The sequence below is a fragment of the Thalassophryne amazonica genome, chromosome 1, assembly GCF_902500255.1.
Source record: "Thalassophryne amazonica chromosome 1, fThaAma1.1, whole genome shotgun sequence".
In the NCBI taxonomy this organism is placed as follows: domain Eukaryota; kingdom Metazoa; phylum Chordata; class Actinopteri; order Batrachoidiformes; family Batrachoididae; genus Thalassophryne; species Thalassophryne amazonica.
Window position 1 is genome coordinate 146,031,315 of NC_047103.1, and position 288,358 is coordinate 146,319,672.

At 42.6% G+C, this 288,358-nt stretch overlaps 2 protein-coding genes across 2 annotated transcripts; one reads left to right on the forward strand and one right to left on the reverse strand.

Moving 5' to 3' along the window:
* Positions 1 to 7,483: 7,483 nt before the first annotated feature.
* LOC117515054 (SLIT and NTRK-like protein 1) lies at positions 7,484 to 10,611 on the reverse strand. The gene is made up of 2 exons (XM_034175588.1): positions 10,427 to 10,611; positions 7,484 to 10,288 (listed from the first exon to the last, which is right to left on the reverse strand). The coding sequence occupies exon 2, from the start codon at positions 10,083 to 10,085 to the stop codon at positions 7,965 to 7,967; it is 2,121 nt and encodes a 706-aa protein (XP_034031479.1). The 5' UTR covers positions 10,086 to 10,288; positions 10,427 to 10,611; the 3' UTR covers positions 7,484 to 7,964.
* Positions 10,612 to 232,068: 221,457 nt separating this feature from the next.
* On the forward strand, positions 232,069 to 234,066 carry LOC117516236. The gene is made up of 2 exons (XM_034177197.1): positions 232,069 to 233,260; positions 233,333 to 234,066. Exons 1-2 carry the CDS (start codon positions 232,315 to 232,317, stop codon positions 234,064 to 234,066), a joined length of 1,680 nt encoding a protein of 559 aa, XP_034033088.1. The 5' UTR covers positions 232,069 to 232,314.
* Positions 234,067 to 288,358: the final 54,292 nt, after the last annotated feature.

The window sequence follows — 288,358 nt, forward strand, 5'->3', positions numbered from 1 at the left end:
ACCTATATATAAATAATTTGTTTGTAATTATATACTGTGTATTAGTAAATATATTGCATTATTGCTAAACAGAGGCCATTTTGGACACCATCTTGGATTTCAGAGTTTTGGAATGTGAAGAAAAAATGGCACCCTAATTTTTTTTTAAGATTATGATATCTGCTATCACAATCAAATGAGTTTTTTGCATTTACCAAAAAAGAAAAAAGTCACAGAATTACAAATGATCCTACAACATATTTTCTAATCCTAAAAAAAAAAAAAAAAAAACTGTTAACCAATATTTTTCTTGTATATAAACTATTACATCATGCCTTTAAACTGTAAAATTAGCAGTAATCTGGATTCAGTTATTTTACACTAATATAAGACATTTATAAACCACTTGCAATCATTTTAAACCAAATACCTTTTTGTCAGCTCTCAAACAATTGGTAAACTGAATTTAAATGTCATATAAAACAGTATATTTTCTTAGTACACTGTAATCCTGATTTGGTTGACTTTGCTACAAAATTTCCCTTGGGGTAAAACCTAAGGGGTTCAATGGTTTTAACATACATTTTTAAGTTGAGCACCTCCACTTAAAGCTCTATGTTAATATAACTGGACCAGTTTCATTTTGTCCATGTTCTAGGAAGGTCAACTAATTCAGGATCAGAGTGTATAATGAATTATTGGTTGACACAAAAAATGCTTTGAAGATATCTTGACGAGGACTTGTGAAATTATTTTGGACATTGTTAAACATCTTGTGACAGTTTATAGACTAAACAATAAATTAGGAAAAAAATAATTCATCCCAGGCCCAGTTCATAGAAAAAAAAATCAAACACATAAAAAAATACAAATTATCCTCTTCCACCCACATTTGTTTTTTAAAGACAAATCTAAATATTGACTTGTGTTGATGGAATTATATTTCAAATTAATTTTAAAAAATTGCATTTACATATTCATAGCACAGTGATTACATAAGAGCAGGTTTGTTTGTCACACTGCTGTTTGTTTTCATGGAAAACATTTTCAGTGCGCCTACTCCAGCGCATTCAGGGCAATCAAAACCAATGGATTCCAAGGGCAGCGTTACAGAACAGAGGATGCTTTATAATTATTGGAGCTCAGAGACAGAACAGCTCCAAGTAAAACCCAACCACAGAGGCTAAGCGCTTTGCAATGGTTGTCCAATAATAATATCTGGGACTAACACCAACAATTCCCCGGGTATAACTTCCAACTATTCACTACTGGCATTCCTTGAGCTGATATGGTTGCAATGGCTGAAACTGATTGGAAATGTTGTTCGACTGGCAGTCCTTCAGCGATGGGACTGTCATCAACCCTAACATCAAAGGCTAGCAACACTCAAGCTTGAAATCATGTGGGGAGTTTAACAAAAGCCGAAGAGGAGCGGGCATGCTGAATCTGACTGCTGGGACTCACATAAAAGCGAGACACTGACACTTTTAGCCCAAATGAAAGTAAGACAGTTTTCGTCATTCATCAGATCATTCTGAAAAAGCAAAACCCCAAACTTTCTATTATTTATCATGCTGCATAAATCACTGACACATGGTATAAAAAAAAGGATAAATAAGACATTTTGCAGTGATACAGTTTGAACTTACTCTTTGGACCTTGTGGACACTTATCAAAGCTATTACCTTGAAATAATAAGAGTTGTCATTTAAAAATGAAAAAAAAAAAAGTAAAATGCGCAGTGAGTGATACGGGGGCAGCACAGTGGCTTAGTGGTTAGCACTGTTGTCTCACAGCAAGAAGGTCATGGGATTGCTTCCCACCTGGGGCCTTTTTGTGTGGAGTTTGTATGTTCTCTCTGTTTGCATGGGTTCCCTCCGGGTGCACTGCATTCCTCCCACATCCAAAGACATCCACGTTAGGTGAATCGGGGACTTTAAAATGACTGCAGGTGTGTGTGGGTGTGAATGTGTTTGTCTACATGTGGCCCTGTGATAGTCTGATGTCCTATCCAGGGTGTAACCCACCTTTCACCCTATGACCCTTAACTGAAGTAAGTGGGTATAGAAAACAGATGGATGAAAGATACAGTGCAGCTGCACCTTGGGTGGTCGAGAAAATGCAGATAAGAAAGACACGCCATTATGATTGAATTGGTCCCTGTCTTGCTCGAAGTAACCCTAATCATCAAGCATAAACACAGCACATGTAATCCAGGATTAAATGTCCTCATCTTAAACCAGAGCAAGACCATGAGACTAATTCCAAAGCTGAGTGTTACGAGGTGTGCGGATGATGTTATCGCGGTTGGAAGTGTTGCATCAAGTGCCAGCTCCTCGGGGGAAACTATCACATGAGCTACTGCAAGCCTGCTGAGCTGCAACAGCATTGATGTGCCGTGTGCCCAGTGTGCAAAAGAGGAGACTTTCAAATGTGTTTCCAACAGCTATTATCCACCGCATTAACAAATGGGTCATACTGTTATTCACTCAGCCATGCATGGTATGAATCTAAGAGGAAAAAAAAAAACATATGATGGGTTCATGAAGCAGATGCATTACATTTGATTTACATTCAATACCTCCATAGTGGATCATATTCAGTGCAACATACAGGACACAGTTAAGTCTCACTGACGAAACTTGTGTGGCAGCAGAAATAGGATTAGGAATATAAAATATAATTTAACATGCCAACATTTCAGCACTTTACACATTTGTAAATTGTGTACAATATCCCAGTTTCATCTATATTTACTTTTGTATTGTATAGAAAACTGTTCTGAAGCTTTGGTGCAAAATTATTACTTTTTCTTTTTTGTTGTTGTCAGTTGAGGAACAGAAATTTAATTTTAAACATGTAAATGTTACTATTCCAACAATATTCAAATGTGAGAGTTTGTTGCTATTTAATTCAACCGACAATTTGGTTAGTTTGCAAATATAATTACCAGTTAACAAATAAAAATTTCATCTAGGTATACTGTCTAGTACGTGACACTGCAAAAATCGCTGCCAGTGTTTAGTTAAGAATAAAGTGATGATAAATAATATCTGATGAAGTACAACCAGATATTCATAGAGTTTCCATTAAATGCAGGAGAGCAGCTATATTGTTTTATCACCTAAAAAATGTTTTAATTGAAAAGTAGGATTTATAATTAATATATTAATATTTATAATATTTACTTTAATAATTGTGCACAACAGTGGGCATAATTCAAATATGAAATATATAATTCATGTGTGTGTGTGTATATATATGTATAAAATCTTATCTTCTCTCATTTTCAACTGCTTATCCAGATGAGGTCACAGGGATAACAGCTCCAGCAGGGGACCCCAAACTTCCCTTTCCTGGGCCACATTAACCACCTCTGACTGGGGCATACCGAGGTGTTCCCAGGCCAGTGTCGAGATTTAACCTCTCCACCCATTCCTGGGTCTTCCCTGGGTTCTTCTCCCAACTGGACATATCTGGAACACCTCCCTAGGGAGGCACTCAGGGGGGCATCCTTACCAGTTGCCTGAACCACCTCAGTTTGATCCTTTCAATGCGAAGGAGCAGCGGCTCACAGATGGCCAAGCTTCTCACTTTATCTCTAAGGGAGACACCAGCCACCCTCTTGAGGAAACCCATTTTGCAGCTTGTACCCACGATCTAGTTCTTTCCCTCATGACCCAACCCTCATGACCATAGTTTAGAGTAGCAACAAAGACTGACCAACAGGTCGAGTTCTTCGTCTTTTGGCTCAGCTCCCTTTTCGTCAGAACAGTATGGTAGAGTGAATGCCACACTGTCCCTGCTGTGTAGATTCTTGGACCAATCTCATGCTCCATTGTTCCCTCGCTCATGAACAAGACCTAGCGGTACTTGAACTCCTTCGCTTGGGGCAAGACCTCATTCCCAGCACGAAGTAGGCAGTCCATCGGTTTCCTGCTGAGAACTATGGCCTCAGATTTAGAGGTGCTGATCCTCATCCCAGCCGCTTAACACTCAGCTCTGAACCGATCCTTGCTAGCAAGACCACATCGTCTGCATAAAGCAGTGATATATATATATAAGGTATGTACGTTGATACGCCTTCTTAGTCTTTCTCATACTTGAATTAGTTTTCTGAATCTTTGTATTATGTCATTTGTAAATTTTGTAATAATAATAATAATAATAATAATAAGTTGGCAACTGACAATTATCTCTATTGCTGACTTTTTTATGTAATTAATTTTCCATAGATCTTTCACTCTGTCCATCTGTGTGGGGGTGGAGCTCATCACAATTTCCAAAAGATCATGACATCTTCAAATGTGTTATTTTGTCTGCTCAAAGCCCAAAAGCAACTAATTTTATATTAGCTGTAATGAAGGGAAAAGCTTCAAATTGTTCTGCTTGAGAAGCTAGAAATTTGTTGTTGTTTATTCCCCAGAAAAGACAAGCATATATGTGAGAGTTGTTTCATGTGTATAACCTGCTTTTTTCTTTGTTGTAGTAGTACTAGTAGTAGTCATAGTCATAATATATATATATATATATATATATATATATATATATATATATATATATATAGGATAATAAATAGATTGAGTGCTGATTTTTTGTAATTTGAAAAAAATGAAATGACAAAACTATGAATTTGAATATAAAAACATAAATATCAGCAGTTATGCTCAACAGAGTGTAACATCTTCATGACCACAGGAACATGATATATCAAATGTGTTCCCAAAACAGTTTAATCCATTGAAAAGTCCTAAAGCCAAGAGGTTTTTTTTTTAACTCAACCTCAACCACACTTTATTTAACAAAATAGAAGCAGGTCAAATATTGCAAAGCATATAAATGTAACTTTGAAACACAGCATTTGAAAATGATGACAAATCATCAGTGGACTATCGTACAGTAAATACTCCACAGAAGAGACACAGTTACCCAGTTCCCGTTAGTAGACAGGGAGCATGACATAGGGATTCATTGGGAGCGCGGTAAATGGACAAAATGCTAAAGATGACCAATGTTTCTTGCTGAGATTTTTTTTTTTTGTCCCAAGGTCTGTTTTGCTCATGTCCATGTAATTTGGAAAGAGGGTGGAGACATATGGGGATGGACATCAGGGAAAGTTTGCACATACATGCAACTGCTCTCTCAGCCATAAGTGTCCTCAAACAGTCGTGCCCGCACACCGTATAAACAAAATGCACACCTGAGCAGGTAAGGTGGGAGCACACACTAAGGACGGGGGGGGTTTGATTCAGCACCATGGACAGCGCTACTGTACATGATGTAGGCCAGACCTAGCACAGACTTTTCAGGTTTTTGATTTTGGTCACTGCCGGGTGATGCTGCGAATTACATGAACAAGATAGTTATGGTCAAATCACTGCAATGGCTTTTTCAAAAAGAAAAAAAAAGTGAAAGCACATTACAATTAGCTTTACACTGAAACCTTTTTAATAAAAGACACTGCCATCTGGTGGGCTCAGAAAAATACAGCAAATGCTTCGTCAGACCTCATTTGTCCATCACCACTAAAAACCAGCAGCCTATTGACCCTGACTATCACTGTAATTGATTATTTTCTGCTTTTCTGCTGGTTGCCAGATTCAATTACCAGCTGTTAAGTGTCATTCAGTGACACATTTTTTCCCCTTTTTCAAATAACATTTCTAATTCTTTGATATTGGCATGATCAGAACATGCACTTCATGTCCGGAGCTTGAAAAATCATTAAATATAAGAATATAAGAGGACAAGCTTGAAGCTGCAATGCCATTGCAATTAACTGTATGGGCTTCATTGCTCCTCGCATCTAGCAGGGGGCAGTAGAGAAAAATGTAAAACAGTCCAGCATCAACTCAGTATGCTTTCATCAGCTGCTGTATTTATTTATTTCTGTTGATTCTATTAGTTTTTTTTTTAATCTTTGCATGTTTTATTTATTTATATTGTTATTTTACTTATTTTTAATTTATTTCTTGACTATTGGGGTCTTATCTATCATGATTCTATGTGCAGCACTTTGGAATGTCTTTGTTATTAATGTGCTATATAAATAAAGTGGATTGGATTGGATCAGTCGGAGTTTTTTTTTTTTTTTTTTGCTGAATTTGTGTCAAAATTTTCAAACTTTCTTCAGTAAAATGTATTGCCATTTACTGCCATTGCCAGTAACAGTTATGGTCTGACCTGACCTATTTCCCCCCCCTTTCTGTTCAAGTCTCCAGTAAAGTGGTGTAAGCTAAGAAGCAGATCTGATGCCCAAACTCAAAAAAAAAATTAAAAAAAATAAAAAATAAAAAAATAAAAAAAAATAAAGAAAGAAAGGTGGTTTTGGTCATGGCATTATTTTCTTAAGCTCCACAAAAACCATGCGACAGCCCCACTCCAACCCCACCACTGCCAAGGGGAGTATTCTGAGTTCAAAACATTCTTGTACCTCTGACTCTTTTAAAAAAAGGAGATCCCTGTACCTCTGTGGAACAGCCACATGCCAGATTCTCCCAAATGGATGGCTCAGCATGTCGAAAAGCAAAAAATTGCCAAAACAGCCTGTTTCAAGCATATTTTGGAAATAAATACAGCGACTTTTCCTTATCTTATTTGGAAAATATTCGATGGCTTTACAAAAGCTCACATGTGATGAAGGTGAATCGTAGCCATAAGCCTTTTTCTTTTCTTCTTTTTTCTCTTTTTTAGGAATACATTTTCTGACATTTAAAAAAAAATCTATTCTATATCAACCTACCTGCATTGTTTAAGTTACATAGATCAAATTATACCTATATAGCTCGATTGTTGAAAAAATATGATGGTAGGAAATCCAGCCCCCAGCCCCGTTTGTTTGTTTGCTTGTTTTTTCTGCCTCTCACCCAAAAGCAGGCTATATTCAATGACACACAAAACCACACAACTGTTATTTTAGCTACATTAAGTTTGCAGCATAAGCATCTGAGTGACGTTAATTGGTCATGCTCATCTGCATGTGTGAATATCTGAAAAGTCAACAAACGGCACACCATAAAATAACACAGTTTACATTCATAAAGGAGATGATGACTGCGCAGATATGGATTTAATCTGCACCACCGAGTACGGTATAAATAACCCAAATATTTCATCGACAATCAAAATGAGAAACGGAAAATAACATGCACTGACAGCTTCAATCCTTTCCTGATAGTCGTCATCAGTACTTTTTTTTTCTCCCATCTCTTTTCTCCAGTAACAAGTTTAAAACAACAAATACAAATCCTAACTGTAGTTTCACAAAAAATAGAGAAATGGCACTTTGTAATAGTCATATATAATTCTTAATATCCATATATAGTCATCATATTAATAGAACATGAAAGGGTTGAGTTTGCTTCTTTGTTGATTATGGTGTTTATGGGTCCTCTCCGTTACGCATGTATATGTGTGTGTGTGTGTGTGTGTGTGTGTGTGTGTGTGTGTGTGTGTGTGTGTGTGTGTGTGTGTGTGTGTGTGTGTGTGTGTGTGTACATGTGTTTGTATGTGTGTTGAAACCATGCGAAATATTATCATGCAAATTATGATACATCAGTCCGAGTATTTACATTTACATTCATGCGTTCGTGCACCATTCCCAGGGTCCTTGGTCTTGCTTTCGCTCCTCACTCACACATACACGCCCTCTCCCTCTCCTCTTCTTCCTCTTTTTTTTTTTCTTGTCTGATACAGATCCGTAGTCTGATTGCGGCAAATAGAACCAAGAGGAGGCGGAGGGAGGGAGTGAGGGAGGGGTTTAGCTGGGGGGGAGTAGTTATGGCATATACATATATTACAGATTGGGTCCTGTGCAGCAGACTGACTTACTTTGTTCAACTGGAGAAGCAAGACGTAAACAAGTCTGCATTTGTCTGTAATGAATCAAAGCAGTTGCCGGTTTTAGTCAGTTGGATGTCTGTCTGTGGCTGCTTGTAATCCAGTCTGCAATTGGCTTTCCGATAATTAGACAATAAGAGTCCCATTTAGGAATCGCTTGTGGCGGAGAGGTGCGTGGTGCAGTCAAAGCCCCGGTGTCCGCCAGTGTCGGCGTGGTAAGGCCCGCTATGCCAGTAAGATGAGTCGCACACCGTCTGTAAGGAGTTGATCTCCGAGGCTGAAGAATTCCCGTCCCTCCTCTTTGACCTCTTCCGATTGCGCAAAATGAACACAAGCATCCCTACAACGGTGAAAGCAGACGTGACAAACACCAACAGCAACCCGGGGACGAGCACCGAGATGGAGACCCTGTTGGGCTCCAAGTAGGAGTTTGAACGCGTCCCAGAGTCCAGGGTGAAAGTGCTGTTTTTGGATAGCGAGGTGGGGGAGATTTTGTCAAAGAGTTTGGAACACATGAGGTCATTGCGGACATAGCGGAAATCTTGCTTCCAAAACTCTTCCGGGGACTCGCACTTGAGGTCGCTCACTATCACGTCTGCTCCGAGTTTCTCCGTCCACTGCTTGAAGGGCACGATGTTGCACGAGCAATCCCAGGGGTTTCCGTGCAAATCTATCTGGATGATTGAATTGAGCTGGTCTAACACTCCAGCCACGGGGAGATAAGTGAAATAATTGTTATGCAGGCTAATTTTGGATAAAGAAATTCCAAGAAAAGCATCCACAGGCAAAGATTTCAGCAAGTTGTTGTTGAGGAATAGAACCCTTAGATTTGGCATGGGGCTGAAGGCACCTGCCACAATCAGCTGGATATCATTGTATTCCAAACTGAGATATTCCAGATTCACAAGGCCCATGAACATCTCTGCCATCAGGGTATCCAGATAGTTCTTATCCATATACAGCCATCTCAGCTCGGTCAGGTTTTGGAAAGTGCTGTTGTCGATCACCTTGATGTTGTTCCCTCCCAGATCGAGCAGGTTGAGGCTGGAGTAGCCTAGCAGCTGGTTCTTTTTGATAGCATGTATGTTGTTATCTCTCATATTCAATTCGTGAGCAGCCAGCGGTTTGGGTCGAAGGTTGGATAAGCTCTCGATTTTTTTCCCCTCGCAGTTGACCCCCAACCCTTGTCTGGAGCCAACCAGCTTGCAGTTACATGGTTGAGGGCATGTCATGTTGTGCAGCTGCTCCTTGTCGCCGATCCCACCTGTCGTCAACGGAGTCGGTTTTGTTTTCAACTGCCAGTTCTCTCGAGATTTAGAGCGGCTCTTGGGCCCGTGGCCGCCACCAACCGGCGTTGGCAGACCGCTGGAGTCTCCACTGGGTTTGTAAGGCGTGGGACGCGGGCCCTGGGCCGCAGGCTCTGAGGTCTCATCCTGGGTGGGAGGGGCAACCAGGCTGGTGTCCACGCCGCCACTCTGTGAAGGGCATAGATCCGCTTCCGATGTCTCATTTAAGTCGCCACCTTGCAGCCTGGTGGGAGCCTCGCATACCACCCTCCCGATGAGAGCATTATGCGGTATGTTCTCCAACCATTCCTTAAGAGAAACCAGGTCGCAGTTACAGTCCCATGGGTTATCCTCCAACAAAACCTCTGCAATGCCCGGTATTTGCTCAAGGATCCCCTCATAAGGCAATGTTTTGATTCGGTTTCCCCGCAGGTCGAGATGCGTAATGGGCACATGTTGGAACACGTTCACAGGTAGAGAGCTGATGAGGTTGTCATTAAGTATTAACACTTCAAGTTTATTTAGGTCCCTGAAAACGGTGGGGTCAATATCCCTTAGGAGGTTAAAATCAGCTTGGAGATACTCCAAGTCATCTAACCCCAGAAATGTACTCTTCCTGAATGATCTTATCTTATTGTTATTGATATGCAGCCTTTTCACCAGCTGCAATCCCAGAAAGGCACCGGGAACAATGTCATGCAATCCGTTGTTTTCCAAATGCAGGCTGACCGCATTGTAAAAGTTGGCAAACTCATTGGGAAAGAGCTTGGATAAAGAATTCCCGTGCAGCAGCAAGTGATAAAACTGAGAGCTGGGGCCAGTCAAATGCCGCAGAGTGGTGAAGCTCCTTTTTTCGCAGTCTATGTGCAGATCTCCCTCGACCTCGTTGCAAGAGCATATCTGCTCCTTACAAACGTCCCTTGTAACATTTCCACTGGCAACACAAAGAGCCGCATTCAGCAGAACGATCCAAAGCAGCATTTTTTTCCCAACGCTAACAAGTCATTCCCGGTTTCAAGACATATATGCGCGCCGGGGGGAAGTGAGTCTACATCGGGGAAAAAGATGAAGAAATTAGACACGTTGGAGAAGATAAGGCAGTGTTTTATCGCCGATCCATGCTGCGTCGAAGCTCGTGCGTCTGGATTTCCAGTTTGAGCACATAAACGTCTCATTCACGTCGACTGAATCCCCGCAGCGTCCGCGGGTTGGCGGTGGAAAAAAAGAAGAAAATCAAAACCAGAATGAAATTAGAGTCCGGTTATTCGTTTGGTTGCTTTGTCTTTTTTTTCTCTCTCTCTTTCTTTTCAGTTCAGTCTGACCTTGGCTGAATGAACAGATCCGCGTCCACGAGCAGCCGCTCTGCGTGTTGCTGCGTCGGGAGCTGTCCTCTCTCCCCTGGTGCTGAAATCACACCCCGCGCCGGAGCTTTGGAAACGATCTCACGGACGCACGGCTCCCGTATCCCTCCTCACATCCTCCGGCCGTCTTGCCTTGTTGTTGTTTTTGTTTTTTGTTTTTTTCTGTTTTGCTTTTTAATTTTATTTTATTTTGTTGTTTTCCATCTTCCCCCTTTCTGGAGATTCTGATATCTCTCACACACTCACATGAAAAAAAAAAGAACAAGAAAAAAGAGGCTGCGTTCGACCTGGCGTGATGCTCTCAGAAAGATCTGACACCCTCTGCTGAGCTGTAATGGCAAAAAGGAAACAAAAAAAAGAAGAAAATCTGTGCGTCGACAGAGTGGGGGAATGCTGGGTGCGCGCGCGCGCGTGGAGGAGGTGGGATGTGTCGGCGTGGGGTGTGGGGGGGGGATCATCCACGTATAAGAAAATGTTCACACTTTACATCTGGAGATTATTTCCTTTCCGGAGGCGCAAAGAAAAGGGGGAAAAAGAAGAAGATGAAAAAAAGAAGAGATTTGTGCCATCGCGCTCGCCGGTGAAAGTGTCGGCATCGCGGAAAGCACTGGCAGGATTTTGATTTATTTATTTATTTAATTTTATTTTTGGATCGTGATCCTTCACTTCAAAGCCATAAACTGCCTCCTGCATTCTTGGAGGATAAAGCGGCGTGACTTCAGTCCCGGTGCCTTTTTGCGTTGCAAGAAGTCGCGCAGTTATGCAGCCTTTGATGTAAACAAAAAAAAAAAAGAGAGGGGGGGGGGAGAACTGTTGAATGCGGTAAAACGATAATCCGCTCCTACCAAACCTCATTCCATTCCATTTTTTTTTAAGAATACAAACGATGCGTCAGTGTGACACCCTATTTGCGCGTGTGCGCGTCATCCCCCCCACCCCCCAACAATGCCTTGCAAAAATACATCTATAACTAAAAGAACAGAAGTGATTTGGAACAGATTGTCTTCTCCTGCGTGCAGGAGTTCCACTCTGCTGTTTGAGCAGTGCACTTTGAGCAGATGACATCAGCGCGCACGTACACATGCGTGCGCATGGTCGGGTGCATGTGCGTGGGGTCTAAATTGTTAGAATTAGAGGCGCAGATATTCTTCTGCACCTGCACTCCAGAGCTGAGCAGTCGTGTAATTACGGAGGCAGTGGCCTGCAGGCTTTTGTCCTCTTTTGCAAATGCCCTTCAAAACCGTCTGAATTGCAATGAGTGAAAATGTAGATGAACTGAACAAAAATATAAATGCAACACGTTTGTTTTTCATGCATTTTACATGACCTGAACTCAAAGATCTAAAACAAAACACCTATTTCTCTCAAATATTGTTCACAAATCTGTCTAAATCTGTGTTAGTGAACACTTCTCCTTTGCTGAGATAATCCATCACACCTCACGGGGGTGACATATCAAGATGCTGATTATACAGCGTGATTATTGCACAGGTGTGCCTTAGGCTGGCCACAATAAAAGGCCACTCTGTAATGTGCAGTTTTGCTTTATGGGGGGTGGGGGGGTCAGAAAAACAGTCAGTATCTGGTGTGATCACCATTTGCCTCAAGCAGTGCAACACATCTCCATATAGAGTTGATCAGGTTGTTGATTGTGGCCTGAATGTTGGTCCACTCCTCTTCAATTGCTGTGCTGGATGCTGGATTTTGACAGGAACTGGAAGGCACTGTCGTATTCCCTGATCCAGAGCATCCCAAACATGCTCAATGCGCGACATGTCCAGTGAGTATGCTGGCCATGCAAGAATTGGGATGATTCTAGCTTCCAGGAATTGTGTACAGATTCCTGCAATATAGGACCATTGCATCATCAAGCTGCAACAAGAGGTGATGGTCGTGGATGAATGGCGCAAAAATGGGCCTCAGGATCTTGTCACGGTATCTTTGTGCATGCAAAATATATATAAAATGCACCTGTGTTTGTTGTCCATAACATACACCTGCTCACACCATAACCCCACCACCACCATGGGCCACTCAATCCACAACACTGACATTTGCAAACTGCTCACCCACACAACGCCACACACGCCGTCTGCCATCTGCCCCGAATAGTGAAAACCAGGAATCATCTGTGAAGAGAACACATCTCCAACGTGTCGGACTCTATCCAATGTGAGCATTTGCCCACTTAAGTCGGTTACAGCGACGAACTGCAGTCAGGTCGAGACTCTGATGAAGATGACGAGCATGCAGATGAGTTTCCCTGAGATGGTTTCTGACAGTTTGTGCAGAAATTCTTTGGTTCTTTAAACCGACTGTTGCAGCAGCCGTCTGTGTGGCTGGTTTCAGACAATTTTGGAGGTGAACATGTTGGATGTGGAGATCCTGAGCTGGTGTGGTTACACGTGGTCTGCTGTTGTGAAGCCGGTTGGATGTACTGCCAAATTCTCTGAAACAGTTTTGGAGATGGCATATGGTAGAGAAATCAACATTCAGTTCACAGGCAACAGCTCTTGTGGACATTCCTGCAGTCAGCATGCCAAAACTTGCAACATCTGTGGCATTGTGCTGTGTGATAAAACTGAACATTTTAGAGTGGCCTTTTATTGTGGCCAGCCTAAGGCACACATGTGCAATAATCACTGTCTAATCAGCATCTTAATATGCCACACCTGTGAGGTTGGATGGATTATCTTGGCAAAGGAGAAGTGCTCACTAACACACATTTAGACAGATTTGTGAATAATATTTGAGAGAAATAGATCGTTTTGTGTATATAGAAATGTTTTCTTTGAGTTCAGCCCATGAAAACTGGGAGCAAAATATTTTTATTAAAATTAATGAATAATTAAAATGAGGAACTTTTGTGTTTGTTCCTGATTGAAATCAGGATCTCCAATATTTTAATTAATATTTTAAAATAAAATACTTTATTGTTATATCAAATTGCAGTATAAAAGTATTAGTGACCAAAAAAACTGCCTTTGATACATTTGAAAACAAAAAAGAAGGAAAACTGATCTGAGTTTGTAATGTCTTCTTTTTTCATGAAATGAGGATGTCTAAATTGTGTGATGAGTAGATTTTATTTATATCCCTTTCTGAATAAATACGTTAATCTTACCCACTGATCCTGACAAACAGACACTCTGAAACAGTCAGGAATTCTTCCAACTTTTTCAGAGCTGTGGACTTTCAGCCACCTCGGCTGTGTACATACTTTGAGCTCTATGCTCAGTTTAGTCGGCTCACTGCTGCATAGAGAACACACTACGGACACTTTGCCCTCAACTCTTAACTTTAACGGAGATTCCCAGCTAACAAAAAAAATGTTCTCAGAACGTTATCAGAACATAACCAGAAATGTTCCCAGAACATTACGTAAAATGTTTGCAGAACATTCTTCTGGATGGTTTTCTTGACGTCCTCTCAATGTTGCTAAATATGTTATGGGAACGTGACCTGAAACATTAGGATACCCTAGGACAATATGATAGGTATGTTCTTGCAAGGTTATGAACATTCCTGTGTGGATGGTCTTGAACCTTATTGTAGCATTGCATTGAAAGTTGGGGCCAAGCTTTATGTAAACTTGAGGAAATATCTGTGAAGAACTACATTGATGATGGAAATCCTATATCATGTTACAAATAGATTTCGCTTCCTTGTGTGGTATAAACAATCCAATGTCAGTATCTTAGCCATGTGCTCAAAGAGGTTACCAATTGATAAAGTCGAAGGCCACTATGCGAATGCTGGTGCATAATATTTGGGTTTGCTGTTAAGAAAATAAATAACTGGTAGTTAGAAATATTTGTGTGGGGCAGGAGATGTCTCACAACACTAAATATTATTTACTCTACATCCATTATTACCACCAGAATTATTTTTTCTACACTTAAGTGTACTGTAACCATTTGTTTGCAATGTACCCCAATTTAAAAAAAAAAAAGAAGCTCCTTCCATTTTTAAAGTATTTCAAATCTTTTGCCTCTAGAAGTGCCCTCAAACGTTTCTGGAACTGTGCTTAAATAAAGCAAGCAAGACACATTTACCACATTGCTGTGTTGTATAGTGTTGAACTTTCTGACTCGGCTAACGGACCGTGGTTCAGGAGCGTAGGGGAAAACACTCTGTTGACCTCGAAGGCTGACCTTGCTTCAGGTTCAACAACTCAATTAACTCTGCAGGGCAGTCAGTGAACAGACGGAGAGACACCTCTTGCCCTTCTAATCCTTATAATTATTTACAGCATTTATAAGCAAATACTTCTTCCGGTACAGTCACACATTTCCTGATATTTTCTCTCTCTGCTAACCTGCTCTGCTCCACTTTCATCTTCTCCCGCTCAGCCCACACACATGCTGATGCGCAGCCGCACACGTACACACACACTGACGTCATCACAGGGCACAGAGTTCTCTCTCTTAAAGGGATACACTCCTAAAGCATTAGCTGCTCTCATAACAATAGTCTTGATTCTCGGCTTCATGCGGCTTGATTCTCGAGGCGGATGTTTTCACATGATCTGTACATTGATGCTAAATCATACGTCTACATATTAAATATACATAGATACATAAACTCACGTATACATAGTACATACCTAGCTTTGTTGGTTCCAGTAATATAGGTAGAAAGACGGTGATCATAACAGGCTACGACACCATTTATCCTTGCAGCCGCTGCTTGATTTCTTGTATATGAGCAAAGCTTACTGGTACCATGCTGGTTTCAACGCCTAAAGTTCTCCCATTGCTTGCATGGTGTCGCTGTGGTGCACTTGTTAGAGGCCTTTATTAAAAGCCAAAAAAGCTCCTGTGTGTTACAAGAGAACATAAAAATATCAAATAAAAAGTCAAATGTCTGTAGCGATTTGATATAGGACTGGGTAATCTTGAAAAATAATTCACAGGCCCACATACATATAATTTCACGGTAAAGAGAGCTGAAATATTCCAACAATGTTCTTGGGACGTTACGAAGAAATGTATAAAACAACACAAATTTACAATAAATTTGAAACTTTTCAATTATTTAAATTATAAGCAAGCAAGAAATTTAGATAGCAAGGAAGAAAGAAAAGACAGACAGACAGACAGTTTTGCTAGACAGCCAGACATACAGATCAAATTCTACTTATTAGTTCCTGCATATCTTATAATTTCAATATAATGGATTCCATGCTTAAATAAAAGCCAATGTATTTCCTTTTAGAAAAAAAGTATATATATTAAAAATTTAAAGCGTCCCTGAAATGTTCCGCTAACGTTACTAAAGAACTAGAATTTTGAAGTGAGTTATCATCTGGATTTTATAAAATAAGAAGCAGTGCTAATTACAGACGATGCTTTTAAATTACTAAGTTCCTTTTCCCATTTGATTTACTTCAGAAAAAATTATTTTAAGGATCTATTCAAATGTTCTGAGAACGTTCTCACAACATTACAAAACCAGTGACATTCATGACCTTGTGAGAACCATAGGGTAATGTTATGATAACGTTAGCTGTTAGCTGGGTTGTATTTGCAGAAATGTGAGAAAGAGAGTGCTTGCGAACAGAATGATGCATCTACATGTAGCCGCCAAGAGATAATTTTATATTGGACTCCTAATGTGGTGCTACCATTGAGGTTTATGAAGGGTTGAATATATTGTCTCACATATGGTCTTATATGGTGATTTTACTGTGTAGGTGGCCGGATGTTACAAATGACAGCCAGGAGGTAGCAGTGCTGTGCCAAATGAGAGGATGAACCTGCCCAGACCTCGCGAGGTGCATCCTAACACCATCCTGATTTATTCAGGTGTGCTCTGGCAGCCCAGTCTCACTTTTTTCTTTGTGCTCCCATCATGAAAAGTTCCCAATTTTCGTGACCTGTATTTTTTTTTTTATTTTGCTATCTATAATCCTCCCTTACCCCTAACTCTAACCATAAATGTAGTGTAAGTGTCAACCCTCCCCTAACCCTAACCATACCCCCCCACCTCAACCCCACATTTCGTGCCCCCGTCACGAAATTAAATTGTGCCCCTTACAAGAAAAGCGACCCATGTTCGTGCCCCTGTCACAAACCCATAGATTAATGAACTTTTTGTAATGCCACGACAAACTGCCGTGAGACTGGGTTAGTTCTGACTTGTCATTCAAATCACGTCTGGGCCAAGCTGGGGTCGTGTGGAGGACGGTCATCTGGTTATCTCTGGTGCTACAGTGGAAGGTAAATGTGCCTGACGTTGGTCAGAAGATGTAGGTCATAAGATTTATAGGTGGTGGTTTATCTATGTTTTAATGAGACAGTATTTTGTTGAAGCTGTCAAAGTTTGTGGCCCATCCTTGTGGTATGCTGGGGCCTGTCATGTCCTCAGCTGGGTAGCAAAGCTGAGGTGTTAAATATGTCAACGTCAGGGTGTCCGATGTGGAATTGGAGAAATTGCTGGAGCGTGTAAGTGTTGTAAAGAAGTATCAAGAAACTCTTGACAGTTGCTGCGGTGAATCATTTATTTGTGTTGTGTGTTTTTCCAGCGTACACTGCCGTATTTTAGTTCATTCCTTGTGTGTTTTTGTGCTGTGGGTTGTACTCTGAAATTTAAAACACAATTGCCAATTTGTTTAGTCATAACCATTGTTAAATTAATAAGGTTAATGTGCTGCATGAATCCTGTTAATTGTGTACTGACGGGCAACAAACTCCACGGACAACATACTGATGAAAAAGTGTGTTTCACTCACGCACTCACTCACTCATCTTCAACCGCTTACTTCAATTAGGGTCACGGTGATGGGGGGGCTGAATTCTATCTCAGCAGTCATAGGGCATGAGGCAGGGAACCCCCTGGACAGGGCACTAGTCTGTCACAGGCCCTGTTTCATTCATTCATTCATTCATTCAATTTCTCTATTTTCATAGGAGGGAGGGTGCGGGTGGAGGTTATCCCAGCAGTCACAGGTGGAGGGGAGGGGTGCACCCTGGGTAGGATGCAAGTTTATCACAGAAAGTCAGTTTCAGTGCTGAGGAATAAACAGTGATAAAGGCATCAAAGACATGTTTTGGTTTTGTCTGTCTTTCTTTGAATTACAGTAGTGTTCAGAATAATAGTAGTGCTATGTGAATAAAAGGTTAATCCAGGTTTTGAGTATATTTCTTATTGTTACATGGGAAACAAGGTACCAGTAGATTCAATAGATTCTCACAAATACAACAAGACCAAACATTCATGATATGCACACTCTTGAGGCTATGAAATTGGGCTATTAGTAAAAAAAAAGTAGAAAAGGGGGTGTTCACAATAATAGTAGTGTGGCATTCAGTCAGTGAGTTTGTCAAATTTGTGGAACAAACAGGTGTGAATCAGGTGTCCCCTATTTAAGGATGAAGCCAGCACCTGTTGAACATGCTTTTCTCTTTGAAAGCTTGAGGAAAATGGGACATTCAAGACATTGTTCAGAAGAACAGTGTAGTTTGATTAAAAAGTTGATTGGAGAGGGGAAAACTTATATGCAGGTGCAAAAAATTATAGGCTGTTCATCTACAATGATCTCCAATGCTTTAAAATGGACAAAAACAAAAAACAAACAAACAAACAAACAAAAAAAAAAAAACAGAGACGCATGGAAGAAAATGGAAAACAACCATCCAAATTGATAGAAGAATAACCAGAATGGCAAAGGCTCACCCATTGATCAGCTCCAGGATGATCAAAGATAGTCTGGAGTTACCTGTAAGTGCTGTGACAGTTAGAAGATGCCTGTGTGAAGCTAATTTATTTGCAAGAATCCCCCCAATGTCCCTATGTTAAATAAAAGATGTGCAGAAGAGGTTACAGTTTGCCAAAGAACACATCAACTGGCCTAAAGAGAAATGGAGGAAGATTTTGTGGACTAATGAGAGTAAAATTGTTCTTTTTGGGTCCAAGGGCCGCAGACAGTTTGTGAGATGACCCCACAAACTCTGAATTCAAGCCACAGTTCACAGTGAAGACAGTGAAGCATGGTGGTGCAAGCATCATGATATGGGCATGTTTCTCCTACTATGATGTTGGGCCTACATATCGCATACCAGGTATCATGGATCAGTTTGGATATGTCAAAATACTTGAAGAGGTCATGTTGCCTTATGCTGAAGAGGACATGCCCTTGAAATGGGTGTTTCAACAAGACAATGACCCCAAGCACACTAGTAAACAAGCAAAATCTTTGTTCCAAACCAACAAATTAATGCCTCGTAGATGTGAAGAAATCATGAAAAACTGTGGTTATACAACTAAATACTAGTTTAGTGATTCATAGGATTCCTAAAAAAGCAGTTTGAACATAATAGTTTTGAGTTTGTAGCGCCAACAGCAGATGCTACTATTATTGTGAACACACCCTTTTCTACTTTTTTTTAATAATAGCCCAATTTCATAGCCTTAAGAGTGTGCATATCATGAATGCTTGGTGTTATTGGATTTGTGAGAATCTACTGAATCTACTGGTACCTTGTTTCCCATGTAACAATAACAAATATACTCAAAACCTGGATTAATCTTTTTAGTCACATAGCACTACTATTATTCTGAACACTACTGTATGATGTAGGTCAAAATGACCTATGAGTCAAAATGACCTGTAAGATTGTCATTGTGTGCAACGCCTGTGTAGGCTTTCTGCAACATACCAGTTTGTCTACTTTACATAATCCTTCCCTGAAATAAGGCACAGTCAAGCAATTTCAGTCAAAAAAGGTGAGGGTAGACATCATTCTTTGGTCCACTCCTATGAAAATGGGTCAACGTGACCCACATCAAAATAGTGTAAAAGAAACTAACGCAGAAGCAGGTTATTCCTTTTGGCGAGAAAAATGTGATTGTTGTTTTTATGGATTGTGGCAGTCTGTATTATCACGGTGAATTGATGTGAAAATATTAACCCTTTACATGAAAGTTGTTTCTGTTGTTTTCACCAAATTCTTTGAAAATTGGTTTGTTGCAGTAGGTTGTTCAACAAATAAGCCAGCAAATACAAAGAGGCAAAACTACAGCCATGTTTATGTATAAGCATGTCATGTTTCACACAAAAGGATTTGTGTTGATGTTAAAAGCAAAATGTCTTTAGGATCTACTTTGATTGACTACACTGGTCAAAAAATAAATAAACTTTCTCACATGGACTTTGACAGCTGATTCCGAATCTGACCTCAGATTTCCTCTATCACATCACTTTTTTTGCAAGGCTCTTCTCTCTCTCACACTTGCAGAGGTTTGCTGCAGGTGTTTGTCTGCCGTTTCCACTTCCGTGTTTCTGTGAAGGGAGGTAGGTGCCGGCCACAGCTGTGTGTGTGTGCTGTTAAGTGCTTATGCAAACAGTTTCATTAATAGAGACCTCTGTGGGAGTTGTCACTGGTTGTGCGCTGCTCGACTCAGGTGGTGCCGGGTGGTTGCTGGCTGTTGGACGCTCCAGTGCAGTGTTGATTCCTCAGCTTGTGCTGTATTGGCTGGGACCGATGAAGTGGTATGTGTTGGTGTCTTGGCTTCCTCCTCCAGATATTCGTGCATCATTTAGGGGCCCTTCACACATGACACGATTGAAGCCGACTAGCGCACAAAGGAGGAATTGCATCCAACTCCCAATACACCTGTCGCTACAGTTATTCGTGCACACCACTGGCTGAAAGACAGAGTGAAGACACTATGAGAGCCCATTCAATCCCTCTCACAGTAGGTGTCGGCAAATTCCATGTGATAGACATGAACATCCAAAACCGCTCGCTGGACACTTGGAAAATGTGTGACCATTCGCAATGTTTGCACATAAATAGTGAGCAGATGATCATTTTCGAGTTGGATGTGAAATTTGTCTAAGTGCCCCATGAGTGTGGTATTGCAAAAACCAATACACATGTGGTGTGCATGTGTACCGCACATGTGCACGTGTGTCCCCCCCAACACATGTGGTGTGCAGGTGGGGAGAGCACACTTGCATGACATGCTGATATGCATTTACAGACATGATCACATGGGGGCTGCACAGCCATATCTGAGTGCACTTAGTCTGCTGCACCTCAGCAGACTGCTGCATGTGAAATGGAACATCAGGTCACACAGCAGGTGATCTAAATGTCACGCATGTCTGGCCCAACACGCATGTCTGGCAGAACATGGGTGCCGCAGGACTATAACAGCATGACAAGCCAATAGTGCCACAAATATGCCACTTTCAGTCATATATCACCAAAAATACACCATAACAAATGCCATTTTGCCAGTTATTCCGGCACTTTTTTTTATCTTTTGTTAAAAAATATGTTTATCTCCTTTTTGATTTGAGGCATTTTATGCTCCTGTTACAAAACAGTGATTGTAGCACAGTGGTAAACTTTCCATCTGGTAATCTGAGCTTTTGTAAATTGCAGGCTCAAATCCTGCGAGTGGCATTTTTTTATTTTTTTATTTTTATTTAACCAGGGATATTTAACTGCAGGGTTCTGTATTGCGTCCCATTTTATTTATTATTGATATCAACCCAGTGATTTTCATTAATTATAGAGCTGGTTTTTATTTTATTTTTCTCCACATTAGTGGCGCGATGTGATGCTTAGCATGTTCCAGCTGCTAACACTGTGTTTGTGCATGCGCACTTAAGCGTGCACAACACCATCGCCGATGTGTCTTGCATGTCTGTGCGATTAAGCGTCCCTCACGGCAGCAGGTGGATGGTTCTTGGTTCCCCATTTTATGTTTGGTTTGCGGATTTTTTTCCAGTTTCTGCATATTTCGTGTTATGTGTGAAGGCGCCCTTATGTTTGTCTGTTTGAAATGCAGGATTGTGGATCGAGCTGCAGAAGGAAGCCATACTGCTTTGCCCTGATGTTCTGCTGGAAGGCTTTGCCCTGACATTCAGCTGGGAGGTTTTACCAGTGTGCAGCATTTTGACACCATCAAGTGGTCCTTGGAAGGAACTGACGTTTGCATCTTCCATTGCGGACTCATGTCTTTTCTGTGTTTTTAGTTAAGATTAACAACATGTCAGTTTAAATAGTTTTATGGTTTATAAATTATTTTGTATTTTGGAACCACTACTCTGCCTCTCTTTGCAACAAGCCTGTGTCCCTTATATTGGAGTTGATTTGATTGGAGAGAGTTCCCTGGGTGAAACTCCCATATTCATTCATGATTTCGAATTGTCACATGATTAAAAATAACTTGTCCGCTTTGCCACACAAGCATTAATAAATCTTGCAACCCCCCACTATCTCTCACATACTACGTTTGTCAAATTTGACCAGTTCTGACATTTATCTGCACAATCCCAACCTACCCAGCTGTAAATGAGTACCAGCTTTGACTGCGTAAGTAACCTGGATCGAACTTGGGAAGTTGTAAACACTCATCCAAGTCATGCTACGTAATCCAGAGATGAGCATAGGTACCACTGGCCCTTACGGCCTATGTAGCACTTTTATTTTTCCTTCTTTGAAAGCCACATATGACTTCCTGTTCATGTCAAAAGCATCTGTGTTGGCTCTGATTCAGGAATTACATGACTTTGAATATTTTCCTCCAGTCTGTATTGGGCCAATATTTTGACCTCTGACCCCCAAACCTCCAAGGTGGATGAAATCATACTTGAGTGGGAGGCACCCCATATCCAAAATTTGGTTGACATTGATCCTCTAGTTCTTCAGATATTTTGTTAGGAAACACACAGAGCGGCACATGCAGGCTAAAACAATAAGTTGTGTGACAACTGCTAGCAGGTTAAACAACAATGGCACAGGGTGTAAATATAACAGTAGCGCTTTACAATGAATTCCACTGGGACAAATAGAGGGCTCTTAGTCTCTGTTTTTCACCCTCTGCAGAATCTCCCTCTGGGCTGGGGACCTGCTCTTTGCTCACTTGCAGGACATTCTTGTGTTTAATGGATGTTTTGCTTGCAGCCTTTCACATTGGTGTGATGTCCTGCTGAGGGGCATATCGAAGTCTGTGAAGATTGTGTTTGAGCTCAATAACTGATTCTCAATCTTGGTCCCTTGTGTTAAAAGCAAACAGACGCTGAAGGCGGGTAGACAAGTGGTGGAGGGCGCATCAGTCATTCATGCTAATTAATTGGATATTGGATATTTATGTGTATGTGGAAGTGTTCATGTTAAGATGCCCACTGATTTAGTTCAGTCGATGTAGCGTAAATCCAGTGTACATGTTCTTATGTGTGGCAGAAAGGACCTCAGGGAGGAGAGAGGATGGGTTTTACATTACAAATTCCGCTTAACCACATTTCCAAGTCAGTGTACCCCTTGTCCTCCAAACAGTTGGACTGGGATATAATCCCCCAAAATAACAGCATGAAAAAAAGGTCTTATCTTAGAGTCAAAACTAACTGGATTATGAATATGAATGTATCCCAAGGTAAAAGTGCTTGGGGCATGGCTCAGCATCGTGATGTGACGCAGATATTGTCGAGTTGTATTAGTGTGATATGGGACCAGAGGAGCTCATACGTCACCCGCAAACATCGTCACTGGGCATGCAGTGAAACTTAGGTTTGGAAGTTCACGTGCTGACAAGAGCATGCATGCAGGCAATGCTCTGTGTCATTGGACGTTTAAAGAGGTGCATTGAGAAAGACAACATGTAACTTTTGGCATGGGAGCATGAACTGAGGGGCAGCAGGGTCCTTCCCCTGACACACGCACACATTTTAAAAAGTTCTTTTTTCCTCCTGTGTCAAACAGACGAGGGTCTCATCAGTGCTTCTTGCAGATGGCGGTCCTGTTGGCTTCATCAGCCTGTGACCTCCAGCACTGACTGGACCAGTTCACAGCCTAGTGTGAAGCAGCTGAGATGAGGATCAGCACCTCTAAATCTGAGGCCATGGTTCTCAGCAGGTATTCCAGGTAGGAAATGAGGTCTTGCTCCAAGTGAAGGAGTTCAAGTACCTTGGGGTCTTGTTCACGAGTGAGGGGACAATGGACCATGAGATTGGTCAGAGAATCAGCGCAGCAGAGATGGTGTTGCATTCACTCTGCCATACTGTTGTGATGAAATAGGAGCTGAGCCAAAAGGTGAAGTTTTCAATCTTCATCAGTCTTCATTCCTACTCTCACCTATGGTCATGAGGGTTGGGTCATGACTGAAAGAACTAGATTGCGGGTACAAGCAGCTGAAATGGGTTTCCTCAGTAGGGTGCCTGGTGTCTCCCTTAGAGATAAGATGAGAAGCTTGGCCATCTGTGAGAATTTCGGAGAAGAGTAACTGCTCCTTCCCGTTAAATGGAGCCAGCTCAGGTGGTTCGGGCATCTGTTAAGGATGCTCCCTGAGTGCCGACCTAGGGAGGTGTTCCAGGCATATCTAGCTGGGAGTAGACTATGGGGAAGACCCAGGACTAGGTGGAGAGATTATATCTCAACACTGGCCTGGGAATGCCTCAGTATCCCACAGTTTGACTTAGGTAATGTGTCCCAGGAAAGGGAAGTTTGGGGTCCCCTGCTGGAGCTGTTGCCCACACGACCAGTCTCGGCAAAGCGGTTGAAGATGAATGAGTGAGTATCGATAAGATCCAGAAAATCACTTTTATTTTGAAAGGACATTGCAATAAAAGTAAAGGCTAGGACTCACCATCCACTTTTGAACACCACAAAACTACTTCATTTTTGAAAACCTCAAGAAATGCACATCTTCACAACATTAAAATTTCAAATGTTATAGGAATCCCAGAGCTTTTATTGGCATGCCAACACAATATCAGTTCCAACAATAAGTGCATACGTGAGCTATATTTTTTGTTCCGTAATAATAATAATAATAAATTTCTTTGTAAGTGTACTATCCAGTAGAATACCACACAAACACAGTTGCAAATGATTTTTCATAAAATAGTTTTTGAGGTTCTGCAATTTATACTGTGGTGTGACAAAATCACATGTAAATATAATTCATTTTTCATATGGATCATCATTAAAGTTTAAATTTATCGCACGTTTCACTTGTTCAAAATTTTCATGATTTTATGATGCATTAAATGCCTAAAACTATCCAGTACTGTATACAGTCAGTACTTCTCCAGTGAGAGGGGCTTTATTAGAGTGCATGAAATTGTGAAACAGAAATTGCTTTTCCAGCTATACCATTATTACCACCTACAACACAGGACAGAATACACACAATATCTCCCTGGAATGATCTCCTCGCATCAATAAAACAGTCAGATTCTCTAGACTGTCAAGTCCAGACTTAAGACATTTATTCTCCCTTTCGTATGGATGGCATAGTATGGTACTATGCTTCCTACCCTTTTAAATTAATTTTATTAATAAACACAACGGATCTCGGCTTCAATTTTATTTCAAGTCTGGGTCTGTTAGTGAAGCTTAGGGCTCGTGGCTAGTGATCACCTTAGTATTTCTTCTGTTTTCTTGTTGCTTAATGCTGACAAATTATACATTAAGTGTGTTTTTTTCTGGCTGACTGATTCTGTTTTCTTTTTCTCTCTGTCTGAGATGTGGCTGGATCCACATGCTGGATTGGATGATTTTTGTGGTGGATGCGGGACAGACTTTACTGTATAAACAGATCCAATGAGTGGGTCGATGACACCCCCTTCACTCGCGATGGTCAACTGGACGCCTGCATGGTCTCACATCAATTGTTGTGTTCTCTATTGTAAACCTTTTTGGTAGACTGACCTAAGCAGTGAGTCTTGTCTGCTTGAGGTTTCTTCCTTAAATCATCAGAGGGAGTTTTTCCTTACCAATGTTGCCTTTGTGCTTGCTTTAGGAGTTGGTAAGGTTAGACCTTATGTGAAGCATCCTTGAAGCAGCTTTTCTGTGATTTGGCATGATATAAACTAAATAAATTTAAATTAAATTTAGTATAATATAATATAATACTATAAGCAACAGCTTGTTGTTGTAGTGTCCCAAGGTTCTTGAAATAGAGCAATATCTCCACCTGGTGGACATTTAGTGAGCCCAGAGCGGAGCAGCAGTGAGCCCAGAACAGAGCAGCAGTGAGCCCAGAGTGGAGTAGCAGTGAGCCCAGAATGAGCAGCAGAGCAGATGGTTGATGTTTGTGCAGACGGCCATACCATTCGCTACAGACCACGGCCACGTTCGGAGTCCACCAGCCAGGTCCATAGCCACATCAGTGTTCCCATCCAGGTTCACCACTCATCAGAGATCATCAACAGCACGCAACTCGTCGGGGGCCACAAGCTGAGACCACGACCCACCAGAGGCCGCAAGCCGAGACCGTGACTCACCGGAGGCCGTAAGCCAGACCTGCTGCACCGTCAGAGGCCGCCACTCACATCAGAAGTCAGCTTGTCATTCCTGTGGGGAAGCTGGGATTACACAGGCTAAGCTAAGCCAGTATAGTCTCACCCGCAGCTCGTGGGAGGCCCCAGCCAGGACCACGGCTCATTGGTGGATGCCAACGGCCCTTCGGCCCACCAGAGGCGCCACCCAGGCCTGCAGCTCGTCAAGAACATGGCCTATAAAAGTCTTCAAAAAGACATGGAGGAATTAAAAGAGTCTATGAACATGATATCCACGGAAATTACTTCCCTGATAAAACAGAATCACATCATTACAGATCTTCTGGGAGAAATTAAACAGTTAAAACATCAGAATTCTGAACGGGAACACAAAATCTGATTTGATCTGAAATCTGGGTGTCTGATTTGGAACAGTACTCGTGAATGAATGACGTCATCATCTCCGGACTAAAAATCAGACCAAGGAACTTTTCCCAAGTTGTCACGGGAGTTAGTTCTGATGATGGTGGACATGAGGAAACAATAGAGGAACAGGTGATTGCATTCCCTCATAGCAAGCATACTGTCATTAATAAAGAAAATATTGAAGCATGTCACACTCTGCCGACTTGGGATAAGACGTCCATTCCTGTAATCATTATTTGTTTTGTAAACAGAAGGCACAAAATTTAATTGCTCAAACAGGGAAAGAAGCTGAAAGGCAGGAATGTTTATATAAATGAGCACCTTACGAAGACTAATGCAGACATCACCAGGAAAGCCAGGCTCCTTAGAAAACAGGGTAAAATTAATTCGGTCTGGGTCACAAATTGTAAGGTTTTCATCAAATTAAAGCATGCACTTGAAAATGCCAGAGGTCTGTGCATCAGGAATTTGAGTCAGTTAGAACACTTTGAATAAGGATGTTTCACACATTGTAAAGGGACAAATCTTGGAAAATCGTGTACCATGTTGAGCTTCACATCGTCAACTTAGACTTTACTTAACTGTATTTTTGGACTGTGGATTATATTTCTTGTAAGATAGCAACTGAGTTTTCAAAATTTTCAAAAACTCCTGCACAATTTAAAATTTTTTTGATGACGCCAAACACAAATTCCATAACATTGAAAATAATATTGATCTGGATTGTTTCTTTCTTGAAAATAGAAATCATCATTGTAATTATTTTACTGAGGAACAATTCAAGCAATATTCCTTCACAAATGGGGGATTCTGTATTATGCATTTTAATAGCAGAAGCCTTCCTATGAACTGTGTGAAAATTGCTAACAAATATTTTTCAGTTATTGCAGTTACTGAGACGTGGTTAAGAGACGAGTATGTTGATTCTGTCCAGCTGGAGGGTTATGATCTTTTTTTGCCACAAATAGGGCAAATAAGCGGGGTGGTGGTATGGCTCTTTACGGCAGATTTAGTCACTACTGTGAAATCATTCCACATATTTAATTTTTCTTGGACGGTGTTATGGAATGTGTTACTGTGGAGATTATTGTGAAAACTCAAAGAACATAATTATAAGTTGTACTTACAGAGTTCCCGGCTCGAATGTTAACATTTTTGTGGAGAAAATGACTGAAATGTTTATATCCAGCGATAACACACGCACCCAGGATTACAACGAATACATTGATGCTTATTGACAACAATACTGACAAATGTTATTGTTGGGAATTTAATGGTGGATTACGTATTAGTGACATCAGTGATCACTTGCCAGTTTTTGTTGTTTACAATTCTTTAGTTGATACTGGTCACTAGCGAAATACTGACAAACCTTGGATCACTAAGGGACTGCTGAATGCATGTAAAAAGATTTTTTTTTTTTGTATAAGCAATTTTTAAAGCTTAGAACAACTTACAGGGCAATCTCACTCCTGCCACAATTTTCCAAAATTTTAAAGATGTTAAATGATTTTATAACTAAACATCACATACTTAGCGAACAGCAAAAGAAAGCTATAAGAATTATCTGTAACAAATCATATTGCGAGCCAACAAATCCATTGTTTGCTTGTTTACATATTTTAAAATTTTGGGACTTGGTTGATTACATTACAATACAAATTATGTATAAAGTTAAAAATAAACTGCTGCCGCAACATGTCCAGGATCTGTTTAAACTGATTGACTCCAGTTATAACTTGAGAGGAATTTTGTTTTTTGAGAAATTGAAGATCCGAACTACTGCAAAGGGTCACTGTGTCTCTTTTAAAGGGGTTAACACCTGGAACAACTGTCCTGACAACATTAAAGTACTTGGTACTTTGGTGGGCTTTAGGAGGCATTACAAGAATTATAAAATTTCTTGTTATAATTGAAGACTTGGGCTTATTGTTTTTATTTTTGCTTCTGGGATTGTGGGTTGTGTGACAGTGTTTGTCTGGTAGTATTCTGAAAATTGTGTTTATGGTTGCATGCTTGTATAAATGTGTGTATATAATTTTTATTTTTAGTATAAGGGGTGGGCATTTGCTTCTGCCCTCACCCTTTCGGCCACACAGGATCTTTGTAAAGTTGTTTTGAGTTTTTTTTTTTTGTTTGTTTGTTTTTTCTTTTGTTTTTTTCTTGTCGAATTGTGTGTCAAATAAATTCATTCATTCATTTACCATTAATTAACAAAATTAATGCGGCTACAATTGAATTTTGCCAAGAGCTCCAGTATAATATAAAATAAATATAACCATATACATATTTGCGTCTTTGAGTGTCCAGAAAAGCGCTATACAAATAAAATGTATTATTATTATTTATTAATAGTATAACGGATAACTGCACCTGCTTGAAATGTACATTTGGTTCACACATCATTAATACTATCATGCCTATTCAGAATTAAACATTTATGCTGTGCTATTTTTTCCTATGCTAACAATTGTTGGATTCTTTTCTGGGCTCCTCGGCTGCAGTTTCTTCTGCTGTATGTGGTGCTGCTCCCAGAGGTGTACAAATCACAAGCAGAGGCAGCAGCAGTGTGCTGCAGTGTGAATGTGCTACAACACAGTGGAAAAAACCTGGAGGAGGCTATTGGTCTTTCATGAAATATGAATTTAACAGTGAACAGTGTCAAACTTGGGTATATTAGTATCAAATTTCATTACATCAAATAAATCAATCATTCCACAATAAAAAGTATCATTCCTGAATTGTATCATAACCCAAATCTCTCCATATGCATTGTTTTGTTCTTATAAGGGAGCAATTATCACTTCTATTTTAATAAATATTAAAATAACTGTTAAAATTGTATTTTTTTTTCACAATTTTTATTTTAAGATGCTGGCGACATTGAAATACATGCACTAGCATACTATGTTCATATAATAGGCAAAAAAAACAAAACAAAAAAAACGTGTCTGAATGTTCATTACGTATTTAGCAAGAATTGAACGGAGTCCTGGTGATCTGCTACATCCATAATGCACAAAGGGACTACCCCATGATGCAGCTGGAGCCTAGAAACCAAAGAAAAGGAACTTCCCAGGTAAATTTAAAGAAGACTGAGGACATGCAAGAAAACAGGACCAGGGTTCAAGGGGGCATATTGTCAAAGTATACTTCAAAACAGGAATTTTCATACCATATAAAATAGGGAGGGGTGTTATTTCAAAAATTTGGAAATCTATAAATGTTTGCATGGAATATGGAAATATCCAAAAACCCATATGGATGGAGCCAGTGAAGATATCGGGTTCAAAAATTGCCAAAAATATCAAAGACAATGTCATGTCACCGCTGCACCTAGAGACTTGAAGTTTGGCTCCAAATGTTGCTTGACCCCAATTTTATATTCAACATCTACAATAATAATAAGCCTATCTGGTGTTTTTTAAGAGTACAAAAAAAAAACGAATTTCAGCACATATGTTATGATCAATTGTAACAAACAAAATCTATGTAGTTTTTATTTCAGGAACATCAGCTGAGTATAATCATCACATGTAAAGAATGACATGGCCACAATGAACTAATTATAAGCAACAGAGTGGTTTTCTACGTCAACAGCACATATACGACACACGCGTTACTTCAAATTTTCAAACCCTCCGTCCATATGGGTTTTTGGAACCAAATGACCCAAAATTTATCCTGCTATGGTTTATTCCCTGTATATTTCCATATTCCATGCAAACATTTATAGATTTCCAAATTTTTTGAAATAACACCCTTCCCTATATAGAGTTATGCATCATCTGTAAACATTTGGGTCAAATGACAGATTAAATAGCTGCAGCAAATGCATCCAAATTTTGTACTGACTACCAGCTTCTCGTTCATACCACAGCAGCAGCTGATGTTAAGTAGACATTAATTACTCAGATGCAGAGGATGCCTTGTGATGAACTTTTTCCTCCCAGGTTTTCTGCCTACTGCCAGCTGCTTTTACTGAGGAGCTGCTCAATCCTGCCAACTGCTGTTTTGGAGAATATCACAATACAGAATGTACCAATGAACTATGCATGCCACAAAACTGTGATGGATTTTTAAATTTGAAGTATATAGAAAAGAGAAATAACAAAATTGTACATATAATAAAATAACTAAAATAGCTACTTCACATATAATAAAAATTCTAATTCTAAACTTTTTAGAACAGACCAGGGTTAAGTTGACCCCACCTCCCAGCTTTGAAGCTGTTCCTGTGCCTATCACATCTTACATAAGAAATATATTAATAGTTTAGACTTGAGACATGGTTTTCTTCTTTTCTTTTGAATTTCCCAGTCCATTTTTAAAATGTTATTTATGCATTATACTGATATTGACATTGACAGCCATGTTTGAAAGGTTTTGTTTGCCTTTGAGATGATTAACCCCCTCCACAGCACCCAACAATTGGCACACTGTAATGGTCAATGCTTTTCTCAAAGCTTTGTTGCAATTATTTGCTTGCACAGTGCACAGCTCTGAGAAAATAACACACCCCAAAACCAATCAATAGCATTCAGTCAGGGGGTTATGCCATGTAATAAGATGGTTTTCAGTTTTTTTGTTTGTTTTTCCTCAGTCTTGCCACTCAGGTCTGGCAGATGTTTCTAAGCAGCCTTTATTGTAGTTGGCAATAATACACAACGTGGCATGCTGTGGCAGACTTGTCATCATTTGGCATGTGTTGTGTCACCTGGTACAAATGTAATCATCAAAAAGCTGCTACATTATGTCAAGCTCAGAGAGACTCTTTGGATGCCAGTTTTAAGCCCTCCCTGAGAGAAACACATTAAACGTACTCTTAGATCTTTATCAAGCTAATCCACATTGTATTTGGGGAGGGGGTGGGCATGAACCTCCCTCAGGCCTCCATGTCAAGAATCATGTTGTAATTGAGATATATTTGGTTATTAGGACTTGGCTCTGTAACCAGGGCACAACGAGTGAACCTTGCTGCTCTATCTTCACCCAACAACTGTGATGGCTAACTGGCTGCATTTAGGAGTTTTTAGTAAATGCCTAAGCTCTTTGCCTTTTTTATCTGTATCCTCTGCTGAGATTATTTTTATTTCAGGTTGGGGGGGGGGTCAACAAATGGCAGATCAGCTCTGCTTTGAATTCCTCCAGATGTCCAGACTCATCGTTGGAGAGGTATTTTCTCCCAGGACTTCAAAGGCAGGAGGTTCTGAAAGACGGAACTAGTCCACAGGTAATTACAGAAAGGTCAGGAGCCATGTTAAGCTTGTTATTACATCAACATGTTCAGCACAGCATGTACAGGCAGCATTCAAAATAAGGCTCGGCTGTTTAGGGATTTCACTGATTCATGTGTTGGGAGGAAATCACATTTGATATTGGTGCACTGGAAGAAGACAGCAATACTGCATTTTTTTTTTTTTTTTTGGAAAATTTCTGACAACCTCACTCACTCATCTTAAACCGCTTTCAGTTTTTATTAGGTTTTCTTGCAGATGGGAGCAAATCATTATTTTTGTCACTAAACATTAAGTAGAAACTGCCTCAATATGTAATTTTGCAAAAAAAAAAACATTTTCCGGATCTTGACTAGCAGTGATGTATGTGTGTGTGTATATACACTCAACAAAAATATAAAAGCAACTCTTTTGGTGTGACTCCCATTTTGTATGAGATGAACTCATAGATTTAAAACTTTTTCCACATAGACAATATCACCATTTCCCTCAAATATTGTTCACAAACCAGTCTAAATCTGTGAGCACTTCTCCTTTGCTGAGATAATCCATCCCACCTCACAGGTGTGCCATACCAAGATGCTGATTAGACACCATGATTAATGCACAGGTGTGCCTTAGACTGCCCACAATAAAAGGCCACTCTGAAAGGTACAGTTTTGTTTTATTGGGGGGATACCAGTCAGTATCTGGTGTGTCCACCATTTGCCTCATGCAGTGCAACACATCTCCTTCGCATAGAGTTGATCAGGTTGTCAATTGTGGCCTGTGGAATGTTGGTCCACTCCTCTTCAATGACTGTGCGAAGTTGCTGGATATTGGCAGGAACTGGTACACGCTGTCGTATACGCCGGTCCAGAGCATCCCAAACATGCTCAATGGGTGACATGTCCGGTGAGTATGCCGGCCATGCAAGAACTGGGACATTTTCAGCTTCCAAGAATTGTGTACAGATCCTTGCAACATGGGGCCGTGCATTATCCTGCTGCAACATGAGGTGATGTTCTTGGATGTATGGCACAACAATGGGCCTCAGGATCTCGTCACGGTATCTCTGTGCATTCAAAATGCCATCAATAAAATGCACCTGTGTTCTTTGTCCATAACAGACGCCTGCCCATACCATAACCCCACCGCCACCATGGGCCACTCGATCCACAACATTGACATCAGAAAACCGCTCACCCACATGACGCCACACACGCTGTCTGCCATCTGCCCTGAACAGTGTGAACCGGGATTCATCCGTGAAAAGAACACCTCTCCAACGTGCCAAACGCCAGCGAATGTGAGCATTTGCCCACTCAGGTCGGTTACGACGACGAACTGGAGTCAGGTCAAGACCCCGATGAGGACGACGAGCATGCAGATGAGCTTCCCTGAGACGGTTTCTGACAGTTTGTGCAGAAATTCTTTGGTTATGCAAACCGATTGTTTCAGCAGCTGTCTGAGTGGCTGGTCTCAGACGATCTTGGAGGTGAACATGCTGGATGTGGAGGTCCTGGGCTGGTGTGGTTACACGTGGTCTGCGGTTGTGAGGCTGGTTGGATGTACTGCCAAATTCTCTGAAACGTCTTTGGAGACGGCTTATGGTAGAGAAATGAACATTCAATACACGAGCAACAGCTCTGGTTGACATTCCTGCTGTCAGCATGCCAATTGCATGCTCCCCCAAATCTTGCGACATCTGTGGCATTGTGCTGTGTGATAAAACTGCACCTTTCAGAGTGGCCTTTTATTGTGGGCAGTCTAAGGCACACCTGTGCACTAATCATGGTGTCTAATCAGCATCTTGATATGACACACCTGTGAGGTGGGATGGATTATCTCAGCAAAGGAGAAGTGCTCACTATCACAGATTTAGACTGGTTTGTGAACAATATTTGAGGGAAATGGTGATATTGTGTATGTGGAAAACGTTTTAGATCTTTGAGTTCATCTCATACAAAATGGGAGCAAAACCAAAAGTGTTGCGTTTATATTTTTGTTGAGTGTATATATATATATATATAGAGAGAGAGAGAGAGAGAGAGAGAGAGAGAGAGAGAAAGAGAGAGAGAGAGAGAGAGACCTGTTTATTTTCCTGGCATTACATATAGCCCCATAGACCCGTGGCATCACTTGTTAAATTATGAATATAATAATTTTGTTAGGTCCCTACAATTAAAGTTGAAAGTCTACACAAGTACATTTTAGTTGTTTGTCAATCAGACTGTAGTGGCATACAGAGCCCAAATGTTTGTTTTTTGGTCACTGTCCAAATATTTTTTGGCCTGCTTGTTAATCACCAAAAGAGTTCCATCTATTCTGCCACAAATCATATTTAATAAATAATGGAAAAATGAACAAATTCAACATAAAGTGAAAGTTAGAACGTTCAACGACACCGTCTTAATCTGTTATCCTTCACGGCTGCTCCCATTTGTTCTGGTTCTTCATATAGGATTTGCCACACATCAGCATTAGGATTTGGCACAAGTTTTATGCTGACTGTTCCTCATGACACAACTCCAGTTTTTCCCGGAGAAACACTACACAGTCCATGATCTTCAAATTCATTTCAATATATTTCATTTATGTAGCACCAAATCACACCAAATCTGAGTGTGGGCACTTCAAGTAAAGTCACACATCCCCCTAGAGCAAGCACACAGGTGACACTGGGAAGGAAAAACATCCTCTGATGATGTGGAGGAAGAAACCTCAAGCAGACCAGACTCAGAGGGGTGACCCACTGCTTAGGCCATTCCAACAGTTACAAGGTTTTTTTAAACAAGCTGAAGAAACGGGAAACAGAATAAACAGAAAAACATCAAAAACAAAGTGCATTATTGAGATAAGCACACAGTCACTGGCGCCACAGGCAGGGGGTCGGCCAGTGCCCTGGGGTGGAGGGCCAGCATCCATCCATCATGTCATTAATGGTGCACAGCACAAGCTGTCCTCATGGAAGAGGAAATTCCAAAAGCAGACTGTAGTGTTCTGCATCAGCTTCAGCCAGGGCATCTCATGGTGAGTCCTGTGAGCCCTGTGGTGCACAGCCGTCAGCCTTGTGCAATGTCTTCGGTGCCTCAGACAAGACAGAAAATGAGCAGAATCAGTCGGCTGGAAATAACTGCAGTAGATAGTAGCAGTAAATCAACAGGGAAGCAGAGAAAATCCTGAGGTGATCGTCGACAGCTAGTCCTTCAGTAACAGAATCAGAATTTAGATGAAGTGAGATTGAGACCTCTTCTATTATTAATTATATGAGCAAAAGGGATAGGAAACATAGTTCCATACTATGCCAGTATGCTAGCTATACGAGAGAGTCTCTACAGAACTGGACTGTTTTATCTCATTCAGAGAATTGTTGTCATAATTACTGACATCATGCCTCTTGTATCAGTGGTCTCCAATCAGTCACTTATTAATTTTCCAGTCGCACTGCTGTGTTTACTGGAAAAAGAACCTTATGTATCATTGTGGCGACTCGTCAACTCTTTAACAACAATTAAACTTGGAGCCATACTGCCTGATATCTTAGAGTTACATTTGGAAAATGATCGTTCTGTCTTGCGGACAGGTTAAACTCAGCGCTCACAACCACACTCGACATGCTCGCTACATCTATATTAAAACCATACCCACCAAGGTAGAAATCTAAGCAGCACACTAAGTGGCCAATTTCGACACTACGCATTACTTACTTTGAAATCCGAGACACAGTTTTGGTGTATTCTTCCTCCGCGCTATTTTTGATGACATCATGTGACCATTCAAAATGGCAGTGCCCTTCGGTTCTAGGGGTCCTCATGGCAGTTGAGGTGAATAGCTGAAAAGGATTGCTTTATTGATTATTCGCATGTCTCACGGTCTGTCATCACCCGAACATCATATCAGCCTAAATATGCCCACTGGGCATTGCCTACTATGACACATTACTAATCCAGCCCTGAAGGTGGACAGCCAAGCGAACCAAGGAAAAATAAATAAATAAATTAAAATAACATTTGCACACAGTCACAAAAATTGCCAAAACTGAATGCGTGTCTTTTTAAAATTGATTTATTATACACACACTGCTGTGTGTGTATAATGTGACACGTGTCCAACATGCCACTTGTCATTTGTGCTTTTCTGAAGAGGACTCCGGTCTGATTACTAAGCAGGACTCACTCTGCTTAGCCTCTGATATCTGACAGGGTCAGGCACACACAGAGCTGACTGAATGCTTCCAAATTATTCTGTAATTTTGCAAAATTATTATTTGAATCATCACTGATCACAAGCAGCAGTGGCCTCGGTGGACACCACACTTAGATATTGGATATAAAAGAAACTGAAATAAACAAGCACACGGTTGAAATCAGTGCAAGGTAAAACAAATGACTCTGGAACCACAGGGTGCAGGAATCAGCACATCGACACGGTCACTTTAGGCTATAAATAAAAGAGCCTCAAGGTTGTGGGGCTCAACTTGAATAAGCAAGTGCTCGGCCATGGCCAACCATAAGTTGACTGCTTGAGATTGAGAATCCAAGAAATAGTAATGGACTCTGCAACAATGGAACTGAACTTATGTTATATACTGTATATATATATATATATATATATATATATATGTGCGTGTGTGTGTGTATACACTTTTTAATCAAAGTACCTCATCAGGTCAATTCAATGTCTGGCATGTTGATCTAGTCAGTTAAATGGTGGTGATGGTAGTGGTGGTGGTGGTGGTGGTGGTGGGGGGGGGGGGTGTTAATCAGTTTCAGCTGCTTTGTTGGTACAACAGGTGCACAAGAGGGGCAACAATGAAATGAGCCCCAAAACAGGATTGATTTTGCAGGTGGAGGGCACTAACAAATGTTTTCCTTCCTCATCTCACTGACTGATTTTTCACTAGTTTTGCTTTTGGCTAGGGTCAGTGTCAGTACTGGTAACATGGCGCGGTACCTGGACCCAAGGTTGCACAGGTCGTCCAACTCCTGCCAGGACAGCACAGCAGCGCATGTCATTGCCAGAAGGTTTGCTGTGTCTCCCAACACAGTCTCAAGAGCATGGAGGAGATGCCAGGAGGCAGTTACTCGAGGAGATTGCTCACTGTCGAAACACTTGCACAAATGCCTATAGATCACCAAGATAGATCCCTATCATTTCCAAGCCATATTCAATAAATTAAAATAATTTTTAAAATAAACTGATGAATTAAATGTGAGCAAACTTATACAACAGGTTCTGGTTGATCTGTAAGAATTATATTTTGGTGTTGATTCAGACAGGAGGAGTGATTTGTTCCGAGGGGTGCCTCGGGGCAGGCTCCCCGCACTGGGTTGGGTGTGGGCACCGTCCCTCAGCTCAGCCAGCCGGAGACTTCCTCGAGGTCGGCTAGCATGCATTCAGCTGCCAGTGCAGACTTTTAATGGTCCTTCCGCTGGTTCACCTACGGAAACCTTATGACGAATTTTACTTCCTCGAGATAGTCAAGTTTGATCTTCTTCTCGGCGATCCACCAGGGCCATGTTCCGACCCTGGTGGGGCTGATCCGAGGACCTAACTAAACCATCCAATCAGTAGTAGTGAAGGGCGGTGTGGACAAAGGGTGTGTACAAATTGTGGGGTCTTTATGACGTACATGCTTCATTGAATGCTCATCGTGTCTTAAAAAAAAAAAAAATCCTTCATTGAATTCGAAATTTTCTGATTCGTATGCATCCCAGGTTTGCAGATGTGTCATGTTCAGAGAAAGATCGGTCAAGTATGGACTGGAAGTCAATATAGCTACTGGCAAAGACAGTGGCTTCATTCTTGATGTATCGACCCGCCATGCTGAAGAGGGAATCAGCAAAAACTTTGAGTGGAAATCCATGCATGTCTATCCACAAACTCCATTCACTCTTGTTTGAAAGAGCAAAATAAGTCAGCCCACCTGCAGAGAATTCACAGCGAAACCTTGCAAGTTGTGTGAATCGAGGAAAGTAAACAAAAATCTCCCTTAATTGTGAAGAGCTTTGTTTTTCCTTGCTGAATAACCTTGCGCCGAGTTTTCTTCATGATGCACTTGTCCATGTGATAATCCAGATGTCATTACATGACAGAGGTCTGCCTCTAGTGTTAGTCACCTGCTTTAGATAAAAATAACATTTTAATCACAACTTTGAAACATTCATTAAAGTCTGTATCACTGCTGTTTCTCACTGCCTTAACCCTCAAGTGACCCACTTGGGTCATTTACGACCAAAGACATATATGCTTGAGCACCATTCCTCCAGTTCAAATAGGAAAAAGGTTTACTACCATGAATTTGTAAATCTATTTGTCCTGCATGTACTCATAGAATTTTGCAAGGACTGGCCGAACTGTGTGGCAACTATAATCCAAACTTTTGCAGAGTCCCTGATGACCCCAGGGAGATCTATGAGATTTTTCAACATTACAGCTTCAGTTTGTATTGTAATTTGCCAACTCTAGTCATTATATGTTACTGTTTTGCAGGGAAGCATAGCAAACAGCCCAAGAATAGCAGGATTTACAGTTGCACAAGCAATGAAACTGATTCTTAATGCCCAGAGTGAGGATGGAAATAGCTCCATTGATGGAGATGAGTCTGCTTACAATGGATTCAGACACCACTATGGTTCTGTTATTGTTAGATCTTACCACTGTGTTTGATATGGTGGATCACCGTATTCTACTCGATAGACTGGTGAATCATTTTAGAATTACTGGGAATGTCCTTGCATGGTTGACATCATACCGAACCAGTCGTTCTCATTGTGTCTTGTACAACAACATTACTTTTAACCTTGGTGATATGAAATATGGGGTTCCACAGGGGTCCGTCTTAGACCTCCTGCTTTTCTCCTATTATAGCACCTCTTGGGCACATACTACAGCGTTTTGGGATTACTTTTCATTGCTATGTTGATGACACTCAATTATACATGCCTATAACTGCTGGTAATCTCATACACATAAAGTTCTTAGAGGATTGCCTTGCCTAAGTGAAAAGCTGGATTCCAGCAATTTCTTACTTTTATACTCGGACAAGACTGAGATGATAACTAATGTTTAACCTAGGCTCATGTGTAAGACATTTAACTGACAAAGTGAGGAACTTTGGGGTGATTTTTGATCACACGATGTCCTTTGACCTTTGATTTTCTAAGGACTGGTTTCTTCCACATGCGAAATATAGCGAAGATCCGTCCAATCTTGTCTATGGCTGATGCAGAGACCCTGATTCGTGCATTTGTCTCTTAAAGACTGGATTTGTTGGGGTGTGATTCATTTGAGGAGTTTTCTGGGGCTGTTTGTATGTGAGTTTTTTACTAATGCCCTTTCATGTTTCTGGTCACCTCTCCTGTGTCACCGTTTCTGTGAGTGTGGGTGTAAGTCATGTGCATGTGTGTGTCTTTCCCCAGTGTTCCACCTCTGCATCCTCACCTGTCACTGTTGTGTCTTCTTGGCGCACTTGAACAATTCCCGAGTCCAATATTGGTTTTGTAGCCTGAGTGTGTTGCACACCCCTTTTCCTGTCGGTTGTGTCTGTGGATGTCTGTGTGAGAATACATGGGTGAAGGTGCGTGGTTTAGTCTGTTGTGGGTGTGTGGGAGGAACTGTATGATTGGCTTTTTCCTTGTTCACACTTAAACCATTTTTTTCACACTCAAACCTCATTAGTTTTCTGCTTTTATTTCTTGAGTCAGCTTCAGATTTTGTTTCATGTTTGTTATAGTTTGTTTACTCATTGTCTCTGTATTTATGTTGAGTCTGTTCATCAGTATTTTCCACTGTTGCTTTTTGTGTCCTTTACGTTCTACAGTTAGCTTTATATTATGTGGTTTTGGATCGGTCTTTTGTTTCTGTGACTTTTCTTTTTCTTAGTTATGTTTCAAGTATGCTCATGTTTTATTCTACAGTGGTATGTAAAAGTTTGGGCACCCTTGGTGATTTTCATGATTTTCTTTATAAATCATTTGTTGTTTGGAACAGCAATTTCAGTTAAATATATCATACACAGCAGAAAAACACAGTGATATTTGAAAAGTTGAATGAAGTTCATAGGATTTACAGAAAGTGTGCAATAATTCAAAATTAGGCAGGTGCATAAATTTCGGCACCCCAACAGAAAAAAATACATCAATATTTAGTAGATCCTCCTTTTGCAGAAATAACAACCTCTAAATGCTTCCTAATGCTTCCAATGAGAGTCTGGATTCTGGTTGAAGGTATTTTCTTCTTCTACAAAATATCTCAGGTTTGTTGGTTTCCGCATGGACAGCCTGCTTAAAATCACACCACAGATTTTCAATAATATTGATGTCTGTACGAGGTCTGTTAGAAAAGTATCCGACCTTTTTATTTTTTGCAAAAACCTGATGGATTTGAATCACGTGTGGTTGCATGAGCCAACCTTGAACCTTCGTGCGCATGCGTGAATTTTTTCACGCCTGTCAATTGCGTCATTTGCTGGTAAGTAGCCTTTGTGTGCGGCTGGGTGGAGTCTCTCGTCGGATTTTCTTTGCAAGGAAAATGGCGGAACGACTGGAACAGCGCGACTGCATCAAATTTTGCCAGAAACTGGGCGACAGCCAGGTGGAAACCATTCGGATTATTTGGACGTCTTTCGGTGACGAACCTATGGGCATTACATAGATTAAGGAGCGGTACAACTGGTTTAAAGACGTCTGCACTATGGTGGAGAGCGAGCCACGCTCCAGTCAGCCATCAACATGCTGAAATGACCAGGTCAGTGAACGCTGTGGTGATGCGGGACCGTCATGTGACTATCCGAGAAATTGTGGAAGAGATGGACATCAGCACTTTTTCGGCACATTCCACTGTGACAGAAGATTTGGCCATGAAAAGAGTTGCAGCGAAATTCATGCCGGTGGCTTTGGCACGAAGCTGCTGATGGAGCTAAAGCACCTCCGTGTTGAAGTCTCACAGGACATGCTGGACCCCGAAAAATGATGCCCACCTCTTCCACCATTCGGAAGATTCAGACGGCTTTCGGTGGCTTTTCAGTCGTGTGACTATCCGAGAAATTGTGGAAGAGGTGGGCATGTCACAGCATGTCCTGTGAGACTTCAACACGGAGGCGCTTTTGCTCCGTCAGCAGCTTTGTGCCGAAGACATCGACATGAATTTCGCTGCAACTCTTTTCATGGCCAAATCTTCTGTCACAGTGGAATGTGCTGAAAAAGTGCTTATGTCCACCTCTTCCGCAATTTCTCGGATAGTCACACAACGGTCCCACATCACCACAGCGTTCACTTTGGAAATGATCTGGTCATTTCAGCATGTTATTGGCCGACCGGAGCGTGGCTTGCTCTCCACCGTTGTGCAGACGTCTTTAAACTGGTTGTACCGCTCCTTAATCTGTGTGATGCCCATAGCATAAAAATCTAAAAAAAAAACTTAAAAATCCAAAAACTAAGTCTCACTGTGGTCAAAAGTCAAAGAAAAAAAGATTTTCAGACGACCCTAACAAGTGGCCAATGAAGGTGCCTCTCTAACACCCAAAGGCAAACTATTCCACAATTTAAGAGCAACAGCAAAAGAGGCCCTGTTCCCTCTGAGCTTCCTTTTAGATCCCGGTACATCCAGGAGCGACTGGTCAGCCGAACTGCATACTTTTTGCTTACATATCAAACTAGAAGCACTCAGAGAGTGCAAACCTCCGCCAAGGCCATGGGGTCACTGACGCCATAACATCTACACGCCGTGGAATCATTGAACCTAAAAAAGTCTAACAATGATGTTTGCTCAGTAGTAAAAAAAAGTTTCATCTGCTGTGACTGGATAGCATGTATCCTTAGCGCTTGACATCACAATTTATTGCAACTTGCACCTTTCCCAGAAGCTACTGTCATCTGAGCACTGATATTGATATTGCATGTGATTATAGACAAAAACAAATAAGAGACAAAATTCAATATATTATTCAACTAAACTGCAAATATATGAATTTTTTCACATTTATGAAACACTTCTCTCAACAAGGCCATAGGGTCGCTGACTCTAAAGAGATTCCATCCTTGGCACAGTGATCTATTTCTTTTTGTCTCTTTCTCTAAAATTGTATATAATAATCATTAGATTATTAATATATAAACAAAAATAAATTTAAGAAATATTACAATTTGAAAACAAATGCACCTGAACGTGATGACAGCTGCAACTGCTTAATGCTAACTTTTAACATTGAAAATGCCATAGACATGCTAATACGTTAGCATTGGGATCCGGATCGTGATCCAGATCACCACTAAAATTTAATCACTTGTTCCTCTTGTCATTTCCAACCACTCCACAAAATTTCAACAAAAATAAATTTAAGAAATATTACAATTTGAAAACAAATGTTATTGTATAAAAATGATTTTTCAGTAATGGCGGTTTTCTTCTGGATCTAGCTCCATAACATGTGAAGCTACATCAAATCTGATGACACCTTACTGAATCAATACAGATTCAGCTACAATTTGGTGTTAGTTGTGCATCTCTAGCTTCATTTGTCACCTCACATTGACACATTTTCTATTTTCCCTATATTTTTGCATATTGTGGATCACCAGATCCGGAATCCGGATCCGATCATCACCAAACTTTGTTGTTTGATAGAACATTTGACTATGTTACACCCTAATTTCTTTCAAGCCTTTCTGCCTTGTTTTTGTGGAGTTAGAAACTAGAATGCCAAAATTCCCCCTATCCCACAATGGTGAAGAATCCTTTAAAAAATTCCTGGATCCGGATCGTGATCCGGATCACCACTAAAATTTAATCACTTGTTCCTCTTGTCATTCCCAACCACTCCACAAAATTTCATCAAAATCCCTTCACAACTTTTTGAGTTATCCTGCAGACAAACAAGCAGACAGACAAACAAACAAACGCAACCGAAAACATAACCTCCTTGGTGGAGGTAATTACATACCTTACTACATTAGATGGGCAAGTATATTAGGGAGTGTACTAAATACGAATAACCCTAAAACAATCAGTTATATAGACTTATTCCAATATAAAGTCATATTAGTTGCTAAAATAGCTTGGTCCCTTGAGAATTAAAGGAATTTTAAAACAAATATCCCAGCTTCATTTTACTTTTTAATTAGTTAGAGTAGATAAATTTTATTGCAGATTCTTCAAAATAAAGAGACACTTGGGTTTTTGCCGATAATAGATAATAGGATATTTAGATAGATATTTGAACTCCTTTAGACAAAAATAAAACATTTTCATAATGTACCCATGGGCATGAAGACAGTAATGACTATGGCAATCCAGCATTTAACCCCCGTGACCTTGAGCTTCACCCAAATGATTGGCCTCTCATTGACCTTGCCAAAGTAATTCTGGAATCTAACTCATAGTGTGCCACATCTGGTCCTAATTGGCTTGAAAATCAAACTGCTTGATCTTGACCTTTGCCAATATGATTTTAAGTGTCATTTGGACATCTGCCACTGCCATACCAAATTTGGTAGAAATCATCAAAAGGATATAGGAGGAGTAAGCCAGCAAGACATACATGTCCTTGCTCCCAATGATTCAATTTGACCTTGCTCGGCAATTCCATTGCCCAGCATCATGCAATCTTCAAAAAAAAAAAAAAAAAAAAATCTAATAGTATAGTTAATTAATCTTGTCGTGTCATTTGGTTGCTTTTCCCATTCTCATTGCAAATTTGTCTCGTTGTCTACTGTTTAAAGAAGTGAGTTCAAGAACAGGGAGGTGATGGTCTTGTGGTTAAGCACTGGGCTTGAGACCAGAGGATCCTTAGTTCAAATCTCAGCCTGACTGTAAAATCACTAAGGGCCCTTGGGCAAAGTCCTTAATCCCGATGTGCAGTGAGTGCCTTGTATGGCAGCACCCTGACATGTTAGTGAATGTGAGGCATTTTTGTAAGTGCTTTGAGCGTCTGATGCAGATCGAAAAGTGCTGTATAAATACAGTCCATTTACCATTACCATTTACCAGAGTATCCTTAGCTTGATTCACATATATAGTGGAAAAAAATAACTTTTACAGTGCCTTGGACATGGTCCTTAATCCCCAAGTTGCTCCTGTCATATACATGTTACAATTCTCTCTGTGTGTTGGTGAATGTGATGCATCATTATTGAGCACTTTGAATAAAGTTGCTATATAACATGGAAATGTGCACTGCTACCACATGTCACCACATACAGGACACAGTCGATCCTGCATATCAACCACCCAGGTGATGTTTAGACATTCCCTTGGCTTTTTCCAGTTGCTGAGATCATCAGCACGAAGGCACCTGTGCACTGGATCATGCCTACAGTATGTAGCCTCATCAGTCTCCATAAGTAAATGTTTGTTTAATTTATTTAATTTCATATAGCACAAAATCACCACAAAGCTGCTTCAAGGCACTTCACAAAAGCAAGGTGTAACCTTATGGCCTCTTCACACATAACACAACGTTGGGCAAAAGAATCAGAAACCAGAAGAAAATCCACGAACAAAAAAGGAAATGGGGAACCGCAAAACATTCCACCTGCTGTCGGGAAGGACACATGGTCAGACAGGCATACATGATACCACTGCAACGGTTTTGTGCACGCCCGTGCATGTGCACAGTGCAAGCACCTGGAATGTGTTGCACCACATCTCGCCACAGCTGTGGGGGAAAAACCCACATACACCAAAAACAAAAAGACCGCAATTTCTAATGTCCAGCTGGCCCCGCATGTCCACTGAGCAGCGCATTGAAGGACAGTGCGTCATGTGGCCCAGAGCTGACGTGGATGATGTGACATTCAGATCACCAGCTGAGTGTACACATGATCATACAGTCCTTTTCTCATGGCATAGCCTGCTGATGTGCACACTGTGTGGTCTCTCCAGCCCGTTGCAAAGGTGATATATGTTTTTATGTATTTACACTAGGGCTGGGCTAATTAACACATTATTAGCACATTTGCACATTAATTAATTAATGCCAACAATTTTTTTATTGCACATTAACACAGTTTTTTTTTTTTTGTAACAGTCTGTTGCTCACAGGCTTTTATTGTGCAAAAGTCTGTCGCTGACTGCTGCAGTGCTCATATGAACTGGTGTGAGGAGTCACTGACACCGGAAAAGAAAATAATTGGCGGATAAACCAACCAACATGGAGAAGAGTACGGAGCTTTTTCACAGCCATTTTCATTCTAAAGTGCTTCCAGACGGCGTAGTCGACAGAACCAAAGTTATTTGTAGCCACTGCAAAGCTGAATTTTGTTATCACCGGAGTACTTCGCGTCTTAAATATCACCTAAATGCAGCACACACAGCTGATGCCAGCAAATCATTCAATGAAAGAAAACTATGGTGTGAGGCTTTGGCAGACTACGTTAGATGCAGCATGTGGGAGAACAATAGACAAACAAAGGCATGAGAGATTCACAAATGCTATCGCAAAATGGATTGCTACAGACTGCAGGCCGGTTTGTGTTGTGGAGGACATCGGGCTGAGACACGTTCTGAGAATCGCAACAAATGACGGCACGTATGAGATTCCCACATGACGCACCATCGCAAGAAGAATACACACATTGTATGAAAAGGAGAGGACTGCAAAAGCCACAGATTTACAACATGCACCCGCTGTTGCTCTCACCGGGGACTACAGAACATCACTGGGTAACTATAATTACCTTGGAGTGACAGCGCATTATACTGATGAACAGTGGGCGCTGCATTCACATGCTCTGACAGTAATGAAGACAGAGGAGAGACATGCTGAAACGCTCGCCAGACACTTTATTGAAGATGCACAACAGTAGAGTAGTCAAATAGTCACCACACTTAGCACAGATAGTGCAAGAAATATGATAGCTGCTGTGAGACATCCCCCTTTTGATCATACTCCCTCGTTTGCACACAGTCTCCAGCGTTCTGTCACAGTATCTCTGCATAACAGTGCATTTGGCAATGTCCTGGCAAAGTGCAGGGAAGTTGAGGAGCACTTTAAACACAGTCCAGCAAGCGCTGCAGAATTAGAGCAACAACAAGTTGAACATGGACAGAAGAATTCAACACGATGGAATTCAACTCTGGACATCATCAAAAGAATTTGCAGAAACGACCAGCCACCGATGGATGTCCTCACCACAAACACCAACACTGTCATGCCAACTACAGCTGAAATGGAAAAACTGCAGAGGTTGGAAATGTACTGCCATATCTGAGCATGCATTTAAGGTACTCGCTTAGCAAGAATGTGGTCAGTGGTTGAATTCCTTGACACTAAGTTCATTACCCTTTTTTGCCCAAAGTGGGATGAAAAGTCTTCTCTTCCAGTCCGTAAGGATGATATTTTTTTCAGCCAATAACGAATTATGAAAACATAACACATATATGTCAACATCAAAAAAAAAAAAAAAGGATAACACATGAAAGCGAAAAAAGGCTTCTTTTCAATGTGGTCCTTCTCTCCAATGCATCTCCACCCACCTGGAGGAGGTCACCTCCCAATACCACAAATTCCTGAACCTTGCACCCTCAGTTGCTTCCCTTCCCCAATCCCACTAATGACTGGTTTGCATTTGACTTGGAAGCTCAGCTGCCAGAACTCAGCCGTGCATCAATAGAAGAAACATGAAAATGGCCCACACAATGCACTAAAAATAAATCTGACAAGGTAATGTCAGGCCTTGGGTCCTGTTTGCTGCTTTCCTGGTTTTGGTTTGCTTATATTGTTTTGTCTCTTGCTGGGGGTTTTTTCCTGTCTGGATCTGTCTGTCACTTTCTCTGTTGTCTTTCTGTGTTTTCTGGTTGTAGGTGTGTCCTTCTCCCTGGCCACTCCTTCTTTCTTGGGCATTCCACACACACCTGCTCTCAATCTGTACCTCATCACCTGGGTGTACATAAGCTCCTTTGTTTGCCTCATTTCTTCGCCAGATTGTTGCGCCTTGTGCCTACTCTCCAGCTCTGTATTGTATTCTTTTCCTGCCTGTTACGACTACTTGCCTGTATCCTCGACCACGCCTACTGCCTGATGTTTCTGTTTGTATTACTCTTGTTGGACTGCCTTTCCGTGTACCGAACCTCGTTTACTGTTTCAGTAAACTGCTGTGTCTTACAGAGCTTGTTGTCAGAGTCCTGCATTTGCGTCCAGCCTATTCCGCCCTTCAGACCTGTCAGAACAATCTGGCCAACAATGGATGCAGTAACCACAGTTAGCAACTTGCCCAGCAAGAGGATCAGCTCACCGCTCTTAGCACCGGTCTTGGTGAGTTAGCTCAGCGACAGGACACTTTCATGACGTCCGTGAGCTCCCAGTTGGAACAGCTCCTGTCAAAACTTCATATTCAGACCCTGCCCGGACCCAGCAAGAAGCAACACATGCTCCCCGGTGCCACTTCCGCCTGTCGCCATGGTGACCTTTGCACTGGAAGCAGCCATCTGTACTCATCTTTCCCGCCCTGAACGATTCTCCTGGGAAACTGGTGACGTCATGCCCTTTATCACGCAATGTGAGTTGAACTTTGAACTGATGCCCTGTATGTTCCTGTCCGATCGGACGAAGATAGCATACTTGATCTCCCATTTGTCGGGCCGGGCTGCGGCATGGGCTACTGCGGAGTGGAGCCATCAGTCGCCATCTTGCGCCTCCCTTCAAGCTTTCACCGTGGCGCTCGAGCAGATATTCCAGCACACACCGCCGGGACGCGAGGTGGCACGCTCCCTACTGAGGCTCAAGCAGGGCATTCGCCGAGTGGCGGATTACGCTGTGGACTTCCGCATCCTGGCCACCAAGAGCGAGTGGAATCCAGCTGCACTTCAAGATGTGTTCTTCCAGGGACTGTCCGCTGAGATTCGTGATAAGCTGATCGCCGCCGAATTACCCGAGGAGTTGGATGAGTCGATCGCACTGGCAATCCGGATCGACCGACGATTGGCGGAACGATCTCGCCGCGAGCCGCCTCGTCTGCCCCGGCGCGCCTTCGCCTTGCACCCGAATCTCACCACGGCTCTTTACTCCAACGTCAAACGGCCTGGGACTAACGAGCCGACGCAGCACGGCCGCACGCATCTGTCGCAGGAGGAATGACAGCGGAGACATGACGAGGGACTGTGTTTCTATTGCGGTAAACCAGGTCATTTGAATGCTTGTTGTCCAGTCAGGGGTGCTTCTGCAAGACCTCAGGCCTTAGTACGGGTGAGTCACAGCTCTATTTTTTCTTCTAATTTGCAGAATTATATTCCTGCTCAATTGCAATCTGATCACAATTCAGAAATGGTGCATGCCCTCGTAGATTCTGGGTTTGATGCCAATTTAATATTACTCTCCCTCGCCAAGTCCTTGCACCTTAAATTGTTTTGCATCTCATGACTTCTGGCAGTCAGGGCAGTGGACGGACATGAGCTTGGGAGAATCACTCATCGCACTCAGTCCGTCCGACTAATTATCAGTGAGAACCATGTGGAAACAATGACTCACTCCATCATTCTGGGGCATCCCTGGCTGCAACGGCACAGTCCCAATTTTGATTGGGCTAAGGGTACGATAACTGGATGGGGGCCTTTGTGCCCCGGAAAATGTTTAATCAGCCATAAGCTAATGCCTACGCTCGTTCAGACGGACCTGGCCGGGGTCCCGCCTTGTTATCATGACCTTGCAACAGTGTTTAGTAAATCTAATGCTAAATCACTCCCACCTTATCGTATGTACGATTGCGCCATTGACTTGTTGCCTGGGGCCAGTCCTCCCCGAGGGAAATTATACTCGCTGTCCACCCCTGAACGTACCGCCATGCAGGCATACATACAGGAATCGTTGGACACAGGATTAGTATGGCCCTCATTGTCCCCTGCAGGGGCAGGATTTTTCTTTGTGGAGAAAAAGGATAAGACACTTCAGCCTTGCATAGATTATCGAGGGTTAAATGACATAACTGTGAAGAACCGTTATCCCTTACCTTTGATGTCGTCTGCTTTTGAATCACTGGAGGGGGCTAAAGTATTCACCAAATTAGATCTCCGTAATGCTTATCATTTGGTCAGGATTAGAGAGGGGGATGAATGGAAGACGGCGTTTAACACCCCCTCCGGTCACTACGAGTATTTGGTGATGCCATTTGGGCTTACTAACGTGCCGGCTGTCTTCCAGAACCTAGTTAACAATGACCTACGGGAGTTCTTGAATAAGTTCATGTTCGTATATCTGGATGATATACTGATTTTCTCCCCTGACCTTGAAACGCACACCCGGCATGTTTGCTTATATTGTTTTGTCTCTTGCTGGGGGGGTTTTCCTGTCTGGATCTGTCTGTCGCTTTCTCTGTTGTCTTTCTGTGTTTTCTGGTGGTGGGTGTGTCCTTCTCCCTGACCACTCCTTCTTTCTGGGGCATTCCACACACACCTGCTCTCAATCTGTACCTCATCACCTGGGTGTACATAAGCTCCTTTGTTTGCCTCATTTCTTCGCCAGATTGTTGCGCCTTGTGCCTACTCTCCAGCTCTGTATTGTATTCTTTTCCTGCCTGCTTCACGTGTGTTACGACTACTTGCCTGTATCCTTGACCATGCCTACTGCCTGATGTTTCTGTTTGTATCACTCTTGTTGGACTGCCTTTCCATGTACCGAACCTCATTTACTGTTTCAGTAAACTGCTGTGTCTTACAGAGCTTGTTGTCAGAGTCCTGCATTTGCGTCCAGCCTATTCCGCCCTTCAGACCTGTCAGGTAAGGGTTATGTTTGATACAAAAAGCTGTTTTTCATTTAATTAGCAATTCAAAATATCAGAATTAGAATATCATTTAATGTCATTGCAACAATACAATGAAACTTAAAGTGCAGGACCTTGAAGCAAATTTAAAGTAGATTAACAGCAAATTTGAAATACATTTTAAGTACAGCAAATTTCAAGTACATTAACCAAGGCAATTAGCAATTACCTTGGGTAATGTAACTGTGTTTGTATGTGTGACTTTTGCCATGATGGTGGAAGAACTTTTAACATGATTCTATATGATTCTGATCAAAATTGGCAGCAACCTTGATCCATAAAGATGATGTATGATTTTGCATGGGAGAGAACAATCAAGGCCAAATATCACGGTGAATATCAGGCCCATGCTCCAGCATTCCTCTGTGGAGTGGGGATAGCCTTCCAGAAGGACAGCCATCTCTGCAGCAATCCACCAATCAGGCCTGTATGGTAGAGTAGCCAAATGGAAGCCACTCCTTAGTAAAAGGCACATGGCAGCAGTTTGTCAAAAGGCACCTGAATGACTCTCAGACCATGAGAAACAAAATTCCCTGATTTCATGAGACAAAGATTAACCTATTTTTTTGTGATTGCCAGGTGTCATGTTTGGAGGAAATCAGGCACCGGCAGTACAGTGAAGCATGGTGATGGCAGCATCATGCTGTGGGGATGTTTTTTTCAGCAGCAGGAACTGGGAGACTAGTCAGGATTGAGGGAAAGCTGAATACGGCGATGTAATGAGTAATCTGTCATGCTGTTTTGGTCTGCTCTCTCCCCTCTCCCCTCCTGTGTCTTCTAGGCACCACATCACAGAGCTGATTGCATTCACCTGTTCCTCATCAGCAGGACCTGTATTTATACCCTGTCTTTTCTATTCATCAGACACCAGAAGCTCATTTTACCTGCAGGGTACCTGGCCTACATTCATACTCCTCTGTTCCTTGACTCCTAACTTGGACAAACTGATTCTACTATCTTTCCCTAGATCACCTGCCGACCGCCAGCTCCGTCGTGGTCACCTAGTCCTGTCCTACCATTCATGGTTCCACGCTACATCATAAAAGAAATGTGGAAAAAGAGAAGCGCTGTGAATACTTTCTGGATGAATTGTACCATTGGAACATAGGGTAGTCAAGGCACAACCACACTTGATCATCTGTTGCACCTCAAGTGGACAAGGAGACACAGCCTAAGGTAGTGTTATCTGAAAGAGATTATTGTTGACATGCTGGGTTTTAGAAAGTGGGTGGGAATGATTTCAGCTGTTGACCACTTAATACCTTTGGGTTTAACATTTTTTGACTAGATCATATAATGAATGCACATCAGTTATCAGTTATCCTGTTATACCGCTGTCGCACATACGCCGATTGAGGCTGAATTGATCTGAGATCCATCAGTCACAGCAAAGCCTGCTGGCATGTTGTGGGATGTCCACCTCCACTGGACCCTGGCCAGGAGGGCAAAGGAAGTGTTTATATGTAATAACATGTATGTGGCACACATTCATCATATACAGTAAATGTGAACAGCGCATAATCAAACCGAAAATACCACGTGCCACTGCACCTCTCCATGGTCTCATGCAGTTAATGTGTCACAGCGCAAGTCAGGCACAGAGCTGAACGGATCTCACCACTGTAATATACATGTTATTACCTGCTCACCATCTAAACTCTGTAGGAGGTGTGTCATGGAACTGCATCCCAGGCCGTGACAACATTATTAAACATGAAACTCACCTCCAGCATGGAACCATGATCGCTTCACAGCACAGAGTGCACAGGAAGCAAACCACAGCCTGTGGTGAAAGGCCTCACTCGGTTGCTGTATGCTGAAATAACCACACAAAAATTAAATCCATGTCATAATCCAACTGACATCATGGTGGACAGAGTTGTGTTGTGCTCCTGAAGTGAGCAAAAAGAAAAAAAAAATTAAAGTTCTCTGGAAAGGCTGCGTCTGACGCATGGTGGGACTGCTTGGCCCACTGCCAGCAAACCTTCAGCAACAGTGTCCAGTGGCTCATGCAGCAGTTATGCATACACACGCACACACAGCTGAGTGATAATTTCAGTCCTACATATGTGCAAGTGGCGTGCGTGTGCCACGCACACACTCGCACTGTGCACCCGAGCACACAAGGAACACAGTGCTGCCTCCCACTCCGGTCCCGTGTTTGCCATCCAGATGTTTAGACAACAGGCAGTCTTCAGCACCTTTTATGGCCGTCTGACAGCAGTCTGTATCATCTAAACTGTTGTCGACATGCACTTTGGATACCATCATGCAGGTGTGGACAAGGTAATCTGGATGCGTTCTGACACTGCTGACCACACCTCTTTCCCTCCTGACTGCATTCGATGATGGTAATATTTGCCTTTCCGGCCTGGTTCCTGCACATTCTTGCTATGTGTGATGGGGGCTTTACACTCAATCAAGATCCAATATTGTGCTTCCCTCATTGATAATTAAGAAGTTATGCCATATGTTGCATATGCGATTTAGTCAGTTGGCAGCTAATTTATTTTTGGCCCATAAAAAATAAAAAAATAAAAAAATAAATAAATTCTCAAGGGTGCCAAAGTGGCGCTGGGACTGTTCTGACTCAGATCATGCCAAAGTAACAAAATCAACAATGAAACATCATACCTACCCCCTAAACACACGTTGGTGTTTTACCCCATTTGACAGTTGTTGCTCGTCTTTCAGCTAAAATTATTTTCGGCAATGTCAAGATTAAGGAATTGATTTTCAACCCAAATATGGCAGACACTCAGGTGGATTCCGGAATTGCCTTGTCTTGACTTGTCAGGTCAGTTATTTCATTGACGTTCAAGGTCGCTGGGGTCAAATGTCAGATTGTCGTCCCACTTTGTGTTTTCATGCCCATGTGTATTATGATCTAGTGTCTATGAAAATGTCTTGTTTTATGGAAATGAGTTCATAATATCTAAGCCCATATAATTCTTTCTCTGCATACCTGATACTTTTTAATATGGCTTTGCTGTACTCTGTGCACTTTTTTCTTTTTTAAAGCACTGTTATATCTCAGGCTCAATCAGCCAACCATATCTGTCATGTTTTCACATATGCCTATGTCAACATTTAAATAAATGGAAAAAAAGGTGGCCTAAATCTTATTTTGAAGGCCTATGCTTTCTTCTTATTCTACAAATGATGTGTCTGATTTGAAGGCTTTTAAGTGTCTGGAAGAGAAGCCAGTGTTGCCTGTGTATTTCTTCTTTCTCTCTTTTGAGCTTTCCTTCACCTCAGGCTCAGTGCTTTTCCTGTTGTTTGTGATTGATACCAATTAAGCTTTTAACACATTTCTCCATCAGGTTGAAATCAGCCCTAATTTTAACTCAAGATTTATTACTGAGGTGACACAAATAACAGTCTTTTAAAGTTGTAGAAACTGGAGTCCTGTGTTTTTAGATGCCACAATTAATGGCCTGGCTTGTTACCATGGTAGCCAGTTCATCTCTGCTGAATCAGTGTCTTTTTCTTACTCTCTCCCTCACTCCTTCTTGGAACAGATATTCAGTATAAGTCAATGAACAGTCATGATCTCAAGGTAATTGGCAAGAAATCATATGAGAAGAATAGCTCCCTACTTTCATAAGCCCTTCATGGCAAATGAGAGGTGAGGAGCTGATATTCAGAATGCTGAGTAGATGTCAGTTGGTAAAACATACCATGTCGAATTGTCCAATCACCTCTTAGCTCAGTTCTATGGTAAGGATGTCTACTGAATTGGAAAATCATATCTGCAGTAAATTTCTACATACTTTTCACTCAGTCAACTCATAAATTAAATCATAACAAATTAATTAGAATTTATTTACTTATTAACTAATGTTACTAAATGACAAGGATGGCGCTAGTAACATGCAGTTGTTGTCTGGCTACATTAAGTCTTTGTCACCACTGGGTATTAAGTCCCTTCGGCTGCTCCGTTGTTTGCACTTGGGGTTGCCACAGCAAATACAAGGTGGATCTGCATGTTGAATTGGCACAAGTTTTACGCCGGATGCCCTTCCTGACGCAACTCCACATTACATGGAGAAATGTGGCAGGGGTGGGATTTGAACCCGGAACCTTCTGAACTGAAACCAAGCGCATTAACCACTTGGCCACCACCCCTGCTCTTGTCACCACTGGGTAAAATTCAGTAAAAGTGTTTTTACTTATTTATTTATTTATTTATTTATTTATTTATTGAGTTGGATCCTCTATTGCATGCCCACATAATTCCAGGCAAACAAACTTTTCTTGATGTCTCACTTTTAAGAGGAGGTGATGGTCTAGTAGTTAAGCATTGGGCTTGAGACCAGAGGATCCTTGGTTCAAATCCCAGGCCGCCTGACAGAAAATGACTAAGGGCCCTTGGGCAAGATCCTTAATCCACTAGTTGTTCCTGGTGTGTAGTGAGCACCTTGTATGGCAGCACCCTGACATCGGGGTGAATGTGAGGCATTATTTTAAAGTGCTTTGAGCATCTGATGCAGATGGAAAAGCGCTATATAAATGCAGTCCATTTTACAAAGACACGGGTCAAAATTTAAAAATGTTCCAATTGTATTGAAAGGTATACCATATTATTTGTCTAATCATAAAGATTCCAAAAAGATATCAGTTGGACGAATTTTAACTGAATGTTATGGAGTTATAGGGTAAAAACAACAAAAATAGTGACAAAGGTTCATTTCAGTTTGTACTGGGGTCAAAGGTTTGGGTAAAAAATTGTGCAAATTATTAGCTGAGTTAATAGCATTTAATAAAAGGAATAGTTTGCATAATCTGTAAGGCTTAGTTATTATGTTACAGGGTAAGGGCCCCTTCACACATAGTGCAAATATGTACAACTCAGGGGGACTCCCATTGGAACAGCTCGTATAGGTGAACAACAAAACATCACGCCAACGGGCAGACATGCACGATGCCGGTGCGATAGTTCGTGCACGCAGGAACACAGTGCCATGTGGTTACACATCGCGCAGCTGGTGTTGAACCAAATAATTTAACCCACTCCAAAAGCTCTGATTACAAGTCAGAAACTTTACCACTGAGCTACAATCGTTGTCATGTGAAAGCTGTGGGAAACTGCCTCATATCAGGAAGGACATGGACGCATTAAAAAAATAAAAAAATAAAAATAAAACCAGACACCATATAAAAACACAGCATTATACTGAACCCCTCTTATCAAGCGAGCAATACAAATACGTCTGTTCCTCTGTAGATGACCCATGGTCACAGACATACAGAAATGACACGAATGATGAAACAGTTCGCTCTTCTCATGTCCACATCTACTATATGGTTGGGGAAGCCGGGCACAGTGGATCAGAAATGTTGTTTTTAGGCAAATAAAAACATTATCCATAGGTTTAGGTCATTCTATTGGAGATTTAATACAGCAAGTTATTGTTTACAGAAATGTTGTTTTTTGGCAACAGAAAAACATTAACCATAGGTTAGGTCATATCTTTGATGATTTAATACAGCAAGTTATTGTTTATAAGGCTGTGTTATTTATTTCTCCCCAAGTATAATTTACAAGGTGTTTAAAATCGATTTTTAAAGTTTTGATTCACTTGCCTGGACACTAATTCACAGGGAACAGTGAATCAGTGTCTGGGGCAACAGTGAATCACAACTTAGAATTTAAGGAAAAAACACATCATTTTAAAGATTTCTTCAAAATTATTAAATATATGCTGATGCATATACAAACTATAATCCAGCAAACCAGCTATGTAATGTGTGAGTGTATTATATAGTGATATAAGTCCTTTAAAAACTATTAGAAATACAACTGTCATAATTTCTGTTCAAATGTGAAAACAGTTGTTTATATACACAAATTCTAGAAATAATTCATGGAAAAATAAATGTATAAGCTTCAACAGTATATTTGTCATCCACTTGATACTGGGGCTTAGTAAATCACTTTCTACACTGATTCACTGTGCCTCAGGTGCATGTGACACACATGAATCATGTTATCAAATAGCTGATAGTCTGGAGAACATATAACACATGCTCATCAGTTGAACGTGGCAGTCTTCTAACAATAACAATTTTTTGGGCCACTTTTCCTTTGTTGTGAGAATTAAATACAAGACACTGACATCCACAAAATTTACTTTGATAGGAAAAAACTGTCTTCATTTGTCACTTAGTTGTACCCTTAATGTTTCCAAAAAGAAAACACTAATTTATAAGGGGGATGTCTCTATGCATAAAAATATGGCATAACTGCTGCAAATATATATATATATATAGTTTTGCAGATATAGCTACTGATTCACTGTGTCCCGTGATTCACCGTGCCTAGGTTTCCCCTATACCTTTCAATACAATTGGAACATTTTAAAATGACCACTGTATAATTCTTTATTGACCCCTGTAGCTCTTTAGAGGTCAGCTCCAGGATGAAAATAAAAATTAGTTAGTTTAGAAAATGTGTGCCAAATCTCATGCTTTTATTACAAAATGCACAATTATTTTGCTATACCACCCCACAAACAGAAATAATTAGGTTTGCATCGAGAAAATACTTGTGGTAACTGGCTCCTTTAACAGTATGTGAACTCTTTCACTTTCATGGCTTTTACAAGCCAAAATGACAGGATTCAAAGGCCTGAAACAGATTCATATCTTTCTTATTATTGACTCAAAGCAGTGGAGACTTTATCAGATGTTACTGATGAGATTTTCACCATCAATCTTCTGTGACTTGAAAAGCAGATCTGAATGATTGAATGCACAAAGCTCAGAGCTCATCTGTTATTTCTCACAGCCCTCCTTGCGAAATCAACCTCACTTCCAGGCAAAGAGTTCATAATCCTCGCCACTCCCTCATGTACCTTGAACAAAAGGTGAGAAGTTACTACATTTTTGAAGTTGATCTATATACATATGAACCTGGGTTTGTTTTAAAATTAACACAAAAAACAGTAGTTTTTTTTTTAATCTGACTAACTTAATTAATTTCTGTAAATCAGCAACTATACAACTCAGTGCATAATTGTTACTACTAATGAGATGATGGAGTTTTTCTCACTCTTCTACTTCTTGCACAGTCACTCAGTTTTTGAGAACTATCTACTCCATACAGATTTACCATAGAGTGCCATACTGTTTGTATTTCTTCGTAATTGATGTAAATAAAGTCCAAGACATATTCAGTGGCAGTTTTACCATCAGAGAGCCTCCACAACTACCACAAAAGACTCCAAACTGCCGTTGATGTTCAAGGGGGCAATACACAGTATTCAGCACAGGGGTATGGAACTCTTGATCAGGGTCATTTGAGTAGTTTCTGTTGTCGTGATTTAATAGGAGTAAACAATGTTGTCTTGACAAATAAAGGCTTCACCCAACCACTAATCATGAGTGAAAAAAAAGTTGGCCAAAAAAAATTTAAATTCTGCAAGTGTATGTCAACTTTTGAGCACAACTGTACACCCACACACATCTCTCCACATTAATTACATAGGTGTATTGGATAAGTAGTAAGCAGGGTTTTGTTTTATTGCTTTGTCTTGTTTTTTAATTTTGTATCTGTGCGTGTTTGGACACGATAATTAATGGATTTCATTCAAACTTGTTTGGAATATTACTTGGACCGATATCAGGGATGTTGAGAATCTGGAGTAGTTTGGACAAGGGTCAAATAAAACATAGACCGCAAACACCAAAGAGCCTTGAATATACACACTTGGTGGAAATATGACTTGGGTAGGTATCTAGTGAGGTTTTGATTTTTGAGTAGTTTGGTCATTGGTCAAGGTCAAGGAAAACTTGGCCCAAAAATCACATTTTTTAACATCTTAGTAACTAAGAAGCCTATCTCGATCATTAGATTTTGGAGTACTTTGGTCAGAGGTCAAGATCAGAGAAACCATGGTCTGAAAAACATCTGTTGCCTGATATGAGTAGAAATGGGCTCCCAAAAGTACTGCATGTGACCATAATACTTTAGTAATACTTAACTTCAATTTCATGTATCATATTTTCTGTTTTTGGGTTCTGTGTCGCTTAATGACAACACTGTCCATCGGTCTGCCTTCTTCCCTCTGAGATCAGAGCTGCCGTTTTGAGAGGCTTGACATATCTAGGCTTGAGATGCTGATCAGAGCTCTTCAATCAGGCTGCTGACTATCAAATTTGCTTTGTTATACCCACACAGAATCATTTTTTTTGTCTGATGACTGAGATTTACAGCTATTCTGATTTTGATAGGTGACAGACACTTTCATTTTAGTTGGCAGCAGCTGAAAGAAAAAAAAAACAGTTTTTGAAATTTGAGAAAAAATATTATGTGAAGGTTTGGACTGTAAGGTATATAAAGGTTTAAAGATACACTGATGGAAAGTGGCAAGTTTCATTGATGCATTAGGTTCAATTATAAAAATAATAAGTCCAAAACAGACAATGATTTGTCATATTTAAACAAATAACATTTTGCTGCTTTGGAAATTTAAATAGTGGGAAACGAGTATGCGCCATGCAGATATAGGTCATAGCTTGCAACTGGAGTGAAGCAAAGCAGGGTAAGTTTTACTGATATTTTCCAACAAATGAATTTATCATTTTCACATCCAGCATCCACACTGCTTTTACCCCATCACACTAGAGGCCGAATGAGCCCCAATAAGTAAGTTTTTTTGGCTGCTCCCTTGTTTTCACTCAGGGATGCCACAGCAGATCCATTGAGGATCTGCATGTTGATTTGGCACAAGTTTTACGCCGGATGCCCATCCTGACGCAACTCCATATTAAATGAAGAAATGTAGCAGGGGCAGGGTTGGTACAAGGAACCTTCTGCACTGAACCCAAGTGCACTAAGCACTTGCCCGCCAGCCCTGCCTGAACAAGCCACAATTTTGAATGAAAATTCGACCTACATTCGAGGTGCATTCGAAAACCTGTGACAGCATTCTGAGTGCACTTCAAACAGTCGGGCACATTCGCGCAGCCAGCCTGAATGTAGAGCACATGCTCACTAATTTTGAAGTGCAGTCGAGGTTGAAAAATATCATACAGCAGTCGAGGTGGCCTCTAACTGCATTCTGAAAGCGTTCTAAATATTCTCACGGCGTCATAACAGTATTTGAAACAGTCTAATCTTGCTTGGGGGAAATTCACCATGGTCGGGCACATCAACTCCCGCCGGCATGGAGTTAGGGGGCTATTCAAATGGGCCAACTAGTAAGATATCACTCCTGAAAACGATCTTTGGTTTATCAGGTAAGGTAAATCTGCCCTACGATTGGATTTTGGAAAACCAAGTGATGGTGAACCAATTCCGATTGGACACTCACATTGTGCAGGTCATCACACAGCTTCTATGCGGAGTAAAAAGATGGTTGATGGTGGATCAAAAGTCTGCGGAGTTAAGTTTTCAGCAAAAAAAGTACGTTTCTATCTCATATTAAAAAGTTATTTATAATTTAGTAAAGCTTGGTCCCAGCCGTCGTACACGACGCCGTCGGCCTCAGAGGGTTAACTACTAGACGATCACCTTCCCAAACATCTGTTTTTCCAGTTGAAGACAGATGCTTCATCAATTGTATATTATTATATTATATTATATTATATATTATGACTTTCAGATCAAAAACTGATCAATATTGAGCATAACATGATCAAATTCCTGCGGGATGCAGGTGGTTCCCCTTCTGAGGTATTTAATTAAATTTCAGATTTAACTAGGACTGCAACAGTCACATACGGCCCCTCGTGTCCACGCACCGCCTCCCCGGTCCAGTGACATTCTGTTCATGGGCCGACCGTCATCACACATGTAAAGTTTCAAGTCAATCAGACAAAGCATGAAGGAGTTATCATGACTTGATATTCCATGGTGAAGGGTCAAAATGGCGGCATCATAGCGGCCACACCCTTTGACATAGAAAAAAGCTTTATATAACTTTTGATCAGCATAGTCTCTGGATGATCTAATAGAAATTTGAAGTGCATTGGACAAAATCCTGAGCAAGAGTTTGTTCAAATACAAAGTGTGGAAATCATGCCAAAATGACAAAAAATTCAAAATGGCTGACTTCCTGTTTGAAGTAGACCAATGGGGCAGGAGACTTTTTTGTGCATCAATGCATGTCACGTGTACCAATTTTCATGACCATACTCCAAAAAAAAAAAAAAAGAAAAAAGAAAAACCCTATGGGGAGGGGTTTTCGAAAGTTGCATGGGGGCACTATAGAGGCATTTTGCCCCGCCCATGGGTGACACTCCTAATTTAAATATTGTTTTAACTTATATCCGCTACACTGTCTTTGTGTCTTTGGGTACTTTACCAAGTATCTTAAATCTGGAAAATGTATATCTGTTTGTCTGAAGTTTCCAATCGCTTTCTCTCTTGTGGCGGCACTTTGTCACCAGTTTAGAGCTTGTAATGGAGCCGCTGTCATTTTGATCTGAGAAATGACAGCTACATATATTTCTACAGTTTGTCGTCAAGCATTTTTTTTAACCACATGTATTTCTATCACTCTCCAAAATGAAGGATTTGGCAACAATATTTTATATCACTATTATTCAAATGAAATACACCAAAAAGGTAGATAACTAGAAGCACTCAGAGAGTGCAAACCTCCGCCAAGGCCATGGGGACACTGACGCCATAACATCTACACGCCGTGGAATCATTGAACCTAAAAAAGTCTAACAATCGGCTGTGACTGGATAGCATGTATCCTTAGCGCTTGGCATCACAGTTTATTGCAACTTGCACCTTTCCCAGAAGCTACTGTCATCTGAACACTGATATTGATATTGCATGTGCTTATAGAGAAAAACAAATGTGACAAAATTCAATTTATTATTCAACTAAACTGCAAATATATGAATTTTTTAACATTTATGAAACACTTCTCTAAATAAATAACAGTAAATTCTGAAATATAACTATTTTTTAAGTGTTGCATGTGCTACACAAGGCCATAGGGTCACTGACCCTAAAGAGATTCCCTCCTTGGCACAGTGATCTATTCAACAATTCTGTGTTACAACCAAAAGTATGATACATACACTCTGCTTTCCTTTATATTTGACATCCTTGACCATGAAAACATACCACTAGAACTTGGAATCACTTTTATGTCTTTATTAGTTCAAACGTTATTGTATAAAAATGATTTTTTGGTAATGGCGGTTTTCTTCTGGATCTAGCTCCATAACATGTGAAGCGACATCAAATCTGATGACACCTTACTGAATCAGTACAGATTCAGCTACAATTTGGTGTTAGTTGTGCATCTCTAGCTTCATTTGTCACCTCACACTGACACATTTTCTATTTTCCCTATATTTTTGCATATTCTGGATCACCAGATCCGGAATCCGGAATCCGGATCCGATCATCACCAAACTTTGTTGTTTGATAGAACATTTGACTGTTACACCCTCATTTCTTTCAAGCCTTTCTGCCTTGTTTTTGTGGAGTTAGAAACTAGAATGTCAAAATTCCCACTATCCCACAATGGTGAAGAATCCTTTAAAACATTCCTGGATCCGGATCGTGATCCGGATCACCACTAAAATTTAATCACTTGCTCCTCTTGTCATTTCCAACCACTCCACAAAATTTCATCAAAATCCGTTCAAAACTTTCTGAGTTATCCTGCTGACAAACAGACAGACAAACAAACAAACTCGACCGAAAACATAACCTCCTTGGCGGAGGTAATAAAGAACAGTAAATTCTGAAATAGAACTATTTTTTAAGTGTTGCATGTGCTACACAAGGCCATAGGGTCACTGACCCTAAAGAGATTCCCTCCTTGGCACAGTGATCTATTCAACAGTTCAGTGTTACAACCAAAACTATGATGCATACACTTTTCTTTCCTTTATATTTGACATCCTTGACCATGAAAACATACTACTAGAACTTAGAATCACTTTTATGTCTTTATTAGTTCAAAAGTTATTGTATAAAAATGATTTTTCAGTAATGGTGGTTTTCTTCTGGATCTAGCTCCATAACATTTGAAGCGACATCAAATCTGATGACACCTTACTGAATCAGTACAGATTCAGCTACAATTTGGTGTTAGTTGTGCATCTCTAGCTTCATTTGTCACCTCACACTGACACATTTTCTATTTTCCCTATATTTTCGCATATTCTGGATCACCAGATCTGGAATCCGGATCCGATCATCACCAAACTTTGTTGTTTGACAGAACATTTGACTATGTTACAGCATATTTTTTTTCAAGCCTTTCTGCCTTGTTTTTGTGGAGTTAGAAACTAGAATGTCAAAATTCCTCCTATCCCGCAATGGTGAAGAATCCTTTAAAAAATTCCTGGATCCGCATCGTGATCCGGATCACCACTAAATTTAATCACTTGTTTCTCTTGTCATTTCCAACCACTCCACAAAATTTCATCAAAATCCGTTCAAACCTTTTTGAGTTATCCTACTGACAATCAGACAGACAGACAGACAAACAAACAAACAAACTCGACCGAAAACATAACAAATGTATGGCACATCAACATTTTTTAACACACCTATTGTAACATATTATTTTCAATGCACTATTTATTTTCTTACTTTTTTACTCACTGACTCATTTCCATTTGTACCCATTGTTGGTTTATTTAATTTGTGTTCTGTGCTACAAGCAAATGCATCACTGTAACATTTAATGGCTTTCATTTTGGCATTTATACCCTGAGCTGTGTCTCAAATGCTGCATTATTAAAGTGGTAAATCTCAATTAGAGGCATTGTGTTTTTACGTATCCTGCAGGTATGTAATGTAAGTGCTGGACTGTTTTAAAGGCTTCAGCAATGTCAAAAAATTAGGTACACAACTCACTCAGACGGGATTCAGTCATTTTCTTTTGGTCCTAGTGTAAAGCCATGACTTTAACAGTAGGAAAGCAGGTTGTCCTCTGTTTGAATGGTTTCTGGGCTTATTGCCAAGGTTTTTAATCCTCATTTCATTGTGCATTCATTCCACCAAAAGTAATTCGGGCATGCTGTGTCAACTTTCACATGAGCTATGTGGCAAGAATGAAAGGGTCTTCTACGCAGTGCAAATCTGCTATCAAATAAATTGATAGCAGATCAATTTAATTGATAGGGTGGGGAATTCAAGAAATTATAGAAGAAAATTATCTTTGCAGAATTTGATCTTTTGTTTTCTTTTTTTAATTTCCTGGTTTAGTTTCACAGAAATAAGTAACGTCAGGGATGTTGAATGAGAAAATAATTTGGATTTATACCCATACGGTAGTGTTCAGAATAATAGTAGTGCTTAGATTAATCCAGGTTTTGAGTATATTTCTTATTGGTACATGGGAAACAAGGTACTAGTAGATTCAGTAGATTCTCACGAATCCAACAAGACCAAGCATTCATGATATGCACACTCTTAAGGCTATCAAATTGGGCTATTAGTAAAAAAAGTAGAAAAGGGGGTGTTCACAATAATAGTAGCATCTGCTGTTGACACTACAAACTCAAAACAATTATGTTCAAACTGCTTTTTTAGCAATCCTGTGAATCACTAAACTAGTATTTAGTTGTATAACCACAGTTTTTCATAATTTCTTCACATCTGCGAGGTATTAATTTTGTTGGTTTGGAACCAAGATTTTGCTCCTTTACTAGTGTGCTTGGGGTCACTGTCTTGTTGAAACACCCATTTCAAGGGCATGTCCTCTTCAGCATAAGGCAAGATGACCTCTTCAAGTATTTTGACATATCCAAACTGATCCATGATACCTGGTATACAATATATAGGCCCATCACCATATTAGGAGAAACATGCCCATATCATGATGCTTGCACCACCATGCTTCACTGTCTTCACTGTGAACTGTGGCTTGAGTTCAGAGTTTGAGGGTCGTCTCACAATCTGTCTGCAGCTCTTGGACCCAAAAAGAACAATTTTACTGTCATCAGTCCACAAAATATTCCTCCATTTCTCTTTAGGCCAGTTGATGTGTTCTTTAGCAAATTGTAACCTCTTCTACACGTCTTTTATTTAACAGAGGGACTTTGCGGGGGTGTTCTTGCAAATAAATTAGCTTCACACAGGCGTCTTCTGTCACAGCACTTACAGGTAACTCCAGACTGTCTTTGATCATCCTGGAGCTGATCAATGGGTGAGCCTTTGCCATTCTGGTTATTCTTCTATCCATTTTGATGGTTGTTTTCCATTTTCTTCCATGGGTCTCTGGTTTTTTTGTCCATTTTAAAGCATTGTAGATCATTGTTGATGAACAGCCTATAATTTTTTGCACTTTCGTATAAGTTTTCCCCTCTCTAATCAACCTTTTAATCAAACGACGCTGTTCTTCTGAACAATGTCTTGAACATCCCACTTTCCTCAGGCTTTCAAAGAGAAAAGCATGTTCAACAGGTGCTGGCTTCATCCTTAAATAGGAGACACATGATTCACAAAAATTGACGAACTCATTGACTGAATGCCACACTACTATTATTGTGAACACTCCCTTTTCTACTTTTTTTTTTTTACTAATAGCCCAATTTCATAGCCTTAAGATTGTGCATATCATGAATGCTTGGTCTTGTTGGATTTGTGAGAATCTACTGAATCTACTGGTACCTTGTTTCCCATGTAACAATAAGAAATATACTCAAAACCTGGATTCATCTTTTTAGTCACATAGCACTACTATTATTCTGAACACTACTGTATATAACAAGTCAGAAAGAGAGCAAATGATGACTGTTTGGTTTTGGACAAATAGAAGGGGGAAAAACTAATTAAAAATTCCAAAAGCAACTGGAAAGTGAGCTACCAGATGTATCTTTGGGAACAAACAAATAAATAAATAAACAAATGAATAACAGGCTAAAAAGATAAGTTGAAATAAAAAAAAAACAGAGAAAAAATATAATTTATTTGAAGTTTACTGAAAACAGAAAAAACTAATGAAGACAGAAGAAGTGAACAGTGAGTTCCCTGACATATGTGAATGGACTCATTCTGATCTTGCTGTTGGATTGTGATGACCTCAGTGCTATAAAAATTCAAAGTTTAAGGTAAGAGAGAAATATTGACAGTCCAGAAACCAATCATGGCTTCAATGCTATAACTGGCAAAATATTGGAATGAAAATATTTATTGCCAACTGGTGTAGGTAGGAAGGATTTCACACCATGGACCATGGCCCCGAACCAAACACACAACACAGTGTAAAATCAACTCTTATTGGAGTAGAAGCACTAGCATTGACTAGATGGTGTCACAGACCAAACAGTCCCCCCTAAAACTTGGTTCGCCCTGCCTTCACTGCGCATGCATCATCAGCCATGGTTTACCGATTATCATCTCGTTTCTGCACTCCAGTCATCATCTATCTTAGTGACAGATATCTGAAGCTTTTGTACAACAATCATTTCCACATGAATTCAGCATTATTTTATCAGAAAAGATGGAGGAAGTAATCACAGCGCCACAGCTACTCAAGCTGCTAGCTGTTGTGTTCACTGACTGTCCGTCATTTCAAAGTGTCACCAATTAATGCATTGTTTTGGATTAAAACAGCCTTGTTTCTGCTTCAAACTGACTTTAGAATGATTTAAGAGGTTTTACCTTGTCATTTTATGGTTAATAATCCCATTAATCCATTTGATTGTTTTGGGTGAAGAGAGTCTGTCTCAGGCGAGCTGCTGACCCCCGAAATGATGCATGCGCAGTGGATGCAGGGTGGACCAATGTTTAGGTGGGGACTGTTCGGTCAGCGACAAGGGTAGAGCTGATTTCACTCTACAATTGAAAATTGTAAATTTTACTCAGCAAAGTTTATTGTGTCAAAACACAAAGTTGGACTGTGAAATAATTGATCTGTGACATTTTCAAATATAGTGGTAAAAAAAATGGACTGGGTTGCTATCTATCTATCTATCTATCTATCTATCTATCTATCTATCTATCTATCTATCTATCTATCTATCTATCTATCTATCTATCTATCTATCTATCTATCTATCTATCTATCTATCTATCTATCTATCTATCTATCTATCTATCTATCTATCTATCTATCTATCTATCTATCTATCTATCTATCTATCTATCTATCTATCTATCTATCTATCTATCTATCTATCTATCTATCTATCTATCTATCTATCTATCTATCTATCTATCTATCTATCTATCTATCTATCTATCTATCTATCTATCTATCTATCTATCTATCTATCTATCTATCTATCTATCTATCTATCTATCCACCATATACACACTGGTCAAAATAATTAGAGGAACATGCTGTCCTAATTATTTAGAGCAGTATGTATATTAGAGGAGTAATTGAGAAATTTTGAGCCAGACCCTGAAAAGCTGTTAGCTGTTAAAAAGTTAGTTGTGGCTAACTGGGTGTCCCTCTGGGACATTACATTTCGATCAATCTGACACTACCAGGTTGCACCTTAGACTATCCAGGAGTTAAGAGATGCCCCGGTCCAGATCTTGGAGGAGATCCCTGAGGACGTCATCCATCGTGTCATTTGGAGCATGCCCAGAAGTTGTCACGCATGCATACGATGCCATACAAACTACTGAGTACACATTTGGGGTTGCTGCAATGACAATTTTGCAAAATGGACAAGCCTGGCACATCATTTTTTTCTGTATTTCATTTTCAAGGTGTCTTTGAAACCAGCCCTCTGTAGGATGACAATTTTCATTTCATCAAACAATGTGGCATCCTTTGTTCCTAACACATTACCCAGTCCATATCAGGAAAGATATCTAACATGATTTAGTTTTCCCCATTGAGATCTGATGTGTTTTCAACGAGTTCCTTTACTTTTCTGAGACGTATGTGGAAGCTGGAACATATATTTTGTATACACTCTGTTTTATTCACATCCAGTCAATCTTAACAAGCAAAATAGACTCTGTAAATTTACTCCCACCCCAAATTCTGTAGAATTCATTTTGTTACAGTGTTAAATGACCTTTATTGTACTACAAATTATCCCACCCTGCAGTACATTTTATAGAATTAAATAAAGTCTGCAGTGAGCACACTGAGTCCAGCTCGAAAGTGTTAAGTCAACTCTGCCATAATGATAATTTAACTCTATCCTGGTGTTATGTAAATCAGCTTTTTCATAGTGAAAGAGACAAAATTTGTGGTTCCACCATCTTAATTAGCAAAACTCTAAGAGTATATGGTTCCTTTCTTGGTCCTCACCCTACTCTTTCACTGTCAAGAAATTTGGATTTGGAGATGACATAAACCCCCAGTCCCCAAAAATCAGTTATTCAAAGTGTCGAAGATCACCCAAACACACACTTATGCTAAATATGAAAGAAAATGGTCAACTAGTTCTTGAGATATCATGTTAACAAGGGTCAAAATGACAGTATCTTGAATATCTCTCACTGTGACCTTGAAAATGATCCCAAGGGCATTGTAATCGAATAGTGTTGAGGGATCACCCAAGTAGTATACCCTAATGCTGAATATGGCTAAAATTGGTCAACTCATTCTTGAGATATTGCGCTAACAAGCAAAAATGGATGGATGGACAACAAATGGACAGACAGATGTGCTGTTCGCTATTTCCCCCCATATTTCAAACAGGGAGGGGGTCAACAAAAGATGAATCCAGGTTTTGAGTATATTTCTTATTGTTACATGGGAAACAAGGTACCAGTAGATTCAGTAGATTCTCACAAATCCAGCAAGACCAAGCATTCATGATATGCACACTCTTAAGGCTATGAAATTGGGCTATTAGTAAAAAAAAAAGTAGAAAAGGGGGTGTTCACAATAATAGTAGTGTGGCATTCGGTCAGTGAGTTTGTCAATTTTGTGGAATAAACAGGTGTGAATCAGGTGTCCCCTATTTAAGGATGAAGCCAGCACCTGTTGAACATGCTTTTCTCTTTGAAAGCCTGAGGAAAATGGGACGTTCAAGACATTGTTCAGAAGAACAGCGTAGTTTAATTAAAAAGTTCATTGGAGAGGGGAAAACTTATACGCAGGTGCAAAAAATTATAGGCTGTTCATCTACAATGATCTCCAATGCTTTAAAATCGACAAAAAAACCAGAGACACGTGTAAGAAAATGGAAAACAACCATCAAAATGGATAGAAGAATAACCAGAATGGCAAAGGCTCACCCATTGATCAGCTCCAGGATGATCAAAGACAGTCTAGAGTTACCTGTACTGTGACAGTTAGAAGACGCCCGTGTGAAGCAAATTTTTTTTGCAAGAATCACCCGCAAAGTCCCTCTGTTAAATAAAAGACATGTGCAGAAGAGGTTACAATTTGCCAAAGAACACATCAACTGGCCTAAAGAGAAATGGAGGAATATTTTGTGGACTGATGAGAGTAAAATTGTTATTTTTGGGTCCAAGGGCCACAGACAGATTGTGAGATGACCCCCAGACTCTGAATTCAAGCCACAGTTCACAGTGAAGACAGTGAAGCATGGTCGTGCAAGCATCATGATATGGGCATGTTTTTCTTTCTACGGTGTTTGGCCTATATATCGCATACCAGGTATCATAGATCAGTTTGGATATGTCAAAATACGCTGAAGAGGACATGCCCTTGAAATGGGTGTTTCAACAAGACAGTGACCCCAAGCACACTAGTAAAGGAGCAAAATCTTGGTTCCAACCCAACAAAATTAATGCCTCGCAGATGTGAAGAAATCATGAAAAACTGTGGTTATACAACTAAATACTAGTTTAGTGATTCACAGGATTGCTAAAAAAGCAGTTTGAACATAGTAGTTTTGAGTTTGTAGCGTCAACAGCAGATGCTACTATTATTGTGAACACCCCCTTTTCTACTTTTTTTTTTCTAATAGCCCAATTTCATAGCCTTAAGAGTGTGCATATCATGAATGCTTGGTCTTGGATTTGTGAGAATCTACTGAATCTACTGGTACCTTGTTTCCCATGTAACAATAAGAAATATACCCAAAACCTGGATTAATCTTTTTAGTCACATAGCACTACTATTATTCTGAACACTACTGTATGCAGCAGATACAGAATACTGTCCAAAAGAGAAACTGTTCCCTTTAATTTATGTGACAAATCAATAGTTCTCTGGCTGTGAGCATTAAAGAAGAAACAAGTATGTGCCAGTGCTCCAGATGCAAACTTGTACATTACAGACCATAGCTTTTGAAATATATATCAAAGTGTTGTGTGGGCCGCTGAAGAGGAGGTACTGCTGGCCCACCACCACCAGTCGGCGCCCTGCTTGGAGTGCGGGCTTCAAGCATGAGAGGGCGCCGAGACAGAGAGTGACAGCTGTCACTCATTTACACCAGCTGTCACCAATCACCTGCATCCCTACAAAAGCCGGATCATTACTCCACCTCCTCGCCGAGAAATCAACTACCGTGAAGGTAATTCTCTGCTGTGATTAGTGCTAACTAATTATTCTGTGTGCAGCCGTATTCCTGAGGATTCAGTGATTTTTGGATTGGCGTGCAGTGAGAGTCTGCGACGTCTTCGCCTCTCACTCCATCCAGGGAGCAACTGTCAGGAGCTGCACGGGTGATTTTGTATCGGAGGTGGAGGTTTTCCCTCCTCGAGGATCTGTAGGTGAAGGATTACTGGGTGTGTGGATACACACTCACCATTAACTGTTTTTCATCTTCTGCCAGCAGTACCAGGGTCTGCAACAGAAGACGGTGACCACCTGGGGACTCAGGACTTGGCGGCTCCGGTGTTCTTCAGGCCGTTGGTGGTGGAAGCTGTGTGGGTCCCGGCTCTCTGATCGCCAGAGGTCTCCTATCTTCGAGCCTGCCCGCACGTCACCTTGTGTACAACTGGCATTATCTTTGTCTGTATCCAGTTGTGCGTTTCACAACATTAAATTGTTACTCTTTGTCTTATCCATTGTCCGTTCATTTGCGTGTGTCCGTGTTACGACACCTTCCCAACATCAAAGTGTGTGATCTTAACTCAAAATGAGACCAGCACTGTTTTTGACATCAAATATAAGACACACTCTGTTTGTGGAAAAGTGTTTGTGATTTGGACCATCCTTGACTTGTCTTTCTACAAAATGTTATCGACCTATGGTACAGTATATGACTATCTGATATCGGTGTACTTCAAGCAAAAGCTAAGGCATGTACTGTGTAAAATGCAGTGACTGTAAAGGTAGACAAATGAGCCCATGCTTCAACTTCTTAGCAAAACTTAAAAACAATACATGCCATTATCTTAAGATTATGAAAAGAGGATGCATTGATTAAATTTTGATTGACTATGAAAGAAAAGTTTTTCTGTATACTTGTCTCCCACCTACTGGACATGCTTGTTGTAGCAAATCACCTAATCATCAAAAGTTACTCTACACGTAGCTTGAAAGAAGCTTGTTTTGTCAGTTTGTTTCATTTCCAAAGCTTTGATGTGGTCATCTCTAATGATTCTGTGCATGTGATTGCCACATGTATAGTATAAAGAACACAGTTCCCATTTATTTTCACAGTTGCATCAGCATATGTGGTGTGACTGCACATGTTGATCTGGCACGTTTCACACCTGACGCCAATTAGGAAGCAACTCCAGATGAAGATGCAAAATGGAGCATTGATGGCATTCCATTTGGGAGGGAAGCAAGCACAAACAAGGCAACCAGTAATTTATCTCATCTGGCAACGCAACACATCAGAATACATCAGGTTGACTGAAAACATTCAACAATGCACTCAGAAATAAGCTGTGGCTACAAATTCAAGGAGAACACTGGCAGAGCACTCAGAAGTCAGAATAATTTGATCCCAATTGAAACTTTGTGATGTCATATAGTAAGGCACATAAATATATGCAGGCTCATAAGTATTAGGACAGTGGTACCATTTTTGTAATAATGCCTCATCCAAAAAAAGCCTCTATTCTATCTAAAATTTTGCAACTTTTAAAGAAAATCCCTGTGTTCCACTCCACCATGAAACTAATATACCTGATAATGCAACAGCTAAAATTTTGCACTATGGATGGTTTCTCCAATCACAGCCACAAAAGCCTATAACTCATTGAGAGTAGCTATGTCTCCTTCTCATTACCGTGTAGTTTCTTAGCATGAATGTCCATGAAGTCTAAGACATATTCTGTACATATTCTGTACTTGGAAATGTTAATGTATCCATCGTATACTTTGACTAAATTTTACTGTCATTCAGTAAATAAAAAAATAAAAAAATAAATCACAGATGATGTCACAGAATAAAATATCAATGCACTGCACAAATAAATAAAATGACAGAATAAAAGCACAGACTTAAAGTCAAGTTGTGTGATTGTGATAGATAGGGTTTAAGAAAAACTATTGATAACTGTCTCTGTATCTGAATAAACACAACATACAATAGATAAATAAAGGACACAGCATACCTTTACATCATACACACATGACTAAACTTTTTTATATATATAACTGTTTCTGTAATGGTCTTATTGTTGGATATTTGTTTTTATTATGTTTTGTTTTTAAATTTTGTTGTAAAGCACTTTGGTCACTTTGAGTGTTGTAAAGGGCTCTAGAAATAAACTTGATTGAATGATTGATATGAAGATGCTACATGGATGAAGTTGCTACCAGATGCTACAATGTATTATATATCCTACATTCTATATTGCATAGTTCTCTCTGTCAATTTTTATTTAACTGTCTTATGGCACTTGGGTAAAAGCTGTGAATCTGCATGCTTTGCACCTCGGGCTATGGTTCCATCAACCTGAGGGCAGGAGGGAAAACAGTATGTTAAAGGGATGTGAAGTGTCCCAGATTATCCTTCTTGCCCTGGACAAGCAGCACTGTTCCGCCAGTTCACCAATGGTTGGCAGCCTGACCCTAATAATCTTCTCTGCTGCTCTCACAACTCTCCCCAGTGCCTTCCTGTCTGCAAGGCTGCTACATTCATGCCACAGAGAGATGCTACAGGATAGTACACTCACTATTGTTCCTCTAAAGAAAGAGGTGAGGACAGCCGGGCTCAGATGGGCACTCTTTAACCTGCAGAGAAATTGCAGAGGCTGGTTGGCCTTTTTAAACAGAAAGGATATGTGCAGAGTCCAGGTCAGGTTGTCAGAAACTTGAACTCCCAGGGATTTTGATTGCTGCACAATTTCCACAGCAGAGTCCTTGATGTAAATTGGTGTATGGGGGTGGGGGGCAACTTCTGCTGAAGTAAATCACGAGTTCCTTGGTTTTCTCCACATTCAGGATCAGATTGTTGTTGTTGCACAAGTGTCTCACCTCCTCCCTGTAGTGCATATCATCCTCATCCTGGATGTGCCCCACTATGGTTGTGTCATCAGCATATTTTATGATGTGATTTTTGCTGAACTTCATAACAGTCATGGGTCATGAGGGTGAAGAGGAGAGGACTCACCACATACCCTTGTGGAGAGCTTGTGCTTAAGGCGATTGTGTTTGACCTGCTATTGTTACCTCAATGCACAAACTGAGGCCTGTTTGTCAAAAACTCCAGTATTCAGTTTAACAGGAGGGTGTTCAGTCCAAGTGGGCCCAGTTTGTTAATTAGATGCTGTGGGATTATTGTGTTAAACGCAGAACTGAAAGCAACCAGCAGCATCCGGACCCATGCATTTTTTTCTCTCCAGGTGTTCTATGTACTTGTCTAAACAAAACTGGCTGGAAATGTGATTATTTGTATTTAAAAAAGAACATCACATTTGTGTAATTGCATGTGGGCTCTGAAAATGGAGGAACTGTAGATTGAAAAAAAAATATTTGTGTAATTCCTAAATGTTCAATGTGCTTTTTTTTCCCTGAAACACTTCAAATTGAAGTTGAAAATCTACATGACAAGAACATCTTAACGGTTTCATTTTTATCTTCACTGCAGTGTTGTACAGAGACAAAAAGAAAATAAAAAAATGTTCTCACTGTCCGAGTACTTATGAACTTGACTTCAAGCTTTGCTGTTGTAATTCATGGAAGATATGGCGGGGAAATGTATGGCATAATATTAAATTTGGACATTTATGTAATGCAAAGAGTGTTTTAACCAAATTTGCCTTAGAATTTAATACAATTTTGTTTGAACATATGAATACATCACTCATTAATTTTTTATGAAATACTTGCACTTGCTTTCTGTCTCTCTCTTTTTCAGGTTATAGTGACCACAGTCAAACAGAGGTAATCCTTTCAACTCCAGTCCTCCTCTGGAAATGTGCAGAGGTAATGATAAATTATTTGCTTTTGTTACAACTGACTATCTAAATGGTCGAAACGGGTCAAACTGGGCAGCACTGTAACAGCAGATGAAAACTGTTTTGTTAGAGATGTGATTCAGCACTACGGACAGTGACACACAATGGTTGCGTTCACATTTAAATTTAATCCCATGACAGATTCCGTATCATATCATAATAGAAAGTTAAATACAATATTTTGTGACTATACATACAAATTACAGTGCACAAGCACAGCACACATTTAACTTTTAAAGTTCAGAATTATGAATTAGGTTTAGGGTTAGAATACCAACAAGAATAAGACAAATCTCCTTTTTTTTCAGATGGAAAATCTGCTATTTTATTTTTCAAGATGTCATCACTATCTTTTGGTTGGTGAATACGTAGGATATGTAAAGATTTTTGTGCATTACTTTTCATTTATTTTATTGCAATTTTTTGCTGAGGACGATCTGGATTTTTGGGTACTTCATGGGATTATTTTGGATTCCTCCTGTTTCTAAATATGTTGAACAGGAAACATTTAGTGAGCACTTCACCTTTACCAAGATAATGAGTGTAGCCTGTGCAGCTACACTCATGAGTGCAAAGGAAGGTCAACTACGGCAGTTGCAAAACGGACTCTGCTCGATGATTGGGTCAGAAGACCCCCCACCCCACCCCCCGTGGATGTCTGTGTGGACTTCATAATTCTCAAAAATTTGATGTTCCTCTGTATTGTTAAAAATGTTTTTATTAGTATGACCTAAGCAGTGGGTCACCACTTTGAGTCTGGACTGCTCAAGGTTTCTTCCTCAAAATTATCAGGGGGAGTTTTTCCTTACCACTGTCACCTGTGTGCTTGCTCTAGGGGTTGGTAAGGTTAGATGTTATTTGTGTGAAGCGGAGGCAGCTTTGTTGTGATTTGGTGCTATATACATCTGGAGCTGGTCCCCGTGCGCCAAAAAGGCGACCTCTGCTGCTAACTGGCAATTAGGATGGGTAAAATGCAGTAAACACATTTCATTGTGCAGGGAACATGTTCCTATGTGCATATGACAATAAACTTCTTTGAATATAGTCATAAATGAAATAATTGAAATTGAAATAATCTACGTACCTACCGGTTGTGTAATGTTGACATGCTGATTAACTGCATGATTATTGCACAGGTAAAAGAGATTTGATATTTAAGATTCTGTCATGCAGTCGTAAATGTCAGTGTTGCTAATTTGTAACTTGCTTCAAAGCCAAATATGTCAAAATCAGCCACATCTGTGAACAGATTTGGGTGTTGTAATATTTGGGTCTGTTTGCTCATTTGTCAAACCAAAATTCTGCATAATAAATTTTACAACTAGAACCAACCTTTGGTCAACAAAAGAGAAAAAACACAAACAACAACAACAAAAAATATCATAGAAAAATGGAAATAATGCCACTGTTTCAATTGCATTGTTTCCTGCATAGCTAAGCTTAGTTTCATCATTTATCAACCCAATATCCAAATTTCTAGTAGTTCTTACATCAGCACTAATGCCATTTCCTTAATTTGAACTGGATGAAAGTTAGCATCCCCCCTGCACAGGATGCCAGACCGACGTGGGTAACTCCCCCACTTTTCTTTTGTCCAAGGACACAGACAGGTAGTGTGACTGGAAGTCAAACCCAGGTCTAGATATTGCTAGCCCAATTCCTTTTCTCACTGAGCCAGCCTGTAGGGTCAACTGACCATCTTAATTTTGGGGTAAATCTATCTAAATCTGGTGAACCACATCTATAAATTGCACCACATTTTGTGTATCATTTGCCAGTTTTAAGGAATCAAACAAAGCTGCACAGCTGCCTGTTGTTGTACAAAGCATGCATTTGATTGGTGCTGTCTAAGCTCCATGATCTGTCTGTTTCTCCTTTATTTTGACACTTATTACTCTTCCTGTCCCATTGCCAGTCTTAGTTCTGATGATTTTATACCCCAGGCTTCCCAGCTGTTACCAATCTCTAAACTACACACACCTATCATCAATCAACGTATCAGGTGTTCACTATATATAAATTGCTCCATTGCACACGATGTTGGCCAGACATCTGAGTTTATTTATGTGGAGTTCTCTCTGCTTCCAAGTTTTACTTGGACTCAAATAATGAAATGTTATTCTGCCTTTTCAGCTCAGCTAGGTTTCTCTCACTTTCACTGGTCTTCTTAATCTGTTTGTTGCTTTTACTTTGAGTTCAGTGTTCCTGTCTTCCATTAGATTTACTTCTTACATTCCACTGGTCCTAATGTAAATCTGTATTTGCTTGAATGCCCTCTAAGTTTTTTTTTTTTTTTTCTTCATTTGTTTGTTTTGTGCAAACCTAGGATTGTGTGGTTCTTGGTACTTTTTGCAATGCATTGTCTATTTCAAACCAGGCAAGAAGGATTAAAACAAAGATCAAGAGAGATTTAAATTAAGTGCAATGTCTAGGGAATTGTTTGAGTTGTTCTTGAGCTAGTTAAAGAGTTGTGGTGAACACTAACTTAGGCCTGGTGGGAATTCATTCTGTGTAAGTTAAGAAAGATCTAAATATAACGCTCAAGTAATAGTGGGTTTGTCTACTCAGCCATATCAAGGTAGAAAACATTTCTAATTAAAATGAAAGTAATTACTGGATTTTGGTGAGTCTGAACGTCGAATTAGATGAATAGAATTGTATTCAGAACCAAGATTTGTCACAGTAAGTGGGGAAAAATGTCTGTGTAAGCATTTTCAAGTAATATTCATTGCATAAAATACACAAAACAGGAATGACTGAACTTAGTACCATTCATATGGAAGTGGATTTCGAGTGCCAACCTCCCCCATATATTCCACATACCATATGGTCTGTTGCACAATGAACAACTATTGACTGGATTGGTTAGTCCAGATGACAGGATTCCTTGAATGGAATATTGATTTTATCTGGCCCATTTGTTGTGTTTTGAACATGGTTGTTTTTTTGTTTTTGTTTTTTGTTTTTTTGTGGTCATTGGTAATAGTGATATATGATGGGACCATAGAAATGTTGTTTTGTCATAACATAATATAGCATTGTCATGACATTTTAACAGCCACAAAGTTTGAATCACATATCCATGACAACATCTGAACTCGTTCTATATCTTTTCATAACACTGTTTTGTGTTTTGAAGACCAATCTGAGTACAATGTGTTGGCTTTTTTCATCTTTAGGTATGACAGTGATGGATACATAAAATAATGGCTTCTTTTATCCATCCATCCATTTTCTATATCCATTTACTCCAATTAAGGGTCATGGGGGAGCTGGAGTCTATCTCAGAAGTCATAGGGCATCAAGCAGGCTACAGCCTGGACAGGACGCCAGTCTATTGCAGGTTGTTCAAAATGTAAATCTGCTGCAAATCGTGAATTATCCGCAAACCATTAACAAAAATCTATGCAAACTGTGAATATCTGCCAATTTTCAATTCAATTTTTCAATTTATTTTCATTTGTATAGCGCCAAATCACAACAGAGTTGCCTCAAGGCGCTTCATAAGGTCTAGCCTTACTAACCCCCAGTGCAGCAGTGGTAAGGAAAAACTCCCTCTGAGGAAGAAACATCAAGCCGACCAGGCTCAAAGGGGTGACCCTCTGCTTGGGCCATGCTACCGACATAATATACAGAACAATTCACAAAACAAATATACTGGAAATGCTGTTGGTGCACAGGACAGGATGGTCTCCAGCACAAATACAACACACATCTCTGGATGGAGCTAAACCTTAAACAGAGAAAAAAAAAAAAATCAGGCATAAGAAAGACAAGAAATACAGTATAATTTGTCAGCATTAAACAACAAGAAAAACAGGAAATACTAAGTTGATACTAAGGTGACCAGCCACTATCCCTAAGCTTCACTGAAAGACCCAGAATTTAGGTCAAGTTGAGGCTGCGACACGCTCCGTTTCCTAATCAAATCAATTAAAAGAGTAAAAAGCATAGAACTATACTATGCCAGTATGCTAGCCATACGAAAGGGAAAATAAGTGTGTCTTAAGTCTGGACTTGAAAGCCTCGACAGAATCTGACTGTTTTATTGACACAGGGAGATCATTCCACAGAACAGGGGCACGATAAGAGAAAGCTCTATGACCTGCAGACTTCTTATTCACCCTAGGGACACAAAGTAGTCCTGCACCCTGAGAATGCAAAGCCCGGGCCGGTACGTAAGGTTTAATTAGGTCAGCTAGGTAGGGAGGTGTCAGTCCATCAACAGTTTTATAGACTAATAGCAGAACTTTAAAATCTGATCTCACTGGGACAGGAAGCCAGTGAAGACATGACAAAATGGGTGTGATATGTTTGAGCTTTATGCTTCATGTCAAAAGTCTGACTGCATCATTTTGAACCAACTGGAGAGCCCTAATGCTGGATTGCAGTAAACCAGAGAATAGAACATTGCAGTAGTCCAATCTAGAAGAGACAAATGCATGGATCAGGGTCTCAGCATCAGCCATAGACAGGATGGGATGAAATTTCACCAACCATTAATAATTTTGCTGCAAACCATGAATAAAATATCCCACAAATGATGAACACAGGTCTCGCAAAATGTAAGTCACAAAACGTGAATATCATTCATGACATATGTTTGCCTTCGAGCAGGGGTGGTGGCCAAGTGGTTAATGCGCTTGGTTTCAGTTCAGAAGGTCCCGTTTTCAAATCCCACCCCTGCCACATTTCTCCATGTAATGTGGAGTTGCGTCAGGAAGGGCATCCGGCGTAAAACTTGTGCCAATTCAACATGCAGATCCACCTTGGATTTGCTGTGGCGACCCCAAGTGCAAACAAGGGAGCAGCCGAAGGGACTTACTTTTATTATTATTAATTTTCTGAAAGAGAAAAAAAAGAGATTTGATATTTATATATTGAATATATTGAGATTTGAATATATATATATATATTATATATTATATATTATGTTCACAGGTGCATTACATTTGTTTAATGTGAATTTTACATTCTTAAAAAACGAATCAGCATTTTTCTCTGAAGCAATTAAAATGTTTATACAATGAATATTTATAAATAGTCAAATATAACATTGTAAAAATCCATCTTGGGCTTTCAAGGAATTGGCTGTAAATGTATTTTAGCAGAATTGTATTATTGTGTATGAATATTCTTATAGGCTAAAGGTTATTGTGTATGAATATTCTTATAGGCTTATAGGTAATAGGCTAAAGGATGCATTTTTTTACAGTCAAATGGAAAAAAAAATGATCTAAGGTGTTCCTGGATGATGGAAATTCCTCCAGGGAGGGACACGGGCCCTCTGCTTCCCTAAGGGGTCAATGTGGCTGCAGGAGGGAAACCTGGAAGTCTGGAGGGTGAAAATTGGCAAATTTGTGCACTGTGATTGAACACAAATGTGTGGATTTTACCCTGAGGTATTCCTGATGGAATGCGAAACGTAAGATCACAAATCCTGAATATGTGCGAAATATAAGACATATTGTGAAGAAATTCATGTTTAACATCATACTCAGATATCAAGAATTACTAGTACCGACTGTATCATAAGGGAGTTACTGACTTTGTATCAACTGACAGAAAACTAAAGTAGCAGGAAAATTAGTCAGCATCAAGTTTCAACATTACAGGTCCCAATATGACGATTAAAACAAATATTGGCAAGAAGAGGATTTTATTTCAAATTCCTTTTTTCTCCAGTGTGGTTATTTTAGAATAGGTAAAGTACTTCTGTTGTGAGGTAAAATCAGTTGTAACATTATGGCCATATGGCATATTTCCCTGGGCATAGATCCAGGTTACTCAGTGTGGAGAACCTCAGCATTTGGAAAAACCAAGTGGACGCCCACGTATCACCTGGCTGTGGTGGATAAATGGCTCCTTTCAGTTGATGGAGATGGCTAAGATGTGGTGCCAAGGCTTGTGCTTAGATGTGACCTGTTATTACAGTAACACAACAAGCCAACTGCTTGGATTAAATTTTCAGCTATACATATATTTTTACTCTGTAAATGCATCAGGATTTGTAGTTATTGAACAAAAAGAAAAGATATGTGACACTTGACATCACTGGCCTCCTTTTGGCACAGAATTGGCACATATATATTAAGGGTGTAAAGATACATGTATTTGTATTGAACCATTTTGGTACGGCACGTTTTGTTCGGTACAGGGCTGTGCATGGGTGAGTTCACGTTGCGTATGTTTACATTCAGTGATGCCACCTTGGCTATTTTCTCGCTAAATCTGGTGACTTTCCAAACCCTCTTAACGACTTATTTTCTCAAAAGTGACTAGCAACAAATCTAGCTACTTTTCCTGGCATTACCAGAGACCTTTCTGATATTTGGTGACTGAAACTGAAAGTCTGTTGTCACCAAGCGGCAGCGGGTCTCCCCCTCCTCTGCTGCAGCAGCCTGTCTTTAAAGCGCTGAGTGGAGGGATATATCTACAATCCTCCTCACTCAGACTTGCTCAGCCTACTGACCTTGTTTCCTGTGCTGTGATTAAATAGTCCTCAGACTTTGAGAAGCCCTGGCCTTGAGAAGTTATTTTATTTTAATAAGTGATGGCAAATATTAATGACAAAATAAATAAACTAACTAAGGATCAAGTTTATTTGTGGTTCTAAATATTTTTAAGATTTTTACTCACTTTTTGCCTCTCCTACAATGTTTTTGTTTTCAAAACTTTATTTAAAAAGATATATTAACAAACATTAAACAAAGTTAGTAGAAAGAGATAGAAAATAAAATAAACTGTACAAAAGTAAAGGGATTCTTTTATTTTAATTCTCTTAAAAAAATCCTTATAGAGTGTGACAGTTTTGGACAAGTTAATTTTTCTGGAAAAAATATAAAGGTTGAATAAAATTGAACAGTGCTTCATGCTGGAACCTTTGTGCTGTGCTTTACTTGTGGGAAGGTTTTCTTAAAAGGCGTTTACTAGAATTTATTTTTTTTATAATATCTCATATATTTGTTGCTTATTTGAGAACATTTTCTTTAACAGTTTTGGACAAGTTTATATATACACACGCATATGATTGTTGTGTGGGGTACTAATTGTCACCACACTTGAATAGATGTTTATAAAAAAAGGGGCATTTTACAGGAAAATTCAACAAGGATGTAAATTTTCAAAATTTATTTTTGTAATTATTGATACTATAGCAGTCCATGGGCAGGATCATCACTCTGTAAGTCACATTCCCAACCTAACAACATTTAATGATGCCAGTGGCATTTATTCATGTATTGTTTGTGAGTAAAATGCAACAAAATTTCATCGTCGCTTCAGAGTTATAAAAGACTTGTGTCACTTTTGATGTTGCAGTTTTCCAGGATGCATTAACCCTTATAGGGTCTTTGTTTTATTATTATTATTATTATTATTATTATTATTATTATTATTATTATTATTATTATTATTATTACACAGGGAGTCCTACTGGGTCTGGTGGACGATTGCATTTTTGGGCTTTTAATTCAACATAATCACACTTTTTTTGTTAAAATACTCAGCAGATGTTTACTTCATCCCAATTGCAAGTAATATAAACAACACATATGTTAAGTTTGTTCATTTTACCTTTGTTAAATCACATTTATGAAAAGAAATGCAATTCATTTTTGTTTTTTTTTAATTAAAATGTAAGAAAATAAGGAAATGCATCATAAAACAGGCATAACTGGAAAATAATTAACAAATGTACAAATGAAGCAAGTTGTTCCAAAACTATAGTGTATTATTTATTTGAATTTCATCAGAAATTTAACCTGCTCAGGTCAGTTTACACATAACACCCGGTTGAAGAACACATTAGCTCCATTGAACTCGGCCATTTTCATATCAGTCTATACCCAACCTGGTCTCATGGCAAGTTTTGATTCAGCAGCACGAAATAAACATTAATCTATTAGTTTGTGATATTGTAATGAAAGCGCCTCATTTCTGTCACGGCAGGATGAATTCATTCTAATTCTTTCTGTGATGGCTGCACAAAATTAAAAGTGAAGTGGCGGGGTGGGGGTGGTTATGGTTAGGGTTGGGGGAAGGAGTATGGTTAGATTATGGTTAAGGTTATGGTTGGGGGTAAGAGTAGGGTTAGTAATAGTGAGTTAAAAAACCCCCGTCATGAAAATTGGACTCATTTCGTGACAGGAGCATAAAAAAAAAATATGAGACTGGGCTGCTATACCACATATGAGGGGCAGAATTTCACTCTGTGTGTATTGCTTAAGTAACTCTTGCACTGGGTTTCTGTGTAGGCTCTCAGCTGTCCAGGTGGTTTCCATAGTAGAGACGCTTGAATCTTCGACTGGACTGGGTTGCTTGACGCGAGGACGTTTCACTTCAAATCGCAGAAGCTTCCTCAGCTAAAATTCTTGCTCTGGTAGTCTGACTTCTGCCTTGACTCTTGTAGAGAAGAATAAACAGAAGCCACAAAAGCTGGAGTTTTAAACCTAACCAGACCCCTCCTACCGAGAGGCAGACTGCTATAGGCTAGTGACTAAACAATAGCTCTAATTAGCAAGCTATTGTGCTCTAGTTAGCACCCTCCTAATGACAGGGCAGCTGTCCCTCCTAATGATGGGACGGACGCCTCTCCTGATGGCTCCCTTGACGACTCTCCTGATGACATGAATGACTCATTACCATGAACAAAAGACTGAAAGTCTGAAGTCTCTGTCTCCTGTCTATCTGGTCTCTTTGTTCTCTGGGACTTCTGCACTTTGTCCAGGGACCATTGTGGGTACCCACATACTGTGAGGGCTTTCCGGACAAGTTGTTGTTCTTTAGCCCTTCCCTCTGCAGTTGTGGGCACCTGTAGGGCTCTGTGTTGAAGAGTCCTGATCACCCCGAGCTTGTGTTCAAGTGGGTGGTTTGAGCCAAAGAGCAGATATTGGTCAGCGTGAGTGGGTTTTCTATAAACCCCTGTCTGGAGCTGCCTGTTCTCTCCAATCATAATATCACAGTCCAAGAAGGCTAAATGGTTGTTTCTGGCATCCTCAAGTGTGAACTTGATATTGGAGTCCACCGCGTTGATGTATTCTGTAAAGTCCTCAACCTCCTGTTGCTTGATTTTAACCCATGTGTCATCGACATATCTGAACCAGTGACTGGGAGGGATGCCCGTGAAAGACGTCAAGGCTGTCTTCTCCACTTGCTTCATGTACAGATTGGCCACAATGGGGGATACTGGAGACCCCATCATACAACCATGGATCTGCCTGTAGTAATTCCCCCTAAACAGGAAATACGTGGTGTTGAGACAGATCTCCAAGAGTTGGCAGATGTGGTCTGGTGTGCGTTTGGTCCTTTCAAGTAGAGACACATCCTCCGGCAGTCTCTGCCTCACAGCTGAGATGGCCTCAGCGGTGGGGATGCAGGTGAACAACGATGTCACATCAAATGACACCATAATTTCATCTGCCTCCAGCTGCAGGTCCTTGATCTTGTTCACAAAATCTTGTGTGTTCTCCACATGGTGGTCTGAGTTACCCACTAGAGGAGCCAAAATCCACTTGAGGTGCTTGGCCAAATTGTACGTGATGGAATGTGTGCTACATACAATAGGCCTGAGTGGCACATCTTGCACTGGGTGCATGTATATTGTCTTTTTCTGTCCATCTTGGGTCCACACACTTCACAGACTAGTCCTGGCTGCTGAAGGGCTGGTCCTGAGTCTGTTGCACACTGTGGAGCTGGCTGATGCTCACCCTCCTCTACAAACTCAGTGTCAGACTCTGAATTTTTAGAAATGTGATCCTCACATTCTGAAACATCTTCCTCTGCATCACCATCAAAACCCTCTGTCTTTTCCAGGATCAACTGTAAGGCAGCCTGAAGAGAGAATTGCTTTGCCATGTTGATCAGTTGTGGTATGGAACCATGCTGACAGAGCTATTTATAGTATCAGGTCCCCAAGATTGGGGACAGAGGGTGAAATGGTGTGCTCACACCAATGGCCCATTCACCTGCTTTGCTTCACTGTGCTCTGCTCCGCTCCACTCCACTCAACTCCACTCCACTCCACCCACCCACAGACCCAGAGAGCAGAAAGGGAGAATGAGGGTGCACAGGACCTATGAGATCCACACTTTCAACCACTCCGGGTCCAGTGGACCCAAAGACACCTTATGTAATATAAATGTGAAAGGTGGGGTATACAGAGGGGTGTCATTGAAAATGTTTTCTGATTTATATTCCTCACAGAAAATGAGCAAAGGCCAATGAATTTAGTTTGAAAAAAATTATTTTTTATCTTTTTTTTCTAAAGCTGAAAAAATGAAAACGGGTCCCACAAACCCAAAGACCTTATAAGGGTTAAATTTTAAAGTCCTTCACTTTAATTTGGCAGTAGACAATGGGGGATTTAACTAATGGGTCTATGGGTTTTGTTTAGGCTTGGTAACAGATGGTTTGTAAACATTACATAAATTAACAGCTCTTGTGATGGTTGCAACAGCTGACTGAAGAGTAGAATGTTAATACATATCCACTTCATTAAGAAACCAATTACCACAATTTAATGAAACATGGTCCTTATTTATCAACTCATTAAATTTGAATTGGAATTTGGAGGTCTGATTTTTGCCTGTTAGGGAATGCCACTCTGGCACCTGTTAATGTACCGTATTAATGTTATATTATTATTTTGAATATTTTTTATGGGATTTTTAACATATTCCACACATGCCTACATTATGAAAACCTTCAACAACGTCAATACTGTGCACACATCAATGATATTTCTAATACATAATATAAAATAAATCTATAATAATGATAATATATGTAAAAAATAATATGAGCGCAGCGGCGCAAAGCTCACTCATGGTACAGGGTGTCCCAAACAGGAAGTGCCAATTTCAAATCCACAGTAAAACAGGAAATGTTCAAATGTCAAACACTTCCTGGCATGGGTGGAGCTAGATCCGACGCCAGGGTTTCACTGGACTCTCCTGAAATCTGACTGGACATAGATGATTGACAAGATCTGCATTTTCAAATTAGTGAGTCACACTGACTGCTAGGTTCCTCCTGTCCAGTAGTTTGTGCTGTGTACCACAAAAAGTTCTAATCCACCATAGTAGAAGAAGAAAAATGTTTGCTCCAGATTTGAACTGAACACGTCGTTTGAACTATGGACTTCTAATCACACCAACCTTATACTGGTGAGTAAACGACCATATTTTATGCCAGAAATGAGGTCCAGGTTGTTAAAAGCAAAATTTCTCCTTTAATTTGGGTTGGCTTATGTACACATCTTTAACCCTCTGGGGTCCAAGGGCATTTTTTGGACAGTTCACTCGCCTGGCATAAATGTTTTATTCTTGCTGTTAACAGCTTTCCCTGCATTCCACAATCAAGTTTTATGTGTCTTTTTTTTTCAGGACAACCTGTACTTTCAGAATATATATATATGCTATAGTGATGTTTTATAAGTGTAATAAAGGTTTACAATCAGAAATAAGAAAGGAAAAAATAAAGCGGAAAATAATTTTCACACATTTATTCAAAACACACGGTAAAGTATAATAAACAACTGATTTGACTCTTTACGCAGGGGGCTATTTAAACGGGCCAACTAGTAACACATCACTCTTAAAAACAGTCTTTGGTGTATCACGTGAGGTGATTGGATTTTGGAAAATCATGTGACGGTGAACCAATTCCGATTGGACATTCACATTGCACACGTCATCATACAGCTTCTATGAGGAGTACAAAGATGGTGGATGGCTGGCTCGAAAGTCCACGGAGTTAACCTTTCAGCAAAAAAGTAAGTTTCTATCTCATATCATTAAAAAGTTATTTATAATTTAGTAAAACATGGTCTCAGCCATCATATACGATGGCATTGGCCCCAGAGGGTTAAACTAACAGGCAGCAGCTGGTTCATGCTCTGTGGGCTTATTAGTGCAGCAGATAAATGAAACAATCCTTCAAATGGTGATACAAGCATTAAATTCTGCACAAATACAGCTGGAGCTAAATTAATTGAGCAACTTTAACTTTTGACCCCTGTACAAACTGAAACTGACCTTTGTCACCATTCTTGCTGCTTTTACCTCATAACTCCATAACATTCAGTCACAGACTGTCCAAACTATACCTTTTTTGGAATCTTTATGCTCAGGCAAATAATGTGGTGTAGTTTTCTATATGATTGGAGCATCTTTTAATTTAGACCAGGTGTGGGCAACTTGTTCCAGAAATGGCCAAGAGGGTGCAGGTTTTCTTTGCAGCCACTGATTCCACCAGGTGATTTTACTGATTAACTGATTCCATCTGCTCAAAGTGATATTATCACTTTGCTCATTCATGTCCGCAACATATGCATATTAAATAAAATAAAATAAACGTAACAGAAGTAGCTACCGAAAGTACATACCGAAATAATAATAATAATAATAATAATAAATAAATAAGACTCACAGAGCCATTGTAATTCTTTACTCAGCAGGCAGTTTCTCAACATACAGCAGAAATGGCTGCCAGAGCTCTCTAAACCTTTCTTCTGAGCCTTGAGTTATATATCTCACCTGTTCTACCTTGATATGGGCCACCATGTCCATCACCCATCGCTTATGGGAAGGGGGTACTGCCATTTTCCTCTTAAGCAGGATGTTGTGAAGTGTCAGAAGTGTAGCAAAGGCTACTGATGTGGCCTGGGTGGTTGCCATCCTGCAGTCCACTGGCACCACACCAAATTGGGCAGTGACAGGGTTCAGTTGAAGTTTTATTTTCCACACTGTAGTAATGGTGTTAAAAACCCCCTTCCAAAAGTCTTTCAGTCTTGAACAGGCCCAAAACATATGGCTAAGGGTGCCCGGGTTACATTTACACCTAGGGCAGTTTTCACTCATTCTTGGAAACATTTTGGCAAGCCTGCTATTTGATAGGTGGAGTCTGTGTAATACTTTAAATTGGAGGATTCCATGCCTGATACAGATAGATGAGTTATGCAGCCAGCCAACTGCCCTCCTCCATTCTGCTACAGAGAGACCAAAGCCTAGTTCTGCCTCCCACAGCTGTTTAATATGGTCTAAAGAGGGGGTTGCTGCCCCCTGCAACAATTCATATATGGCAGACACACATCCCCTTTGCAAAGGATCAACCTTCAAGCACTCTTCTTACCATCCACTCTGTAGATTTTGAAGAGAAGTAGAGAAGTGTTTTTTGATAAAGCTACAGGCCTGCAAGTATCTTCCACACTGTAGTAATGGTGTTAAAACCTCCTCCCAAAAGTATGGAATATTAAGTTTTGCCCTTAAATGCTGAAATGGCATGAAGTTTCCTTCTCTGAAAAATATCCTTGACCAAGCCTACACCTTTTCTAATCCAAAGCTGAAAAGTTGTGTCAATAACAGACAGTAGGAAGAGGGCATTTGCTGAGATGGGAGCAAAAGGGAGGCCCTGTTTGCATCTAAAATGGGTTCTTAGCTGCTTCCATATCTTAAGCGATCCCTTTGTCACTGGGTTGTATTGGCAGTGGGGCACAGATTAAGCAACTCAGTGCTATGGGTCTGTAGGAACTCTGTTCCATAAGTGCCCAAAGGGGCATTTGTTCCCCCTTAGTCGGCTGCATCAAAATGTTCAACTTAGAACTTAGAAGTGGAGGAGCTCCGAGCTTCAGTGTGCGGTGCTCACTTTTTCAGTGTGCTGGTAAAACACATGGAAAAAGAGAAGAACCAACTCAGAGCAGATCAGTTTAATGACAGTCGACAGCATCTTCTTACCCGGTGCACTCACCAAGCTCCCAAACAATTCGCTCAAAAACGGCACACCAGAGAGGAGAAAGGAATCTATCACTGGTCATCATGCATGTCCTGCGACATGTCGGAACATCTCATTAGTGGAGAGGAGGAGGACCTGCAGACAAGGCTCCTTACAGACTGCAGAGAAGGAAAAGCCAACTCATACTTTGATTCAAAGTGGTTGAAGGAAGTGTATTAGCATTCAGTCTCCAACGATTCTGTGTACTGCTTTTTAAAAGCAGCTGCACCCCTTCTATGAACATACATGATCTTCCACACAAAGTTTGGGTTTGTCTCATAAAGAAGACAGGGAAGGTTGTCAGTGGATACTGCACTTGGTTTGCTTGGATTGCCAGCCAAATGATTAACAGCTGTATTATAAATGTCCATGTACAACTATAATATTGAATTCCAATAAAATGTACATTACAATGACGGTGTTAAGATGACCAAGGTCTCATCTGCTAAACTTCATGCAGATCTCTCCCCCATCACCATATAAATAATAAAAAAAAACTTCTGGGAAAAAAAAAATAAAATAATGTTAGAGGGCTCTTCGCACATAAAACGAATGGCAGTCATGAAAAATTGAAGCACCTCGAACGCCTCGTACAGCAGTCGGCACAATTATTCAGCCACAGCACATGCATTCCACCGACCAGACAGCCATGTCATCGCTGATGATCACAGCCCAGGTGCACCCACCAAGGCAATCAGATGATGCCAGTGCACGTGGGTGCACCGAAGCCGTCAGATGATTACACACATATTCACTAAGGCGCTCATCTTGTCGCAGCTGACCACTGTGTCATCGCTACTCATACCTGGAGAACACATATCATGCCATTAAGAACATCACCTCTCAACACGCCACTGTGATGCACATGTGTCGGCAGGCTCTCATGACATGGTGAAAATAACTGGCCTGCTGTGCCTCACGTGACACACGATCGCAACGTCCACACGGTCTGACCGTCATGTGACAACTTGACTGACAGATCACTGTGGACACCTGATTTTCCCCATGAGCCATGAGCCCATTCAGTGTGAGCACTTTGCTGCTCCAGAGAGGGGGACATGTCGGCCGCAAAGCGATCACCATGACCGTTGTGTCATTGCAACTCACAGCTGGAAAAAAACATATCATGCCATGAAAAAGATCACCTCTCAACATGCCACTGCGATGCACATGTGTTGGTAGTCTCTCATGACATGGTGAAAAATAAAAACACATATCACTTTTGGAACGCATTCAGCTGCACAGTGCACTGAGTACTGCTCTATGTGAAAATATCCATCGAATCAAGTGAACGGCAACGTGGTGTCATGTCCACCATGTGAGTTATATTCCACATGACACGGTTTACTTCTGAGCACCGCACAATGATTGGCTAGAGACAGCTGGACGCATCGAGTGCCTGTGTGGCTGGCTGATGTGTTTATGATATGAGCGCACCAATTCATCATGTCAGTTCAATAATTCCTTGTTTATGTCCATGGGCATGGTTCATGAACAAAGAGGAACAGAAGGACAATAATTCTTGTATTGTCTGCTCTTTATAACAAACAAACAAAAAAAAAGAATCCATTTGTTTCCTGAATTCCAACACAGATATTACCAGTAACATAATTGTCTTACATTTAAACGGTACATTCATTGTTCTTATAATGTTCTGTGCTCTCTCATTATTTGGTCCCTACAAATTTTCTTTAATTTATGAACATTTGTACAACATTAAATTGCTTCTGCTGCTGTGTGAGTGCAATGTGGTATCACACCTCTCATGTGGTTGCACTGCATGCATGCACAAAACCATCGCCGTGGGATCATATAGCATCCGTACATGGTTGTCCAACTGTCCCTCAGCGGCTGGAATTATTTGAGGTTTGTCAATTCGGCCTTTGATGGCCAGTTTCGGCCTCATTCAACCTACTTTGTGTTATGTGTGAAGGGGCTTTAAAGTATGTCATATTTGTCATGTTTGTGGGTTGGTTAGATAATCAGTGTGCTTGTTTCCAGAGTGGAAAGTGCCTGGTTCAAGACCGCACCTGCCCATTCTGCATTTAATGTGGAGTTGTGTATATAAAATGTGAATTTTCATACAAAAGCACCCCTTATTTAATATATATGAAGAGTTCAGATGCGGGCAGCACGGTGGCTTAGTGGTTAGCACTGTTGCCTCACAGCGAGAAGGTCTTGGGTTCAATTCCCTCCTGTGGCTTTGCTGTGTGGAGTTTGGATGTTCTCCCCGTGTTTGCGTGGGTTTCCTCTGGGTGCTCCGGTTTCCTCCCACATTCAAAAACATGCGGGTTAGGTGGATTGGAATCTTTAAATTGTCCGTAGGTGTGCGTGTGGGTGTGTCTGTGTTTGTTTGTCTGTTTGTGGCCTTGCGACAGACCTGTCCTGGGTGTACCCTACCTCACGCTCTATGACTGCTGGGATGGGCTCCAGCCCACCGCGACCCTTAATTGGACTTAATTGGCGGTTGAAGATGTGAGAGAGAGAGAGAGAGAGATCAGATGCAAAACCCAGTAAGTCCTTTTTTTTCAAATGGAGAAAAATGCAGTTAAAAATGGAGATTTAAAGGAAACCCTATGCGGAAATGCACAGACTTTCATCAATAACATGAAACAGTTCAAATTCTTTGATATTTTACACACTGATGGTCCCCTTGACAGCCAAGTACATGTTGACGTCATCTAAAATTTTATGGTTTTGGAGATACCGGGTTTGTATCTGAACTCTTCATACACACACACACACATACATATATATATATATATATATATACTCGTATATAGGGTTGAGAGGGTTACTTTAAAAATGTATTCCGATACAGTTACTAGTTACCTGTTGAAAAATGTAGTCAGTAACATAATCCAAGTACCATAATATTAAAGTAATGTAATTTGATTACTTTCAATTACTTCTGGATTACTCCAATATCAAATATGGTAATACAAACAAAAGAAACTAAATATAAATAGTCTTGACCGCATAGTACAGTTTATTAAGCAAAAATAAAACTGCTTCTTTTACATGGCATGCTCTGTTTTACTTCACATTATGAATTAAGAGCACCCACAAAATTGTTTTAAACACACCCAGTGTTCACCTGCTAAATTTTCAACAGAAAAAGCCAAACAAATGAAAGATAATGAAAACTCAGGCGGTGTACGGATGAATTTTAATTAAAAGTGGCTTGCAGAACAATATACAAAACAAAAAAAAATGTCTGCTACTTGTTCAGTAAACATAAAATTATCTTACTTTAGTCTTTCACATAGCATTTGCACCATGTTTAACATATCAGTCCACTTATTGAACTTTCAAAATAAGAAGAAAAGTGTTATGTGCTGCTGCAGCCACTCCTCTGGCTGGTCCTGGGCCTGTATCAGACGTTCCACTGGTCGTTCAACGACCCCCCCCACCGTCCCCTGAAGCATACATAAGCCCTCCGGAACCGTACGGGGGCTGTGTTGAGACGTGCGCAGACTTCCTCATGCAGTGTTCGCTCGTCTTTTCACAGCGCCCTGTCATGTACGCGTCAGACGCCAGCCGGGTGGCTTATGTTATAAATCTGCTTCGAGGAGAGGCACGCACCTGGGCTACGGCGCTTTGGGAGCAGAATTCACGGCTCCTAACGTCTTATACTGGGTTTGTACGGGAGTTCAAACAAGTGTTTGACCATCCCAACAAAGGCGAGACCGCTTCGAACGTGCTGCTGTCTATGAGACAGGGGCGCCGTAGCGCAGCCGAGTATGCAGTCGACTTCCGCATCGCGGCAGCGAGTTCCGGCTGGAATAACGTTGCGCTCCGCGCCGCCTTCGTAAATGGACTGTCCCCGGTCCTGAAGGAGCACCTACTGGCTAAGGAGGAACCGCGGGATTTTGACGGGCTTGTCGATTTAGTTATACGCTTAGACAACCGTTTAAAGGAGCATCGTCGGGAGCAGGCCGGGGGGCGTGACTGGGCACGAGCCGTCCCTCCCCCTTCCGGTTCCGAAAGGTGACGTCCTCCCCACGCTTCACTGCCAGAGAGCTCCGTGTGGCTACAGCTCCCCCTGCTGAGGAGGCTATGGACACGAGCAGGGCTAAAGTGAAAACAAACATTAGACAAAGGAGGCTGGCCCACCGGGAGTGTTTTATCTGCGGCTCTTGTGAGCACCGGCAGAAGGACTGCCCCAAACGGTCAAAACTACAACGCCCGTCCTTAGAAACTGGGCTAAGGGAGGGCCATAACACGCACGCGGGGAAACCCCGCAAATCTGCACGAATCCCAGTAACAATCCTTTGTGGGGATTTAACCCTTCACGCCCCAGCACTGGTAGACACGGGGTCGGAAGGGAATCTGCTGGATAGCAGATGGGCAAAGGAAGTAGGGCTCCCCCTGGTGGCTCTGCCGGCACCATTGCAGGTGCGAGCACTAGATGGCACCCTGCTTCCATTAATCACACATCAGACACAACCAGTAACTTTGGTTGTGTCTGGGAATCACAGGGAGGAGATCGTGTTCCATGTAACACCATCTACCTCCCGAGTGATTTTGGGCTTTCCATGGATGGTGAAGCACAATCCCCGGATAGATTGGCCGTCCGGGGTTGTGACGCAGTGGAGCGAAACCTGCCACCGGGAGTGTTTAGGATCCTCGGTTCCTCCCGGCACGACGGCTAATGAGGAGGTCAAAGTCCCCCCCAATCTATCGGCGGTGCCAAAGGAGTACCATGATCTTGCTGACGTTTTCAGCAAAGATCTGGCGCTCACTCTTCCCCCGCACCGACCGTACGATTGTGCCATCGATTTGGTCCCGGGCGCTGAGTACCCGTCCAGTAGGTTGTACAACCTCTCACGTCCGGAACGCGAATCAATGGAGACCTACATCCGGGACTCCTTAGCTGCCGGGCTGATCTGGAACTCCACCTTCCCGATGGGTGCTGGTTTCTTTTTTGTGGGTAAAAAGGACGGCGGACTCCGTCCATGCATTGATTACAGAGGGCTGAACGAGATCACGGTTCGCAACCGATACCCGTTACCTCTGTTGGATTCAGTGTTCACGCCCCTGCATGGAGCCCAAATTTTCACGAAATTGGATCGTAGAAACGCGTACCACCTGGTTCGGATCCGGAAGGGAGACGAATGGAAGACGGCATTCAACACCTCGTTAGGTCACTTTGAGTACCTGGTCATGCCGTTCGGCCTCACTAACGCCCCCGCGACGTTCCAAGCTTTGGTAAATGACGTCTTGCGGGACTTCCTGCATCGGTTCGTCTTCGTATATCTGAACGATATACTCATCTTTTCCCCGGACCCTGAGACCCATGTCCAGCATGTACGTCAGGTCCTACAGCGGTTGTTGGAGAACCGGCTGTTTGTGAAGGGCGAGAAGTGCGAGTTCCACCGCACTTCTTTGTCCTTCCTGGGGTTCATCATCTCCTCCAACTCCGTCGCCCCTGATCCGGCCAAGGTTGCGACGGTGAGAGATTGGCCCCAACCAACAAGCCGCAGGAAACTACAGCAGTTCCTCGGCTTTGCAAATTTCTACAGGAGGTTCATTAAAGGTTACAGTCAGGTAGTTAGCCCCCTGACTGCCCTGACCTCCACCAAGGTCCCCTTCGCCTGGTCGGATCGGTGCGAAGCCGCGTTCCAGGAGTTGAAACGCCGGTTCTTGACTGCACCACTTCAGCCTGATCCTGATCGCCAGTACATAGTAGAAGTGGACGCCTCTGACTCAGGGATAGGAGCCGTGCTGTCCCAGAGCGTGGAGGCTGATAAAGTTCTCCATCCTTGTGCCTTTTTTTCCCGCAGGTTGACCCCAGCTGAACGGAACTATGACGTCGGCAATCGGGAGCTCCTCGCGGTGAAGGAGGCTCTTGAAGAGTGGAGACACCTGCTGGAGGGGGCATTGTTGCCCTTCACGGTTTTCACGGACCATCGGAACCTGGAGTACATCCGGACCGCCAAGCGGCTGAACCCCAGGCAAGCCCGCTGGTCTCTGTTCTTCGGGCACTTTGACTTCCAGATCACGTACCGCCCCGGGACCAAGAACCAAAAATCAGATGCATTGTCCCGGGTGCACGAAGAAGAAGCCAAAGCGGGGCTGTCGAACCCCACCGAGACCATCATCCCCGAGTCCACTGTCGTGGCCACCCTCACCTGGGACGTGGAGAAGACCGTCCGGGAGGCCCTGACAAGGAGCCCGGACCCGGGGACCGGCCCCAAGAACAGACTGTACGTCCCACCAGAGGCAAGAGCTGCCGTATTGGACTTCTGTCACGGGTCCAAGCTCTCCTGTCATCCCGGAGTGTGTAGGACCATGGCAGTGGTCCAGCAGCGCTTCTGGTGGGCGTCCCTGGAAACCGACGTCCGGGACTACGTCCAGGCCTGTACCATCTGCGCCAGGGGCAAGGCAGACCATCGGAGGACTTCGGGACTCCTCCAACCCCTGCCGGTGCCTCATCGCCCCTGGTCCCACATCGGCCTGGACTTCATCACGGGCCTCCCGCCGTCCCAGGGCAACACCATAATTCTCACGATAGTGGACCGGTTCTCCAAGGCGGCCCACTTCGTGGCCCTCCCGAAGCTCCCGACGGCCCAGGAGACGGCAGACCTCCTGGTCCACCACGTCATGCGGCTGCATGGGATACCATCGGACATCGTTTCAGATCGTGGTCCCCAGTTCTCTTCGCAGGTGTGGAAGAGTTTCTGTAAGGAGCTGGGGGCCACCGTGAGTCTCTCGTCCGGGTACCACCCCCAGACAAACGGCCAGGCAGAGTGGGCCAACCAGGAGCTGGAGCAGGCCCTTCGATGCGTCACCTCCGCGCACCCGGCGGCCTGGAGTCACCATCTGGCCTGGATCGAGTATGCCCATAACAGCCAAGTTTCGTCTGCTACCGGCCTCTCCCCTTTTGAGGCATGTTTGGGGTACCAGCCCCCATTGTTCCCGCTGGTGGAGGGAGAGGTCGGTGTGCTCTCGGTCCAGGTCCACCTCAGGAGGTGCCGCCGGGTGTGGCGGGCCGCCCGCTCTGCCCTGTTGAAGGCCCGGGCGAGGGCCAAGACCCATGCGGACCGCCGGCGTTCCCCGGCCCCCACTTACCAGCCCGGGCAGGAGGTGTGGCTCTCAACAAAGGACATCCCCCTCTGTGTGGACTCCCCCAAGTTAAAAGACAGATACATCGGACCATTCACAATCCTCAAAATCATCAACCCGGCCGCAGTGAAGCTCCAACTCCCAGCTTCACTGCGGATCCACTCTGTACTCCACGTGTCCCGTATCAAGCCACACCACACCTCGCCCCTCTGTGCACCTGGACCTACGCCGCCTCCTGCCCGGCTCATCGACGGGGAGCCTGCTTGGACAGTCCGCAGGCTCCTGGACGTCCGTCGTAAGGGCCGGGGGTTCCAATATCTGGTGGACTGGGAGGGGTATGGACCTGAGGAACGCTCCTGGGAGAAGAGGAGCTTCATCCTGGACCCGGCCCTCCTGGCCGATTTCTACAGAAGACACCCGGACAAGCCAGGTCGGGCGCCAGGAGGCGCCCGTTGAGGGGGGGGGGTCCTGTTATGTGGGCCGCTGAAGAGGAGGTACTGCTGGCCCACTACCACCAGAGGGCGCCCTGCTTGGAGTGCGGGCTCCAAGCACGAGAGGGCGCCAGACCCAGAGGAAGTGACAGCTGTCACTCATCACACCAGCTGTCACTCATCTACACCACTACTTAAGCCGGACTGCAACTCCACCTCCCCGCCGAGAAATCGACTACCATTAAAAAGGTAATTTCTCTGCTGACAGACACTTTGTGTGTTTAACCTGAACTTCTGTTACAGCCGTTTTCCTGGAGTGTTTCCTTGTCTGAGTGATTGGCGTTTGGTGTGACAGCGACGGCTTCGCCTCACATCCCAACCCAGATAAGTGGTTAAACCAGGAGCTGTACGAGTGTGTGATTGGAGGTGGAGGTGCTCCCTCCTAACTGTGTATGGACTGTGAATTACTGAGTGTGCGGACTCACACTCATACATCTTATCTCTGCTTTCTGCCAGCAGTACCAGGGTCGACAGCCAAAGACAGAGGCCACCTGGGGACTCGGGACTTGGCGGCTCCGGTGTTCTTCAGACCGTTGGTGGTGGAAGCCGTGTGGGACGCGGCTTCTCTCTCGTCAGGGGTCTTCTATCTTTGAGCCTGCCCACACGTCACCTGGTGTTTATTGACTGTGCAAATTTCTGTACATTTAGTTGTGTATTATCACAACATTAAATTGTTACTTTTTGGCTTACTCATTGTCCGTTCATTTGCGCCCCCTGTTGTGGGTCCATGCTACGACACCTTCCCAACAAAAAGCATAATGAAAACCATTACGTAAATACTGTCAGTAAGGAGTCGTGATCGCCATTTTAATTCCGGGCAAGTTAGTGATTTGCGTGCATAGAAGTTCAAGAAACAGGTGGAATATGCTGGAAAGCTGCGCATGTTGGCAAAGCCACAAACAGAGGAACAAGGGAGACAATATTTCCTTCCATAAGTAAGTGGTTTTGGTTCTTTTTGTCACTTTGTCCGTGATATTTGGATGATAAACAGTTGTATGTCTCCTGCCATACCTGTGTTGCCCGATGACACGGACCATTAACTCTTCACTCATGTCTAGTTGATATTTTCCACTGCTAGACCAATGTCTACTTAAAATACTTGTCGTTAGTGATTAAAATTGTTTGACAAGACTGGGGATTTTTTTGAAAATTTGCACATTAAAATAATGATATTATAATGACCCGCACTGTGCCGCTCACAGTCACACCCACACATAGAAATGTGTACCCACACCACTGACTACATGAATGAAACTCGGTCAATAATGGATAATTATGTAAAAATATAATATCTATAAATGTAATGGTTTTAGGAGCCGCGCTGCGCTGAACACAGCAGCTGCTGCAGCAAGACGTCTAAGCTCAGCAGCTTGAACAGCGCAGATCCGTGTAACTTTCAGCAGTAATATTTGGGAATGTGTGTGTGTCAGAGTAAGTTTAATACTTTCCTGACATAATTTAATGTAATTTAATTTTACTGGCTCGATATCCAGGTCAAAATGGCATTTTAACACGTATTTTGCGAGCATTTTTCTGAGTGTGTTCAGTCGCGAAGCTCCACTGAAAATGCATTAACATCCGGGAACTTCAATATTTTGCCAGTTAGGAGACGTCATGCTGCTGTCCATGAAGGGACATTTTTTTCCAAGAAAAAAAAAATATATTATATACAGATAATATCATAAAATGCCTTAAAACTGTAATCCTGCGAACTAATCCCCATTTTTACTAAATATACCTGTAATTTGAATACATCTTTTTTTCTGTAACTGTAGCGGAATACAGTTACCTTTGTTTTTGTTTCCTAATTACGTAACGCTGTTACATGTATTCTGTTACTCCCCAAGCCTGTGTGTGTATATATATATATTGGCCTTCAACTTGGTCAATTTTTACAATGGCAAATAAATGGGGTCAGGTTAGTGCAACAAGCACTTGCGCAATAAAATATGTATTTCAGGGGTATTATGTTGTTTAACACATGAAGCTATTAACTGCAAGTGTGCAAATTATCTGCACATGCGCACTCAGAGGAAACAGTTCCCAGAGCAAGGAAAAAGGTGCTGCGAGTGAGGAGGAATGTATAACCAGCACGCCAAACAACCACTCAAAAATCACCCCGCTCTCTCGAAATAGATTTCTGCTCATGTGAAGTGGATTTCTGCTCTCTTGGTCAAACTTTTGGCACAATGAGGGAGGGACCCAGGTTCAGTACTGGCTCTGCTGTGACTGGTCATTCCTGAAGAGCGAGACTTGATTGACAGAGTGAGAGAGTAGGAATCCATTTTGAGTGAGCACAAATACTCTTTGAGAGAGTGGGGTGATTTAATAGTGGTTGTTTGGTGCGCCTCCTCACTTGTAGCACCATTTTCCTTGCTTGGGGAGCAGTTTTCTCTGAGTGTGCATGTGCAGAGATATTTTGCACGCTCACAGTTACAACCCCAATTCCAATGAAGTTGGGACGTGTAAAATGTAAATAAAAACAGAATACAATGATTTGCAAATTCTCTTTAACCTATGTTCAAGTGAATACACCACAAAGACAAGATATTTAATGTTCAAACGGATAAAATTGATTGTTTTTGTGTAAATAGTTGCTCATTTTGAAATGGATACTTGCAACACGTTTCAAAAAAGCTGGGACAGTGGTATGTTTACCACTCTGTTACAACACCTTTCCTTCTAACAACACTCAATAAGCATTTGGGAACTGAGGACACTAATTGTTGAAACTTTGTAGGTGGAAATCTTTCCCATTCTTGCTTGATGTACAACTTCACTTGTTCAACACTCTGGGGTCTCCGTTGTTGTATTTTGTGCTTCATAATGTGCCACACATAATGTGCGACAGGTCTCGACTGCAGGCAGGCCAGTCTAGTACCTGCACTCTTTTACTATGAAGCCAAGCTGTTGTACGACATGCAGAATGTGGCTTGGCATTGTCTTGCTGAAATAAGCAGGGACATCCCTGAAAAAACCTGGATGTACCTTTCAGAATTGTTAGTGCCATCACAGATGTGTAAGTTGCCCATGCCATGGGCACTAACACACCCCCATACCATCACAGACGCTGGCTTTTGAACTTTGCGCTGGTAACAATCTGGATAGTCTTTTTCCTCTTTTGTCCAGAGGACACAACGTCCATGATTTCCAAAAACAAAATGTGGACTCATCAGACCACAGCACACTTTTCCACTTTGCGTCTGTCCATTTCAAATAAGCTTGGGCCCAGAGAAGGCAGCAGCGTTTCTGGATGTTGTTGATGCTTTGCTTTTGTTTTGCATGGTAACACTTGTAGATGTAGTGACGAACTGTGTTAACTGACGGTGGTTTTCTGAAGTGTTCCTGAGCCCACGCGGTAAGATCCATTACACAATGATGTTGGCTTTTAATGCAGTGTCGCCTGAGGGATCAAATTTCATGGGCATTCAGTGTTGGTTTTCAGCCTTGCCTCTTACAGTTAGAAAGTTCACCAGATTCTCTGAATCTTGTGATTATATTATGGACTGTAGATGATGAAATCCCTAAATTCCTTGCATTTGAACATTGAGAAACAAACTGGTGGACTATTTTTTCATGCAGTTGTTCACAAAGTGGTGATGCAGCAGATCTTTAAAGCCAAAAAACACAGCAACCCTCTGATACAGTAATAGTCTTACAGGGTAATTTAATTTTAGTTTAATTGAGGCATCATTGCAGGTACGTGTTCTTTACTTAAATACATCAAAGGATTCCTGAGAGTGAGTAAATAATATATGTTCATCAGCAAATCTTTTTTTCTGTCCAGGGGAACCACTGCCAAACCCCCAAAACAACAGTAAATATCTGGTTAAAAAAACCTCAAATCACATCCTTCCTCCTTTATCATTTTGTGAAAATGTGAACTCCAGCCAATACACTAATTAACTTTTATTGCAACTTTTATGATCTTGATTATGTTAAAAAAAAAAAAAAAATATATATATATATATATATATATATATATATATATATATATATATATATATATATATATATATATATATATATATATAAAACACTCTCCATGGAAAAGGATTAGACATTTCTGCTTTACACCATTCATGCAACACCTTACAGGAGGCTGCTGATCAGAGCGGAGGCAATACAAATAATTAACACTCTGGGGCATTGGAGTTTTTGCGTTAAAGGAGAACTGAAGAAGAAAGATAAGGGCAAAGGAAAGTGAGGCAGAAAGAGCAAAGCTGGGCTTGATACCTGTCAGATTATTGATCTTGCATGTGTGTTTGCTTTGCAAACATGCATCTGTGTGCATTGCTCCGTGTGCATGTCAACTTGTGTATCCTGGCTATAAATCAATGCGGTTGGCTGTAGTGTTCACCTTGAGGTCAGCATGGTACTGTGGAGGGAGGATTCTGCAGGTGAAGTGTCAATCAACAGGAAGCATCAGCTCCCACCTCCAGCATGAAGTGGGTGAGAAGGCATTCCTACCGATAGCTTTGTGCAGTCTTGCTTTGTTCTGTTTGCGCAGTATTACACTGCCCAAACCACCTCAACTGGCTCTTTTTGATGCAAAGAAGCAGCAGCTCTACTACCAGTCTCTCCAGGATAGTGAAGCTTCTCACCCTGTCCCAGAGGGTAAGCCCAGATACATGACAGGAGAATCTTATTTCTGCCGATTGCATTTGCTACCTTTTTCCTTTGGTCATTACCAAAAGATCATAGGTGAGGATCGGAGCATAAATCAACTGAAAAATCATGAGTCTTGTCTTCTGACTCAGCTCTTTCTGCACCACTAAGATGTAGTACAGCATTTTTAAGACATCACATGCAGCCGCAACCCGTCTATGGAATTGATGCTCCAACTTGTGAACAACACTCCGAGATGCATAAACTCCTCCACTTGCGGCAACAACTCTCTCCTGACCAAGAGGGGAGAATCCAACCTTTTCCAACAAAGGACCATGGTCTCAGAATTGGATGTGCTGATTCTCATCTCAGTTGCTTCACATTCAGACTCACATCTGCCCAGCGGGTAATGAATGTCATTGATGGAGCCAGTAGAACCGCATCATCCAGAAAAGGCACAGATGCAACTGTGAGGTCAGGGCAGCCTCCAGTCCCTGACTGTGCTTTGAAATCCTGTCCATGAACATCACAAATTATTATTGCTGTTGTTGTTATTGATATGATGTGTTTCAAATGGTCCATCACGACTAAAACCTCAAAACACAAAAAACAGCTTCTTTCAGTCCACAGGTAGACTTACAAATAATCCCAGAGACCACATTTATCCGACCCCCCCCCCCCCCCCCCCCCCACACACACACACACACACACTCCCAAAAAGTACAGATTGATCATCCCTGCACTAAAAGGTGCTGTACCTCTGCATACCTTTGCACAGTCCCATTCCACTATGTTATATTTATTTGACAGTGAACATAGTTTTGCCTATTTGTCTATTTGACTCCTTTACTTCTTACAGAAGTATTTTTTTCCTTTTCTTTGTATTTTTATTTATGCACCAATTACTTCTTACAGAAGTTTTTTTTTTCCTTTTCTTTTTATTAAAGTTTATGCACCAGTGGCACCAGATCAAATCCCTTGTATGTGAGAACTTACTTGGCAATAAATTTGATTATGATTCTAAATTTGATTCTGAAATACTATGTTGAAATACATTGTTAATTTACATTTGCAGAATGCTGGAGTAATATAATTGATTTCACATTTACATTGTTATCTTTGGCTTTCCAGTCCACTAATTGTTCATTTTGTAAAAGAGTTCATTTTGAAAGTAATCGCAACAGGCTTAAGAGTAATGGCTAATGGCTGAAAAGGAAATTGATTGCAACGCAGGGGAGCAAAGTTGCATGACCTCATGATGAGGCTGGAAAAAGCTGCCATAGCAGGAAGCTGCACAGACACCAGCAGAAAGCACAGACACATCCCAAGCAGTGAAACAAATACACCTATGTCGACACCAGAATGCGCAAATACACATGCTCATAATCATAATTTATTCATAGGCTTTTACAGTGGGAGTAATGCTCCATTTTCTAATGCATCTATTATTTAAAGATAAGACCCTGCATACACAAATCAACAGATTGGGGTGTAAAAAATGAATGGAAAAATCAAACTCTAAGCATGTTTGCGTGTCTGCGGGTCCTGTGTGTGCGCACCGATGGTGTGAGTTCTGTATTCTGATGGTGTGCTCGCAAACTTTGGGCTTTTGGTTTCTCTATAATAGATGACAATCACAACAGTTGCCTCCAAACACACCTGTTCCTCTGAGATATTTACTGCAGAGCTCATCTGAGCAGGAGGGAACTTTCTCAAAAAACTCAATTTCTACTCGTTTTGAGATCCTTCAAAGATTGCAGTCCCTATTCGGATTGTAAACACAATTTTGTACAGATAGCGAAATGTATAAGGGCTGTGAGTATGTCTGCTTTTCTACAGCACACAGAGAGATTCACAGAGTGCTGGTATTCAATTTCGGTTTCAGTAGTCGTAAATTGGACGCTAATAGACTCAGTCATACTGTAAAATGATTGCAAGTGCAATCAAATAAAATGTAGCTTCATTACACAGTCTGTATGGTCAAGCTGATATAGTCACACTGTGGAATTGCAGCACATTAACATGCATATCCATGTTGACTGCACATGGTGATTTTTTTTTTTTTTAAATTACTATTTTTTTAACACTGGATGCCCCTCCTGTTGTGATGTGGGGAATGTGCATGGGTGATCTTGAACCAGAAATATTCTGATTTTGTAGAAGGGTGACATACCACTTGGCCATCAACCTGCCCTTCCTTTGACTTTAAATTTCCCCAAATTCAACACTCGGGGCTATAGTGTGATAATCTATGGCAAACGGCCTGAACAGTACAAGTCCATTTGGGGCATATCCAACTCACATTTGGTGTTGGAATTCACACTGAGATGCATCAACTGCAGCACATTTAAAGGTAAGATAAAAACTGTTCACATGTTCTCGATACCTGAAATGTGTGTTTATACATAGATACACACACACATATATATATATATATATATATATATATATATATATATATATATATATATATATATATATATTTTTTTTTTTTTTTTTTTTTTTTTTTTTTTTTTTCCCAGGACATTTCTATGTCTAAATTCTTCAATTAGAAAGTCAAAACTACTTCTCCCTGTGAACTTTATTATTCAAAATGACACATTTCATAGTGATCAATGTCAGTCAGAGGTAACTGGTTCAACTGGATCCTGATTTATCTTTTGTGAACAACTGTGTTTCCAAACTATGTTCTTACTCTCTTCCCCATTGGGATTGGAATGAGCTTTATGATTTCCTGCCATTAGGAGATCAACCAGTCAGGAAAACAAAATGTTTAACACTAGTGTGTGATCGATCTTGGGTTTTTTTTATTTCTAGTGGAATGAGCCACTCACTGCAGAAAATACCTTTCTTGAAAGACTGAAGCACCTTGTTGGCTGATAATATCATGGATAAATGAATATATGAGCAACACACAAACATGTTCACCTGAATTGGACACCACAGATTTATTTATTTATTTATTTATTTGTGTGCTTCATGAAAGGCAAGAGGTTACAATATTTTCCAATAATCTCAGCAGGTGATTTTATTGATGAACCACTTTCACTTGAAAGGAGGAAGTCATCAATGAAATCACCTGCTGTGGTGATTGGTAGCAACAACAGACTGCAGAAAGTTGACCCTTCATAAACTGTGTTAATGTTTGCCAGGGGTTGTGTACAATAATGAACATAAATGCCACCATATGATGTGCAGTTCTTTACCACAGTTACAGACAAGCTACTTCTCACCTGAAATTCATTGGTATCTTGTAAAGGAAAAAAGTCAACCCTATCATTATTGGTCTATTTTCACTGTGTGGCCCAAGGCTTTCTCCACCACCATTTACTCTGCCTCACAACACCCCATAATGACAACATGAAATAAGTTATTTTGTTTTTGAAAATTTATTAAAAATAAATCATATGTACATAAGTATTTTCACCCTTTGCTCAATACTTTGTTGATGTACCTTTTGTTATGGTTGAGCCAATAAATTATTTAAGATCAAATGCAGGCAGCTGTGGTGTGAACAAGGTATCAGTTTATTTAACAACAGCTGAATGAATTCTGTCAGAGATCTTGGAGGAGACACTGGAGCACGGAGACACAGGCAGGACCAGAATATGTTGTATGGTGGATAGGGTCACCAGATGTCCCACTTTGTGTCCCAAATTGAGATTTAGTTGTGAAATGTGTGTTTTAAAAACGCACTTTCACAACTGAAGCTGGACAGTCAATAACAATGTTGGAAACCATCTCTATCTGGGGCACAAAGTGAGACATCTAGTCACCCTAATGGCGGAGAACCAGGTGGCCACAACAGAGATAACAGGAGACAGGAACGCTGAAAAAGGGAGCACAAGGTGAGTCAAAAATCAGATAATGTGGAGTCATAAACATCAAGGTACAACTATTGTGGGAAATAGTGAGGCCAAGTTACCAGAGAGTGAAATCTGAGTTTCTGGTGAGTGTGGAGTGGAAGAACAAGGGCTTAAATACAGGTGAGGATGACTGCTGACAGGTGCGGTGTAATGAGATCCATTGTGCAGCACCTGGGAAAAGAGAGGGACAAAAAACAAAGCAAAGCAAGAACATATATTTGGGAGGTGATGGTCCAGTGGTTAAGTGTTGGGCTTGAGACCAGAGGATCCTCAGTTCAAATCTGAGCCTGACCACGAAATCACTAAGGGCCCTTGGGCAAGGTCCTTAATTCCCTAGTTGTTCTCGGTGTGTAGAGGGCGTCTTGCATGGCAACAGCCTGATATCGGGGTGAATATGAGGCATTGATGTGTAAAGCGCTTTGAGTGTCTGATGCAGATGGAAAAACGCTACATAAATGCAGCCCATTTACCATTCAACATACACCAAGGCAGCATAACCAACCTGGTCTCATGGCAGGTCATGATTCAGCAGCACAAAATATACATTAATCTATTGGTTCATGCTATTGTGACGAAAAGCACCTAATTTTCGTCACGGCAGCACAAATTCATTGTAATTCATTCCATGATGGCAGCACAAAATTAAAAGTGAAGCGGGGGTTGGGGGTGGTTATGGTTAGGGTGGGGGGAATGTGTAGGATTAGGTTATGGTTAGGGTTAGGGATGGGGGGTAGGACACACACATTGAAGTTTGTGATGACATTGCCACAAATCTCAAGAGGGATGAAAAAGAAATTCAGAGAATCCCTCTTGACATGTGTGGCAACATCATCACAAACTTCAATGTGCAGCTGTAATCCAAAGAAGAGGAGCATGGATCAAACATGTCATCAATTATTGAACTGTGCGAAAAACAAGAGACAAAGTGAGAAACCTTTGGTATCAAATGTTAATTTGATGCTTCTGTTACAAGTCTGTAAATAAAATTTTCAAATAAGTTCTCATTTCAGAAACTTGTGTACGATCAAAAAGTGGTAACATTTTATTGGCCAACCCTGTAGACAGGTGTGTGTCGTTCCAAATCCTGTCCAGTCAACTTAATTTACCCCAGGTAGTTCCAGTTAAGCTTTAGAAACATATCAAGGATGATCAGTGGAAACAGGATGTACCTGAGCTCTATTTTGTGCTTCATGGCAAAGACTTTTTGTGTGTGATAAAAGAAAATGGTACTATGACTGTGAATACTTATGTACTACATGTGATTTCTTTATATATATATATATATATATATAGAAATTACAAAAATCTAAAAAAAAATTCACATTGTTATTATGGGGTATTGTGTGAAAAACAAAGAACAAGAAGGAAGCAGCCGAAAAGACTTGCTTTTACTTAGTGACACTTTAATTTAATTGTAATCATGAAGTATAAGTGGCATTTAATCAAAACTTTTAAGTTCTAGGAACAATTGCCTCTTATGCTTCTGGACTCAAAAAGTTTGCAGCAACTGACTGCCTCACTATTTCTGAGTTCTGCTAACGTGTTCGGGTTTACAGTGTGGTATGCACAGACAACTGCCCATCATCTAGTTTTCTTTGTAACCTACCTATGGACTTCACGTGAAAATTACCTTATGTTTAACTGTGGTAGAGAAATGTAATCGAAGTGATGACATTTCAGCCCAGTCTCACACTTTTTTCTTGTTTTGTTTTATTTTACTATTTCTAACCCTATCCCTTTCCATTTCCCTAGCACTAACCTTAACCTAACCGTACCCCTTCCCCTAACCCTAACCATATCCCCAACAGACTCTCCCACATCACCCCACATTTCATGGCACCGTCATGAAATTCACCACATTTTTGTGATGGTATGGCAAATAATAGATAAATTCACGTTTCATGATGTCATCACAAACTGGCATGAGATAAGTTGTGACATTTGTTTCAAGGTGTAGATGACCCCTGGCAGCCCTCTGTGTGTGTGTATGTGTGTGTGTGTGTGGGGGGATTTGTGGCCCAGAGGCAGTTGGGGTGTGGTGAGTATTGCCATGGTTTGGCAACAGAAAAAAGTGGACATACAAACACAGATCTGACATTATGATATTATTAGAATAACACAAGGATATTATTATAATTAGAATCGCCAAGGGTGTAATAAAATCATTGTTTATTATTTATTTATCTGTCTGTCTGCAGGATTGCGTCAAAACTACTGTATGGATTTTGAACAACGTTTCACCACAGATATATATTAGGCCATGGAAGACTCCATTAAATTTTGGAGGCGATCCAGATTCTGGATCAAGATTTCACTTTATATAGGCTTTGAAGGATCACGTCAAAACTACTTCACGGAGTCTCACCAAATTGACACCACAGATAGATATTAAGGGCAATGAAGACTCCACAGAATTTGTAGGTGATCCGGAATGGCGGATATCAGAAATCTCTGATTGCTCTTGTTATTATTATTATTATTGTTATCTTTGTTGTTAATGAATTAAGTTAATTATTTAGATTGAGTTGTGGTGGTACAGCAGCTGCATTACTTAAGTACAAGGATTTAAGAGCAAATGTTGAGTTAAAACCAAAGACAAGAGCCCCATGAAAGGTAGGATGGAATGGGAGTATTTACACACGAGTATTGCCTATTCTGCAGCTGTGTAATTGAACTAGATTTAATTAAACTGTTCAATTTCACTGTTGGCAACATGACTGAGCCAATTAATGAATACGATAATGAGGGAGGAAAAAAAGGACTAATTACTCCTATAAGTTTTTGTTTTGTTTTGTTTTTTCTTAAGGGCAAAGTGTACTGACTTTTCACTGTAATCTAAATATGTGTGTGAGGGGTCACCTTGTTTAATTTTCTGTCTCTATTAGATGTGGAAATCTTCCAGGGACCGGGTCTCTGAAGGAGGCTCCTCATTAACTTTTTGACACTCATTATGATGTGTGACTCCTTGTGTTACCAGCCAGTAAGGCCATTCCACACAAGGGTTCTCAGTCTCACTTACGCACAAATGTCTTTCTCTATCAACACTGATGTGTTATCTATCGCGCGCATCAGAATATTAAGCCTATTACTTACATTCATGGATGTTAGTAAGTGAGTGAAGCAGGATTTTGGTATTACTTGCAACTTTTAGGGCCCCTTCATACATAGTGCGAATTTGGTTGAATTGCACATTAAGTGCACATGAAGCAGGAATTGTATGCAAACTGTGTAATGTCGTAGCTGCCTCTAACGCCTCGTACACCTATTTGCGCACATCAGCGGCTGAAAGACAGAGTGTGCGCTGTGCAAGCCCATCGCACCCTCTCGCGGCAGGTGCTAAATTCCAGGTTACACGCACAAACATCTAACACCGCTCGCATGGCACTTAGAAAATGTGTGGCCAGTCGCACGACATATTAGCACGACAACAGACTGCAGACAACCATTGTTGTGCTGGCAGTGAAATTTGTCTAAATGCCCCATGAGTGTGGGCATCCCAGCTAGACAGTACTGTGTTTGGATGGACATGGACTAACAACTGACCACTGTGATGCACATGTGTCTGTTTGCTATCATCAAGTGGACAAAAATAAAAACACATCACTGTGGCGAGGGGCTGCAGCAAGCAAGCGTGCACATGGACAGGCTGCCCCCAGGTTGAAACGGGCCATCAGATCATAACACGCAGCAGGCAATCTCACTGTCACGTCACCCACCTGAGCTCTGTGTCCTGCAGTGTACCATCCACAAGGACACCTGTGCGCGGCCAGCTGGAGATGTGCAAGAAGATATGGACATGAATGAGACAAGCGAACTGCTTCTCATTCATGTCATTTCATGACTGCATGTCAATGACCATGGGTCATGTACAGAGGACCAGACGGATCATACTTACAGGACAGTGATGGGAGCCCACTTGGTAAGCAATCAGTAGAGTGCAAGTACGAATCCTCTGGGTGTTTTGTTTTGTGAAAGTGAAATCTGCCGGAAAATGGCTGATGTCCAGCTCTTGTGATAACCAGAGAAATTGCACACGATGGTCCCGGATCCATACAGCCATCCGTTTAGAAATGAAATGGTCATTTCAGCCTGTCGATCACGGCTCGGAGCGTGGCGCGCCCTCAGCCACTGTGGGCCATCCTTAAAGCAGTAGTAACACTCCTTAATCTCTGTGAAGCCCATAACATTTTCACCGAAAGCCATCTGAATTTACCGAATGGTTTCCACCTGGCTGTCTCACACGGTTCCTGAAAAAATTTTAATGCAACATAACGGCAGTCGTTCAGACATTCTCCTGACAATGAAAAAACGACGAGAGGGGTGGACCAGTGCTCACTCAAAGCCTGCCCACAGGTGAATGACGCAACCGACAGGCGTGAAAAAACTCACGCATGCGCACGAAGGTTCAAGCTCTATCCCAGCAGAGCAGTCATAATTCCACGCGTCGCGGTGGAGCCGCATGGCGCAAAGCAACGCCGTGATGAAGCCTCACAGGACATGTTCTGGCATGTCCAGGCTCATCCACAATTTCTCGGTTAGTCACACGACTGAAAACCCACTGACAGCTGTCTGAAAGCCATCTCAAAGCCATCCTGTGAGACCAACATGGAGGTGGTTTTGTGCCGCGCCATGAAAAAAACTCCTGTAACAGTGGAATGTGCCGAAAAAGTACTGATGTCCACGTCTCCTGCCATTTTTGTGTAAGTCAGACAACGTCCCGGCTCAACAAAGCCTTCACGTGGGAAATTATCTGGTTGTTTCAGCAGGGTTTCAGCCTGTCGATCAGCGCTCAGAGCGAGGCACGCTCTCAGCAGCTGTGGGCGGTCTGTAAACCGGCTGGAGCACTCCTTAATCTGTGTAATCCCCATAAAATCGTCCCTCAAAGCCATTTGAATTTTCCAATGGTTACCACCTGGAGGTCTCTCACAGTTTCTGGAAAAAATTGATGCAGCAAAGCTCCAAATCGTTCAGACATTTATTCGCAATAAAAATCCGACGAGAGGGGTGGACCACTGCTCACACAAAGCCTGCTCACAGGTGAATGACGCAACCGACAGGTGTGAAAAAACTCACGCATGCGCACGAAGGTTCAAGCTTGGCTGATGCAATCACACGTGATTCAAATCCATATGGTTTTTGAAAAAAATAAAAAGGTCAGATACTTTTCTAACAGACCTCGTATTCACAGATAAATGAAGTGTGTTATAAATTTCAACTTTAATGATAATTGATATGAAAATTGGGTGCTAGTTACATGTGGATTTTTGGTATATAGTCACTGGAGAGTTTAAGTCACAGGACTCAAAAACTATTTTAAGAAAAACATGCCTTAAAGTATGAGTAATTGTGTTTTACAGTCACTTTAATATTGCATGATCATTTGCAACTGTGTTTGTCTGGTATTCTGCTGGCCAGTTACAGAGATCTTCTATTCTTTGGCTGACCATCAGTTACAAAGATGTCAAATGGTTGTGCTGACTCTGTTGGTGGAAATGAGTGTGGCTTACAAAACGGATTCTTGAGGCGCACGCCTGTGGACAGTAGCGGCACTGGAATGATGCGGTGGGGGATATGGTTTCAGCTGAGGCCTTTCGGCATACTCTTGGGTCCGGTATGAGCTTCCTATGGCTGCTTTCAAAGACAATGTAGGCTGTGTGTGTAGTGCTGTGCCACGTAGCTCTGTCTTCAGCACAAGACTCCAGCTCTTTTGCAGAGATGTCGCAGTACTTCAGTATGTCCTTGATGCAGTCCTTATAAGGCTTCCTTGGACATCCTGTGTTTCTGTGATCCTGTGACAGAAACCCATAGTGACCTAAAGTGGAATGCGAAAGGTCTCCAGCTGACCTGTCCAGCACAGTTGTGCTTTCATAATCAAGGCCTCTATGCTGCTAAGGCTTGATTTGTCTAGGACCTCCAGGTTTGTATCCTTTTCTTGCTCTCTGATGCCCAATAGGGAGCGTTGGGCACTCATGCGGACACGTTCAAGTTGCTTCAGATGTCTACTGTAGGGTGTCCAGGTCTCACCGCCATACAGGAGGCTGGTGAGTAGAATTACCTTGTACACCTTGATCTTGGTGGTAAGCTTGATGTTCTTGTGGGACATCACACAAGTACGGAGATGGCCTAGGGACTGGCTTGCCTTGCTGATGTGGGCTGATGGATGTGTTTTATTTGAGTTGGGACTACATATATTTACTTGATGGAAATCCTGCACATAACTGAATTAATTCAATGAGCCATTTTTTGAGTGTACAGCAAGCCATATTCTCTCATATACGAGGGTAGGCTGAAAAGTTCTAAGGCTCCCCATGAAGGAGTAATCCATTAACGGCATCATATTGAGCCTTAGAACTTTTCAGCCTACCCTCGTATATGCAATAAAATGCTCAGAAAGAAAAACAAAATAACAGCTGGGTCCACAGCAGCTTTTGGACATGGCTAGCAGCCTTTGATAGCAGGCGGTTACATATACCAGACACACTAACTGTCACTCAAACACCCACATCCCTAATTATTCACAATTTTGTGGTTTAAAATAGCTTAAATGGATGAGTTATGTAAAAATTCAACCCCCATACAGATGTCTAGAATAGGAAAGCTACCTTTAGTTTGCAAAACTTTTCTTTTTAAAAAACAGATTGTAGAAATGGTTATTTGCACTGAAAAAAAATAGAAAACATTACTTTTGATACGTAGCTGTAGGTAGAGTGAACTGGGTTCACATCCCAGGTGCCATGCAGACTCTCATCCTCATCACACTATAGAATATGAGGATAAGCACCATCACCAATGGGCTTGAGGCCCAATATCTGTTTTTTGTGGGGTATAATAATGGATAGGGAGGCAAGCTGGCTTGGTAAATAAGCAGGGATATGTTAAATGTATTAAATGCCTGTTAACAGTCTGAGTCTGGCAAGGGCAGAGGAAACAGACCGTGATATGAATCTCTTATCATTTTTACCACGTACGTAAATAAATTGAGAATGAATGGACTTCCACAAGGGATGAAAACTTGGTTCTTTGTCGCCATTGAAAATTCCCAAGTACCTGGTGCACAACCATGCAGTGCATGACCAATAAGAACGTGTTGGAAGTATGGCCTTGTTGTATTCTCTGCTGCATTTAGCCACATCTGGTATTTTAAATGTAAACTAAATTCAGACCTTTTAAAACATGACAAAGTTCCAAGGCTGCCTTGCCATGTCGCCTTTGAGATGCCTCTTGTGCATTTTATTGTAATAGCTTGAGAGAGCTTGCAGAGGCTCCTCTCCATAACAATATAATAATGTCTCTCTTGGAAAGTGGCGTCCAACTCAATGCTTTTACTTTGATGAATCATATATATATATATATATATATATATATATATATATATATATATATATATATATATATATATATATATATATATATATATATATATATCAAGCAATGAGGACAAATATTCCCAAACATTTTTCAATGTGAAGAACCATTTCAAGAGTGGCTTTTTCAAAACTCTACCGGTTGAAAAAGGCCGTGCATGGGAGGGGTATTTTTTTTTAATCAGGGAACATGCACAGAGGCCACATGTTATTAACATAATGCATTAGAAGTTGTAATTAAACTTAAAAAGGCTGTAAGAATCCTCTGGGAACATTGTGTCTCACATTATGAATGTGAACATGCTTTATAATTGTTTTCTTTTAGCAGCACCATGGATTGAAATTCAAACAAATGCCACAAACCTTCAGACTGACATAGCGGATGACAAACCCACTGGACCTGACGATGCATTTAATGGGTTTTATCTGGGCAAAAAAATGGTCATTATGCACCCACATTGACAATAACAGAATTGCAGCAGTGCTGTTGTGTGCACACCTCCCTAGTACTGATATGCATTTGGATGGGGATCTCTTAAGGCTCCCTGACACTTGCATGCCTTTGATCCGCACACTTGCATACACATTATTGTGACGATCCCACCTGCTGTGTTCCCAGCTGGATGCCGCACTTTGTCCTGCTGGATGCCATGGGTTGTGCGCTGGATGCTGCATATATAAAATAATTAGTTTGTAGCGGATTAGTCATTTTCTTTGAGTTGGCTGTTGAAAACCCTGCACTCTGATGCGGTGCACTGATGCAATCACTCGTGCTCACAGTCAGTGTTTTTGAGTTGTTTGCACGATGTTCACGTAATTGAACATTTCAAAATTTTCTTTGCGCACGTGCACGAAGCTGAACGAGTTTGAGATGAGTTTACTTTCATGCACAGCAGAGTGTGTGCAAGTGCGTGGATCAAAGTCGTGAAAGTGTCAGGGTGCCTTGAGGTACTCCGAGAGCTGCATAATTTTTTCTAGGCACAGCTGGAGCTGCCAGGTCCTAATTTGGATCTCAACCGGATCCACTGCAATGACACAGAGCAACTGGTTGCACCTCAAAGCAAAACAAGTGACGAAGGAAGAAAATTGTGCAGTGTGTTCTAACTGTAAAAGAGTCAATGCTTTGTGACCAAGTAATGTTCTCTAGCTTTTTGCATGCACTAAATGTGGTATCCATCATGTTGGAAAAGATAAAATCAATTCACCACATCCATCACCTCACAGAAACACTTTTGCTCCTGGATGGTAACCAAGGCAGACACCCGAGCCATCCTCACCTTGACAAATTAAGCATCTATCTGCCACAATCAGGTGAAAAGTGGGTGTCCTCTTGGCCTTCTCCAGCGTCTGATGTCCTCAACAGTGAGGCGGCTGCATGCTGGATAGTTGTGGGCACAGCTAACCGAAACGTCAGCTTTGTTAACCATTAATCTGTTAAATTAAAGCTAACTTTTATAACGCTAAACTGCTTTAGTATTGACTTGGTCGCGGACCCATCTGTCGGCTACAGTTTCAAGTTTAAGTGCCACAGGGGACTGCCTACAGAGATGAGGTGAAATCACTGACCAGCTGATGCCAGGAGAATAACCTCTCTCTGAACGTCAGCAAAACTAAGGAGATGATAGTGGACTTCAGGAGACAGCACGGAGGTCAGCACTCCCCCATCCACATCAACAACATCGAGGTGGAGCAGGTCAGCAGCTTCAAGTTCCTCTGCGTCCACATTACCGAGGACTTATCCTGGACCTTACATGCAGACACTGTGGTTAAGAAAGCCCTACAGAGACTCTACTTCCTGAGAAGGCTGAAGAAGTTTGGCACGAACACCACCATCCTCACGAACTTCTACAGGTGCATCATCAAGAGTGTGCTGACGGGCTGCCTCACAGTGTGGTATGGGAGCTGCACCAGCCAGAGTCAGAAAGCACTGCAGAGGGTGGTGTGCATGGCTGAGGACTTCACTGGCAGCAGTCTTCCTACCATCCAGGACATTTACCACAGTCGGTGCCAGCGTAATTAAGGATCATTAAGGATCACACTCACCCCGCAAAAGGACTATTCAAACTGTTACCCTCTTGCAGGAGGTATAGGAGTCTGCCAGCCCGTACCAAAAGACTCAGGAACAGTTACTATCCACAGGCTGTCAGACTACTGAACTCTAAATAACACAGAACTATGATAATAACACTGCACTAAGCCACTTCTTTAACACTATATGTCTATTGCTGTTATCAATGTGACTGTATCTTGTATGTCACCACCTTACCTTTCATAACTCATCTCAGTTTTTACTATTTATTATTACCTATGCAATAACTTGCGATACAACTGTGCAGTATGTCGTGCAATAATACTATGTGCAATATGAACAATACTACAGCCTGTGAATACTACAACCTGACTACTGCTGACTATTATTATTTTTTTTTTTTTATACTATGTGCAATATGAACAATACTACAGCCTGTGAATACTACAACCTGACTACTGCTGACTATTATTATTATTTTTTTTTTAAACATATGCTTATATTTTCGGTATTTATATTGCATGCTATTAGTACTTCCTGTGAGTTTGAACAGTCCTTCTCATCCTAAGCATTTCATTGCACTGTTGACTCTGTCTTAACCTGCATATGATCAATAAAGTATCTTGTATCTTGTATCTTGTACAGTTTATCTCATTATAGATTTATGAACTGTTAACGGAGCTGTTTTCACAAGCACAAAACAAATGCATGAAAAATAAATAATAAAAAATTAAATCCCAAACACAGTTATCATCTTTATGAAAAGCAGTAAATCACAGTGTTAATAGTCACAGTTTATCTCTATATGATATATTAATGAACCATTAGCATTCACAAGCACAAAACAAATGTATGAAAAATACATGAATAAAAAAAAATCCCAAACACGGTTATCGTCTTTTTAAAAAGCAGTAAATGGCAGTATTAGAAGTCACAGTTTATCTCTATCTACTACTTCTACATCTACAGCTATCTGCAGTAACTGCAGGTGGGCAAAACAATGATCACCTAAAAGTTGGCAACATCTCCCGACATTCAACAACAAAAAAAAAGCATGTGCACAAACTAAAAATTAAAATCACATACTTGTATATACAAACTAAAATGGTTAAAAACTGTGCAGTCCAGTTCTAGGATTATGATGCCAGGAGAGCAGAAGCAACATCAGACTTAGGGCCCTGTCCCACTGGGGAGAGGAGTAATTGCGCTTGAATTGAGTATACAAATTGCGGGCGTTCGTTGTCGTCCACAACAAAAATGGCCAAAAATGACAAATGTCCCAGTATGAATTACGGATATATTAATAATATATAGCGAATATATGATGAACAATCACGGTTATATAACGCATGTAGTGAGTAAACTGATCCGACACATTGAGATTATCATGGCAGTATTACGGGTGTATTATGAATGCATCGCGCACGTGTTGCGCATACACGGCATCTGCATTGCGGTCATAAAATAAGCGCACTTGGGCCATTCACACCAACAATACAGCCTCTGGAGCATTTGCTGGACTTGGAAAAGTTGATCACAGAGTCAATGTTCATTTTGTCACGCGAGGGTTAACTGTTCATGAGTTTGGGGAGCTGGAGGGGGGAAGCCACTCGGGTGTGAGATAGTGTTTTTTTTTTTTTTGAGAGTGTCACAGAAAACAGGCTTCAGCGGCAACTCTTCCTTTTGTTGGTGTTAAATAAAAGTCCTGGAGGAGAAACGATTGCAGCAGCTATTACGTCTTTGTGGATTTACACAGCCGGACCGGCACTGATTGGCAGGTATGTCGCTTTCTGCCACACTTTGGGTTTACGTGACGTGTTTGTTATGCATTCACAGACTGTCCACAAATCAGCTGCAAAGCAGATGTAATTAAAATACTTTATTTGTGGCCAATCTGTATGCATTCGCTACAACATATTTTAGTTTGTGATGTGGACATGATGGGCACGATATATATCTGTTTTACACACCGTCCCGGTCCGCTGCCAAGCTGCAAATCCCGGTCAGTTGCGGATATCAGCGGTTAACGGCAGACATACAGCGCATAGAATGAGTATGTATTGTGTATGAATTGAGTATATATGGAGCATGTAAGGTGGATATTATCCACATCCAGATTTTTGAACAGCTCAAAAATCCTGGCTGTGGACATGCGTGCCTCTGCGGATGATCACTGGCGTGTTCGGATGACGGCCGACTCATACAGGCATGTTACATGGATATTGCGGATGTTTGGCGAATATGGTCCAATTTTGTGCGCAATCCATACGCAAATCCTCCTAAACGCCAGTGGGAAAGGGCCCTTAAACTGCTCTACGGGCAACAATCAAATATTGGCCGGTAACTGGTTATAAGCAACAATTGTCTGTAGAAAGAAGCTCTGCTGGTACTGGTCAGTTGATGCTGTGAGTTGGATGAAGTCCTGCTTCCTTCTCCCAGTACGGGTAGCAGGCAGAATGTATGTTGGCAGGGGCACTGCAACTTAATTGTTGATTACCTTGTGCAGCATAACAAGTCGCCTTACTTCCCTCCTATGCTCCAGTGGATGCCACTCCAGAGTGCAATAAAGGTTGGTAACAATTCCTGGTTCCCTCCAGCCCAGTCTCACTTTTTTTTTTTTTTTTTTGTGCTCCCGTCACGAAATGAGTCAATTTTTCATGACTTTTTTTTTTTAAACTAACTATTACTTACCCTATGCCTACCCCCAACCCTAACCTTAACCATAACCTAACCCTACTCCTTCCCCTAAACCTAACCATAACCACCCCTGACCCCACCACTTCACTTTTAATTTCGTGCAGCTATCATGGAGTGAATTATGAAAATGAGGTGCTTTTCGTCACAATATCACAAACCAATAGATTAATGTATATTTTGTGCTGCTGAGACCGGGTTGTCCCCTCCTATATTCGTTACAAATGAATCCGGCTGCTTGGCAGCTGGACCATCTCAAGCTCAGCCTTATCTTTAATGGTAAATGGACTGCATTTATATAGCACTTTTCCATCTGCATCACACGCTAAAGCACTTTACATGCTTCACATTCACCCCGATTTGAGGGTGCTGCAAGGGGACATGTGATACAAGGTGCTCACTGCACACAATAGGGGATTAAAGACCTTGCCAAAGGCCTCTTAGTGATTTTCCAATCAGGCTGGGATTTGAACCGAAGATCTTCTGTTCTCAAGCCCAATGCCTTAACCACTAGACCATCACCTCCCCTAATGAGAAAAGGGTCCCAGGAAGCACTGGTATACTCTAAAGGCCCCCTGACACAAGCATGTCTTTGATTTATGCAATAGCACGCACGTCATCGTGATGATCCCACCCGCTGTGTTCCCAGCTGGACACCATTCTTTGTTCTACCGGCTGCCACATGCCCTGCGCTGGATGCTGTGCATATAAAAATTTTTTGTGTGTGTCGGATTAATCATTTTCTCTGCAAATTGGCTGTTGAAAATGGCTGTAATCACTTCCTGAATCACAGAGGACCGCTCCACTTCAGCCATCTAACAAGCTGCAGAAAGCATTTTGAGCCATCTAAAAAGGTAAGTATTTGTCATGTTTACATTGTCATGGCTTGGTAAAACAGTTGTGTGTTCTTTCCTTCTTGTGTGCAGCTGTTAAAGTACAGTATGTTTATAATAAATTTAACTTCTTGTTCTAATCCTTCAGACAAGCTGCGCTCTGATACAATCCGCTAACATCACCACTCGCTCTTTTCACTTCTTTACTCAACTTGACGAGCTGCACACCGTGTTGGCGATTAGATCGTGTCATGTAGCATGACATTTATGCATGAAAGATTTCTTGAACATTTCAAAATTCTCTATGCACAATAGCACGCACCGAAGATCCTCTAGCATCCTATCTGCACCCGTTAAAGATAGGTTTACTCTCCAGCACGACACAGGTCATGCTGGTTCGTGAGTCAAAGGCATGCTCATGTCAAGAGGCCTTAAGTGTGGCCGTACCAGTGTGAAGTATGCCTGTTCCTTCACCACAGGTGGGAAAGATGTCAAATTCGTCCACAAGAAACTTAATACACCACTGGCCTTTGATGAGATGTTCTGAATATGCTGATCCCACTTAAGGTCATGCTGGAATTCAACCCCCAGATAGGGATTGTGGGGGACATCAGTCATTGGTTTGTTGTCAATTTAATATCTAGCACTGTAAAGATGTCATTTTTGTGTAACTGACAACTTGTAGCATTTGCTGATATTGAAAGTCATCCTCCATGTGTGAGTCCAGTTCTCAAGAGAGGTCTGATAGGCCGGTACATAGGGTTTAATTAGGTCAGCTAAGTAGGGAGGTGCCAGCCCGTGAATAACTTTATAGGTTAATAGCAGAACCTTAAAATCTGATTTCACAGGGACAGGAAGCCAGTGAAGAGATGCCAAAATGGGTGTAATGTGGTCAAACTTTCTGTTTCCTGTCAAAAAACAACTCTTGTTGTTTAACACTGGCAAATTATACAGTATTTTTTTTGTCTTTCTGATGCCTGATTCTGTTTTTTCTCTCCGTTTAAGGTGCAGCTCCATCCAGAGATGGGAGTTGTATTCGTGTTGGCGATCCTCCTGTCCTGTGCGCCAGTAGCATTTCTTGTATATTCGTCTGTGAATTGTTCTGTAATTTATGTTTGTAGCATGGCCTCAGCAGAGGGTCACCCCTTTGAGTCTGGTCTGCTTGAGGTTTCTTCCTCAGAGGGAGTTTTTTCCTTACCACTGTTGCTCTGGGGGTTGGTAAGGTTAGACCTTACCTGTGTGAAGCGCCTTGGGGCAACTCTGTTTTGATTTGGCTCTATATAAATGAAAATAAATTGAAATTGAAAGTCTGGCAGCAGCATTTTGAACCAATTGGACACCCTAATGCTGGACTGCGGTAAACCAGAAAATAGAACATTGCAGTAGTTCAATCTAGAAGAAAGAAATGCATGAATTAGGGTCTCAGCATCAGCCATAGGCAGGATGGGACAAATCTTCGCTTTATTTCGCGGGTGGAAAAAAAGCAGTCCTTGTAATATCTCTAATGTGGAGGACAAAGGGCAACGTAGGATCAAAAATTACCCCAAGGTTCCTCACTTTGTCAGTGTGATGTATGACACATGAGCCTAGGCTGAGCATTAGCTGGTCAAATTGATGCAGATGTCTCACTGGACCAAGAACCATCATTTCAGTCTTATCAATCAATCAATCAATTTTTTTTTTATATAGCGCCAAATCACAACAAACAGTTGCCCCAAGGCGCCTTATATTGTAAGGCAAGGCCATACAATAATTATGTAAAACCCCAACGGTCAAAACAACCCCCTGTGAGCAAGCACTTGGCTACATTGGGAAGGAAAAACTCCCTTTTAACAGGAAGAAACCTCCAGCAGAACCAGGCTCAGGGAGGGGCAGTCTTCTGCTGGGACTGGTTGGGGCTGAGGGAGAGAACCAGGAAAAAGACATGCTGTGGAGGGGAGCAGAGATCGATCACTAATGATTAAATGCAGAGTGGTGCATACAGAGCAAAAGAGAAAGAAACAGTGCATCGTGGGAACCCCCCAGCAGTCTACGTCTATAGCAGCATAACTAAGGGATGGTTCAGGGTCACCTGATCCAGCCCTAACTATAAGCTTTAGCAAAAAGGAAAGTTTTAAGCCTAATCTTAAAAGTAGAGAGGGTGTCTGTCTCCCTGATCTGAATTGGGAGCTGGTTCCACAGGAGAGGAGCCTGAAAGCTGAAGGCTCTGCCTTCCATTCTACTCTTACAAACCCTAGGAACTACAAGTAAGCCTGCAGTCTGAGAGCGAAGCGCTCTATTGGGGTGATATGGTACTACGAGGTCCCTAAGATAAGATGGGACCTGATTATTCAAAACCTTATAAGTAAGAAGAAGAATTTTAAATTCTATTCTAGAATTAACAGGAAGCCAATGAAGAGAGGCCAATATGGGTGAGATATGCTCTCTCCTTCTAGTCACCTTATCAGAGTTTAAAAGTAGGAAACTGCTAGACATCCAACTTTTCACTGATGCAAGACAATCTTCTAAGGATTTTATGTAGATGACATTCAGTTCAGTGGTGGGCATAGTTCCGCTAATCAGCTAACTGCTAATTATTGAAGTTAACATTTTGGTTAGCAGATTAACTTCCAGGTGAACTTGTGTGCATGGGTTTTTAAGCATGTTTTGTTGTGGGCTGGGTGTTTGGCTGGCTTTTTTTTTGTTTTCTGTTTCTCCCACCAGGTGGTATGCATTCAGGACTGAGTGGCTGAGCATTAGGACCTCACCCTGAACACCTGAGGCTTGTTTTCACGTGCAGGTCATCAGGACTCAACAGCTGTGGTGTATTTTGTCTTGATCAGAGATTGCTGCATTTAAACCTTGAATGCACAGTGTGTGATTGCCAGAGACTCGACCTTGTGAGCAGACGTGTGAGATCGATGTCAGGAGAACAATCTCACCATCACGGACGCAGAGACTGCTCCAGGTTTCACGCCACAGTCTGTGAAGGAGGATTGGGTGAGGTCTCACGCTCTTCAGCACACTTCCTGAGGTAATTTGGTTTTGGTGACTTTATGAAGTAATGACAGTGGATTTGGTGTCCCTCACACCTTGTTGTATCGAGCTGTCACGTTATGCTAATTGTCTAATCAGCTTCTGCTGCAGTGGAGATTTGAACTGAGTTGTTCCGTGCCTGCAGGGTCAGAAGCTGATGTATAGATTTAAGCCAGGAAGTGTTTGCTGATTGCGTGCACCTTTGAGTTGTGTCTCTCTGTGTGGAGTTGGACTCACCTCCATGTTTTCTTTCTTCACAGACTTGGTTTGTCGCGGCCACCTGGGGGGTGTCGGCGGGGTCCCTGGGTCCGAACTGCTGTGGCTCCGGACCGTTTGCGCTGTTGAGAGCGCGCCGTGTTTCCACCTCACCAGACCGCAGACTTTTTAGTTGTTTAGCACTTCATTCACTGTTATGTTTATTAAATTCTGTTACCTTTTGAACCGTGCTCTGCTTATTTCGTGCTGGGTCCTTTCAAACGCTGGGTCGGTGCTCCGACCGCGTCCGAAACATAACAATGTTTAACTGCATTTCATAATGCATTATGATATTGTTCATCAGAAAAGGTCTGATCACACCCAAGCCCATCTGTTATGAAAACCACCACCCGGTCTGCAAAAGTGTACATTAATCAAACACACAAACATGGCTAACCTGTCAGCATTAGCTTGTTTGGGAACTATGTGATAGGACAATGATTGGGCTTCATTCATCAAACCCAAGTCACCCCTATCAGGTCTGGAAAGGAGCAAGGGCTGGACCCAAATGCTGAGCTCAGACACATAAGGGATTTGGTCAAAAGGTTTTACTGGTTTGACAAGCAAAAAAAAAAAAAACGTTACAAAGCAGTCCAAAATCAGCAAGTGTCAAAAACATTAGGCTGGTTGGTAAGGTTAGACCTTACTTGTGTGAAGCGCCTTCAGGCAACCTTGTTGTGGTTTGGAGCTATATAAATGAAAATAAATTAAATTAAATTAAAAGGCTAAGGCGTGGTCCAAAAAAGATGCAGGTAGTCATAAAAAACAGCACGGCAAAAATGGGTCAATAACAAAGAACAAAGAACAGGGCTGGAAGCAAAGACAAAAAGTGTAATGATCTGGTGGGAAAATGAGGGAAACAAGAGGTTTAAATACAGGGTGTGATGACTAGTTAACAGGTGCGCAGGAAAGTTCCACAGCAGGGCATGGAAAACAGGGAAAAAACCTCTCACCACCAAAGACCCATATGACAGACAAGAGCAAGTGGTGACACCAAACCCAAGAAAAAAGTAGCAGACAAGACCAGAGTGTTGCAAAGCAAAAGAAAAAATCATAATAATACATAACCAAAGCAATGAAAATATCTAACAAAACCCACAATCCTGACAACCCCAGGCTTCCCCACACTCCATCCCTTTACCCACTGATGGGTCTGACAAGACTACAGGAATTGTGGCAACAGTAGAGTACAATAAAGCTGCTGTATTTGAGCTTCAAACCCGCACTTCAGAGACTATATGGGTGACATTGTGGAGGGTTTCAGTATATATTAAATCTGTCAAACAGATGAGCAACCACACAGGCAGACAACAGTCTATCTCCACCTTTCAAAAGAAGCGTTTATTCTCCTAGCCAGCTGACATGTGGGTGTCCCCTTGGCCTCTTATTGTTAGGTGAGGTTATGTTCCATTAAGTGCAGCGACGCTGCACAGGAGCACAATATGCAAACCTGCTTGCATTTGTTTGTGTGTAAAGTGTGTCGCTGCTGAACAAAAGGCCAATAATGCACCCAGGAATTACACACTCTTACCACTGATTTTCACAAAACTAGACTTTTGCAAACAGATCTTTCCACCATTAGCTCTAGTAGAGTGCTATGTTGACTGAGGAGGTGACAAAGGCATACACACACACACACACACACACACACATACATACATACATATACACACGTGTGTTGCCCATGGGGATCCACGAACTCTAGGTTGGGTGGTGTTTATACAAAAAGGTAACTGACATTTTTCACAGGTGGTAATAAATTGTGCAAAGTTTCCAGAATGAGTTGGAATGGTGTGTGTTCCCAGAATCTGTTCAGACCTCATCAGTTTTTAGAAGAATCCAACCCTTTTATTTCCTGTTAATTACAGCATTGTTAATGTTAATTTACTGTCTTAATGTATTTAGAAGTTGTTTAGGTTCTTATTATTATATACACACTATTATTATTATTATTATTATTATTATTATTATTATTTTATTTTTACTTCTATTTTTTTATTTAATTTTTAAATGGAGCACAATGGAAATACGTGATTTCACTTTCTTGTGTCATCCATGTATTTTTAACATATTTACAATTATATAATGTGCTTACATTGAGTTTATAAAATAAAATCACGCATGCATGCACTCACACACTCACACTTTTGACATATAGTGATTTTCTGCCCCCTGCTGAATTGGCATTTGAGTCCAAAATGTAAATATCAATGTCCATTGTGTTGGGAAGGTGTCGTAGCACGGACCCACAACAGGGGGCGCAAAGGAACGGACAATGAATAAGCCAATGAGTAACAATTTAATGTTGTGACAACACACAACTAAATTCACACAAGATATAAATAGACAATTAACACCAGGTGACGTGTGGGCAGGCTCGAAGATAGAAGACCCCCGACGAGAGATGAGCCGCGTCCCACACGGCTTCCACCACCAACGGCCTGAAGAACACCGGAGCCGCCAAGTCCCGAGTCCCCAGGTGGCCTCTGTCTTCGGCTGTCGACCCTGGTACTGCTGGCAGAAAACAAAGACAGGATGGATGAGTGTGAATTCGCACACTCAGTAATCCCACAGTCTGTACACAGTCAGGAGGGAGAACCTCCACCTCCAAGTAGGAACACACTAGCAGCTCCTGTTACCACTTATCTGGATGGAGTGAGATGCAAAGACGTTGCTTCTCTCACTACACGCCAACCCAGCAGAGTGCACCACAGGAAAAACGGCTGCAAAACAGATCAGACGTAAGTCACAGTAGGGATACAGCAGAGAATATTACCTCTTCGGTAGTTGATTTCTCGGCGGGGAGGTGGAGTTGCAGTCCGGCTTATTTAGTGGTGTGAATGAGTGACAGCTGGTGTGATGAGTGACAGCTGTCACTTCTTCTGGGTCTGGCGCCCTCTCGTGCTTGGAGCCCGCACTCCAAGCAGGGCACCCTCTGGTGGTGGTGGGCCAGCAGTACCTCCTCTTCAGCAGCCCACATAACACATTGTTCAGCGTTATTAGCTAATACAGTGAAGAAAATAAGTATTTGAACACCCTGTGATTTTGCACGTTCTCCCACTTAGAAATCATGGTGTTGTGTGGGCCACTGAAGAAGAGGTACTGCTGGCCCACCACCACAAGATGGCGCCCTGCTTGAAGTGCGGGCTTCAAGCACGAGAGGGCGTCGGAGCGACCAGGAGTGACAGCTGTCACTCATCATCTGTACCAGCTGTCACTCATCCACTACTCAACACCATCACCATAAAGGCCGGACTGCAACTCCACCTCCCCGTCGAGAAATCAGCTACCCTAAAGGTAACTTCTCTGCTGCATCCTTAACAAACAAGAGTCTGATCTCATTTACGGCCATTTTCCTGCGACGTGTCCTTATCTGCTGCATTGGCGTTTGGTGTGGACTGCGACGGCTTCACCTCACACCCCAACCAGATAAGTGGTTTTCCAGGAGCTGTACGAGTGTGTTATTGGAAGTGGAGGTTCTCCCTCCTTACAGGACACAGACTGAAGAATTACTGAGTGTGCAAACTCACACTCACCTGCATTGTTTCTGTTCTCTCTGCCAGCAGTACCAGGTCTGACAACTGGAGACGGTGGCCACCTGGGGATCCAGGACTTGGCGGCTCCGGTGTTCTTCAGATCAGTTGGTGGTGGAAGCCGTGTGGGATCCGACTCGTTTCTGGATGGACGTCTCCTATCCTTGAGCCTGCCCACACGTCACTCAACGTATAATTGACTGTTTTTCCAAACCTGTTTTTTTCTGTATTCCGTTGTGCACGTCATAACATTAAATTGTTACTGTTTTGGCTTATCCATTGCCCGTTCATTTACACCCCCTGTTGTGGGTCCGTGTTCCTACACTTTCACAACACATGGAGGGGTCTGAAATTTTCATCTTAGGTGCATGTCCACTGTGAGAGACATAATCTAAAAAAATAAATAAATAAATAAAAATCCGGAAATCACAATGTATGATTTTTTTTTATCATTTATTTGTATGTTACTGCTGCAAATACAGTAAGTATTTGAACACCTACCAACCAGCAAGAATTCTGGCTCTCACAGACCTGTTAATTTTTCTTTAAGAAGCACTCTTATTCTGCACTCTTTACCTGTATTAATTGCACCTATGTGAACTTGTTACCTGTATAAAAGACACCTGTTCACACACTCAATCAATCACACTCCAACCTGTCCACCATAGCCAAGACCAAAGAGCTGTCTAAGGACACCAGGGACAAAACTGTAGACCTGCACAAGGATGGGATGGACTACAGGACAACAGGCAAGCAGCTTGGTAGAAGACAACTGTTATGATTATTTATTAGAAAGTGGAAGAAAGACAAGATGACTGTCAATCTCCCTCTATCTGGGATTCCATGCAAGATCTCACTTTGTGGGGTAAGGATGATTCTGAGAAAGCTCAGAACTACACAGGAGGACCTGGTCAGTGACCTGAAGAGAGCTGGGACCACAGTCACAAAGATTACATTAGTAACACATGATGCTGTCATGGTTTAAAATCCTGCAGGGCAGCAAGGTCCCCCTGCTCAAGCCAGCACATGTCCAGACCGGTTTGAAGTTCATCAGTGACCATCTGGATGATCCAGAGGAGGCATGGGAGAAGGTCGTTGGTCAGATGAGACCAGAAAAGAGCTTTTTGGAATCAACTCCACTTATGATGTTTAGAGGATGAAAACAACCCCAAGAAAACCATCCCAACCGCGAAGCTTGTGGGTGGAAACATCATGCTTGGAGGATGGATGGGGTCATGTATTGCGAGATTTTGGCAAAGAACCTCCTTTCTTCAGTAAGAGCATTGAAGATGGGTCAAGGCTGGGTCTTCCAGCATGACAATGACCCCAAACACACAGCCACGGCAACTAAGGAGGTGCTCCGTAAGAAGCATTTCAAGGTCCTGGAGTGGCCTGGCCAGTCTCCAGACCTGAACTCAATAGAAAATCTTTGGAGGGAGCTAAAACTCCAAACCTGAAAGATCTAGAGAAGGTCTGTATGGAGGAGTGGACCAAAATCCCTGCTGCAGTGTGTGAAAACCTGGTGAAAAACTACAGGAAATGTTTGACCTCTGTAATTGCAAACAAAGGCTACTGTACCAAATGTTAACATTGATTTTCACAGGTTTTCATATACTTATTTGTAGCAGTAACATACAAATAAATTATAAAAAAAATCATACATTGTGATTTCCGGATTTTTTTTTTTTTTTTTTTTTTTTCATGTCTCTCACAGTGGACATGCACCTAAGATGAAAATTTCAGACCCATACATGATTTCTAAGTGGGAGAACTTGTAAAATCGCAGGGTGTTCAAATACTTATTTTCATCACTGTATATGCAGCCTCTCTGAATGAATGAATGAAAACTGTTTATTTCGAACATTTGATACAACAACAATTACAAGATAGATCAGTAAAGACAACAACAAAAAAGTTCCTACTGTGTACCCAACATGTCCGAAAAGGGGTAGGGTGAAGCATCAGCTTATTTATCTCTACCCCTTCTTCCCCACAACCAGTAATACCCTTTGCCACATATATACATAGATTCCTACACACCTAAACTGATATCAATATATATATATATATATATATATATATATATATATATATATATATATATATATATATATATATATATATATATCAACATACATACACACATATATACATACATACACACATATACACACATATATATACATATACACATATATATACACAAACATAAATATTAAAACCTTAGCTATTTTCATTTGATTGGAAATTTACCGGTTTGAAATGATAAGTTACAGATGTATGTTAATGGTTCTACAATCCATTCAATGACCTGTTTTACCACCACCATATCAATTTCATTTAAATCGGTAGATGTTTTATATTTACAATTATTCACAATGTCTATAATTTCTTTTCCATCCACTGCTGTGAGGAACATTGAACAGGGATTTCTTTCTATGAGATTATTATCCCAATCCTCAAAATTGTAGTCCTATTAACATTCAGTTCTGGTGGAATTCATCCTTGACCCAAAATACATAAACACACCAAACAGCAAATGTCAGCTCTCCTCAGTTTGCGCATGATCAAAATTGCACACATGCACACACACTGTTACGGTCTAAACCCAAATGAAATACCGGACCCAAAAGCAGGAGACAGAAATGGACCAGAGAATGCCAAAATGGACTGGATTTATTAAACATGATTAATAGCAAATGCACAGACAGAATGAATAAATGGTAAGGAGGTCTGGTGAATGGAGAACCAGCCCACACTGCGGGGGAACCATGGAAGCTGAGGAAGGAGGAGATCCTGAGGAGGAGGAGGGACACAGGTGAGTAAGTGTGCAGGAGCACACAAGCACTCAGTAACCGAGAGGTGGAATGCTACAGTTCAATGAATACCCAAATAGTGGTGTAGGAATGCCAGGTATATCGGGTTGAAAAAAAAGGTGTACTCTAAACGGAGTTAGAGAAGTCAGGTTACCAAGCAGGAATGACTGGTGTCAATGGGATGTAAAACCACGGTTTAAATCGGGGGGTGGGCAGCAAGGGCCGAAACACTGCAGGTTTTTCTTGCAACCAATCACCTCAGCAGGTGGGTTGTTGATGAGCTTCTCCCCTGAACATAAACACCTGATTGTCAATTAAATCACCTGCTGAGACACCTGATCATTAATGAAATCACCTGCTGAGGTGATTGGTAGTAAGGAAAACCTGCAATGTCTCCGCCCTTCATGGCACATGATTGCCCACCCCTGGTTTAAATACTGCAGCAATAATGAGTGGCAGGTGAAATAATCAGCACTCAGCTTTGTGTGAAGCCACCTGGAAGAGAAAGACAGGAAAAGCAGAGCCAGACAAGGACAGAGGATACACACACCACACACAGAGTTTTTTGTCTTTTCTGCATTTTGCTGTAAGCAGGTGCTTTTAATGTGACAAACAGACAGTTGTGGAAGACATTAAAAGCACTACACTTTTCACTGGGCACTGGAGCATGGCACTTAAGTCACTTCTGGTAACAGCAACATAACACTTAAATACACTGACTAAACCAATTGAACAACAAAAACACAATTAATCAATAACACTGGCAACACTGTTAAACTAACATGAACCACAATAACAACATTTTAAAACCCCAAAACACTGAACTCCCATGGTGCATTGCAGCACAGTATCATCCATTGTTTACTGGGGAGATAAAATTTCAAATTTCTCCAAATATATTTGTCCTATCAACTTTCTGTTGTCGGTGCGTTCAGCCCAAAATACATTAGCATACTAAACGGCAAATGTCAGCTCTCTCTGGTTTCTGTGTGATCAAAGCCATACACATGCATGCACTCAGAGGCCACTTGACTATTATAACATAAATATACATACACACACACACACACACACATACTGGTTAGATAAAACTACTAATTTCTCAAAAAAACATTTGTCCTGCATGAAAGCACATGTGATTGCCAGGCAGAGGTGAAGTTGGCTCGCTTGATTTAAGAACAGTCAAAAATGAATAAAATATGAAAGTTTCTGAATGGTGTAAATTTATCTTATTACACAGCATTATAACCTTTGTAAGTGTCACTAAGGTTTGATCTATTCACCAGAACTGTATTCAAGCTCTATGTACGAGACTCCAGCTGAGCTCAGTAATTCTCTCAATGCCCCCTGTGAACTGGGCCCACACAAATCCACAGCAATAATAAAGCACAACTGAGGGATGCAAGTATGTGAATTTCCAATCCTACCCAGACATTTTTTATTTTATTTTATTTTTTTATCCCTACACGCACGTCTATCCATCCCCAGGAGAATGGAGGCTTTGCTACACAGGAACACAATCGCTCACTGATTATGTGCCGCTTTCTTCTGTGGATGATGCATATGGCTTTGGCAAGTCTCAAAGAGATAGCTGTGCAGGAAGATAAATGCAAAGGAGAGGTTAAATCTCCAACATCTCAAACTCTGTGCAGCCCTTTTGGCTTCACATCACTTCTCCACATCCTGTTTGGCTTTCCTGTTGTTCTACTGTCCACTTTATTTATTTATTTATTTATTTTTGCACAATATTAATGCACACTGCTGTCTTTCAAGTCAGGATTCTTTCATCTGTTTCTAGACAGTTTGCACTTCTTCGGTTATACCTCCTTCTATACACTAGAGCACAAATTGCATGAATGTCGTATGAATTGACATTCGAATGACATTTGTGCAACTCGTGCTGCATTTGAAGTGCGCTCGAATGCCTCTTACAGCATTCGGCACATTAGTGTGTCGCTCATACTGGAAAACATCCGAACAGTGGTGGAGTTGCAGTTGTAGCGCATTCTTACTGCCATACCCCGTAGAGATGGTGCCTGCTCCCAGACCACCAATAACCAGCAAAAATATATTTAAGCATAAAAATTCAAAAAGAAAAAATAATATAGCACCTTCAACTGCACCACAGACTAAAACAGTTAAATGTGGTCTATTAAACATTAGGTCTCTCTCTTCTAAGTCCCTGTTAGTAAATGATATAATAACTGATCAACATATTGATTTATTCTGCCTTACAGAAACCTGGTTACAGCAGGATGAATATGTTAGTTTAAATGAGTCAACACCCCCGAGTCACACTAACTGCCAGAACGCTCGTAGCATGGGCTGAGGCGGAGGATTAGCAGCAATCTTCCACTCCAGCTTATTTATTAATCAAAAACCCAGACAAAGCTTTAATTCATTTGAAAGCTTGACTCTTAGTCTTGTCCATCCAAATTGGAAGTCCCAAAAACCAGTTTTATTTGTTGTTATCTATCGTCCACCTGGTCGTTACTGTGAGTTTCTCTGTGAATTTTCGGACCTTTTGTCTGACTTAGTGCTTAGCTCAGATAAGATAATTACAGTGGGCGATTTTAACATCCACACAGATGCTGAGAATGACAGCCTCAACACTGCATTTAATCTATTGTTAGACTCAATTGGCTTTGCTCAAAATGTAAATGAGTCCACCCACCACTTTAATCATACCTTAGATCTTGTTCTGACTTATGGTATGGAAATTGAAGACTTAACAGTATTCCCTGAAAACCCCCTTCTGTTTGATCATTTCTTAATAACATTTACATTTACTCTGATGGACTACCCAGCAGTGGGGAATACGTTTCATTACAGTAGAAGTCTTTCAGAAAGCGCTGTAACTAGGTTTAAGGATATGATTCCTTCTTTATGTTCTCCAATGCCATATACCAACACAAGGCAGAGTAGCTACCTAAACTCTGTGAGTGAGATTATCTCGTCAATAGTTTTATATCCTCATTGAGGACAACTTTGGATGCTGTAGCTCCTCTGAAAAAGAGAGCCTTAAATCAGAAGTGCCTGACTCCGTGGTATAACTCACAAACTCGCAGCTTAAAGCAGATAACCCGTAGAGTCAGAGCTCTATTGAGCCGAGTATTCCTTTAACTTTAACTAGTAATGACTTCATGAATTTCTTTGCTAATACAATTTTAACTATTAGACAAAAAATTACTCATAACCATCTCAAAGACATATCGTTCTCTTTGGCTGCTTTCAGTGATGCCGGTATTTGATTAGACTCTTTCTCTCCGATTGTTCTGTCTGAGTTATTTTCATTAGTTACTTCCTCCAAACCATCAACATGTCTATTAGACCCCATTCCTACCAGGCTGCTCGAGGAAGCCCTACCATTAATTAAATATGATCAATCTATCTTTAATAGTTGGCTATGTACCACAGGCTTTTAAGGTGGCAGTAATTAAACCATTACTTAAAAAGCCATCACTTGACCCAGCTATCTTAGCCAATTATAGGTAAATCTCCAACCTTCCTTTTCTCTCAAAAATTCTTGAAAGGGTAGTTGTAAAACAGCTAACTGATCATCTGCAGAGGAATGGTCTATTTGAAAAGTTTCAGTCAGGGTTTAGAATTCATCATAGTACAGAAACAGCATTAGTGAAGGTTACAAATGATCTTCTTATGGCCTCAGACAGTGGACTCATCTCTGTTAGACCTCAGTGCTGCTTTTGATACTGTTGACCATAAAATTTTATTACAGAGATTAGAGCATGCCATAGGTATTAAAGGCACTGCGCTGTGGTGGTTTAAATCATATTTATCTATTAGATTACAATTTGTTTATGTAAATGGAGAATCTTCTTCACAGACTAAGGTTAATTATGGAGTTCCACAAGGTTCTGTGCTAGGACCAATTTTATTCACTTAATACATGCTTCCCTTAGGCAGTATTATTAGACAGCATTGCTTAAATTTTCATTGTTACACAGATGATACCCAGCTTTATCTATCCATGAAGCCAGAGGACACACACCAATTAGCTAAACTGCAGGATTGTCTTACAGACATAAAGACATGGATGACCTCTAATTTCCTGCTTTTAAACTCAGATAAACCTGAAGTTATTGTACTTGGCCCCACAAATCTTAGAAACATGATGTCTAACCAGATCCTTACTCTGGATGGCATTACCCTGACCTCTAGTAATACTGTGAGAAATCTTGGAGTCATTTTTGATCAGGATATGTCATTCAATGGGCATATTAAACAAATATGTAGGACTGCTATTTTGCATTTGCGCAATATCTCTAAAATTAGAAAGGTCTTGTCTCAGAGTGATGCTGAAAAACTAATTCATGCATTTATTTGCTCTAGGCTGGACTATTGTAATTCATTATTATCAGGTTGTCCTAAAAGTTCCCTAAAAAGCCTTCAGTTAATTCAAAATGCTGCAGCTAGAGTACTGACAGGGACTAGAAGGAGAGAGCATATTTCACCCATATTGGCCTCTCTTCATCGGCTTCCTGTTAATTCTAGAATAGAATTTAAAATTCTTCTTCTTACTTATAAGGTTTTGAATAATCAGGTCCCATCTTATCTTAGGGACCTCATAGTACCATATCACCCCAATAGAGCGCTTCGCTCTCAGACTGCAGGCTTACTTGTAGTTCCTAGGGTTTTTAAGAGTAGAATGGGAGGCAGAGCCTTCAGCTTTCAGCCTCCTCTCCTCTGGAACCTGCTCCCAATTCGGATGAGGGAGACAGACACCCTCTCTACTTTTAAGATTAGGCTTAAAACTTTCCTTTTTGCTAAGGCTTATAGTTAGGGCTGGATTGGGTGACCCTGGACCATCCCTTGGTTATGCTCTTTTTGCTCTGTATGCACCACTCTGCATTTAATCATTAGTGATTGATCTCTGCTCCCCTCCACAGCATGTCTTTTTCCTGGTTCTCTCCCTCAGCCCCAACCAGTCTCAGCAGAAGACTGCCCCTCCCTGAGCCTGGTTCTGCTGGAGGTTTCTTCCTGTTAAAAGGGAGTTTTTCCTTCCCACTGTCGCCAAGTGCTTGCTCACAGTGGTCGTTTTGACCGTTGGGGTTTTTCCGTAATTATTGTATGGCTTTGCCTTACAATATAAAGCGCCTTGGGGCAACTGTTTGTTGTGATTTGGCGCTATATAAATAAAATTGATTTGATTTTGATTTGATACGAATGGACATTTGAATGTCATTTGTGCAATTTGACCTACAGTCGAACTGCTTTCAAACAGCATTCAGATTCCTCAGAAAGCATTTGTGTGGCACTTAGGAAAATACACCAAATTCACATGGCCAGCACAAATGGAGAGAACAGGTACACAACTGTTGTGCAGCATTTGAACTGGGGAATATTCATACAGCCATTGCACTGCTGTGTGACTGCTTCCTTGGATAGCATTCAAACTGGCATATGAAATGGCAACTCAATAAAATTCCAAGTCGGCACGTCCTGATTGTGCCCCTGATGAGCCGGGCTGCTCAAAGAAAATATTGTAATGTGCAAAGTCTGGCACACAATCATCATGTGCACACACTGGAGCTGTATGGACAGGGTCTAATGGCCATGATAACATGATAATACAGGTACATCTTCTGACACATGAGGTGGACTGACAATGGATCTGTGCTGAAGTGATGCACCACACAGAGCCTTTTCCTCGCTGTGGGGCAGGGCACCGCACAGCTGCATGTGATGTTACAGCTAAGAAGATCATACAGCACATACATTATATAACCATGAGAGGACATGATCATGTATCTGTAATAGTCCGGTCAGGTGAGCTGTGCAGCGGCTGACCGGGCTGTCACTTTGACGCTGAGCATCGCATGTCATGTTTGACTGTTACATAAAATATGTTTAAAAGAAAAAAAGTAAAAGATGACAGGTTGAATAAAAGCAGCACTGCATTTTGGGTTTGAGAGTGCAAAGAGTGCCACGTTTGGTTGCTTTGCAGTTGTTGGTGGTGGTGATGCTTGCAAAGTTGTTTATTTTTTCCCTTAAATTTGGCACAACTGTGTAGCTATAAATGACTGTGCTCCACCCTTCCCTGTTGGCCAGTCAGATATCTGTGTCAAATGTCATCAGCAGTTTCACCAGCTCCAGATTCCCATCAATGACGGACTGGTGGAGCACTGTCTGTCCTTCTGGGCCAACAGAGTTGATGTTGAATTCACAATTTGTCATGTTCTGCAGCAACGAGTGCACCTCCTTGGTGTTGCCTTTCTGCACCGCTTCTTGGAAAACCCTCTGTGGCGTGGAACTGGTCAACACGTCCACCTGGCTCATGATTGTTGCTCGGCTGGAAGGTGTTGGACAAAGTAATCCTGCCTGCAATGTATAGCTGATAATAATTGTCCTTCGCTGTGGAGCGTTTCTGCTCAGTGCCATAGGTGGGTTAAGAACAGGCTTTAATTTCTTAATATGATGTAAGTGCGGCCCCCAGCAGTGTGATATTTTGTTATGTTACAGCCTTATTCCAAATTGGATGAAATTCAGTTTTTACCCTCAAAATTCTACACACAATACCCCATAATGACAATGTGAAAAACGTTTTTGGAGATTTTTGCAAATTTATTAAAAATAAAAAACTCAAGTGCATCCTGTTTCTACTGATCATCCTTGAGATGTTTGGACAACTTAATTGGAGTCCACCCGGGGTAAATTCAGGTGACTTGACATGACTTGGAAAGGCACACACCTGTCTACATATAAATTCCCAAAGTTGACAGTGCATGTCAGAGCACGGACCAAGCATGAAATCAAAGGAATTGTCTGTAGACCTCAGATACAGGATTGTCTTGAGGCACCAAACTGGGAAGGGTACAGAAACATTTCTGCTGCTTTGAAGGTCCCAATGAGCACAGTGCTCCAGTCTGAGGCAGTATTTCCTCAAAGTGTTTCTTCCAGTGCCTGATTACCTACTCAGCTGAGGTCAACAGAGTCATATCCTTACTGTAGACAGCTTGGATGGTTCCACGTTGTCCTCTCCTGAGGTGCCTCACAGAAGCACCTTGGTGCAGACTGTCATGTCAAAATTATTAATTTTTGCCTTGCAGATAGCCTGCCTAAAACTTTTACATCTAAACTAACTCTGTATTAATTCTCTGCAGGCTGCAGACAAAAACCTTATGAGAGTGTGACAGACTTCTTTGTCTGGCTGTAAAAACAGTGCATTGCACACAGTGGACATGTGAGACCTGACGGAGCTTACGATGCAGACAGAGAGACACCATTTAAAGCTGTCCTAAAGTCCTGTCTGGCCCCTGGTCTGAGGTCAGAAGTCCATCAGGGAGTTGAACAAACCCTGATTGGAGGATGGGCTGACAACCGAGTGAAAGAAATCCTGAAACATGCACGTCATGCTGAAACAAGAGCAGTGAGGAAAGCCACCAAGAGGAGAGATAATGAACACCAGACAATGATGAATGCCCTCAAAACATCCTCTGCTGCACTCGCCATGATGTCTGATGAAAGAGGGTGTCAACGTGGCCAACAGAACTTTGATTGGAGGCTGACAACAAGCCCCCGACCCAGAGAGACTGACAATCCAGGCGGCTGTTTTGTTTGTGGAGCGTTTGACCACTGGTTCTCTTGGTGACCACCATGCCACCCAGAACACAACATGGACATGGAGACTTCTCTCGTGGGTGAGGCAGACAGGGTGGAGGATGGGGTCCAGTTCAACAGAGCCAGCACACCTTAGTAGACTGACCACGACAGACATCCAGCTTGGTGAATCAGACGCACGCACTACATTTACACCCACTGTGGGCCCCACAAAAACAGTAGATGTCTGTGAAACTTGTTTATGATGCGTTATTTGAAACCGGATGATGATATAATGATGTTGAAGTTATGTTATTGGAGTGTTAGATTTTTCTAAGAGGGTGATTGTTTTGTTTACAATTTTGACTCACTTATGTGATCAAATTTTGATCAAAAGGGTGAAATTGTCATGTCACAATTATTTATTTTTGCCTTACAGATAGCCTGCCTAAAACTTTTGCATCTAAACTCCCTACTCTGTATTAATTGTCTTTATGTAACCTTGGAGCTGTCCTGATAAAACACACTGTCTCTGCCTGATATCCTCCCTTTTTCCTCAACAGCTGATAACAACATTCCTTTTCCTGCAGTTTTCATAGGAAACAAACAGTTTCATTTACTGACAAAATGCATTCATGTGTACATGACTGCTTGCTGTGCCATCCCACCTTTCTCTGAATGTACAAAAGAGCACTTTCAGAAGTTCTCTTTCGCACACTCTTTCTCAGATTTTGCTGCATTGGGTGTAACTTGAAAGCCATGAATTATAAGCCTGTATTTATCGACAACCTGTCAATTCTCTGATCTTTTTATTTTCCACAAACAGCCTCAGACACTCTAAAGTCCTTTTTTGCCTCAACACGAAGACCTTCTTCATGGTCACTCTGACCTCCTCCCACACCCACTTCGATGACCCCCCCCCCCCCCCCCCCCCCCCCCCCACAGGAGAGGCTGCTGCCCTTCGGACCTGTCAGTACCTTGCAACTGCCTCCGGAGTCCTCCGAGATAACATATCCCAGAAGGACTCCTTCTTCAGTCAGATGGCTTGCCTGACCACCGGTGTCCACCACAGTGTTCAAGAGTTGCCTCCTCTTGAGGCACATTAAGCCTTCTGACCACAGTTCCCCACTGCAGCTTCAGCAATGGAAGCATTGAACATTGCCCATTCTGTTTCAATGCCTCCAACCTCCAAAAGGATGCCAGAAAAGTTCTTCGAACTCACACCTCCGGTGTCCATTCGGACTTACTGGGCCTGTCCAAAGTCTTTCCCCACCATCTGATTCAACTCACCACCACATGGTAATCAGTTGACAGCTATGCCCCTGTTTTCACCTAAGTGTCCAGAATATGCAGCCGAAGATCAGATGATATGATCACAAAATTGATCATCGACCTTTGGACCTTTGAGACTCTCAGACCATAAGAAACAATTCTCTGGTCTGATGAGACAAAGACTGAAGTCTTTGGCATGATTGTCAAATGTCATGTTTGGGGGGAAACTAGGCACTATCCCTCCAGTGAAGCAAGGTGGTGGCCGCATCATGCTGTGGGAATGGTTTTCAACAGGATTAAGGGAAAGATGAATGCAGCAATGTACAGAGACATCCTGGATGAAAACCTGCTCCAGACCGCTCTTGACCTCAGACTGGGGTGACGATTCATCTTTTAGCAGGACAATGACCCAAAGCACACAGCCAAAATATCAAAGGAGTGGCTTCAGAACAACTCTGTGAATGTCCTTGAGTGGCCAAGCCAGAGCCCAGACCTGAATCAGATTGAACATCTCTGGATAATCTAAAAAACACTGGGCATCGATACTCCCCATCTAATTTGATGGAGTTTGAGAGTTGCTGCAAAGAGGAATGGGCAAAACCGCTCAAAGATAGGTGCGCCAAGAAGAACCGAGGCTTTAATTGCTGCCAAAGGTGCATCAACGAAGTTTTGAGCAGCCAATACTTATGTATATGTATATGTGATGTCTTAGTGTTTTATTTTTAATAACTTTGCAAAAATAAAATAAAATAAAATGATAATGTTATCATTATGGGGTGTTGTGAGTAAAATTTTGAGGGAAGAAAATTCATTTTAATTTTGGAAAAACTAAAGTGCTGTGAATACTTTCCAGATGCACAGACGTAGCGTTTGACTTTTTGCCTGTTTGAAATGACCTTTGTATTCTGCCTTTTGGATCTGTCTGACATTAATTTTTCCTTGCTTCGACTGGAATTAATGCTTCTTTGGAATGTCTTTGTATTTGAAGCAACTACTTTTTTGCTGAACAAATCTTTAGAAAATTACCATTTTGAAATTGGTGGACAGCCTGTCAACAGAGGTTTCCGATCTCAAAGCTCACAATGGGCTGGAATGAACCTCATTAGACTGCAGTAGTCGTGTGCTGAACTCTGCTATTTCAAAACGTGTACGAGCATGTCAACCTTGGCAAATGAAACTGCCTTTTCGGCAATCATGCCTATTTCACACTTTTTGAAAGGCTGCCGAGTTTTTTTTTTTTTTTCTGCATCTCCATCGATCATAACACTCCTCAAAAAACTGCAACAAAAGTTCTTCAAACCACACAGGCATATACAACCCCTGGCAAAAATTATGGAATCACCGGCCTCAGAGGATGTTCATTCAGTTGTTTAATTTTGTAGAAAAAAAGCAGATCACAGACATGACACAAAACTAAGTCATTTCAAATGGCAACTTTCTGGCTTTAAGAAACACTATAAGAAATCAAGAAAAAAGATTGTGGCAGTCAGTAACGGTTACTTTTTTAGACCAAGCAGAGGAAAAAAATATGGAATCACTCAATTCTGATGAAAAAATTATGGAATCACCCTGTAAATTTTCATCCCCCAAATTAACACCTGCATCAAATCAGATCTGCTCATTGACATTGACCCTATGCCATGACATTGAGCCTATGTGTCTTTTTGCAAGGAATGTTTTTGCAGTTTTTGCTCTATGGCAAGATGCATTATCATCTTGAAAAATGATTTCATCATCCCAAAACATCCTTTCAATTGTCCAAAATATCAACATAAACTTGTGCATTTATTGATGATGTAATGACAGCCATCTCCCCAGTGCCTTTACATGACATGCAGCCCCATATCATCAATGACTGTGGAAATTTACATGTTCTCTTCAGGCAGTCATCTTTATAAATCTCATTGGAAAGGCACCAAACAAAAGTTCCAGCATCATCACCTTGCCCAATGCAGATTCATCACTGAATATGACTTTCATCCAGTCATCCACAGTCCACAATTGCTTTTCCTTAGCCCACTGTAACCTTGTTTTTTTCTGTTTAGGTGTTAATGATGCCTTTCGTTTAGCTTTTCTGTATGTAAATCCCATTTCCTTTAGGCGGTTTCTTACAGTTCGGTCACAGACTCCAGTTTCTTTTGTTGTACATTTTTCGATTTTTGAGACATATTGCTTTAAGTTTTCTGTCTTGACGCTTTGATGTCTTCCTTGGTCTACCAGTATGTTTGCCTTTAACAACCTTCCCATGTTGTTTGTATTTGGTCCAGAGTTTAGACACAGCTGACTGTGAACAACCAACATCTTTTGCAACATTGCGTGATGATTTACTCTCTTTTAAGAGTTTGATAATCCTCTCCTTTGTTTCAATTGACATCTCTCGTGTTGGAGCCATGATTCACGTCAGTCCACTTGGTGCAACAGCTCTCCAAGGTGTGTTCACTCCTTTTTAGATGCAGACTAACGAGCAGATCTGATATGATGCAGGTGTTAGTTTTGGGGATGAAAATTTACAGGGTAGTTCCATAATTTTTTCCTCAGAATTGAGTGATTCCATATTTTTTTTCCTCTGCTTGGTCTAAAAAAGTAACCGTTACTGACTGCCACAATCTTTTTTTCTTGATTTCTTATAGTGTTTCTTAAAGCCAGAAAGTTGCCATTTGAAATGACTTTAGTTTTGTGTCATGTCTGTGATCTGCTTTTTTTCTACAAAATTAAACAACTGAATGAACATCCTCCGAGGCCGGTGATTCCATAATTTTTGCCAGGGGTTGTATACAAGACTGAGATATTTGATGAGGCTGAGGTTGAGTGATGTATTTTTTCCTGTAACACCTACTACAAACACACACAGTGGATTGGAGCTGGGCTAGCAGTATGTAGACCTGGGTTTGATTCCCAATCAAGCTACCTGTCCTTCTCCATGGACAGGACATTTCAGCTGCATTGTATCTACCTTGGCTGGGGAAGTAATATGCAATGGACTGGCATTCATTCCAGGTGGAGTTTTAATTCTGATCTGCTTCAAGCAACAGAATCACAGAAAAAAAAAAACGGTACCAGTGGCCCCCCACTGCTATACTCCAACCCCTTCTCCCAACCAAAAATTTTTTTTTATAAAATTAGTAACCCTGAAGTTCACTTTTTAATCAGTGTCTGAATTCAAAATACATTTGGAAAACTTTGGATTACTTTTAACCTTTATACATTTGGATAACTTCAACTGAAAATTACAAATTTCAATCTAATAATGGACACAATCACAAATATTTGATTAAAACAATATATAAAATAAATATTTATTAAAGTATTCAGATTACAAATAATCCATAACATTACATTTGCATTGTTTTGTATTCAGAAACTGATTAAATTCAAGATTAACCCGACCCAATTCTGCATATAAACGACTGAGCCAGTGAACAGGAGATGGAAGGAAGTTGGTGGTGAGCTACAGAATGTTGGGAAATCAGTTATTAATGTGATTACAGGGAATTAATGTAACTACGAGGTCTGTTAGAAAAGTATCTGACTTTTTTATTTTTTCAAAAACCTGATGGATTTGAATCATGTGTGCTTGCATGAGCCAACCTTGAACCTTCGTGCGCATGCGTGAATTTTTTCATGCCTGCTTGTAAGCAGCCTTTGTGTGAGGATGGGTGTCGTCTCTCGTCGTTTTTTCTTTACAAGGAAATGACAGAACGACTGGAGCAGCGCAACTGCATAAAATTTTGCCAGAAACTGGGCGACAGCCAAGTGGAAACCATTCTGATTATTTAGACGGCTTTCGGTGACGATGCTATGGGCATCACACAGATTAAGGAGCGGTACAACCGGTTTAAAGACATCCGCACAACGGTGGAGAGCGCGCTGCGCTCCGGGCAGCCATCAACATGCTGAAACGACCGGATCATTTCCAAAGTGAATGCTGTGGTGATGCAGGACCGTCATCTGACTATCCGAGAAATTGCGTAAGAGGTGGACATCAGCACTTTTTCAGCACATTCCACTGTGACAGAAGATTTTGCCATGAAAAGAGTTGCAGCGAAATTCATGCCGATGGCTTGGGCACAAAGCTGATGGCGGAGCAAAAGCGCCACCGTGTTGAAGCCTCACAGGACATGTTGTGGCATGCCCAGCTCTTCCACAATGTCTCGGATAGTCACATGACTGAAAAGCCACCAAAAGCCGTCTGAATCTTGTGAATGGTGGAAGAGGTGGGCATGTTGGTGAAGGGAACAGAGGTGATGAGGAAGTAATGGGTAGATATGGTACCAAGGATAGGAATGTGGAAGGACAGATGGCAGCTGATTTTGCAAAAAGGATGGAAATGGCTGTGGTGAATACCTACTTTAAAAAAAGGGAGGAGCACAGGGTTACATATAAGAGTGGAGGAAGGTGCACACAGATGGACTACATTCTTTATAGGAGATGCAAGCTAAAAGAAATCAGGATGGTTAAAAATGCACATGGTAATGTGCTGACAAGTGAGGAGTGTGTGTTGAGAAGGTGGAGGGAATAGTTTGAGGAGCTGATGAATGAAGAAAATTAGCCAAAGAAAAGGCTGGAGGATGTGGTGAGAGTAAGTCAGGAAGTGCAAGAAATTAGTAAGGAAGAAGTGAGGGCTGCTATGAAGAGGATGAAGAGTAGAAAGGCAGTTGGTCCAGATGACATTCCAGTGGAGGCATGGAAATGTCTAGGAAAGATGGCAGTTGAGTTTCTAACCAGATTGTTTAATAAAATCTTGAAAAGTGAAAGGATGCCTGAGGAGTGGAGATGAAGTGTGCTGGTTCCTATTTTCAAGAACAAGGGTGATGTGCAGAGCTGCAGTAACTACAGAGGCATAAAGTTGATCAGCCACAGCATGAAGTTATTGGAAAGAGTAGTAGAAGCTAGACGTCGAAAACAGGTGAAGATCTGTGAGCAGCAATATGGTTTCATGCCAAAAAAGAGCACTACAGATGCAATGTTTGCTCTGAGAATACTGTTGGAGAAGTACAGAGAAGGCTAGAAAGAGTTACAATGTGTGTTTGTGGACTTGGAAAACGCTTATGATAGGGTACCAAGAGACGAGCTGTGGTTTTGTATGAGGAAGTCTGGAGTGGCAGAGAAGTATGTTAGGGTAGTGCAGGACATGTACAAGAATAGTGTGACAGCGGTGAGATGCGCAGTAGGAATGACAGACACATTCAAGGTGGAGGTGGGATTACACCAAGGATCAGCTCTGAGTCCTTTCTTGTTCATAATGGTGATGGACAGGTTGATGGATGAGATCAGACAGGAGTCCCCATGGACTATGATGTTTGCAGAGCACACATCACAGAGCATGAAGTAAGACTCCTGTTACAAAAAAAACAAAACAGTAGGAAAGCTGCAGGCCCTGACCTTGTATCATCTGTCACTATAAAGTTCTGTGCTAATGAACTGGCCTCAGTTTTTACTGACATGTTTAATTGGTCTCTGAGGCAAAACAGTGTCCCTGCTTGTTTTAAATCTGCTGTTATAATTCCTGTGCCTAAGAAACCAAATATTAGCTGCCTTAGTGATTACAGACCTGTTGCTTTAACGCCCGTGGTTATGAAAATCTTTGAGCGACTAGTATGTGATCGCCTGTCTAAACTGGCCAGATTGGACTCTGGTCAGTTTGCATACAGGGCAAATAGGTCTGTTGACGATGCTGTGTCCATGTGTTTACATTCCATCCTGCAACACCTTGAGACCCCAGGCAACTATGCTAAGGTTCTTTTCATAGACTATAGTTCTGCTTTTAATACAATCTTACCCAGCAAACTCTTTTATAAGCTGCAGCAAATGGGAATTCATAGTTCTCTTTGTTATTGGATACTTAACTTTTTAACACAGCGCTCCCAAGTGGTCAAAATCCACAATAACACCTCCAAGGTTAAATATATAAGCACTGGTGCTCCCCAGGGATGCGTGTTGTCACCTCTTTTATATTCCTTGTACACAAATGACTGCACATCACAAACTGACACTGTGAAAATGTTTAAATTTGCAGATGACACTACACTAGTGGGTCTAAATTCTGGTGAGGATGATAATGCCTATAGAAATGAGGTTCACTCACTCATACAGAGGTGTCACATTCATAATCTAGAGTTAAATGTAGCGAAAACCAAGGAGTTAGTGGTTGACTTTCGTAGACAAAAGAAGGCATCCCTACCATTGCACATTAACGGATTGGAGGTGGAACGTGTGAACAGTTTTAAATTCCTGGGCACTACAATAGATTCCTCCCTGAAATGGGATGAGAAACTTACTTGCATCACCAAAAAAGCACACCAAAGACTCTTCTTCCTACGCCAGCTGAGGAGGTTTGGGGTAGCCAGTAAGGGGATGCTGCTGTTTTACCAAGCAGCTATTGAAAGTGTCCTGACATTTTCCATCACTGTCTGGTATGGCAACTCCACTGCTCAACAAAGGATGCAGATGGATAGGATAGTCCACACAGCCTCAAAGATCATTGGCTGTGAACTCCCTCCCATCTCTACTATTTACGAAACACGTATCTGTCGGAAAGGGTTGAAGATCCTACTAGATCAGTCACATCCAGCTAACTCCCTTTTCAACATCCTCCCATCAGGTAAAAGGTTGAGAGCCATAACCACTAAAACATCACACTTTCTCAACAGCACCTACTGCAGAGCCATTAAGCATGTAAATAGTTCTCCTACCCTGCACCAGCACCTTATGAAAGTAGGTTTTTATAACTATGACTGAGCTCATATACATTGTTGTATTTCTTTTTATCTTTTTATATATTTATTTATTTAGCATTTTAGTGCAATATGTCCATTTTGTATCTGCTGCGTACTGTACTACTGCACTTAGCACTTTAACCTGACTCAGGTTAAGGGGGTCTATTTTTTTTATTATTATTATTATTCAGATATAATGTGTGTGATTTTATGTGGAGTATTGTGTGTATGCTTATGCTTTTTATGTCTCTTGTTCACGAGCACACTGAAACAAATCCCTAGCAACTTGCATTGGTTGCATGGCAATAAAGTATTGAATCTTGAATCTTGAATCAGATGATGTTATCTGTAGTGAGAGTAGAGAGCAAGTTGAGTCTAGTCTTGACAGGTGGAGATATGCTCTGGAGAGGAGGGGAATGAAAGTCAGTAGGAGCAAGACTGAGTACATGTGTGTGAAAGGGAGGGAGCCCAGTGGAATAGTGCAGTTACAAGGAGTAGAGGTGGTGAAAGTAGATGAGTTTAAATACTTGGGGTCAACAGTTCAAGTAATGGAGAGTGTGGGCAGAGAGGTGAAGAAGAGAGTGCAGGCCGCGTGGAATGGGTGGATAAAGGTGGCAGGAGTGATCTGTGACCAAAGGATATCAGCAAGAGTGAAGGTGAAGTTACAAGACAGTAGTGAGATCAGCTATGTTGTACGGCTTATAGACGGTGGCACTAACAAAAAGACAGGAGGCAGAACTGGAGGTGGCAGAGCTGAAGATGTTGAGATTCTCTTTGGGAGTGACGAGAATGGACAAGATTAGGAATGAACATATCAGAGGGACAGCTCAGGTGGAACGGTTTGGAGACAAAGTCAGAGAGGCGAGATTGAGATGGTTTGGACATGTGCAGAGGAGGGACCCAGGGTATATAGGGAGAAGGATGCTGAGGATGGAGCCACCAGGCAGGAGGAGAAGAGGGAGGCCAAAGAGGAGGTTTATGGATGTGCTGAGGGAGGACATGCGGGTGGTTGGTGTGACAGAGGAAGATACAGAGGACAGGGTGAAATGGAAACAATTGATCTGCTGTGGCGACCCCTAACGTGAACAGCTGAAAGAAAAAAAAAGAAAGAAGAAGTAAGTTCCATTGTATTGTGTTTATGCTGCATTGTGTGTATGTGGCTGTGCTTAGTGAATGCGGTCAGTTTTAAATATTAGATACAGCATGGCGTCAAGTGGAACAAAGCGCGGAATCCAGTGGGACAAAGTGAGTTGCATTGGCATGATGAATTGCGTGGCAGTGTGGGGATCAAATTTGTGCAAGTGTCAAGGTGCTGTTAATTTTTCTTTAAGTCTGAAAATGTTGGAAGTGGGGCACTGTTTTTCCTGTTCAGCAATTAAAAATGGATGTTTCTTGAATTCAGTGATTAAATATACTTTCATTTACACCAAATGCATGTAGTGTTTCCAGTATGTCATATTTCAGTCTGCAATTTGACATTTCCTACAGGTGCTTTTTGACTGTGATCCATGAGATCACATTTTGAGCTATGGCACTGCTCACAGGAGCTTGATGCCAAACCAGTGGGCTGATGATCACTGCCTGGGCACACATCCAACAAGGCATCCCAGAGAAAAAATGTAAAGTCACAGTGTGTGAGCAAAATGTAAGGACACACTGCAATACTTTCCTGACACACACATAATGTTAATGGAAATTTATACTGATTTAGTTTTTCTTTAAGTGGGATGAGTGGTTTAGATTATGCACTTTCAATAACTAAACAGCCATGCAACTCTTCATTTTATATGTCTGTGTAAAGACTTCATGCGGTTACCTAAATAAAACATGACTTTGTGGGTGGCAGCTGAATGTCAACCCGCGTTTGCTCTGCACATAGTCCCGTATGGTACATTTTGAAATCAGAATCAGATCCAAAATTAGCTGTGTTGTAAGAAAACCTTGCTGGATCGGGAGTGGTCTAAAACTGGCTCGAGATGATATCAGAGTGGTTGCTTTGCATGGTGGCAGCATGGTGATTTAGTGGACAGCACTGATGACTCACAGCAAGACGGTCTTGGGATCGATTCCCACCTATGCTTTCTGTGTTGAATTTGCATGTTCTCCCCATGTTTGCGTGGGATCCCTCCAGGTGCTCTGGCTTCCTCACACATTCAAAGACATGCAGGTTAGGTGAACTAGAAACTTTAAATTGTCCGTAGGTGTGCATCCGAGTGTGAATGTGTTTGTCTGTTTATATGTTGCCAAGTTGTAAGCGGTTGAAGATTAGTGAGTGACTGAGTGTTTAGCTAACATTATTACATTCTAAGTATTTAAATCCACGGTTAGACTGTCATCTACTTCATGCTACAGAGTCTGGAGACAAGAACCAACACCAATGAGCCTCAGGGCTTATAAAGGGTCCAGTCCCACAAACCTGTAAATGGATACTGGCCTTGACTGGGGAAGCAACCTACAATGGATTACTGTCCTATCCAGACAAAGTCATAGACTCTCACCTGCTTCATGCTAAGGAATCAAGACATAAACATGGGCACCAATGGGTCTCATGGCCTACATAGGACTTATTGCCTAGTGTTCTAGAATGTTGGTTACATATGAAAGAAACCAAGATTTGCCATGCAGAAAACAATCCAAGAGAGGCTGTGGCGTTATTGGAGTTTTTTAAACTAAAGTTTTTTGTTTTGTTTTTGTTTTTTGTTTTTTCCTTTTTCATGTGTCAACGCTTGGTTCTCGTAGAATTTAGAATTAAAATTTTCACATTTGGAAATGAGCAAAAATACAGTACAGTGGGGTAGGATGTATGTAGATGATTCTGTGTTGTGTGGGCCGCCAGAAGAGGAGGTACTGCTGCCCACCACCAGAGGGCGCCCTGCCTGAAGTGCGGGCTTCAGGCACGAGAGGGTGCTGCCGCCACGGACACAGCCGGGAGTGACAGCTGTTACTCATTATTCCCTGACAGCTGTCACTCATCTTCATCATCTCACTCCATAAACCCAGTCGTCATCTCCACCCTCATCGCCGAGATATCGTACTTCAATGGAGGTAATATCCTCAGCCATTTGTGGTAATCTAGTAATCTGTCTATTGTGAGTGTTTGCAGGAGTACTGGTCCTTAGTTTTGTGGAGGCTGAGTGAGTGCAGGACGGCTCACTTTTCCTCTGAGGGATCACTGCAAACTCATCAGCATATTGAGTAAGAGGTGGAGGTGGCATTCCCACCGTTGTTGTTACTGGGTGTACACACACCCACACTTGACTGTCTTTGTTCTTTGCCGGCAGTACTAGATCCGACAGTCAGGGACGGTGATCACCTGGGAATTTGGGACTTGGCGGCTCCAATATTCACCAGGTTCGGTGGCGGCGGAAATCGTGTGGTTCCGGCTCTTCTCAGGACAGACGTCTTCTATCCTCGAGCCTGCCCACACGTCACCTTTGTGGATTGACTGTAATCATATTCTGAGATTGTCTGTGTATTCGTTGTGCACCTTCACAACATTAAATTGTTACTTTTTGGCTCATCTATTGACCGTTCATTTGCGCCCCCTGTTGTGGGTCCGTGTCACTACACTTTCACAACAGGATATCTCGGCCAGCGTCATGGATCCCGAGGGGCGTCATCCATCTGTTGGACAGCCAATGGAAGAGCAGGGTGCACAGGCGTCTGCAGGAGGCGTGCTCGGTGAGTTGCAGCAAATCCTCACCGCCTTTACCGCTCGGCTGGATTTGATGTCCGAGCAAACATCATCCTAATCGCAGGATGGAGGCTCTCACCGCACAGGTGGAAGCGCGCGATCAGAGCGCTGCTGCGGCTCCTCCTCCTGCCGACCCGGTGCTGGGTATTAACATTCACTGGTCGTTCAACAAACCCCCCCACCATCCCCTGAAGCATACATAAGTCCCCTTGAGCCGTAATGGGGGTTGTGTGGAGACGTGCGCGGACTTTCTGATGCAGTGTTCACTCGTCTTTGCACGACGACCCCGTGATGTACGCGTCTGACGCCAGCAAGGTGGCTTATGTTATTGCTTTGCTTCGGGGTAAGGCACGCGCCTGGGCTACGGCACTCGGGAACAGAACTCACGGTTGTTATCAGACTACACTGGGTTTGTGGGGGCGTTGAATGCGACAGGGGCGCCGGTGCGCAGCCGAATATGCAGTCGACTTCCGCATCGCGGCTGCGAGGTCCGGCTGGAATAACGTTGCGCTCCGCACCGCCTTCATAGACGGACTGTCATCGGTCCTGAAGGAGCATCTGGTAGCTAAGGAGGAACCGCGGGATTTAGATGGGCTTATCGATCTCGTTATACGGTTAGACAATCGGTTGGAGGAACGCCGTCGGGAGCGAGGCGAAGGACGTGGCCGGATACGCGCCGTCCCTCTCCCTTCCGGGTTCGAAAAGGGGCCGCCCTCCCCACGCTCCACAGCTGCAGCGCTCCGTGGGGCAACAGCTCCCCCTGTTGACGTTGTTAGGGAAACGCACAGGGCCAAAATGAGGAGGCTGGTCCGCGGGGAGTGTTTTCTCTGCAGCTCGAAGGAGCACATACAGAAAAACTGCCCCAAACGGCCACAATAACAACCGCCCTCAGAGAATGGGCTAAGGGTGGGTCAAAACATTCACGTGGGACACACACATATTGCCACACGACTCCCAGTTACAATCCTGAGCGGGGATTTAACCCTACAAGCCCCAGCACTGGTGGACACGGGGTCAGAAGGGAATCTGATAGACAGCAGATGGGCAAGGGAGGTAGGGCTCCCTCTGGTGGCGCTTCCTTCGCCATTGCAGGTGCGGGCACTAGATGGCACCCTCCTCCCTTTAATCACACACAAGACACAACCAGTAACTCTGGTGGTGTCTGGAAACCATCGGGAGGAGATTGAGTTTTTGTAACTCCTTCTACCTCCCGCGTGATTTTGGGCTTCCCATGGATGTTGAAGCACAATCCCCGGATTGATTGGCTGTCTGGGGTGGTGGTTCAGTGGAGCGAAACCTGCCATCGGGTGTGTTTAGGATCCTCGGTTCCTCCCGGTTTACAGGCTAAGGAGGAGGTCAAAGTCCCTCCCAATCTGACGGCAGTGCCGGTTGAGTACCATGATCTTGCTGACGTCTTCAGCAAGGATCTGGCACTCACCCTTCCCCCGCACCGTCCGTACGATTGTGCCATTGATTTGGTTCCAGGCGCTGAGTTCCCGTCCAGCAGGCTGTACAACCTCTCACGACCTGAGCACGAATCAATGGAGACCTACATCCGGGACTCATTAGCTGCCGGGCTGATCACTGAACTCCACCTCCCCGATGGGGGCAGGTTTCTTTTTGTGGGCAGAAAGATGCGGACTCCGTCCATGCATTGATACAGGGGGCTGAATGAGATTACGGTTCGCAACCGATACCCATTGCCGTTGTTGGATTCCGTGTTCCACCCCCTGCATGGAGCCAAAATCTTTACTAAGCTGGATCTTAGAAATGCGTATCACCTGGTTCGGATCCGGAAGGGAGACGAATGGAAGACGGCATTAACACCTCCCGTTAGGTCACTTTGAGTACCTGGTCATGCCGTTCGGCCTCACCAACGCCCCCGCGACGTTCCAAGCCTTGGGTAACGATGTCTTGCGGGACTTCCTGCACGATTCGTCTTCGTATATCTGGACGATATTCTCATCTTTTCTCCGGATCCTGAGACCCATGTCCAGCATGTACGTCAGGTCCTGCAGCGGTTGTGAGAGAACCGACTGTTTGTGAAGGGCGAGAAGTGCGAGTTTCACCGCACGTCTTTGTCCTTCCTGGGGTTTCTCATCTTCTAACTCCGTCGCCCCTGATCCGGCCAAGGTTGCGGCGGTGAGAGATTGGCCCCAAACCAACAAGCCGTAGGAAGCTGCAACAGTTCCTCGGCTTCGCTAATTTCTATAGGAGGTTCATTAAGGGCTACAGTCAGGTAGTTAGCCCCCTGACAGCCCTGACCTCTCCAAAAAGTCCCCTTCACCTGGTCGGATCGGTGCGAAGCCGCGTTCAAGGAGTTGAAACGACGGTTCTCTACTGCGCCAGTTTTGGTGCAGCCCGACCTAGCCGCCAGTTTGTGGTTGAAGTGGACGCCTCTGACTCAGGGATAGGAGCCGTGCTATCCCAGAGCGGAGAGAGACTGATAAGGTTCTTCACCCGTTTGCCTACTTTTCACGCAGGATGACCCCGGCTGAACGGAACTATGACGTCGGCAATCGAGAACTCCTTGCGGTGAAAGAGGCTCTTGAGGAGTGGAGACACCTGTTGGAGGGAGCGTCTGTGCCGTTCACGGTTTTCACTGACCATCGGAACCTGGAGTATATCAGGACCGCCAGGCGGCTGAACCCCAGGCAAGCCCACTGGTCACTGTTCTTCGGGCGTTTTGACTTCCGGATCACCTATCGCCCCGGGACCAAGAACCAGAGGTCGGATGCCTTGTCCCGGGTACACGAAGAGGAGGTCAAAACTGCACTGTCGGATCCACCCGGAGCCCATCCTGCCTGAGTCCACTATCGTGGCCAACCTCACCTGGGACGTGGAGAAGATCGTCCGGGAGGCCCTGGCACGAAGCCCGGACCCGGGAACTGGACCAAAAAACAAATTATATGTCCCACCAGAGGCCAGAGCTGCGGTCCTTGACTTCTGTCACGGTTCCAAGCTCTCCTGTCATCCAGGGGTGCGAAGGACGGTGGCAGTTGTCCGGCAGCGCTTCTGGTGGCCGTCTATGGAGGCCGACGTCTGGGAGTACATCCACGCCTGCACCACCTGTGCCAGGGGCAAGGCTGACCATAGGAAGTCCCAAGGTCAGCTCCAACCGCTTCCTGTGGCCTCATCATCGCCCCTGGTCCACATCGGCCTGGATTTTGTCACGGGTCTCCCACCGCCCCAGGGCAACACCACCATCCTCACGATAGTGGACTGATTCTCCAAGGCGGCCCACTTCGTGGCCCTCCAAAGCTCCCTACTGCCAGGAGACAGCGGACCTCCTGGTCCACCACGTCGTCTGTCTGCATGGGATTCCCACTGACGTAGTCTCGGATCGTGGTCCCCAGTTTCCTCTCACATCTGGAGGAGTTCTGAAGGGAACTGGGTGGCCACCGGAGCCTCTTCGTCCGGGTACCATCCACAGATGAACGGACAGGCAGAGCGGGCCACCAGGAGCTGGAACAGACCCTCCGCTTTGTAACATCCGTGCACCCGATGGCCTGGAGTAACCATCTGGCCTGGATCGAGTATGCGCATAACAGCCAGGTGTCTTCTGCCACCGGCCTCTCCCCATTTGAGGTGTGTTTGGGGTACCAGCCCCCATTATTTCCCGTGGTGGAGGGAGAGGTCGATGTGCCCTCGGTCCGGGCCCACCTTCGGAGGTGCCGTCAGGTGTGGCGCACTGCCCGTTCTGCCTTGTTGAAGGCCCGGACGAGGGCCAAGACCCATGCAGACCGCCGGCGGTCCCCGGCCCCTGCATACCAGCCCGGGCAGGAGGTGTGGTTGTCGACGAAGGACATCCCACTACAAGTACAGTCACCAAAACTGATGGACAGGTTCATCGGCCCATTTCGCGTCCTCAAGGTCCTCAGCCCTGCCGCAGTGAAGCTCCAGCTCCCAGCTTCACTGCGGATCCACCCGGTGTTCCACGTCTCCAAACTCAAACCGTACCACACCTCACCCCTCTGCGCTCCCGGTCCGGCGCCGCCTCCTGCCCGGATCATTGACGGGGAGCCGGCTTGGACAGTGCACCGGCTCCTGGACGTCCGTCGAATGGGCCGGGGGTTCCAATATCTGGTGGACTGGGACGGGTATGGACCCGAAGAACGCTCCTGGGTGAAGAGGAGCTTCATCCTGGATCCGGCCCTCCTGGCCGATTTCTACCGCCCGACACCCCGATAAACCTGGTCGGGCGCCAGGAGGGCGCCCGTTGAGGGGGGGGTCCTGTTGTGTGGGCCACCAGAAGAGGAGGTACTGCTGGCCCACCACCAGAGGGCGCCCTGCCTGAAGTGCGGGCTTCAGCACGAGAGGGCGCTGCCGGGCACGGACACAGCCGGGAGTGACAGCTGATTACTCATTATTCCCTGACAGCTGTCACTCATTCTTCATCATCTCACTCCATAAAACCCAGTCGTCATCTCCACCTCATCGCCGAGATATCGTACTTCAATGGAGGTAATATCCTCAGCCATTTGTGGTAATCTAATAATCTGTCTATTGTGAGTGTTTGCAGGAGTACCGGTCCTTAGTTTGTGGAGGCCGAGTGAGTGCAGGACGGCACTCTTTTCCTCTGAGGGATCACTGCAAACTCATCAGCATATTGAGTGAGGTGGAGGTGGCATTCCCACCATTGTTGTTACTGGGTGTACACACACCCACACTTGACTGTCTTTGTTCTTTGCCGGCAGTACCAGATCCGACAGTCGGGGACGGTGATCACCTGGGAATTCGGGACTTGGCGGCTCCAGTATTCACCAGGTTCGGTGGCGGCGGAAATCGTGTGGTTCCGGCTCTTCTCAGGACAGACGTCTTCTATCCTCGAGCCTGCCCACACGTCACCTTTGTGGATGACTGTAATCATATTCTGAGATTGTCTGTGTATTCGTTGTGCACCTTCACAACATTAAATTTTACTTTTTGGCTCATCTATTGACCGTTCATTTGCGCCCCCTGTTGTGGGTCCGTGTCACTACACTTTCACAACAGTTTGAGGTATTTTGGCACTGGGATAGCAGTGAAATATTTGCAGCTGATTCACGTTTTGGGGGTTTAAGATTCGTCATACTGGCTTTGCCTGCCCAGGTTGTTAATATCACAAATGAGATGCAACACAAATGATCAGTTTTGGAACTTTGACGGAACAGTGAACTGAGCAATTAGCGTGAACTCCTATTGAATAACTAACAGAATTAATTGCTTGAGAAGCTAGGAGTTAAAGTGAGCATCATGCCCATCTCTAAGAAAGTTACATGAAAAGGTTTGAGTTAAATGTTGTTTCTTGTCTGAAGGCCAGCACAGTTATTTAAAGTACACAATAGTCTGAAAGCTTCATCTAACAGTGCACACCATGTACCCTCTGCATACTGAGAACAAGATGTTGAATCAAATGCAAGTTAACCATAAAATATAAGTGCAAGATTGTTGTGACTATGAGACCACTCTGATTATAAGATGACCCCATCTCCCGCTGTTGATTCCCAAAATGTAAATCTGCTGGAAATTGTGGATTATCTGCAAACTGTTGTTGTCCATTCAGCTGCTCCCATGTTGTTCAGGGTCACCACAGCAGATATAGCCAGATCTGCATTGGTATTTGGCACAAGTTTTATGCCGGATGCCCTTTCTGACGCAACTCCAGGTTTACCTGTAGAAACACAAACAGCCGCTGGTGTTCCAAAGAGGTCTCCCATCCAAGTACTAACCAGATCCTGCACTGCTTAGCTTCTGAGAACTGATGGGATCAGGCTTACACAGAGCAGACCAGTTGCTAGGATTATCTGGACACCGTAAATGAAAATTTACAAAAACTGTGAATTTCCGCGAACTCTTAATAATTTTGCTGCAAACCATGAATAAAATATCCCACAAAATGTGAACATAAGTCTCACAAAATGTGTTGCAAAACATGAATATCATTCATGATATATACTTTCAGTTACAAATTTCAGTTTATGACTCATTATGTCAGGGAATCTGACCACAAACACTATCGCTGCAAAAATATATACTTATTTTTCGGGGGTGTGGGGGTCACTACACCCGGTGAAGCGGGAGGGAGCGAGCATCAAGTGGACTCTTGCTTCTGGTGTCAAGCGCCTGGCACTGCTGGATGTGACCTGCTCCAGGGACAGTGGCAGGTGGGGCGTTTGATGGGTGATACACCTGTCAAACAGTAACACGTGTCATAAGGCAGCCTCAGGGAGGACAGAAACCTCCTGTGGAACAGAAGGACAAAAGCTCACTTGATCTTGATTTTCAATGTGAATACAGACCCTGACAATGGGGCCTTATGATCCATCTGACGTTTTGGGTTTTAAGCAGGTGGTGCTAGAAATATTATCACAGGAATAACTGGCTTGTGGCAGCCAAGCGTTCATAGTGATGTCACTTTTTGATCCTTGGATGTCGACTCTACCTGTCATCATAAAGCAGAATTCAACAAGCATTGGATTGTTCACCCACTAATCAGGAACGTGAAAGAGTCTAACACGTGCACAAGTCGAGGGTTGGCCCAAAGTCCCGTAGAGGATATTTTTTTCAGTATTCATGTTTTGCAGTTCACGGTTTGTGGATAAGTCACGATTTCCAGCAAAGTGACATTTTGGGGATTAACACCTCTTCCTTTTTCAAGACATTTTGGAAAAAAAAATCCTTTTATTTGAAAATGGTGCTAATAAAAGCATATTTTATCTGCAGGCCTTTATTTCAAATACTGCTGCCTTCAGCACTGCTGATTGTTAGCATTTTTCAGACCATTTACTTTGGCTCTCTGCCTTCTAACATTAAGTGTTAAGATAAGAGGATTTTTTTTTATTTTCATGTGCACAGTAAAAACAGTTATAGTTACACCACATTGTATAAAAAGTTATACAGTTATACCATACAATCAAATTCTTACTCTAATTATCCCTCGAAAATTTGCAATGTGGAAAGTTCACATCAGATGATTAAAAAAAAACACGTTATAAAATAGACATCATTAGTCTGAAGAATGTATAATATACATAGGCGTCAACTTGACTCCAGAAAGGGCAAAGAGTGTGCAGGTTTCTTTGTAACCACCAGCTCCACCAGGTGATTTCATTGATAAACTCATCCTGTCTGCTGTTAACCCATCTTTCTGTCATGATTCAATCTGAGCTGGTTTGAAAAGCAGGTCTTTTCAGTTCTGGAAGGGCACAGTCGTTACACAAGTATTTGACTGTTGTGAATGTATATATGGCATGTAAGTCCAGACACTGGATATGAGTCAACCACATCATTTAGGGCCCCTTCACACATAGTACGAATGTGGTCGAATTGCGCATGAAACAGGAATTGTATGCAATACGTGTAAAATCAGAGATGCCTCCAACGCCTTGTACACCTGTTGCTACAATTATTTGCACACACCAGCGGCTGAAAGACAGAGTGTGCCCTTTGAGAGCCCATCGAACCCTCTCGCGGCAGGTGTCAGTCAAATTCCAGGAAACACACACAAACAACCGCTCGCTTGGCACTTAGAAAATGTGTGGCCATTTGTGCTATTAGCATGAAAACAGTCAGCAGATGATCACTTTCGAGCTGGTGGTGAAATTTGTCTAAGTGCCCCCACGACTGTGGAGTTGCAAAGTACACATGTGGCATGCCAGAGTGTCGGCTCCCTCCAAAACACATGTGCGTGTGGTTCATGTGCACCCCCCCCCCCGGGCAAGGTGCCTCTCATCTGATCACAGAGTGACACCTTGGTCTGTGCACTGACCAGACAGGGACAGCAGGAGCTGTTGACAACTCTGGTCCTGGACGTCACAGCTGCAGAACACGTACCTTGTTTTGATGCATGTCTTGATTGTCTGACAAGACATGCATGTCCTGTGAGTGGCGCGCCGCAGGACTACATGACAAGCCAACTGTGCAACAAATACGCCACCGTCTGTCACATATCAGTAGAAATATGCCATAACAAATGTCGTTCAGACAGTTATCACAGCGCTTTTTTCTCCTTTTTTTAAAATATGTTTATGTCCTTGTTGATTTCAGCCATTTTTCTGCACCTTTTACAGGACAGCGATGGTAGCGCAGTGGTAAAGTTTCTGGTTGGCAATCAGAGCTTTTGTAAATTGCAGGTTCAAATCCCGTGGGTGGCATGTATTTTTTTTCACAGCAGCTGCACGATGTGGTTACACATGCTCCAATTGCTCAATTTCAATTTCAGGTTATTTCATTTATATAGCGCCAAATCAAAACAAAGTTGCCTCAAGGCGCTTCACACAAGGAAGGTCTAACCTTTCCAATCCCTCGTACTGTGTTCCCGCTGCAACGGTGTCCTGCACAAAACCGTTGTAGCAGATTCATTCACGCCTGCCTGCCGTCTCGATGGTTTCGTACTTCGCTCATACGAGCTGTTCCGTCGTGATTCACCCTGATTTGTACTTAGTTGTACTATGTGTGAATCCTTTAATAACTCTGGTTTGTACAATATATTATTTTTTTTTTTTTGTCCCACATTTGGTGGTGGTGAATGATTGGGAGGAACATAGTTTTCACCGGGAAACAAGCAGCAAGTTTTAAACAAAATTTTAAATTAAAATGTAAAACTCTGTGAATACATAATAATATATATTCTGCTTTTTTGCAAATAGTATGGTTGTGTCGGCTTAATTAGACAATGATCTCAGATATGCACTCTACAATTCTCTGGCCAAGTATGAAGCAACTGGGACGAGGGTCAGCACCTCCAAATCTGAGACCGTAGTCCTCTGTTGGAAAATGGTGGATTGTCCCTTCTGGGTAAGCTGGGTTTTATTAAAAAGAAAACCTGAAAGTTCAGCTACAATTTGCCAGAAGGTAAATCTGAGATGCAAACCTAGATTTAATGTTTTGGTGAATGAAAATCCTCCTCTGTACCACTTCATCATGAAGCTGTATAACTGGTGATACAAAATGCAAAACATGCACTATGCACAATTTTTCCAATCACAGCCACAGAAACCTGTAACTTCTTCTGGGTTGTCTGGGTGTCTTGGTGGCTTTCCTCACTCTTCTCTTTCTTGCAGAGTTACTCAGTTTTTGAGAACTGTCTACTCCACACAGATTTACCATAGAGTACCATACTGTTTGTATTTCTTAATAACTGGTGTAAATAAAGTTCAAGACATATTCAGTGACTTGGAAATGTTCATGTATCCATCCCCTGCCTTCTCTGAAGAAAAGTGGCAATAAAACTGATTATTTACAGGTATTACAACAAAGGGACTGATTATTTATGCAACCCATCATCTTGGCTTTTATATTTTTAATTAATTTATATCAAGTTGGAGAAATTTACTTTCAGTTTGAGTCTAAGATGTTTAGATGTTTAGATAAATTTATTGTCATTACAACAAGTGCAACAAAATTTGTTCCCACCCAATCACCTCAGACAAAAATACATTTAATCCACAATTATTACAAGTTGAATGTGCGTCATCATGTGCGCAGATGAGATGAGTTTGTATTAGATGAGTTTGTATCATTTTCTGTCATAATGTCTGGAGTTGCCTTGACAACATCAGACTGTCAGGGAGGGTAGAAGATAAGAGGGCAGTTGAATGGTTCACCAAGGCCGTAGAAATTCTTCTGGAGGAAAACAGCGGGGCATTTTGACCTTCAGAGGCTGATAAGCCTGCCATGTGTATGGCTGAACAGAGAAAACACATTTGCAGCTCTTTTGAGCAACCAAATCCAGTTTGAGTATTCCCTGGTCTCTGACATCTTCCTTTGCAAGGGGTACATTTGCTCTGAGATGTTATCCAACATACGTCCGAGTTCAAGGTTTAATGCAGTCTGAGAATGTATTGCCTTGCCCTACTCATTAATCAAGATGGACAGGTGAGGGGTCATGGTTCTGGTGGCAGCCGTCTTGTCAAGTCTCCGGTAGGTCAGGGCAGCACATAAACTAATAAGTACCAGCCCTCCTACGATAAAACCAAATATAAATAAATCTTCAACGTCCTCCACAGAGAGTGGTACCAAGCAGGGAAAACACCATTTCTCCCAGGCATCGAGAACATAGCCCACAGAGTAGGTTTCATCTGGGCACGCAGGCAGGGGCGTAGAGCAGAAATCATAAAATGGGGGGCCCAGAAAAAATCAGACGGACCCAACCTTTGGGGTTGTAGGTAAGGTGTAGGTATTATAATACACCGTTTGAAAAAGTATGTCTCGTTTGGACATCGCAAGCAACGTTATCACTTAGCCAACAGCACTGGCAAAGTGAGCACACAGACACGACACGTCAGACACAAGTACTCTTCATGGATAATGCAAGCTGCAGTGCAGCGCCCCACACACACACACACACACACACACACATTCAGTGCAAGTCTGGTAGCCTCCTTGGCTCGGCCTAAACCCAAAACGTCAATAGGTATTTAAATAAGGCATTGTTTGAAAAATGAATTCCAAGTTTAATGATGAACACATCTCAGCCAACTGCACAGACGCTGTGTGCACAGTTACATAGACACAAAGTGTCAGACACAAGCACCCCATGGACAATGCAAGCAGCAATGCAACTCTTAGTCATGTAAAGTCCTTTAAAATAAAAATTCTAAATATATCCGCAACATGAAAACAGGTTGGCTCGGCGGCCAAATTATGACGGCAGAAGACTATTTATTTGAGGAAAAAGGTCCCTCGTTTATCGCGGGAGTTACGTTCAAAAATAACCCGCAATAAACGAAATCCACGAAGTAGTCAGCACTATTTTTTGCAATTATTATAGATGTTTTAAGGCTGTAAAACCCCTCACTACACACTTTTCTCAAACAGGCATTAACGTTTTCTCACTTTTCTCTCTTGTGAAAACACTCTCTTTTTTCTTCTGTGCGAGAAGATTGTAAACAGACACACGCAGAACACAATGCGCGTGCTCTCCCTTCGCTCACTGCCTCCGGAGGTACGGATGCAGGACCCGCAAAGAATCCAAGTCCTCTCTCGGTGGCCATGGAGCTCTGCGGCTGCGATCAACATCTGCATCAAAACGAGTGTAGTCTCTGGACCTGTTGCCAGATTTGGCGCAATTCCGCACAGCAGACAGGAGGGCGACGGTGTGTGATTGGCCCGCTGCGGCGTTTACTGAGCCTGCAGAAAGCACATCGGAGGCAGTGAGAGCAATCACGGTGATGCCGACCGGTGCCGCGAATGGCCCGCCCTCAGACTGGGGTGACGATTCATCTTTAGCAGGACAATGACCCAAAGCACACAGCCAAAATATCAAAGGAGTGGCTTCAGAACAACTCTGTGAATGTCCTTGAGTGGCCAAGCCAGAGCCCAGACCTGAATCAGATTGAACATCTCTGGATAATCTAAAAAACACTGGGCATCGATACTCCCCATCTAATTTGATGGAGTTTGAGAGTTGCTGCAAAGAGGAATGGGCAAAACCGCTCAAAGATAGGTGCGCCAAGAAGAACCGAGGCTTTAATTGCTGCCAAAGGTGCATCAACGAAGTTTTGAGCAGCCAATACTTATGTATATGTATATGTGATCTTAGTGTTTTATTTTTAATAACTTTGCAAAAAAAATAAAATAAAATGATAATGTTATCATTATGGGGTGTTGTGAGTAAAATTTTGAGGGAAGAAAATTCATTTTAATTTTGGAAAAACTAAAGTGCTGTGAATACTTTCCAGATGCACAGACGTAGCGTTTGACTTTTTGCCTGTTTGAAATGACCTTTGTATTCTGCCTTTTGGATCTGTCTGACATTAATTTTTCCTTGCTTCGACTGGAATTAATGCTTCTTTGGAATGTCTTTGTATTTGAAGCAACTACTTTTTTGCTGAACAAATCTTTAGAAAATTACCATTTTGAAATTGGTGGACAGCCTGTCAACAGAGGTTTCCGATCTCAAAGCTCACAATGGGCTGGAATGAACCTCATTAGACTGCAGTAGTCGTGTGCTGAACTCTGCTATTTCAAAACGTGTACGAGCATGTCAACCTTGGCAAATGAAACTGCCTTTTCGGCAATCATGCCTATTTCACACTTTTTGAAAGGCTGCCGAGTTTTTTTTTTTTTTCTGCATCTCCATCGATCATAACACCCCTCAAAAAACTGCAACAAAAGTTCTTCAAACCACACAGGCATATACAACCCCTGGCAAAAATTATGGAATCACCGGCCTCAGAGGATGTTCATTCAGTTGTTTAATTTTGTAGAAAAAAAGCAGATCACAGACATGACACAAAACTAAAGTCATTTCAAATGGCAACTTTCTGGCTTTAAGAAACACTATAAGAAATCAAGAAAAAAAGATTGTGGCAGTCAGTAACGGTTACTTTTTTAGACCAAGCAGAGGAAAAAAATATGGAATCACTCAATTCTGATGAAAAAATTATGGAATCACCCTGTAAATTTTCATCCCCCAAATTAACACCTGCATCAAATCAGATCTGCTCATTGACATTGACCCTATGCCATGACATTGAGCCTATGTGTCTTTTTGCAAGGAATGTTTTTGCAGTTTTTGCTCTATGGCAAGATGCATTATCATCTTGAAAAATGATTTCATCATCCCAAAACATCCTTTCAATTGTCCAAAATATCAACATAAACTTGTGCATTTATTGATGATGTAATGACAGCCATCTCCCCAGTGCCTTTACATGACATGCAGCCCCATATCAATGACTGTGGAAATTTACATGTTCTCTTCAGGCAGTCATCTTTATAAATCTCATTGGAAAGGCACCAAACAAAAGTTCCAGCATCATCACCTTGCCCAATGCAGATTCATCACTGAATATGACTTTCATCCAGTCATCCACAGTCCACAATTGCTTTTCCTTAGCCCACTGTAACCTTGTTTTTTTCTGTTTAGGTGTTAATGATGCCTTTCGTTTAGCTTTTCTGTATGTAAATCCCATTTCCTTTAGGCGGTTTCTTACAGTTCGGTCACAGACTCCAGTTTCCTTTTGTTGTACATTTTTCGATTTTTGAGACATATTGCTTTAAGTTTTCTGTCTTGACGCTTTGATGTCTTCCTTGGTCTACCAGTATGTTTGCCTTTAACAACCTTCCCATGTTGTTTGTATTTGGTCCAGAGTTTAGACACAGCTGACTGTGAACAACCAACATCTTTTGCAACATTGCGTGATGATTTACTCTCTTTTAAGAGTTTGATAATCCTCTCCTTTGTTTCAATTGACATCTCTCGTGTTGGAGCCATGATTCACGTCAGTCCACTTGGTGCAACAGCTCTCCAAGGTGTGTTCACTCCTTTTTAGATGCAGACTAACGAGCAGATCTGATATGATGCAGGTGTTAGTTTTGGGGATGAAAATTTACAGGGTAGTTCCATAATTTTTTCCTCAGAATTGAGTGATTCCATATTTTTTTTCCTCTGCTTGGTCTAAAAAAGTAACCGTTACTGACTGCCACAATCTTTTTTCTTGATTTCTTATAGTGTTTCTTAAAGCCAGAAAGTTGCCATTTGAAATGACTTTAGTTTTGTGTCATGTCTGTGATCTGCTTTTTTTCTACAAAATTAAACAACTGAATGAACATCCTCCGAGGCCGGTGATTCCATTTTTTGCCAGGGGTTGTATACAAGACTGAGATATTTGAGGCTGAGGTTGAGTGATGTATTTTTTCCTGTAACACCTACTACAAACACACACAGTGGATTGGAGCTGGGCTAGCAGTATGTAGACCTGGGATTCCCAATCAAGCTACCTGTCCTTCTCCATGGACAGGACATTTCAGCTGCATTGTATCTACCTTGGCTGGGGAAGTAATATGCAATGGACTGGCATTCATTCCAGGTGGAGTTTTAATTCTGATCTGCTTCAAGCAACAGAATCACAGAAAAAAAAACGGTACCAGTGGCCCCCCACTGCTATACTCCAACCCCTTCTCCCAACCAAAAATTTTTTTTTATAAAATTAGTAACCCTGAAGTTCACTTTTTAATCAGTGTCTGAATTCAAAATACATTTGGAAAACTTTGGATTACTTTAACCTTTATACATTTGGATAACTTCAACTGAAAATTACAAATTTCAATCTAATAATGGACACAATCACAAATATTTGATTAAAAAATATAAAATAAATATTTATTAAAGTATTCAGATTACAAATAATCCATAACATTACATTTGCATTGTTTTGTATTCAGAAACTGATTAAATTCAAGATTAACCCGACCCAATTCTGCATATAAACGACTGAGCCAGTGAACAGGAGATGGAAGGAAGTTGGTGGTGAGCTACAGAATGTTGGGAAATCAGTTATAATGTGATTACAGGGAATTAATGTAACTACGAGGTCTGTTAGAAAAGTATCTGACTTTTTTATTTTTTCAAAAACCTGATGGATTTGAATCATGTGTGCTTGCATGAGCCAACCTTGAACCTTCGTGCGCATGCGTGAATTTTTTCATGCCTGCTTGTAAGCAGCCTTTGTGTGAGGATGGGTGTCGTCTCTCGTCGTTTTTTCTTTACAAGGAAATGACAGAACGACTGGAGCAGCGCAACTGCATAAAATTTTGCCAGAAACTGGGCGACAGCCAAGTGGAAACCATTCTGATTATTTAGACGGCTTTCGGTGACGATGCTATGGGCATCACACAGATTAAGGAGCGGTACAACCGGTTTAAAGACATCCCACAACGGTGGAGAGCGCGCTGCGCTCCGGGCAGCCATCAACATGCTGAAACGACCGGATCATTTCCAAAGTGAATGCTGTGGTGATGCAGGACCGTCATCTGACTATCCGAGAAATTGCGTAAGAGGTGGACATCAGCACTTTTTCAGCACATTCCACTGTGACAGAAGATTTTGCCATGAAAAGAGTTGCAGCGAAATTCATGCCGATGGCTTGGGCACAAAGCTGATGGCGGAGCAAAAGCGCCACCGTGTTGAAGCCTCACAGGACATGTTGTGGCATGCCCAGCTCTTCCACAATGTCTCGGATAGTCACATGACTGAAAAGCCACCAAAAGCCGTCTGAATCTTGTGAATGGTGGAAGAGGTGGGCATGTTGGTGAAGGGAACAGAGGTGATGAGGAAGTAATGGGTAGATATGGTACCAAGGATAGGAATGTGGAAGGACAGATGGCAGCTGATTTTGCAAAAAGGATGGAAATGGCTGGTGAATACCTACTTTAAAAAAAGGGAGGAGCACAGGGTTACATATAAGAGTGGAGGAAGGTGCACACAGATGGACTACATTCTTTATAGGAGATGCAAGCTAAAAGAAATCAGGATGGTTAAAAATGCACATGGTAATGTGTGACAAGTGAGGAGTGTGTGTTGAGAAGGTGGAGGGAATAGTTTGAGGAGCTGATGAATGAAGAAAATTAGCCAAAGAAAAGGCTGGAGGATGTGGTGAGAGTAAGTCAGGAAGTGCAAGAAATTAGTAAGGAAGAAGTGAGGGCTGCTATGAAGATGAAGAGTAGAAAGGCAGTTGGTCCAGATGACATTCCAGTGGAGGCATGGAAATGTCTAGGAAAGATGGCAGTTGAGTTTCTAACCAGATTGTTTAATAAAATCTTGAAAAGTGAAAGGATGCCTGAGGAGTGGAGATGTGCTGGTTCCTATTTTCAAGAACAAGGGTGATGTGCAGAGCTGCAGTAACTACAGAGGCATAAAGTTGATCAGCCACAGCATGAAGTTATTGGAAAGAGTAGTAGAAGCTAGACGTCGAAAACAGGTGAAGATCGTGAGCAGCAATATGGTTTCATGCCAAAAAGAGCACTACAGATGCAATGTTTGCTCTGAGAATACTGTTGGAGAAGTACAGAGAAGGCTAGAAAGAGTTACAATGTGTGTTTGTGGACTTGGAAAACGCTTATGATAGGGTACCAAGAGACGAGCTGTGGTTTTGTATGAGGAAGTCTGGAGTGGCAGAGAAGTATGTTAGGGTAGTGCAGGACATGTACAAGATAGTGTGACAGCGGTGAGATGCGCAGTAGGAATGACCACATTCAAGGTGGAGGTGGGATTACACCAAGGATCAGCTCTGAGTCCTTTCTTGTTCATAATGGTGATGGACAGGTTGATGGATGAGATCAGACAGGAGTCCCCATGGACTATGATGTTTGCAGAGCACACATCACAGAGCATGAAGTAAGACTCCTGTTACAAAAAAACAAAACAGTAGGAAAGCTGCAGGCCCTGACCTTGTATCATCTGTCACTATAAAGTTCTGTGCTAATGAACTGGCCTCAGTTTTTACTGACATGTTTAATTGGTCTCTGAGGCAAAACAGTGTCCCTGCTTGTTTTAAATCTGCTGTTATATTCCTGTGCCTAAGAAACCAAATATTAGCTGCCTTAATGATTACAGACCTGTTGCTTTAACGCCCGTGGTTATGAAAATCTTTGAGCGACTAGTATGTGATCGCCTGTCTAAACTGGCCAGATTGGACTCGGTCAGTTTGCATACAGGGCAAATAGGTCTGTTGACGATGCTGTGTCCATGTGTTTACATTCCATCCTGCAACACCTTGAGACCCCAGGCAACTATGCTAAGGTTCTTTTCATAGACTATAGTTCTGCTTTTAATACAATCTTACCCAAACTCTTTTATAAGCTGCAGCAAATGGGAATTCATAGTTCCCTTTGTCATTGGATACTTGACTTTTTAACACAGCGTGCTCCCAAGTGGTCAAAATCCACAATAACACCTCCAAGGTTAAATATATAAGCACTGGTGCTCCCCAGGATGCGTGTTGTCACCTCTTTTATATTCCTTGTACACAAATGACTGCACATCACAAACTGACTGTGAAAATGTTTAAATTTGCAGATGACACTACACTAGTGGGTCTAATTCTGGTGAGGACGATAGTGCCTATAGAAATGAGGTCCACTCACTCATACAGGTGTCACATTCATAATCTAGAGTTAAATGTAGCGAAAACCAAGGAGTTAGTGGTTGACTTTCGCAGACAAAAGAAGGCATCCCTGCCATTGCACATTAACGGATTGGAGGTGGAACGTGTGAACAGTTTTAAATTCCTGGGCACTACGATAGATTCCTCCCTGAAATGGGATGAGAACCTTACTTGCATCACCAAAAAAGCACACCAAAGACTCTTCTTCCTACGCCAGCTGAGGAGGTTTGGGGTAGCCAGTAAGGGATGCTGCTGTTTTACCAAGCAGCTATTGAAAGTGTCCTGACATTTTCCATCACTGTCTGGTATGGCAACTCCACTGCTCAACAAAGGATGCAGATGGATAGGATAGTCCACACAGCCTCAAAGATCATTGGCTGTGAACTCCCTCCCATCTCTACTATTTACGAAACACGTATCTGTCGGAAAGGGTTGAAGATCCTACTAGATCAGTCACATCCAGCTAACTCCCTTTTCAACATCCTCCCATCAGGTAAAAGGTTGAGAGCCATAACCACTAAAACATCACGCTTCTCAACAGCACCTACTGCAGAGCCATTAAGCATTAAATAGTTCTCCTACCCTGCACCAGCACCTTATGAAAGTAGGTTTTTATAACTATGACTGAGCTCATATACATTGTTGTATTTCTTTTTATCTTTTATATTTTATTTATTTAGCATTTTAGTGCAATATGTCCATTTTGTATCTGCTGCGTACTGTACTACTGCACTTAGCACTTTAACCTGACTCAGGTTAAGGGGGTCTATTTTTTTTTTTATTATTATTCAGATATAATGTGTGTGATTTTATGTGGAGTATTGTGTGTATGCTTATGCTTTTTATGTCTCTTGTTCACGAGCACACTGAAACAAATCCCTAGCAACTTGCATTGGTTGCATGGCAATAAAGTATTGAATCTTGAATCTTGAATCAGATGATGTTATCTGTAGTGAGAGTAGAGAGCAAGTTGAGTCTAGTCTTGACAGGTGGAGATATGCTCTGGAGAGGAGGGGAATGAAAGTCAGTAGGAGCAAGACTGAGTACATGTGTGTGAAAGGGAGGGAGCCCAGTGGAATAGTGCAGTTACAAGGAGTAGAGGTGGTGAAAGTAGATGAGTTTAAATACTTGGGGTCAACAGTTCAAAGTAATGGAGAGTGTGGCAGAGAGGTGAAGAAGAGAGTGCAGGCCGCGTGGAATGGGTGGATAAAGGTGGCAGGAGTGATCTGTGACCAAAGGATATCAGCAAGAGTGAAGGTGAAAGTTTACAAGACAGTAGTGAGATCAGCTATGTTGTACGGCTTATAGACGGTGGCACTAACAAAAAGACAGGAGGCAGAACTGGAGGTGGCAGAGCTGAAGATGTTGAGATTCTCTTTGGGAGTGACGAGAATGGACAAGATTAGGAATGAACATATCAGAGGGACAGCTCAGGTGGAACGGTTTGGAGACAAAGTCAGAGAGGCGAGATTGAGATGGTTTGGACATGTGCAGAGGAGGGACCCAGGGTATATAGGGAGAAGGATGCTGAGGATGGAGCCACCAGGCAGGAGGAGAAGAGGGAGGCCAAAGAGGAGGTTTATGGATGTGCTGAGGGAGGACATGCGGGTGGTTGGTGTGACAGAGGACAGAGGACAGGGTGAAATGGAAACAATTGATCTGCTGTGGCGACCCCTAACGTGAACAGCTGAAAGAAAAAAAAAGAAAGAAGAAGTAAGTTCCATTGTATTGTGTTTATGCTGCATTGTGTGTATGTGGCTGTGCTTAGTGAATGCGGTCAGTTTTAAATATTAGATACAGCATGGCGTCAAGTGGAACAAAGCGCGGAATCCAGTGGGACAAAGTGAGTTGCATTGGCATGATGAATTGCGTGGCAGTGTGGGGATCAAATTTGTGCAAGTGTCAAGGTGCTGTTAATTTTTCTTTAAGTCTGAAAATGTTGGAAGTGGGGCACTGTTTTTCCTGTTCAGCAATTAAAAATGGATGTTTCTTGAATTCAGTGATTAAATATACTTTCATTTACACCAAATGCATGTAGTGTTTCCAGTATGTCATATTTCAGTCTGCAATTTGACATTTCCTACAGGTGCTTTTTGACTGTGATCCATGAGATCACATTTTGAGCTATGGCACTGCTCACAGGAGCTTGATGCCAAACCAGTGGGCTGATGATCACTGCCTGGGCACACATCCAACAAGGCATCCCAGAGAAAAAATGTAAAGTCACAGTGTGTGAGCAAAATGTAAGGACACAACTGCAATACTTTCCTGACACACACATAATGTTAATGGAAATTTATACTGATTTAGTTTTTCTTTAAGTGGGATGAGTGGTTTAGATTATGCACTTTCAATAACTAAACAGCCATGCAACTCTTCATTTTATATGTCTGTGTAAAGACTTCATGCGGTTACCTAAATAAAACATGACTTTGTGGGTGGCAGCTGAAATGTCAACCCGCGTTTGCTCTGCACATAGTCCCGTATGGTACATTTTGAAATCAGAATCAGATCCAAAATTAGCTGTGTTGTAAGAAAACCTTGCTGGATCGGGAGTGGTCTAAAACTGGCTCGAGATGATATCAGAGTGGTTGCTTTGCATGGTGGCAGCATGGTGATTTAGTGGACAGCACTGATGACTCACAGCAAGACGGTCTTGGGATCGATTCCCACCTATGCTTTCTGTGTTGAATTTGCATGTTCTCCCCATGTTTGCGTGGGATCCCTCCAGGTGCTCTGGCTTCCTCACACATTCAAAGACATGCAGGTTAGGTGAACTAGAAACTTTAAATTGTCCGTAGGTGTGCATCCGAGTGTGAATGTGTTTGTCTGTTTATATGTTGCCAAGTTGTAAGCGGTTGAAGATTAGTGAGTGACTGAGTGTTAGCTAACATTATTACATTCTAAGTATTTAAATCCACGGTTAGACTGTCATCTACTTCATGCTACAGAGTCTGGAGACAAGAACCAACACCAATGAGCCTCAGGGCTTATAAAGGGTCCAGTCCACAAACCTGTAAATGGATACTGGCCTTGACTGGGGAAGCAACCTACAATGGATTACTGTCCTATCCAGACAAAGTCATAGACTCTCACCTGCTTCATGCTAAGGAATCAAGACATAAACATGGGCACCAATGGGTCTCATGGCCTACATAGGACTTATTGCCTAGTGTTCTAGAATGTTGGTTAAATAATGAAAGAAACCAAGATTTGCCATGCAGAAAACAATCCAAGAGAGGCTGTGGCGTTATTTGGAGTTTTTTAAACTAAAGTTTTTTGTTTTGTTTTTTGTTTTTTTGTTTTTTTCCTTTTTCATGTGTCAACGCTTGGTTCTCGTAGAATTTAGAATTAAAATTTTCACATTTGGAAAATGAGCAAAAATACAGTACAGTGGGGTAGGATGTATGTAGATGATTCTGTGTTGTGTGGGCCGCCAGAAGAGGAGGTACTGCTGGCCCACCACCAGAGGGCGCCCTGCCTGAAGTGCGGGCTTCAGGCACGAGAGGGTGCTGCCGCCACGGACACAGCCGGGAGTGACAGCTGTTACTCATTATTCCCTGACAGCTGTCACTCATTCTTCATCATCTCACTCCATAAAACCCAGTCGTCATCTCCACCTCATCGCCGAGATATCGTACTTCAATGGAGGTAATATCCTCAGCCATTTGTGGTAATCTAGTAATCTGTCTATTGTGAGTGTTTGCAGGAGTACTGGTCCTTAGTTTTGTGGAGGCTGAGTGAGTGCAGGACGGCTCACTTTTCCTCTGAGGGATCACTGCAAACTCATCAGCATATTGAGTAAGAGGTGGAGGTGGCATTCCCACCGTTGTTGTTACTGGGTGTACACACACCCACACTTGACTGTCTTTGTTCTTTGCCGGCAGTACTAGATCCGACAGTCAGGGACGGTGATCACCTGGGAATTTGGGACTTGGCGGCTCCAATATTCACCAGGTTCGGTGGCGGCGGAAATCGTGTGGTTCCGGCTCTTCTCAGGACAGACGTCTTCTATCCTCGAGCCTGCCCACACGTCACCTTTGTGGATTGACTGTAATCATATTCTGAGATTGTCTGTGTATTCGTTGTGCACCTTCACACATTAAATTGTTACTTTTTGGCTCATCTATTGACCGTTCATTTGCGCCCCCTGTTGTGGGTCCGTGTCACTACACTTTCACAACAGGATATCTCGGCCAGCGTCATGGATCCCGAGGGGCTCATCTGTTGGACAGCCAATGGAAGAGCAGGGTGCACAGGCGTCTGCAGGAGGCGTGCTCGGTGAGTTGCAGCAAATCCTCACCGCCTTTACCGCTCGGCTGGATTTGATGTCCGAGCAAAACATCATCCTTAATCGCAGGATGGAGGCTCTCACCGCACAGGTGGAAGCGCGCGATCAGAGCGCTGCTGCGGCTCCTCCTCCTGCCGACCCGGTGCTGGGTATTAACATTCCACTGGTCGTTCAACAAACCCCCCCACCATCCCCTGAAGCATACATAAGTCCCCTTGAGCCGTATGGGGGTTGTGTGGAGACGTGCGCGGACTTTCTGATGCAGTGTTCACTCGTCTTTGCACGACGACCCGTGATGTACGCGTCTGACGCCAGCAAGGTGGCTTATGTTATTGCTTTGCTTCGGGGTAAGGCACGCGCCTGGGCTACGGCACTCTGGGAACAGAACTCACGGTTGTTATCAGCATACACTGGGTTTGTGGGGGAGTTGAATGCGACAGGGGGCGCCGGTGCGCAGCCGAATATGCAGTCGACTTCCGCATCGCGGCTGCGAGGTCCGGCTGGAATAACGTTGCGCTCCGCACCGCCTTCATAGACGGACTGTCATCGGTCCTGAAGGAGCATCTGGTAGCTAAGGAGGAACCGCGGGATTTAGATGGCTTATCGATCTCGTTATACGGTTAGACAATCGGTTGGAGGAACGCCGTCGGGAGCGAGGCGAAGGACGTGCCGGATACGCGCCGTCCCTCTCCCTTCCGGGTTCGAAAAGGGGCCGCCCTCCCACGCTCCACAGCTGCAGCGCTCGTGGGCAACAGCTCCCCCTGTTGACGTTGTTAGGGAAACGCACAGGGCCAAAATGAGGAGGCTGGTCCGCGGGGAGTGTTTTCTCTGCAGCTCGAAGGAGCACATACAGAAAAACTGCCCCAAACGGCCACAATAACAACGCCCTCAGAGAATGGGCTAAGGGGGGGTCAAAACATTCACGTGGGACACACACATATTGCCACACGACTCCCAGTTTACAATCCTGAGCGGGGATTTAACCCTACAAGCCCCAGCACTGGTGGACACGGGGTTCAGAAGGGAATCTGATAGACAGCAGATGGGCAAGGGAGGTAGGGCTCCCTCTGGTGGCGCTTCCTTCGCCATTGCAGGTGCGGGCACTAGATGGCACCCTCCTCCCTTTAATCACACACAAGACACAACCAGTAACTCTGGTGGTGTCTGGAAACCATCGGGAGGAGATTGAGTTTTTTGTAACTCCTTCTACCTCCCGCGTGATTTGGGCTTCCCATGGATGTTGAAGCACAATCCCCGGATTGATTGGCTGTCTGGGGTGGTGGTTCAGTGGAGCGAAACCTGCCATCGGGTGTGTTTAGGATCCTCGGTTCCTCCCGGTTTACAGGCTAAGGAGGAGGTCAAAGTCCCTCCCAATCTGACGGCAGTGCCGGTTGAGTACCATGATCTTGCTGACGTCTTCAGCAAGGATCTGGCACTCACCCTTCCCCCGCACCGTCCGTACGATTGTGCCATTGATTTGGTTCCAGGCGCTGAGTTCCCGTCCAGCAGGCTGTACAACCTCTCACGACCTGAGCACGAATCAATGGAGACCTACATCCGGGACTCATTAGCTGCCGGGCTGATCCTGAACTCCACCTCCCCGATGGGGGCAGGTTTCTTTTTTGTGGGCAAGAAAGATGGCGGACTCCGTCCATGCATTGATTACAGGGGGCTGAATGAGATTACGGTTCGCAACCGATACCCATTGCCGTTGTTGGATTCCGTGTTCACCCCCCTGCATGGAGCCAAAATCTTTACTAAGCTGGATCTTAGAAATGCGTATCACCTGGTTCGGATCCGGAAGGGAGACGAATGGAAGACGGCATTTAACACCCCGTTAGGTCACTTTGAGTACCTGGTCATGCCGTTCGGCCTCACCAACGCCCCCGCGACGTTCCAAGCCTTGGTTAACGATGTCTTGCGGGACTTCCTGCACCGATTCGTCTTCGTATATCTGGACGATATTCTCATCTTTTCTCCGGATCCTGAGACCCATGTCCAGCATGTACGTCAGGTCCTGCAGCGGTTGTGAGAGAACCGACTGTTTGTGAAGGGCGAGAAGTGCGAGTTTCACCGCACGTCTTTGTCCTTCCTGGGGTTTATCATCTCCTCTAACTCCGTCGCCCCTGATCCGGCCAAGGTTGCGGCGGTGAGAGATTGGCCCCAACCAACAAGCCGTAGGAAGCTGCAACAGTTCCTCGGCTTCGCTAATTTCTATAGGAGGTTCATTAAGGGCTACAGTCAGGTAGTTAGCCCCCTGACAGCCCTGACCTCTCCAAAAGTCCCCTTCACCTGGTCGGATCGGTGCGAAGCCGCGTTCAAGGAGTTGAAACGACGGTTCTCTACTGCGCCAGTTTTGGTGCAGCCCGACCCTAGCCGCCAGTTTGTGGTTGAAGTGGACGCCTCTGACTCAGGGATAGGAGCCGTGCTATCCCAGAGCGGAGAGACTGATAAGGTTCTTCACCCGTTTGCCTACTTTTCACGCAGGATGACCCCGGCTGAACGGAACTATGACGTCGGCAATCGAGAACTCCTTGCGGTGAAAGAGGCTCTTGAGGAGTGGAGACACCTGTTGGAGGGAGCGTCTGTGCCGTTCACGGTTTTCACTGACCATCGGAACCTGGAGTATATCAGGACCGCCAGGCGGCTGAACCCCAGGCAAGCCCACTGGTCACTGTTCTTCGGGCGTTTTGACTTCCGGATCACCTATCGCCCCGGGACCAAGAACCAGAGGTCGGATGCCTTGTCCCGGGTACACGAAGAGGAGGTCAAAACTGCACTGTCGGATCCACCGGAGCCCATCCTGCCTGAGTCCACTATCGTGGCCAACCTCACCTGGGACGTGGAGAAGATCGTCCGGGAGGCCCTGGCACGAAGCCCGGACCCGGGAACTGGACCAAAAAACAAATTATATGTCCCACCAGAGGCCAGAGCTGCGGTCCTTGACTTCTGTCACGGTTCCAAGCTCTCCTGTCATCCAGGGGTGCGAAGGACGGTGGCAGTTGTCCGGCAGCGCTTCTGGTGGCCGTCTATGGAGGCCGACGTCTGGGAGTACATCCACGCCTGCACCACCTGTGCCAGGGGCAAGGCTGACCATAGGAAGTCCCAAGGTCAGCTCCAACCGCTTCCTGTGCCTCATCATCGCCCCTGGTCCCACATCGGCCTGGATTTTGTCACGGGTCTCCCACCGCCCCAGGGCAACACCACCATCCTCACGATAGTGGACTGATTCTCCAAGGCGGCCCACTTCGTGGCCCTCCCAAAGCTCCCTACGGCCCAGGAGACAGCGGACCTCCTGGTCCACCACGTCGTCTGTCTGCATGGGATTCCCACTGACGTAGTCTCGGATCGTGGTCCCCAGTTTTCCTCTCACATCTGGAGGAGTTTCTGAAGGGAACTGGGGGCCACCGTGAGCCTCTCGTCCGGGTACCATCCACAGATGAACGGACAGGCAGAGCGGGCCAACCAGGAGCTGGAACAGACCCTCCGCTTTGTAACATCCGTGCACCCGATGGCCTGGAGTAACCATCTGGCCTGGATCGAGTATGCGCATAACAGCCAGGTGTCTTCTGCCACCGGCCTCTCCCCATTTGAGGTGTGTTTGGGGTACCAGCCCCCATTATTTCCGTGGTGGAGGGGAGAGGTCGATGTGCCCTCGGTCCGGGCCCACCTTCGGAGGTGCCGTCAGGTGTGGCGCACTGCCCGTTCTGCATGTTGAAGGCCCGGACGAGGGCCAAGACCATGCAGACCGCCGGCGGTCCCCGGCCCCTGCATACCAGCCCGGGCAGGAGGTGTGGTTGTCGACGAAGGACATCCACTACAAGTACAGTCACCAAAACTGATGGACAGGTTCATCGGCCCATTTCGCGTCCTCAAGGTCCTCAGCCCTGCCGCAGTTGAAGCTCCAGCTCCCAGCTTCACTGCGGATCCCACCGGTGTCCACGTCTCCAAACTCAAACCGTACCACACCTCACCCCTCTGCGCTCCCGGTCCGGCGCCGCCTCCTGCCCGGATCATTGCGGGGAGCGGCTTGGACAGTGCACCGGCTCCTGGACGTCCGTCGAATGGGCGGGGGTTCCAATATCTGGGGACTGGGACGGGTATGGCCCCGAAGAACGCTTCCTGGGTGAAGAGGAGCTTCATCCTGGATCCGGCCCTCCTGGCCGATTTCTACCGCCGACACCCCGATAAACCTGGTCGGGCGCCAGGAGGCGCCCGGTTGAGGGGGGGGGTCCTGTTGTGTGGGCCACCAGAAGAGGCGGTACTGCTGGCCCACACCAGAGGGCGCCCTGCCTGAAGTGCGGGCGTCAGGCACGAGAGGGCGCTGCCGGCACGGACACAGCCGGGAGTGACAGCTGTTACTCATTATTCCCTGACAGCTGTCACTCATTCTTCATCATCTCACTCCATAAAACCCAGTCGTCATCTCCACCTCATCGCCGAGATATCGTACTTCAATGGAGGTAATATCCTCAGCCATTTGTGGTAATCTAATAATCTGTCTATTGTGAGTGTTTGCAGGAGTACCGGTCCTTAGTTTTGTGGAGGCCGAGTGAGTGCAGGACGGCACTCTTTTCCTCTGAGGGATCACTGCAAACTCATCAGCATATTGAGTGAGAGGTGGAGGTGGCATTCCCACCATTGTTGTTACTGGGTGTACACACACCCACACTTGACTGTCTTTGTTCTTTGCCGGCAGTACCAGATCCGACAGTCGGGGACGGTGATCACCTGGGAATTCGGGACTTGGCGGCTCCAGTATTCACCAGGTTCGGTGGCGGCGGAAATCGTGTGGTTCCGGCTCTTCTCAGGACAGACGTCTTCTATCCTCGAGCCTGCCCACACGTCACCTTTGTGGATTGACTGTAATCATATTCTGAGATTGTCTGTGTATTCGTTGTGCACCTTCACAACATTAAATTGTTACTTTTTGGCTCATCTATTGACCGTTCATTTGCGCCCCCTGTTGTGGGTCCGTGTCACTACACTTTCACAACAGTTTTGAGGTATTTTGGCACTGGGATAGCAGTGAAATATTTGCAGCTGATTCACGTTTTGGGGGTTAAGATTCGTCATACTGGCTTTGCCTGCCCAGGTTGTTAAATCACAAATGAGATGCAACACAAATGATCAGTTTTGGAACTTTGACGGAACAGTGAACTGAGCAATTAGCGTGAACTCCTATTGAATAACTAACAGAATTAATTGCTTTGAGAAGCTAGGAGTTAAAGTGAGCATCATGCCCATCTCTAAGAAAGTTACATGAAAAGGTTTGAGTTAAATGTTGTTTCTTGTCTGAAGGCCAGCACAGTTATTTAAAGTACACAATAGTCTGAAAGCTTCATCTAACAGTGCACACCATGTACCCTCTGCATACTGAGAACAAGATGTTGAATCAAATGCAAGTTAACCATAAAATATAAGTGCAAGATTGTTGTGACTATGAGACCACTCTGATTATAAGATGACCCCATCTCCCGCTGTTGATTCCCAAAATGTAAATCTGCTGGAAATTGTGGATTATCTGCAAACTGTTGTTGTCCATTCAGCTGCTCCCATGTTCAGGGTCACCACAGCAGATTATAGCCAGATCCTGCATTGTATTTGGCACAAGTTTTATTGCCGGATGCCCTTTCTGACGCAACTCCAGGTTTACCTGTAGAACCACAAACAGCGCTGGTGTTCCAAGAGGTCTCCCATCCAAGTACTAACCAGATCCTGCCTGCTTAGCTTCTGAGAACTGATGGGATCAGGCTTACACAGAGCAGACCAGTTGCTAGGATTATCTGGACACCGTAAATGAAAATTTACAAAAAACTGTGAATTTCCGCGAACTCTTAATAATTTTGCTGCAAAACCAGAATAAAATATCCCACAAAATGTGAAACTAAGTCTCACAAAAGTGTTGCAAAACATGAATATCATTCATGATATATATACTTTCAGTTACAAATTTCAGTTTATGACTCAATTATGTCAGGGACATCTTGACCACAAACACTATCGCTGCAAAAATATCTACTTATTTTCGGGGGTGTGGGGGGTCACTACACCCGGTGAAGCGGGGAGGCGAGCATCAAGTGGACTCTTGCTTCTGGTGTCAAGCGCCTGCACTGCTGGATGTGACCTGCTCCAGGGACAGTGGCAGGTTGGGCGTTTGATGGGTGATTACACCTGTCAAACAGTAAACGTGTCATAAAGGCAGCTCAGGGAGGACAGAAACCTCCTGTGGAACAGAAGGACAAAAGCTCACTTGATCTTGATTTTCAATGTGAATACAGACCCTGACAATGGGGCCTTATGATCCATCTGACGTTTTGGGTTTTAAGCAGGTGGTGCCTAGAAATATTATCACAGGAATAACTGGCTTTTGGCAGCCAAGCGTTCATAGTGAGTCACTTTTTGATCCTTGGATGTCGACTTCTACCTGTCCATCATAAAGCAGAATTCAACAAGCATTGGATTGTTCACCCACTAATCAGGAACGTGAAAGAGTCTAACACGTGCACCAAGTCGAGGGTTGGCCCAAAGTCCCGTAGAGGATATTTTTTTCAGTATTCATGTTTTGCAGTTCACGGTTTGTGGATAAGTCACGATTTCCAGCAAAGTGACATTTGGGGATAACACCTCTTCCTTTTTCAAGACATATTTTGGAAAAAAAAATCCTTTTATTTGAAAATGGTGCTAATAAAAGCATATTTTATCTGCAGGCCTTTATTTCAAATACTGCTGCCTTCAGCACTGCTGATTGTTAGCATTTTTCAGACCATTTACTTTGGCTCTCTGCCTCTAACATTAAGTGTTTAAGATAAGAGGATTTTTTTTTATTTTCATGTGCACAGTAAAAACAGGTATAGTTACACCACATTGTATAAAAAGTTATACAGTTATACCATACAATCAAATTCTTACTCTAATTATCCCTCGAAAATTTGCAATGTGGAAAGTTCACATCAGATGATTAAAAAAAAACACGTTATAAAATAGACATCATTAGTCTGAAGAATGTATAATATACATAGGCGTCAACTTGACTCCAGAAAGGGCAAAGAGTGTGCAGGTTCTTTGTAACCCACCAGCTCCACCAGGTGATTTCATGATAAACTCATCCTGTCTGCTGTTAACCCATCTTTCTGTCATGATTCAATCTGAGCTGGTTTGAAAAGCAGGTCTTTTCAGTTCTGGAAGGGCACAGTCGTTACACAAGTATTTGACTGTTGTGAATGTATATATGGCATGTAAGTCCAGACACTGGATATGAGTCAACCACATCATTTAGGGCCCCTTCACACATAGTACGAATGTGGTCGAATTGCGCATGAAACAGGAATTGTATGCAATACGTGTAAAATCAGAGATGCCTCCAACGCCTTGTACACCTGTTGCTACAATTATTTGCACACACCAGCGGCCCTGAAAGACAGAGTGTGCCCTTTGAGAGCCCATCGAACCCCTCTCGCGGCAGGTGTCAGTCACAATTCCAGGAAACACACACAAACCACCGCTCGCTTGGCACTTAGAAAATGTGTGGGCCATTTTGTGCTATTAGCATGAAAACAGTCAGCAGAGATCACTTTCGAGCTGGTGGTGAAATTTGTCTAAGTGCCCCCCACGGACTGGGAGTTGCAAAGTACACATGTGGCATGCCAGAGTGTCGGCTCCCTCCAAAACACATGTGCGTGTGGTTCATGTGCACCCCCCCCCCCCCCCGGGCAAGGTGCCTCTCATCTGATCACAGAGTGACACCTTGGTCTGTGCACTGACCAGACAGGGACAGCAGGAGCTGTTGACAACTCTGGTCCTGGACGTCACAGCTGCAGAACACGTACCTTGTTTTGATGCATGTCTTGATTGTCTGACAAGACATGCATGTCCTGTGAGTGGCGCGCCGCAGGACTACATGACAAGCCAACTGTGCAACAAATACGCCACCGTCTGTCACATATCAGTAGAAATATGCCATAACAAATGCGTTCAGACAGTTATCACAGCGCTTTTTTCTCCTTTTTTTAAAATAGTTTATGTCCTTGTTGATTTCAGCCATTTTTTCTGCACCTTTTACAGGACAGCGATGGTAGCGCAGTGGGTAAAGTTTTCTGGTTGGCAATCAGAGCTTTTGTAAATTGCAGGTTCAAATCCCGTGGGTGGGCATGTATTTTGTTTTCACAGCAGCTGCACGATGTGGTTACACATGCTCCAATTGCTCAATTTCAATTTCAGGTTATTTCATTTATATAGCGCCAATCAAAACAAAGTTGCCTCAAGGCGCTTCACACAAGGAAGGTCTAACCTTTCCAATCCCTCGTACTGTGTTCCCGCTTGCAACGGTGTCCTGCACAAAACCGTTGTAGCAGATTCATTCACGCCTGCCTGCCGTCTCGATGGTTTCGTACTTCGCTCATACGAGCTGTTCCGTCGTGATTCACCCTGATTTGTACTTAGTTGTACTATGTGTGAATCCTTTAATAACTCTGGTTTGTACAATATATTATTTTTTTTTTCTTTTGTCCCCACATTTGGTGGTGGTGAATGATTGGGAGGAACATAGTTTTCACCGGGAAACAAGCAGCAAGTTTTAAAACAAAATTTTAAATTAAATGTAAAACTCTGTGAATACATAATAATATATATTCTGCTTTTTTGCAAATAGTATGGTTGTGTCGGCTTAATTAGACAATGATCTCAGATATGCACTCTACAATTCTCTGGCCAAGTATGAAGCAACTGGGACGAGGGTCAGCACCTCCAAATCTGAGACCGTAGTCCTCTGTTGGAAAATGGTGGATTGTCCCTTCTGGGTAAGCTGGGTTTTATTAAAAAGAAAACCTGAAAGTTCAGCTACAATTTGCCAGAAGGTAAATCTGAGATGCAAACCTAGATTTAATGTTTGGTGAATGAAAATCCTCCTCTGTACCACTTCATCATGAAGCTGTATAACTGGTGATACAAAATGGCAAAACATGCACTATGCACAATTTTTCCAATCACAGCCACAGAAACCTGTAACTTCTTCTGGGTTGTCTGGGTGTCTTGGTGGCTTTCCTCACTCTTCTCTTTCTTGCAGAGTTACTCAGTTTTTGAGAACTGTCTACTCCACACAGATTTACAATAGAGTACCATACTGTTTGTATTTCTTAATAACTGGTGTAAATAAAGTTCAAGACATATTCAGTGACTTGGAAATGTTCATGTATCCATCCCCTGCCTTCTCTGAAGAAAAGTGGCAATAAAACTGATTATTTACAGGTATTACAACAAAGGGACTGATTATTTATGCAACCCATCTCTTGGCTTTTATATTTTTAATTAATTTATATCAAGTTGGAGAAATTTACTTTCAGTTGAGTCTAAGATGTTAGATGTTTAGATAAATTTATTGTCATTACAACAAGTGCAACAAAATTTGTTCCCACCCAATCACCATCAGACAAAAATACATTTAATCCACAATTATTACAAGTTGAATGTGCGTCATCATGTGCGCAGATGAGATGAGTTTGTATTAGATGAGTTTGTATCATTTCTGTCATAATGTCGGAGTTGCCTTGACAACATCAGACTGTCAGGGAGGGTAGAAGATAAGAGGGCAGTTGAATGGTTCACCAAGGCCGTAGAAATTCTTCTGGAGGAAAACAGCGGGGCATTTTGACCTTCAGAGGCTGATAAGCCTGCCATGTGTATGGCTGAACAGAGAAAACACATTTGCAGCTCTTTTGAGCAACCAAATCCAGTTTGAGTATTCCCTGGTCTCTGACATCTTCCTTTGCAAGGGGTACATTTGCTCTGAGATGTTATCCAACATACGTCCGAGTTCAAGGTTTAATGCAGTCTGAGAATGTATTGCCTTGCCCTACTCATTAATCAAGATGGACAGGTGAGGGGTCATGGTTCTGGTGGCAGCCGTCTTGTCAAGTCTCCGGTAGGTCAGGGCAGCACATAAACTAATAAGTACCAGCCCTCCTACGATAAAACCAAATATAAATAAATCTTCAACGTCCTCCACAGAGAGTGGTACCAAGCAGGGAAAACACCATTTCTCCCAGGCATCGAGAACATAGCCCACAGAGTAGGTTTCATCTGGGCACGCAGGCAGGGGCGTAGGCAGAAATCATAAAATGGGTGGGCCCAGAAAAAATCAGACGGACCCAACCTTTGGGGTTGTAGGTAAGGTGTAGGTATTATAATACACCGTTTGAAAAAGTATGTCTCGTTTGGACATCGCAAGCAACGTTATCACTTAGCCAACAGCACTGGCAAAGTGAGCACACAGACACGACACGTCAGACACAAGTACTCTTCATGGATAATGCAAGCTGCAGTGCAGCGCCCCACACACACACACACACACACACACACACACACACATTCAGTGCAAGTCTGGTAGCCTCCTTGGCTCGGCCTAAACCCAAAACGTCAATAGGTATTTAAATAAGGCATTGTTTGAAAAATGAATTCCAAGTTTAATGATGAACACATCTCAGCCAACTGCACAGACGCTGTGTGCACAGTTACATAGACACAAAGTGTCAGACACAAGCACCCCATGGACAATGCAAGCAGCAATGCAACTCTTAGTCATGTAAAGTCCTTTAAAATAAAAATTCTAAATATATCCGCAACATGAAAACAGGTTGGCTCGGCGGCCAAATTATGACGGCAGAAGACTATTTATTTGAGGAAAAAGGTCCCTCGTTTATCGCGGGAGTTACGTTCAAAAATAACCCGCAATAAACGAAATCCACGAAGTAGTCAGCACTATTTTTTGCAATTATTATAGATGTTTTAAGGCTGTAAAACCCCTCACTACACACTTTTCTCAAACAGGCATTAACGTTTTCTCACTTTTCTCTCTTGTGAAAACACTCTCTTTTTTCTTCTGTGCGAGAAGATTGTAAACAGACACACGCAGAACACAATGCGCGTGCTCTCCCTTCGCTCACTGCCTCCGGAGGTACGGATGCAGGACCCGCAAAGAATCCAAGTCCTCTCTCGGTGGCCATGGAGCTCTGCGGCTGCGATCAACATCTGCATCAAAACGAGTGTAGTCTCTGGACCTGTTGCCAGATTTGGCGCAATTCCGCACAGCAGACAGGAGGGCGACGGTGTGATTGGCCCGCTGCGGCGTTTACTGAGCCTGCAGAAAGCACATCGGAGGCAGTGAGAGCAATCACGGTGATGCCGACCGGTGCCGCGAATGGCCCGCCTGATAAGGAGACAGAACACAATGCGCCGTTTAAAAAAAATAGCATGCAAAATTGCACTAAAAAAATCCGCGAAACTGTGAGGCCGCCAAAGGTGAACCGCGTTATAGTGAGGGACTACTGTACTCTGAAAATGAATTAATAGAAATTACGGAAGATGAACCAGATTTTTTTGACAAAATTTATTAATTGTCGCTCAGTGCTAATGCAATACCATATCATAGGAATACAATGAGGCAACAACAGGTGACTGTCGAGTGTCGACTCAGCGTTCTTATTGGATGGGGCAGGCCTGGCTGACAAGTGGGCAGGCCCAGGCCCATCCAGGCCCACCCTTGGCTATGTGTAAGCACGCAGCGTCCCCTAGCCGTGATTACCTTGTTGAAAAAATAGTGTCAATAGCATTCAGAAACCAGCTGATCAATTCCATGGTTAATCCAATATGGTTTGAAGAATTCACAGTCCAGTGAAGTAGGGACTTTGAAGATTAGAGCAGAGATAGAGGAGAGAGAAGTAGATGCGACAACCCTCATCGGAGTCCCAAGCTTCATAAGGAAGATAATTTTAGAAATTTTTATATTGAGAAGCCTGATTTACTTTTTGTATTTGAAATGCCATTAAGAAATTAAATGTGTGAATTACCAAGGGGCTGAATACTTTTGCAACCCACTGTATTTCCACTCTAAGTAAGATCCACAGGGCCCAAACCAAATAAACTGTGTGAAAAGTAAGATTCTTGTTATAAAACCAGGTGTCACCTGCAGGGTGATTATTTCATACCACTCTGCCTTCAACCATTGTGGCAGAATATTAGACACCTCATATACCCCCACCAAGCATAAAAACCTAATGTTTACATTTGTTTACAGTTCTGTCAGGTTTGAACAACTTCAAATCTTATTTTAACTGTACCTCAACACCAATTTATACTTGCCAGTAGAAATGAAGCACCAGACAGAATGAGTCATCAACTGTCAATTAGATAAATTGTCAAAGTTTTCACTCAGTGGGTTCCTAGTCCATACTAATTATAAAGTTACCCCAGGTTGGTGTAGCGTCATTGTCCACACAAATCATCTTGACAGACCAAATAATTGAGAAAAGTGGAATTAGTATTCACAAATCACTTTACCTCTCACATAAAAATACAGCACATTAACAAGACAGTGGAAAGATAATTACTCACAGGATTGTCAAGAAATTATAGCACACAAACCTCCATATGCTCGTCTGGCTTCTGATCCTGTTACAAATTGACATGTTTAAAACTGTAGGGCAAACTATATCCAGAATAAAACAAGAATATGCTGTAGATTATCACAGAGATTTAACAAGAACTGTCCTTTTGGATTAGCAAATATTGTATGACTGGGTGGGATCCACAGGCTATTGTCCAAAGATGCCTGAGACGGTATTTTACAGGTAATGAGTGCATCTTTTCACTATCTGCAAGTTATACTTGGCATTGTTAAATTGTTCTCACCAGCTAGTTAAAAACAACTTTATTCCACTGTAAATCTTGAAAGCTGCCATCGATCAGATTAGGTTAGATAGAACTTTCTTGATCCCTTGGGAATATTCCCTCAGAGAAACTGAGGTTCCAGCAGCATTGTACAGCAGCACACGGGGTAAGAAGCACACAGAGTATCAAAAGTGAAAGTAAAAAAGAAAACCAGTTTGCAAATATAAATATAAATACACAATATAAGTATGAGACATACTGATCAATACTGGTTTACTGACTACTACTGTTCCTCTCATTCCCGACCTCTGTCTTCCTGTTGCTCCTCCTCAATCCAACAATTTCTAAAGTAAATTATATATTTCTGTGTGCATATTTGTTGATAAATACAGAAACCTATGCAACTGTCTGTCTCACTCACTCGCTCCCTCTCTCTTTCCCTCTCTCTCTCTCTCTCTCTCTCTCACACACACACAGACAATCACCTGTCATCGGATGGCTATAATGACACTAGTCAACGTGATTTTTATAGCATAGAGTTTTTCAATGGATTTCGGGTAATTTGGAGGCGCTGGTGTTAGTGTTGGAGAAGCTGGTGTTAGTTTTTGCCAATCATATCACTTTTTTGACATATGAAAACATATTTCTCGTATCAAGCATGAAGCAAAGCTGCAGTGTCGTACACCTCTAATATTATGGCTCTTGATCACATTTCACAAACCTGGTTTAAAAACTATGCTTTGGAAGCTGCTTTTGAGCATGATAACTGGCATCAAACTCATGAGTGAATGAGCAACTTTTGCATAATCCATCAATACGGAACATACTGATTGCAAAAAAAATGTGATGTGACAGAGGAAATCTCAGCTCAGATTCAGCACCCCAAAATGACCCAAAATTAGTTCTCAAAATCCATGCAAGAAAACAATTTGTTTTTTGTTGACCAGTTCAATCAATGGATTTAGGGTCATATGTATCATTCAACATATAAGTGCTGTGGTTCATGTCCCACTTTATTTCTTCATTAATTTACTTATTTATTAGTATCTTACAGTGTGTTGTCAGTTTTGCATTTATTTTAAAGTAATTCCTGTTTTGGTGACGTTTGTGTTCTCTGTTGTAGTAATTATTTCTGGGTTCTTCCTTGTGACTCTTTAGTAGTTTTAGCTGTGGTTTGTTCTTTAAATGTGTCACTGGTTTGAGTCTTGTTTATAAGTTTTACTGAGGTTTGGTTTTGCTTGTTGTTTGTCAGTTTTTCCCCACTTCCTGTTTTACTTTGACATAGTTTTCTCTCTTCTTGTTTGGTTTGCTTTCTTCCTGTTTGCTCACCTGAATTCACTCAGACATCTGTGCACCTGCTGTTAATTGTAATGCCCTCCCAGTCTACTTAAACCCTGCTTTTCATTTGTTCTGTTCTTTGCTGGTATGTTAGTTGTCTTTGAGTTCTTTGATTTTGTGTGAGGGCCATAAAAGCGCATACTTAAAATAAGAAAAGTGGATCTGGAAGTTGGACTGGGATCACAAAAGCCATGGTAGTGACTGCATACCAAAAACTGTTCAGGGTATCACAGGAGGTGAATGAAAATCCTGCATGAGGTGTGATTACATAAAAAAATTAAACCATAGCAGTTGGTCTGGGGTGTAAAGAACTGCATCCATGATGAAAAGTTTCATGCCCAAATTAAAACTCCTCTGGTCACATGATTCTGAGAAGTTTGCAACCTTGCATTGACTTTTCATATGACCAGCGACATGACTAGGAAGTGGACTTTACTCTTGCTAAATGAAAATGCTGAAATTAAGTGCTGGAACACATTTAAATGCATACTGACTCTGACAGGTAGTTGCATTCTCTCAACAAACCATACTTGTTGTTTATTAACTACAGTGCATCCAGAAAGTTTTCAGTGCTGCGCTTTTTCCACATTTTGTTGTGTTACAGCCTTATTCCAAAATAGATTTTGTTTCCACTGATCAACCTTGAGATTTCTATACAGTTTAATTGGAGTCCACCTGGGGCAAATTCAGTTGATTGGACATGATTTGGAAAGGCACACACTGTCTAGTAGAAGTAAGGAAGTGATGTTGCTGCTGCCAGGTTGTATTGTATGGTGGTAGTGTTTTGGTGTAGTTCCACATTGTATTGGGGTGTATATGTGGTCAGTCATTCATGTGCTGTATTGATTCCATAAGCACCATATAGTATATAAATAATGAATGTTTGACTGCAATGGTAAGAATATTTCATGAGGTGAAAGATGGAACGTTCCATCTTTCAGAAGATGCAGAAGACAAATTTCATTGTATGTATATGAACAATGACAAAAAAATAAAGGCTCCATTCATTCATTCTACATATAAGGTCCCACAGTTGACAGTGCATGTCAGAGCACAAACTAAGCATGAAGTCAAAGGAATTGTCTGTAGACTGAGGATTGTCTTGAGGTACAAATCTTGGGAATGGTACAGAAGCATTTCTGCTGCTTTTGAAGGTCCAAATGAGCACAATGGCCTCCATCATTCCTAGATGGAAGAAGTGCAGATCCACCAGGACTCTTCTTAGAGCTGGCCGCTCATCTAAAATAAGCGATCAGGGGAGAAGGGCCTTACTCATGGACATGACCAAGAACCCAATGGTCACTCTGTCAGAGTTCAAGCATTCCTCTGTGGAGAGAGAACCTTCCAGGACAACCCTCTCTGAAGCAATCCACCAATCAGACCTGTAATGCAGAGTGGCCAGATGAAAGCCACTCCTTAGTAAAAGGCACATGTCAGCCCACCTGAAGTTTGCCAAAAGGCAATTGAAGGACTCTCAGACCATGAGAAACAGAAACAAAATTCTCTGGTCTGATGAGACAAATATTGAACTGTTTGGTGTGAATGACAGGGGTCATGATTGGAGAAAACTGGCCACCATCCCTACAGTGAAGTATGATGGTGGCAGCATCATGCTGTGGGGATGTTTCTCAGTGGCAGGTACTGGGAAACTAGTCAGGATTGAGGGGAAAAATGAAGGCAGCGACGTACAGAGACATCCTGGATGAAAACCTGCTCCAGAGCGCTCTTGACCTCAGACTGGGGCAACAGTTCATCTATCAGCAGGACAATGATCCTAAGCACACAATCAAGATATCCAAGGAGTGGCTTCAGGACAATATCTGAATCTGATTGAACATATCTTCAAAGAGGAATGGGAAAAACTGTCCAAAGATGTGTGTCAAGCTTGTGGTATTATATTCAAGAAGACTTGAGGCTGCAATTGCTGCAAAAGGTGCATCAAAAAAGTATTTAGCAAAGAGTATGAATACTTATTTATATGTGATTTTTTTTTTTTCGTTGTTGTTGTTTTTATATATAAAAAAAACGTCATTATGGGATGTTGTGAGTAGAATTTTGAGGGGAAAAAATTAATTTACTCCATTCACATAACTAAATCTGAAGTTCTGTGTATACTACAACTTCCTCTCTATATTTTGAGTGTGTGGCATCCCAGTGTATCCTGCATTGCTTTCTCACTCTGGGCTTTAACTCACAATCTCCAGGATGGGAGGTAGGAACTCTAACCACAAGGCTTAAAGCCCATAGGCTCTAGCATCTGTTGCTAGAGCATCTTTTGGACTTGAGAAGTAAGGTTTATTGGCTTCCTTTGCACAGCGCCTTCTTCTGGCCTCTGTTGCATTAGCACCAGCAAGTCGCCAGCCAGCCATGACTTGGACCCTACAGATCGGGATATTTACTCTCCTGCAAAACTATTGGCATTAACAGATGTCTTTGTCCGGCAACCCCTGGACCCCATAAGATCTTGCCAGGTGTCTCATGATTTCAGAGGATGAGGATCCAGAGACATGAATGTCATCCTAAGAGAAAGAGATGTGAATGTCTATACAAGTTCAACACTTGCACAGCATGCATATACAGTAGTGTTCAGAATAATAGTAGTGCTATGTGACTAAAAAGATTAATCCAGGTTTTGAGTATATTTCCTAATGTTACATGGGAAACAAGGTACCAGTAGATTCAATAGATTCTCACAAATCCAACAAGTCCAAGCATTCATGATATGCACACTCTTAAGGCTATGAAATTGGGCTATTAGTAAAAAAAAAAGTAGAAAAGGGGGTGTTCACAATAACAGTAGTGTGGCATTCAGTCAGTGAGTTTGTCAATTTTGTGGAACAAACAGGTGTGAATCATGTGTCCCCTATTTAAGGATGAAGCCAGCACCAGTTGAACATGCTTTTCTTTTTGAAAGTCTGAGGAAAATGTGACGTTCAAGACACTGTTCAGAAGAACAGCGTAGTTTGATTAAAAAGTTGATTGGAGAGGGGAAAACTTATACGCAGGTGCAAAAAAGTATAGGCTGTTCATCTACAATGATCTCCAATGCTTTAAAATGGGCGAAAAAAAAAAAGACACGTGGAAAACAACCATAAAATGGATAGAAGAATAACCAGAATGGCAAAGGTTCACCCATTGATCAGCTCCAGGATGATCCAAGACAGTCTGGAGTTACCTGTAAGTGCTGTGACAGTTAGAAGACGCCTGTGTGAAGATAATTTATTTGCAAGAATCCCCCGCAAAGTCCCTCTGTTAAATAAAAGACATGTGCAGAAGAGGTTACAATTTGCCAAAGAACACATCAACTGGCCTAAAGAGAAATGGAGGAATATTTTGTGGACTGATGAGAGTAAAATTGTTCTTTTTGGATCCAAGGGCCGCAGACAGTTTGTGAGACGACCCCCAAACTCTGAATTCAAGCCACAGTTCACAGTGAAGACAGTGAAGCATGATGGTGCAAGCATCATGATATGGGCATGTTTCTCCTACTATGGTGTTGGGCCTATATATCGCATACCAGGTATCATTGATCAGATTGGATATGTCAAAATACTTGAAGAGGTCATGTTGCCTTATGCTGAAGAGGACGTGCCCTTGAAATGGGTGTTTCAACAAGACAATGACCCCAAGCACACTAGTAAATGAGCAAAATCTTGGTTCCAAACCAACAAAATTGATGCCTCGCAGATGTGAAGAAATCATGAAAAACTGTGGTTATACAGCTAAATACTAGTTTAGTGATTCACAGGATTGCTAAAAAAGCAGTTTGAACATAATAGTTTGAGTTTGTAGCGTCAACAGCAGATGCGACTATTATTGTGAACACCTCCTTTTCTACTTTGTTTTTTTTTTTACTAATAGACCAATTTCATAGCCTTAAGAGTGTTCATATCATGAATGCTTGGTCTTGTTGGATTTGTGAGAATCTACTGGTACCTTGTTTTCCATGTAACAATAAGAAATATACTCAAAACCTGGATTAATCTTTTTAGTCGCATAGCACTACTGTTATTCTCAACACTACTGTACACTTCTGATGGCCGAGCCCAGAATTTTTTTGAAAGCTTCACTCTTTGTCTTGATCAGGGCAACAGGAAACCCAGTCAGAAAATATGATGTACTGTATATGCAAGGGTTACTGTAGAACATTTAATTAACAATACAAGTGTGCAGGAGCTGTCTGCAACATTACCCTTTAAGCTATCCTTCCAAAGTCAGATCCTCCCACCTCCCGCTATATAAAACCTTCAGTTCCATCTTGCTGGTATATTTATTTATTTATTTTTAACTCTGTATCATATTAATTTCAGCAACACCTACAAATCCGATCAGCAATTGCATAATTCATGGAGGCCCTTTGACAAAATTCCCTTTCGTGTGGGTAATGTGCCCTGAACGAAAATCCTCAGGAACCTGCATAAGCCCAAATGGCTTATACCTGATGGTGATGCACAGCTGTGCCGGAGTAAACTGTCATCCTCGCTTCAAAAATGAGGTCAGAAGTGAAACCAGTGCTATTCAGTGTCACCAGCCACTGTGAGCAGATGGCACACCAAAAGATTTTGATAAGAGAAGGGACTGTTAACTGCTGGGGTCAGCTGCTGAAGAATTCCATCTTCAGTAAATTAGATTGCTCTGGACTATGTACACATGTTTTTTTCTTTTTTTTTAATTCTTTCTGTTTGAGTGGTGGGATATGGATTTTAATTTTTATTATTTTGACATGCAGGCTCTATTGAGCTGTTTAATGTATATCTTTATATGATGTTTCCTTTTGAAGTTTAGGCAGTGGTGGGCACAGTTCCGCTAATCCGCTAATTATCGAAGATAATGTTTATATTATCAGATTAGCTTTTCAGATAACTTTGAAATACATCATTGGACCAATTATCTTCTGATAAGTTTTAGACCGCTAACATTTTTGCAGACGTAGCTTTTTGTCAGTGATGTGCAGTTCTATCGCCTACAAACAGACGAGCTAGTTCCAGAAGAAACTGCTCTATCCTCTGTAGGAAAAGGAGAACTGGTCATAGGATAAAAGAAAAAAAAAAAGTCTTTTGACCCCATACTAATATGCTGGTAATAGCACCCAATCATCCAGAGGCATACAGTTTTAAGTTATGGTTAAAATTTTAACTAAAACTAATTTCGGACAAGTTATTTAAATTAACGTCATGTCTGCAGTTTTATAAAGTGTAAATATGAGATATATGTTTTATTTTTAAAGTAATGCACTAATTTTGAAGGTTTTAGTGTGGACATGCAGCTGTGCCCAGTGCATTATGGGTATTCACGACAGAAGAAATGAATTTGAGACGCTCTGATCAGGCTCCCCATGGACAACAGCATTAAACTCTTTGTATATTGGGCCTAAAACTCTCGTGAATGTATTCTCTGGGTTTACAGACGTTATTGTGTTTGTTTTATGTAAAAATGCCAGAAGAAGCCCAGGTTGCTTCTCAAAGCCGAAAATTCTGCTAAATATAACTGGTGTCAAAATGCATAAAACACTGCCATCTACTGGTGACCGGTTATATCAGTGTTGTCGACCCCAGGATTTTAAAATTATCTGTAGGTTTCCAAAACCTGAGACCCCACACGTGTAGATAAAAAAAAAAAAAAATCAGATCTGACAGCTTTAGTTGTACAGTGTGTGGTGTCAGCCACACGGTAAAAACAACACACACACAGATTTCACACACGAACATTCCCAGGTCAGACACCTCGCTTTCTGATTGGCTGCATGTCACATTTAGCTCCTCAAGTCCTTCTTAACACACCACACATGGCAGGAATATCTGATAAGATTATACTTGGCATCATCACAATCATTGGGGCATCCGTAAGATTGTCAGAAGGGGAAGATCAGGTCCGATATCAGCCTAATTATCTTGCCGTGTGAACCAGGCTTGATGTTATGATGCCTCATGGAGCGACTGATTGATTCATTATTACACCGCACTGAGCATGTTTTCACTACTTGATTTCTTTGTGTGACTGACATCGTTATTCAAGCATTCAAAAGGGGATTCCTATCACCACACTAGAGTTTTTGACAGTTCTTGTTATTGAAAGAAACCTTGTCTCCCTAACCAGATAGAGTTGTGATGTCATCACACGTGCACTTAGTCGCTGTCTAGCGGGATCTTGAAAATATCTTTTTTTATACAAATTTTAAAAATTATACATTTTACAAAAGCACATTTATTTGTAAACACCAACACGTTACATTGATTCAATTGTGTTGTTTTTTATATAGAATGAATGAATCAACCAATCAGTATGAGCGTAGGCTTGGTTACCTATAATCCCCTCTGGGCATCTGTGTGTTAATGTTCAAATCTTCAGAATTAGTGTATTATTTTAGAATTAAGAGATGTGTTATATACCACTTTGTACATTATAAGAGTTTACATTAATGTACTTATTCTATCCAGAATAATTTTATTTTTAAAGCAAAATCATAATTCAAACCTGCTTTCCATTTCAAGACCTCTGCCTCATCGTGGGACGACTGTATCTTGTCAGGGTAAATAATGCTCTTCTACAGCAGGGGGCAGAATGCGCAAAGCAGAAGCGCTCCCTCATTGGCTGTTTGGGTTTGTGATCGCCATTGGTTCTATTAGAAGCTTTGGCGGTGTTTAAACTCAAAATCAACTTCTTAGTAGCTGAGAGCGTATGGGAGGCAAAATTTACAGTTATCGGTTATCTGTAGCTTCCGATAAGTTTTTCGGCAGTTTAGCGTTAAAAAAGAGAACTTTTTAGTTAGCTGATTACCAGTTATTGAAGCTAACTTTTTAGTTAAATGTGCCCACCACTGAGTTCAGGCCCAATGAAATAATGAGAATTCTTCAATGAATAGCTTCACTATTTAACTTTTAGCCTTTTTGGATGTACTGAATGGATTCCTGCCAGATAAATCATTGTTTATCAACCACACTCTGAAGCTACATTTAAATTAAAATGTAATTCTAATCCAATTGCTTTTTTGCGCAAATCTGATTGATCGTGTGAGATTTCAGACCATACAATATCACCTAAACGGTGGCAAAATTTCACATTTAATATGTTAATGCCGCTGTCAGCTGAGAGAGAAAGGCTGCCAACTGCCATTAACCCCTAGAAGCCCAAATATAGAAAAGTGAAGAAAAAATTTTTTTCAACCACTTAGATGTTGTTCTAGGTGGCATCTGATGCAGAAATCAGTGTGTGTGTGTGTGTGTGTGTGTGTGTGTGTGTGTTTTAATTTTGACATTTTAGTAAGTTTTTGGGAGATGTAATATTGCAACTTTGGGCCTGAAGAATTGCAGAATTTCAGTCTCACTCTGAACACATCATAAGGGTTTGTTTCTACTTTCCTGCTTATAAAGGGACACAGAAGACTATGTATCCACACATCATCAATAATAATATTAATAATAATAGTCACCAGTCATATTTTTATGAAAAAAAATTATTACAAAAATGAATGACATTTCAAGACACTGATTCCAAACTGTACAATTTGTGCTGATTTCTTAAGAGTGATAGTCCAAAAAGCAGTTCTTTTGCTCTGAAAAGCAATGGCGGACATCGCACTTTCTGCACAAAGTGGTAGTGTAGCCATTAGTACACTGTCTGCACCGTCCCCTTCCACCTTTGATGGGAAAATGTCCAGTCATGTCTTTGCAAACTTCCTTCGGTGGGTGCGCTTTTATCTTCTTGGGTGTCATGACAACTCGAGAATTCACAGGGCTTGAAGAAGGTCGCCCTCGTTTTGGCACTGAGCCGATCATGATCAGTGTTGATGCCAACTGGGCCTAGAACCGTCTTCTGCTCAGCATCTCTTTCTTTGGGACACCCAAGGTTTTGCAGTCCCGTTTTAGAGGAGCCAAGCATTGATCACAGCTAGGATAATGGTGTGCCAGAAAATGTACATGTACCAGCGGTAGGACTTCAGTGGGAACTTGTATTTTGCTACAAATCCACTCCACCCATGAACTTGTTATAGGCAGCGACAATGTGAGGCCTCTCAACTTCAACAAATCTTTTGGTGGTTTTGTCCCAGCCATGATCATGTCCTCTGTTACAAACTTTTGAAAGTACTCCAGTGGTGTGCAGAGGAAGGGGAAACCATTAGTGATATCCTCACCAGAAAAATCAGTACAGGGACTGATGAAATCCTTTTTCAGCCAGTGATACCGGTCACGGGGCATGGCCTGGGCACATGGATTCACTGTCTCTACTTGGACTGGAGTATCAACAGTGTGGTGGTTGTTAGGTTCTTCATTTTCCTTCTCCACAGCACTGGGATGTCCATGCTCCTCATAATCACTGGAGTCTGAGGAAAATTCAAAGTCACTGTCCCCATTCTGGATAATATCAATCACATCCTGCACACTATAGAATTGACGACTCTTCCTGATTTCAGTCATTTTGAAATGGAAAAGCAACTCATTATTTTCCAGGCAATTGCAAAGTAACTGGAAAGTAAGTGTTACTAAAAGCTTTACCAATTAACAGTACTTATGTCTACACAAAAGATTCCCACATTCCTAAAATTTCACACATTCCAGACTTACATCCCCACCTCCCAGAACATTAACACCTGATTACAATTCAAGACCAGAGGCAGCTACAGAGGACCAGTAGTACAGTATTTTTCAGATTACATGTTTACTACATAATTCTTTCTATCCTAAAATATACTATTACTTTCTTATTCTAATTGAAATGTATCAGTTAATTACTAATGTAACACAAAACATTGCATTTTAATCCAAAATCAAACAAATGGAAAAGACAGTTCCTCTGTATGAGGTGCAAGGTGCAGACTGAACTTTTGCTACTACTTGCCCCCATCGTTGTAATATCACAACATAGATAAAACAAGCTAAAAATCTCACTATCAGTATATTCAATCATGTCCTCAAATAATCATGATTTACACACATCAATTGTAACAGAAAAAAATATTTCAAACATTTTACTTACTTGAGTCTTGATTTTATCTCTCCAAAAACGACAGGGTGTTGTGCTTCAAAGCTGAGCTCCAAGTGGTATGACTTCATGGCCAGATAACCTGGCCTATTTACACACTCTGCCATCCAATGGCATTGCAAAACAGAACAATGGGACCTATTTATCATGTAAATGTAGTTTAAAAAAGAAAAAAATGGGTGGAAGATTTTTTTTTTATTATTATTTTTTAAATGTAATGTTGTGATATTACAACACTGGGCCTTTGGGGGTTAAACATGAAGACAAATAAAAAAAAAAACTGGTGGACCAACAACACTGAAATAGATTAATTTAAGCTACCAGCTACCATACAAAAGTATTGATGTGGATTCTACTTACAGAATGTCCAGTTTGGCATGAAGATGCTGTTGTTACAGTAAGCTTTGACGAACTGACCACACCCATTGTCTGTGTAACATTTTTATGGAACTAAATTATTATGCGGATTAAGATGTAGCCTTCAGTGGTGGACACTGATCCATGCAAACGTTGGAATTGGATTAGAATGGGAATAACCCCTTTGTCTGATTTGTGGATGTTAGTGCTGGATTATGGTTGTAAAACTCAATTTGCGAGCATAAAATCCAGCATTAACATCTGCAAATCATGAGACACAAGGGGATTATTCCCTATATAAGTGCTGCATCACTGCAATAACTAAAGCTACAAACATCTTGTTGTCTTCCAAATATTTGTCAGTTCATTGTTAAATGGCATTCCTTGTTACATTCTTAATACCAATTGTCTGCTCTGGGTTAGGGGAAAGTTATTGCCTCAAGTGGAGAAGTTTAAGTATCTTGGGGTCTTGTTCATGAGTGGGGTAAGTTGGAGCATGAGGTCAACAGAGGGATTTGGTATGCATCTGACGTTTTTCGGATGCTGAACCAAACCGTGGTGGTAAAGAAAGAACTGAACCAGAAAGCCGGACTCTGAATTTTCCAGTCGATTTACATTCCTATCCTCACCTGTGGTCATGAACCTTTTGTTATGACCTCAAAAATAAGGCTGCAGATATAAGCGGTTGAAATGAGATTCTTCTGTTGGGTAGCTGGGCTTAAACTCCAGGACAGGGTGGGGAAGCTTGACTATCTAGGAGGAGCTCAGAGTAGAGCTGCTGCTTTTTCCCATCAAAAGGAGCCAGCTCAAGTTGTTCGAGCATCTGCTGAGGATGCTTTCTGGTTGTGTATCTAGGGAGGTCTTCCAGGCAAACTGGGAGAAAGACCCAGAACATGCTGGAGGGATTATACTTCCCAGCTATGATGGGAACACCTCAGGATCCCCTGGGGAATTGTTACACTGCATGGCAGGGCATAGGGAAGTGTGGAATGAGTTGCTTAGTTTTCTGCCACTGCGACTCGGGTAGGCATGAATGAATGAATGAAAATGAATTAATTTAATAATACAATGTCTGCTGCTATAGGCTCTACCGATTGGCCTGGCCTGTGAGGTCCCATTAATTCACAATTACAGAGAAAATAAGATGACTTTTAATGTCCACACCAAAGCAAATCATTAAATCTCCCGTCACACATAGCAAGAATGTGCAGGAACTAGCCCGACATGACAAATATTTCCATAATCGAACGCAGTCAGGAGGAAAAGAGGCGTGGTCAGCAGTGTCAGAATGCATCCCAATTACCTCGTCCACACCTGTGCGACGGCATCCAAAGCGCATGTAGACAACAGGTTGACACAGACTGCCATAAAAGGCGCTGAAGACTGCCCGATGTCCAAAGGTCTGGATGGCAAACATGTGACCGGAGTGGGAGGGAGCGCTGTATTCCTCCCTTTGCACAGTCCCTACCGGTACTGGACATCAGAGTTTTGAACATGTGCATCACACTTTGGGCCGTCGGTCGATTTTGACCAACTGTGTGGACTCTTGCAGATGGCTGGCAGAACATTTTCAAACTGCAACTGGACACTTTTTGGATTTGGGCCGAATCGTTATTCTGACTCATTCTGGCTATGTGTGATGGGGGTGTAAGAGAACGTCCATGCAGTCCCCAAAAAACATGATTTTTAAGAAACACCTGAACTGAGGTTAGCCTGTTAGCATAGGTGGTTTGGACTTGAAGATAAGGGCGTGTTCAGGCTTATTCCATCACACACCAAACCACCCATGCTCCACCTATTTATGCATTGAGTTAACTGTGAATCCACACAGGAGCTGCTGCCAACATGGCAACATGCTGGCATGGGCCTTTTTATCGGCTGTTTTGGGTGTCTATCAAAAACCTATGGGTGACATCATTCGACTCAATTTATTGTATGTGTATAGCACCAAGTCACAACAAAGGTGCTGCAGATGAGTAAGGTCTAACATTACCAACTCCCCTGAACAAGCACACAGGTGACAGTTATAAGGAAATACTACCTCTGGTGATATTTAGGAAGAAACCTCAAGCAGACCAGTCTCAGAGGGATGACTCAGTGCTTCGGCCATTCTAACGGCTGCAATGTTTTTACAGATTGTACAAGAGTTTCTTTACAAACAGAAGAGCAACAAAAACAGAGTCCTTAATTGAAACTAGAGTTCACCTTGGGTCTCTAATTCATAGGCATCTATGTCCAGCACTGGTAGGCTGCAGGGTATGACCATCGGTCAGTAGTGTAACAGGCGTGGAATCTTGAGGTCAGTCTGGGCCCCTGCGGTGCAGGGCTAGGATCAGTCATTGGTGTTGTCAGTACCTCAGACGGAGAGAAAAAAAGCAGAATCAGTCAACCAGAAATAACTGCAGGTTTTTTCCAGTATACTGTCTGCAACATATATGAAGATTATTTGTTCCAGCTGAAACAAATAGAAGGTTACATCCAGGATTCTTTTTCCAAATTATGAATAAATAAATTGTTAGAGAGAATGTTTTATCGTCTTCATGCACTTTAATTGTTGGAAGAGGTATGGGCTCTCCAAGTGCCAATCTCATTAATAAATACAGTATGGCACTAAAAAATGAGATTCAAAAAGTTAAAAGAAATCTAACTTATGAAACACTAATTGAATATGAAGTGACATTGTTTTCTCTTTTTTTAAACATTCAAGGAACCTGTCTTCGTATATGCTGAGGGTTATTGAGCAGCCATACATTCGTGTCACTGAACGACCCAATTAGCAGTTGTGTTCGCCGATATGTTATGTCAGCCACGGATGTTTAATCCATTTGATGTTGTCATGCTGATGTACGCTGATGAACTTGCTTCACCTGCAGTGGAAAGTTAGTCATTTTCTACTTTTATCCCAGTTGCTTTTATACTCACACAAGCCCGGTGCCACCTGTTAGACATTTTCGATTTGAGAAGCATCTCCAAATATGGCTGTCTGGTGACACATCGGTTCCCGGTTTAATTAGAGTGGAACAGAACAATTTTAACAAAACCCCAAAGAACATGACAGTAGTTGCTGTGGGTTATACATCCTTGTGGAAAAACATGTCACCTCGATAAAATTAAAGTTGTTTCTTCTTTTTTTTTTTTCTTTTAAACTCAAGAAGTTCTGTAATTATACTCCAATGCTGGTTTGAGGAGTGGTGTTGGGATTAGAGGATTTAACTCCACTGCACGTCTACTAAAGTACTTCGCGTATCAGGTACTCTCTCCTGTATCTGTATGAATGAAGTAATCATGTTTACATGCTTTCATTCACAGCTTTTAAGTGAAGGTACACAGTGGACATTTTTTTTTCCCCTAATTTTCCTCCATAATGTGTTTTCCTGTCTTCGCTATCAACAAACACCAGAAATGTTGGAAGAAAGAAAACATTTAATGAATCTTACTGTGGCTGTACTTGAAATGTTGCGTTACATCGGCATTGAGCGAGTTGCTTTCTGGAATAAAAGAAACATCGTCATGTAATGGCTAAAACATTATTGCATTATTCATATACGTAAATGTCTGACAGTACTCGGACACGTCCTCATTTGTTGCAAACATCACCTGCAAAGCCGCTTGCTTTCCTTTCCAGTAAATGCTGTAGTTTATGCAAATATGTGACACGCATCCTCATGCTTTTGAAAAGATTGTCTATTATAGCAGCGGGCATTATCATTAGAGCCATCAGACTGCATGTTTTTTGATTTTGCATCTCTGCTTGTCTTTTTCCCATACTGGATTGCCTGTCTCTTATTAATCTTTGTTTTTTTTTCTGTTTTTTTTTTTTGTTTGTATACCAACCTTTGCTGCTTTAACTTGCCTGTATTTAAGATCACATCTGGTACCACAATCAATAAAGTGTCAAAAGAAATAAAGAAAAGCTTCACAGATACAGCTGCATGAACTTAATTCAAACTTTTTATTAGGTTTGCTTTGCTGGTGTATTTTATAGAGTCTGAGTTTAAAAGACTTTTCACTGTGCAATATTTTACAAATTCACTTTATAGGATTCATCAGGATGCGCTATTGATAAATTTGCCACCGGTATTAAGTCAAGTATGAGAGCATGCACTGGTGCTGTGTGGTGCTGCATCCACCACATCACGGAAGAGCCTTGGGTCCTGGATGGCAATCACCCAAACAGAAGACCAGTCCATTCCTACAACCTACGTTTTGCACCCAGGTGAAACATGGACATTTCATTGGCCTTGTCCAGCCACTGGGTTACTAAATATTGACACACCTCAATGCTGGGAAGGGCGTTGGGTATAAAATGTGTGCCAAATCCAGTGTTGCCACAGTTACTTTGAAAAAGTAACTTAGTTACTTTACTGATTACTCAATTGTAAAAGTAACTAAGTTAGATTACTAGTTACTTTTTTAGTTACTTTTCCCAGCTGCCGACAACAACCCTCTGCCACCTCAACATGACAATGATACCTGTTTTGCCAAAACTCACTTTATAGTCACCCTTTCTTGACTTCAATGAAAATAAATACTTGTTTTATAAAAAGTAAAATAAAGACGTCCTTCTTGACCTCATATTTAACTGTTGACAGCACTGTAACAGTAAAACTTGCAATTTCGAGCCTACATTGTTTATAAAGGTAACTATTAAATTCTAACATTTTTCTAACATTTAAATTCTCTCTAAACATTTTACTTGTCGAAATTATTATTATTTTAAGCAATATTAGTTGTAGTAAAAAACGGCTTCAAAATTGCACCTTTAATCTAGGGGTGTTGTGGGGGTGGGGGGCACATCCCTCCCCCACGCCCCCATTCCATCTAGATTCGCCCCTGCTTTGGCGTTTGAGCACAAAGAATGGATAACATGTATTTATGCAGAAAACATGACCAGATTTACAGGTAAGAAAGTTTTATTGCGTTTTCACATCATGTGGTCCTCAGAGAGTTTAGGTGCATTTGAGTGGAAAATAGTGTTAGTTGTTGACGCGTCGCGGAGGATCAGCTGTTTTTAATGACCAGATACAGAGCGGCTCAGAATTCTAAATAAAGGAGGAAAAAAAGTATAAAAATGTCTTTGTAAAGCTCAGTGCAGGTGTGCTGATCACCGCGCTTTAAGAGGTGAGGACGAGTCGAGCAGCTGCAAAAAACCGCGGATTAAAAGCTCACAGCTCACTTAAAGTGGGCAGTTCAGTCGAACCCCGACCTCCTGCCCACAGACCAAGTTTAATGCTGCTATCGACCCACAATGAAAAATAATAGTAACGCACAGTGACATGGAGAAGTAACTTTAATCTGATTACTGATTTGGAAAGATTAACGCGTTAGATTACTCGTTACTAAAAAAAGTGGTCGTTACCGGCATCACTGGCCAAATCACACAAGTGATGTTAATGCCCAACAACTGTGGGCTAAGCTTGTGCCAAAGGTCTTATGTTAGCTGGGCAAAATGGCCAAGACCACTCCAAGTTGTACACTGAACTGTACCTGAGCACTTGGCAAACTCGCACTACACTACAAACTGGACATTGGGGTCAAATGTATCCAAGCACAGTTTGACTCTCTTGCTCCGAGTACACCCTTTATCATTACTATGGCACCTATTCCTCCAGGGGTTCTCTGTCATCCATTCATTGATGTATAGTTATATCCATGATAAACTGTATTTTACTGTTTTTTCTTGAAAACAAACAAATCTACACAAAAAAGAAATTACTGCTGAATTAACTTTCGCAATCATATCTTACAGCCTGAACTATATTTTGTCATTCTTTAGGGCCCCTTCACATATAACATAATTAAAGCAGACTAGCTCATGACGGAGGCATGCGTGAAAAATTGGAGCTGCCTTAAACGCCTTGTACACCTGTCGCTACAACCGTTCGCGCACACAAGCGTCCAAAAGACAGCGAATGTCCTGCGCATGCTCATTCGATCCCCCTCTCAGCAGGTGTCGGCCAAATTCCAGGTGTCATACACGAACATCTAACACTGCACACTTAGAAAAGACAGGGCTATCTGCGCACCTGGTATGATAGGTCAAATGTGATCGCCTGCTGTCTATCTGTGAAATCTGTCAAAGTGCAACACGAGTGTGGCATCACCTAGCAACACACATGGGTGTAACTGTGCCAACCCCCCCCCCCCCACACACACACACACAAATGGCATGTGGAGTGTGTAGTTGACGTCGTCCGCCCCCCTGAGCCCCCCAATACAAATGGCTTGTGGAGTGTGTCATCGTCATCCGCCCCCTGCCCCCCAACACAAATGGCTTGTGGAGTGTGTCGTCAGACATATAATAATACAAACATAACATTAAAATCACAAACCAAAGCAACAGAGAGTGAGCCTTTTTTTTTTTTTAATTCTGTGACCTGCCGAGGTCCACTGACAGAGGTGGGCGTGTCCCCTGCGATGTGCAGCTGGTCAGATGTCTGTGCACGCAAGTCATAGCTCGGGAAATTTGTGTCTGTAGCATGGCCCAAGCAGAGGGTCACCCCTTTGAGTCTGTTCTGCTTGAGGTTTCTTCCTCAGAGGGAGTTTTTCCTTACCACCGCTGTTCTGGGGATTAGTAAGGTTAGACTTTACTTGTGTGAAGCGCCTTGAGGCAACTCTGTTGTGATTTGGCTCTATATAAATGAAAATAAATTGAAATTGGGAACACCTGTACTGGCTTGTAGAATATGAAGTCGCATAACTACAGTGTGAAGCGCGGACGTCTGCATGCTGTCCTCGTGTGGAAATAAAACACATATTGCTTCAGCTGACCACTGCATCAACGCACAGCAACGCTGGTGAATATCCTGCCATGCAGGAAATTACCCCACAGGACGCCCCCATGAGGCGCATGTCACTGAGGAATTTCCCCACATTGTCATAACTAAAAACACAGATCACATTTATAGCAGATCACTGCATGCTGGGCACACCATGCCGGCTGCATGTGTTCACGACGCAAGAGCCCAGCTCTTCATGACAAGGGAGCTGGCTGGTTCGAGCGCATCAGGGAATTCATGCAAAACATGAAACAGAGAACAGTAATCCACGTCATTTCATTATTTCCTGGTGCACATCTAGACAGAGGCTAAATCTGCTCTTTATAACAGGAATTAAGTATTATAAATTGTGGTATTTTTTTATTATTTTTTCCCTCCGCTGCTATGTGCACGACTTTCCACATGCTAGCACTGTTTGTGCCCAAAACCATTGTCGTGGTATCGTGCACACCTGTCCATCCGTGTGTTCCTCCCGACAGCAGGTGCAAAATTTCGTGGTTCCCCATTTCGTTTTTGGTTTGCAGATTTTCTTCCGGTTTTTGTGTCTTTCGTGTTATGTGTGAAGGGGCCCTTATTAATGTTTACCAAAAGTTTTCTGGGATCATTGTTTGTTGTATACGTCTAGTAACTTAGGGCCTGGTCCCACTGGCGTTTAGGAGGATTTGCGTATGGATTGTGCACAAAATTGGCTGATATTCACTTAACAGCTGCAATATGTGTGAAACATGCTTGTATGAGTCGGCCGAAACCCGCACACATTTGCAATTATCTGTAGAGGCACATTTTTCCGTTACCAGGATTTTTGAGCTGCACAAAATTTTGGCTACGGATGACATCCGCCTTACATACTCAGTACATACACAAACATAATCTATGCGCTGTATATTCGCCGTCATCTACTGATATCCGCAACTGGTAGGGATTTGCGGCTTGGCAGCAGACTGGTACAGTGTGTAAAATGGATATTTTGCGTGCCCATCATGTCCACATCACGAACTAAAAAAGTTGTAGTGACTGCATACAGAGTGGCCACGAATAAAGCATTTTTATTATATCTGCTTTGCGGCGGATGCAAATTAGATGCACTGTGTTCACAGCTGGACGCCATTCTTTGTTCTTCCGGCTGCCACGCGCTCTGCGCTGGATGCTGTGTATATAAAATAATTATTTTGTGGCTGAATAATCATTTTATTCTGCAAATTGCCTGTATGCACGCGCGAAAGGCCGAGCTGAGTGGCTCCAGCTGCAGGAAGCATTTTGAGCCGTCTAAAAAGGTAACTGACTTGTTTACATTAAGGCTTGATAAAAACAGTTGCGTGTTTTTTCCTTCTTGTCTGCAGCTGTTACACTATTTATTCCTATGTTTATAACAGATTTAACTTCTTGTTGTAATGCGCTCTGATGTGATCCGCTGACGTCACCACTCGCCCTGTTCACTGTTTCTTTACTCCAATCAACTTGTCCAAGTCCAGCAAATGCTCCAGAGCCTGTTTTGTTGGTGTGAATAGTAATGCTGAAAGGCCCGAGTGTGATTCATTTATGACTACAATGCAGATGCCATGCATGCGCAACACGTTCGTGATGCATTCATAATACACCCGTAATACTGCCGTGATAATCGCAATGCGTCAGATCCGTTTCCTCACTACATGCGTTATACAACCATGATTGTTCATCATACGAGGTCTGTCCATAAAGTATCGTACCTTTTTATTTATTTTTTTAAACTATATGGATTTTATTCATATGTTTTCACGTCAGACAAGCTTGAACCCTTGTGCGCATGCGTGAGTTTTTCCACGCCTGTCGGTGACGTCATTCGCCTGTGAGCACGCCTTGTGGAAGGAGTGGTCCCACCCCGTCGTCGGATTTTCATTGTCTGGAAATGGCGGAATGATTTGGGGTTTTTTTCCATCAGAATTTTTTCAGAAGCTGTTAGAGACTGGCACCTGGAAACCATTCGAAAAATGTCTGGCTTTCGGTGAAAATTTTACGGGCTTCACAGAGAATAATGTCTATTAGTACAGCTTTAAGGACCCCTTTAAGGACACTCAGCGCGCCGCGCTCCGAATTGTGACGATGCGGCACAAGCCACCGGACCATTTCTAAGCTGATGGCTCTGTGGATACGAGACCGTCGTGTGCTCTTTCTCTGGTTATCTCAAGAGCTGGACATCAGCCATTTTCCGGCAGATTTCACTTTTAACAAGAGATTTTGTCATGTAAAGCCGCGCGGAGGCTTCACGCGTCAGGACCGATTCGCTTTGGAAACGAGACAAAGGAACACCTCCGTTTCAGCGTGTCAGAGGACAAGTTTGGACATGTCCAGCTCTCCACAATTTCACTGATACTTACTGGACTGGTAAGCATTGAAAGCCGAGATAGACATGTCCAAACTTGTCCTCTGACACACCGAAACGGAGGTGTTCCTTTGTCTCACTTCCAAAGCAAATCGGTCTTGACGCGCGAAGCCTCCGCGCGGCTTTCCATGACAAAATCTCTTGTTAAAAGTGAAATCTGCCGGAAAATGGCTGATGTCCAGCTCTTGTGATAACCAAAGAAAGAGCACACGACGGTCTCGTATCCACAGAGCCATCAGCTCAGAAATGGTCCGGTGGCTTGTGCCGCGTCGTCGCAGTTCAGAGCACTGAGCGTCCTTAAAGAGGTCCTTAAAGCTGTACTAATAGACCTTATTCTCTGTGAAGCCCGTAAAATTTTCACCGAAAGCCAGATACATTTTTCGAATGGTTTCCAGGTGCCAGTCTCTAACAGCTTCTGAAAAAATTTTGATGGAAAAAAACCCCAAATCATTCCGCCATTTCCAGACAATGAAAATCCGACGACAGGGCAGGACCACTCCTTCCACAAGGCATGCTCACAGGCGAATGACGTCACCAACAGGCGTGGAAAAACTCATGCATGCGCACAAGGGTTCAAGGTTGCCTGACGTGAAAACATATGAATCAAATCCATATAGTTTAAAAAAAAAATAAAGGTATGATACTTTATGGACAGACCTCGTATATTTGCTATATATTATTAATATATCCGTAATTCATACTGGGTCATTTGTCATTTTTGGCCATTTTTGTAGTGGACAACAACGAATGCCCGTAATTTGTGTACTCAATTCATGCGCAATTAATCCACTCGCCAGTGGGACCGGGGCCCTTAGAAACTGAAGACCCTTCAGACTTTCTCTCAGTGCAGTTTGGAATGCTTGTGTCGAATGAGCTGTTATTTCTGGAGACTCAGATGAGGCGTGCTAGTTGCATTTTGAACGAATGTCAGCTGCAACATTGTGGCCATCTGGTGCATCTGATCCGCATGATCCAGTAGTTAGTTGCATTAGTGTTGAGGATGCCAGCAATTGGAAAGGGTCAAGAGCATGCCCACCCTTCATCTGGCTGCAACAGATAGATGGTTAATTTTGAGATCTGAGGATGGACTAGTTGCCTGGGTAGTTGACATCCAGGCACTCAGGGCAGTTTGACTTTCATGTCCTGTTGTGATGTCATCAGTTGTTTAGTACAAACTGGAATGCAGTGGCATGACTGGAATTTCAAACACTTCATCCGAGAATGTTTTGTTGAGCTGGTCATACAACTAAAAGGACAAAACTCTCAGCCTTTTGTTTTTCTTGAAGCATTTCATCTACCAGGAAGTGGTCAAGACTTGAATTTTGCCTCTAAACATTGAGGATTGTTGCTTGGATTCTTTGAGTGTATGTGTTTAAGTTGCTATTATAAGTATTCAGGTTTGACCACATCCTCCATAACTGGCAGCCACATGTCTCATTAACTGGAAATACCAGCAGTCACCCTTTCACAAGTAGCCTCTGATCTGACAGGACAATTACAATCAAGCCTCACTTTCCTTCCTTCACACACACCTCATGCCTCACTGCTCTTTATTTCCTACTCCCCCGGCACGGGCTATTTCATCACCACCTCTGATTTGGGCCAAGATGTTTCCTGCCAAACAACCAACCCCACAGTGCCGTATGTTGGATTAACACCTAAGCTCACTAATTCATACTGTAACTGGTCCATTGTGGCATCTGTATTGCGAGTGGACCATCAAAGATTTTTCCCTTTCTCAGCCTGAGCATGATTTAGTCCTGTTTTTTTTTTCCCTTTTTTTTCAGAACAAAAATCTAAATAAATTTACCAAACCTGCTCTATAACTGTGAAATCTGCAAGCACAAAGATAAGAGAAGAGCACGGTTTGATTTGGGCTTTGTTTCTCCCTTGCAGGCTCACCAACCACGTCTGCCTTTTTTACTTATTTCTCTAAGAGATGGTGGAGGTGGAGGACGGGGTGGGGGGAGTTGTTTAAGGCCTGTTTGAATAAAATCACAATGCTGAATTCCCATCACAGTGCTCAATTTCAGGAAGAGACATTTATCTTAAAGGGCAGGCAAATTCAAAGTTTAAATTAGGGACTGTGCCATTTGATAAAGAAAAGCAGGCAGCAGTGATGCAGTTCACTGCCATTCCCAGCACTCTATAACAAGTGGATGATTCAGTATTAATGGAAGTGGGATGAACCTGTGTGACTGCATTTTTTTTTTTTTTTTCCTGACAGGGTGCCACATTCCACTTTAACTCTCTAATGTATTCATTTTAAGTCTAAAGCTGCAGTGTTTAGTAGTAGAAATGGAAGATGGCAATCATGGACCCCTGCCTAGTAACATGGATCTCCAGCTACATCACCGACAGGCCGCAGTATGTCAGACTGAGGGACACCACATCTGACACTGTGATCACCAGCACCAGAGCACCCCAGGGTACGATGCTGGCCCCTCTTCTCTTCACCCTGTAGACCTCTGATTTCTGCTACAACTCTGAGCTGTCATTTAATATCTACAGGAAACTCCTGTGGATGTTCTATCAGTCCATAGTAGCCATCATCCTCTTTTACACCGTGGTGTGCTGGGGGGGCAGCACATCCAACAAGGACACATCCAGACTGGACAACCTGATCAGGTGGGCTAGCTCCGTGGCTGGCATGAAGCTGGACTCTGGTGGCAGAGAACACTGGACAAACTGCTGGGATTTATGGACAATGCCAGTCAACCTCTGCACAGTCATCAGCAACCAGAGGAGCGTCTTCAGCCACGGACTGCTCTGTCCCAAGTACAGGACCAACAGACTGAAAAACTCCTTTGTCCCTCAGGCCATCAGACTGTACAACTCCTCACTCAGGGGGAAGAGGAGGAACAGGAAGACAGAGGACGGGAAAGAGAGGAACAGTAGTTGCCAGTAAACCAGTATTGATCTGTATTTCTGGTATTGAAATTTGTGGATTTATATTTGCTTACTTTTTTTTACTTTCATTTTTGACACCGTGTGCTTCTTACCCTAGGTGCTACTACAGTGGGGTAAAAATGTATTTAGTCAGCTCCTGATTGTGCAAGTTCCCCTACTTAGAAAGATGTGAGAGGTCTGTAATTTTCATCATAGGTACACTTCAACTATGAGAGACAAAATGAGGAAAAAAAAATCCAGGAAATAACACTGTAGGAGTTTTAAAGAATTTATTTGTAAATTATGGTGGAAAATAAGTATTTGGTCAATAACAAACGTTCAGCTCAATACTTTGTAATATATCCTTTGTTGGCAATGACAGAGGTTCAAACGTTTCCTGTAAGTCTTCACCGGGTTTGCACACACTGTAGCTGGTATTTTGGCCCATTCCTCCATGCAGATCTCCTCTAGAGCAATAATGTTTTGGGGCTGTCACTGGGCAACATGGACTTTCAACTCCCTCAACAAATTTTCTATGGGGTTAAGGTCTGGAGACTGGCTTGGCCACTTCAGGACCTTGAAATGCTTTTTACGGAGCCACGCCTTCATTGCCCAAGTGGTGTGTTTGGGATCATTGTCATGCTGGAAGACCCAGCCACATTGCATCTTTAATGCTCTCACTGATGGAAGGGTGCTTTGGCTTAAAATCTCATGATACATGACCCCATTCATGCTTCACTTAACACGGGTCAGTCGTCCTGTCCCCTTTGCAGAAAAACAGCTCCAAAGCATGATGTTTCCACCCCCGTGCATCACAGTAGGTATGGTGTTCTTGGGATGCAACTCAGCATTCTTCTTCCTCAAAACACGAGTTGAGTTTTTACCAAAAAGTTATATTTTGGTTTCATCTGACCACATGATATTCTCCCAATCCTCTTCTGGATCATCCATTTGCTCTCTGGCAAACTTCAGATGGGCCTGGACACATACTGGCTTAAACAGGGGGACACGCCTGGCACTGCAGGATTTGAGTCCCTCTCTGTGTAGTGTGTAGCATTTGTTACTTTGTCCCAGCTCTCTGCAATTGCTCCCACAGATGATTTGTTCACACCAACCTGCTTGACTATTGTAGATTCACTCTGGTGCAGGTCTACAATGTTCTTCCTGGCATCCATCAACAGCTCTTTGGTCTTGACCATGGTTGAATTTGGAGTCTGACTGTTTGAGGCTGTGGACAGGTGTCTTTTATACAGATAACAAGTTCAAACAGGTGCCATTAATACAGGTAACAGGTGGAGGACAGAACAGCTTCTTAAAGAAGAAGTTACAGGTCTGTGAGAGCCAGAAATCTTGTTTGTGGGTGACAAAATACTTATTTTCCACCATAATTTACAAGTAAATTTTTTAAAAATCCTACAGTTTGATCTCCTGGATTTTTTGTTTTCTCATTTTGTCTCTCATAGTTAAAGTGTACCTATGTTGAAAATTACAGACCTCTCTTATCTTTCTAAGTCAGAGAACTTGTACAATCAGGGGCTGACTAAATACTTTTTTTGCCCCACTCTATGCAGTGCTGCTGGAACCTCAATTTCCCTGAGGAAGTCTTCGCATGGGATCAAAAAAGTTCTATCTGATCAAGTATATAATACCTGTGAAACAAGCTGATATTTTTTGCAGAGCTTTGAATGAGACCTTCGTGTTGACATGGGAGCAGACCCCCACATGAAGCCACCATGTTGCAATATCATGTGGAAACAACAACCCAAAAGCAACATACTTTATCTTTCCCATTTTGCAGTGCAGCCAGAAGATAGAAGGGAAAAAAATACAATTCCAGGGCACAGAGCATGGACCTTTTTTAACAGCATCTGCAGGAGGGCATTCGTGTGCGCATACATGAGTGTTTGAGAAGACCGGAAGTTACCTTTGACCGCATGTGATGTGCGCACACGCCGACATCCGTAAGATGTCCTGGAAATCACTCCAGAGGTGTTATCAGGTTACAAAAAGTGTTTTCAGTTTTCAAAAGTGTTTATTTCTCACAAGGTTTACACAAAATATGAGAAACATGTTAGATTTACACAGACACACAGCCGTTTCACAGCAGATTCCGCCATGTTGAATAAACAGCTAGAGAGACCAGCCAGTGACGTCATGATGTCTCTCTACTCTGATTGCCTGTCACCCCACCCCCACAAAAAAGCAGATTTACATGATTAATACCATAAAAATAGGAAACACAATGTGACCTCTTGAAATTCATCAAGGTTAGCCATCTTCAAACTTGTCCAAGGTCTTTGTCCAAAGAATGTTCCCTGTGAATTTGAAGACTCTGTTGTGAAAGTGTAGGAACACGGACCCACAACAGGGGGCGACAATGAACGGACAATGGAGGAATCAAATATACTGTTTTTACTGTTGTGAAAAAAGGGCACAACAAATACAACTGATAACAATAGAGAGCTTAAGTCTAATTCAAAGGTGTCGTGTGGGCAGGCTCGACGATAGGAGACGTCTGTCCAAGTCGAACCGGAACCAACCCGATCTCCGCCGCCACCGGACCCCGGGGATACTGGAGCCGCCAAGTCCCGAATTCCCAGGTGGCCACTGCCTCCGCTCGCCGGATCCGGTACTGCTGGCAGGAAACAGAAACAGTCAGGTGTGGGCGCGGCTGCACCCAGCAACACGGAGGGTGGAGAGTCCACCTCCACCTCTCGTCAGGAAAATACTGGTGAGTGCAGGAGTGTGAGTACTTATCCAAGAAGTCCACTACAATCTCCCGCTGTACCACTCACTATCTGCTTATCCAACACACAAGCAACAAGGTATTACCGTCAAGAATACAATCGGCTGAGTACGTTACCTCTTAGGTATGGCGATATCTCGGCAAATGAGGTGGAGATGCCGTCCTGCTGATATACCTCCGTCTTGATTGGGATCAGCTGTCTCTAGTGATGGATGACAGCTGTCGTCCTGGCTGCTCCTGTGAGGCGGCAGCGCCCTCTGGTGCCTGGAGCCCGCACTCCAGGCAGGGCGCCCTCTAGTGGTGGTGGGCCAGCAGTACCTCCTCTTCAGCAGCCCACACAACAGGACCCCCCCCTCAACGGGCGCCTCCTGGCGCACGACCGGGTTTGTCAGGGTGGCGACGGTAGAAGTCGGCCAGGAGGGCCGGGTCCAGGATGAAGCCCTTCTTCACCCAGGAGCGTTCTTCGGGGCCGTACCCCTCCCAGTCCACCAAGTACTGAAAACCCCGGCCCATTCGTCGAACGTCAAGGAGCCGGCGCACGGTCCAGGCCGGCTCTCCGTCGATGATCCGGGCAAGAGGTGGCGCCGGACCCGGAGTGCAGAGGGGTGAGGTGTGATGGGGTTTAATCCTGGAGACATGGAAAACCGGATGAATCCGCAGTGAGGCTCCAGCTTCCGGCCTCACTGCGGACCAATGTAAGGACCAATGTATCGTTCCTGCAGTTTCGGGGAGTCCACTTGAAGGGGAATGTCCTTGGTGGACAACCATACCTCCTGCCCAGGACGATACGTGGGAGCCGGGGCCCGCCGCCGGTCTGCATGGTTCTTCGCCCTCGTCCGGGCCCTCAACAAAGCAGAACGGGCGGCACGCCACACCCGACGGCACTTCCGTAGGTGGGCCTGGACCGAGGGCACACCGACCTCCCCCTCAACCACCGGAAACAACGGGGGTTGATACCCCAAGCACACCTCGAAGGGGGAGAGGCCAGTGGCGGACGACACTTGACTGTTGTGGGCGTACTCGATCCAGGCCAGGTGGGTACTCCAGGCCGTCGGGTGCGCGGCTGTCACACAGCGTAGGGTTTGCTCCATCTCCTGGTCGGCCCGTTCTGCTTGTCCGTTGGTCTGGGGGTGATACCCGGACGAGAGACTGACCGTGGCCCCCAGTTCCCGGCAAAAGCTCCTCCAAACATGCGAGGAGAACTGGGGACCGCGATCGGAGACGATGTCTGATGGTATCCCATGCAGACGGACGACGTGGAGGACTAGGAGGTCCGCTGTCTCCTGGGCCGTTGGTAGCTTCGGGAGGGCCACGAAGTGGGCCGCCTTGGAGAATCGGTCCACTATCGTGAGGACGACGGTGTTTCCCTGGGACGGCGGGAGACCCGTGACGAAATCCAGGCCGATGTGAGACCAGGGGCGATGAGGCACGGGCAGCGGCTGTAGCAATCCCGGTGTCTTGCGGTGGTCCGCCTTGCCCCTGGCGCAGGTGGTACAGGCCTGGATGTAACCCCGGACGTCGGCCTCCAGGGACGCCCACCAGAAGCGCTGCCGGATGACTGCCACAGTTCTTCGCACCCCAGGATGACAGGAGAGCTTAGAACCGTGACAGAAGTCCAAAACTGCAGCCCTGGCTTCTGGTGGGACGTAAAGTTTGTTCTTCGGTCCGGTTCCGGGGTCCGGGTCTCGTGTCAGGGCCTCCCAGACGGTCTTCTCCACGTCCCAGGTGAGAGCGGCCACGATAGCGGACTCCGGCATGATGGGTTCCGGGGGATCCGACGGCTCCGTTTTGACCTCATCTTCATGTACCCGGGACAAGGCATCCGATCTTTGGTTTTTGGTCCCGGGACGGTAGGTGATCCGGAAGTCAAAACGGCCGAAGAACAGTGACCAGCGGGCTTGCCTGGGGTTCAGCCGCTTGGCGGTCCTGATATACTCCAGGTTCCGGTGGTCAGTGAAGACCGTGAATGGCACGGACGTTCCCTCCAACAGATGTCTCCACTCCTCAAGAGCCTCTTTCACCGCAAGGAGCTCTCGATTGCCGACGTGATAGTTCCGTTCGGCTGGGGTCAACCTGCGGGAAAAATAGGCACACGGGTGAAGGACCTTATCGGTCTTCCCGCTCTGGGATAGCACGGCTCCTATCCCTGAGTCCGAGGCGTCCACTTCAACCACTAACTGGCGATTAGGATCGGGCTGCACCAGAACAGGTGCAGACGAGAAGCGCCGTTTCAACTCCTTGAATGCGACATCGCACCGATCTGACCAGGTGAAGGAGACTTTTGGTGAGGTCAGGGCTGTCAGGGGGCTAACTACCTGACTGTAGCCCTTAATGAACCTCCTGTAGAAATTAGCAAAGCCTAGGAACTGTTGCAATTTCCTACGGCTTGTGGGTTGGGGCCAGTCTCTCACCGCCGCAACCTTGGCCGGATCAGGAGCGACGGAGTTGGAGGAGATGACGAACCCCAGGAAGGACAAAGAAGTGCGGTGGAACTCACACTTCTCGCCCTTCACAAACAGCCGGTTCTCCAACAACCGCTGCAGGACCTGACGTACATGCCTGACATGAGTCTCAGGATCCGGAGAAAAGATGAGTATATCGTCTAGATATACGAAGACGAACCGGTGCAGGAAGTCCCGCAAGACGTCGTTAACCAAGGCTTGGAACGTCGCGGGGGCGTTTGTGAGGCCGAACGGCATGACCAGGTACTCAAAGTGACCTAAGGGGGTGTTAAATGCCGTTTTCCACTCGTCTCCCTTCCGGATCCGAACCAGATGATACGCATTTCTAAGATCAAGCTTGGTAAAAATTTTGGCTCCATGCAGGGGTGTGAACACCGAATCCAACAGGGGCAACGGGTATCGGTTGCGAACCGTGATTTCGTTCAGCCCCCTATAATCAATGCATGGACGAAGTCCGCCGTCTTTTTTACCCACAAAAAAGAAACCTGCGCCCATCGGGGAGGTGGAATTCCGGATCAACCCGGCAGCTAACGAGTCCCGGATGTAGGTCTCCATTGATTCACGCTCAGGCCGTGAGAGGTTGTACAGCCTACTGGACGGGAACTCACTGCCCGGAACCAAATCAATGGCACAATCGTACGGACGGTGGGGGGGAAGCGTGAGAGCCAGATCCTTGCTGAACACGTCGACAAGGTCGTGGTACTCCACCGGCACCGTCCCCAGATTGGGCGGGACTCTGACCTCCTCCTTAGCTTGGGAGCCGGGAGGAACCGAGGAACCTAGACACACCCGATGGCAGGTCTCGCTCCACTGAACCACTACCCCGGACGGCCAATCAATCCGGGGATTGTGCTTCAACATCCAGGGAAAACCTAAAACCACACGGGAAGTGGCCTGAGTCACAAAAAACTTGATCACCTCCCGGTGGTTTCCTGACACCACCAGCGTTACAGGTGGTGTCTTATGCGTGATCGGAGGGAGTAGGGAGCCATCTAGTGCCCGAACCTGTACAGGTGAGGTAAGCGCCACCAGAGGGAGCCCTATCTCCCTGGCCCATCTGCTATCCAACAGATTCCCCTCAGAGCCCGTGTCCACCAGTGCTGGGGCCTTCAGGGTCGAGTCCTCATAAAGGATCGTAACTGGGAGTCGTGTGGCGATGTGGGTGTGTCCCACGTGAATGTCTCGGCCCACCCCTAGCCCAGTTTCTAGGGGCGGGCGTTGGAGTTTAACCGCTCGGGGCAGTCTCTCATATGGTGCTCTATTGCACCACAAACAAAACAAGCTCCATGGGCCCGTCTCCTCTGTGCATCTGGTGCCCTAAATGTTGCCCTACTCGTGTCCATAGCTTCGTCAGTAGGGGGAGCTGTGGCCCCACGGAGCGCAGGGGCCGTGGAGCGTGGGGAAGGCGGAGCGCGGTCGGAACCGGAAGGGAGAGTGACGGTGCGTACCCGGCCACGCCCTTCGTCTCGTTCCCGCCGACGTTCTTCTAACCGGTTGTCTAACCGTATGACGAGATCGATGAGCCCATCTAAGTCCCGCGGTTCGTCCTTAGCCACCAGGTGCTCCTTAAGAACCAACGACAGTCCGTTTACAAAGGCGGCGCGGAGGGCAGTGCTATTCCAGCCGGATCTCGCAGCCGCAATGCGGAAGTCGACTGCATAGGCAGCTGCGCTCAGACGCCCCTGTCTCATTGACAGTAGCACGGTTGAAGCGGTCTCGCCTCTGTTAGGGTGATCGAACACGGTTCTGAGCTCCCTTACAAACCCATCGTATGTCAGAAGGAGCCGTGACGTCTGCTCCCAGAGCGCTGTAGCCCAAGCGCGTGCCTCACCGCGAAGCAGGTTTATAACATAAGCTACTTTACTAGCATCGGTCGCGTACATAACGGGACGCTGTGCGAAGACGAGCGAACACTGCATCAGAAAATCCGCGCACGTCTCCACACAGCCTCCGTACGGCTCTGGGGGGCTTATGTATGCTTCCGGGGAAGGTGGGAGAGGTCGTTGAACAACCAGTGGAACGTCAACGCTACGCACAGGGTCCACGGGAGGGAGAGCCGCAGCGGCGCCCAGAGGGCGCACTTCCACCTGCGCGGCGAGAGCCTCCACCCTGCGGTTCAGGAGGACGTTCTGCTCGGTCATCAAATCTAACCGAGTCGTGAAAGCGGTGAGGATCCGCTGCAACTCACCGATCACCCCTCCTGCGGACACCTGCGCGTCCTGTTCTTCCATTGGCCGTTCAACAGCCGGTTGACGCCCCTCGGGATCCATGACGCTGGCCGAGATATCCTGTTGTGAAAGTGTAGGAACACGGACCCACAACAGGGGGCGACAATGAACGGACAATGGAGGAATCAAATATACTGTTTTTACTGTTGTGAAAAAAGGGCACAACAAATACAACTGATAACAATAGAGAGCTTAAGTCTAATTCAAAGGTGTCGTGTGGGCAGGCTCGACGATAGGAGACGTCTGTCCAAGTCGAACCGGAACCAACCCGATATCCGCCGCCACCGGACCCCGGGGATACTGGAGCCGCCAAGTCCCGAATTCCCAGGTGGCCACTGCCTCCGCTCGCCGGATCCGGTACTGCTGGCAGGAAACAGAAACAGTCAGGTGTGGGCGCGGCTGCACCCAGCAACACGGAGGGTGGAGAGTCCACCTCCACCTCTCGTCAGGAAAATACTGGTGAGTGCAGGAGTGTGAGTACTTATCCAAGAAGTCCACTACAATCTCCCGCTGTACCACTCACTATCTGCTTATCCAACACACAAGCAACAAGGTATTACCGTCAAGAATACAATCGGCTGAGTACGTTACCTCTTAGGTATGGCGATATCTCGGCAAATGAGGTGGAGATGCCGTCCTGCTGATATACCTCCGTCTTGATTGGGATCAGCTGTCTCTAGTGATGGATGACAGCTGTCGTCCTGGCTGCTCCTGTGAGGCGGCAGCGCCCTCTGGTGCCTGGAGCCCGCACTCCAGGCAGGGCGCCCTCTAGTGGTGGTGGGCCAGCAGTACCTCCTCTTCAGCAGCCCACACAACAGACTCTGGCAGTAATAGCACTGGATGTATGCTGAGCACAGACAGACAAACGGGCGGACGGAAGGTCTTTGCAATACCCAATGGTCATATTTTGATGGCCTCGGGTAAAAATCAAAGGAATCAGTGGTTCTGTCTACTGGTTGCTAGTGCAGGCTAATAAGTTTGACAATCCATAAATGTGAAATGGAGGATTGTATATACCTGCCATGATATTGGGTACAAGGCATCAAGACAACATTCACAGCACTTCACTTTTACAGCCTTATTCCAAAATGGAGTAAATTATTTTTTCTCTTAAAATTCTACTTACAAAACCCCATAATGACATGAAAAGTTTTTTTTTCTTACAAATAAAAAAAATTATGTAAGACATCACGTGTACATAAGTATTCACAGCCTTTGCCATGAAGCTCAATACTGAGCTCAGGTGCATCCTGTTTCTACAAGTACACCCTTTCTACAGCTTAATCTCAAAACCTTTGTTGACATTGTCATTATGGGGTACAGTGTGTAAAATGTTTTCAACTTTGGAATAAGGCTGTAACAAAAAAACAACAAAATGTGGAAAAAGTGAAGCACTGTGAGTACTTTTTGGACACACTCTGCACCTGTTCAATTGCTTGTTAACACAAATGGCAATGCATTAGGGCATCTTGACATGGTGAATGCAACTTGCTCAAACCTAGTGTCAGAATAGGGAAGAAAGGGGATTTCAGTGACTTTAAACATGGCATGGTTGTTGGTGCCAGATGGGCATTTGAGTATTTCAGAAACTGCTTTCATTTACAGCCATCTCTAGGGTTTACAGAGAATGGTTTCTGGTGGCAGTTGTGTGGACAAAAATTCCTTGTTGATCTCCAAGGTCAAAGGAGAATAGGGAGATTTGTTCAAGATGATAGATAGGCAACAGTAGCTCAAATAACCACTCGATACAACCAAGGTATGTAGTATACCATCTCTGAATGTGCAACATGTCAAAGCTAAGGCAGTTCTGAAGGCATCAGGGGTCCAACCTGGTACAAGAAAGGTTTACCCAATAAAGTGACTAAGTGTATTTCTAATCACAAAAGAAGGCCCGTGGGCATGAAACCCTTTCACCAAAGTGGGAGGGGTAGTTAACATAAAGGTAAATATCCTCACTTGTTATGGTATAATGCAATCACCACAAGATGGCAATAAATCTAACACACACTATCTTTATTGCAAAGACTTCTTCTAAGAGAGGGAGGCAAACTTAAGAGTCGATACTAGTAATACTTTATAGAGCAGCATGTAAATGTTTTCAGAACATGCACTGTGACATTGTTTTTAAAAATCAGCATATTATATTATATTTAACAGAAACAACAGCGACTGAAAGACAGAGTTGGAGGACTTTTCATAGATTTAATTTCATTTCAAAGACATGTCATAAGATTGCCAGTCAAGAGGTTGACACTAACCAAAACTCTGTGGGCTCTAATCACATTTGAGAAGTGTAATATATGAGCTGAATCCCATTTTTCATAAAATTCGGAAAATATAATACATTTACTCTCAATTAGCTACTGTAGCAAAGCTCTAAAATGTATATCATTCATTTAATCCTTAAAATTTGAGGTTGTTGTTGTGTAATAGTACTCATGGGCACGCAAATAGTAAGGGCTATGGTAGTCTGTTTTTGTAAGTTGTACAGAAAAACGCTATCTTCAATGGCCATATTCCTGATATATCAATAGGCAAGTTCATTTAAAAAAAATGTTGGCATTTGGATTAAAAGATGGGCATTTTCTAATTTCTTTCTGACCTTTTCTAAAAGTTTAAACCTGCAGATAATGACTTCATAGAGTTTCTCATGCCTTTAAAAATAGGTAATAAGACACTTAAATCAGCTATCTCACCTTTCCAGAAGCCAAATATGTAAAACGGAAATAAAATTAATAATAATAAAACACATCAGCTACCTTGGATTACAGTGCAGCCATTATTATCAAGCTTCCACCATTGCCAAAACTAAAAATGTATAGATAATAAGATGTACAGTCATGGGTTCAAGTCCCAAAGCTTTGGAGTGACATAGCTGCTTAGTAGTGAGCACTGTTGCCTCACAGCAAGAAGGTCCTGGGATCACTTCCCACCTCTGCCCATTCTCCATGTAATATGGAGTTGCATCCGGCATAAAACCTGTGCCAAATCAACATGCGGATCCATCTCTGATCTGCTGTGGTGATCCCAACACAAGGCAGCAGCCAAAGGCACTTGCTTACCTTCCTGATCTAGCAAGAACACGCCCAGGTGCTGAGGACCTCAAAACCTAAAGATTTCATCTGCATACAGATGGCTACCGTTGACATGGGGATTAACTGCTTGTCTGCCTCAGTGGTTGCAATCCAGCATAGTTTTGCAATGTTGTCAATGCACCAATGTATGGAACCTGTAAATGTTCCCATACCTGACTTATCCTGACCAAAAGAAATTGCTACATTGGTATCTACATATATTTGCAGCAATGAGATGAACACAGCAATTCACAACCAATCTGATAAAGACTAGTTGAACTCAATTATATATGTTCAACAACACAAGAATATACACTTCAAAACTGACAAATGACAAAGTTCCTAAATATTTTACACATTAATATACTGTATAATATTTTGCTGACACACTGGCATTCCAAGGCAACATTGGAGATATATCTCATGCAGAGTTTGTGGTTTGCACTACTTGCTGAGCTGCATGTAGTGGTTCATTTTTTTTGTTTGTTTTGTTTGTTTTTGTTTTATTTGCATGGATAACTGTGTGTGGAAGTGACATCATACTCTACTTTCAGAAATGTTTTGTTTTAAAACTATTTGCTTGATGTACCACCACTGGCCAATTTCCATTATCATGTTTCTTCTCGTATTTGTCGCAGGTCCTAAGGCTGATTTCCACCGAACTTTGGCCTCGAGGTGTCTGTGGATGTCTGTTATCATTGCAGGAGAAAAAAAGTTCAATCTTTAGTATTCTGGTGTTACCTGTCTTGCAATATGGTTGTGACTTGGACGCTAACCAGTGACCTAAGGTGATGACTTGGTATGTTTGGTGGATCCTTGGATACAGCTGGAATGACTTGGTATCAAAAGAGCAGTTACTCACACAGATTACAATGAGTATCACTTGCATTGTGAGGGAGCATCACATTCAACATTTTGGCCATGTGATGTGTTTTTCTCTATGCGTGATCCAGCAAGCAGGTGTCTGAGTGTTAATGATCTCAGTACCTGGACAAAGCCAAGGACAAAGCCAAGGAGATGCCCATGTTTCATCTTGCTGTGACACATAGATGGTAATTTTAGAGATGTGGGACTGGGCTGGTGATCTGCTGCATCCATGACAACATGGAACCACCTTGAGTCCTGGATAGCAGCCACCCAGGCAAGGGGACAGCACCAGGGTATGCTCCCAGACTTGACTTGACTTGCCCAACAACTTCACCCTTTAGCTTCAATTTGCACACCAAAGGGAAACAGCAAAGCCATAGGGTAAAGGGTGGGTGTTGGGATTGGGCCACAGTATGAGGACGAAGGTCAACCCCAAAATTGTCCTTAAAGGGTTTGTTTTGGTAAAGGTCAGGGTCATATTAAAATGTTTGTCCATGCTTCTACTGGACAGGGTCAGGTCAAACTTTGGAGGTCTCATGCCTGCTCTTGACATGTAGTGAGTGAAGTCTGGAAAATCTGAGAACTGTTCAGGAATTTATTTATTTGGTGAAGAGGCAGTGCAAGTTCACATCTATCATTGTTCAGTGACGTAAACAAGCCACAGCATGTTTTTCATTGTGGGAGGAAACTGGAGTGCCCAGAGGAAATCCATACAAACACAGAGAGAACATGAAACTGACAGGCAGGTTGGTCAAAAATGGTTGGACACAAATGTGAGGCTCAAACAAACAGCTCTGGTTAGTAAAAACCTTTACTGGTGTTGATAGCAGAGGTCGGTACACAAGAAGACAGTACAAAAAGCATCAGGCTTAAGGCATGGTCGTTCAAACAGGCCGGCGGTCAATAGTACAATGAGGCAGGCAGGACTATGGAGAGAAGGCACAAGGCACATCAATCTGGCGAGGAACTACTGCACCCAGTGAACCTTATATAACCCCAGATGATGAGCTGTAAATTAGGAACAGGTGTACATGGAAAGCACCAGAACGAGGGCATGGCCAAAAAGAGAGAGAGACACCCACCACCAAGAACCCAGGGACAGACAGACAGACAGACAGACCCAAGCAGAAAAAAAACAGCAAGAGAATAAACACACAGAAAACCAATGAATCAAAGAAAATAATTAAACAGACAATCAGACAATATCTCAATCTCTGACAACAACATCCATACAGAACGGCAGGAGGCAATCCCACAACATTTTTTGCTGTGAGGCATCAGTGCTAATCACTAAGCCAGTTGTGCCACCGCAGGGATGTTCTAAGGATCAAAACTGTCAACTGACTGATGATTCCAATAGGACAGTGTAGTCTTCTTTGAACCCTGTGTGATATCGCTGGATTTGATCAATTATGGGGACAGCCACTCCTGTTGTGCAATATATACACAGCATAACTTCACATGGATAAATGGTGTACTATTTTATTTTCGGCTCCAATCACCAAAGCAGTCTCCAAAACTGCAGGGTTTTTTTTTGGTTCTTTTGTCCAAGGAAACATCCAAGATGAGAGTCTCTATGATATGATATTTGACCAGTTGACTTAGAATGTATAGAAACCTTCCCTCAAATAAATGTAAAGCTGGGATTTCACAACCTTCACTGGAAAACATTAGTGAAGTTAGCAGGCCCACCAGTTTCTATACCACTGAACACTAAAACACTGTGTACAAATAGTTTTTGCGTATATAAACAGCAAGATAGCGAAAGGTGATTGCCAGCATGATGATCTCCAGTATGCATTCAGATCTATGTATTGCTGACAGACTTTGAGGTACCATGACCTTCACACACTGGGGTTGATTTAACACAAAGTTCCAAAAAGATATTTAATTTGTGACAGATTCACTGGATCTTAGGAATTGTTCCCATTATTCAGCAAGCTGAATCACTGTTCTTTCATATGTTTGAGCTTAAAACAGCCTTGTTCTGATATTGAATTACTAGCTAACCTTAGAAGCTTAAACTTGTTCGTGACCACATTTGAATGAAAGCAGAGGTTACCTATTTGGCTTTCTCGAGATAAAATAAATAAATCAAACTTCCCCTGATACAACCTGACTGTGTGTGACTGAGACATTAGTTCATTCACTGGTACAAGCTGGAGATGTAACTCAGGGTGCAACCAGTTTTGTGCCAACAAAAAAAGCTGTGATTGCCTTCAGGACCCCAAGACAATGCAACATGGATGAATGGATAGACAGTTTCCTAAATTCTAGCTCAGTCAAGAAAGAAAATTGCTCGATTCAGGTTTTGTGAGCAACATGTTCAGAGACAATTCTCAGACAGATGTAGACATCCAGTGGTTATTGACAGGAGAACTCTGAGGCCGCGCATCTGAATCACACTGAAAAGGTCAGTGCTTTGATGTATAAAATCTAACGGGCAGCTCTCAGCTGGAGCTGAAGAGCCTCGAGCAGCTGACGTGATTGAAGTGCAGCAATAAATGGTGTGTAAAAGACTAAAGTAAACCTAGATGTATATAAAGACATCAATATATTTTGAGGTTTTTCATGTTTAGGTAGGTGTGACTTAAAGCTACAATGATCACCAGAACTAGAATATATTCTAGCACTCATAACCATCTGTTCGAGTATATATTTATCTGCAAAAATTTCATGCATTTTAATAAGGTTAGAATGGGCCCTTCTTATCTTCATGGAAGTGGGCTCCCTTATGGAGGCTGCCATGTTGATACAGTAACTAGCCCAAAAGGGACATTCTTACTCCGCCTCTTGCAGTGTGGTGGGAAGACTGAAGAAAAATGAAGAGGAATCAGTTTTATATTCTCTTAACTTTTATTGTGTGTATTGTTTAATTATTTATTTATGATTTGTTTTGTAAAAGACTTAGAATTTTCCTACTGTGTGAAAGGTAGAATGCAAACTAAAGTGCTGCTCTTACAGTGCAAACATCTGCTAACACTAGTTTCCAATTCCACATTTTTTTTTAACCTTGGAAAATATTTTCAAGGTCAAAGTCCTGGTAGACGTGACTTTTCACAAGCTACAATATAATACAACATATACATCAAAAGGGATTTTCAGTGTTAAAATAAAGTATCTGAGTTTGCACCTCATTGCCACAAATGAGTTATTGAGGCATTTGATATAATGCAAAATGTACACCAATTGGGCTTTTCAATATTAAATTCAAATGTTCACAAACATCCACAAATTTTGTCAGATGATAGTGAGTGCCAGTCTGCACCTCATTTTCAAATATGTGAGTAACTGGGGCAGGTTTGATTAAGATATAATGCAAAATATACATTAGAGGTGGTTTTCAACGTTAAATTTAAGTGACAACAAAATCTGTAATCCCGATCAGATCTGGATCAAACATTGTTGATTAAGGATACCATGCTACATAAAGCTCTCAAATTAAAAAAAAAAAAAAAAAAATCTTTTTTGACAGAGGTATGAATTTTTGAAAATTCATTCAATGTTAAAGATAGGGATTTTTCCTGACTTTGCCCTTTGAGTTATGGCTTTGAAAATTGAATCAGTTCTTGCCTATAAGGATATGAATCTTAAATACAAATTTCATAATGATATATGAAAAATGGTGGGCTCCAAGTTCTTTGGCAGACGTAGTAATGCTGCCTTACTGGTTGCTAGTGCAGGCTTACCAGGGTGAATTGGAGGGTCATACATATGCCTTATGACAAGAAAAGGCAAAGCAACATCAGTTTCCATCAGTAAAGAAGCCAACATGTGAAGTGATACAAAATCGCGACTGGTGATGGTATAAATCAATCTGCAGCCTCACTATTGGAGGACACAGAACACACTGTAAATTTAAGTTTCAAGTTGAATTAATGGCTGGTCTAACTCTGCTCACAGTTCTTTGTTTTGCACGAGTTACCCTTTCTTCACTATATATTCACAACTCACTGAACACATACAGTATGTGCCTTATGTGCCATAAACTAGGATGAGCTGTCTATTCAGAACATTGTTATTAGATACATGTAATCTTTATTTACCCTGGACATGGCTGGGGATTCATGTATTTGCAGTGATTAGCTTTGGCATGCAGTCGCAAAGAGAAGGAAAGGATGGGCATGAAGTTGCCTCTGGGAGCAGGCTGAGACAACCACAGCCATGTACCGAGAGTTTCCGCCGGTGTTGTTTGCAAGTTGTGTATCATACTAAACCACTGCGGCCTCACGCAAACACAGCAGACACAAGTATGCCAGTTCCCTCTGGTAAGGGAAGATTTCAGACCAGGGGCCTTCAAACAAATGGTGAAACCTGGAATGGCTTTGATTCATGATACATGTCCTTTTGATGTCTGATATGTGAGTCTTGAAGCAACCCTTATTTTGCTTTGGAAAAAAAAAACTAAGCCAGAAGGCTGGAAATATTTGGGGGCACAGTTTTACGCTTGAATGATTCATCAGAGAGCCCTGTCTAACCTGAATTTTGGAACGTCACAACAGCTCGTGCACTATGATGCCTACTGAACTTTATTGGTGTCTACCAGATCCATTCAAGCCGGATCATCTTCAGACATTTTTAAAGGAATGTTTACCCCAAATGTGTCTTGGCTTAACAGTGAATGCACCTTTTTTTAATTTTCATGGAAATAGCAGCAAGCATTGCCTGATCTTGCTGTTTGAGCCACTCAACTTTATCCCTACCCAACAGAATGCCAAATATGTCCCTACTTCTCTTTTATCCATGATGCCTGAAGAAGGAAGAAGGAAGCACAATATAGGGTATGAGGCCTGTTGGTGCTAGTGTTTACAGTATCCCCGGATTCCTCAGCATGAAGCAGATGAGAGTCTAGAACAGGGGTGGGCAATGAGGTCCAAGACAGTGCAGGCTTTCCTTGTAACCAGTTACCTCAGCAGGTGGGTTTGTGATGAGCTTCTCACCTAAACATCAATGAAATCACCTGCTGAGGTCATTGGCAGAAAGGGAAACCTGCAGTGTCTCGGCCCTTCATGGCACATGATTGCCCACCCCTGGATGTGCCATGGGTCACGTTTTGGTGTTTGGATTTGCTCTGTGTCTGGCATTATTCTCCATGTGTCATTGCAATTCTCCATCTCATGGTGTTTTTACTTTGGAAGATAAGTTACTTAGAATGAACAGGGCATAAACATTAGTTTCTGGGTCTTCTAGTTTCATGTGTTTCAATTCTTCAGCAGTTGATTGTTTGGTGACCAATTTGATTGCTGGTAGAGCATTCCCTCATTGCCAGATTGTATAGGTTCATCCTTTTTGTCTCACATTATTGTTCCTGGTACAGACCTTTGCTATTGTCACGTGTTACCATTTTTTATCTGCTGCTCTGAATTGATTGCTTGGTATGACAAAATCTCTGTTCAAGATGTTTGCCTGTTTTTTGAAACCCTCTGCTTTTACCTGTTGGACTGATCACCTGACCTATTTCCCCTCAAAACAGTTTGTTGTCACATGATTGAGCCTGTGCATTTTCATGGACAGCAAAATGTTTTTATTTACCTTCAATTGTGGTTCTTTGTGTTGGGGTCCAATGCCAACCATCAAACCACATTACTTCCCAAGCCAGTGTTAGTACTCCTTTACAACTCTGTGGACTGGGACAAAGGAGATTAACCTCTTAAACCCTACGGTCCCCAAATTTGGGGACTTACCCTGTTTTGGAACATTTGAACACTTATAACTAACCAATGCTGACACCAACATACACTTATTATACATCAAAATGTCAAGCGAAGTCCCCTCTACAAAAGTATCCACTTCAGTCACGTATCAACTAACCACAGCTGAAACGTCAAGCAAATAAAGACATAAATCGGAATTCATTTTTTGGGAAAATAAACCTCATTTACTCCTACCAAGTATTATTTACTTTCAATTGTTTGCATCCACAACACCCCCTAGGGCCTGTCTTTTAGCTGATCCAAACTTTTGCATTTTTGACCTTGTACAAGCTGAGAAATAAATCATAATGTATGGGTATGTGATTTTGGTGAAGTAGGCTCTAGGGCTTAAAGGGTTAACTGTCTTGTCCAAACACACAGAAAGGCAGTTTGAGTGGTCTATATATTGGTTGATCAACTCCTTATCCCACTGATCGACCTGCTCTGTACCTTTTAAGAGGGAGTGTCAAGGTCAAATCTGGCTTATAAGAAAAAGTAATAAATCAGAGCTTGTCTCCCCTCTGCCTTCTGACAAAGTGGAGCACAAACTTTAACCCTATATTTTAGAAAATAATTTTATATTGCTCTTCACAATAAAGCTGTATGGCAACACCCTGACATCGGTGTGTGAGTGTGAGGCATCACTGTGAGTCACAGCGCTATATAAATGTAGTCCATTTATGATTTACTCTAGACACATACTATAGTGCCCAACTCTTAAATGTGTTTTTGTTTCTTGTTTTTTTTTTTTTGTTTGTTTGTTTTGGAAATGTTCACATATATATCCCCTGGCTTGTGAAAGGAAACTGGCTTTAAAATGTTTAATTTGTCCAGCTACCTTTGGTCTCTGAAAATGGAGGGTATGTGCATAAAATGCCTCCTTTTCCAAAAAACACTTAACATGATTTTTTTTTCCTTTTACTGAAGATTTCTGTCCTAATAGGCAATACCTGATTCAGTTTTCAAGGTCAAAGGGCAAAGTCAGGAAAAATCTTGGAAAATTGCAAAAATCCCTATCTGTAACTGAATAAATTTTCAAAAATTCATAACTCTGTCAGTCAGTAAAGGATATAATCCTTCATAAGATCTCAAATATGAAAGAAATTAAATCTTTTTTGACAGTTTGGATCTGATTTGGATTAAATCATTTGGGGCTACTGAACTTTAACATTGAAAAGTCCATCTAATGCATGTTTTACATTATATTATAATAAAACATGCCCCAGTCACACTCATATTTGAAAGTGATGTGTAGCCTGACACTCACTATCACCTGACAAAGTTAGATCTGGATCTGACCCAGATTGTGTATTTTGTGGACATTTGAATTTGATATTGAAAAGCCCATTTGGTGTACATTTTACATTATATCTCATTCAAAAATGCCTTAATCACTCTCATTTGTGAAATAAGGTGCAAACTGGTACTCTCAATGAATAGACCAGAAGTTTGATCCACATCTGATCTATATTGAGTGGATATGTGATTTTAACATTGAAAAGCCCTTTGATCTATATATTGTTTTCTTTTTTAGCGTATGGAAAGCCACTTCTACCAGGACTTTGACCTTGAAATTTTTTTCCAAGTTAAAAATTTGTGGAATTGGAAACTAGTGTTGGCAGAGGTTTGCGCTCTACGCGCGTAGTGCTCTAGGTTTATGTTTTTCAACCCCTTGAATTTTAGCTGAAAATCTACATTACAAGAACATGCTGATTGTTTCATTTCACCTCCATTGTGGCCATGCCCAAAAGCAAAATGACAAAATCTTTGTCCGAATACTTATGAACCTTACTATATCTATTCGTTCACTTATTGAACTGGTCTGAATATGTACCGTGTAAATGCAAAGTTGAGGAAAATCAAATTAAGGTTATTTACTTATGGAAGAGGTCCACCAGTAAATATCCCAAGAATATTAAATCTCCAGGAACCAGAAATTCAAATATCTCTTAAATTATAAGTATCTTGGCATTGTTATTGAGTTTTGTTTTTGTGTTTTTCTGTCTTTTCACTCTTGGGTGGAACATAGGTATCCAGCCTTCTTGATTTCATTTTCTGCTGATCTATGCCAGGTACTATTTCCTGGCCAAAAATGGCCTCCTTTGTGTTTGTGGCTTTTGTCTTGTGGTATTGTTTGTGTCCTTTTGTTAGTGTGGTCCCGATCCAAGTGCACTTCCTCCTTTCAGGTTGGCATTTGTGCAGTTTGATGTTTGACTGCCGAATATCACGGCTGTTGCATCCATTAAGCCTCTAGATCCAAATAATTCTGCATAAGCTTCTGCTGATTTAAGTTCATATGTAGTGATACTGAGAGATACTGGTCCTCATCATCTCTGCCTTACTGAAATGTTTAGTCACTGCTAAAGGCATCTGATTTGAAACTGACATCTTCACACTCTTTGTTGTGCTGTAGCTGTGTGATAGGAGTTGGATTATTAATGTACAGAGCTGGAATAGATTCCAGGTCTGTCCTTAATGCTACCTGTTTGGGTCCCAGTCCACCTAGCCATACGTGGGCACTAGCATTGGCTGGAGAAGTAACCTGTGATAGAGTAGCCCTAGACTTATCACCTTGTCAAATATCAACTATGTTTCACTCTTATGTCGAGAATCTGGTAACCAAGCCTTTACTTAATGACAGGTCAAGACTGAGCATATGCTGGTGACGCATGACACTATATCCACCATACTATGGAACTGCCTTGAGTAATTTCAATAGGTGAGAATGGACTGGTTGTTTGCTTGTCTAGGTGGTTGCCATCTATGACCTATCTATCTTCCACAGCAAGGTAAAATATTGGCATTTTGGCAGCCGGTGCAGTCCTCAACACTGAGGCACCTATGTGCTGGGTCGTGCACTTGTACTTAATTTCAATGTAATGTATTTTTAATTTATTTCATTTATATAGCACCAAATCACAACAGAGCTGCACGACGCTTCATACATGTAAGATCTGACCTTACCAACCCCTAGAGCGAGCACACAGGGGACAGTGGTAAGGAAAAATTCCCTCTGATGAAACCTCAAGCAGAACAGACTCAAAGGGGTGAGCCACTGCTTAGGCCATTCTAACATTTTACTCCTCAACTTTGTCTCTTCTGAGGATCTTTGGGTACTGCTAGAAAGATTTTGTATTGATGAAGGCTTACTTAAGGAGACTTAGTACCAACGACATCAAGCCATCGGCTTAAATCACTGGTTAGTGTCCAACTTTTCCAGCCATCCAGTAAGGGAGTAAACATCATTGATTAAGTGTCCGTATGCATGGATTTCCGCTTAAACTGTGCATTTGAACATTTCTATGCAAAGTATGCAATTTATTGACTTGTATTTAAATTCACAAATGTGTGTAAATATACACACAACTCTGACAATGTACAGTATATGCACAGCAATTAGTGATAGAACAAGGAAACTATAAATAGAAGCATTGCTACTGTTCACATGTATTCTTTATTTCCTCTAATAAAAATAAGTACGATTACTAATTATGTAAAGTTATAAACAGAAAAGTAGCCTCATTAGTGTTAAAAACTTACATAAGACACTTGTATGAATGTTAGATCTCATTTAATTAAAACCTTGACTATCAAAAAAAAGAACCTCCATTTTCACCTGTTACTACAAGGCATAAAATAGCTTACCCTCTGCATTTTTATATAAAAATTGGGCCCATATTACTTGAAACGGTCAATTAATTTAGGAAAGATATATTTTAATAAAAGGTGGCTTAGTGGTGAGCACGGTTGCCTAAAACCAAGAAGGTCCTGGGATTACTTTCTGTCTGGTCCTTCCATGTTCTCCCAGTGTTTGCATGCTCCAGCTTCTTCCCACTTCCAAAGACATTCAGGTTAGGTGAATTAGTAACCACAAATTGTCCATAGGCGTTCGTGTATGTGTTTGTGTCAATGTGTTGTCCGTCTATGCAGTTGTTGTGGTTAGATTTTTACATACAGTCATCATGGGCATGAATGCCATGGTAATTTTGGGCTTTTCATGTCTTTGATCTGTTTTTTTTTTTTGCCAGGGTGGAATGATTGGACATCATACATCATGAATGACTCAAAAACAAGAATTGGGTGCACGTTTGTGCTTATTTTGGATCTTCTCTAATCCACACAGGGACATAGTTTATACATACAGGCTCTAGTATATTATCGCTTACCAAGCTGCCCCTCAATCAGATGTTTTTGGTAGCAGTCAACAATCATCTGACATACTTCTGGCTGCATATTTGACCTGTCTTGTTTGCAGAATTGGTAGATTTCATTGAAATTGGTTAGTTTCCCAGCAAGGACCCAATTTTTGAGCGCAGTCCATAAAGTTTTAATTGGGTTGAGGTTGTGGCTTTGAGAAGGTCATTGCAGACGCTTTATCCAACACACAGCCAGTACTGATGTGTGTTTTGGATCATTATCCTGTTAGAACACCCAATTATGACTGAGTTTCAACCATCTAGTTAGCGATCTGAGGTGACATGGAAGAATTCTACCTAGTGCTCCTTCTTCATTATTCCATCTGCTTTGTGCAATGCAACAGTACCACTGGCAGCAAAACGGCCCCAAAGCATGACGCTACCACCGCCATGCTTGACAGTTGGTATACCCAGTTGTGGCCAAGTTTCAACAATCTAGCTGATGATGTGAGGTGACATTTAAGAATTCTAGGTAGTCCTCCTTCTTCATTATTACAGCTACTCTGTGCAATGTACCAGTACCACTGGCAGCAAAACAGCCGCACAGCATGATGCTATCACTGCCATGTTTGACAGTTGGTATACCCAATTGTGGCCAAGTTTCAACCATCTAGCTGATGATGTGAGGTGACATTTAAGAATTCTGGGTAGTCCCCCTTCGCCATTATTCCATCCACTTTTTGTGCAATGCACCAGGTACCACTGGCAGCAAAACAGCCGCAGAGCATGATGCTAACACTGCCATGTTTGACAGTTGGCACATTCAATTGTGGCCAAGTTTCAACCATCTAGCTGATCATGTGAGGTGACATTGAAGAATTCTAGCTTGCCCTCCTCCTTCATTATTCCATCCACTTTGTGCAATGCAACAGTATAACTGGCAGCAAAACAGGCCCAACACATGATGCTACCACCATTATGCTTAACAGCCTCACCTTTACTTCTCCAAACTTACCTTTTTTCATCATCGCCAAATATCTCAATCTTACGTCTCACCTTAAAACTTTTCACCAGAAAGCATTTGGCTTGTCCATGTGTCCAGCTGCAAAATTCAGTCTTACTTAAAGGTGTTAATTTTAGAGCAAGGGCTGTTTCCTTGCTCGTCACCCTCTCAGCCCATGGAGATGTAAAACTAGCTTGTGTTCCAGCAGTTTCCAGTTCATGACAGGCCTGAGCCTTGGTGGTTCCTGGGTTGTTCCTGAACATCCTTAACAATTTTATGTCATGTGTGGGTGACCGTTTGAGTCTTCAAACAAGTGGTGACACATCCAATGAAGTTGTATTTACATACAGTTGTGTGATCTTGATGAAAGTGAATATGCAGTTGTTAAGAAATGGTTCCAAGAAACATTCCCAGCTTGTGTAAATCTACAGTTCTCCTTCTTACATCTTCATTGAGTTCCTTGGATATTCCCATTGTTCTGAGTATTGATCAGTCTAATGAGTGCTGACAAGCACAATCTTTTTATGCTGGCTGTTGCAGTCAGTCATGATGAGTTAATAGGCCTTGGATTTCTCACATTAAATGACTGTTGTAGAACTTTCAGCACCACTAATACCAGTGTCCTCCAAAAGTATTGGGCCGCTTGATACTTCACACAAATTTGTTTGTGTTTCAAATACAAAAAGTAAATTCGACATCTCAATGACAAAAAAACTTTTCTAAAATTATTTTCTTCAATCTCGAAGCAAATCTCTACAACATGATATAAATTTATTAACAAGAGCATTACACTTGTAGAGCGTGCAAAGCCTAGCACTCATTATCTATGGTGAAGTATTATCAACAAAACTCATTACCTTAATATGCTGCTGTGTTTTCATTGTTCATTGCCCATTAAATCTGTTGGGCCATATCTGTACCAGCATTCAAATACCCCCCCCACCAACACACATTTATAAAACTGTTCTCATTGTTGTACCTGCTTTACCTGTTGTACCTGTACCATTTTTATACAGATGTCATAATGAGTAAGGCCTATCCTTAAATGAAATTATACAGTTTCTGGTTCCTCATGTCAAAACAGTCCCAGGCAATGATGTTCAAACAATCAAATATGTTGTCGCCTCCACTTGTGACAATTTGTTGGAGGGAGAAAATGAAACTGAACTAATCATCTGTGGGCCTGTCACACCATGTGCACTGAACGATCATTCTGCTGCATTCACTTGCATTTTTTGCAAAATTGGAAGCAGTAGCAATGTTTCTGGATGTGTGTAGAGGGTAGAGTTTTCTATGCCACTTTCTGGTGATGGTCTAGTGGTTAAGCTTTGGGCTTGAGACCAGAGGATCCTCGGTTCAAATCCCAGCCTGACTGGAAAATCACTAAGGGCCCTTGGGCAAGGACCTTAATCCCCTAGTTGCTCCCGGTGTGTAGTGGGCACCTTGCATGGCAGCAGCCTGACATCAGGGTGAATGTGAGGCACTGATGTGTAAAGTGCTTTGAGCGTCTGATGCAGATGGAAAAGCGCTATATAAATGCAGTCCATCTATTTGTTTGAACATGAACAACACCAACAATCGTTATCATGGATTTGCAACAGGAAAAAGCAAAACACTCTGTCTGTCTGTGAGGCATAACCACAAGGTCTGGAGCAAAAAGTAAACAAAGGAGTGAAGGTTAGTGCCCTGCTGGGAAGAGCGTTTTTCAGGAAATGTATGGAGTGAGACCAGCCAGGAGGAGCTGAAGCAGCCAGATCGGCCAGAGACCCACAGACCCGGTCAGAGAGAGAGACAGCAGCCGGTGTGATCGAGCAGACACACTCAATCTGAAATTACAAAACTTCAAGTAGTCCAGTCGCCTATTCAAGTTCCAGAGAAGACTATGATGACTGAGAACCTACACAAGAAGTCCGAAATGCTTCACTTTTGGATATATACTCACACCCAGTTTGAGGAACAGAGCTTCTGCAGATTTGACTGAGGTGAGTAAGTAGTCTCAAAATAAAATGTGACGTTAGTGCACCATTGACTCTTAGGTTTTATCGGCTAATGTTAGCTTAGCCTGTAGCTGCAGAATGAATCACTCAGTCAAGGTGAGTGAATGATTTATATTTGGAAATTGTTCTATTTTTTTTAACCAAATAAATCTACATAGTAGGTTTTTAATAGTTACTGCTGTGACTACAAGAACAGGCTCAACTTTATATAAAGTGGATTTTTTTTAAAAAACTATCTAGTAGTAGACCTTAATAGCACAGCACTGTTTTGTGTTTCTTTGTATTTTAAGAAATATATTTGTTGTCCCACAGAGCACTATTTCAACATTTGCTGTGCAGAGAACCTTGTAAATCCAGGGGCCATTCATAACTTCCAGTGATGGAGCTGAACACCAAAACCTTAAGCCCAGAAGGAAGAAGAGAACATCTCAGCTCTTCAAAATGTGAGGAAAGTTGTTGTGTCGACACGGGTTGAGGAGCGGACCTGCATCAGACGGAACCCAGTGCTACAAATAACCAGAAAAGCGGTTCCAAAAACAATATATTTATTTCACCCGCTGTGCTTAAAAAGTGTAAAAACAAAAATAGCGTCCTTCTGGTGGAGTGACTGTTGGCACGCTCTCCAGCGCCCGCAAGGATCAAAGCCCGGCGCTCCTGGACCCACTACCACTGCCAAACACCCCCCAGGTGGACACGACAAACTGACTCTCTGTGAAGCAAAGAAGAGGTGAGGTAAGTCAGCAGTTACAACAATAACTTTCAAAAGACACACGCTATCAGCAACACATTCAGGTCTGTATCTTTTTTAACTTTATGCAAATGAGCAGCCTCTCACAACAGGTGGAGGATCACTTATCCGCACGCCACAGCAGCGAGAAGCAAGCTGCACAATTCTCGTCACAATTCAAGTATACTGTGTAACAAAACACCAAGTTACTATCAACAATTAGTCAAGCACTTAATCACCTTTGATGTGTGCTGACAGCATGTGTCCTCACCCTTCCTTGCTTCACGGGCTCGATGTGTCAAACCCAGACGCGGTCCTCAGCGTCTCACAAACGAACATCACAAGGTCGAGTTCCCGGCAGTTCTGCTTGAATCACACATGACTTAAATGCAGAACGCCATCCAATTATCTGCTTCAGCTGAAAGTCTTTAAGGTTGCATGTCACAGGTGCTACACATGATGTTGATAAGGGTGAGGACTCTTCAGCCAGCACCTTCTCCACAGAAATCAGTTTCCATGCCACCTGAAGAGCAAAGAAAAGAAAAGAACACCAAAATATCCAGCCACACCCCCCAACACACAACAAAAGTGTCTCCAAAAATTCCACCCCACCAGTCTTTTTTTCAAAGATTATAAAAACATTGTATTCAGAGGACCAAACTTTTTTCTTTTTTTTTTCTATTTTTTTTTTATGATCATACAAATAATCACTTATTTCCACAAATCAGGGTGCTTGCAATACAGCAAAATTAAACAGCCACCAAATTTGATCAACACTGAAGAAGGGCTAGAAATATAACTGAGCATGAATTGTCAGTGTCTGAAATGTGTGACAACATGGGAGAGAACATTTTCAGGACTGTGTAGTGAAAAGCTCCAAATCTTAGCTGAAAATATCTGCATTTTTTTTTTTCTTTTCAGCCTGGAAAGTACAGTCATTTGATCCAATCATCATGTTGCAGTTTTCACTTGCAAAAAACAAACCCTGTTTGCCCATAGAATTAATAATATTATTATTGTGAAATGTTAGTTAAGGGTGAGTTTGTGGTCTCCACATTTCATTGATTTCAATTGTCAAAATTGGGAGCGTAAAATTAGAAAAAAAAAGAGAATTAATAAATATCAAAAGGTGAACTGGCAACAAAGCAATAAGCTTTTAAATATTGAGAATGGAAAAAAAAATGAAAATATTTCAAAATCTCTAGAGGTCATGATGTTCTAGTTGTTGTCTGCCCGGGCAGTTGCCATCCCACATGCAGGACAATTCAATTCTGTGGTGTGGTGGCTGCAGCAGCACATGACAGCAGTAGATGCTCCCAGAGCTGATCTGACCTTTTATTTGAGTCTTCTCTTGCGGGCAGCACAGTAACTTAGTGGTTGGCACTGTTGCCTCACAGCAAGAAGGTCATGGGATTGAGTCCCATCTGTGGCCTTTCTGTGTGGAGTTTGCATGTTCTCCCCGTGTTTGCGTGGGTTTCGTCCGGGTGCTCCGGCTTCCTCCCACATTCAAAGACATGCAGGTTAGGTGGACTGGAAACTTTAAATTGTCTGTAGGTATTTTATTTATTTATTAGGATCCCCATTAGCTGAGTAGAACTGCAGCTACTCTTCCTGGGGTCCACTCAAATTTACAAACACAATAAATCAAACGTACATTCAAAAATATATGAGGAAAAAATAAAAATCAAGAAAATAAAAAATCAAATCAAATACATCATCACACATGAGCATAAAGAAATGTCTATATATGTTTAAAGGTTTGACCCAGATTGCATGTTATACCAACAGATGCAGTTTCAGAAGTTTTTGAAAAGACATTCATTAGATGTTAATTAATGTAATCCGGTAATAAATTCCATTCCTTCATACCCCTAAATATGATAGTGTTCTTAATAACATTAGTTCTAGCAACAGGTAGTGTAAAGTTTCCCACCACAGCATGTCTGGTTCTGTATCTATAGGTGTGGTTGTGGGTGTGAATGTGTTTGTCTATATGTGCCATTCATGGCTGGAACATGCGTAAATAGTTAAAGTAGTTGATAAAACATTGTTGTTGCTCTTGTTTTTGTATGACAGCGATGCTTTTCGTACCACACATGGACGAGTCACATTCTGTGGAGGGTCAAAGTGATCAAAACTAATTGAAATATTGAATGTGGTGAATATGAACCCAGTAAAACATGGATTGTGGTAAAAATGAAAGCAGTAAAACTTTGAATGTGGTGAAAATGAAAGCAGTAAAACAATTAATGTGGTTAAAAGTGAAAGCAGTAAATATTGAATGTGGTTAAAAAATCAAAAAGGGTAAGACTGGACTTGATAAAAATGAAAGGTGTGAAGTAATAAATATGAAAATGAGTGACGTAAAAAACATCTGATTAATATTGCCCCTTTGAAAATTAGAATCGTTAAATTTGGATGCCATTAAAATCACATTTTGGTAAATATTAATCTTACAAATATTATGTCTTAAAAATATAACATTGGCTAATTTAATTCACTGCCTCGATTTTAGTACCTCTACTTTACCCACTTCAATTGTATCATTTGCTGTACTTGATTTAATGTTGAATGTTTTCATTCACTGCCTCGATTTTAGCAGGTCCACTTTACCCACTTCAGTTTTATCATTCACCGCGTCAACTGTGCAATTTTGCTCACTTCCGCTGGATCAGAACACAGCAGCAGCCACTGTTGTGACAGCGGAAATTTGTAGTCCAGAGCCACAGCGCATGTCACTGACCGAGGGGTGGCGCCATTGGGAGTTGCGGGCAAAGAGAGCCCAAATCTAAAAGCGCTTTTCTACTTCACAAAAGTAGCGCTACTCGGCTCAACTCTACTCGGTTTGGTTCCAGGTGTCCTTTTCCACTACCTCCTCAACGTGGGCGGGGTCAGCAGAGTAAACTGCAGTGACGTTTTATACGCAACACAAACATAAACAATGGCGGACTTTGTGTGTTTGCTGCTCTGTGAGTTTTTAAGAGAAAGTTGTTGGCGACGAGAGGAAACAAGCTTGAAAAGTACAGAAGACTTTGGGAATTCATACAACAATATGAAGACGAGAAGATACAAGCTGCTAGAGAGGAAGAGACAAAGCATGACGGTAAGCTAATCGTTAGATCATAAATAAGTAATAACTGCAGGCTGTCGCTATTAAGTATTAAAATTGTGGTTGTCAAAATAAAGCGTTAATTTAGATTAATTAATTACAGTACCTATCACACTTTGCTCCATTTTGTTTCGACGTCAGTGACTTGGTCTGTAAATGAAGACGCGTTTCTGAGAGCAATAAATGTGTTGGATGTCAATACTTTTTATACTGAAGTAACTTGCTTTGATAATTATTGTTAAAAATCAAACGTGGGAGTTTGTGCGTTTACTGACACTCATGCACAAAAGGTTAATTCAGTTTTAATGACCATTAATTAACATCGTCACTGAACTCGAAGAGGTTAAAACGCATTAAAATTCAGAAAAATCAGATTTTAATGTTCAATGGACAAATTTAAATATGAAATCTCATAAGATAATTATTAAAGGAGTATTGTGCAGAATCAGCTTCCAAACTCCCACAATTCTGTTTTTATAGGCATTCTTTATAATACAAAAAATAATGAAATGACACGCACATCACAGTCCATATTGGCGTGTAGGATAAAAAAAAAAGAATAGCACAAAAAAATGAAGGAGAGATCCGCACAGCCAGTTAGCTCCCAAACAAACCTTTAATGACACACCAAAAGTGATGTTTCAGGCCTCGCCCTTCATCAGACATAATGATCATGTCAGGACACACCTGTATATAAACTAACAGTGATTGGCAATGTGTGAGAATCAAAAAAAAAAAACTCTTTGCCCACACAATCATCAAGCAGGGTTCATACTGTAATGATGTTCCACTTCAATCCATTAAAATATCTATTACATAAAAAAGACAGATTTAAATAGTTTAAATTCAGATAAATTTCATTCACGAAAAACACAGACAAATTTAATTCTTAAAGTGTCTATTGCAATTAGAAGGCCCCAAATTCATTGCCAAATGGGCCAGAACTACCAATTAGCAAAGTTTATATCACTCTTCACCAATTTAAAAATGACGTAATTAAATAATTTAATTCATATGTTACGATTAAAAATAGATCTACATATACAACAATAAACTCGATTAAGTCCAAAATAATGGAGACATGATTGATTGGATGAAAATATAAGCAGCATAAAAAAATATGCTAGTAATAATCGACTTACTACTTTGAAAAGTGTCAATATGATTAAAGAAGCCCAAATGTGCATAGAAAATGGGCTTAAGCTACCAATTACAGATCAGTACCTCTCTGCACAGTTCCAAAGTGACAAACAAACAAACAAACAAAATCACATGTTTACATTCCTTTTACAGTATAGGCATCAGGTATATACCATCCTAGAATACTGTGGAAAACTAATAATAAATACACCAAAAAAAAGAACAGGTGCATCCATCTGGAGCAATCGACACACAATGCTAGAATTAAATATCACGTTAATATAAACATTGAAAGAGACAACAGGGGAAAGATCGCATAAAAACAACTGAATCGATACTAATGATGATGACAAAGCTACAAAAAGAATCACAAAAAAGGTCTGATGTCAAAATCCTCATTGAGTCCTTTAGGATTGAGAGTGTCCAGAGTGTAGATCCAATAACTTTCTCTTTTAAGTAAATATTGATTAATATCACCACCGCAGTTCATCAGATTTACTTGTTCTATCCCAATAAATCTCAATGTGCTCACATTGTGTTGAGCCTGTGTAAAGTGAATGGCCACTGAACTTTTATTATCTTTGTTCCGAATATGAGATCTGTGTTCTGATATTCTAATTTTAAGAGGTCTTGTTGTTTTACCAATATAGGCTAAGCCACAGGGGCATTTTAACATGTAAATAACATTAGCAGTGTTACATGAAATAGTGCCACGAATTTTGAAGACTTTGCCAGTCCTAGGATGTAAGAATGTTTGAGTTGTATATGGAAAATTACATTGGGCACAATGGCCACAACTGTAGTTACCATGTGGTGATACTTGTGAAGAATATGGTTGACAGCGTGACGGCAAATTTGCACGGACAAGCATGGAGTTCAAATTAGGAGCCCTCTTAAAAACGATGCGAGGTGGCCAAGAAAAATCTTTGATATATTTAATTTAGGATCAGTTTTGATGATGTGCCAGTGCTTCTTAATGATTTTCTCAAATGCTCCACCTAGTGGTGAATATTGTACAATACAGTTCAATCTGGAAGGCTTTTACTATAAAGACAGTCATTTTGCGACATAGTCTCAAATTTTTTTCGGGCTTCTGTGATCCACACTGGATTATATTGTCTCTGTTCAAAACGTTTTTGCAAATCTTCAGCTTGTAAATTATAGTCAGAATTTGAGCTACAGATACGACGTATCCGGTTGAACTGTGAATAAGGCAAACTCTTCTTCAAATGAATCGGATGATACGATGTACCATGCAATAACGAATTGCAGTCAGTGGGCTTTCTGTACAAACTAGTATGAAGTCTATTGTCTTTCTTATGAATCAAAATGTCCAGAAAATTAATTTGATATTCATGCCACTCAATGGTGAATTTCAGATTATAATCATTATCATTGTTAAACTTATGAAAATCCCTAAGTGATGATTCATTATCATTCCAAACAAAAAATATGTCATCAATATACCTCTTCCAATGTGCGATGTGTTGTAAATAAGGATTACGGGTTCCAGAGAGAACAACTTGTTCAAAGAAGCCACAAAACAAAGAAGAAAAACTAGGGGCCATCTTGGACCCCATCTTGGACCCCATGCTTGTCCCGGAAATCTGCAAATAATAATCAGAATCAAACATAAACAAATTGGATGTCAACACAATTTCCACCAGATCTACAATGCTTTTAGTACTCTGTGTGTATTCTGTCCGTTGATTTAAAAAAATTCTACAGCTCTGAGACCACTCTCAATCGGAACATTTGTATATAAGGACTCGATATCCATTGTAACCAATAAACACCGATCCAGGACTGTAATACACTCAACAAAAATATAAACGCAACACTTTTGGTTTTGCTCCCATTTTTTATGAGATGAACTCAAAGATCTAAAACTTTTTCCACATACACAATATCACCATTTCCCTCAAATATTGTTCACAAACCAGTCTAAATCTGTGATAGTGATCACTTCTCCTTTGCTGAGATAATCCATCCCACCTCACAGGTGTGCCATACCAAGATGCTGATTAGACACCATGATTAGTGCACAGGTGTGCCTTAGACTGTCCACAATAAAAGGCCACTCTGAAAGGTGCAGTTTTGTTTTACTGGGAGGGGATACCAGTCAGTATCTGGTGTGACCACCATTTGCCTCATGCAGTGCAACACATCTCCTTCGCATAGAGTTGATCAGGTTGTCAGTTGTGGCCTGTGGAATGTTGGTCCACTCCTCTTCAATGGCTGTGCGAAGTTGCTGGATATTGGCAGGAACTGGTACACGCTGTCGTATACGCCGGTCCAGAGCATCCCAAACTAGGGGGTGGTACTATTTTGCAAAATTAAAGATTGTGGTGTATTACCCCCTTAAAAACATGAGGACAGATCTTCTGAACATGAAAGTATTAAGTTGTGACAAATTTATCCAACCTAACCCCCATGTACATACCTTGTGAATGTGAGTACCCTCAAAAAATGCCAAAAATATGATTTTTATCCTTTTTGCGGATATATTCAGTACAGAAAACTGTTGAAAAGTGTGGTTATAACTTTAAATATAAGTTGTATGCACAGATTCATTTTCATTTTCAGCACAATTTGCAGAATTGAAACCCAGGCATAAACAGTAATAATAGTTTATCAATAATATCATTTCCCTATTTCAGATCTTGAACATTTCAACTTGTCGCAAGTGAAAAAATGGCTTCTAGTAGTAGTAGTAGTAGTAGTAGTACACCCTTTACAAGATCACAGGCCAAAAAGACACTTTGTGGTGTGGACTACATAGAGAAGGCAGAGTTTCCAAGTGGAATGCTTCCAACAGGCAAGGACATCATACAGAACATGCTGTATCTTTTGCAGCCAAAGCGGGCCGGCCAGCCCCAACGATCAAGGGATGCAGCAGCTCAGCTGCTTGCTGAACTGGTCCAGGAACACTGGCTGTTTTGCAACCTGTACACCATCCACACCAGGCACATAAAGAAGCACATTTTGAAGCTGTATGGTGACTTTCTGACTCTGGTTCAGACACGAAAACAGCGACAAAATGATAGTTTCTCCAAAAGAGCAGAGACATTCAACAGTCGAACACTGGAGGTGTTTGACATCTTCTGTCAGGACCCTGTAATACGCAGGAAACTGGAGCTGAAGCATGGTGTAAAGATGAGTGACATGGAGTGGAACTTTCTCAGTGATCAGAGAGCTGAAAGGAAAATGTACTGTGAAGACTTTGTTGACCGCAAATGGATGAAGACAATGGAGCGCAGGCAAAAGGAGATGCAAGCCGTTGATCAAATGAGAGAAGAAGCTGAAAAAGAAAAGGAGCTGAGCCAGCCAGTTGCCTATTTTGAGGACAGTGACCAGTCAGAGGAAGGTGACCACAGTATGGACACAGATGCGGCCTTCTCATCCTGTGATGAATGCTCCAGTGCAGCTGAGACTGAGGAGACTCAGAGTCAGACAAAGAAGCGCAGGTTGTCTTCCACAGTCACTCTCACTCAACCAGGAGACAAACTGCCCCTAAAATACCAGCACATCCGTGAGAGCATAAGAAAAGTTAGGCCAGAGTTTTATGAGACTATTGATAAACTGAAGAGCTGTTATCACATGTCCGAAGCCCAGGCTGAAGCATCTGTCATAACGGTCGGTAACCGGATGTTTGGATGAAACTGGAAGCCACATGATGAGCCAGAAGTAATTGATCTAGACACTCTGCCAGAATCCAAGAGTATCAGGGAAGCCTGCAAGAGCATCGAAGTTCTGGCACTAGATGAGATTGTCAAGGAGATCATGAACTCTGATGAACAAGTTGTGGTGACCTACTCTGATGATGGCTCAAAAAAACAGGGTGCTGGGTCATTTTCTGTGCAGGGAATCATGATCAATGGAACATACAGGGCACTACCCACCATGAGCATTGCTTCGGAGTCCAGGAAAAACTTAGCAGCTCTCAAATTGGCAGTCCTTGAGATTCTGGAGGCAGCAAGTGGTGTCCCATCCAAAAGTCTGTTCGAGAAAATTGACTTTGTGATAACAGATCAGACAGCACACAATATCCATGTGGACGAACTGGTAGCAGAGAGTCTAGAATCCGAGCACATCCCAGACCACCTTTTCTGCAATGTACATCCAACTCTGATGTTCAACCGGGTCATCACCAAGCAGTGGGCTGAAATAGAGAACACACTGGGTAGAGACAAGATCTACTCGAACTTCCTTGTCAATGCAACAACAACAGCAACTAGTGTCACTGAACAAGCTCTTGACTGCATGACACGACTTGTCAATCACGACTTTGACCTCTTTCGCTTCATGAAGGACCACAAGAAGCTGCCCATGAACACATATGCAGTGAATCTGAAACTGTACCTCAAAAACATTACCTCAAATGCAGATGTGACTTTGGATGACTTTAGTAAAGCCATGGATACAATTCTGGCTGACCGAGACTAGCTGTGGGCTGCGGGACTTCAAATTTCCATGGACTCACCCTTAAATGTTGATTATTATTTGAACCAAAGCATTGCTGTATTAGTATTTTTTGTGTTATTAAAGAAAATGTTACTAAAAAAATTTCATGTTGGTTTACAGGCCCTTATATTATTGCCGGACAGCATTTTTGATTGAAAAATGTAAAATTTGGCGGTTTGTGATTTCAGGGGGTATGTACAGGGGGGTTAGAATCAATCATTTGGACAATAGTTTGTATTTTCTGGTTCATAATGACCATCTCCATATTTTAAATGGGGTATTTCACAATATTTGTGCTAACACCAAACCCTACCCAAACATGCTCAATGGGTGACATGTCCGGTGAGTATGCCGGCCATGCAAGAACTGGGACATTTTCAGCTTCCAAGAATTGTGTACAGATCCTTGCAATATGGGGCCGTGCATTATCCTGCTGCAACATGAGGTGATGTTCTTGGATGTATGGCACAACAATGGGCCTCAGGATCTCGTCACGGTATCTCTGTGCATTCAAAATGCCATCAATAAAATGCACCTGTGTTCTTTGTCCATAACAGATGCCTGCCCATACCATAACCCCACCGCCACCATGGGCCACTCGATCCACAACACTTACATCAGAAAACCGCTCACCCACACGACGCCACACACGCTGTCTGCCATCTGCCCTGAACAGTGTGATCCGGGATTCATCCGTGAATAGAACACCTCTCCAATGTGCTAAACACCAGGGAATGTGAGCATTTGCCCACTCAAGTTGGTTACGACGACGAACTGGAGTCAGGTCGAGACCCTGATGAGGACGACGAGCATGCAGATGAGCTTCCCTGAGACGGTTTCTGACAATTTGTGCAGAAATTCTTTGGTTATGCAAACCGATTGTTTCAGCAGCTGTCCGAGTGGCTGGTCTCAGACGATCTTGGAGGTGAACATGCTGGATGTGGAGGTCCTGGGCTGGTGTGGTTACACGTGGTCTGCGGACATTCCTGCTGTCAGCATGCCAATTGCACGCTCCCTCAAATCTTGCGACATCTGTGGCATTGTGCTGTGTGATAAAACTGCACCTTTCAGAGTGGCCTTTTATTGTGGGCAGTCTAAGGCACACCTGTGCACTAATCATGGTGTCTAATCAGCATCTTGATATGGCACACCTGTGAGGTGGGATGGATTATCTCAGCAAAGGAGAAGTGCTCACTATCACAGATTTAGACTGGTTTGTGAACAATATTTGAGGGAAATGGTGATATTGTGTATGTGGAAAAAGTTTTAGATCTTTGAGTTCATCTCATACAAAATGGGAGCAAAACCAAAAGTGTTGCGTTTATATTTTTGTTGAGTGTAGATTGTAACATTTTCAAAAATTCCATAGAATCTTTAACATAGGAGGGAAGTGATGTACCTAGTGGCTGTAAAAAATAATCAACAAAGGCTGAAATATTTTCTGTTAAACAGCCAATGGCTAAAACAATGGGTCTGCCCAGAGGTGTATCTGTGTACTCTTTGTGAATCTTAGGAAGGACATACAGGACTGGAGTAACTGGGCTGTCCACCTTCATGAATCGATATTCTGATGTCGAAATTTCATTGTCTAGCAGAAGATCATCAAGTTTTTTATGGATCCTCTGTTTAAACTCTGTAGTAGGATTATGGTCCAGTTTTCTATAAAAAGATGCATTGTTTAATTGTCTTTGTATTTCTTTAATATACTTTATCCGATCCAGAATTACAATTGCTCCTCCTTTGTCAGCACTTTTTATGATGATCGAGTTATCCTTTTTGAGGGACTCTCCAGTTCAGTCCTTTGTTCTCTGGTAAGGTTATCTGCTACTTTATATTGTCTTTTTGTTGAGAGAAGTTGAGACACATCAAATTCCATGAGTCTGCAGTATCTATCTATGGAGGCATTTCTCTCCTCTGTGGTGGAATAAACGTACTTTTACCTCTGAATGGTGTTTTTAGCCCAGTAATGGATGGTTGATCAATGTTATTCGCCTCCTGTTGCTCTTGTGCCAGTCTCACTTCTCCGGTCTCAGAGCCTTGAGTGACAGAGGCGGATGAGTTGACGGAATTAATGGCACCGTAAAATTCTTTCAGGCGTAAATTACGAAAGAACTTCTGAAAGTCCACTATGGCGTCAAAGTCTTTACAATACGTAGTAGGCACAAAGGAGAGGCCTTTACTAAGTGCTGAGACACAGGTCTCAGATAACGTTTTACTCGACAAGTTTATGACATTGTGTACCTGCATGATGTCTGTCTCCTGGGATATGGGTCCCTTGTGACACGTTCTCTTCCCCCTCCTGCATGTCCTCTTCCTCGTGCTTGTTGTCTTCAATGATCCACTCCTCGTCGTCTGTCTAAAAAAGGATCAACTCTTAATGAGCCGGATCTAGATTCAGAGTCAAAGTCTGTGGTGGTGTCATCATGACTGAGTGTTGCTGTATTGCCTCCGTGATTAGCCCGTGTAGCTGCAGCCCCACATCTGCTCCATGAATTAAAGTTTCTCCATTGATAAACATTGCCACTTATGTAGTCCGAGGCATCTCTCTCGAACTTCTTTTTCTTGGACACTGTGATCTCTTCCTGTAGCGCATTTTGAAGTCGTTCACACTCAGTAAAAAGTTGCTGAGCCATGTAGTCTGTGAGTTCGCTAGTTATTTGCAGTTTAACTTCTGTGATTTGCTACGAACTCGCATGAGATTTTGTGAGACTTCCTGTATTGTGAGCGCTATCAAATCAAAGGAGCATTTATTTAACACTTCGCTCCATCGATCACAAAAAGTGGCATTGTCTCTACCAATAATGGGTCCTTTATTAATTCTTAAACCACGTGGGATTCTTTTCACGCGCATATAATATGAGGATTTTGACATCAGGCCTTTTTTGTGATTCTTTTTGTAGCTTTGTCATCACCATTAGTATCGATTCAGTTGTTTTTATGCGATCTTTCCCCTGTTGTCTCTTTCAATGTTTATATTAACGTGATGTTTAATTCTAGCATTGTGTGTCGATTGCACCAGATGGATGCACCTGTTTGTTCTTTTTTTTTTTTGGAGTATTTATTATTAGTTTTCCACAGTATTCTAGGATGGTATATACCTGATGCCTATACTGTAAAAGGAATGTAAATGTGTGATTTTGTTTGTTTGTTTGTTTGTTTGTTGTTTGTTTGATGCTTTGGAACTGTGCAGAGAGGTACTGATCTGCAATTGGTAGCTTAAGCCCATTTTCTCTTCAAATTTGGGCTTCTTTAATCATATTGATACTTTTCAAAGTACTAAGTTTTTTTAATGCTTTTTTTTATGCTGTTTTCATCCAGTCAATCATGTCTCCATTATTTTGGACTTAATCGAGTTTATTGTTGTATATGTAGATCTATTTTTAATCGTAACATATTGATTAAATTATTTAATTATGTCATTTTTAAATTGGTGAAGAGTGATATAAATTTTGCTAATCGGTAGTTCTGGCCCATTTGGCAATGAATTTGGGGCCTTCTAATTAGATTCAAAGGATTCAAAATAATTTTTATTGTCATATGCACAAAAGACCATGTTCCCTGCACAATGAAATGTGTCTACTGCATTTAACCCATCCTAATTGTCAGTTAGGAGCAGAAGTCACCATTAGCCACCCGGGGACCAGCTCCAGATGTACATCCCTGCCTTGGTCAACAGCAGGGCTGAACAAACCAAGACCGACCCATAACAAACGACACACACATAACACACATATAAAAAGCACACACATGGGAAGAAAGAGAAAAAAAACCCTCATAGCCGCTGCGTTACACAGCAGCAATGAGGAAAAAAACCCCATCAGCACAGAAAAACAATAATCACACAGACAAACAAAGACACAGGACGACAACCGAGATTTGAAAGTCCAGTTTATCAGAACACTCCGGAGGCAGCCTATTAGGTGCCGTCAACGGCCTTGTCCGACAATCCTGGAAGGGGGAGGGGCTCAGCCCTGAGCAGTCCACTGTCCACAGTCAACGTCAGAGCTGGAGAAGCTGAGGGGAGGGGGATGACCAGGGAGCGAGGCTTAAGTGTTGATCTTCTTGAGGAGGTTTTTTTTATCACAGCGGCCTTGAAGTGCAGCTGTGTTTGGGGAAGCCAAATGAATATCCAGATTAGCAGACGCCTGAAAGATTTCACAGTTCTGAGAACAGAGTGGCTCTCAATACATCTGAATGTAGGATGTGGTCTTTACTGACGGTCAAAGCAGGTTTCCAGAGCTGCAATCCTGCCCGAGATGTTTTCCAGCGTGCGGTTAACACCCGCCGACTGCGCAGCCACTGCCTTCCCAATCGAATCAATCATGTAGGGCAGCCTGGACGGCTCAATTAATGCTGCTTCCACTTTCTTAATTTTCCGGTAAACCAGCGCCATGCCCGCTCCACACAGCAGAAAGCCGGTCACCACCAAGCCAAATATATACACATTTTCGACGTCCTCCAAAGAAAGCGTGTAAAGGCAAATGACCTGCCATCTCCTCCACGAGTCCATCACGTAACCCATCACATGCGTCCAGGCAGGACAGGTCGGGTCCTCCGCCCCCGAATGGCTTGTGGAAAAAAATAGTGTCAATTGCGTTCAGAGACCACTTTAACAGATCCATTTTTGTCATTTTCCAGAAGAGCAAAGCTGAAGTCTCACAGACAACACACCACGGAAGCAGGAAAGATAAGGAGGGAGGGAGAAGAGAAAAATGCGTCCGTCTCGGCCGAGTGCAAGCTGGCAAAAAAAATTGCAATAGACACTTTAAGAATTAAATTTGTCTTTGTGTTTTTCGTGAATGAAATTTATCTGAATTTAAACTGTATTTAAATGTCTTTTTTATGTAATAGATATTTTAATGGATTGAAGTGGAACATCATTACAGTATGAACCCTGCTTGATGATTGTGTGGGCAAAGAGTTTTTTTTTTTTTGATTCTCACACATGTTGCCAATCACTGTTAGTTTATATACAGGTGTGTCCTGACATGATCATTATGTCTGATGAAGGGCGAGGCCTGAAACGTCACTTTTGGTGTGTCATTAAAGGTTTGTTTGGGAGCTAACTGGCTGTGCGGATCTCTCCTTCATTTTTTTGTGCTATTCTTTATAATACAGCCTTTTATTGTCATTGTACACATAAATACAATGAAATTAGTCTGCATTTAACCCATCCAAATTACAGTTAGATACCTCCCAATTTAAGATCAATTTACACCTTAATACCTGCTTGATGTGTAACAGAAATAACCCACACCGTTTACCAGATTATTAAATGCCCCAAACACACACAGATTTTTTTTAATATACCTGCAATTAAATGATTCATTTAGATTAACTAATCACAAACCCTGTAATCAATTACATTATTTTTTATAACCTGACAGCACTAATTAAAATATGTATGCTGTATGAGTGTGTTTCAGATGGTTTTCTCAGACACCGCTGCAAAAGTTCATGCCACGGAATGGGATACCTGTCATTTGCCTACACGTCATATACCGGTTATGTTTCACTGTGAATTTTGAATAAACTTTTGTACTTTTTGCTAAAATGTCTCCACTTTTGTGTAACATCAATTTGATTTGTAAAAGTTACCAAGGTTTACTGATTTAAATTAAATGCTAATAGTTTGAAAAGCCGTTTAAGCAAAATCTAGTAGTAAAATAAGTTTTACATTTAATGGGGTCATAAATGGAACTAAACAGATAGTAAAACTGGTTGTTCAAAATATCTGAATAAATTACTTCTGGTTTGGTATAAGTCATCCAGCAGAATTATACACCACAGTACAATAGATTGTGGTAAAGTGTTACATCACATCAAACCCTAAACCTAGTATAGCCAGAATTCCTTGATGTAATGGTGCTATCACTGAAGTGACTAAAGCGTTTCATGTTGAATACCATTTGCTAAAATCTCAGTTAAGACATGATTATTCCAGCATCTTTGTAAAGATTTAGCCCGGTGTAATGAGCAGTGTCTTCTGGAGTAGCAGGAACAGGCTCCTTTTACTCTTGCCTGGACAATAATGAAGGTATAACAAAAGCAAGTTTTAAAAAATTATATATATATATATATATATATATATATATATATATATATATATATATATATACACCCACACGTACATAAATACAGAGTGACCCCCCCAAAAAACAAGAATTGTAAAAAAAAAAAAAAAAAAAAAAACCTTTGTTTCTATATGATCATTCTCCAGACTTTCAGTTATCTTAGTCACTTTGCATAAAAGTTATGTTTTTTCAAAATTTTGCTCCAACATATCAGACCATTTGGAGCATAATTTGAAAGAACCTGACTTTTATGCAAAGCAACTAAGATAACTGAAATTTTGGGGAAGGTCCCGCAAAATTTGCTGGACCTTAGTGGGATTTTTTTTACAAATTTTTTATGGCTTTCTTTTGTTTTTGGGGGGGATGTCACCCTGTGTGTGTGTGTGTATGTATGTGTGTGTGTATATATATATACACACACACACACCGTATTTGGGAAATACATTTTGGAGCTAAAAGCTACGTGATGTGAGACATTATTCTTACCAGTGATGACACGTTGCTGTGTGATGCTGGACGTTGATGGTCGAACCCTCCTCGCTTATGGAACTGGATTCTTCAACAAAAACACAATCATGACATGTTAAAAAAAATACAGTAATGGCACTAAATTAGATGTAAACATTTGTTGTCATGCTGACTTTAGGTGTTTTTCTGTCAGAAGTTAATACTTTAAAGTGGAGCACAGAGTTAGCTAGCTCGCTAGTTAGCAGTCAACTAGCTCACTGTGTCTGCATACACGAGACAACAACGTTACTTTAACACACGTTTAGACTCAAAATCTTCATTAAAGTGTGCTTCCCACCAACGGAATAAGTAACGTTAAACGGTGCTTTCAAGCAGATTACAGACAAAGTCACAAAAAACACTTACCATCCATCGCTTCCAACAAGCTGTGGCCGAGTCGCAGTCATCCCGCCTCCAGGTGCTCGTCGGTCGGTGTCCGTAAACAGCGTTCCTTCTGTCGAACCGTTTCCAGCCCTTACAATCTGACCTACTCCGGTCGTTGTGGTCCTGTAATCACTTTTAAGCTTTTTCAGCTGTTCTATGCGTTGCTGTAATGTCCAGTGAGCCGGGTGCTGCCAAAGACTGGGAGATTTTCTCATTTCGGGTCGCTTCATCCACCTCTCTCTATTTTCTCTTCCGCCACCAAACACAAACATCCGCAACTCATCCACGGACCAGTGCAAGTAAAAAAAAAAAAAAAAAAACCTCGCCGTAAAATGAAAGAAAAACCCGGTTTCTGTAATGCCACTGTGACTATTTAAAAAATGGCAGGTTTGATTCTCGTGTCGGACGGCACACTCATGACTCGTCCAGTGATGACATTCTCTGACCAATCAGTGGCTGGCAGCCTGTTGACGTCACATTTTAGTATCGGCTCGGCTCGCTTGGAACCGCTCCTGAGCAGGTACTAAAAAAAGCATTCGGTACCAGGTACTAACCCTAATAGAAAAGCAAAAAAAAGAGTAGAGTTGAGCCGAGTAGCGCTACTTTTGTGAAGTAGAAAAGCGCTTTTAGATTTGGGCACTCTTCGCCCGCAACTTCCAATGGCGCCACCTCGCGGTCAGTGACATGCGCTGTGGCTCTGGACTACAAATTTCCGCTGTCGCAACAGTGGCTGCTGCCGTAGTCTGATCAGCGGAAGTGAGCAAAATTGCACAGGTGACGCGGTGAATGATAAAACTGAAGTGGGTAAAGCGGACCTGCTAAAATTGAGGCAGTGAATGAAAATATTCAACATTAAATCAAGTACAGCAAATGATACAATTGAAGTGGGTAAAGTAGAGGTACTAAAATCGAGGCAGTGAATTAAATTAGCCAATGTTATATTTTTAAGACATATTTGTAAGATTAATATTTACCATAATGTGATTTACTGGCATCCAAATTTAACGATTCTAATTTTCAAAGGGGCAATATTAATCAGATGTTTTTTACGTCACTCTTTTTCATGTTTAGTACTTCACACATTCCAATTTTATCAAGTCCAGTCTTACCCTTTTGATTTTTTAACCACATTCAATACTTACTGCTTTCATTTTCACCACATTCAAAGTTTTACTGCTTTCATTTTTATCACAATCTATGTTTTACGGTGTTCATATTTACCACATTCAATATTTCAATTAATTTTGATCACTTTGACCCTTCATAACGTTCAGCTCAATGGATCTTTAGTTATTGATCCATTTAGGTATCGTCCACGTTCGTGCAAGACGTCGGACTTGGGAGGCTGGACAAAGTTGGATGACAAACGGAATGCGGACTGTACGGAAACTACGCAAATGATGACGAACCATCGAGACAGAAAGCAAAATAGAATTACGGATGAATTGCAGTTGTCGTCAGGATTCATTCACATTTTTCAACAGTTTGAAAATTCTGATGAAGCATCAGCTACAAGAAGTTTTGGTGCTGTTAGATCTTAGTGCTGCGTTTGATACTGTGGATCATCATATTTTACTTGACAGGCTGGAGAATCACTTTGGGATTACTGCAAGTGCCCTTGTGTAGCTGATGTCTCTAACCTTAGTGACATGAAATTTGGAGTTCCACGGGGATCTGTCTTAGGCTCCCTGCTTTTCTCCCTTTATTTAGCACCTCTTGGGCATATACTGCAGCATTTTGGGATTGTGTTTCATTGCTATGCTGATGATACTCAATTGCACATGCCGATAACTGCTGGTAATCTCATCCACATAAAATCTTTAGAAGATTGCCTTGCATCAGTAAGAAGCTGGATGTCTAGTAACTTCCTACATTTAAATTCTGATAAGACTGATGCGCTTGGCCTGAGTTCATGCGTCATACATCATACGGACATGTGAGAAACCTTGGGGTAGTTTTTGATCTGACCTTGTCTTTTGACTTCCACATTAGAGATATTACGAGGACTGTTTTCTTCCATAATATAGCAAGATTCGTCTCATCCTGTCTATGGCTAATGCTGAGACCCTGATTCATGCCTTTGTCTGTTCTACATTGGATTATTGCAATGTGTTTTGTTTTGTTTTTTGGGGGGGGGGGGTTTTGTGGGTTGCCGCAGTCCAGAATTAGGGGGTCTTCAATTGGTTCAAAATGCTGCTGCCAGAGGTTTGATACGAAGCAGAAAGTTTGACCACATTACACTCATTTTGGCCTCTCTTCACTGGCTTCCTGTCTCTGTGAGATCAGATTTTAAGGTCCTGCTACTGGCCTATAAAATTGTTCACAGACTGGCAGCGTCCTAGTTGGCTGATCTACTTAGACCTGATGTACTGGCCCAGGCTTTGCATTCACAGGATGCAGGCTTACTTTGTGTCCCTCGGGTGAATAAAAGTCTGCAGGAAAAACAGCCTTCTCTTATCGTGCCCCAGTCCTGTGGAATACTCTCCCTGTGGTAGTGAGGCAGTCGGACTCTGTTGAGACTTTTAAGTCGCGATTGAAGACGCATTTGTTTTCTATTTTGTCCCTCCTGAGTACCTTAAGTCTCTGGATGTTGTGGGGCTGTCTTGGTTGACACGCCTCTGCAACATCGCGTGGCGATCGGGGACAGTGCCTCTGGATTGGCAGACCGGGGTGTGGTCCCTCTGTTTAAGAAGGGGGACCGGAGGGTATGTTCCAACTATAGGGGGATCACACTCCTCAGCCTCCCCGGTAAGGTCTATTCCAGAGTACTGGAGAGGAGAATTCGACCGATGGTCGAACCTCGGATTCAGGAGGAGCAGTGTGGTTTTCATCCTGGTCGCGGCACACTGGACCAGCTCTACACGCTCCATCGGGTGCTCGAGGGTTCATGGGAGTTCGCCCAACCAGTCCACATGTGTTTTGTGGATCTGGAGAAGGCGTTCGACCCTCGGGGGCACCCTGTGGGGAGTGCTCCGGGAGTACGGGGTCCGGGGTCCTTTGCTAAGGGCTATCCGGTCCCTGTACGACCGCAGCAGGAGCTTGGTTCGCATTGCCGGTAGTAAGTCAAACCTGTTTCCAGTTCACGTTGGCCTCCGCCAGGGCTGGCCTTTGTCACCGGTTCTGTTCATTATTTTTATGGACAGAATTTCTAGGTGCAGCCAGGGTGTAGAGGGGGTCTGGTTTGGGAACCACAGAATCTCGTCTCTGCTGTTTGCGGACGATGTGGTTCTGCTGGCTTCGTCAAATCAGGACATTCAGCGTGCACTGGGGCGGTTTGCAGCTGAGTGTGAAGCGTCCGGGATGAAGATCAGCACCTCCAAATCCAAGGCCATAGTTCTCGACCGGAAAAAGGTGCTTTGCCCTCTTCAGGTCGGTGGAGTGTACTTGCCTCAAGTGGAGGAGTTTAAGTATCTTGGGCTCTTGTTCACGAGTGACGGACAGATGAAGCGTGAGATCGATAGACGGATCGGTGCAGCATCTGCAGTGATGCGGTCGCTGCATCGGACCGTCGTGGTGAAGAGAGAGCTGAGTAGGGGGGCAAAGCTCTCGATTTACCGATTGATCTACATTCCGATCCTCACCTATGGTCATGAGATTTGGCTCATGACCGAAAGAACGAGATCGCGAGTACAAGCAGCCAAGATGAGTTTCCTCCGCAGGGTGGCTGGGCGCTCCCTTAGAGATAGGGCAAGAAGCTCAGTCACTCGGGAGGAGCTCGGAGTCGAGCCGCTCCTCCTCCACGTCGACAGGAGTCAGTTGAGGTGGCTCGGGCATCTTTTCCGGATGCGCCCTGGACGCCTCGCTGGAGAGGCGTTCCGGGCACGTCCCACTGGGAGGAGGCCCCGGGGAAAACCCAGGACATGCTGGAGGGACTACATCTCTCGGCTGCCTTGGGGTTCCCCCGGAGGAGCTGGGGGAGGTGTGTGTGGATCGGGAGGTCTGGGCAGCTTTGCTTGAGCTGCTGCCCCCGCGACCCGACTCCGGATAAAGCGGAAGAAAATGGATGGATGGATGGATGTTTTCTATTTTTACATGACTAACATTGTTTTACTGTGCTTTTTACTGTTTTTTTTTACTTTTTTATTGTTGTGTGTTATCCTGGTTCCTGCCCTCTCTCTCTCTCTCTCTCTTTTCCCAGGTGGCATCCCTTGTGGAGCTGATGAGCACACCTGCTTGCAATCTACATGCCTCCATATTAGCCCTGGTTCTTCAGCTCATCGGCGCCAGAGACTCAGTGTTCACAACCTGGTACCTGGCCTCTCAATTTCCATATTGAGCCTGTCTGTCTGTGTTCCGCCGCAGTGTTCTTTGATTCGCTGTTTTCTGCATTCCACACATCTCTAGTCATCTGTAGTTCTGGTTTGAGTGATTGTAGCAGCCCTCTCATTGCCTTCTCTTCCTCCACAGTGACCTCATCCTCCATCAGCTCCCCAGGGGGCCACCTGGACCACGGACCACTCAGCTCCCCCATCTTGGACTGCCACCTGTACTCCAGTGCTACGTGGGCTGCTACCACCTGAGTCCACCAAACGCGGGCCATGTTTCCACTCTGCCTACCTCCAAGACTGAATTCACTATTTATGCAACATTTGTGCTGTGACACCTTCCTGGTTCATTAAATCCTATTGTTTTCTCATTCAGTCTCCCTGCTTTGGGGTCCAAGCCTGGTTTTCGGGTCAGAACATTTATAATGCTTTTAATCTTTTAATTACGGTGTTTGATCTTTTGGTTTAATTTGCTGTTATTTTTTGTGAAGCACCTTGAGGCGACGCTGTCGTGATTTGGTGCTCTATAAGTTTAGTAAATTAAATTATTTCTTTAACCTGTTGACATCTGCCTGTTTTTGTCTTGTGCATAATGGTCTTGCATACCCAAGTGCCATTGCTCACTAAAACAATATTTTACCTCCCACATGCTTATGATATGGCTCATTTTAAAGATCTGGATCTCTAGTTTCTGAAGATGTGTATAAGAACCATGTGAGTGCTACACAACTTTACCTATATCATTTCAAACATGCCTAAAAATGTTAGTTTTTATTCTAAAAATAAATGTCAAAAGCCTTTAGCTTGGACGTACTTTACAGCAGACACTCACTACAATTGTTATTCATGTTGTTGGCAACAACTGTGTGAAATAACAGGTCTCTAGTCATAAGCATTTTGCTTCTGTGAGACTTTTTGTGAGAAATAGTCCATTCGGCACAATTGGTCCAATTTTGTGCCAAATTGCTTTATTTGCATTATATCTCTTCTTAGAGCATAAACACATTTTCATGTTTTGGTAGCTACAATTTTCAATTCAAGCACTTTTTTTTTCAAACATTAATATTTTTTGCATTGTGACTATGCACTTTCTAATACCTCACGTGCGTTCTGACCTCTGCCTGGCCTGTTACGCACAGTTATAGCAGTGGCCTCTGGATGTGTGACTACAAGTCCCATAATGCATTGGAAAGCTTATTTCCTGTTCTACAACCCTACGTAGCCCAAATGCTCCAGAAGTGACTTATTTTATTTGTGCGCTGATTGGATAACAGGCGTTACACAGTTGTAGACATTAATTTTCCATGATGAATTGGAATAAAAAAAGTGTCATTGCTTACCTTCTAATATATATTTAATGAAAAACCAGGAGCCTTATTCAGGTTTGTGTTGCTGTTGGGATTTAATGCGATCTTTTTCACAAATAGTGTAAAATTTTACATTCAGTTCACAATCATTGATTTTGTTTTTAACCACCCAAAGATAACATTCCTGTAACAAGTCCTTCAAGACCCTTATTTTCCAACCTATTTACTATAGAGCATTGACCCAACTTCTGTATATTTGACAGGAAATACAAAATCATTGTGGAACCCTTTTTCTGGCAATAAGTAAACAAATATAGTATAACCATGCACTAACCGGACAAAAACAAAAGTCCCAATGCTTTTATATGGTTTTCCATGTAATAAACACCGTATAATATAAACAATTTTCACTCACATCGGATAAAACATCCTGTTTGATCTCAACGTATTTTAATTAAAAATCCCTCACATATACCAGACAGAGCAGTCTCTTGAGTGACGCGCAGAGTAACTGAGGTACGAAATTAAGTTCAGCACTGGCACTTGCTGAATCGAAAAGTAATTAAGACTGGCCGCAATTTTTTTTTCTTTTTTTTTTCAAACCATACTCAGAATTGGGACCCACAGCCTGACATGCACCTGCTAAATCAGAGATGTAAATGCTGTCATTTCACTTTTCACGTCATATTTAATTTTTTTTTTTCTTTTTTGTGCACGCCGGTTTGGATCAAATACATTTGGCAGAAATGTCAGCAAATATGACAAACGTCACAACACAAAGTCAGAAAATTATGCTTAAATGAACTGCAATTCATGGAGGAAATTGTACACCATACCTTTTGGTTTGGAGGTACAGTAGATGATTGTGGAAAGAATAATCAGAATCAAATTTATTGCCAAGTAAGTTCTCACATACAATGAATTTGATCAGGTGTCATTGGTGCATAAACAGCAATAAAAGAAAATACTTCTGTAAGAAGTAATAGGTGCATGAACAACAGTAAAGAGTAAAGGAAAAAATACTGTAAGCAGTGAAGGAGTCAAACAGACAAATTAGCAAAAACTATGTTTACTGTCAAGTTAGTTAGTGCGCTTGGTTTCAGTGCAGAAGGTTCCCGGTTCAAATCCCACCCCTGCCACATTTCTCCATGTGAAGTGGAGTTGCATCAGGAAGGGCATCCGGCGTAAAACCTGTGCCAATTCAACATGCACATCCACCTTGGATTTGCCGTGGCGACCCCGAGTGCAAACAAGGGAGCAGCCGAAGGGGGTACTTACTATGTTACTATGTACTTACTATGGCGCAGGCGAACCATCCAGGCCCGCGAAATCGGCGGAGGGAACCATCCAGGCCCACGGTGTCGGCTGCACCTGAATCCGGAGAAGGCTGCATCCGAGACTAGCGGCGGCTACGTCCGAAGCTAGCAGAGGCTGTTGACAATGCTGACGCTGTTAACAGAGCTAACAACGCCGACACTGACGCTGCTAACGGAGCTAGCAACACTAATGCAGCTAGCGGAGTTAAGGGAACTGATCCCATAATGCCACCAAAGAAGGTAAACTCTGGTGTTGAGGAGGAGTTGGAGGAGATCAGGAAATCTCTTAACTTCATGTCTGATGAATTGAGTAAAGTCTCTAAACAACAAGGTATGCTACATGATTTGATGGGTGAAATAAAACAACTGAAGAACCTGATAAAGGAGAAAGATAAGAAAATAGACAGCTTGGAAAGTCGAATTGAGGATCTTGAACAATATATCAGAATGGATGAGATAATCATAAATGGGTTGGAGACGCAACATTGGACCTATGCTAGAGTTACAGCAGGTGGAGGTGGAGAAGGTGAGGATGCCCCAGCAGAGGAGTTACAAATGCTGGAACAGCAAGTTACAAAATTCCTCCAAACCAAGAATGTGAGTATTCAAAGCCATCATATTGCAACCTGTTATGCGTCCCCCAGAAGAGACGGTAAAACAAAGCCGGCAATTATTGTTCGGTTTGTGAGCAGAAGGACCAAGATTGATGTACTGAAGCAGGCAAAGAAGTTAAAGGGGACAGGTGTGTATTTAAATGAGCACTTGACAAGAAAGAATGCTGAAATTGCCAGGCATGCACGCATTATGAGAAAACAAAACAAGATACAAGCAACGTGGATGAGAAATTGCAAAGTAATTATCCGTTTGAATGGTACACCTGAAGAAGCAAAAGTTGTGATAAGAGAACTCAAAGACTTAGAACAATATAAATAAAACTGGAATGATCACAGCTGTTTACATCACAAGTTTACATTTTTTGGTGGAAATGTGCGAAGACTGGAGATTATGGATAAACAATTGTGGACAAATGTTTGGCCTTATGGCTTTAACAGACAATGAAAACGACAAATGACATGTATGGATATGGATTATACTTTACCATTTAGAAATATTGGTAGTATGACCAAAAAAATCAGATCAAACATGGAAACAGATGATAAAATATATGACATAGATACTAATATTGATGAAAGTATATTTGATTTGACTACAATTGGATGTGAGTATTATATGGAAAAACAGTTAAATAGTGAAAAAATCACTGTAGATACACTTACACATATAAACATCCGAAGCTTGTACTCTAAAAAATAAATTATATATATATATATATATATATATATATATATATATATATATATATATATATAATATAAAATAATAAAAGATTATTTAAACCAGTTTAAAAATAGATTTAGCATTGTTGCAATCACAGAATCTTGGCTTAAAAATGACCTTATGGCTGATGTTCAAATGGAGGGATATGAGTTATATTTTATAAATAGAAGAGAAAAAAAGGTGGAGGCATTGCTTTGTACATAAAAACAGATCTGACATGCAAAATTGTAGAAGAAATGACAATTATAGATGATGTTATATAAATTTTAACAGTGGAAATTGTACAGGAAACATCTAAAAATATTCTAATCCGTTGTGTATACAGAGCACCAGATTATTGTGTTGTGAAATTTACAGATAAAATAATAGAATTATTCCATCAAATCAAAAATAAAACACTCTTTATGTGTGGAGACTTTAATGTTAATGTGGAAAGTTCCACTTGCCAAAGAGTAAGTGATTTTGTGAATTCAATGAACAGCTTGGGCTTATTCCCTTTGATAACAAAACCAACCAGAATTACATCACAAAGTGCAACTGTAATTGATAATATATTCACAAATAGAACAAATGAAATTATTAAGAATGGGATATTTATGACAGATCTCAGTGAACATTTACCAATTTTTTCAATATTTAAATATAAAAATAAGCATAAAAAAACTGATATAAACTTTAAAAGTGATAAGTCATTAAAAGCCTTAGAGGCATTAAATTATGACCTTAATAATCAAAATTGGGAAGAAGTTTATGTTGGTGATGTTAATGTAGCATATAGTTCATTTATGAAAATATTGATGAAATCATATAATAAAAATTGTAAATTAATAAAAACTAGTAAGAAAAGAGTAGATAAACCATGGCTGCCCAAGGGAATAAAAAACGCTTGTGTAAAGAAAAACTATTTATACAGGTGCTTTTTAAAAATGCAAACAAAGAAAACAGAATACAGATACAAAAAAAATATAAAAATAAACTATTGACAATAATTAGGAAACAAAAAAAGAATATTATAGTGAACAATTGAATAAGAGTAAAGATAATATGAGGGCAACATGGGGAATTATAAAAAGGGTGATGGAAAGTGATGGAGTGAAATCAACTTTTCTGAATTACCTTGTCAAGGAAAATAAAGAGATATATGACATAAAAGAAGTTGTAAATGAGTTTAATGATTATTTTTCAAAGGTGGGATCAAACCTGGTGGGAAATAAACCAATAGTAGAAGATAAATTAAATACTATTGTAAATACGGTCAATAGTATTTTCCTTGACAATGTGGAAAAAGATGAAATAAGGAATATTATAAAAAAAACTGTGTAAGCAAAAGATCAACTGACTATGAAGATTTAGACATGATGACTGTAAAAAGTATAATAGAAACTGTTATTGAACCATTCACTTACATTTGTAATCTGTCTCTGTCAACAGGAATTTTTCCAGAAGAAATGTGAATTGCCAAGGTAGTCCCATTATATAAAAACATAACAAACATAACATTTCAAATTACAGGCCAGTGTCATTGCTTCCACAGTTTTCTAAAATTATGGAAAAGGTTTTTGTGACAAGGTTGGATAAATTCATTGAGAAACATCATATTTTAAATAATGCTCAGTATGGATTTAGAACAAAACATTGACAGGTATGGCAATTATGGAATTAACAGAGAAAATATCAACAGCAATAGATAATAAGGATTATTTTGTGTTTTTATTGATTTGAAAAAAGCTTTGATGTTATCGATCATTCAAGATTGCTTCATAAGTTACAACAATATGGAATAAGAGGGATTGCACATCAATGGGTAAAAAGCTACTTAGAAAATAGAAAACAGTTTGTTCAGATAAATGATACTAAATCAGAATTGTGTAATATTACGTCTGGAGTACCACAAGGATCGGTACTTGGACCTAAACTGTTCATTTTGAATATTAATGATTTTGTGAATGTGTCAAAGGTACTTGGTAGCATTTTATTTGCTGACGATACAACATTATTTTACTCTGGATCAGATATACAGGAAGTAGTACAGGTGATAAATACAGAGTTGGAAAAAGTTAAATATTGGTTTGATACAGATTGTCACTTAATCTTAATAAAACAAACTTCATATTGTTTAATGACAGAGTAAAAAAAAAAAATGAGGTGTCAATAAAAATAGATGGAATGGACATTCAAAGGGTAAAAGAAACGAAATTTCTAGGAGTTATGATTGATGAGGATTTTGCATGGAAGTCACATATAAACTACATAAAAGAAAAGATAGCGAAAGCCATTGCTGTTTTGCATAAAGTTAAATATTCATTAAATAATTATGGATTATTAACATTATACAATTCATTGATTGTTCCATATTTGACTTATTGTGTAGAAATCTGGGGATCAACATGTATAACTTATACACAACCTTTATTTATTTTGCAGAAAAGAGCTGTAAAAGTGATTAGCAACAGTCGATTTAGAGATCCATCTAATCCATTGTTCGTTAAGTATAGGGTACTTAAATTTCATGATTTAGTTGATTTGAAATTATTACAAACAACGTACAAAGCGAATAACAATACCTTACCAATAAACATTCAAAATATGTTTGAAAAAAGAGTAAGTAGTTATAATTTGAAGAGCATAGAAGTCTTTAAGAAACCAAGATACAGAACCAAGATAAAGGAACGGAGTATTGCAGTCAATGGTGTAAAATTATGGAACAACCTCAGCAAAGAAATCAAAGAATCAAGGTCACTTAAATTATTTAAAAAACATATTAAACTTGATGTATTTCAAAAGTATGAAACTATGAAATAGGTCAGTGGACTGTGACAAAGATAAAATGTAAGCTGTTAATAATGTTTAGAATGTTTGAAGTTTAAAATGTAATCTGTTAGGGGTGTAATCTTATAAATAATGGTTAAAATTAGGAAATAAGTTGGTGGCATGTGACAAAATCATAGAAATGTAATTATTCGTGTGTCGATTGATGATGCTTTGTGAGATTGTATTGTAAAAAAGGGGGCAGAGTATATAAGACTTGTTCTTCTAAACTGCTCCTTTTCATTCAGTGGTTTGTGGTGTTTTGTTGATTCTGCTTTTCTGTTTTTTATTTTCTTTTAAATGAATGAAATAAATTAAATAAATGAAAATGAAATGTTTACTATCAAATAGATACAGTGGAATGGGGCTGTGCAAGCATGCAGAGGAACAGTAAGGGCCCCTTCACACATAGTGCAAATACATACAACTCAGGGCGACTCACGGTGGTAGAGCTCGTATCAGTGCACCACAAAACATCGTGACGAAGGGCAGGCGTGCACGATGCCGGTGCAACGGTTTGTACACACGAAGGTGTCTTTCGAGCAGGAACACAGTGCGAGCTGCTGCACCTGTTCGCACTGTTTACCATGGGACAAGGTGCACCATATCACATGTGGTGTGGAAATTAAAATAAAAAACAGCTGTATAATTAGTGAATATCACTGGGTTGATATAAATAATACATAAAAGGGTACGCAATACAGAACCCAGTGGTTAAATAACCCTGGTTAAATAAAAACAAAATGCCACTCACAGGGATTTGAACCTGCACGCTGTGATTACCAGAAAGAAACTTTATCGTCTGCTGCGTGACCACATGAACTGACGGTCCATTTTCATGTATTTCCACACAAACACAAGCTGCAGCTGTGATGTCCAGAACCAGAGATGTCTCAACAGCTGTGGGCAGCCAGCCACGCACCCTGTCCTGTCAACACACAGACCAAGATGTCACTCTGTGATCAGATAAGAGATGCCTCGCCTGCGGGGGTGGGGGGTGCGCAAACCACACGTACACGTGTTGGGGGGAGCACGTGAAACACACACAAATTTCACATCCAGCTTAACAATGATTGTCTGCTGACTGTTTTCGTGATGATAGCACAAATGGCCACACTTTTCTAAGTGCCAAACGAGTGGTGTTAGTTGTTCGTGTGTGTCACCTGGAATTTGGCCGACACCTGCCACAAGAGGGTTCAATGGGCTCGCACAGCGCACACTCTGTCTTTCAGCCGCTGGTGTGCGCAAATAGGTGTAGCAACAGGTGTACGAGGCAGCTATGATTTTACATATTTTACACATGAGTCCTGTTTCATGCACAGTTTTTGCACAAATCATCCAAGTTTGCATCATGTGTGAAGGGGCCATTAGGGATGATCAGTCTGTCTGGCAGTGGGGGGGTCAGGTAAATGGGGGTCTCTGGCATTATTTATTTGTCTAGCTGCAGATGGAAAGAAGCTGTTTTTGTGTCCTGAGGTTTTACTCCTGATGGACCTCAGCCATCTGCCAGAGGGAAAGGCAACAAAAAGTTGGTTGAGAAGGATCGGCCACTATCTTCCTTGCTTGCCTCAGAGCCCTGGAGGTGTACAGGTCCTGAAGGGATGGCAGATTGCAGTTGGTCACCTTCTCTGCTGTGTGGATGATACACTGCAGTCTGCTCCTGTCCTTAGCAGTCGCAGCAGCAAGAGCTCGTTGAGGGACAAATCTGGAAAAAGCATAATCCAGAAAACAACTGCACAAAGATGCCATGGAGAACTTTAAAACTGTCACACATGTCGACGTCAGAAGTTAGAGGATTTTAAGGTACGCTCTGCATCTGAGTGTACCTTACCTCGACCTCAATGGGACTAACCTGGTTAAATAAACTTAAATTAAAAAGTTAATTTTGAGTCATATTGGTTAATTCTTAGACCCCATAGTAGTGAGGTTAGCAAAGTATATCCAAATAAATAAATAGAGTTGTTTTAATAAAGGAAAAAGTATATTATTGGTATCATTATCGGCAGATACTGAAGATTCCAATATCTTGTGGTATTGGACATGACACAATGGTACTGTGCAATCCCTAGTAGGTGACAGCTTTATTTTCAACTCGGGAATTATAACAAATTGAGAGACACATTCTCATCATTGGGGGTGAGAAAGTCATTAAACTTAATTACAATCTGGAAGACATGATAATATCTTTGAAATACATTACTAAACACCATCTCATAAAGCACTCAATAGAACTAGTTAAGTATTTTAATGGTTTCTAACAGACGAAAAATGGGAATTATTATGCTTAATGTACCTGCATTCACACAAAGCATGCACCCACTTGTCCACAGATGTAAGGAGTCTCTCTCTCTCACACACACACACATGCACACACACACACACACACAGGTCTACATGGCGGTGTTAATAGGGGGAAAAAAAAAACCTGTGAAGCAAATTAGCTTTATATGCGAGTGTATCAGCAGTCGACGCTAATCTGCAAGCAGTACAATTGGATCATTGGTGTAATTATCTCAGTGACAGTCAGCTGTGCATGTGCACGGCAGTCACAATACTCCACTCTGAGAAAAAGGCAGTGCATTGTAAATGTGACAGAAAAGAGGATGCAGATATTTTGACTTCTGCATCGGCTGCACTGATCACATAGTACAAAGGGTCATATACCACCTTTATTGTGTGTTTGTGGCCGTCATATAGTGCTAGCCCTCTGTGTGAAATGAAATAAGCACAAGAAAGCACTCATATATTTTGGCAATATGTTTTAGACAGGACGGCCACATGAGGCTAATGTGTCTTAAGGATTATCCATGCAAACATCACGGTAAATTTGAACAATTTTTGTCTTTGTTTTTTTTTTCCCCCCTACATCTTTGATGTCCTTTGATTTTCAGCAGAATTGGCCTTTGTTTTGGCACACGCCAAAAATTACAATTTTTCTCTGCTAACCGCCAAATCAGTCACACATATAAAGATCTGTTCAATAATTGCCATGCAAGATCAAATTTACAAAAGCTCACTGGGGTCATAGGTCAATAGTTTCTTTTTTTTTTCTCCCCACCATGATTTGCATCAAACATTACACACAAATGGATTTGGGTTCTGGATTTGTCCAGTAAAAGTCAAATTTTGGTGAAAGTCATTTGGTTCAAGGGTCAAAACATTGGTTTTTCACTGCAATTTGCACACAAGACACCACACCAGAATTGCCCAGTAAAGTCAGATTTGCCAAAGGTCAATCACTGGGGTAATATCATGTCTCTTTGCCAGATTGTTGGCCTACGGCGCTACGTTCCTTTCACTAATTTCTAACAAACCTGGCATGTGAATGATGGTTGACCCTGAAACTGCCCTGAAAGAATTATTTTTCACACAGGTCAAGGAATTTAATTTTCAGTCCTTTTTGGATCTGCTTTGGTGGATTCGAGACTTGTCTGGGCAAAGTCAAATGTCTTACTGCCTTTTCCTCTGTGGACACTTATTGTCAAGTAATGATTAGAAGCTGTCATAGAATAGGTTTGTTTTCGTGGTAGCTCTTGGAACCCCTGCTTTGAAGCTAACTACATCAATTCCCCTTGTTGAATTTTCAGGGCCAAATATATATATTTTTTAACAAATCTTTGAAATTATTCATTTTGTTGTTGTTCAGGAAACAACTTGATTCTCTTTTAAGCTGATTTGAATCCTCATTCAGATTGATCTTCTGGTGAGTTCAGCAGTCATGATGAGAAGGTCCATGTCAATCAGGCTCAGCGGCACCTCAAGGCACCCTATCCACCCCCCACCCCCATCGCCCACTCACAGCAAACATTTTTGATATTGACATTGCATTAATAGCACCGACTGTTACTGTGCAAGAGTTATACAAGTGTGTGTGTGGGTGTGTGTTGTGCATGTTCACTCAACACCAAATCATCGCAGATCCAATGTATTAGAGATACACAGTTCGCTCCAAAAACAAACTTGAAGGGTGGCACGTTTTTGTTATTTTGCCTCTGTATAGCACCACAGTGGAGATAAAATGAAATAACTGAGATGTTATTTACATGTAGATTTTCAGATTTAATTGAAGATGTTGCAGTATTGTGGGTTTTTGCTCACTCTTTTTTCTTATAGTTTTGCCAGTTTTCTGAGTTCTGCTTTAGTTTTCTGACACTGGTATTAAATATTTGTTATACTATAGTAAGTAAGTCCCTTCGGCTACTGCCTTATTTTTCACTCAGGGTCGCCACAGCAGAACCGGGGTGGATCTGCATGTTTAATTGGCACACATTTGCCAATTAAACATGATGAAACTCCATGTTACATGGAGAAATGTGGGCAGGGGTAGAGTTTGAACTGGGAACCTTCTGCACTGAAACCAAGTACACTAATAACTTGGTCACTCTATATATATATATATATATATATATATATATATATATATATATATATACACGAGGTCTGTTAGAAAACTATCCGACCTTTTTATTTTTTGCAAAAACTATATGGATTTGAATAATGTGCGCTTGCATCAGCCAAGGTTGAACCTTCGTGCGCATGTGTGAGTTTTTTTCACGCCTGTCGGTTGCGTCATTCGTCTGTGTGCACGCTTTGAGTGAGCAGTGGTGCACCCCCCTCGTCGGATTTTCATTGTGAGGAAAATGTCTGAACGATTTGGAGCTTTGCTGCATCAAATTTTTCCAGAAACTGTGAGAGACAGCCAGGTGGAAACCATTCGGAAGATTCAGACGGCTTTCAGGGATGATTCTATGGGGATCACACAGATTAAGGAGTGTTACAACCGGTTCAAAGACGGCGCACAATGGCGGAGGGCCTGCCGTGCTCCGAGCGGCGATTGACAGGCTGAAATGACCAGATCATTTCCAAAGTGAATGCTGTGTTGATCCGGGACATCATCTGGCTACCAGAGAAATGGCAGAAGATGTGAACATAGCACTTTTTCGTCAAGCTTGGCTGATGCAATCACACGTGATTCAAATCCTTATAGTTTTTGCAAAAAATAAAATGGTCGGATAGTTTTCTAACAGACCTCATATCTATATCTATCTATCTATCTATCTATCTATCTATCTATCTATCTATCTATCTATCTATCTATCTATCTATCTATCTATATATATATATATATATATAGTACGATGGCCTCGATTAGACCTGATTAAATAAAATATATTAATCCTCTCTCAACCACAAAAACCTACTGGAGACAGACTGCGTTTCCATCCCAGTTGAGAAATTCCTGTCATCTGGAGAGCTTCAGATAAGTTTTGGAGACATCACCAAAACTTCTCCAGCACTGCTTTTCAGAGAAAATCAAGGTTGTAATTCGTGAATTACATGACATGATAATGGCTTAACGTCAGAATCTGAGCTTTTCCAGGACAGGAGGAGACCTAAAATATCATCAAATTGAGGCAGGAACCTCTCCAGACTGCGAAACTTCCCCCACAACCAGATGGGAGCCATAAATATTTGAGTCTCCACAACTTACATTATCTTGAATTTAAAAGAAAGGAAAAGACCTTTGGTTTGAAATAAAAATTTAAATCAGTATGTCTGTCACCTATATCTAAAGACTTATAATGTTGTCTGCATTTATTAGTCAAACAAAGTGCTTTGCGTGTAATCATTCCAGTTTGTTGACATGTGCTCATTTTAACTGATGTGTGTAAGTGAATCTTCCTGCATTATCTACAAGGTTGATGTTGAAGTACTCTGTTTATCCTTAAGGGTGTGTTTAACTGACTAGTAAGAATGATGTGTCCATTTGAGTGTCTTTAAAAAGGTGCTATAAAAATAAATCTAAAAATAGTTAAAGCTATCAAATTTACATACATTTACAAGTTATGATGATTTATTTAATTCATTTAAAGCCTGATTTATGCAGCTGCAGCTCTGTAACTCCATGTCATACAATGACGTGCATGACAGTTTTAAAGATCTCCGTCTCTGGATTATGCTTTATTCTGGACTAATTTACAATCTTTACCTCCAAATCAAAGGTAAGCGGTACATTTTCTTCTTTTACTGAATTTGCGCTGTAAACGTGCAGACTTTTCTGATCCATTTATCAGCGTACGCACTATAAAAACTGTTATAATATGATGGGAGACAAAGGATTCAAAGCAGAAATGTGTCAAATCACAGCCGTTTGTGTCTGATTTAACAGGTGCACATCAGGCTTCAGGTCCCAGTCTGAACATAGTTTGATAAGCGGTCTGACTTTTAATCACAGAAATGACTCCAGTCCCACTTTACTCAAATCGGCGAGTGTCAGAGCTGAACTTTAATTTGTACCTCTGCATGTCCAGACTGCTCTGGGTTTTTAATGGAAATACACTGCGATTGGACGGGACATTTTATCCGATGTGAGTGATATGTTTGTAACGGATTAGTTACAGTCAGGAGGTCCCGGACATCTACGGGGAATCCTGAATCAAGACATGTGCCTCATTTAATGACCGGGTCAAACTTTCCTCAGATTTTTTTTTTCTGCCAAATGTATTTGATCCATTACCAAAATATAAAAGCAGCAACCTGCAGCCTGCATGACATGAAAAAAAAAAATAACGGTCGGGCTTTTAATCACGAAAATGACTCCAGTCTCACATGCAAGGGGTTTAATGGAAATGCATTGCGATTGGATGGGACATTTTATCTGATGTGAGTGAAAAAAACGCTGTACAAAATCTGTTATGTTATACGAGGGCTGTCCGTAAAGTATAGGTCCTTTTTATTTTTTTCAAAAACTATATGGATTTCATTCATATGTTTTTACGTCAGACATGCTTGCACCCTCGTGCGCATGCGTGAGTTTTCCATGCCTGTCGGTGACGTCATTCGCCTGTGAGCACTCCTTGTGGGAGGAGTCGTCCAGCCCCTCGTCGGAATTCCTTTGTCTGAGAAGTTGCTGAGAGACTGGCGCTTTGTTTGATCAAAATTTTTTCTAAACCTGTGAGACACATCGAAGTGGACACGGTTCGAAAAATTAAGCTGGTTTTCAGTGAAAATTTTAACAGCTGATGAGAGATTTTGAGGTGATTCTGTCGGTTTAAGGACTTCCAATGGTGCGAGACGTTGCTCAGCGCTCTCAGCCGCCGTCGTCAGCCTGTTCAAGCTGAAAACCTCCACATTTCAGGCTCTATTGATCCAGGACGTTGTGAGAGAACAGAGAAGTTTCAGAAGAAGTCGGTTTCAGCATTTTATCCGGATATTCCACTGTTAAAGGAGATTTTTTTAATGAAAGACGTGCGGACGGGTCCGCGCGTCGGGACACAGCCGACGCGGCGGCACAGGAAAAACACCTCCGTGTTGATAACCATTTGTTAAAATCCAGTTGGCTTTTGATGGCTTTCAGTGGAGTGAGTGTATGAGAAATTGTTTATCAGCTGGAGATGTTCCAACGTGTCCTCAAGGCTTCCAACAGAGGTGTTTGTCCTGTGGCGGAGCGTCGCGGCGGCTGCGAGCCGACGCTGCAATCCGCCCGCACGTCTTTCATTAAAAAATCTCCTTTAACAGTGGAATATCCGGATAAAATGCTGAAACCGACTTCTTCTGAAACTTCTCTGTTCTCTCACGACGTCCTGGATCAATAGAGCCTGAAATGTGGAGGTTTTAAGCTTGAAACAGGCTGATGACGCCGCCTGAGAGCGCTGCGCGACGTCTCGCACCGTGAAAAGTCCTTAAAGCAACAGTATCACCTCAAAATCTCTCATCGCGCCAGTCTCTCAGCAACTTCTCAGACAAAGGAATTCCAACGAGGGGCTGGACGACTCCTCCCACAAGGAGTGCTCACAGGCGAATGACGTCACCGACAGGCGTGGAAAAACTCACGCATGCGCACGAGGGTTCAAGCATATCTGACGTAAAAACATATGAATGAAATCCATATAGTTTTTGAAAAAAATAAAAAGGACCTATACTTTACGGACAGACCTCGTATATGCTGTGTATTACATGGAAAACAATACAAAAACATTGGGAGTTTTTTTTTTTTTGTCCAGTGGCTGTGAATATCTGGTTTATATGATGACAGTTTAGGTGAGTTTTACTGTACATGGAAATGAACAATAAATTTACATCTCAAAGCTTTGATGATGATGTTGGCTTCCATTCCACACAGCTGACTTTTTTACCCAAAATATTCTTCTGTTCGGATCTGAAGGGAATCTGTACATCTTGAAGACCTTGTTGTGTCTGTTTGTGCCTCCAAATGCATAGCAACCTGGCATTTTCAGCAAATAAATAAAAAATAGCTGGATTTCCATGCAGACAGATTAACAGTGAACATATTTTGAACCCAATATGGCACCATGAGTCACGTGACCTATTTTTTGACTTGTCATGTCTCCACTCTCTCTATCAAGGCACTCTAGTTGTCACCCCCCACCTAATTAAAATGCATAGAACACTGCCATCTACTGGATGGAATGTGAAAAGCGGTCAATGTGTGAGTCACACTTCAGAATTTTCAGTTTTGCAAATGCTTTTTTGTTTGTTTTTTACAAATGGAAAAAAATGATGTATTTATGAAATACACATCTATTTGTAAAAAACAACACACGTTACAAATTGGATATTTGTAAATGAAAGTCTATTTGTAGAGCACCCTCTGTGCATTTGCAGATATTAATGAGACAAATTTAAGTCTATAAATAAGTGTCTTTTCACTTAAAAATAAGTAAAGGCTTGCATGTACTCGCTGTCTTTTAAAGCAGACACACTGTCAATCATCATGCATTGCAGCAATGCATTATGGGAGTTCAGGGTTTGTTTGTTTATTTATTGTTATTATTGTAGTACATGTTAGTTTTTGGGGTGTTGTTAGTGTTATAGATTTGTTGTTGTTGTTTTTATAGTTCAAGTAATGTAGTTAATTTGGTGAAGAGTTATGCTGCAACCATGAGTGAAAACAATGTTGTGATTTTCCTCTTCTGCCACTGTATTTTTTTTTCTCCAACTGCACCGACAGCTGGCCGGCTTCCTTCTGCTGGGGGAGGGTGGAGGGCTGAGTTCCTTTTGGTAGCCTGGCTGTTGCAAAACACCCAACAGACAGAAATTAATGTTTGGTTTTAGGGTTTACAAATGGTTTAGACCAGGGGTGCTCAAGTTAGAATAGAATAGAATAATTCTTTATTGTCCACCGATGTGGAAAATTGTCTTTGGCTCACCAGCACAAAAAAGACAAAAAAAACAGTCATAAAACAGTCATACAAACACACGAATAAAACAAAAATAAGATACATAAAATGCATGGAAGTAAAGGAAGAAGTAGAATAAGACCTAGTAAGATAAATAAAACATACAATAAGCTCTAATAAAATCAAATAAAACAGAAGTAAAGCAGTTCAGGTTTAATTTGTGGAGTGGTCACTTTTTTGAGTTCATTATGGTGACGGCATTTGGTATAAAAGATTTTTTGAAAGAACCTTTGGCCAGAGGAGCTCTGTAGCGCCTCCCAGACTTCAAGAGCTCAAACTGACAGGACAGAGGATGAGAGCTGTCTGCCAGGACTCTCTGAAAGACTCGTTAGCAGGCTTTTAATGAGCCTTTCATTGGATTCAGGTGTGTTGGAGCAGGGAGACAACTAAGAGTATCAGGAAGGTAGCTCTGGAGGACCGAACTTGAGCACTCCTGTTTAGACCATTCGGTCTTACTCACTATGCTAGCAAAGAAATGTTAGCAGACTGAAAGTTAGTGGAACTAAATTTAGCAGAAGCTAATTAATCCATTAATGGTTTTAAAAATTAGCTGAAAAGATAATCCGCTAATGAAAAAGTTAGCTTTGCTAATTAGCGATTAGTGGATTAGCGGAACTGTGCCCACCACTGGGTAGAAGCAACACATGGGAGGGCTTTTACTTTCTGAAGCTGGAGTTTTACACCTCTGCAGAAAATACTGTGTTAAAATCAATAGTAGAGAAGCTTGAATCTTCGACTGGACTGGGTTGCTTGATGTGAGGACGTTTCGCTTCAAATCACAGAAGCTTCCTCAGCTAAAATTCTTGTTCTGGTAGTCTGACTTCTGTCTTGACTCTTGTAGAGAAGAATAAACCAGAAGCCAACAAAAGCTGGAGTTTTTAACCTAACCAGACCCCTCCTACCGAGAGGCCGACTGCTATAGGCTAGTGACTAAACAATAGTTCTAATTAGCACCTATTGTACGCTAGTTAGCACTCTCCTAATGATGGGATGGACGCCTCCCCTGATGGCTCCCTTGACGACTCTCCTGATGACGTGAATGACTCATTACCATGAACAAAAGACTGAAACTGCTTTGACCTGAGTACCCCATTGTAAACAGGGGACAAAGCGTGTCTGAGACCCGCCCCCCGGTTGAGGCTGGGTTTCAACTGTTTTACAAAGAATGCTTCCTTGACACCTCTCTCAAACCATTTCTTCTCTCTGGCTAAGATTTTAACTTCCTTGTCCTCAAACGTGTGGTTAGTGTCTTTCAGGTGGAGATGAACTGCAGACTGAGGTCAAGGGAGCCATCGGGGGATGCTTCCATCCCATCATTAGGAGAGTGCTAACTAGCGCACAATAGGTACTAATTAGAGCTATTGTTTAGTTACTAGCCTATAGCAGTTGGCCTCTCGGTAGGAGGGGTCTGGTTAGGTTAAAACCTCCTGTCTTGACTCTTGTAGAGAAGAATAAACCACAAGCCAACAAAATCTGAAGTCAGACTACCAGAGCAAGAATTTTAGCTGAGGAAGCTTCTGTGATTTGAAGCGAAACGTCCTCACGTCAAGCAACCCAGTCCAGTCGAAGATTCAAGCTTCTCTACTATGGAAACTACCTGGACAACTGAGAGCCTACACAGAAACATTGTGTTAAAATCAAGTCTGTGGGTAGCTATCACTCAGTCATGATTCATGTGTATGATATATGGTTCTTGTAATATGTGAATGAGTTGTTATTAAATAGAGTTGACGATAATTATATGGATCTTGTTCTTTATTTTTGTTGTAATATGTGATAAATATCACGTCTGTTCATGTATCATGCCCCAATGTATCAGTGTCAGCCCCGAGTCCGAAGGACAATATATATACCCAAAAGACATTTTTCCAGTCTGGGTTCCCCTCCAAGAGGAAAAAAATGTGTTTCTAAAATCAACAAATAAATAGATTCAGGGAGAAACATAAACTGTTTGGTGGAGAAACGAGATGTCAGGTAGAACAAGCAGAGGGTACCGTCACGCCACTTGATTTGACTTTGGAAAAGGTCGTGTCTAAGACAGCATGTAATCTGTTTATCTCGTCTCGTGCTTGTCCTGCTGCTCTGTATGTCAGCACCACAGCTCAAAAGCAAGGAAAGTGGAGCGTTCTTGATCACAAGGTTGAATGCGTCTTTCCTTATTATTAGCCTACGTACACTCCCCTGCTCCTTATCTTCACTCTCAAAACCACCAGCTGCAGAGTCAAGGGGTACATTCAGTTTGATATTAGCATGTTGTCTTTCCTGCAATGTCTTGCTTTCAGCAAACATTTTAGTCGCGGAATTTGTTACACTCAGTAAGCACGACTTTGTGGTCCTCAGCGAAGGAGCGATTGCAAAGGTTCAAGGAAAGCTGAAAGCAAATGCACCCAATAAGTAATTGCAGGTGTTTCCAAAACAATGTTTTTTTTTTTTCTTCTTCAGGGAAAGTGAGACATGATCCGGAGTGTGGCAGACATGAGCATAGACACTACAAAGGGCACCGGCAGCAGCAGGCACCAATAAACAGGCAGTCAGAGTCAAAAACAGCAGAATTAATTATGACATTTATGAATTATAAAAGAGCAAGTAGTTTGTTTACATCACAGACAAGAATTGATTGTAAGACCCCATTTAAAAATGACAGCCATCGTTCGAAATCTTCAAACTTTTATCGTTGCAAGTAATCCAAGCTTTTCATCAAGCACATGCAAACATATTGATACAGCTTACATTATCTGTATTTAATAAATAAATAGAAAATCATCATATTTAACTTAATCAGGCTTTCATATTTTTGCATTAAATTTATGTTGTTGTTTATTTATTTATTTATTTTACAATATTTAACCAATTCCTTGAAAAATCAATTCTAAATGAGTTTGAATTTTCAAGGTAAAAAGGCTGTTTGACCAACAAAGAGGTGGTTTCATGTTTGTCATTCATAGCAACCATGACTGTATCTGTGACCAACACCATGACAAAACTATTGGAGGACAAAAGATCATGTAACAAATAAAAAAGGTGATATGTAACTTCATATTAGTGTATCTTAAACTAATCTCTTGAAACAACCATCCTTTATTGTTCCCTCTGTATAAAAGCTCTGAGACATAATTTTGACCTTGGCCTGTAAGTTTGACTTTTATTCAAATTTTCTCAAGATAAAAACACTTTTTTCTTCTTAGCCTCAACTATTCCACAATTTTTGTCCAAATCTAATCAAAATGCTTCGAATAATTATGATCACACAAAGGCCCAAAAACAACATCCCTGTCTGTGCTCCTGACTAAAATCAGTAGTTACAGTTGTCACAGTCATGACATAAATCACCAGAGTAAATGGGTCTTTGATCCTTCCAACTGAGAAGATGAAGATGTACAACTTATACACATATGGAAAGCATTGTTTGTACTGTTCTGTTAAAGCAAGAAAAACCCACAGTGATCACTGACAGTTTGATCTCGTCTGTCCAAAGGACATTCTCCCAGAAGCATTATGGCTTGTCAATATGCATTTTGGCAAATTCCAGTCTCGCTTTTGTATGATTCGCTTTGTTTTGCTGTGATTTGCACACTGGTGTCCATTAAGTCCACTTTGGCTCAAACAGCGAGGGATGGTGTGATCTGTCACTGATGTACCTTGACCTTGGAGTTTGCCTCTCATCTCTTTGGAAGTTGTTCCGGCCTCATTGGTTACCATTTGTGTTATCAGTCTCTTGAATTTGTCAGATTTTCCTCTTGCGGCCACTTCGAGGGAGGTTGGCTACAGTCCCTTTGAACTTAAACTTCTGAATAATATGTGCAGCTGTAGTCACAGGAACATCAAGCTGCTTGGAGATGGACTTGTAGCCTTTACCACTAACATACGTCATTCTCCTGAAACAACTCTCTCCTTACCTTTCTGTGCTCCATGTTCAGCATGGTACACAAACAGCACAGTGATTACTTTTCAGCCTTTTAATTGGCAGAGTAACTGATTACAAATTAGAAGACACCAGTGATGCAAATGACAGGACATTGGGCTTGGTAAGGTTAGACCTTACTTGTGTGAAGTTCCTTCAGACAGCTTTGTTGTGATTTGGTGCTATATAAATGAAATAAATTGAAGTGAATTTGAAATTGGCACACCTTAGTTTAACATGTCCCTATCATCAAATTATTTTCAATCTTTTCAAGGGGTATCATCATTTTTCCCAGGCCACTTTCATTGCTTTGTTTTTTTAAATGATTATGTGGAATCACAATGTAAAAACAGTGTAACACGATTTTTGTTCCTGGCAAATAAGTGTCTTTTTCCAGCTACATTTATTGTGAAACAATAGAAAAAGCCCATTTTTCATGCTAAACTTTTACTTTTAACTTTTAACTTTTTTGGGGCTACACAGCAATTTTATCCCCTAAAACAGCTATTTTTGACAATTTTCTGACTTTTTCACAATAAAACTAAAATACGGAACATAACTGCAGCAAGGTTTATTTTCAAACATTTGAAAACAATTTTACAAAGTTAAAAATGAACAGTTTTCCTTGATTTGCAAATGTGCAACGAATCACTTTCCCTTATCAGACCCCAAATGTAGTCCCCCATCATGTTTTCATTGTAAGATCCCTAATATCTGTGTTCAAAGTCCATTGTGTCTTGGTGGAAGCGCTCCCCATGTTCTTCTGAGTATGCCCCATGTTGTCCTTGAAGTTGTCAAGGTGAGCATCCAGAATGTGGACCTTCAGTGACATCCTACAGACCATTTGGCCATAGTTTCTCACCAAAGTCTCAACCAGTTCCACATAATTGTCAGCCTTGTGGTTGCCCAGAAACCTATGGGCAACATCTACAATACTTTTCCATGCCTCCTGTTCCTTTGCTGTCAGTTTCTTTGGAAATTCAGGGCACTCTATGATTTTCTTGACTTATGGTCCAATGAAAACACCAGCTTTCACTTTTGCCTCTGACAGCTTTGGGAAAAAGTCTTGATGATACTTGAATGCTGCAGACTCTTTGTCAAGCGCTGTGACAAATTGTTTCATGAGACCCAGTTTGATGTGCAGAGGAGGGAATAAAACCTTGTGAGAATCCACCATTGGCTCATGTTAAAGCTTCCAACTGAGAATTCAGTCCTTTCAGGCCATTGATTCCGGTGATAATGTGCTGCCCTGTCTCTACTGTCCCAAAGGCAGAGAAAACAGGGAAACTTGGTGAAACCTCCCTGGAGTCCCATCAAAAATGCCACCATTTTGAAGTCCCCAATGACCTCCCATCCATTCCTTGGCAAAGAAGTTAGAGAAAAGTTGGTGACATTTTCTTTGGCTTGTTACTTGCACACGTTCATCCAACAAGTCGCACTCCTCCAGCCTTGAGATCAAAAGCTCAGCATTTGACTTTGTCACACCAAGATCTCTGATCGGTCGTTCAGATCTCCTTGACTTGGGATGTAAGGATTCCTCTCACAAACTGTATCTGTAATGTTACAGTCCACTTCACTGTTCTCCCCATCCTCTGATTCAGTGCTTTCTTCTTCTGATGGTGGTTTTCTTTCTGGAGGTGAAGGTACAGGAAGCTCAGCACTATGTGGCACTGGTGCAATGGAAGATGGAATGTCAGGATAAGGAAGAGCAGGTGCATTCTTCCCACTTCGGCATTTGGAAGCTAAGTGAGGTGCCCAGTTCTTATCTTGGTCTCCAACTGGCATTCCAAAATAAGCTTTGTAAGCTTCACACATTTTGCTGGATGCTGTCGTTCATTGATTAAAGAGTGAAATATTCATGAACAAAGGAGATTATTCAAACATCAGTAAATTACTCTCCTGTTCTTGAAGGTTCTTGCTCAATCTGTACAAATGAAGGTTTTCATAAATATAATTGCTTTGGCAACATTGTATTATGTTTGAAATGATGTTTGAACACTTTTGACATGATCACAAAAGGAAAATATGATGAACACAACTCTGACAAATGGACTTAACTTTCCAGAAATTAGTAGTGACCACTCAGTGAAAGCGAAAACTGGTTAATTTGCAATTTCATTGTCCTGACCATAAAGCCGAAGTTTGGAGGTCAAGACCACTCTTTTATCTTTTGATTGGTTGTGAAGAAATGGGAAATTATGGTTCTAACCCAGGAGCAAGACAAAAGTGAAAATTTGTTACTTATCATTTAATTTTCAGTAAAAATTTTTCTCCACTCTCACAAGGATCCTGGAGGGTGCCTGGGAGTATGCCCACCCAGTCTACATGTGTTTTGTGGAGAGCCGAGTGTGAAGCAGCTGGGATGAGGATCAGCACCTCTAAATCCGAGGCCATGGTTCTCAGCAGGAAACCGATGGATTGCCTACTACAGATAGAGAATATGGTCTTGCCCCAAGTGAAGGAGGTCAAGTACCTTGGGGTCTTGCTCACAAGTGAGGGGACAATGGATCGTGAGATTGGCCGGAGAACTGGTGCAGCAGGGGCGGTATTGCATTTACTCTACCGTACTGTTGTGACGAAAAGGGAGCTGAGCCAAAAGGCCAAGCTCTCTATCTACTGCTCAGTCTTTGTTTCTACTCTCACCTGTGGTCATGAGGGTTGGGTCATGACCGAAAGAACTAGATTGCGGGTACAAGCAGCCAAAATGGGCTTCCTCATGAGGGTGGCTAGTGTCTCTCTTAGAGATAGGGTGAGAAGTTCGGTCATCGGTGGGGAGCTCGGAGAAGAGTCGCTGCTCCTTCGTGTTGAAATGAGCCAACTGAGGTGGTTTGGGCATCTGGTAAGGATGCCACCTGGGTGCCTCCCTAGGGAGGTGTTCCAGGCATGTCCATCTGTGAGGAGACCCCGGGGAAGACCCAGGACTAGCTGGAGAGATTATATCTCCATACTGGCCTAGGAACACCTCGGGATCCCCCAGTCAGAGGTGGTCAGTGTGGCCTGGGAAAGGGAAGTCTGGGGTCCCTTGCTGGAGCTGTTGCCCCCGCAACCCGAACCCAGAAAAGCAGTTGAAGATGAGTGATGAGTGAGTGTAAATTTTTATTCATTATTGCTTTTGTCAGGTTCAAGTTATTTCAGTGAGCATTGTTGTTTTTTCTTTCTTTAACAGAAGGGTACCAACAATTTTGTCCACGTGTATACACCTTGGTCCATGCTACCTTGTGTTGTAGGAAATGAGAAATCCCAAGTGTAACCATGATTCCCCTTTACTCCTGTCTTTAGGTATCGCACTATATTTCACTATGTTTAGCACACAAGTTTTTTTTTTTTTTTTGGTGGGGGGGGCTCCATCCTTCATTTCTAATTTTGCCAAAGACCAAGAGTGAAAAATAAAGAAAGCATTTGAGAATCACAAATAAAGATGCAAGTGACTATTGGAATGCTCAGCTAAAAGATAAAGTAAAACACCGTAACATTTTTAAAATAATGACATTACCAGTGGTGGGCACAGTTAACCAAAAGGTTAGCTTTGATAACCGTTATTCCGCTAACTGAAAAGTTAACTTGTATAAAGCTAAACCGATAAATCCCTAAAAAAATTTTAAAAATTAAAAAATCTGACTGCTCACACTGCCATTTACTGTCAGTCGATGGCACTGTTCATGGCAGTGTAAAGCCTGGGTCCCACCGAATAATGAAGGATGAAGGAGCCACGCATGGGTGTGTCAGCGATTATTGGAAGAATGACCCACGTTTTCATCGATCACGTATTCGCTATGAAGGTGCCTCTATGTGCATCTCTGTACCCCGCATGTGCCACGTAGCAGCCTCTAGTGAGCCATGACTGACCTGTCATTAGAGCCTTGAAAGGCTCGCATCAGCCACACTAAGCCATGTAGTGCCATGATAACGCCATGTCGGCGCACGTTTAGGCATGAGTTTGGCACAAACCTCCAGCCCTCCCACACCTGGTCCCTTTAAAGTGTGGGTTTTCAATTCACAGATTCACAGCAGCATTTAAAGATGTTCCATTTTTTAAACGCAGTCCAAAAATAGACACTCCAGCATAGTTCCGCGGTTGTGCGCTGCGCGCCAGGCTGATATCCACCTGTAATGCACCAGACCAGCTCGACCCGAACCATGTGTTCCTGGAGAGCCGCCTCTGTGCTCCTCGCTGGCTACGCGTCTCGCTGGCTATTTTTCTGCGGCTTTAAACACACAAAACATTATGTTTGTCCATTTATTTCTGCAAAATCGCTCTTTTGCGTGCGCGCTGCTGTTGTCTATTCATGGACAGCCACCTCTGTGCTCTTTCCATTCATGGCTTGCTGGCTTTATTTTTTCACTGGCTTTAAACAGTCATTTTTACACCATGATTTCACTTAAACTTTGTGTTCGTCCGTTTATTTCTGCAAAAGTGCTCTTTTGCGTGCTGTGTCGTTCTGCATACAGAATGAGGTGGCCGCTTTATTATATACACCTGTGGATCATTTTCAAAAATTATATATATATATATATATATATATATATATATATATATATATATATATATTTCTTCTATTCTAATTCTATTCTTTCTTTATTCTCTAAAAGTGACAGACTTAACAAACAGAATTTTAAGTTTTCAAATTGACTTATTTTTTACAAATAAAAACATGACATTTATTTATTTGTAAATCCCAACACACGTTTCAGTAACTGTGTGTTATACCGACCAGCCAACCACTGACGTCAGGAGATTAATGTTGTGTGGGCCGCTGAAGAGGAGGTACTGCTGGCCCACCACCACCAGAGGGCGCCCTGCCTGGAGTGCGGGCTCCAGGCACCAGAGGGCGCTGCCGCATCATGGGAGTAGCCTGGGTGACAGCTGTCACCCATCACCAGACACGGCTGTTCCACTCAGCACAGAGGTATATCAGGAGGACGGCGTCTCCACCTCAGTGCCGAGATATCGCCTAAGACTAAGGTAGTATTCTCTGCATTTATATAGTGCATAAACAGCTAAACCTGTTAAACCTTTTCAGGACTGGTGACTACAGATAGCTTCATTGTTTGGATAAGTACTCACCTTCCTGCTGTTCTTTGACAAGAGGTGGAGGCGGCTTCTCCCCTCTCCATTACTGGGTGCGGTCATCCACGCCTGTGTGTTGTTGCTCTCTCCTGCCAGCAGTACCGGATCCGACGAGCGGAGGCAGTGGCCACCTGGGAATTCGGGACTTGGCGGTTCCAGTATTTCCAGGGTTCGGTGGCAGAGGAGATCTGGGTGGTTCCGGTTCGACTGGGACGGACGTCTCCTACCTTCGAGCCTGCCCACACGACACCAGCGGATTCGACCCCAAATTGTGTTTGTTATATTAATTGCGCTTGTTTCACAGTAGTAAATCTTGTTATTTACCTTCTCCATTGTCCGTTCATTGCGCCCCCTGTTGTGGGTCCGTGTTCCTACACTTTCACAACAATTAATGTACACATAATGCAATACGGCATGTGTATCTAAACACTAAAACCTTCAAAATTAGTGCATTATATTAAAACTAAAACACATAACTGATATTTTTACTTTGTAAAACGACAGACATGTCAATTTCAATAACTTGTACGCAATTAGTTTGTTTAAAATTATAACCGTAAGTCAAAACTGCCTGTGCAAGACTCCAGTGAAATCACTGGCAGGTCTTTATGGTGTGAACATAAATTATCTTTTTTTTTTCTTCTCTTCCTTTTCCTTTCTCTCTGGTAGTCAGCTCTCCTCTGCCTGCAGAGGCTGGAGCTCTACCATTCATGGCTGGCTGTCTGCTACAAAACATATAACAGACTGGCACTAAAATCTTTGATTTCAGACTTTACAAAGGATTTAAAAGCATAATGAATAAAGCTTAATAGTTAAAAACATCGGAAGCTATTTATCTGTTTATCAGAAGCTAATTGGTCCACTGATCTATTTAAAAGTTATCTGGAAAGCTAATCTGCTAATGAAAACGTTAACTTTGATAATTAGTATTTTAGGGGAACTGTGCCCACCACTGCATGTTACTAACACTAGTCATAGCACTGCATGCCAATATTTCTGGATCACTCCTTAATCTGTGTAATCCCCATAAAATCATCCCTGAAAGCCATATTAATTTTCCGAACGGTGTCCACCTGGAGGTCTCTCACAGATTCTGGAAAAAAATTGATGTAGCAAAGCTCCAAATTGTTCAGACATTTATTCGCAATAAAAAATAGACGAGAGGGGTGGACCACACCTCACTCAAAGCCTGCTCACAGGCGAATGACACAACCGACAGGTGTGAAAAAACTCACGCATGCGCACGAAGGTTCAAGCTTGGCTGATGCAATCATACGTGATTCAAATCCATATGGTTTTTGAAAAAAAATAAAAAGGTCGGATACTTTTCTAACAGACCTCGTATATGAGACGTGAAATAGAGTATTTACCCAGAAATGAAGGGGTTTTAGAGTGCCAGAAAGACCAGCCAGTGATGTCACAGTGCCACTCTACTCTGATTGGCTGTGACCCCCTCCTCAAAAAATGGATTTGCCTGATTCATACCATAAAAATAGCAAACAGGAAACAGAATGTGATGTTTTAACCATTTGGGGTCCGAGGGCATTTTTTGGACAGTTCACTCGCCTGGCATAAATGTTTTATTATTGCTGTTAAAAGCTCACCCTGCGTCCATAATCAAGTGGCATGTCTCTTTTTTTCAGGACATATATGCTATACTGGTGTTTTATAAGTGTAATAAAGGTTTACAATCAGAAATAAGAAAAGAAAAAAAAAAAGCGGAAATAATTTTCACACACATTTATTCAAAACTCACAGCAAACTATAATAAACAACTATTTTGACACTTTATAACAGCAGTTTGGGCTCTTGCACAAAATAATTTACAAAATAAGTGTTCTAACAATGAACACAAATGCACGTTTTGAACAATATATATAAAATGGTCTATGTGTTTTGTTTGGCTTTATGCCACATCTCAAAGAAATTTCTGTCTGCTATTACACAAAAGCTTACAACACAAACTTTTTTCTTTCCTGGAGTTTGACTCTCTTGGAATGTGTTTCTGCACTGTAAACAACCTATCTTCACAGTTTGAGGTCCTGTTAACACCCCCCCCCCCCCCCCCCCATTCAAATGTGTAAATGGCACTTTACGAGTGAGAGCGAGAGAGGCTTATTCAACAATATTCCCTGGCCAAGTAGTGAATCATTTCTCCCAGGGACACCACGTGAGGTTGTATGAGGCCATCTTACGCAGATCACCTTCATTCATATGTGCAACGCTGTGCTTTTACGCATGGAGCCAGCAGCCAGAGTGCAATTCAAACAGCATTCACATGCCAAACAGTAACACATTGCTTCTACAAATGATCATTGGTCTACCATGTGAGACTGCTCTGCCCTACAATTGGATATTGGAAAACCATGTGACGGTGAACCAATTACAATTGGACACTCACATTGCGCACGTCATCGCACAGCTTCTATGAGGAGTACAAAGATGGTGGATGGCTGGCTCGAAAGTCCATGGAGTTAACTTTTCAACAAAAAAAGTAAGTTTCTATCTCATTAAAAGTTATTTATAATTTAGTAAAACCTGTACTCAGCCATCGTATACTACGGCGTTGGCCCCAGAGGGTTAACCTCTTCAAATATAGGTCAAGGTTTGTCATCTTTGAACTTCTCTCAGCTCTGTTTCCCAAGAACGTTCACTGTGAATTTGAAGACCCTGGCAGTAATAGGACTGGACTTGTGCTGAGCACAACAGATGAACTAACGGATGCAAAGCCTTCGCGATACCCGATGACCATACTGTGATGGCCTCGGGTAATCAACCATGTTATTTTTTTCACTGTATATAGGCCCCTGGGACCATACACTGAATTATTCTGAATTTGGCGAGTTTATCTCGAAAGTAGCAACCCGTGCCAATGACATTCTGATTGTTGTTGACTCAACATTCATGTAAATAAGCTTTCTGATCTCCTTTGCAAATCATTCATGGACATTATAGATGTTTTTGGATTCCAGCAATGCATTCAAGGTTCAATACACATTAGTGGAAATACCCTGGATTTGGTCCTTGTTCGAGGTATCACTGTCACAAATACTGATACTGTGCTTCTTGTATCAGTATTATAAGCTCACTAACTTATTAAGTTTATACTGTAGTCTTGTTGCCTTCTTCACTGGAATGAAAAACGTTTCATCATCATGGCGACACCTTGAACTTGAAGCTAGACGGCCTGATATCTTACCATCACTTTCAGAAAATGACCATTCAGTAGACAGCCTTGTGGACAGTTTGAACTCATCGCTCACAACCTCACTCAACATGATGGCTCCACCTACAATAAAACCACACCCCTCCGCAAAACGCACTTGCCTTGGTTCAATGATTACTTACGCAGCCTCATGCATACGTGTAGAGGTCTACAATGGAATTGCCATAGTTCAACACTACAAGAATTCCACCTTGCATGGTGCAATGCTATTTTAAACTATTAGCACGCACTGTTCGATACAAAATGGGCTGACTACTCTAATTTGAATAACATAAACAAGCTGGGCTGACTACTCTAATTTGAATAACATGAACAAGCTGGGCTGACTACTCTAATTTGACTAACATAAACAAGCATGATTCAAAGTTCCTGTTTGACACAGTAACATTTATTCACAGACAACCACCTGTAAGTTGCCCTCCATTCACAGCCCAAGATATCTTTGATTAGTTTGAGAAGAAAATAGATGACATTAGGTTAGATATATACCAGCATGCGATAGTCCACCCACTATACCCTGTTATTGAGGTGCATGCCATCAATGATACCTAGACGATCACCTAGATTTACCAAATTTAATATTATTTCATGCAGATGAAGGTTGTACTAAAATGCACAACCTGTTTGTTCAACCCCATACCCACAAAACTGTTTAAGAACCTGTGTCCTACTATTGGGTTGTGTTGGAAATGATTAGTCTGTCACTACCCTCAGGGTCTGTTCCTAGATGTTTAAAATCTGCAGTGATTACTTAAGAAATCTAACCTTGACTGCAGTTGATTGAAAAATTATAGGGGCAATATCAACCTATCATTTTGTTCAAAGGTTCTGCAAAAAGTGGTTTCAGATCATGGACCACCTTACTGAGAATAATCTCTTTGAGCCACTGCAATCTGCATTTAGAATGCTTAATGCCATGGAGATAGCTCTCACCAAAGTGGTAAATGATCTTCTGTTTGCAGTGGATTCAGACACCCCTACAGATTTGGTGCAGTTTGATATTAATGCTGCATTTGATACAGTGGATCATCATATTTTACTTGATAGGCTGGAAAATTATTTGGGGATTAGTGGGAATCTCCTTGCATGGCTGACATTTTACCTAAACGGTCGCTCTCATTGTCTCCTGTACAACATGACCTCTAACTTTGTTGACATGAAATATGGGGTTTCACATGGGTCCGTCTTAGGCCCCCTGCTTTTCTCCCTTTATATAGCACCCCTTGGGCACATAGTGCGGCATTATAGGACTACATTTCATTGCTATGCTGATGACACACAATTGTACATGTCTAACTGCTGGTAATCTCATACACAAAGTCTTTAGAGGATTGCCTTGTGTCAGTAAAAAGCTGGATGTCAAGCAATTTCTTACTTTTAAACTTGGACAAGACTGAAATGATAATCCTTGGTCCAGGATAACTTCGGCATCAGTTTGACGAGGTAATGCTTAACCTGGGCTTGTGTGTATGCATACATCACCCCCTGCGGCACAATTGCTTGCGTGGTCATCTCAATAAGGGACTGTGTTTTTCATGTTATTCTGTCTTTCTGTTTCCTGTTTCTTTAATGTGTAAAAACTTTGTAAAAAACTTTGTAACTGTTAGAATTACCTAAGCAGTGGGTCACCCCTGTGAGTCTGGTCTGCTTGAGGTTTTTTCCTCAACATCATCTGAGGGTGTTTTTCCTTACCACTGTTGCCTGTGTGCTTGCTGTAGGGGTTGGTAAGGTTAGACCTTACTCGTTTATGTAAAGCATCTTGAGGCAGCTTTGTTGTGATTTGCTGCTATGTAAATGAAATAAATTGAATTGTAAGCAGTAAATTGTGAATATCACATATTGTTTCATAAAATGTAAGAAAATGTGAAAGTAATTCAAAGTATTTAGGATATGTTACAAATTACACTTTAGGACATGTATTCTGTTGGGAAAGTGTAGTGACACGGACCCACAACAGGGGGCGCAAATGAACGGTCAATAGATGAGCCAAAAAGTAACAATTTAATGTTGTGAATGTGCACAACGAACATACAGACAATCACAGAATATCATAACAGTCAATACACAGAGGTGACGTGTGGGCAGGCTCGAGGATAGAAGACGTCTGTCCTAAGAAGAGCCGGAACCACACGATTTCCGCCGCCCCAGAACCTGGTGAATACTGGAGCCGCCAAGTCCCGAATTCCCAGGTGATCACTGTCCCCGACTGTCGGATCTGGTACTGCTGGCGAAGAACAAAGACAGTCAAGTGTGGGTGTGTGTACACCCAGTAACCACAACGGTGGGAATGCCACCTCCACCTCTCATTCAATATGTTGCAGCGGTCTCAGCTGAAAAGGAGCGCCGTCTTGCACAGCCTCCTCACAAACGACCGGTTCTACTGCAAATTCTCACAATAACAGAGTTACAAATCTCACAAAAAGGCTGAGAGTATTACCTCCTATGAAGTATGATATCTCGGAAACGAGGTGGAGATGACGTCTGGTCTTTATGGAGTGAGATGATGTTGAGTAGATGGGTGACAGCTGTCAAGAGGTAATGAGCGACAGCTGTCACCCCCGGCTGTGTCCATGGCGGCAGCGCCCTCTCGTGCCTGAAGCCCGCACTTCAGGCAGGGCGCCCTCTGGTGGTGGGCCAGCAGTACCTCCTCTTCTGGCGGCCCACACAACAGGACCCCCCCCCTCAACGGGCGCCTCCTGGCGCCCGACCAGGTTTGTCGGGGTGTCGGTGGTAGAAGTCGGCCAGGAGGGCCGGATCCAGGATGAAGCTTCTCTTCACCCAGGAGCGTTCTTCGGGTCCATACCCCTCCCAGTCCACCAAGTACTGGAACCCCCGACCCATCCGACGGACGTCCAGGAGCCGGCGCACCGTCCAAGCCGGCTCCCCGTCGATGATCCGAGCAGGAGGCGGCGCCGGTCCAGGAGCACAGAGGGGTGAGGTGTGGTGAGGTTTGATGCGGGAGATGTGGAAAACCGGATGGATCCGCAGTGAAGCCAGGAGTTGGAGCTTCACTGCGGCAGGACTGAGGACTTTGAGGATCCTGAAGGGGCCAATGTACCTGTCCTGAAGTTTTGGGGAGTCCACCTGGAGGGGGATGTCCTTCGTGGAAAGCCACACCTCCTGCCCGGGCTGGTAAGCAGGGGCCGGGGATCGCCGGCGGTCTGCATGGGTCTTCGCCCTCGTCCGGGCCTTCAACAAGGCAGAACGGGCGGAGCGCCACACCCGACGGCACTTCCGCAGGTGGGCCTGGACCGAGGGGCACACCGACCTCTCCCTCCACCACGGGAAACAACGGGGGCTGATACCCCAAACACACCTCAAATGGGGAGAGGCCGGTGGCAGAAGACACCTGGCTGTTATGCGCATACTCGATCCAGGCCAGATGGGTACTCCAGGCCGTCGGGTGCGCGGATGTGACGCAGCGGAGGGTCTGTTCCAAGTCCTGGTTGGCCCGCTCTGCCTGTCTGTTCGTCTGTGGATGGTACCCGGACGAGAGGCTCACGGTGGCCCCCAGTTCCCTGCAGAAGCTCCTCCAGACGTGTGAGGAGAACTGGGGACCACGATCAGAGACGATGTCGGAGGGTATCCCATGCAGACGGACGACGTGGTGGACCATGAGGTCTGCTGTCTCCTGGGCTGTTGGGAGCTTCGGGAGGGCCACGAAGTGGGCCGCCTTGGAGAATTGGTCCACTATCGTGAAGATGGTGGTGTTGCCCTGGACAGCACGGCTCCTATCCCTGAGTCAGAGGCGTCCACTTCAACCATGAACTGGCGGCTAGGGTCGGGCTGCACCAAAACTGGCGCAGTAGAGAACCGTCGTTTCAACTCCTTGAACGCGGCTTCGCACCGATCCGACCAGGTGAAGGGGACTTTTGGAGAGGCCAGGCTGTCAGGGGGCTAACTACCTGACTGTAGCCCTTAATGAACCTCCTATAGAAATTAGCAAAGCCGAGGAACTGTTGCAGCTTCCTACGGCTTGTTGGTTGGGGCCAATCTCTCACCGCCGCAACCTTGGCCGGATCAGGGGCGACGGAGTTGGAGGAGATTATAAACCCCAGGAAGGACAAAGACGCGCGGTGAAACTCGCACTTCTCGCCCTTCACAAACAGTCGGTTCTCTAACAACCGCTGCAGGACCTGACGTACATGCTGGACATGGGTCTCAGGATCCGGAGAAAAGATGAGAATATCGTCCAGATATACGAAGACGAATCGGTGCAGGAAGTCCCGCAAGATGTCGTTAACCAAGGCTTGGAACGTCGCGGGGGCGTTGGTGAGGCCGAACTGCTTGACCAGGTACTCAAAGTGACCTAACGGGGTGTTAAATGCCATCTTCCATTCGTCTCCCTTCCGGATCCGAACCAGGTGATACGCATTCCTAAGATCCAGCTTAGTAAAGATTTTGGCTCCATGCAGGGGGGTGAACACGGAATCTAACAATGGCAACGGGTATCGGTTGCGAACTGTAATCTCATTCAGCCCCCTGTAATCAATACATGGACGAAGTCCGCCATCTTTCTTGCCCACAAAAAATAAACCTGCCCCCATCGGGGAGGTGGACTTCCGGATCAGCCCGGCAGCTAATGAATCCCGGATGTAGGTCTCCATTGATTCGTGCACAGGTCGTGAGAGGTTGTACAGCCTGCTGGACGGGAACTCAGCGCCTGGAACCAAATCAATGGCACAATCGTACGGATGGTGCGGGGGAAGGGTGAGTGCCAGATCCTTGCTGAAGACGTCAGCAAGATCGTGGTACTCAACCGGCACTGCCGTCAGATTGGGAGGGACTTTGACCTCCTCCTTAGCCTGTGAACCGGGAGGAACCGAGGATCCTAAACACCCCCGATGGCAGGTTTCGCTCCACTGAACCACCACCCCAGACGGCCAATCAATCCGGGGATTGTGCTTCAACATCCATGGGATGCCCAAAATCACGCGGGAGGTAGAAGGAGTCACAAAAAACTCAATCTCCTCCCGATGGTTTCCAGACACTACCAGAGTTACTGGTTGTGTCTTGTGTGTGAGTAAAGGGAGGAGGGTGCCATCTAGTGCCCGCACCTGCAATGGCGAAGGAAGCGCCACCAGAGGGAGCCCTACCTCCCTTGCCCATCTGCTGTCTAGCAGATTCCCTTCTGACCCCGTGTCCACCAGTGCTCGGGCTTGAAGGGTTAAATCCCCGCTCAGGATTGTGACTGGGAGTTGTGTGGCAATTTGTGTGTGTCTCACTTGAATGGTTTGACCCCTCCTTAGCCCATTCTCTAAGGGTGGTTGTTGTCGTTTTGGCCGTTTGGGGCAGTTTCTCTGTATGTGCTCAGTTGAGCTGCAGAGAAAACACTCTCCACGGATCAGCCTCCCCATTTTGGCCCTGTGCGTTTCCCTAACAACGTCAGCAGGGGGAGCTGTTGCCCCACAAAGCGCTGCGGCTGTGGAGCGTGGGGAGGGCGGCGCCTTATCGAACCCGGAAGGGAGAGGGGCGGCGCGTATCCGGTCACGTCCTTCGCCTCGCTCCCGACGGCGTTCCTCCAACCGATTGTCTAACCGTATAACGAGATCGATAAGCCCATCTAAATCCCGTGGTTCCTCCTTAGCTACCAGCTGCTCCTTCAGAACCAACGACAGTCCGTTTACGAAGGCGGCGCGGAGCGCAACGTTATTCCAGCCAGACCTCACAGCCGCGATGCGGAAGTTGACTGCATAAGCGGCTGCGCTCTCGCGTCCCTGTCTCATTGACAGCAGCACAGTTGAAGCGGTCTCTCCTCTGTTAGGGTGATCAAACACTGTTCTGAACTCCCCCACAAACCCAGTGTATGCTGATAACAACCGTGAGTTCTGTTCCCAGAGCGCCGTAGCCCAGGCGCGTGCTTTACCCCGAAGCAGAGCAATCACATAAGCTATTTTACTAGCATCTGACGCGTACATGACGGGACGTTGTGCGAAGACGAGCGAACACTGCATAAGAAAGTCCGCGCACGTCACCACACAACCTCCGTACGGCTCAGGAGGGCTTATGTATGCTTCAGGGGATGGTGGGAGGGGTTGTTGAACCACCACTGGAACGTTTATATCCTGCACAGGGTCGGCAGGAGGACGAGCCGCAGCAGCGCCCTGAGCGCTCGCCGCCATCTGTGTGGAGAGAGCCTCCACCCTGCGGTTCAGGAGGATGTTTTGCTCAGTCATTTGATCCAACCGAGCCATAAAGGCGGTGAGAATGTGCTGCAGCTCACCAATCACGTCTCCTGCAGACGTCTGCGCTCCCTGCTCTCCCATTGGTCGTTCAACAGCCGGGTGACGCCCCTCGGAGTCCATGACGCTGGCCGAGATATCCTGTTGGGAAAGTGTAGTGACACGGACCCACAACAGGGGGCGCAAATGAACGGTCAATAGATGAGCCAAAAAGTAACAATTTAATGTTGTGAATGTGCACAACGAACATACAGACAATCACAGAATATCATAACAGTCAATACACAGAGGTGACGTGTGGGCAGGCTCGAGGATAGAAGACGTCTGTCCTGAGAAGAGCCGGAACCACACGATTTCCGCCGCCCCAGAACCTGGTGAATACTGGAGCCGCCAAGTCCCGAATTCCCAGGTGATCACCGTCCCTGACTGTCGGATCTGGTACTGCTGGCGAAGAACAAAGACAGTCAAGTGTGGGTGTGTGTACACCCAGTAACAACAACGGTGGGAATGCCACCTCCACCTCTCATTCAATATGTTGCAGCGGTCTCAGCTGAAAAGGAGCGCCGTCTTGCACAGCCTCCTCACAAACGACTGGTTCTCCTGCAAATTCTCACAATAACAGAGTTACAAATCTCACAAAAAGGCTGAGAGTATTACCTCCTATGAAGTATGATATCTCGGCAACGAGGTGGAGATGACGTCTGGTCTTTATGGAGTGAGATGATGTTGAGTAGATGGGTGACAGCTGTCAAGAGGTAATGAGTGACAGCTGTCACCCCCGGCTATGTCCATGGCGGCAGCGCCCTCTCGTGCCTGAAGCCCGCACTTCAGGCAGGGCGCCCTCTGGTGGTGGGCCAGCAGTACCTCCTCTTCTGGCGGCCCACACAACATATTCTCTAACGTGAGGTGAGATAAATTTTAAAAGTAACCCTCCCAACACAAGTTATGGGATAAAATTCATTTGGATGAAGAATTGTAATTAGTAAATGCTATATTTCAAACATGTGCAAATAATATGAACATTTCTTTTGTATTGGTGTATCATTCATACAAAACAACAAATCATCCTGTGTTTGACATACACATTTTCACATTCTTTTTCTGAAAAACAAAGTTTTAAAGTTGTACATTTGCCTTCCCCATCATCCAAAACATAAGTTTCAACAGCAAAATTACCCAAATCAGTCCAGGGGATAAAATTTTTTGGCCAAATAGGTGTTGCACATGCATAATCACAAATGTTGATGCAAGTAGCCTCTTTTGAAATACTACGACAGTTATCGCCTCCACTGTAAATAATTGGACAAACTAAATGTATAAAGGACATCCTCTGTAAAACATGACTGAAATGTCTAATTTATTGACAGGGAAATACAATGCTGAGGTGGTGGACGTTATATGGATGAGACATACGGAGACTAGACGGCATAAACAAGGAACAAACAAGAATCAACGTCAGGAGGAAATCTTTCATACTTCAAAATGTCAACCTGATTGTGTAGTAGAAGCCCCAAGTGTAGTATGTTTTGAAAGGTGCCTGGACAGGCTGTGGAGATATGAAGAGGCTAAGTTCAACTGGGGAGCTGAAATTCAGGTCAGGGACATGTGCAAAACCAGCCAGTACCAGTCAGAGGGCAACAATAATCTGACACAAGTGGCTGAAAAGCCTATCTGATCAGAAGAGGACCTGTACGTCTTTCATAGGCCCTGAGGCCTGTTGGTGCTGCTGCTTATACCCAGATTCAGTAGTGTAAATTAAGTGATAGTTCGCAACTCCCAGGACATGGGACACCAGTCCAACAGAGGTTTAATTCGCCAGCTAAGACTAGTGCCCATTTATAGCTGGCTGGACTGGGACTATGCACAACTCCCAGGACATGGGACACCAGTCCAACAGAGTTTAAATTCTCCAGCCAAGGTTGGTGTCCATGTGCAGCTGGCTGGACTGGGACTATGCAGACGCAGTGTCTTGTCCAAGGATACACACGGGCAGTATGGCTGAGAATTTAATGTTGGGGAAGTGTCGTGACACGGACCCACAACAGGGGCCGTTAATGAAGGGACAATGGAATAGCCAAAAAGTAACAATTTAATGTTGTGAAGGTGCACAACATAGTACAGACAAATACAACTATGCGGTATATCAATCTGACACAAGGTGACGTGTGGCAGGCTCGAGGATAGGAGACGTCCGGTGCGAGAAGAGCCGGATCCCACACAGCTTCCGCCCCAGGTGGCCACCGTCTTCAGCAGTCAGACCCGGTACTGCTGGCAGAAAACAGAAACAGTTCTGGATGAGTGTGAGTTCGCACACTCAGTAATCCCACAGTCTGTATACAGTTAGGAGGGAGAGCCTCCACCTCCGAATCACACACTCGTGCAGCTCCCGAGATAACCACTTATCTGGGTGGGGTGGGAGGCGAAGCCGTCGCAGTCCACACCAAACGCCAACTCAGCAGACAGGGTATCCGTCCCAGGAAAACGGCTGCAAAGAGATCAGACTAATGCTCGGATTAAGGTTCAGCAGAGAATTACCTGTATGGTAGAAGATTTCTCGGCGAGGAGGTGGAGTTGCAGTCCGGCCTTTGTAGTGGTGGTGATGGGTGACAGCTGGTGTTGATAGGTGACAGCTGTCACCTCCAGCGGCTCCGACACCCTCTCGTGCTTGGAGCCCACACTCCAAGCAGGACGCCATCTGGTGGTGGTGGTGGGCCAGCAGTACCTCCTCTTCAGCGGCCCACACAACAGGACCCCCCCTCAACGGGCGCCTCCTGGCGCCCGACCAGGTTTATCCGGGTGCCGGGTGTAGAAGTTGGCCAGGAGGGCCGGGTCCAGAATGAAGCTCCGTTTCACCCAGGAGTGTTCCTCGGGGCCATACCCCTCCCAGTCCACCAGATACCGGAAGCCCCGACCCTTGCGACGTCGTCCAGAAGCCGACGCACGGTCCATGCCGGCTCCCCGTCGATGAACCGGGCAGGAGGCGGTGCAGGTCCAGGGGTGCAGAGCAGTGAGGTGTGGTATGGCTTGATCCATGACACGTGAAAAACAGGATGGATCCGCAGTGAAGCTGGCAGCCGTAGCTTCACTGCGGCCGGGCTGAGGACCTTGGTGATGGGAAATGGTCCGATATACCTGTCTTCCAGTTTTTGGGAGTCCACTTGGAGCGGGATGTCCTTTGTTGACAACCATACCTCCTGCCCGGGCTGGTATGCAGGGGCCGGGGAACGCCGGCGGTCTGCATGGGCCTTGGCCCTCGTCCGGGCCTTCAACAGGCGGTCACACCCGGCGGCACCTCCTGAGGTGGGCCTGGACCGAGGGCACACTGACCTCTCCCTCCACAAGCGGAAACAATGGGGGCTGGTACCCCAAACACACCTCAAACGGGGAGAGGCCGGTGGCAGACGACACTTGGCTGTTGTGGGCGTACTCGATCCAGGCCAGATGGGTGCTCCAGGCCATCGGGTGCGCGGAGGTAACGCAACGGAGGGCCTGCTCCAGCACCTGGTTGGCCCGCTCTGCCTGTCCGTTCGTCTGAGGGTGATACCCGGACGAGAGACTCACAGTGGCCCCCAGTTCCTTGCAGAAACTCCTCCAGACCTGAGAGGAGAACTGAGGGCCACGGTCTGAGACGATGTCCGCTGGTATCCCATGCAGACGCACCACGTGGTGGACCAGGAGGTCTGCTGTCTCCTGGGCCGTAGGGAGCTTCGGGAGGGCCACGAAGTGGGCCGCCTTGGAGAACCGGTCCACTATCGTTAAGATGGTGGTGTTGCCCTGGGACGGCGGGAGGCCCGTCACAAAGTCCAGGCCGATGTGGGACCAGGGGCGATGAGGCACCGGTAGGGGTCGGAGGAGTCCTGAGGTTCTCTTGTGGTCCGCCTTGCCCCTGGCACAGGTGGTGCAGGCCTGGACGTAGTCCCGGACGTCGGCTTCCATAGACCCCCACCAGAAGCGCTGCTGGACTACTGCCATGGTCCTGCGCACTCCGGCATGACAGGAGAGCTTGGACCCATGACAGAAGTCTAAAACCGCAGCTCTGGCCTCTGGTGGGACGTACATTTTGTTCTTCGGGCCGGTTCCCGGGTCCGGGTTCCGTGTCTGGGCCTCCCGGATGGTCTTCTCCACGTCCCAGGTGAGAGTGGCCACGACAGTGGACTCGGGGATGATGGTCTCTGGGGGGTCTGACTGCTCGGCCTTGGCTTCCTCTTCATGCACCCGGAACAGTGCATCCGACCGTTGGTTCTTGGTCCCGGGGCGGTATGTAATCTGGAAGTCAAAGCGCCCGAAGAACAGTGACCAGCGGGCTTGCCTGGGGTTCAACCGCTTGGCGGTCCGGATGTACTCCAGGTTCCGATGGTCCGTGAAAACCGTGAAGGGCACCGTCGCTCCCTCCAACAGGTGTCTCCACTCCTCAAGAGCCTCCTTCACCGCCAAGAGTTCCCGATTGCCGACGTCATAATTCCTCTCAGCCGGGGTCAACCTGTGGGAAAAATAGGCACAAGGGTGGAGGACCTTATCGGACTCCCCGCTCTGGGACAGCACGGCTCCTATCCCTGATTCAGAGGCATCCACTTCCACTGTGAACTGGCGAGTAGGATCGGGCTGCACCAACACTGGTGCAGTCGAGAACCGGCGTTTCAACTCCCTAAACGCAGCTTCGCACCGATCCGACCAGATGAAGAGGACTTTTGTGGAGGTCAGGGCTGTCAGGGGGCTAGCTACCTGACTGTAGCCCTTAAGGAACCTCCTGTAGAAGTTCGCAAAACCGAGGAACTGTTGCAGCTTCATACGGCTTGTTGGGTGGGGCCAATCTCTCACCGCCGCAACCTTGGCCGGATCAGGGGCGACGGAGTTAGAGGAGATGATGAACCCCAGGAAGGACAAAGAAGTGCGGTGGAACTCGCACTTCTCGCCCTTCACAAACAGCCGGTTCTCCAACAACTGCTGTAGGACCTGACGTACATGCTGAACATGAGTCTCAGGGTCCGGAGAAAAGATGAGTATGTCGTCTAGATACATGAAGATGAACCGATGCAGGAAGTCCCGCAAGACATCATTAACCAATGCTTGGAACGTCGCGGGGGCGTTTGTGAGGCCGAACGGCATGACCAGGTACTCAAAATGATCTAATGGGGTGTTAAATGCCGTCTTCCACTCGTCTCCCTTCCGGATCCGAACCAGGTGGTACGCATTCCTAAGATCCAGTTTAGTAAATATTTGGGCTCCATGCAGGGGCGTGAACACCAAATTCAACAGAGGTAACGGGTATCGGTTGCGAACTGTGATCTCTTCACAGCCCTCTGTAAGCGATGCATGGACGGAGTCCGCCGTCCTTCTTACCCACAAAAAAGAAACCTGCGCCCATCGGGGAGGTGGAGTTCCGGATCAACCCGGCAGCTAAGGAGTCCCGGATGTAGGTCTCCATTGATTCGCGTTCTGGACGTGAGAGGTTGTACAGCCTGCTGGACGGATACTCAGCGCCCGGAATCAAATCGATGGTGCAATCGTACGGTCGGTGCGGGGGAAGGGCGAGTGCCAGATCTTTGCTGAAGACGTCAGCAAGATCGTGGTACTCACTTGGCACCGCCGTCAGATTGGGGGGGCCTTTGACCTCCTCCTTAGCTGTCTCACCAGGTGGACCCAAGGATCCTAAACACTCCCGGTGGCAGGTTTCGCTCCACTGCGTCACAACCCCAGATGACCAATCAATCCGGGGATTGTGTTTCAACACCCAAGGAGAACCCAAAATCACTCGGGAGGTAGAAGGTGTTACATAAAACACAATCTCCTCCCTGTGATTCCCAGACACCACAAAAGTCACTGGCTGTGTCTGGTGTGTGATTAATGGAAGAAGAGTGCCATCCAGTGCTCGTACCTTCACAGGGGAAGGCAGAGCCACCAGAGGTTGCCCTATTTCCTTTGCCCATCTGCTGTCCAGCAGATTCCCTTCCGACCCCGTGTCTACAAGTGCTGGGGCGTGAAGGGTTAAATCCTCACTAAGGATTGTGACTGGGATTCGTGCTGATTTTCGGGGTTCCCCCGCGTGCGTGTTATGGCCCACCCTTAGCCCAGTTTCTAAGGACGGGCGTTGTAGTATGACCGTTTGGGACAGTTCCTCTGTATGTGACCACTAGATCCACAGAAAAAACACTCCCCGCGGGCCAGCCTCCTTTGTCTGTCATTTGATTTCATTTTGGCCCTGCTCGTGTCCATAGCTTCGTCAGCAGGGTTAGCTGTAGCCACACGGGGCCCTCTGGCTGTGGAGCGTGGGGACGATGGCACCCTTTCGGACCCGGAAGGAAGAGGGACGGCCCGTGCCCGGTCACGCCCCCCGCCCTGCTCCCGACGGTGTTCCTCTAACCGGTTGTCTAAGCGTATAACCAGGTCGACAAGCCCGTCAAAATCCAGCGGTTCCTCCTTAGCCAGCAGGTGCTCCTTCAGGACCGGAGACAGTCCGTTTATGAAGGCGGCGCGGAGTGCAACGGTATTCCAGCCGGACCTCGCAGCCGCGATGCGGAAGTCGACTGCATACTCGGCTGCACTCCGGCGCCCCTGTCGCATTGACAGTAGCACGCTCTAAGCGGTCTCGCCTCTGTTGGGATGATCAAAAACCTGTTTGAACTCCCTTACAAACCCAGCGTATCATGTTAGGAGCCGTGAGTTCTGCTCCCAGAGCGCCGTAGCCCAGGCGCGTGCCTCTCTTCGAAGCAAATTAACAACATGACGCGTACATGACGGGATGCTGTGCAAAGACGAGCGAGCACTGCATTAGGAAGTCCGCGCACATCTCGACACAACCCCCGTACGGCTCCGGAGGGCTTATGTATGCTTCAGGGGATGGTGGGGGGTGTCGTTGAACGACCAGTGGAACGTCTGTGTCTGACAAGGGACCAGCAGGAGGAGGTGCTGCAGTAGCGCCTTATCGCGTGCCTCCACCCTGGCGGTGAGAGCTCTTCCATTGGCCGTTCAGGCTCGAGTTGACGCCCCTCGGGATCCATGACGCTGGCCGAGAAATCCTGTTGGGGAAGTGTCGTGACACGGACCCACAACAGGGGGCGTTAATGAAGTGACAATGGAATAGCCAAAAAGTAACAATTTAATGTTGTGAAGGTGCACAACGTAGTACAGACAAATACAAATATGTGGTATATCAATCTGACACAAGGTGACGTGTGGCAGGCTCGAAGATAGGAGACGTCCGGTGCGAGAAGAGCCGGATCCCACACAGCTTCCACCACCAACGGATCTGAAGAACACCGGAGCCGCCAAGCCCTGCGCCCCAGGTGGCCACCGTCTTCAGCAGTCAGACCCGGTACTGCTGGCAGAAAACAGAAACAGTTCTGGATGAGTGTGAGTTCGCACACTCAGTAATCCCACAGTCTGTATACAGTTAGGAGGGAGAGCCTCCACCTCCGAATCACACACTCGTGCAGCTCCCGAGATAACCACTTATCTGGGTGGGGTGGGAGGCAAAGCCGTCGCAGTCCACACCAAACGCCAACTCAGCAGACAGGGTATCCGTCCCAGGAAAACAGCTGCAAAGAGATCAGACTAATGCTCGGATTAAGGTTCAGCAGAGAATTAATTACCTGTATGGTAGAAGATTTCTCGGCGAGGAGGTGGAGTTGCAGTCCGGCCTTTGTAGTGGTGGTGATGGGTGACAGCTGTCACCTCCCGCGGCTCCGACGCCCTCTCGTGCTTGGAGCCCGCACTCCAAGCAGGGCGCCATCTGGTGGTGGTGGGCCAGCAGTACCTCCTCTTCAGCGGCCCACACAACATTTAACCCACTAAATTATTTAGCAACTGGGGACCGCAGTCTTGTTTGAACCCTGCGTGATATCGCAGGATTTGACCACTTACGAGGACAGCTGATCCCATTGCGCAATATATACACAGCATAACTTCACATTTTGTTTTTGACTGCAATCACCGAAGCAGTTGCAAAAAGTTTTTTTTTTTTTTTTGGTTCCCAGTGGAGAATGGAAGACGAGGCAGATGGGAGACGTCAGGTCAGTAAGTATTTGCCTACACAGCTAATCAAAGTAGCTGCGTTCTCTCACCTGAAAAACCGCCTCGACATGTTTGTGGTCTGAGTCATAAACCACAACACATGTCCACTTTCCCACTGCATTGTCACTTTTTCATTGTATTTTCACATTGTTTGCATGTAATTTGCTCAAAAACTCAGAGAAGATGCCTTGTTTTTTTCCCCTGAAGTACAACCCCAATTCCAATCAAGTTGGGACATTGTGTAAAATGTAAATAAAAACAGAATACAATGATTTGCAAATTCTCTTCAACCTATGTTCAATTGAATACACCACAAAGACAAGATATTTAATGTTCAAACTGATAAACCTGCTTGTTTTTGTGCAAATAGTTGCTCATTTTGAAATGGATACTTGCAACACGTTTCAAAAAAGCTGGGACGGTGGTATGTTTAACACTGTTACAACACCTTTCCTTCTAACAACACTCAATAAGTGTTTGGGAACTGAGGACACTAATTATTGAAGCTTTGTAGGCAGAATTCTTTCCCATTCTTGCTTGATGTATGACTTCAGTTGTTCAACAGTCTGGGGCCTCTGTTGTCGTATTTTGCACTTCATACACCACACATTTTCGATAGGTGACAGGTCTGGACTGCAGGCAGGCCAGTCTAGTACCTGCACTCTTTTACTATGAAGCCACGCTGTTG

Excerpts from the sequence above, each read along its gene's own strand:
- LOC117516236 (XM_034177197.1), top strand. The coding sequence starts at position 232,315 with ATGGCTTCTAGTAGTAGTAGTAGTAGTAGTAGTACACCCTTTACAAGA. Across the intron at positions 233,261-233,332 it reads AGCATCTGTCATAACGGTCG|AATCCAAGAGTATCAGGGAA; the intron begins GTAACCGGATGT and ends ACACTCTGCCAG.
- LOC117515054 (XM_034175588.1), bottom strand. The coding sequence starts at position 10,085 with ATGCTGCTTTGGATCGTTCTGCTGAATGCGGCTCTTTGTGTTGCCAGT.